Genomic DNA, 233,573 nt, shown 5'->3' on the forward strand with positions numbered 1-233,573 from the left:
GCCTTGGCACCCTCGTGCTCCACGCCAGGGTCCCTCTGTGCTCGAGTCTGGGATCCATGATGGCACTGGGGTCTATTCTGTTTGCTGCTTTGTCCGAGTGAGGCTTTCTCTGGGTGCCTGAACAGATGCCTCCAGTCTCAGTTCTGTTTGGCCCTCCCCATCCTCTTCTCCTCCAGGGAGGATTCATGGCTCGCCTCGTGGCTCTTCTGGGCACTTGGCAAGCTTCTGCGCACTTACGTTAGCTGCTCAGGTCTGTCTGGATGTGAGAGTTGTGTCCTCAGGCCAGGATTGCACTGGCACAGAGCAGGGCTCGGTCAATGGTCTGGATAATCCAGAGTCACTTACCTTCTGCTGTGCAGTCATTTACAATTCACGCCTGTGTGCCTGATGTCTTGTGACTCAGAATCTTCAAGACAGTCACAGGCTGGCCTCACAGATGCACGAGAGACTCATTTCTCTCATGGCACCCATTCCCTCCAGCACTCTGCTTGTGCGGGGAAACCTCAGTCATCTTGAAGACGCCTCCTGAGGCCCTCTTCTGGGTGAATGGGCTTCCTCCTTCACCATGACAGGCTACTGGGGAGAGCTGGGGTGCTCACATCCTCTCCTCACCCCAGATGGGCCTGGCTTAGCAAAACTGGCCAGAACTGGCCACTCTGCAGTGAGCTGGCAGGGCCCTCAGCATCAGATCAACAGGCTCAACTGCAGCTGCCTCTCTGGTTGGGAGGTTATAAGGCCATGAACCCTCTGCTGGCTAGACCACTGGCCCCTGGCCAGGGAGCCACCTAGGCAGTGCCAGGGAAGGACTGGGAAGGGAAGGGAACCTGCGGTCCCTGAGTCAAGCCTTGACTGCGCCCTCTTCTGTGGTTCGAAAGCCACACTTGGCCAGTAACCTGCCACGCAGGTGAGGAAGCTGGGGAGGACACGGTCCCAGAGCCTTGTCCATGTTGCAGAGAGGAGAGCCAGCTCTCTGCAGCCCTCTGTGCCCCCAGACCCCCGCTGGCCCCCAGGGACGCATTTCCTGCCCTTGGGATGCCTTGGCATGGATATAGGCTGGGAACAAACGGCACATCCAGTTGCCCTGCCTGTCTTCACAGAGGGGGCAGCAGACCTAGGGGGAGGTGTCCAAGACACAGGAATGAAGTGTCCTTACCAAAAGCTTCCGAGGACAGAAGTAAACCCCTCCTGCCAGCTTCTGCCCTGATTGCAGCTAGAAGCCAAGCTCCACGTGGGACACAGGTGTCCCTACTGCAGCATCTACAGCATGACAGAGGCCCATCCTTGGCTTTCCTGGAGCATGAATATCCTGAGGAGCACTGGCCCTGGCCTTGTAGGTCTTGCTGAGACTGGCTTAGATTTTCTGGCCCAGGAGCAATCGTCACCCAACCTCCAACTTGTAAATCTCGCCACAGAATCGGACCACAACCGTCTCTCCGGAATCTCGGCTGACCAGCCCTGCTTGTGTTTCCCTCTCCCGCAGAGCCACTGCCTTCTCAGGCTCCTCATCTGCACCTAAGAGCGGGAGTCTGGCTGCCCTCAGCACTCGCGTCCCACCCTGCAGCCAGCAGCTGCTGGCAGGAGAGTGGCCTCAGGGCAGCGGGAAGGGGACCTCCGGGGAGAGAATGAGGCCTGCGCAAGGGTCCTGGAAGGACGTAGGAGTCGCCCCGGCTTCCCTCCCCCAGGCCCTGGCTGGGCGCCGTGGGCTGCGTCCCAGTTGAGCCCGGCGTGGCCGTTTAATGGCGTCCCTCGGCGACCGAGGGGAAAGGGGCCTAGAGAGGCTGTGCCCAAGCGACGCTGCGAGGCCAGGCCGCGTCTCGGGCCAGGGCGGTCCCCTTGCCACTGCCGCTCTTGGCCGCCAGGACCAAGCGCAGCACGCGGCGTCGCGAAAGGGGCGGTCCTGGAAGGCGCGAAGGGGTCTCCGGATCTCGCGAACACGGCGGGGTCAGGGCGGAGTCCTCGGTCCTCGGTCAGGCGGCCGCCCAGAGCCCCGCGGGACACGGACGGCCCCGGCCCGGCTACCCGCGAGCCCCACGGGTCTGTGACGCCGCGGCTGCAGGCCCCGCCCCTCCGTGCCCCTCGCAAGGCCCTCTGGGAGTTGTAGTTCCAGCTCCTCCTCGGGCCGTCCCACTCCCTGATAATCCTGGAGCGCGGCGCCTCCCGGGGACCGAGGCCTGGGGCCCGGCCGTCTCCAGCAGCGCGGGCAGGAGAAGTGGCCCGGGCGGTCGGCGGACTGGGAGGGCGCCACCCGAGGACTACAACTCCCGGCCTGCCTCGCGCAGGCACCGCCCCGAGCTTCCGCCCCGGCGGCGCCGCGCAGCCCTGTGGGAGCCGTAGTCCGGGCGCGCGATTCACAGCGCCGCGTGCGCCCCGGGCGCGCCGTAGCCGCGGGGCCCGGGCCGGGCGCTACGCTACGAAGGCAGCGTAAGGCGGGCGCCGGACGCGGGCAGGGGCCGGGGCCGGGGCCGGGTCGGGGCGCCCGGTGGCTGAGGAGCGGGAGGCCGTCCGGGCAGCGCGGCCGGCGGCGAGAGGGGCCCCGCCGCTCTCCGGAGGCAGAAGTTGTGGATCGGCCGGCGGGGGCGAGCGGGCCCGGGGGCCGGGGCCGCGCTGCCCGGGCCGCGAGGACGAGGCGGCGCCGCCGGGCTGTGGAGGTGAGTCCCGTCGGCCGGGCCCGGCCGGGCGCCCAGCCGGGGACCCCGGGCGGGGAGCGCGGGCCCGGAGGGCGGCGGGGAGCGCGGGCTCGGCGTGGCGCAGGAGGCCTCGGGGGCCGGGCGCGCCGGGCTCCGAGCCAGGGCAGGGACGGCAGGGCCCTCGGAGTGGGGTCAGCCCTCCGCCCGCTGGCGCCTCCAGGCTGGTGGGGGCCAGGGCTGGGCTTGGGCGATGCTTCGGAGAGGAGCCCAGAGGAAGGCGGGAAGTCGGCAGGGACCTGGGCCATGTGGGTCACTTGAGGCCAGCCCCGGGGGCCGCGCACACCGGAGGCGGCGTCGGCTCTGCCTGCCCTTGAGTGCCCTTATATCCGGGCCCATCGTGCGGTCCTGGCCGCCTTAGGGATGTTGTGCTCGGTGCGGGCATCACTCCCCTGTCACTTGGGGAACGGCCTGGGGGCGGCCACCTGGCGTGGAGGGGCTGGCAGGAGCCCCGTCTGTCAGCCATGCCAGTGTTCTCTTCCGTGTTCCTCTGGGGCTGCTGCGGCACCAACTGGGAAGTTGCAGATCTGCCCTCTTCCTGCTGGCTGCAGAAGGGGCCCCTCTAGTCCCGACCGGGGGAACTCTTGTGTGGTCAGCGGGCCCTGGCCGGGCGAGCTCTCGGGGCCCCCTTACTGCTCTGGAGTTTGTTACCAGACTGCAGGTAACAAGACCCGGAAAGCAACGGTGAGGCCCAGAACCTGAGGTCAGGCCTGGGTGTGTGGGGTCAGTGGGGAAGACTGGGACTTCGTTGGGTGCTGAAGAGTTGTGTGCTTCTCCTTTGGGAAACCCGGATCTCTACCTCTGCCCAGGTCTGAGGGGTGCGGAAACGTGAGTCACAGTTCAGTGTGGGAGTGTTCGGTAATTGCCTCCGCGTTTCCAGAGTCTGGGGCTGGGCAAGGATATAGGGGTGATTCTGCCTTCCGGTTCTGAGTGACTTCTCGACTGTGAAGTGAGACAAGAGAGACTGTTTTTCTGGCCTGTCCGGGGGAGGCAGGTCCTGCAGGAAACCAGCTTGGCCTGGCCTTGGGTTGGGTGTGCCTTGCCTCCTCTGAAGTCCTTCTGCTTGCGGGAGGAGCACCCCTCTTTTTCCTGCTTCTGTCTGTGTCTGAGGCTCTCCAGAGCTCCTTGATTGGCAGAGGAACCAGTGACCTCTGAGTTCCCAGGAGAGCCTGAGGCTCAGTGACTGCATAACTGCACAGGGCCTCCTGTCTGGGCCTCCACAGACTGTGGTCTCTGAGAGCAGGAAGTGGCTGGTCCCCTGTACTCCTGCATCTGTGTAAGAGCCTCAAGCCCTGCTGGCTCTCTCTCCGGGTATCCCTCACTTTCTTCTTGTCCTGGCTTTGGGCAGCACTCCGGTAACCCCAGTGCCACAGGTGAGGAACCGAAGCTGGAGACAGCTGTTCACGGCAGGGGAGGGGCCGAGGGACGCTGAGTGGCCTGTCTTCTCCCTCCCGCTCGTTCCACCAGTTCACACGAGGCAATTGGAGGGAAGGATTCTGCTGCTCGGAAAATCCTCCACAACCACGGGTGTTGTTCATGGGCTTGAGCCGGTCAGTGAAGAACCTGAGGGGGGCCGGCCGCCCACGTGGCCGTTGGTGGCCGAGTAGCCCCTGGTCCAGCCCTCTGGCCCGCGGTGTGATGCCTCTACTCACTGCACCAGGTGTGGACAGGTGCTGAGAAGGCGGACGACATCATTAAACAAAACAGCTTGGGGTCTTTGAAAAACGGTGACAGAAACCCAGGAAGGCTGACGACTTGTCAGGTCTGTGTCTGTCCTGGGTGGCTGCTCGGCCCTGGACTGTGAGGCTGAAATGACAGGAGACACGGAGGGTGGGTTTGGGTGGTTTCCTCATCAGACACAGAGGAAGGAGACCCCCAGCCCGGGGGCTGCCTCATGCGCTTTGCTCTCCTGTTCTCCTGCTCTGTCCCTCTGGTCCTGCCCTAGACCCCGCCTTCTGACCCCTGGCACAGCAGGAGTGCCCAGAAACCCAGTGGGACTTGTTCTCTGCCTAAAGCTCTTGCGCATCCCTCGTAACCTCTCAGTGTGGATGTGGGTTTCCTCACCACCAGGCTGTGCCTCAGCTGCGTGGAGCCACTGGACTCTCATGCCCCGCGCTGGCGAGAACGCTGAGGTCTGTGCGGTTCTCATGTTACCCTCTAGCTGGTCCCTGGCTCCCCACTGTGGGATCTGCCTGCAGCACTTACACTTGGGACTGCCCTGTCTCCCTGCTGGATGTGGTGCTGAGGGCAGGGGCCGTTTCTGTTTCTTGGCAGGCCTAGTGCCTAGCACCACCCAACCGTGCACAGAGCAGGCGGCCAGTGAGCACCTGGGGTCGGCCCTCAGCACAGGCAGTTCTGAATACCACAGAGCAGGCGGTCAGTGAGCACCTGGGGTCGGCCCTCAGCACAGGCAGTTCTGAATATCACAGAGCAGGCGGTCAGTGAGCACCTGGGGTCGGCCCTCAGCACAGGCAGTTCTGAATACCACAGAGCAGGCGGTCAGTGAGCACCTGGGGTCGGCCCTCCCCACAGGCAGTTCTGAATATCACAGAGCAGGCGGCCAGTGAGCACCTGGGGTCGGCCCTCAGCACGGGCAGTTCTGAATACCTGGGTTCTGGCAGCCAAGGGGGACTCTTGGGTGCTCCAGGAAAGCAGCACAGCAGCCCCTGTGGCGTGGACACGGCCACACCTGAGCTCGACTTGTTTCCGAGCCTGAGAGAACAGGCTTGCTGGCCTGTGATCTTTGCATGTGTGTCTTGCTGCAGGGAGGCTATGGGTTGAGGCTGGGCCTGGAGACCTGTTCAGCCACACCCTGTCACTATGTGGGTCACACACAGCTGGGTGGAGACCGCACGGTACGTGGCCCAGGGAGGTGTCTGGGCGTGGAGTCTGTGGACAGCTACATTGTACCACTAGGATGGGGCGGCTGCTGGGCCCACAGGGTGCACGGAATGGGGGCTGTGGGAGGATAGGGGCATCCTAGCCCAGGGCAGGGACCCCAGGAGGGACCGTGTGGGCCCCCCAAGATGAGCTGCATCAGGCTGTTGCTTTGCACACTCTAAGGGGCCTCCCTGAGTGCTGCATGGGAAGCCAGCAGCGTGGCCGCCCTCCCCAGAACTCATCTAGGGCACCAGGGTGGACCCTTGAGTCCCGTCGGGTCATGGGCATCAGCCTCGCTGTCCTGGCCTCCAGATACCACGATTTCTCAGATTCCCTGAGGTCAAAGGGAAGCTTCAAAGGTTGCCATCCCCGCCTCCCTGGCGGTCCTAGACGGGATGGCAGGAGGACGCAGGGCCATCCCTGCTTTTTAAATGTCACAGTGACTGCAGTGTCCTGCTCCTCTGTGGAAGAAGCTTGCTTCGCTAATGAGGGAATTCCTCCTCATGCCCTTCCCCTCACTTTTCTTCAAAAAGTTGCCCTTTATTTAAAAAATTTTTTAAGTTTTATTTTTTTGAGCCAGGGTCTCGCTCTGTTGCCCACGCTAGAGTGCAGTTGCAATCATAGCTCACTGCAGCCTCAAACTCCTGGGCTCAAGTGATCTTCCTGCCTCAGCCTCCCAAAGCACTGGGACTACAGGTGGGCGCCACCACACTCAGCCTCTGCCCTTTGTAAGTAAAGTCCCCCAGGCAGGTTGAACCTCGTACACCTTCTGACCCCTGCCTGATCCCCACTCCCTACCCGCCACCTCCCTGCCGCCTGTAATGAGAAAGGCAATAAGTTTTGGAGCTTTCTGGAGTTCCTGCCCCTCCTGAAAAGGTGGCTGCAGAGAGGCTGGAGCTGATGGGGAAAGAGGTGCCAAGAGGCCTCCTCTGGGGCCCAGGGCCACACAGCTCCCAAGGCCCCAGTCTCCTTCTCTGGGGTGACAGGTGCTCCCTGTGTCCCAGAGGCTTCTGCTTGGCCACCAGCCAGGTCACCGGGCTGCCCAGACCAGGGCTGCTTCTGCCGCCACATGGCAAGCACAGAAGTAGATAAGTGCCAAAAACCACGAGTGCTTGTCTGGTCCCTTTTTTCCTGTTAAAAATAGAAGTCGGGGCTAGGTGCAGTGGCTCATACCTGTAATCCCAGCCCTTTCAGAGGCCGAGGCAGGTGGGTTGCCTGAGGTCAGGAGTTCGAGACCAGCCTGACCAAAATGGCGAAACCCCATCTCTACTAAAAATGAAAAAATTAGCTGGGTGTGGTGGTGTGTGCCTGTAATCCGAGATACTCAGGAGGCTGAGACTGTAGAATTGCTTGAGCCTGGGAGGCGGAGGTTGCAGTTAGCCGAGATGGCACCACTGCACTCCAGCCTAGGCGACAGAGCTATACTCCGTCTCAAAAAAAAAAAAAGAATAAAAAGTAGAATTCAGTTGGGCTCAGTGGCTCATGCCTGTAATCCTAGCACTTTGGAAGGCCAAGGTGGGTGAATCACATGAGGTCAGGAGTTAGAGACCAGCATGCGTGACCAATGTGACAAAACCCCCATCTCTACTAAAAATACAAAAATTAGCTGGGCGTGGTGGCGTGTGCCTGTAATCCCAGATACTTGGGAGGCTGAGACACTAGAATTGCTTGAACCTGTGAGAATTGCTTGAACCCGGGAGGCAGAGGTTGCAGTGAGTCGAGATGGCACCACTGCACTCCATCCTAGGTGGCAGAGCGATAACCTGTCTCAAAAAAAAAAAAAAAAAAAAAAAGCCAGGCACTGTGGCTCACGCCTGTAATCCCAGCACTTTGGGAGGTCGAGGCGGGTGGATCACCTGAGGTCAGGAGATTGAAACCATCCTGGCTAACACGGTGAAACCCCATCTCTGCTAAAAATACAAAAAAATTAGCCAGGCATGGTGGCGGGCGCCTGTAGTCCCAGCTACTCGGGAGGCTGAGGCAGGAGAATGGCGTGAACCCAGGAGGTAGAGCTTGCAGTGAGCCGAGATCACGCCACTGCACTCCAGCCTGGGCAACAGAGCGAGATTCCACGGCAAAAAAAAAAAAAAACAAAACAAAACAGAATTCAGCTGGGCGCAGTGGCTCACGCCTGTAATCCTAGCACTTTGGGAGGCTGAGGCAGGAGAATTGCTTCTTGAACCCCGGAGACAGAGGTTGCGGTGAGCTGAGATCGCGCCACTGCATTCCAGCCTGGGTGACAGAGTCTTACTCTGTCTCAAAAAAAAAAAAAAAAAAAAAAGAATTCAACATTAACGCTGAACTTATGAAACTAAAAGTCAGAATCCTGCGTGTTCCAATTTCCCTGACAACATCGTTTTACAAGACCTCACTGAGGTGGTGTGCAGCCCCAGAGACACAAAACGGGCACAGGAGTGACCCCATCTCCCCACACTGAGCTCCTCACCATCACGTTAGAGACGCCCTCTCCTCTCCTCCCACCCTCAAAGGCTGGGCAGCTCTGAAGGCGGAGAGGATCCCCCCCATCAGAGGGTGCGGGATTAGGGTTAGCCCATCAGAGGGTGCGGGGTTAGGGTTAGCATCGGGGCGTCTCAGAGCAGCTCTGAATGGGCTGAGGAAGTGAAGCCCTTTCCGGAGGGGCGGGTGGCACAGCACGGCCTGCGTGGCTGTAGACCCAGAGCTGCTCTGAGCCCTCTGGGCAGCTCCAGCCCCCAGTCTTCTGACTTCTACCCAGAGCTGGTGTCAGCGAGAGGTTTGTCCCAAGGCTTTCATTCCTGTGCCTGGCTCTTGGGTGGGCATTTCTGACTTTCAGCTGAGCTCTGTGGACCACTCATAAGAAGTGATGCTTGGGCTGGGCGTGGTGGCTCACGCTTGTAATCCCAGCACTTTGGGAGGCCGAGGCGGGTGAATCACCTGAGGTCAGGAGTTTGAGACCAGCCTGACCAACATGGAGAAATCCCGTCTCTACTAAAAACACAAAAAATTAGCCAGGCGTGGTGGTGGGTGCCTGTATTTCCAGCTACTCGGGAGGCTGAGGCAGGAGAATGGCATGAACCCGGGAGGTGGAGGTTGCAGTGAGCCGAGATCGCGCCACCGCACTCCAGCCTGGGTGACAGAGCGAGACTCTGTCTCAAAAAATAAAATAAAAAATTTAAAACCAACAAAAAGAGGGTGATGGCTGAGTGAGGAGTCCACAGTGGGCCCTACGCAGGGCCCAGGAAGGACAAGGCGGGAAGCGTAGGCGTCCTGCCCACCCGCAGTGGCTCCGCCACAGAAAGCATGACCTGAGAGAAGCAAAGCCGCCTGGCTCGAAGCAGCGGCTGCCCTGCTGGCAGTTGTAGTGGCCGGGTGGCGCTCGGGCCGGGGTCCAGGGGAGTCTAGGTGGCCACCTGGCTGTGTGCCTGAGCCCTGCCCAAGCTGGGCACCTTTCCCTGGCAGTGCCCGGGAAGCTCGGCTGCCCTCCCTGGCTGGTGCTGCTCTGCAGCCCTGCTCATGGACTCTTGCCCACAGCCTGTTCCTTGTAGCAGGGCCGGGCCGTGGGAGGTCCGGACAGGATCTTGAATGGCCTTGTCTGCGGTCCTGGCTGGCCGGAGGTTGACTGCACTGGACAGGTCAAGGGACTTAAACCCGGGTAGTGAGGAGCCAGCTGAGCCCCTGCTGCTCCCCGGGCTGCCTTTGGCGCTCGGACAGACATAGCTTCTAAGGCAAAGGGTCTCTCTTCTGGGGCTGATTTCCAGGGACTCTGGCTCCTGCAGAGAGGCCTGGAGGCGGGGCTTGGTGTTCCAGGGTCAGAGTCCTCCTGGTGGAAGCTGAGGTGCCTGATTAAATGCCTCCCTTTCTAGGCAGCAGCCCAGACGCGGCACAGAGAGGGCTGGGGAGCTTGCTGCAGCTTCAGGTGAGTTTGTTCCCAAGCCCTGTGGCTCATTTATGGGTTTGCTTGGGCTGCAGAACTGTTTGTGGAGCAGCAGGGTTGGAGTGCCCATGGCTGGGGGGCCTCTCCTCAGAGCCCTCGATTCACAGAACCCTTGGAGGCCGGCAGCCCTGCCTGCCCTGAAGAGCCTCGTTCTCCCAGGCATTTGGGCTGTGGTCCTGTCATGGGAGGCGACAGTGAGGGTGGCCTGGGGTCCCGACGGGGCTGTGGTCCTGTCATGGGAGGCGACAGTGAGGGCGGCCTGGGGTCCCGACGGGGCTGTGGTCCTGTCATGGGAGGCGACGGTGAGGGTGGTCTGGGGTCCCGACGGGGCTGTGGTCCTGTCATGGGAGGCGACGGCGAGGGTGGTCTGGGGTCCCGACGGAGGTGTTTGTCCCTTTGGTGACCTCCCTGTGCTGTGGCCCCGGCCCCCAGATGGAGCTCCCCGTCCCCACGGCAGCGCTGGGGCTGGGGCTGGTGAGGAGCCTGTGCACGGCCCCCGCCGCTGTCCTCAGCCAGGAGGGTGCCTGGTCCCTGGGGAGCGGCCTGCACCTGTTTCTGGAGAATGCTGTCCTGCCAGTTGTCATTTGGGGCAGGCGGTCGGAGTCCACGTCCTCCCCCAGGGCAGGGCCCTGGCCTGGTTTCTTGTAGGGACAATGGGAAGCCCTGTCCTCAGCCCTCCCGCCCTACTCATGCAGGAGCTTCCTGCCCTTGGGGTCATCTCCTCCACAGGGGCCTTAGCGTCAGTGGGGACAAAGGCAGAGGTGCCTGTCTTCGGGTTGTGAGGACCGACTGAGCTTTGCCCCAGTAGTGGCTGGCTCGTTTCCTGTCTGGACCAGCAGCCTCTGGTCTGGTGGGTGCAATTTTAGGGTGCACTGGGGTTGCCGTGGGGCAAGGCCAGGCCGCCAGCTGCCTGGACACAGGGGCCTCCGCTTTCCGTCTGCTGCCCCCCACACCCCCAGCTCGAGCAGGGGTGACACCGGGGCATCCTTGTTGGGGTCGCTGCGGTTCCCGTGGTGGCAAGATGGCTCTGTCAAAGATTGACGGAGATGTAGGGCCCAGGAGCGGGTGCTGTGTGAGTGGGACACGCCTGTGTCACCTGCGGGGCAGGGGAGGGCCCGGGGGTACAGCCGTGTACATGATTAGTTAGCAAGACAGTGAGGAGTGTGTGCGGAGTGGACACAGCTGTGGGTGCCGCCCGCGCAAGGCTGGGGGTCGCTGTGCCAGCCCTGCTCCCATGTGGGCTCCCAGCTCCCCAGGTAGGGACGCTGACCCTGGGAGCTGCCTTTGCCTGTGTCCACTGGAGCTTCAGGAGCATGTGTTCCGTCCCCACGGGTCACCCCCACTGAGCCCACCACCTACCAAGAGGCACCTGGAGACCTTGTCCTGCCACAGGTGGGCTGTCAAGGCCAGCACCAGAGACCCCCAGCGGACCTCAGTGGCCGCAGATGGAGCAGGGCAGCGACGGTCACCTCCAGGACTCAGCCCTGTGCTGAGCCCCGAGCAGTGTGATCATCGTGGCCCTTCTCGTGCATGTCCCCTGGCTGGACGATCCTTGCTGCCTTCATGGGGTGTGTGTGGCCTCATACAGGACAGGGACCGGCCAGGTGGCCCTGCTCATTAACCACTTGTCCCCACAGGGCAGTGGCGGCCTCACCTCTGCAATTCTCTGAGGCTGGATCTAGGCCACCGCCCTGTTTAAAACTAGGGCATTGGTTCCCAGGGAGGGCGGGGAGCTGCACGGTTGGACTTGTGGGGGGCAGGCATGGGTCCACACAGCCCGGGGCCCTCAGCACCCTGCCCCTCCAGGGAGCCCAGAGGCTGGCGTGGCTGCAGCCTGGCTCTGGGACAGTCGTAAGTCACGGCCACTCTTGAGGCGCCGCCCTGAGAGTGAGCCCCTGCGGTCACGGCTCCTGCTGGTTCCCATTCGCAAGCACCTAAAACAGCCTGGCCCACAGCAGAGGCCCAGGGGACACATGCAGCTCACAGGAGCAGCACAGATGCTCGGCCATCAGCAGGCCCTGCAGGAGCAGCAGTGGCCCAGGGCATGTCCCTGCGGTTAGGGGTCAGAGATCGGCATGCTCTGTAGGGGCCTCACCCTGCTGTCCCTGGGGGACTGGCCTGGGCACACTCCTTGGTGACAGTGCCCCTGCACCCCCCGACCCGGTTATTCAGACAGGGAGCTAGGATGGGAACCACGGACTGACCTGACCTGCATCCTCGGGGCCACTGCACTGGGTGATTCACGTGTGCCCAGGCCCTGAGGTGGGCCGGACCTGGGAGTGGCAGGCGAGCCTTCCTCCCAAGAGCCTCTGGCTGGCCGCAGCAGGCCCTGTCCCCGCTGTCCTCAGGCGAGTGGCCCTGGACATGATAACCCCCCTGCCGAGGTCTGGCCGGAGCCAGCACCCACGGCCGAGATGCAGTCAGCCCTGGCTGGGCGCTGTCCCTGGGGGTGGCTGCTGGTGCTGCCCTCCCTCCTTCCCACCACTTCTTGCCCATCTTTCCTGGGGCCCCTCGCATCAGAGTCTTCCTCCTAAATGCAGTTCCCTCCCTCTAGGGGAATGCGGGCTGGGAGCCTTTTTTTTTTTTTTTTTGAGACAGAGTCTCGCTCTGTCGCCCCAGCTGGAGTGCAGTGGCACAGTCTCGGCTCACTGCAACCTCCGCCTCCCGGGTTCATGCTATTCTGCCTCAGCCTCCCAAGTAGCTGGGATTACAGGCGCCCACCACCAGGCCCAGCTAATTTTTTTTGTATTTTTAGTAGAAACAGGATTTCTCCATCTTGCCCAGGCTAGTCTTGAACTCCTGACCTCGTGATCCACCCACCTCGGCCTCCCAAAGTGCTGGGATTACAGGCGTGAGCCACTGCACCTGGCCTGGGAGCCTCTTCTGTAGCTGCTCATCCTGTACTAGCATCTGTCCATCATGAGTGGACGGAACACGGGGACCCAGGACCCACAGCTGCACTCGGGAAGGCCGGCCGGCAGGGTGGATTTCGGGAAGAGCATCGGTGCCAGTTTCCCACAGTCACCCCTGTGATGGGACCCTCAGGTTGGCACGTGGCTGGCAGCTGTGTCCCGGGAGCTCTTGCTCCTTAGTGGGCCTCGCCAGCCAGGGCAGGGCCCCCGCCACCCGCACAGGGCTCTTGACTCCTCTGGCAGTGGATCGGGGCAGTTCAGCGATGCTGTCTCTGGAGATCCCCTGGCATGTGCTGGAAGATCCCGGAGAGGGCTTAACAGAGCCAGCCGTCCAGCCTCTGTGACAGGGATGTTTGCTTTTCTGGGCAGGCTCTTCTCTTCTCTTCCGAGCACCCACGAGAGGGGACTGTGCTGTCCCTACTCTCCTAGGACAGGCCTCCCTCCTGTCCAGTTGGGCCCACAGGGTCAGTTGCCTGAGACTGGCTCCAGCTCAAGAAGGGTTTTCTGAGCGAGCACAGGGGAGCAGGAGGCTGGTGAGCAGCTCGCTTCCTGCCCTGGGTGCAGCTGGGCACCACTTCTGCCTTGGGCCTGCTAAAGGCATCAGTGAGGAGCAGGCGGGGCCTGGTAGGAGCCTGTGTTTCTAGCAGCGCGCGTGACCCCAGGTGCCACGCGGGTGAGTGCGTGGGTGGGTGAGAGGCGAAGGAGCTGAGGCTGGCCCTGGCGGGTGCGTAGTCCTCACACAGAACAGGGGCAGGGCTCCTGTCAGAGCCAAACCAGCTCAGAGCCCGGTGCAAGCAGTTTCTGTCCCATGGCACCTCCGCTAGTCTCGGCTCCCACCCAAGCCCTGCCCTGCCCTGCCCTGCCCTGCTCAGGGTTTGGCTACAGAAGGGGAGTGTCAGAAATGCCCAACCTGTCTCCCATGAGGGACTCCTGCGTGGCATGGGCTGGGGAACGCAGTGGCCGTTTGGGTGGTTCCGGCGTCTGGCGTAGCCACGTGAGAGGCCCTGGGTTGATGTGGGCTCCCTGCTAGCGAGCCTGCTCCGTGCGTGCTGGGCTCCCGGCCTTGCTTCCATGTGGCATTCGAGGCCCCGTGGACCTCGCCTGCGTCCTGCGCCTTTGAGCGCTGCCCCTCGTGGAGGCCGCCAGCATTGGTGGCTGCAGGGCCTGTAGTGTGGCACGTCCAGAGACCCGGCCTGGAGAACGGGTCCTGGATGTCTCCGTCATGTTTTACGTTCGTTTCACACGGACGCAGCGATGTCTCAGATACCTCGGATCACGCAGAGCACATCGCCAAGGCTTGTTTTGTCTGTTCCTTTTCACCTGTCTTACGTGGCTACCAGGAGATCCGCCACGACTCCCGTGGCCCCCGTCCACACTGCGTGGCGCTCTCCGGCGTGGCCGCCAGGTGCCCCTTCGAGGGCAGGTGTGAGTACAGGGTGGTCCCTGTGGAGAAGCACCCGCAGGCGAGTGAGCCAGGCTGTGCCCTGCAGACCCCGAGGCTTGAATTTCATGGAACTCTCACCTCTCACAGAGTATTGTTTTTCTTTTGATTTTTTTCCAACCATTTAAAAATTTAAAAGCCATTGTTGACTTGCGGGCTGGACCAGACTTAGGGCTGGGCTCTGGTCCACACCCCACACTGGCCCCGTGTGTCCTGTGCCCGTTCTGCCTGCAGGGCAGGCCTGAGCTACCACAGGGTGGCAGGGCCTCCAGGGCGCAGGGCCCGCAATGCTTCAACCCTCCACGACCCCAGCACCTTCAGAGAAGACGGACCCTCGTGCCGAGTGAAGTGGTTCAGGCGAACGTCATCACCACACGGGGGACACGGCGGCTTCCGCCCCAGGCCTCAAAGGAGAGGGGATCCAGAATTCTCTGTCTCACCCCCTCAGCCCCTGCCCTTGAAGCTTCTGTCCCCAAGGCTGTGGGGAGGAACCAGGGAAGGGCTGGCGCGTCTGCTGTGCGATCCCAGGTGCTCGTGCCTCGCTGAGCTCGGCCCCTGCGGCCTCAGAGCTGCAGGCCCCTCCCGGGTGCCAGAGCACTGACTGGAAAGGCCCCCCACATCCCTGCCCTCTGCTGCTCCCCACTGTCACGTGGGAGAAGCTGGAACTGCACCCCCAACCCCTCAGCCTGCTCACCTAGGGCTGACCCCAGGCCTCTCTGAGCTCCAAAGGGTATGTCCTTTGGTGCTTTTTTTTTTTTTTTTTTTTTGGCTTTGTCTCCCAGGCTGGAGTGCAGTTGTGGTGCTCAAGCCATCCTCCCACGTCAGCCTCCTGAGTAGCTAGGTCTACAGGTGCACACCACCACACCCGGATAGTTTTTAGTTTTCTGTAAAGACAGGGTCTCACTGTGTTGCCCAGGCTGGTCTTGAACTCTTGGGCTCAGGTGATCCCCCACGCACGGCAGCTTTGACCCTTACTTGACCATTTCCTCCTAAGCTCTACCCTGACGCTGGCTGTGTGTCCCAGAGACTTAATCAGAAGCTGGAAGAAGGGCTGTGAAGTGTGTGACAGCAGGAACTACTGGTCAACCCACAGCTGGCCAGCCTGCCTGGACGCTACCTTGGCCCCGATCTTGGCAGGGAGAGGGGAGTGTATTGGACTCTGGGGAGAGCAGCTGCCTGCACTGGCAGGGTCCTCCCTTCTCGGGGTTAACGTTCTCAACTGTATTTGATTTCTCCTCAGCCAGAGGGGGTAAGATGGCCTTCCCAGAAGCACAGGTGGGCCGCGTGTCAGAGGCCCTGGACAGCCTGTGCCTCTCCCGGGCCTCCCAGCAGGGGTGGCTCTCGCCTCTCTGGGTGGGAGACCCCAGGAACCGGCCCCCGCCCTCAGCCACAGCCTCACAGGTTCCTTGTTTCTCCGGGCCTGGGGCGGGCACAGGCTCTGTGAGTGCACATGGCACGGTCGGGCTCCCGTCCTTCCGGAAGGCTCCAGAGTGGCATATGGGCAGATCTCCATCCAGCCTGGCCTGCAGCAGCTCCCTACAGCCTCTGCTACCTCCCCTGCCTACCTTTGGGGAGACATTCTCCTGACCCTTTCTTCTGTGATAAAGCAAAAGCGTGTGATCTCTTTTCTCACCAAGGAATAAAACGTCTCTGAATACCACAGACGTGATGCCAGAATTTTGGGGGTCGGGGGGTGTCCTAGGGCCCTGAAGGAGGAGCTCCGTGGGTGCCGAAGTCGGGCTGCAGGCCCTGCGCTGAGATGTCCCCTCAGCCTACCCCAGGCGGCTGGGCATGCTGGGAAGTCCTCCCGGGCTGTGTGTGAATCATGCTGTTTCTTCTCTATTTTCTCTCTGTGTATTTTTGTTGTGTGTCGTTCTCACCAGCCGGCCGCCCTGTCTCTTCCCTCCATGCTCCGCTTCGCCCGCTGCCGGCCAGAGGTGACCAGGTCCGGCTCTCAGCACGGCCGCCGGCCGGGGGGCCATGGGGAGCTCTGCCTCCTCCCTGGCCGCAGAGACCGAGTCGGACCACAGCTTCCCCGGGGGGCCGCCCTACCCGGGTCCCCCGACAGCGGCTGGCTGGTGTAGGAGCGGCCCAGGGGGGCCCGTCTGGGGAGGTGCCCTGGTCAGCCGGCAGCACCAGCCCCCACGGCCCCGGGCCCGAAGGTAAGAGGTGGGGAGGGATGGCCCCGGAGGGGTCCCAGGGGCAGAGGGCCTCGTTCTCAGGGTGCCCCCTCCTTGGCAGAGGTGCTTGCAGAGAAGTGGTTCCCTGCTCCTTCCAGCTGTGGCAGCTCTCTTCCCCGGGGTGCAGGAGCTGAGCAGGTCTGAGACCCCGGCCTCGGCCTGGCTGGTTGGTGGTGGGGTTGGGGCTCGTGCGCCCAATCCCAGCGGCCCTGTGTTTCTCACAGGCTGTGCTGCTCCACGCAGAGAAGCTATTCCTGAAGCTTCTCTTTGGGCTAGGGTCGCTGGCGGCTGCAGGCTCTGGGCATATTGCCTGCTGCCCACGGTTTCAAAGCTGCCAGCGCTCGCTGGGCTCCACCTGCTGCCCCCCTGGGGGTCACAGGCCGCATGGCTTGGTGGCCGGACTCCACGTGCTGGCTCCTCACAGCTGTCACCGTGGCCTTGGCTACCCGCTGCGCCCCTCAGGAGCCCCGTCAGGTGCTGAGGTGCCTGCTGTGGGGGCAGCCAGGTGCTGAGGTCCCCACCGATGCTCCTGCCGTCACCCCGTCCTGGCCCTCACTGGAGGCAGGGACGCTCAGGGGCCCGGGGCCTCGGGGCCGGTGCTGCAGTGGCTGCCGTTGCTCTCACAGAGGGTCCAGGCTTCTGAAGGCAACGTGCCTGCGTCTCACACTCGAAAGGGCCCGCCAGGCTGCACCTGGCGGCAGCTTCCTGCAGACCCAGCTCCCACGGGGGACAGTGTCCTGCTGTCTGTGGCCCCAGGTGGGAGGGATGGGCGTGGAGCTGCAGGCAGTGGACAAGGCCATGGCAGGTGGCATCCACGCTGAGGCCTGAGTTCCGGCCGACAAGGAAGGGCTGGGGATGCAGGGATTAGCCAGGGGCCGTATGGGGAAGCCCCGGAGCCTCGTCTGCGAGTTACCCCGATGGACAGGGAGACACGGCAGAGGCAGGGCCGGGGAGGGGCCGTGTGGGGCCTGGTGGTCGGCAGCGGAAGGGTCTGTGCTCCTCCTGCATGTGGTGGTGCCGGAGCGCCTCCCAGTTCCTGGTGTTACCGCACCAGCCGCCTCCCTGTGAGCATCTCCACATGTGCCGACAACAGCTTTGTTGAGGTAGAACTTACCAGACTCACCTGTTATAAGAGGGCAGTTTGGTTACTCTTAGCGGTTTGTAGAGTTGTGCAGCTGTCATTGCAATCCAGCGTCACAGCCCAGAGGGACCCCCAGCCCCACAGTCCAGCGTTACAGCATCCCACAGCCCACAGGGACCCCCAGCCCCACAGTCTGGCGTTACAGCATCCCGCAGCCCACAGGGACCACCAGCCCCAGACGGCCACTGACCGGCTTCCTGTCTTGGTTTGCCTGGTGCGTGGCTGTGGGGCCACAGGACGTGGCTGGCCGGGTTTGCCTTGTGCAGAAGGTGTGTGGATGTGGGGCCACAGGACGTGGCTGGCCGGGTTTGCCTTATGCAGAAGGTGCGTGGATGTGGGGCCACAGGACGTGGGGCCCCGTGTCTGGCCTCTTCACTCGGCACGGTGCCCTCCAGATCCATGCACGTGCAGCCCGAGGCAGTTTCATTCACTGCTCCTTTGCAGGATTAACCGCATTTTATCTGTTCATGGGTGCTAGGACTGCTTCCACGTGGCTTCTGTGGACGATGCTGTGAACATTCTTTACGAGGTTTTGCGTGGACCTGTTTTCATTTATCTAGCGTAGATACCTAGGAGTGGGATTGCTGGGGCGTGTGGTGAACTTTCGTAACGTCTTAAGGAACTGCCAAGCCATCTTCCGCAGCGGCTGCATCACCTAGTTCCCACCAGCAACGTTGGGGAGGGTCCTGGCGTCTCCTCGCCCTCGACAGCTCCTGCTGTTGTCTGTCCTTGTGATTCTGGCCATCCCAGGGGGTGGGAGCTGGTGTCTCCTTGGCTTTGATCTGCGTTTCCCTGGTGGCCAGCCATGTGGGGCCTCTCTCCCTGTCTCATCCATCCGTGCCTGTCTTTTTTTCATTCATTCACTTATTTATTTATTTAGAGACAGGGTCTCACTCTGTCACCCAGGCTGGAGTACAGTGGTGTGATCACAGCTCACTGCAGCTTCTTCCTGGGTTCAAGAGAACCTCCCATCTCAGCCTCCCAAGTAGCTGGAACTATAGGCGTGCACCACCATAGCTGGTTAATTAAAAAAAAAAAAAAAAAAAAATTTGCGCAGGCGCAGTAGCTCACGCCTGTAGTCCCAGCACTTTGGGAGGCCAAGGCGGGTAGATCACCTGAGGTCAGGAGTTCAAGACCAGCCTGGCCAACATGGTGAAACCCCATCTCTACTAAAAAATTAGCTGGGTGTGGTGGCGGGCACCTATAATCCTAGCTACTAGGGAGGCTGAAGCAGGAGAATCGCTTGAACCTGGGAGGCGGAAGTTGCAGTGAACCGAGATTGCACCACTGCACTGCAGCGTGGGCGACAGAGTGAGACTCCGTCTCAAAATAAAATAAAATAAAAATACAAACCCTGAGCTTGGGAGGGTCCAGGCTGCAGTGAGCTGTGATCGTGCCACCGCACTCCAGCTTGGGCGACACAGTGAGACGCTAGACGCTGTCTCAGAAAAACTTAAACAGTACAGAAAAATGTAGAAAGAATTGTCGTTCCCTTTCTCGTTTTCCAGAGGGCAGAGGACTCTCGACCCCTGCTTTTTGAGCACCAGGCCGAGTTTCAGACCTCAGGAGGGCCTCTCCAGTCTGCAGCTCCCAGCGGCCTTGGGCCACGCTCCCGGGATCCCCAGGGACTGGCCTAGGACTATTGGGGGTGGTGGCAGTGGTTCTGGCTACGAGGAAGGAGGCGGAGCCGCAGGGCAGGCGTGGGGTCTGCTGTGCCGGGTGTGTGGGGCGTGTCTTAGACTTTGGACCTGGCCTGCAGGGTCAGGCCGTGGTGTCTGATGACGCCACGTTGCTCTTTCTCTTTCACTCTGGCCTCCTGCCGAGCCCTCCTCTGGGTCGGCATCCCTGGGGCCACTCCTGCCCCTACCTGCTGCTGTGGGGCCTGAGCTCCAGGCAGCTCCTGTCTGCTACTGCAAACAGGCCCCCAAGGTGCATGGTGAGGAGACCCCCAGGCTAGAGATGGGCGAGAGTGGTGGGAGAGCAGACTGCGGGAAGGCAGGCAGGGCTCCACACGCGGAGCCCTCCCCACCACGTGCACGCACAGGCGACCCCCGCTGTGCTCCGACAGAAGGCGCTGGGACTGGGGAAGATCAGCGCAGCAGCCCTGGCGTTGACTGAAGAGCTGCCTGCCCGGCTCGCTGCCCTGGTGGCCGCTGAATTCTCCCAGCGCCCCAGGAGAGCAGGTGCTGTGGCCCCATGACTGCTCCCCCATATGGATGAAGGGGTGGTGCACAGGCTGGCGGAGCCTGGGAGAGCCAGGTGCAGCCTGTGTCTCCCCCGCAGCGTGCGGCCGGCGCGGGGCTGAGGTCCCTGTACAGCTGACAGTGTGCCTGGCTCCCTCAATCAGTAAATCAGTAATCTACGGGCCAGGCACTGGCGGCTTAGGACAGAGAGGCAACAAGAGTAGACCCCACCTGGGAAGGCTGACCAGTGCCGGGCTGTGGCCAGCCTAGGAGAGTGCAGCCCAGCTCGAGGGAGGCACCACTCCTGCCCCTCAGAGCACTGAGCAGAGCCCCCCATGGTATCCCCCACCCTGGGCACAGCAGGAGGAGCTGCCGACCAAGCCTGGCACCCGGTGTGCCCCGAGAGCCGTCCCGGCACAGGTTGCAGAGCTGCCCTGGCCGGACAGGGCATCTGTGTTTCTCAGTGTGGCCTCAGGGCTCCGGTGGCTTTGACCGAGGCCCTGGGGGACAGAATGCAGCTTCCTACTCCTCACTTTTCCTAAGAAAGAGGCCGCCTCCCAGGACTGGGGCTGCGCCAGTCACAGGCCTGTGGCCTCCGTGCTCCGGGTGCTGCTGTCCCGGCTGCTTCGGGGCGGGCTCCGTCTTGCACACAGCGAGCGGCTTCATCACCTCCCTTTTGAATTGGAGCTGAGTGTTGGCAACGCCCAGATAACTGGGGCACACAGGTCTTTTGTGTTGGATTTTTCTGGACACTTGCCTCGATTTTCCATTCAACTTGGCCTTTATGCAGTAAGGAGCGGCCTGTCGTCTCCTCTCACGTCGTCGTCTCCCCTCACGTCGTCTCCCCTCACGTCGTCGTCTCCCCTCACGTCGTCTCCCCTCACGTCGTCGTCTCCCCTCACGTCGTCTCCCCTCACGTCGTCTCCCCTCACGTCGTCGTCTCCCCTCACGTCGTCTCCCCTCACGTCGTCGTCTCCCCTCACGTCGTCTCCCCTCACGTCGTCGTCTCCCCTCACGTCGTCTCCCCTCACGTCGTCGTCTCCCCTCACGTCGTCATCTCCCCTCACATCGTCTCCCCTGAGCCCGTTCCCTTCGAAGGTACCCATCCTACAGTAGTGAGGGCTCCTTGCTGAGCACGTGTGGCTGTGACTTTAGGAGCATTCTGGGTTGAGAATTCCAAAAGGGCTTTGCTTAGGCGTAGCTTTGGGTCTTTGGGCTCCTGACGCAAGCTTTTACTTCCAGGCTTTGGTGGTCTGGCCTCAGGAGGTCAAGGCTGCAGTGAGCCGTGCGTGAGCCGCTGCACCATCCTGGGCAACAGAGTCAGACTCCATCTCTAGAGTTCAAAAAAACATCTTTGTAAGGGTTTCAGGTCTCTGAGCCCATGAACCTGCCCAGGCCCTGCAGAGGAGAGGGTGGCCCTGGAGTGGCTGGGGGGTTGTGGAGACCAGAACCAGTGCAGAAGGGCAGGGAGGGTGGGGGCCCTGCCGAGGTCTCCCGCCACTGACCCCTGACCCCTGACCCCCTTCCACCTCGGCCCACCGAGAGAGGCCGGCACAGCGCAGACTGCGGGGTCAGTGATGCTCCACTCAGAGTCTCCAGCCATGGAAGGGCCGTGGCCTGCCTTCGCCCTCCTCACCCGTGTCCCGGGGCCACGTTTGAACTTTAGGCCTTGTTCTGACTTCATTGAAACCCTCCTGAACTGCAGACCGTCTTCCTGACCCACCTGGGTTTTGCCAGGATGACTCCGAAAGGCGTCTCCCAGCAGACATACCCCGCTGGCGATTTGTTGGTCCTGGGGACCTGGGTTCTCTTTCTCCTCTCTGGAGCCGGTGAGGCTGTCCTTACTAGTCAGTGACAACTACAGGGCCAAAGGGAGGGTGTGTCCCAGGAGGCCCAGCCCACCTCTGCCTGCACCTGCGGTCAGAGGGGTGCAGAGTCTGTGAAGGCACCTCCCGGAGTAGGGGCTGCAAAGATCATGGCCACTCTGCCACCCACAGGGGCCCGGGCCAGACGCCTGGGCTGTGCCACCTCGGCAACCAGGCCAAGGAATGTGCAGGTGCGGCTGGGAGCCCGCCGGCCACAGCTGCATCCATGCCCTTCTCCGAGTGGGTGATGGCGGGGAGAGGCCTGGCTGTCTGCAGGCAGATTGCTTGGGCTTTCACAGAAGCCCCGCTGTTAGAGCAGGTTCCCGGCCTTGGGTCTCTCTGTTCCAGCTGGACGCCCTGAGCCTCGCCGGGCCCAGTCCACCCCCGTCCACTCTGCCAGGGGCAGCTCAGAGCCCTTGCCACGCGGGGCTGAGCGCAGGGAAGGCAGCATCACAGAGTTCACTCGGCTCCACAAAACAACCGTGTTGCTTGCGGAGACTTTTTGTTTTTTTGCTTCTTATGAAGAGGCAAGTTTTCTTTCTTCCTGAACAAAAAGGTTTTCGATGGAGCACAAGATTCATGCCATATTTACAAGAACAATTGATTTTTCTGCCAGGCAGAGCAGCCAATCTGTCTCGGAGGCTGTGCTGTGGTGTGGGGAGGCCCCTTGCTCAGATCAGCCCATGCCTTCCCCAGGCCCCGGCCCATCCACCTGCCCTTCCGTAGGTCTGAGCACCTCTTCTTCCACGCCCAGGACGACCTGGTCCTGAGCCTGGCCGGGACCCCCTGCTATCTGCTATCCACAGGCCTGGTGACAGAGAAAGCAGTGCCCTGCAACAGCAGCCTGGCTTTGGGGTGCTCAGCCCTCTCTGTAGGATCCTGTGTGGCTGAAGGGGTCTGCCAGGCCTCCAGCGGGCAAGAGGGGCCCTGAGCCATGGATCCATTCTGGGCGGAGGCAGCCCCCACCGCCGCCTGCCTCAAATGCTCAGCCCTAGGCTTTCGGCCCCGTAGCTCTGCAGCCACAGACGGGTGCCTTCCCCAGGCCGAGAGGAGGGTGGGGTCCAGCCGCTCAGGACCTCACAGGGTGGCCCTGATGAGCACCTTCCCTTGCAGCCACACCCACTCGCCCGGGTCTATGGCCACGGTCGGAGAGTGGTCCTGTGCGCGCTGCACCTTCCTGAACCCGGCCGGCCAGCGCCAGTGCTCCATCTGTGAGGCCCCCCGGCACAAGCCCGACCTCAACCACATCCTACGGCTCAGCGTGGAGGAGCAGAAATGGCCCTGTGCCCGCTGCACCTTCCGCAACTTCCTGGGCAAGGAGGCCTGCGAGGTGTGCGGCTTCACCCCGGAGCCTGCACCTGGGGCTGCCTTCCTGCCAGTCCTCAACGGGGTCCTTCCCAAGCCACCCGCCATCCTGGGGGAGCCCAAGGGCAGCTGCCAGGAGGAAGCAGGTCCAGTGAGGACTGCGGGACTGGTGGCCACGGAGCCCGCCAGGGGGCAACACGAGGACAAGGACGAGGAGGAGGAGGAGCAGGAGGAGGAGGAGGGGGCGGCGGAGCCCATTGGGGGCTGGGCCTGTCCGCGTTGCACGCTGCACAACACGCCCGTGGCCAGCTCCTGCTCCGTCTGCGGGGGCCCACGCAGGCTCTCGCTGCCACGGATCCCTCCTGAGGCCCTGGTGGTCCCGGAAGTGGTGGCCCCGGCCGGCTTCCACGTCGTGCCTGCCGCGCCTCCACCTGGCCTCCCTGGGGAAGGTGCCGAGGCCAACCCCCCAGCCACCAGCCAGGGCCCAGCTGCCGAGCCAGAGCCGCCCAGGGTCCCGCCCTTCAGCCCCTTCTCGTCCACCCTGCAGAACAACCCCGTGCCGCGCAGCCGACGCGAGGTTCCCCCCCAGCTGCAGCCGCCGGTGCCTGAGGCTGCCCAGCCGTCACCCTCTGCCGGCTGCAGGGGACCCCCCCAGGGCTCGGGCTGGGCTGGGGCCTCCCGCCTAGCAGAGTTACTGTCTGGCAAGCGGCTGAGTGTGCTGGAGGAAGAGGCCACGGAGGGTGGCACCAGCCGCGTAGAGGCCGGCAGCTCCACCTCGGGCGGTGACGTCATCGATCTGGCCGGAGACACCGTGCGTTACACGCCTGCCAGCCCCTCCAGCCCCGACTTCACCACCTGGTCATGTGCCAAGTGCACACTCAGAAACCCCACAGCGGCCCCCAGGTGCTCGGCCTGCGGCTGCTCCAAACTGCACGGCTTCCAGGAGCACGGCGAGCCCCCCACCCACTGCCCCGACTGTGGAGCCGACAAGCCCAGCCCCTGCGGCAGAAGCTGTGGACGGGTGTCCTCGGCCCAGAAGGCCGCCCGCGTCCTGCCCGAGCGCCCGGGCCAGTGGGCCTGCCCTGCGTGTACCCTGCTCAACGCACCGCGGGCCAAGCACTGCGCCGCCTGCCACACGCCTCAGCTCCTGGTGGCCCAGCGGCGGGGGGCCGCGCCCCTGAGGCGCAGGGAGAGCATGCACGTGGAGCAGCGGCGGCAGACGGACGAGGGCGAGGCCAAGGCGCTCTGGGAGAACATTGTGGCCTTCTGCCGGGAGGTGAGGCGCCCCCTCGCCCTCTTCCTGCTCCTGAGCCTCCTGCTCCCGCCCTCCCCTTCCTAGGCTTTGGGCTCTGGCCATGGGCTGGGCAGGAGCCCACAAGGCCTAAGACGTGATGGGGAGGGCAGCACCCTCCGCCCCGAGGCTCCAAGCTCCCGACGGCCGAGGGTCCAGCTTGGCCTCCTGACCCTTGGTCCTTCCTGGTGACCGAGACTCAGGACCATCACCGCCTCTCAGCCCCACGGCCAGGAGGGCCCCAGAGCCCCACCTGATGTGCCGCAGGAGGCGAGGGCTTCCCAGGGGCAGTGTGGAGACCCCGCTGAAGTGCGAGGCCGGGATGTGCCTGTGCTTCGCCCTCTAGAGTCCAGGGTGGCATCACCCACAGGTCAACTGGGGAACGGCCTGCACCCTCCCCAGCAGGGCCAGGGCCAGAGCCGTGCTGCCACCCACTGGGGGCTGTGCTGTCCTCCTGGGCCCACACGTCCCCTGCTCCTCACCTGTCGCCAGCCAGTGGCCTCTCCACTAGGGCTGAGGGCTTCCTCCACACAGGGCCGAGCGCCAGGTCTGTGGCTGTCGACGCTCCACCCGTCCCTTCGGGGCTCAGGCAGTGCTTTTGGGCGCTCTCCTGGGTGGGGTCTTGTCCCTGCCAGGTGGAGCGAGGCCACCCTGCCCAGCCTGAGCACATGGCCGTGGTCTCTGCAGAACAACGTGAGCTTCGTGGATGACAGCTTCCCTCCCGGGCCCGAGTCTGTCGGCTTCCCCGCGGGCGACAGCGTGCAGCAGCGCGTGAGGCAGTGGCTGCGGCCCCAGGAGATCAACTGCTCCGTCTTCAGGGACCACAGGGCCACGTGGTCTGTGTTCCACACACTGCGGCCTTCAGACATCCTGCAGGGGCTGCTGGGGAACTGCTGGTGAGGCCCTGTCCGAGGCTGGGGGGAGCTGCTGGAGAACTGCTGGTGAGGCCGTCTCCGAGGCTGGGGGGGGCTGCTGGAGAACTGCTGGTGAGGCCGTCTCCGAGGCTGGGGGGGGCTGCTGGAGAACTGCTGGTGAGGCCGTCTCCGAGGCTGGGGGGCGCTGCTGGGGAACTGCTGGTGAGGCCGTCTCCGAGGCTGGGGGGGGCTGCTGGGGAACTGCTGGTGAGGCCGTCTCCGAGGCTGGGGGGGCTGCTGGGGAACTGCTGGTGAGGCCGTCTCCGAGGCTGGGGGGGCTGCTGGGGAACTGCTGGTGAGGCCGTCTCCGAGGCTGGGGGGGGCTGCTGGGGAACTGCTGGTGAGGCTCTCTCCGAGGCTGGGGGGGGGCGGGGGGGCGGGCGACCAGCCGCAGTCCCCCTGAGGCTGCCCCGAAGTCACCCTGAGGCTCTGCGCAGGTTCCTGAGCGCCCTGGCGGTGCTGGCGGAGCGGCCGGACCTGGTGGAGCGGGTGATGGTCACGCGCAGCCTGTGTGCAGAGGGAGCCTACCAGGTGCGGCTGTGCAAGGACGGCACGTGGACCACAGTGCTGGTGGACGACATGCTGCCCTGTGATGAGGCCGGCTGCCTCCTCTTCTCACAGGTGGGGCGGCGTGCGGGGTGGGCACGGGCGGCAGGGGCAGCCTCTGACCCCGGCCCCGAAAACAAGGCCGGCTGCTTCCTCTTCTCCCAGGGCGGGTAGTGTGGGGGGCGGGCGGGGGTGGCCTCTGACCCGGCCCTCTGCAGGCGCAGCGGAAGCAGCTGTGGGTGGCCCTCATCGAGAAGGCGCTGGCCAAGCTGCACGGCTCCTACTTCGCGCTCCAGGCGGGCCGCGCCATCGAAGGCCTGGCCACGCTCACTGGCGCCCCGTGTGAGAGCCTGGCGCTGCAGGTCAGCTCCACTAACCCCCGCGAGGAGCCCGTTGACACTGACCTCATCTGGGCCAAAATGCTGAGTTCTAAGGAGGCTGGGTAAGAGGGGGGACACTGCGTGGTCAGCCGCATTGGGAGGAGAGGCGAGGCGGAGCGGTGGGAGACGTGGGGCTGGTGGCCCCGACCCGGTCCTGCATCCACGAGGTGCCCCTGGCGCGGGCTGACCCCACGTGGCCAGGCCACAGCCCCAATTACCTCCCACTCCCTGGGCGGGGCTGGAGCTGGCCTTCTCATGCCAAGAAGGCCACATCCTCGCCAGGCCGTGGGGCGGGCCCGATGCCGTCACCGCCCCCAGAGCAGGTGTGAGCGGCGTGTTGAGTTTGACCCAGGCTGTGAGGTGGGCCCGATGCCGTCACCCTCCCGGAGCAGGTGTGAGCGGCGTGTTGAGTTTGACCCAGGCTGTGGGGCGAGACTGATGCCGTCACCCACCTTGGGGCAGGCATGAGTGGCCTGTTGAGTGTGGCCACACCCTGGTCAGCGGGTCTGTGCCTGGACCCCCGGGGGCCTGCTGGGAGTGGCCCGGTGCAAGCACCTTGAAGCGCCCAGAGCCCTCCTCTCAGCTGACCCTGGGCAGTGCTGCTGCCCGCCCTCCTGGGAGCTACAAGAGCCCAGAGCCAGCCCCACAAGGCCTCCAGGGGACCCAGGCCTGCCACCCCTGACTCAGGCCCTGTGCACTTCAGGCATGGTGGAGGGGGCTGGTCCAGACCCTCCTCAACACTTCACGTGGTCCCTACAGGCAGGAATGGGCCCTTCTCTGCTGCCCCTGCCTGCCCTGGTGGCGAGGTCACGGCCAGCGAGGGCACCGGTCAGCAAGGCCCCGGTCAGTCAGGGCTCCGCTCAGCCATGCCCCTGGTTAGTGAGACCCCCTGTCAGTGAGGGTCCCCTGTAGGTGAGGGTCCCGGTCGGTGAGGGTCCCCTGTCAGTGAGGCCCCCTGTCGGTGAGGGTCCCGGTTGGTGAGGGCCCCGGTCGGTGAGGGTCCCCTGTTGGTGAGGCCACCTGTCGGTGAGGGCCCCGTTCGGTGAGAGACCCGGTCGGTAAGGGTCCCGGTCGGTGAGGGCCCCGGTCAGTGAGGGTCCCGGTCGGTGAGGCTCCCTGTAGGTGAGGGCACTGTTCGGTGAGGGACCCGGTCGGTGAGGGTCCCGGTCGGTGAGGGCCCCGGTCGGTGAGGGCCCCTCTCAGTGAGGGTCTCCTGTCGGTGAGGGCCCCCGGTCAGTGAGGGTCCCGGTCGGTGAGGACCCCCAGTCGGCGAGGGTCCCGGTCGGTGAGGGCCCTGGTCGGTGAGGGCCCCTCTCGGTGAGGGCCCCGGTCGGTGAGGGCCCCCGGTCGGTGAGGGCCCCCGGTCGGTGAGGGTCCCCGGTCGGTGAGGGTCCCCGGTCGGTGAGGGTCCCCGGTCGGTGAGGGTCCCCTGTCGGTGAGGGCCCCTGTCGGTGAGGCCCCCGGTCGGTGAGGGCCCCCGGTCGGTGAGGGTCCCCGGTCGGTGAGGGTCCCCTGTCGGTGAGGGCCCCTGTCGGTGAGGGCCCCCGGTCGGTGAGGGCCCCCGGTCGGTGAGGGTCCCCGGTCGGTGAGGGCCCCGGTCGGTGAGGGCCCCTGTCGGTGAGGCCCCCGGTCGGTGAGGACCCCCTGTCGGTGAGGGTCCCCTGTCGGTGAGGGCCCCGGTCGGTGAGGCCCCCGGTCGGTGAGGGCCCCTGTCGGTGAGGGTCCCGGTCGATGAGGGCCCCGGTCGGTGAGGGCCGCTCTGCCACACAGGTTCCTCATGGGTGCCTCCTGTGGCGGGGGCAACATGAAGGTGGACGACTCGGCCTACGAGAGCCTGGGCCTGCGCCCCCGCCACGCCTACTCCATCCTGGATGTTCGAGACGTCCAGGGCACTAGGTAGGGCCGGCCTGGCTGAGGGTGGGCGGGGTGCCGGTGAGCCGCAGGCGGTGCGCTTCGGATCCTCACCCCGGTGGTCTGCAGGCTTCTGCGGCTCCGAAACCCGTGGGGCCGTTTCTCCTGGAACGGGAGCTGGTCTGACGAGTGGCCACACTGGCCGGGGCACCTGCGTGGCGAGCTCATGCCGCACGGCAGCAGTGAGGGCGTCTTCTGGATGGAGTACGGCGACTTTGTCAGGTATCAGCGCCGGGGGGAAGTGTGCGCGCTGCCGCCGCTCTGCCAGGGCCAAGTCCTTCTCTGGAGAACAAGCCTTTCCCTCCTGCTGACCTGGGGTGGGGACGGCTTGTCCGTGGCCCAGCCCAAATGGGACCTGGAGCTTCAGCTCCAAGGTGCCAACCTCAGAATCCAGGTCCACCCAGGTCAGCAGAGTCCAGCGTCCTGAAGAGCCAGCCCTGGAGGGCTTCCTAGTATAGGCCTCAGGGATGGGCCCCCAGGGGCCGGGCTGCAAGAGGACGATGACGGAGCAGCTGGCACCTGCCGGGGTCACCGGCCTGTGGTTGCTCTAGGAGCTGAGCCACGGAGGTGTGGGCCGTAGTTAGGCTCAGGGCCCCGTCCTCCCGCCGCCCCCAGGTACTTCGACTCCGTGGACATCTGTAAGGTGCACTCGGACTGGCAGGAGGCGCGGGTGCAGGGCTGCTTTCCCAGCTCGGCCAGTGCGCCCGTGGGGGTGACAGCGCTCACGGTGCTGGAGCGGGCCTCGCTGGAGTTCGCGCTCTTCCAGGAGGGCAGCAGGTGGGTGCTGCGGGGCCCCGTTGGGCTGGGCTGGGCTGGCGGCCATGACCACACGTGACCCCGGCCCGTGGTGTCTGGCGCAGGCGCTCGGACGCAGTGGACAGCCACCTGCTGGACCTGTGCATCCTGGTGTTCCGGGCCACATTCGGCAGCGGCGGCCACCTCAGCCTGGGCCGCCTCCTGGCCCACAGTAAGCGCGCGGTCAAGAAGTTTGTCAGCTGCGACGTCATGCTGGAGCCTGGCGAGTACGCTGTGGTGTGCTGCGCCTTCAACCACTGGGGGCCGCCCCTGCCGGGCACCCCTGCCCCCCAGGGTACGTGCCCCCTACCCCAGGCTCATGCCCCAGGCCCACGGGGAGGGCTGCGGTTCACACGCCCCTCCTTGTAGCCTCCAGCCCCTCGGCAGGGGTCCCGAGAGCCTCCCCAGAGCCGCCGGGCCACGTGCTGGCTGTGTACAGCTCGAGGCTGGTCATGGTGGAGCCTGTGGAAGCCCAACCGACCACACTGGCCGACGCCATCATCCTGCTCACCGAGAGCCGTGGAGAGCGGCACGAGGTGGGTAGGGGTCCCAGGGGAGGGTGGCGTGGGGCCTGGGGAGTGTGCCCCAGCGCCTGCCCTGCCCCACCATTGCCGTTCCTGTGTCCAGGGCCGTGAGGGCATGACCTGCTACTACCTGACACACGGTTGGGCGGGGCTCATCGTGGTGGTGGAGAACCGGCACCCCAAGGCCTACCTGCACGTGCAGTGTGACTGCACCGATAGCTTCAACGTGGTGTCCACGCGCGGCAGCCTGCGCACCCAGGATAGCGTGCCACCCCTGCACAGGTGCGCCCCCGCCCCTGCCCCCACCACCCCTGCACAGGTGCCCCCTCCCCTTCCCCGGTGCAGCCACACCCAACCCGTACCCCCCCACCCCTGCACAGGTGTGCCCATACTCCTGCCCCCACCCCTGTACGGGTGTTTGTCACCCCACTCCTGCTCCTGTCCCTGCACAGGTGGGCACAGCCCTGCCCCCATCCCCACCCTCCCCTCCACTGGTCCTCAGCGGTCCCCTCCCCCAGGCAGGTCCTGGTGATCTTGTCCCAGCTGGAGGGCAACGCCGGCTTCTCTATCACCCACCGCCTGGCACATCGCAAGGCAGCCCAGGCCTTCCTCAGCGACTGGACAGCCTCCAAGGGGACCCACAGCCCCCCGCTCACGCCAGAGGTCGCCGGTCTGCATGGGCCCCGGCCGCTGTGACCACCATGCCTGGGGCAGGGGCTGTGCACAGACGGACCCCCCACCCCCACACGCACTTTATGAGGGAGACCCCGACAGAGGACACTTGAACCAGAATCTCAGGACCCTGCCCAGGGAGCTGCCAGCCCGGGGCTAAGCTTCCCATGGGCCCCCCGCCCCCCTCCCTCCCCTCCCTGAGCCCCACAGTCCGCCTGGCCAGGCCTCCTGGCCGCCACGCAGAATACCTCGAACCAGGCGGGCTGTGAACCAGCCCCGCTCACCTGCCAGCCCCAACACCCGACGGGGGGCCGAGGCCAGGCTGCCCCTCCCTGTGGGCTCAGGGTCTCCTGCGGGGGAGGCAGCCAGGAGCTCTGTCCACAAAACCAAATCTGGGTGTCAGAGGCCAAGACCCTGGGGTGGGATCAGGGACCACCCCTCGCGGGGCATAAGGTCAGTTTTCCCCCAGAGCCCAGGTCCCTGTCCCCCCAACAGGGCAGGCCGGGGTCCCTGGAGCCCTGGTGTGGAGCGGCGAGTCCCGGGGCGGTGCCTGTCTTAGAAGGAGGGGCCCTTGGCCGCCCCCCAGCGACACTATGCAAATCCTGGAGCGCCCGCCAGGATCGAAGCCATGACTGGGTGCAGGCGGGCGCCAGGCCCGCTGTGGGTGGGCACCAGTTCTCAGCACCGCTCACTGCTGCCGGGCACACCGGGACCAGCAGGCTCCTCAGCCAACCCTGTCCCTCGGCCCGGCCCTGCCAGAGAGGGACCGCAGCCCATGGTGTGCATGGGCAGGGCTCAGCCGCTCCCACCTCCCCACAGAAGCCCAGGAGTGTGTGGACGTCTGAGCCCAGCTTCCCGCGTCCCCACCCGGCCCTCCTGGCCCCTCACCCCCGGCAGCGGGTCAGCCTCGCCCCCACTCCCCGTCCTACCCCGGCAGGGGCTTCCGGGGCCTTTTCACCTGGAGAAACATTCCCACTCCCCTTTGGCCTCCCTGTACTCTGAGCTGTGAATATTTTTAACCCTGTAAATACGGCCAGCTCTTGTGACACAGAGACTATTTTATCAACTGTCAGCCCCGTTCCTTTATGATAGGATTCTCCACAGTGGCTTCCGACTCAGGCTCCAATGGACCAAATAAAAGCGTTTTGTTTTGTAATCACGCCTCCTCCTCCTGCTGTTGCCCCGCCCAGGGCCCTGTGGAAGGGCGGGGAGGTTGCAGGTCTGAGGGATAGGCCCTGCCCAGGCATCCCGGGCAGGCGGACGGGTGGGGGCCCCTGGAGATGGCCGTGGTGGGGTGACTCACAAGCTTGTAAGGGGCAGCCAGCCCTGCCAAGTGGATGCAGCCAGGAAGGACGGAGTGACTGGGCGGGGGCAGGGGTCAGACCCTGTGGCCACAGCCCCAGGGCCAGGAAGGACTGGGCAGACGGGACAGCAGTGCATGCAGCTTCTTCCAGCGAGACATCCGCACTGGGGGCTCTGTCTGAACCCATCAGTCACCCGGCAGGAGCAGATGGAGTGAGGGGGCGCATGGGGAGAAAAGTTTCCTGTCCTCTCCCAGCCTCGTCCCAGGGTGGCCTCCGCCCCCACACGGGTGCTGCTGAGCAAAGCGCCCGGTCGGAGGCTCTGCTGTCTCCCTGGATGGAGTTGGGGGCTGGGGTGCGGCCGGCGCAGGGTAAGAGGCTGTCACGGGCAGCGTATCGAATGTGAAAGCAATTAAAGCCACCAGCAGTGTTCGCTCCGGGCGGGCCTCGGGCGGCGGGGAGCTGCCAGAACACATCTCACCTCGGTGCCCGTGGACGCCGGCCCTGCCGCTCCGCGACTGCGCGGCCACACCACACTCCTCCTGTGGGTGGGGGCCGGGCTCGCACCCACTCCTGTCTGGCACAGAGCTGGCTCTGTCTAGTCCTGGGGTATCTGGAACCCCCGCTCCTCCCGAGACCCTGCTCCTCTGTCCCTAGCCCCACCCCCCCCCCACCTCTCTGGCTTCTGCCGCCCCAGCCCTGGGGTGGCCCAGGACAGAGGCCCACAAGAAGGACCCTCGTGGGCAGGAGTCCCCCACAGCAGGCAAGGGGTCCGTGCCCACCGCCTCAGCTGCCCGGAGTCCCCACTGGCCCAGCCAGCAGCCTCCTCTCCACTTGAAACCCCCCGGGAGCAGCTCCAACAGGGAGGTGGTGAGGGAAAGCGGGGGCGTCTGCAGAGGACTCAGGCTCCCACAGCACAGACCCTGCCAGGTGTTGGGCCGGGGCCACTTGAGGGGCTGCTGTGGGGTCCTGGAGGAGGCGGCTGGCAGCAGGTAAGGGGAAAAGATGCGAGCGTCCTGCAGGCAGCAGGGAGGACTGGCTGGGCAGGACACACAGCCCTGGCGCGGGGCAGACACTGGTGGCAGTTGTCGGGGCTGACTCCTTCCCACTGTCACTGCCCGGCCCCCGCCCAGCCCTCCCCTCCCTTCTTTGTGCAGGCCTCTCCCCTCCCCCGCATCTCCTCCTGGGTCTCACCCCCACCAACAGCACCATCTCTCTGGTGTGTCTGGTCTGTGCCAGCTCTGTGCCCCGACGGTGCCCTCTCCTGGCCCCTCTTGTTGGCGCTGCTGGCCACGGCCTTTCCGGGGTGGGCAGTGGCGAGTTCTCACTTATGAGGCATCCCTGTCAGAAGCACTTAGTGTACAAATTAGCCATGGCCTGCTCGCCTCCTTCCACAGCTCTGGGCTCCAGGCTGAGCGGGCCGTGGCTCCAGGCCCTCTCCCGCCTGCCCGGGGCGCACGGCTGCCCAGTGTGGACCCCTGGCTGCCTGCCCAAGTCCTGGCAGGAGTGCCCGCTCCCCACTGGCCAGCCAGGGCTCCTCCAGGACCCCGACCTAGACCTGGGCAGGGGTGGCCATGGCAGGCCAGGGGTGCTCAGTGAGGTTTTGGGGGGTGGGAGGCCAAGGCCCAGGACGCGGATCTACCCCAAGAGAGGCCAGCCCTGGTGCTGAGGGCTACGGGGGGAGCTGGACATGGGGCCCCACCACCCCACCTGCCAGTTGGAGGCCCCGCCACCCCGCCCGCCAGCCCGCCTGCCACTCAGGCGGGGAAAATCATCTGTGACAGGCCCAGGAAGGCCAGCCCCGGGGGCCGCAGAGAGACACACACAGCTCCTCTTCCCAACATATGGCTGCTGTCGGCCCCAGGCGCTGCTGGCCAGTGCCAGGCTCGGGAGCCGGTGGGGGCTCGAGCAGCCTGATCCTCCCGTCCCACCCGCCTGGCCGGCTGCCCCCTCTGTCAGTCTACATCCCAGCCTCCTGGGACGGGGCTCACTCCCACCACAGCAGCTCGGCCCTCCAAGGAGCGTCCTATACCCTCATCCATCCCAGAGGCTCAGGACACACAGAGGGTCAGCCCCGCACCCGGCCCAGGGTGGCCAGTGACCTGGCACGTCCATGAGAGAGGGCAGTGCGTGGGGAAGGACCCAGCTGGGGTCTTCCAGAGCCGGGCGGCGGGTGGGGAGGGGCACTCTGGTGTGGACTCTGGGACGGTCAGGGCTGCTGGGGAGGACTCTCCCTGGTAGAGCTGCGTGAAGACCGTTCGAGCCGGAAGACTCCTGGAGCCCCCATTCAGGCGCCTCCTAACAGGGCCCCCTTTCCCTCAGGTGGACGGACCCAGGGACCCCAGAGCTCCGCAGGCTCTTCGTGTGCCCCCCACACCCTTGGGCCGTTGTCCTGGGCGCTCTGGCCCACTCGGTTGCCCAGCCCCCTCCGTTCTCCCCCGGCACCCCCACTGTGTGCCTGCCCATCAAGGCCAGCAGCCTCAGGCTGGTGCCGAGGGCCCTCACGTGTGTCCACGACCCCTTCAGCCAAGGCTGGGCTGCCCCTCTCAACCAGGGGTCGTTGAGTGGGCTGCAAGGAGGAAGCCCCCAGGAGGCCTGTGCTCTGTAGACCTGGGGTTCTTGAAATGCTCAGGGTGGCCACAGACCCTGGGGTCCGTTATTGAAAGGACAGACATCAGCTGCGGCCAGACACCTTGCAAGGTACTGACCCCACGTGGGGGCTCCAACCCGCTGCCGCTGGATAGATTGCCCCGGTCTCAAGACCTGCGTGGGGCCTCCAGCCTGGCTCCAGCCCTGCCACTGCCCTCACTGTGTGGATGCAGGCGCCCCGGCCCCTGCACCTGTCCCGACGCTGGCTGTGTGTCGATGCTGAGGGGATGAGACAGGCCTGCCCCCGGGCACTGGCCATGCCGAGCGCTGCCTCCGCTGCCTTCCCTGAGCCCAGCTCTCCGTCCTGCCCACAAGCCCCTGGCACACAGTCCCAGTGTTAATGGAGGTGACAGGCGAGCAGCCATGGGCAGACCGGGCAGAAGAGGTTAATGGCCAAAAATGAGCTTCTGGCTGGAGGCAGAAAGAGGGGCCATGGGGTCCCCATCCCACCCTGCACCGGGACTGGCTAAGGAGACATCAGGGCACCCACTAGGACCAGAGCAGAAGTGCCCGGACACTGAGCACCCCACTGTCCATTCTGCAGATGGGAGCCGTGGGCCAGAAAGTTAGTGGGGTGGGGGCACAGGTGCCAAAAGAGTCCCAGTCACTGCCTCAGGAAGCAGAGGCCACCTCTCCAAACCCAAAGTCAGCCCAGTGTGCAAGAGCTGGGCCCCAGCAGGTGGGTCATGGCCACGGTGAGGAAGCTGATATGCCCAGGGGGCCCTGTGGTTGGGGGATGCTGGCACTGATGACCCGGCCTCGCCTGGCTGTTCGTGATGGGAACAGTCATCCGGGCACCCAGTGTACTGGCCTCCCACGCTCCTCACCTCCCACCTCGTGCACGGCTGAATCTCAGGACCCCCACCAGCAAGTGCAGGGCCCCCTCATCCTCCCTGCCAGAGTCCTTCCGGGAGGCCAGAAACACATCCAAGTTGTGCCCCTGGCCCCTCTCGGGGCTGCCCTCTTCTCTTCTCGTGCAAACTTCTGCAAAGGCCAATTGGTGGTGAGGGGTGGAGGAAGGCCCGTCGCTGGTGAGGGGTGGAGGAAGGCCCGTCAGTGGTGAGGGGTGGAGGAAGGCCCGTCGCTGGTGAGGGGTGGAGGAAGGCCCGTCGCTGGTGAGGGGTGGAGGAAGGCCCGTCGCTGGTGAGGGGTGGAGGTCCTCCTTCAGCCTGCTCAGCGCTAGACACAGCCTTGCCCCCTCTCGGGGGCTCCTTGGTCCCCTGAGCTTCACTGGGCTTTATTTCCTGCATACTGAGATCTAGGTGCCCCAAGACCAGGCCTTTCCTCCCCTACTTTCCTCCCCTGGACGATGGCCAGAGCCTCCAGCCAGTTGGTCTCCTGTGCTGTCAGCTGTGGCCTCTTCCAGACTTTCAGAGGGGTCAGTCTCGGGCTGGCCAGTGAGGGACTACTGGTGTCAGGGTGACCTTGGACCCTAGTCTCCCAGGGCAGTGCTCAGCTGAACACGTCCAGAGTAGAGTCTATGTACAGAAGCAGCCGGCCTCCTTGTCCCCGCTCTCCACGGGGCTGCTGGCGTGACGGCAGCCCAAGCTGTCTCCCGGCCCGGAGCTGCCTGCACGGTCAGCTGGTCAGCTGGGCCAGGCCAGGTGGGCAGAGAGAAGGTTGGCATGCTCTGCCATCCACAGCACCCCTCCCAGTCCCCTGCCCCACCCCAGGGACTTCCCCCAGACGGGCGTAGGTGGCTGTCAGGGAAGGTGGCATGGAGGCAGGAGGGAGACAGAGACCCACGCCCATCCCAGAACCAGGGGCTGCTCCTCATGGACCCTGGGTGTGCTCCGTCAGGGGGCTCTGCCAGCAGCCGGGCCGGGGCCACGGAGATGCTGCTGGGCTCTCTTCTCTGCCCCATTCGAGGGGTGACACCCAGAAGCCCCGTGGGGTCCTCCCTTCTTCCCCAAGGCACCCCTGACCCCAACCTGAGCTGGGGACAGTCCCGGAGCCCGCGGCTGAGCCTGCAGAGAGCCCCAGGTCCTGGGGAGCTATGTGGGCCGGGCTCCCTGTGCTGTCTCAGAGTCAGCGGGGAGTAGCACACTCCACTCTGGCTGGAGACCCCGAGACGCCCGCCCACCACATGTGTCGGGTTTAGGACGTCTCCCCTGAGCGAAGTCAGGGGCTCTGCCCCAGCCATGCCTGTGTCCGGGAGGGAGCAGGCCGGTCAGGCGAACCTCCCCTAGGACCAGCTGAGCAGTGGGGCTCCAGGCCTTTACATTCTGGCAGCTCAGGGAGCTGCTTGGAACTTGGTGCAGCCGGGGAGGTGGGGCTGGGAGCAGCCCTGGCCCTGCTTCTCTCCTCCACCGCCCCAGGTCCTCTCAGGAGGGGACTCCCGTGGGGAGGGGGTCTTTCAAACAGCAGGGAAGTGCGTGGCCTGGTGGGGCAGCGCTGAGGCACCTCCCACAGGAGCCGGGAGTGAGGGCTGGAGGGGTCCGCATCCAGGAAGGGGGAGGGTGCCTGGAGACCAGCCCCAGGTGGAGGCCGTCAGCCGGCAGGGCGGGGTGCGAGGGGCCGGTCCGGGCAGCCTCCTGTTTGGAGGAAAAGAGAACGGAGGGCAGGGCTCGCCCAGGGAGGGTAAGGAAGGGAGCCCGGCTCCGCTGGCTCAGTCCGCGGCACCCCTGTCCTGGGGCTCAGCCCCCCGGGGCCCTGGCTTGGGTGGGCCGGCGGCTGTCAGGGGCCAGAGCCCTGATGGATAAACGCTGACGGCCCCTCTCCCGCGCCCCGCGCCCCGCGCCCCGCGCCGCTGACACCCATCACGCCGCGGCGGGGACCCGGGAGACCTGGCGGCCTCTGTGCACCCCCGCGGCAGCCTGCGGGCAACGGGGGCGGGAGGCGCCGGGCGCCCCTGACTCGGCCGCACACCTGCGCCGCAGTCCGCTCTCCGGGCGCTGCCTCCCGGGTTCCCGGCCGCTCCACCGCGCGCCCCGAGAGCTGAGCCGGTCCCGGCGCACGAGGCCGGTGAGTGCGCGCCAGGGGGCGGCGGGAGGCGCGCGGGAGGCGGGGGCGCGGGGTTCGGGCCGGGGGCTGCTCCTTCCCTCCCGCCGCGAGCGCGGTCGGAGGTCGCAGCGCCCCCCGGAGCCCGGAGCCCAGGCGCACGCGCGCCCGCCTCTGCCGCCAACTTCGGGAGGTGCGAGCGGCGTCGGGGGGACGCGGGCGGCGGCGGAGACTGCGGGAGTCGCTGCCGCTCGAGGGACCGCGGACCCGGGAGGTCCGGCTCCCGGCGCCGGGCCTCAGTTTCCCCCACGGGAGCCGCATCCCACCCCCAGAGCCCCAGCGCGTCCGCGGGGTCCGAGTCGCGGCCGGCGCGGGGCGGGGAGGGGCGGGAAGTTTGCGCCCCACGCTCGGCCTCGCAGACTTGGCGGCTCCGCTCCCGGCCGGGCGCAGGTAGGAGCGGCGGGAGCCGCGGGGGCGGCAAGTTGGGCGTCGCGGGGCCGGCTGGACGCGGGGCACGGGGGCAGCGAGTGGCCAGGCGTGTGGGGGGCGCGAGGGGCGGCCGGGTCCCCCCCTCCACCCTCTTCTCGGCGTCCAGGAGCAGCGCGAGGGGAGGGAGGGCCGCCCTCAGGGGCCAGGCGGGGAGGACAGGGGCCGGGTCTGGGGTCTGGGGCAGGAGCCTGACCTCGCGCTCTCTGCACCCGCCTGTGTGGGGCGCCCTGCGTTCCGGGGGGGGGGGGCAGCAGGATCTGCGGGTGGCCGGTCAGGGTCCTCGGCTGCTGGGTGCCCCCTCCTGCCCTTGGGGGGGGGGCCTGTGCCCCCCGTGCCACCGGTTCTCCCCCAAACAGGGACAGGTGAGTGGGGCCGGGTGTCGGGGCCTGGCACAGGGCTGCTGGCTGCCCGGGGAGCGATTGCCGGGTCTGGCTGGGACGCGCGTGTGAGTGCGTATGCCTTTGTGTGTGCGTGTGGCTGCTGTCCGGGAGTGTCTTTTGCTCGTGTACACACACCAGGTGGGTGCCAGGTATCCTCCGGGTCCCCATGGGGTCAGCAGCTGCTGAGACAGCCCCTTGGACAAGCCCCTGACCCAGGAGACCCCGGTTCCTGCTGGGAGGCGGGATGGGTTGTGGCATCAGTCGGCACAGCTGTGTGGCTCCCAGGGCTGGGTGATCGATAGCCCGGCACAGCCGCCTCTGTCGCCGGAGCGCCCACACCCATTTGTCATCCACATGGGTGGGGGGGCGGCGGGCAGGGAGAAGGGGCCGCCTCTGCACCCACCACCCAGTCCAGGCCGTGTCTGCAGCCCCTCAGGGAGCCCCAGGCCCTCTCCTGGCCCAGCCCCTGCCTCCTGACCGCCACCCTGTCTCAGCCACAAACCAGCCGGTCAGCCTCCGCCTGCCCCTGCAGCCGGTGACCCCCCTGCAGGGCCCCAAGCCTTTGGACGAGTGGACCTCTCCAGCCCTGTTGGTCGTCCCCCCAACGGTACCAACACAGTGTTTTGGGGGCAGCAGACAGCAGTGCCCCAGCCCTACCCTGCTCAACCCACTGGCCATGCATGACCACGGGTGCGACCCCCAGCCAGGTCTGCGTGTGTCCTGGGGAGTCGGTGTGTAGGGCCTGTGTGAGCGCGTGAGTGCTGTGTTGGAGTGGTTTGGAAAGCCCCCGACACCTGGATGGGTGGTGAGTGTGTTATCACGGACAAGCAGCCGTATCCACCATGATGGGGTGTGAGGTGTGTGCAGCCAGGGCCCCGCACTTGGTGGCAGACTCCGTTCTGAGCTTAGGTGGCACAGAGGTGGCTTCTCCGGGCGCTGGGTGAGGGCTCTGTGTGAGCCTGTGGGCTGTGTACACACACCCGAAGCCCGTGTGCGCAGGCGTGCTGTGCACCCCACACAGGCGCGCGCTGGGGTGGTGGACAGCCCAGGTGGCGGCCCAGATGGAGTGTGGCGCACATACCAGCGCCGTGTGGGGTGTGGGGAGGAGCGGGTCTTGGCTGAGTGTGGCCGCTGCAGGCTCGGCCGCTGACCTGCCCGAAGCCACCCAGATGGAGCTGGGCTGAGCAGGTGGCTGAGCCGTGGGGCCATGCTGGGATGTCCACTCCCCACAGCCTGGCCTGGCCCCACATGAGACTGACCCCCTCAGAGACCCCCAGTGCCCACCTGACGCCCTGCTGGAGCAGGCTCTGTGCCGTGTGCAGACACACACCCACACACACACACTCACACATGCACACATGCACGCATGCACACATGCACACTCACGCACACAATGCACACACGTGCACATGAACACACGCATGCACACAGGCACACACATATGCACACATGCACACACACGGCACACACACGTGCGCGCACACGCACACACATGCACGTGCACGCACACGCACACATGCACACACACAGACACACAGGCACACACACACGCACACGCAGCATCATCTCACACAGACCCTTCTGTTGGTGTCTCGTCTCAGTGCCTTTTCCTAGGCTTTGAACAGGCAGATCGGCAGGGGCCAGGGTTGCTGGAGGGAATGAGACCAGGAGGCTGACGTCTACCCGAAGTGAGCCCTGGTCACGCTGATTCTTTTAGCCACTCACATGCTGTGGGAAGATGGGTGTGGGCTGAATTATCCTAGAAATTGTCCAGCAAGCCGGCCTGGCCTCGGGTGGGGATTTGTGTAGGGTCAACCGATAAAATAAAGGACACCTAGTTAAAGTCGAATTTCCGATAAACAATGCACACCTTTTTAGTGAGCCTTTCCAGTATTGCCTAGGCTACACTTAACACTCAGAAATGACGTGCTGCTGATCGGCGTCAGATGCAGCTCGCTGTCCTGGACTTCTTTTTTTTTTTTTTTTTTTTTTGGTGCCCTGCACTTTGCTGCCACCCTGGAAGTGTGCTTGGGGAAGAGCCGAAGGATGGGGCTGGTGGGGGGGCGCGCGTTGCAGGGCAGAGGCGGCGGAGTGGGGGGCACCCAGGCTCCTGTCCCTGGAGCTTGGGGAGCCCTGGATGGAGAGGATTGGGGAGTTAGTCAGAGGCAGGCTTGGCACTGACTGTGGCCCCATCTACAGGTGGCCATGGTGCCCGGCCCTGCCCCATAGCAGGCTGCCATGTCGCGGGAGGCGGGCTCATGCCACGTGGGCACAGGGGCGAGGGCGCGGTCTCGGAAGCCCAAGAAGCCACACTACATCCCGCGGCCCTGGGGCAAACCCTACAACTACAAATGCTTCCAGTGCCCCTTCACCTGCCTGGAGAAGTCGCACCTCTACAACCACATGAAGTACAGCCTCTGCAAGGACTCCCTGTCCCTGCTGCTAGACTCCCCAGACTGGGCGTGCCGCCGCGGCTCCGCCACGCCCAGGCCCCGCGCACCCACCCCAGACCGCCCTGGGGAGTCCGACCCCGGCAGGCAACCCCAGGGAGCACAGCCCACAGGTGCTGCCCCCACGCCTGACCTCGTGGTCGCCGATGTCTGCTCCCTGCACCGTGGCGGAGGCCCCAAGCCCAGGGCCGAGGGGTCCCCAGGGCCACCACCCCCTGTGGCTAGGGCCACCCGGAAGGGTCCCGGCCCCAGTGGGCTCCTGCCTGAGTCGTGGAAGCCGGGGATGGGAGGGGACCCCAGGGGCGTGGGTGCGGGGGACATGGCCTCAGCAGGCCCTGAGGGCAGCGTCCCCTGCTATCCCCCGCCTGCCCCAGGGGAGTTCCCTGAGGCCCACAGCCTCCACCTGTCTCTGCTGGGCGTCAACTACCCACTCAGCCCGGGCCTCTTCTCCTACTTGGGGCCCTCACTGGCCGCTGCAGCCCACGTGCCCTTCCTGGCCTCGGCCAGCCCCCTGCTGCCCCCGGCTGCGGCCTTCCCAGCCGTGCAGCCCCCTCAGCGCCCCACCCCGGCCCCCCGCCTGTACTACCCGCTGCTTCTGGAGCACACTCTGGGGCTGCCAGCAGGCAAAGCTGCCCTTGCCAAGGCCCCTGTCTCCCCCAGGAGCCCCTCTGGGACTCTGGCTCCTGGCCTACTGAAGGTGCCAGTTCCAGGGCTGGGGCCCTGGCCCCAAGTCACCCCCAGGGACCCAGGGCAGGAGGGGGAGCTAGAGCGGGCAGCCCAGAGTGACCCCAGGAGGAGGCTGTCCCTGGGAAGCAGGCTGGAGCTTCCGAAGGCATCCCCCAGCCTGACAAGGTTCTGTTCCCGGAGCAGGTGGGCGTCTTGGGCTCCCAGTTCCTGGGGTGGATGGAGGGGTTGGGCGGCTGGGCATGGCGGCTGGACATGGCAGTTGGGTGGCTGGGCATGGCGGTTGGGTGGCTGGGTATGGCGGCTGGGCATGACGGTTGGGCGGCTGGGCATGGCAGTTGGGTGACAGGGCATGATGGCTGGGCGGCTGGGCATGGCGGTTGGGTGGCTGGGCATGGCGGCTGGGGTCCGTCCTGAGCTCAGTCACTGGGAAAGTGGGCTCCAGGCCACAGATGGGAACTGAGACCCGAGAGCCAGCGCAGGGGTCCTCGGGGTCTCCAGGAGAGCCCAGGCTCTAGGCTGGGGCCACAGGGCAGAGGCTGTGAGGGGAGAGGGGCAGGGGCCGGGGGCGCTGTGGGGGCAGCGCGGCCTCCTGACCGGCTTCCACCCCACAGCCTGCCCACCGGCTCCTCTGTGATGCTGTGGCCTGAGGACAGGGAGCCAGGCAGCCCTGAGACCCCCGGCCCTGAGGGCCCCCTCCCCCCGCAGCCACGGGGCCCAGTGCCAGGAAGCCCGGAGCATGTGGGCGAGGACCTGACCCGGGCCCTTGGTGACTACGCCAGGGTGGAGCAGCGCCTGGGACAGCTGGGGCCCGCGGGGGGCCTGGCCCCGAGACCCCTGCGGGAGCAGCTGGGCAAGATCCGCCTGGAGCTGCTCACCATTCACCAGGCACTGGAGCGGGCCGTGAGGCCGCCAGACGCACCCCTCGACCTCTCTGTGAAACGCGCGCCTGCCAAGGGGCCCCAGGCTCTTGGAGAGGCATGGGGGCGGCCCGAGCTGGGTCCCGTGTTGACCGGGGGTACCCCTCAGCCACCCAGCATGCTGGGCCCTGCAGCGCCCCAACCCTTCTCCGGCCACACCACCAAGTGTGAGGCCGACTCCAGCGTCCCACCCCCAGGGCTCCCCCTCCCAGCCCCAGATGACCCTGTCATTCCTGGCAGTGGCTGGGGCACCTGTGTTGCGACGAGGAGTTCCCAGACCCCTGAGGCTGTCTGTGGCCTGCAGAGCCCCCAGGGCGCCGAGGTCTGACCTGTAGCGCCTGAGGTCCGACCGTCTCTGCCTGCAGCGTGCCGGCCCCTCCTGCAGCCCGTGCCCCTCACCTGCCCCAGCCCCGTGGCCAAGGCCTGGGACCTGCCCCGCCTCCGCATGCATGTGGATAGACCCTCACGGGCCGTGGCCAACGCTTGTCCCTGGGGCCACACAGGGACACTGGAGGTCACAGTTATTTATGGATCACAATTGTGGACATTAAAACAGAAACTGTTCACACACACTGTCTGTGCCTCCTTCCTTTGGGGCCCTAGTGTAGCCACCTGGACACCCCCTAAGGAAGTGTCCTGGCCTGGGAGTCCTGGGTGGGCAGCAGTCCTGCTGGGCCCCTGTCTTCAGACTCGGCCCTCTCCTGTGGGCTGGGCCCTCCCTGCGGGGCTGGGGTCTGGGGGTGGGGTGGGACATCGGCGACGGGAGCTGAGCGAGGAGAGGCGTGTGGTCTGGGCTGCTCAGCCTGTGTCTTGGTGTGTCGGGGGTGGGCACGGACCCCTGAGCATCCTCTAGCCTCTGAATCCAGCAAGGCAGCGCTCGTATCAGCTCTCCTGCGGTTAAACGGTGGCCCCGAGGCTCTGTGGCTGGAGGCTGCTCACCCAGCGTGGGCTCTGCTGGCCCCTGCCAGCCCCTGCAGCCGTGATAGGTATCAGCCTTCACAGCTCACTGCCTCCCTCCCAGCAGGGCCTGGTTTGGCCCTCCCACGGGCAGGGGATGGGCAGACAGGGAGGGGCGCCCGGGACCCCCACAGCAAATCACTTCTCTCCTGGGAGAGCTGGCCACACCCTCCACTCCCACCCTGGAATGGGCTCTGGAGCCCACATTGCCCCCCCCAGGAGGAGAAGCAGTTCCTGCCTGCGTCCAGCCGGGCTGGGGCCAGTCTAAGCAGGCTGGCAGCGGCCCCATTAACTACCAGGGAGATAGCATCAGCCCCGACCCTGCCTCGGGGCAGCCAGAGCTGGGGTGCTGCCTGGCCAGGCGCGGAGTGCTGTGGGGACAGGTCCCAGCCGGGCCCCTCTACCCAGAGACTTCCTGGAGGGGCTGCAGAGGGCTCTGGGCAGCCAGGAGCTGTTCCCAAGTCTTGAGTCTGAGGGAGACTCCCTGTCCTCAGCTCCCGCCCCCCATATGTCCACTGCACCCCATGTCCACTGCACACCATATGTCCACTGCACCCCCATGTCCACTGCACCCCATATGTCCACTGTACCCCATATGTCCACTGCACCCCATATGTCCACTGCACCCCATATGTCCACTGCACCCCAGTTTCTCACCCCCACTGGGCAGACAGGTGAGCATGGCCTTGCTGGAGGCAACAGCACCCGTCTCCCAGGTGTGGACACACGACCTCCTTCGCTGTCACCCGTGGGGAGCAGGACAGGCCTCATAGAGGGTGCCTCAGCCAGCAGGTCACCCGTCTGTGGTCCAGACCCAAGGACCCTGCTTGGGGGTGGCAGCCTGGGGCTGCCTTGCCCCTTGGAGTAATGAACTTGCTGGTTGTGGGGGGACCGTGGGGGACCCCTGAAGGGGGGGTGGCCTGCATGGCATCCGGCCGTGTAGGGGACGTGGGATTATTAGTGTCCGGGCAGAGGGCGCAGCCTGCAACGAGGTGCGGAGGCAGGAACGCCACAGCACGGGGAGTCCTCAGGGGACCTGGTTTTTCTTTCATAGAAGCTTCCGGGGCCAAGGCCTGAGACTGCACTCTCCCTCCTCCACCCGGCCCAGCTGCGTCCCTGCCAGTGGCTCCTCCCACTTCCTCCGGTTCTAGTTTCCAACAACAGAGGGTGCAGCCACCCAGCCCCGAAGCAGGGCCCAGGGAGACCGGGCCCAGGTAAGAGACCCCTCCCCGTGGCCTCTCTTGGTGGAGCAGGGGGAGGCCCTCGGAACAGGCTGCCTCGCCCCTAAGGGGTCAGAAGTGTCCCTGACTAGGGGCTCGGGTAGAAGGGCTGTGTGTGGGTGACCCCCCCCCGGTAGAAAGGGGTTCCACAGGCAGATGGATTTGAGAAACGCTGCTTATCTGTCTGAGGCCCGTGAGCTCTTCTGAGGCTCAGGGGAAAACCCACAGCAAGCTCCACGGGTCATGTGTCTCCCAGACTCAAGTTCCAGTCACCTAGACACTAGGGTGGCCGCTGGGCTTGGGGGCCAGGTAGACCCTCAGGACCTGGAGGACCCGGCCTCATAGGAGGGCACTGGAGGAGTGACTTTGCCGTTCCCACACACAGTGGGGCCTTATTCTCTCTCTTGCAGCCCCAAGCGTGACCCAGCTGCAGAGAAGCTGAGACGGTGATTCGGACTGACTGGACTCCGGCCTCCAGGTGTCTGCACCTCACACTGGACCCGCCTGGAGACTCCACTGGCTCCCGGCAGCTCCGGCTGCTTGGGCGGATCCGGGTGCCCGAAGGGGCTGCGGGAGGGCCCCGGGGCCTGCACTGCTCCCCCGACGGCCTGCTCTTCCTCACCGCCGGGGCTGCGCCCTATGTCCACGTGCTAGATCTGGAGGGACGCCCCATCTGCCTCCTGCCCTGCCACACTCCGGGGACCGGGGCCTTCGTTCCAGAGGATGTGGCTGTGACAGCGTCAGGGCTCGTGGTGGTCAGCGATCCCATCCATGGGGCTGTCCATGCACTCCAGCACACAGCCCGGGACCCCGGGGGCCGCTGGGTGACAGTGGGCACCTTTCTGTCTCCTCGAGGGCTGGCTGTGGACGCCCTCAGCCGCCTCCTGGTGACGGACTACTTGCCTGGGGCTGTGCACAGCTTCTCGTTGGGCCCTGCTTGGCAGCCCCTGGCCCTAGCCTCCATGCTGGGTCTGGAGGGCCCCTGCTGGGTGGGCCCGGGGCCTGATGGGGGCCTTGCTGTGAGCGAGGAGTTTGGGGATGTGAGGCTGTTTGGCAGTGCACGCCAACCCCTGGGCTCCCTGGGGGGCTGGACGGGGCACACTTTCAGCTGCCCAGCGGGCATCTGCTCCAACTCAGAGGGCAACGTTATTGTGGCAGACAAGCAGAGGCGCCAGGTGACCCTGTTTCCCCGGGCTGGGCCACCCATCTGCCTGGTGTCGGAGGGCCTTGGGCAGCCCTTGGGAGTGGCCTGTGCACCCCAGGACCAGCTCCTGGTGGCTGATGCCAAGGACAGCTCCATCAAGGTGTACCAGGGCCTCAAGGAGCTGGCCTGACCTGAGGCTGGGTTAGAGCAGCACTCCTGTGCCTGAGGCCAGCTCCAAGGCCCTTGGATCACCGTGGGAGGAGCCCTCAGGATGGGTGGAGCCTCCAGGCTATGGGCGTTGCCTGCCTGATGCCAGCACCGCATAGGCTGGGCCCTGGGCTTGGCTGGGGTTCTCCTGCTGGTGAGGCTCCGGACCTCAGGAGCAGCCCTGAGTCTGCCTCCCAGGCTGCCCCTGCCAGGCCTGCAGCCTCCCCAGCCGGGGCCGCTCTCTGCTGTCCCCATTCAGTGCCCTGGCCCCTGCATTCATGCCCCCCATGCCTCCTCAGGCCCTGTGCCTGGACTTTGGGGCTGGCAGCTGAAGCCTTGAGATCCTGGGCCAGCTGCCGGCACACAGCTAGGCAGGCTCTCCCGCCAGGTGCCCCCGCCCAGGCCTCCTAATCAGGGGCAGACAGGCAGGGAGGGTGCGGCTGGGCTGAGATGGGCGGGGCGGCCTGGGGCAGGGGTGTAGCCCCTAAGTGTCCCCAACCTCAGAGGGACCTACAGTCCTGAGCCTCCAGTAGCTTCTCTGGGCCTGGCAGAGGTAAGGGGGAGGCAACCCTGGAGTGTCTGGAGGCCCATGGCTGGCTGAACCCTGGATGCCTTTTCTTCCACGTCCCCATGAATGGAAGCTGTGTGGGCCTTCATTCTGCAAACAGCTCCATGCTGTTTGTCCTCCCAGTGCAGCCGTGCTGGGAGGGCCTGGGGGAGCTTCCTACAAGGAGAGACTCCTGCTGCTTTAGAAAACTGAGAAAAAACAGAGGTCTAATCCTCTCCTCCCATTTTACAAGTGGGGAAATGAGGCGTGAAAGGAGAGGCGTCTGGGTTACTCCGTGGGTCTGGGGTCCAGGGAAGGGCCTGTATGGGGGAGGAAGCTGGGAGGGGACGGTGTCTGGCTCTACCCCTGTGGGGTGGGGAGGTGGGGCTCTCCTGTATCACAGGACATCACCCCTGAGAGGTCCCTCATATGTCTGGGTCCTGTGGGTGGGGGATTAACTGGGCAATGTAGTTAGGTGCTCAATAAACGTAATTGCTGCTGAGGTCTGGGCTGGGGTCTTGTTCCTGGGATCGGGAGGAGCTGGACGCCTGTGTGTTCTCTCCCGACGATCTCTGGCGGCAGCTTCTGGGCTGGTCCTACCAGGGCTCAAAATTCCCGGCACCACTGGCCTTGGGGATCTGGGGGCGGTCCCTCTGCAGACAACAGGGTGACGGGGGCGGGACCGGGCTGGGGCTGGGGCCCTCCTGGAATCCCGCAGGGCCAGGGGACGTGTTCACTTGGGGAGGCTGGGAGCCAGGCGGGGTCTGGGTTCCACGAAGGCCAGGTCCAGTCTGTTTCTCAGGTGAGGAAACCGAGCTGACGGAGGGCTGGCGGCCCGGAGGCCCGGAGGCAGGCTCGGGAGGTCCAGGCCTGGGGACTGGGCGGGCACGCTGCGCCGCGGAACGCTCGGGCCGGGCGGGCGGGCAGCCCGGGCGCCTTTGGGGGCCGGACCGTCGCGCGGCAACGCGCGGAGCCGGCGGAAGTGGGTCTCGGGTCCCGCGGCGGGGCTGGAGGCAGCGAGCGCCGTCGTCTGCCCGAGCCCGCCCATCGGGGTCCCCAACCCCATCCGGACCCCGCCGCCCGAGCGCGCGGCCCCGGGAGCACCCGGTGAGCAGGGGGGTGGGCGGCGCGCTGCGGGACCTCGGGCAGCGCCCCTGCGGCTCCGGACCCGGGCTGGGGGCCCCGCACTCCCGCCCGCGGCGCCGCTGCTTCCCCCTCCGGGAAGTGGGGCCGCCCCTGGGCCCGCGCCCTCAGACCCGCGCCGACCTGGGCCCCTGTGGACCCTGTGCAAGGGCGGTCGGCGGCCCGGGCCTGGCTGTGGGCTCTTCGCAGTTGTCCCGGGTTGCAGGAAAGGGCAAAACACAGAATCACAGGCTCTTCCCAAATGAGAGGAGAAGGCCCTGCTTGAGGAAGGCAAGCAAGTTTGTTTGTTTGTTTTGAGACGGGGTCTCACCATGTTGCCCAGGCTGAACTCGTGTTTGTTTTTCATTATTTATGTATTTATTTTGAGAGGGAGTCTCGCTCTGTCGCCCAGGCTGGAGTGCAATGGCGCGATCTCGGCTCACCGCAACCGCTGCCTCCCGGGTTCAAGCGATTCTCCTGCCTCAGCCTCCTGAGTAGCTGGGACTACAGGTGCCCGTCACCACACCTGGCTAATTTCTGTGTTTTTAGTAGAGACTTGGTTTCACCCCCGTCGAGGCTGGTCTTGAGCTCCTGACCTCAAGTGATCCGCCCGCCTCTGCCTCCCAAAGTGCTGGGATTACAGGCGTGAGCCACCGCGCCAGGTTCGTGTTTATTTTTCAAACAAGGCGCTGGGAAACGCAAATTCTCCAGAGCTCTTGTGGAGCGGTGGCAGGGAGGGGCGGCTCAGCCAGAGATGGCCCTGGCGCGTCCTAACTGGGCTGGGGTCCCACCATTCAAGTCTTACTACTTTATGTGGTCGACCTCCCCACCTGCCTGGTCTGGGAATGGCTTCCCAAGAGCACTCGGGCTCATTCTTAGCAGAGGAAGCTCTTCTGGCTAGCCTGGCGCCCGTGTGTGTGTGTGTGTGTGTGTGTGTGTGTGTGTGTGTGCGCGCGCGTGTGTGTGTGTGTGTGTGCGCGCCCGTGTGTGTGTGTGTCCTGTGTGTGTGTGTGTCTGGCGCCCGTGTGTGTGTGTGTGTGCGCGCCCGTGTGTGTGTGTGTGTCCTGTGTGTGTGTGTTCGTGTGTGTGTGTGTGTGTGTGTGTCTGGCGCCCGTGTGTGTGTGTGTCCTGTGTGTGTGTGTGTGTCTGGCGCCCGTGTGTGTGTGTGTGTCCTGTGTGTGTGTGTGTGTGTGTGCCTGGCGCCCGTGTGTGTGTGTGTGTGTGTGTGTGCGCGTGTGTGTGTGTGTGTGTGTGTGCGCGCCCGTGTGTGTGTGTGTCCTCTGTGTGTGTGTGTCTGGCGCCCGTGTGTGTGTGTGTGTGTGTGCGCGCCCGTGTGTGTGTGTGTCCTGTGTGTGTGTTCGTGTGTGTGTGTGTGTGTGTCTGGCGCCCGTGTGTGTGTGTGTCCTGTGTGTGTGTGTGTGTGTGTGCCTGGCGCCCGTGTGTGTGTGTGTCTGGCGCCCGTGTGTGTGTGTGTCCTGTGTGTGTGTGTGTGTGCCTGGCGCCCGTGTGTGTGTGTGTGTCCTGTGTGTGTGTGTGTGTGTGTGCCTGGCGCCCGTGTGTGTGTGTGTGTGTGTGTGTGTGTGTGTGTGTGTGTGTGTGTGTGTCCTGTGTGTGTGTGTGTCTTCCCAAGAGCACTCGGGCTCATTCTTAGCAGAGGAAGCTCTTCTGGCTAGCCTGGCGCCCGTGTGTCTGTGTGTGTGTGTGTGTGTGTGTGTGTGTGTCCTGTGTGTGTCGTGTGTGTGTGGCTAGCCTGGCGCTCGTGTGTGTGTGTGTGTGTGTGTGTGTTTCCTCAGTCTTTAAAGATGCTCACGTTGCTTTCTCCTGTCCCACACCTCCTCTGCTATCGATCGCTTCTCTTTCATCTTCCTCTGGCTGTGTGATCCCGGCAGCCGCTAGTGCAGGCTTCTTTGTGCCGCCGACCGTCCCAGAGGCTGAAGTGGGAGTGTGATGGGCGTTTGCCCCACAGTACGTTGAGTTCTCTCTCACTACCCGACAGAGAAGAGCAGCTTCTGCCCTCCCATCTCCTTCGGTAGACACAAGGAGCTTTTTTTTTTAAGGTAAACTTTGTAGATGAAGCACAAAGAATATACACAAAGAAAGCGCACAGATCGTGAGCACATAGCTCAGTGAATTTACCCAAAGTGAGCCCACCGCAGAACCGGCTCCCCCCAGAACATCTGTTTACTGTTAGACTGATTGTGTTTCTTTTCCGACGATATCTGTGGGCGGTTTTCCTTAGTCCCTGTGAAAGCTCTTCCCCAGCAGGGCGTGATGGGTCCCTGGGCTGAGCTGGTGTGAAAGGTGGGCTGTACTGGGTGGTCCCCTATGGTGGTCACACAGCCAGACGCGCTGGGCCCCTCGCAGGCAGAATCGCTGCGTTCCTCTCACGCTCTGTCCTTGGTGCCTCACGTCAGCTGGCCTCCAGGCATCCACCCACCACCTGCCCTCTCTGCCCACTGAGGAAATGGGCATTTGGGGAGTTCTGCAGCCTGACCCAGAAGGTCCCTTTCCAGCTAGAACCCCCCGCCTTGAGTGACTGGATCCTCCAGCCCCGGTGCGGACTGCCTTCAGAGGAGGAGAACAGCTGCACCAGGGGCCTCTTAAGCCCCAGGCATTTGTGTGTGAGGCCTCTTCCAGAGCCCTTCCAAGCTTCGGGAGAGGACTTACAGGTCACACCACCCCGACATGTGCATCCTGTTCTGTTCTCTCGTCCCTAAGGACATGGTGGGCTCTGAGACCTCCAGGTGTCCTGCTCTGTTCCCTTGTCCGTAAGGGCGTGGTGGGCACTGGGACCTCCAGGTATCCCGCTCTGTTCCCTTGTCCCTAAGGATGTGGTGGGCACTGGGACCTCCAGACCCAGGCTCAGACCAAGCTATGTCCCTCCCTTGAGTGTGGCCCCAGCGTGGGGGGTCTCTGCTCAGGGTGGCCGCTCCACTCTTCATGCAGGTGAGATGGGGCTTTCTGTGTCTAAGGAAGGCGAGCGGCCCAGCCAGACGGCCAGCAGTGCCCCCCACTGCTAGGGAGTCCTCCTGCCCTGTGGGGCCCTGCTGGGGAGGGCATCAGTGGAGGAGGAGCCCCAGCTGGCTGCGCGGCTTGGCAGGGGCCTGTGAGAGAGGGGGAGGAGAGACCCAGGGCCTGGGAACTGCAGTGGCTCGGGTGGCTTCCTACCCAATGGCCACCTTGGAAGGCTGGCGTCCCTCAGCCTGAGAGTGCAGGATGCGGTTCCTCCACATCTCCAGGATCTGTAAGCCTCTCCCCGTTTCTAAGCACCCATGTGGTTGGAGAAATATATCCTGGAGAGAAAATGCTCCCTGAGGGAGCCCTGCCCTGGGGTGGCTGTGGGGATGTCAGGGAGGGCCAGGCACTGCCGGGTGCCACCGTGGGCGGGGGTCAGAGTGGAGGCCGAAGCCCTGTGTGCCCTGAGCCTGCTCCCTGAGCAACGAGGCAGGTCCTTCCTGCCCCCAGGGAGGGGCTTGTGGGAGGCAGGGACCTTCCGGGGGGGCTGCCCGCCGTGTGCACGAGGTAGTTTCCGAAGCCCAGCAGCACTTCATTTTACATTTTCATCTTTATTCTTGCTTAATACGTGAATCATGGTTTGTCAAGGTTTCAATTGGCATGACCTGGCTAATGAGACTGTACAGTTCTCCATGTGCTACACCTTTAAGCACACCTCTCTAATCAGGTTTCTTAAAAACAAAAATAAGAAGCCTGGAGTTCGGTTCGGCCCCACACCCCCGTCAGGTGGTGCTGAGGAGGCCGTGCCCTGGGCCGGCCTGGAAATGGGAGGGCAGGCCTGGTGGCTGCATGTGCGTCCTGCCTCGTGCGGGTGGGGGTGAGCTGGGCCTGGGGTGGAGGTGGGCACAGTGCTCTGGCTGCCCCTTGGAGAAGCATGGCCCACGCGAGGTGGCAGCCAAGGAGCCCTACGCCGTCCACCACCGAACTTGAAGCTGAGGTGCCCCGACCTGTGGCCCTGTGGCTGCACCTGTCAGGACATCTGTGCCACATCCCGCAGCCCACAGTGGGGGGCAGCAGCAGCTCTCAGCCGAGCCTCTCATCTTCTCTTCCAGCCTCCCAGCATGGTGCTCAAGGTCTTCTTCCCCACGTGCTGTGTCTCGGCAGTCAGCGGGCTGCTGGTGGGACGGTGGGTCCCAGAGCAGAGCAGCGCCGTGGTCCTGGCGGTCCTGCACTTTCCCTTCATCCCCATCCAGGTCAAGCAGCTCCTGGCCCAGGTTCGGCAGGCCAGCCAGGTGGGCGTGGCCGTGCTGGGCACCTGGTGCCACTGCCGGCAGGAGCCCGAGGAGAGCCTGGGCCGCTTCCTGGAGGCCCTGGGTGCCGTCTTCCCCCATGAGCCCTGGCTGCGGCTGTGCCGGGAGAGAGGCGGCGCGTTCTGGAGCTGCGAGGTCACCCGCCGGCAAGCGCCCACTGCCCCCGGTGCCCCCGGTGAGGACCAGGTCATGCTCATCTTCTACGACCAGCGCCAGGTGTTGCTGTCACAGCTACACCCGCCCACCGTCCTGCCCGACCGCCAGGCTGGAGCCACCACTGCCAGCACGGGGGGCCTGGCTGCTGTCTTCGACACGGTAGCACGCAGCGAGGTGCTCTTCCGCAGCGACCGCTTCGATGAGGGCCCCGTGCGGCTGAGCCACTGGCAGTCGGAGGGCGTGGAGGCCAGCATCCTCGCGGAGCTGGCCAAGCGAGCCTCGGGACCCGTTTGCCTGCTGTTGGCCAGCCTGCTATCGCTGGTCTCAGCTGTCAGTGCCTGCCGGTAGGTGTCCCGGGACAGGGAGGTGGCAAAGAGTGGGGCCCCGTGAGTGCTGGCCCATCCCTTTGTGTGCAGTGGGCACAGAGGCCCAGATGGGCTCTTCCTGGGCCCAGTCCCCCTCCCCATTTCCTTCAGCCCGGGCTTTGGCCCCATCCTGCCCTCCCATCCCTCGCCTCTCAGAGGGTGTCCCTCACCCCTGGGGAAGAGCCAGGTCTCCGGGCAGCCTCAGGGATTGCCAGGGGCCCTCCCAGTAGGTGTAGAGGGTGAACCTTAGTGGCTTAGGTCCCTGAAAAAGAAATCAGAAGGTGAGCACAGATATGACTACTGCTACCTGGGGGTGCTCCTGATGGCACACAGGCCCGCTGGCCTCCCTGTAGCCCTGCCTGTGCCCCCAGCAGGCCTCTGGGCACTGCAGCGCTCATGGGCTGTGGAGGTGTCATCCACTTGCTGGCCCCTGTGCCTGGGGGAGTGGGCTACAGGCCCTGCTTCTCTCCACAATCACAGGTGCTGCTGGCCAAGGGTCAGTTGAAGCCCAAGGGCGCTGGGGGGCACGGGGGTAGCCCCAAGTTGTGGCTGAGAACAGAGGGCCCCCTTCCACAGGAAACCTCATCTGCCTGGCGGAGGCGCCCCATGGGGAGCAGCTGGGGGTCACCCTCAGTTGCCCCCTGCCTTAGATCCGGGGGTGCATACTCTGGAAGCCTGGGGTGAGAAGCCAGGCCAGCCCAGGAGACCCTGGGCAGCTTTCTGGGCCCCGTCGGCGGGGTGAGGCCCTGGGCCCGTGGGAGTTGCTGCTGGCTCGCAGGCACTTCCTTGGCACCGGCTCTGGAAGCATGTGGTGACCAGGTGGCCCGGGGTCAGCACTTGCAAGGAGGCCAGGCTCTGTGTTAGTCACGTGCCCTGTGAGGTGGGCCACCGAGGGCCCCTCCCACCTGCCCCATGTCCTGCTGAGCTCAGGAGTGTGGCCTGGGTGTTTATGGTCCCCTGCACAGTGGGGGACGGCGGGAGGAGGATCTGGACAGGGACACATCACTCCTCTCTGCTCCCACGCAGAGTGTTCAAGCTCTGGCCCCTGTCCTTCCTCGGGAGCAAGCTCTCCACGTGCGAACAGCTCCGGCACCGGCTGGAGCACCTCACGCTTATCTTCAGTACACAGAAGGCGGAGAACCCTGCCCAGCTGATGAGGTGTGGGCCTGCCCTGGTCTCTGCAGGGCTGAGTGCATGCCCTCTGGCCCCTTCTCCATCCCCCTCTGCACCACGCTGACCCCTCCAGCCAGGCTGCCTCCTCCTGTGGCCCCAGGCTGTGCTGGCCACCCTCATGCCGGCCCGGCTGGACCTCCCTTCCAGGAAGGCCGACACGGTGGCCTCTGTGCTGCTGGACGTGGCCCTGGGCCTCATGCTGCTGTCCTGGCTCCACGGGAGAAGCCGCATCGGGCATCTGGCCGACGCCCTCGTTCCTGTGGCTGACGTGAGTGGACTGGGGTGGAGCCTGGTGTCCTGGGTGGGCGTGGGGACCCCTCCTGGGTAGCAGAGCCTTCCCGGGCCAGAGCCACCGCCCCCCAAAGCCAGGTCTACCTTCTCCATGCTCTGGAGACACGGCCCTCCCCTGGACCAGAAGCAGGAACTCCAGGGGTGCTGGGGCCTGGGCAGGGCAGGCCTTGCAGGCGCCCCCCCTTTCCTTCTGAAGGGGCCGTGTGCAGGAGCCGTCGGGGCTGAGGCTCTGGGGAGCCCGCCTCTCCCTGTGGGCCCAGCGTCGTGGCATCTCCCTTGGGGCCCCTACCTGAGGTCAGCGCTGCCCTCCTGGCTCTCTGGGGCCCTCTGCAGAGCCAGGGTCATGGAACCTTCCTTGTCGAGGGCTGCCCATTTGCAGCCCAGCTGGGACTTCCTGCCCTGCCCCTGTGCTGATAATGTAACTCCTGTGCTGAGAGCCAGAGGCACAGCTTGTCTCCCATCTCCCACCTTCCCTGCATGGTCTGTGCCCCATTTCCAGCTGGGTGCAGCCCCCTCCTCTGCAGATCTAGTGCAATTTCCATGCTGCCTCTGGGCCTTCAGCTTCTGTCTTCCTCCCTCAGCACCAAAGCCCCGTGTCTTCCATTAGGAGCTTGTCTTTCTGCTGGGGTGGTCCCTGGCTCTTGGGCCCACCCTGGGGCCTCTGTGGAGGCCTCCTTGAGGCCTGACTAGGTGGGTCTTGTGTGGGCTGCAGGTGTGCACTGGGCCTGCTTGTGGCCAGGCCAGGCCTCTGGGGGCAGCATCAGGCACGTCTGTGTGGCTGTGGGGGTGCAGGGAGCCCCAGCCCAGAAGGAAGGAGGGGCGGGGCTGGGGAAGGGGCTTGGCAGCTTTGCCTGTGGTCATCCACACCTGCCACCGGCCTACTTTGTCCTAGACCTCCCTTTTGCAAAAGTGCTCAGAAATATAAATATTTAATTTAAAAATGAAAGTCTCTTTCTGCTGCCAAGCTCTTATCCTTTAAATATTAAATAAGCTGTATTTATAAAGAATGTTCTTTTCTCAGCCGGGGGTGGTGGCTCACGCCTGTAATCCCAGCACTTTGGGAGGCCAAGGCGGGCGGATCATGAGGTCAGGAGATCGAGACCATCCTGGCTAACACGGTGAAACCCCGTCTCTACTAAAAATACAAAAAATTAGCCAGGTATGGTGGTGGGCACCTGTAGTCCCAGCTAGTTGGGAGGCTGAGGCAAGAGAATGGCATGAACCAGGGAGGCAGAGCTTGCAGCGAGCCGAGATTGAGCCACTGCACTCCAGCCTGGGCGACAAAGCAAGACTCCGTCTCAAAAAAAAAAAAAAATGTTCTTTTCTCTTTCTTGCCAGTCCTGCTGTGGCTGAGGCCTTGGCCCAGGCTTGGAAGGGGCCTGCACAATGGGCAAGTGGGGGCCGAGGTGTCACTGTCTCCTTGGTGGGGAGGCTGAGGCTCCCTCGGGTTCTGCCACCCGGGGCCAGCACAGCCTCTGGATGCTGAGTTTCTTCCTGGGCGGCCAAGACCCTGCTTCCCTGTTTGCTCTTGGGGGTGCCTGTGCCCTCAACTTGACGCCATCCTCCCTCTGGGGACCTGTCCTCCTGCCTTGTTGCTGTGGCCCTAATGGGCTTGGCACTGTCTCGCTCACCTGTGGCCATCCTGGGCAGCCCCCAGCCTGTGTGATGGGGTGGGGCCTCTGGAGGGGACTGTGTCAGCTCTGGGCTCCCCTGCAGGGTTGGAGCTGAATCAGGGTCTGCCAGGCCTCCTTGTATCCACGTATTTGGGGCCGAGAGCTCCAGTGGGTCCTGTGGCCGAGGTAGTGAGACGGGAGGAAGATGGTGGAGGTGGGTGCAGGCAGGAGGCTGCGTGGATGCCCTGTGGACCCGGCCGTGTCACCCAGGCCTGCAGAGAGAGGCTTCCAGACCAGCCTCCTCAGACCCCAATCCTGGAACCATCTGTGAAGGGGAGCCCGTGTGCTGTCTACGCTAGGACACAGTAGACCCCGGAGAAGGGAAGGCTGGCCAGGGTGGGGGCCTGTCACAAAAGAGCCTGGGGAGATGCAGGTGCTGAGCCTGGCTGCCCCTGCCCCAGCGTGGCCCGTGTCCCTGCAGCACGTGGCCGAGGAGCTCCAGCACCTGCTGCAATGGCTGATGGGTGCTCCCGCCGGGCTCAAGATGAACCGTGCACTGGACCAGGTGCTGGGCCGCTTCTTCCTCTACCACATCCACCTGTGGATCAGTGAGTACAGGGCAGGCGGGGGCCCCAGGGACCCCAGAGCTTGCTGAAGAGGATAGGGACCCAGCCAGACCCCGCCCCCTGCGCCCCCAACTGTTCCCCGGCGTCCTGTGTGTGTGAGGCCTGCTGTGCTCAGCCGAGGGCTGGGGCCTGGGCACCTCCTGAGGACTGACCCCACCCTGCCAGGCTACACGCACCTTATGTCCTGTGTGTGTGAGGCTTGTGCTGGGCCGAGGGCTGGGGTCTGAGCGCCTCCTGAGGGCCTACCCCACCCTGCCAGGCTACATCCACCTCATGTCCCCCTTCGTGGAGCACATCCTTTGGCACGTGGGCCTCTCGGCCTGCCTGGGCCTGACGGTGGCCCTGTCCCTCCTCTCGGACATCATCGCCCTCCTCACCTTCCACATCTACTGCTTCTATGTCTATGGAGCCAGGTGGGCGTGGGCTTCCCCCTCCCCACCGCCCCCTGGGAGGTGCAGAGGCTCCAGCTGGGCGTTCGAGTGGGGCGGGGCGGGGCAAGCGAGTGGGGTGGGGGGGCGGGGCGGGGCGCGGCGGGGTGAGGGCTGGCCTGACAGCACTGCGTCCTATAGGCTGTACTGCCTGAAGATCCATGGCCTATCCTCACTCTGGCGTCTGTTCCGGGGGAAGAAGTGGAATGTTCTGCGCCAGCGCGTGGACTCCTGTTCCTATGACCTGGACCAGGTATGGGGCAGGGTTCGTGGCTGGAGGGGCTGACTGCCCCCGGCCTGTGCCTGCTGGGCCAGTGCGGTGCTTGGGCACCACAAGGGGGCAGCCTGCTCCCGTCCTGCAGCTCAGGCCGCGCACAGGCCCTGGGAATAGCTTAAGTCTGCAGTGTGGGCTGCACGTGGGGCTCTGAAGCAGTGCAGAGCTTCCCTGGGCCACAAAGGAGAGACAGACACACAACTCCGAAGGTGATACAGGCACAGGCCCTAGAGGTGTCCCAGGCTCAGAGACTAGAGGTGCCCAGGCACAGAGACTGGGGTGACCCAGGCATAGGCCCGAGAGGTGCTCAGGCTCAGAGGCTGGCTCTGGCTGTCCCGCCTGCTGCTCACACCTGACGCAGGCCCTGGATGCTGCCATCCAGAGCGTGTTCTTGGTGACTGTGTGGCCACGCACCATGTTGGCTGGTCTGGCCCCCACCTGTCTCCCTGCGAGTCCCCTAGTCGGTGGGGTGTGGGTGGACAGCCCTCCTGCTACTGGGACTGCTTCTGAGCAGGCCATCCCGAGTTCCCTCAGGAAGCCGCAAGGTCCCGACTGCAGCTCCGGAATGGGGGAGGGCACAGTGCTGGGCCGTCCCTGGGGGCAGGGTCCTGCTGATGCCCGGTGTGCCGGCCCCTCCCTACAGCTGTTCATCGGGACTCTGCTCTTCACCATCCTGCTCTTCCTCCTGCCTACCACAGCCCTGTACTACCTGGTGTTCACCCTGGTGAGCTGAGCACCCACAGGCTGGGCCTGGCTGCAGTGCTCTCTGTGGCTTCTGCCAGCGCTGCCTGGGAGCAGTCAGCTGTGGGGCGGGCTGTCTCCTGCTGCAGGCCACGTGGGTGGCCTTTCAGGACACTCTGGGCAGTGAGTGCTGGGCCCTGGAGTGGGCGAGGCCCTAGCCTGGCCGGGAAGACCCCTTCACTGCCCTTCACTGCCCTGGAGCACGCAGCTGGGTGCTTGGTGGGAGGACCCACGGCAGGTGGGGTCACACAAGAGGCCTCCCCTGGTGCCTGGCTCTGGGGCAGACAGTGGGAGGTGAGCAGAATCACCTCCAGCACCTGCTTGATTCCCAGGCCTCGATCCCCTCTGCATGTGAGGCTATGGGGAGGCACCTCTCACCTGGTGGGAGGGCCAACTGCTCCGCCTTCAGCTTTGCTCCAGGGCAAGGCCCAATGGCAGGCTCCGTGCCCTGCTCAGGGTGGGGTCCCTGCTCTCCCCAGGACCCTGCAGCCTCTGGGCTCCCTTCATCGTGGCCCAGGATGGGGTCGGGCTGCTCTGCCCCCAGGCACGTCTGGCCAGGCCGGTCCTAAATGCTCTTCTGCCACAGCTCCGGCTCCTGGTGGTCACCGTGCAGGGCCTGATCCATCTGCTCGTGGACCTCATCAACTCCCTGCCGCTGTACTCACTGGGTCTTCGGCTCTGCCGGCCCTACAGGCTGGCGGGTAAGTGCTGCGTATTGGGCAGCTGGCCCTGGGTAGGTGGAGGGGAACCACTCCTGTGGGCCCTGCAGAAGCAAGGACAGCACAGGCCACTGTGCCTCCAGCCTGGAAGCTGTGGTATGCACGAGCAAGCGGGCAGGGAGTACAGGGCCTCCCAGTCCCAGAGGTCTGCAGGACAGCTGCCTCCAGGGAGGTGGAGAGAGAGACTCACCTGCCGCGCAGGTTCAGAAACCTGGAGACCTGAGGCCACAGGCGTTTGTTCTTCTCCCTTGGGATTTTCTGGGCTTGGAAGTCTGAACTGCAGGCCAGGGGCCAAGCACAGCAAAGTTAGAGGCACTAGGAGCCAGCAGGGTGGCCACCATCCAGCAAGTGCCCTGTCCACTCTGCCGGAAAACCCTGTCCACTCAACAGCACGGCCTGTGCCCGTCCCTCACTGGGGCTCTTCCCTGCTTGCCGGACTCAGCTTCTTTCAGTGGAGTCTGCAGGAGGCTTTTTCTTTTTTGAGACGGAGTCTCACTTTGTTGCCCAGGCCGGAGTGCAATGGTGCAATCTTGGCTCACTGTAATCTCTGCCTCCTGGGTTCAAGCGATTCTCCTGCCTCAGCCTCCCAAGTAGCTAGGATTACAGGCGTCCGCCACCACGCCCAGCTAATTTTTTGTATTTTAGTAGAGATGGGGGTTTCACCATTTTGGCCAGGCTGGTCTCAAACTCCTGACCTCATGATCCTCCCACCTCAGCCTCCCAAAGTGCTGGGATTACAGGCATGAACCACTGTGCCCAGCCTTTTTTTTTTTTTTTTTTTGAGATGAGTCTTGCTTTTTTTGCCCAGGCTGGAGTGCAATGGTGTGATCTCGGCTCACTGCAACCTCCACCTCCCTGGTTCAAGCGATTCTCCTGCCTCAGCCTCCCAAGTAGCTGAGATTACAGACACACGCCATCACACCCGGCTAATTTTTGTATTTTTAGTACATGTGGGGTTTCACCATGTTGGCCAGGCTGGTCTTGAACTCCTGATCTCATGATCTGCCCACCTCCCAAAATGCTGGGATTACAGGTGTGAGCCACTGTGCCTGGCTGCAGGAGGCTTTGATGCTGGCCTGGCAGCCAGCTCCAGGAGTTGGGGGACGGAGGGGGCAGGGAGAGCTTCGTGGGTGGCCACGGCCAGCAGCACCCGGGTGCCCCTCAGATAGGAAGGCACCTCCAGCCTCTGCCCATGTGTGGAGCCAGCCCCCATGCGTCCTCCCTCGTAAGCCCCTTGCTATCCTTGCAGCTGGTGTGAAGTTCCGTGTCCTCCAGCACGAGGCCGGCAGGCCCCTCCGCCTCTTGATGCAGGTGAGGCCCCTTGTGGCCAGGACGCCCCTATGCTGCTGCCCCTGTTCTGGGACAGTGGGGTCAGCTGGGTGTAGTGTCTGGGTGGCACCACGCCAGCCTGCGATGAGGTACAGGGAGGGCCCAGTGGAGCTGAGGGGCAAGGCCCATGGGGGACCCCCTCCCGCTTACCCCCAGGGCCTGAGGACACTGGTGTGGTCCTGTGGATGGGGCCATTCTGCCCTGTGTCGGAGGCGCCCTTGGCTGGCTGGGGCTGCCCTGGGCCCCACAGGGCTCAAGTTCTGGGTGGAACAGAACCGACTGAGTGAGTCCTGGGGTGGGGTGTGTGTCCCTGTGGCACAGCCCCTCAGAGATGGGCAGCCCCGAGGGGAGATGCAGCTTCTGCCTCCCCCCAGCGCTCCCTTCTGGCTGCAGGTTCACCTGCCTCCCTGGGAACTGGGACTGGCTTGTCCTACAGGTGAGGGAATGTCTGAGACAGCACTGGCCCTGCCCCACAACTGCCTGCCCCCACCCTCTCTCTGCAGATGGGGTTGGAGCTCAGACCACCCCACTGACCGCTGCCCCTGTCCTTCCAGATAAACCCACTGCCCTACAGCCGCGTGGTGCACACCTACCGCCTCCCCAGCTGTGGCTGCCACCCCAAGCACTCCTGGGGCGCCCTGTGCCGCAAGCTGTTCTTTGGGGAGCTCATCTACCCCTGGAGGCAGAGAGGGGACAAGCAGGACTGAGGGAGCCGCCGGCTCACCCCGCACCACCACGGCCAGCCATGTGCTCTGCCAGGGTGGCACCAGCTCAGCTGGCGCGTGTCCCGTGCTTTGTGGACGCTGCTGTGTGCTCCTGAACACGGCAGGCCCTGCTATCACACCTTGGGCTTGGAGGTCATTGGGGGTGAGCAGATGTGAAGGTGGCCAGCCAGGCTGGCCGTGCTCCGTCACTGGCACTGCCTGCCTTGGGACCCGCTTCCCACATGCTGCCGTCACCACGGTGGCGAGCACAGCAGCCCCAGGTGTCCAGAGCACTGCCCCATGCCCACCCTGCGTACCCGGGTCCAGAGGGCCTGTCCACCACAGTAGCCCCAGGTGGAGGGCTGGTCTCCCTGGGAGCTCCCCGGTGGCTCTGCCCTGGCTGTGGGGGTGGAGGTACCTTCCCAGGATGAACCCCCCAGTCCCAGGCACCCTCCAGCTCCCTCAGCCGAACAGCACCTGCACCTGGGGGATTGAAGCAGTCGCTGACCCCCGTCCCAGCCCCAGCCGGCCCAGGCCCTGACTCCCTGAACCACACGGGGTTTATTTGCCGATGTTCCCTGGAAAGGTCGCTTTGTGAAGGAGCCATCAGCAGTCTGTGGGCATCGCCAGGCTGCTGTGGGGGCGGGAGCAGCCTCAGTGTCAAGGGCCCACCCACTGACCCAGCCATACCTATTCGTGCACGGCGCCCCTGTAGCAGCAGGCCCTGGGGCCAAACGTGTCTCCCTTCATGGGCCTCCCAGGGAAGGAGGAAGCCCTGCTGTGCGGACACCTCTGTGGCCCCCCCCAGGGGTGTGAGCAGCCTGGGGAGGGGGCCGTGGTACTGAGGCCGAAAGCGCCTGCCAGATGGCACGGTCTGGGTGCGGGTGTTCCCTGTGAGCCCGGGTCCCCTTCGGGAGGGGAGCCTGCAGGTGCCAGCTGGTGAGGGGATGACGTGCTGTGGGTGGGAGGAAGCAGTGCCCATCTCAGCAGCACCAGGACTGCCTGGGACTCCCTGGTGACCCAGCACCGGGGAAGCCGTCAGCTGCTATGACAATAAAACCTGCCCCGTGTTTGGTGCGCAGGCTTGGCCCCAGGTCCATGTGCAGCGCGGGTCCAGGGAAGCTCTGGGGTGGGGGTGCGGACACTACTCGAGGGACTTGGCCTGCCTCAGGTGGGTCTGCCCTGCAGAGTCTACGCCAGCCTCCTGCTGGAGGACCTGATGATGGCTGATGGGATGGGCTCGCAGGCCCTGGGCCCTTGAGGACTTTGGTGTAGGCGGGTGAACCCGGGCCACCCACCCTGGGGTCCACCCACCCTGGGGTCGTGGCCTTGCATCGACATAGATGGTGCAGGGGTGTAGGCCTCCAGGGGTGGGGTGAGCAGCTCCTGCTCTGAATCTGTGGACTCCATGCGGGGTGGGGCCCTCATGGGTCCTGGCCCAGTAGAGCCTGCGACTGCCACAGCTGCTAAGAATGGTCTCTGTCGCCTGCAGTCCTGGGGGCCCAGCTGGCGGGCCCCACAGCCCATTCCCAGCCCGAAGTGTACAGGCCTCCATCCAACCTGGATTTCCAGGCAACCAGAGGCTGGACTCAGAGGCACTCAGGTCCCACCAACCCCCTACCTGTGTCCCCCGCCTCCCCGCAGCTGCCCACCTGGCCCACCACCCCTCCCATCTGTGCTCCCCCCAACTCCCCCCCACCAGCTGCCCACCTGGCCTGCCACCCCTCCCACCTGTGTCCCCTGTCCCCCACAGCTGCCCACCTCATCCCCCACCCTTTCCACCTGTACCCCCGACTCCCCCTCCAGCTGCCCACTGGGTCCACCAACACCCCCAACCTGTACCTCCCCCGCTCCCCCCAGCTGCCCACTGGGTCCACCAACACCCCCAACCTGTACCTCCCGCTCCCCCCAGCTGCCCACTGGGTCCACCAACACCCCCAACCTGTACCTCCCGCTCCCCCCAGCTGCCCACTGGGTCCACCAACACCCCCAACCTGTACCTCCCGCTCCCCCCAGCTGCCCACTGGGCCACCACGCCTCCTGGGGCTTCCACCAGGTGAGGGTCTTGACACAGCTCAGCCCACTGCTCTGTGATGGCCGTGTCATGGGTCGTGCCTGGCAGCGGTCACCCCCTCTGCTGGGCACTGGGCTGACTGCCTATCCCGAGGGCCAGCCAGGTTTGGCGCCAGAGCTGGCCAAGGGAACACCGTCACCCCAGCCACTCGCAGCCACCGAGGGGTGCCGCCTGCACCTCCAGGCTCCGTCTGTCCTTGCTGCACAGCCCCTGCCTGGAGACAGCCTACACCTGTGGGGTGCCCCTGATCCCTCCACCAGGGCTCTGGTCCCCCCTGCCTCACTGACCCAGACAGGGCAATGGGCTGGAGCTTTTCCAAGGCCTGCCCAGGACCATTTATGGACCCTCAGGGCACCCTGAGAAGCACACACCTTCCCTTTCAGAGCTAGGGCCGCCCACAGAGAAGGGTCTCACCAGTACTTCACAGGTTCAGACTTACAGAAATGCTCTGAGAATAACACAGAGTGCTTCCAGCACCCTTCACCTACATCCCCCCCACGACCACGTGCCATGTGTATGTTTTCACCTTTTTCTTTTCCTTTTTTTTTTTTGAGAGAGGGTCTCTATTGTCCAGGCTGGAGTGCAGCCTTAACCTTCCTGGGCTCAGGTGTTTCACCCACCTCAGCCTCCTGACTGTGTGGGATTACAGGCGCCCACCACCACGCCTGGCTCATTTTTGTATTTTTAGTAGAGACGGGGTTTCACCATGTTACTCAGGCTGGTCTCAAACTCTTGGGCTCAAGCCATGTGCCTGCGTCGGCCTCCCAAAGTGGTGGGATTACAAGTGTGAGCCACCGGGCCCAGCCAGCACATTCTTTATGTTTTTCTGCACTGTTTGAGTCAGCTGCCCATTTTGGCTCTGGAATTTTCAGCGTGCATTTCCTCAGAACAAGGCAGCCAGTGCGGTGCTCAAACCTGGGGCTTTTGCACGGATGCCGTCCAAGCCACCGACCCCGTTCCAGCGTGTCCCACGTGTCATGGGCCAGTCTCCAAAGCCCCTGGTGGCTTAGGGATGGAGCCCGTTACTCAGGAGTATCCCCGGCTGGGTCTGCTGGTGACCCTCATGATGAGACGCCGCTCATGCTTGTGGCAGCAGCAGAGGGCACCTGTTCATCCCAGTGATGCCAACGTGACTACTTGGTCGAGGTCTTGTCCGCAGGGTTTTCCGCTGCAAAGCCACATTCCCTTGTCATTAATTTGTTCACAGAAATGGGACCATGTTGACGCTCTGTCCCTCACTGCCCTCATCCACTGCGCGCTGTGTCCACCAAGGTGATTGGCTCTGTCCACGCATGGGATGTGAGTGAGGCCTCCCCTTGGCAGCAGGCCAGGACTGGGGGGTCCCTGAGTAGCTGAAACTTGTAGGTGCTCCCTGGGCACAGGGCTTCAGGGGCCAAGGCTTGTCTGCCCCACTGGGCAATTGTCCACCCCCTTAGCAGGACTTTGAGGACATCCCGGCGGCCGCTGGGCTCCCCGGGGGCAGGGTGGACACCCCAAACTGCTCCCTTTGTCCCCCAAGCCCCTCACTTGGACAGAGGCTCCGCTTAGTGTCCTGGACCATCTCTGCCATGGCCAGTGAGTGTGGGGCGTGGCAGCAGGGGGCTGTCAGGGTCTCCACCAGACACTGCTCAGGCCTCCGAGATGGGCCCAGAATTACCTTGACTGCTCAACAAGTGGGTGCCCAGGTGGCGGCTCACCCCGAACTTCGGGGTGGAGGTCTCTTCCCACACTCCACTGTCTTTGGCTGCCCTGCCCCTGGCCTGAGATCCCTCAGCTGCAGGGATGGTGTCCTGCCCCTGCCCAGGCCTGGCTTGGCCACAGTGGACCCCGGGACACCCTGCGTAAGTGCACGCAGCTGCCTGGGAGGCGCAGCCCCTCGGTCCACAAGGCCTGGATGCCAGAGGATGGCACCCGTCTGTCCGTCCTTCCCTTCACTGGGCCTGCTGCCCTAGACCCATCTGGCTTCCCTGTGACACTTTTCTGCTCGGAGGCTGGGAGGTCAGAGGGCACAGCAGCTTTCCAAGGATCTCACCCTATGGAAAGGTTCCTGAACCCAAACCACAGGTCCCCACCTACAGGGCTGTGTCCACAGGCTGTGGTGGGCAGGTCCAGTGGGAGAAACCTGACTTCCTCATCAGCCAGGGGATGGCCCTTTCTTGTCTCAGAAGGTGGGAACTAGGCAGCAGTGGCCCACGGCTGGGTCTGGAGAGCGTTTTACTTTGTTTTTTTTTTCAAAAAAGTTTATTTTTCTGAAGACCATAGGAACATTTTTAATTGTTTATTTTTGAGCCACTTTTTTTTTTTTTTTTTCTGAGACAGAGTCTCGCTCTGTAGCCCAGGCTGGAGTGCGGTGGCACAATCTCAGCTCACTGCAACCTCCGTTTCCCGAGTTTAAGCAATTCTTCTGCCTCAGCCTCCTAAGTAGCTGGGATTACAGGCACGTACCAACATGCCTGGCTCATTTTTGTATTTTCAGTGGAGAGGGGATTATCACCATGTTGGCCAGGCTGGTCCTGACCTCAGGTGATCCACCCACCTCAGCCTCCCAAAGTGCTGAGATTACAGGCATGAGCCACCGTGCCTGGCGTCAGAAAGCGTTTCTGATTTATGTTCTCAGGAAAGGGGGAGACAGCCGCTCACCACTATCCCCCCTTCCAGGCAGTCTCAGAAATCGAGGAGGAAACATCACATCTTTGGTGCTTCCCGTCCCTGGAGTGAGGGGCCTCAGGGACTTCACAGCCAGGGCTCAAGTCTGGGCACAATGACCTCTGAGCAGAAGAGGCTCTCCCTGACCCGCCAGGTTGATTCCGGGTTAATGCCTGGGGAACTTGGCAAGACGCCATCTCTACAAAAAATACAAAAGGTAGCCGGGCATGGTGGCGCCTGTAGTCCCAGCTACTGGGGAGACTGAGGCTGAAGGATCGCTTGCGCCGGGGAGGTAGGGGCTGCAGTGAGCCGATATCGCGCTACTGCACTGCAGCCTGGGCGACAAAGGGAGACCCTGTTTCAAAAAAGAAAAAAAAAACTGGTGCGTCGATGTGGTCGCCGCTTAGTCAAGGCCATGTCTTCAGCTCTGGGGGGCGGGAGGTCACTGGAGGTGTGGGGCTGCCCGTCCTGGCGTCCCTCTGTGTAAACAGCACCTGCTCCCGGAGGCACAGCCCAGGTCTGGGCCCCTCTGGAGGAGGGTTCTTGCCGGGCTCTGCTCCTCGCCGGCGGGGCAGACGTGACGGGCTCCGCACCCGGTCTGAAGAGGGCTGCGCTGGGTCAGCGCTGACGTTACTGCTTTTACTGACGACTGTAACAGCGTTACTGAACGCAGAGCACGTATCACAAAGCTCACCCGTTCCGACTGAGTCACTGACGTTTAGTAACTTCACCAACAGCGGCAGGACCATCCCCACGACGGTAGGACCTTTTCGTCACCCCAGAAAGAACCACGTGCCCACTCAACCCCCGACCCCACGCCGGGACCCGCGGACGCAGCCGCCTCGCTCGCCCACGCACCTGCGGCTGCCGGGCCCGGCAGGGACGAGGGCTCGGCGGCGCCCCTGGGAAGAGTGCGGTCCGGGCCCTGGGTCCCCGTCCAGGAGGCACCGCTGCCGCGGTGAGCACGTCGGGCCGGGTCTTGAGCTCGCGCCGGCCGCCTTCCCCGCGTCCTCGGGCGGAAGGCTCACGCTCGGTGACGCCGCGGGGTCCCAGAACCTCAGCGACTTTGCAGACTCAGTGGTGACCCAAGGGTCCGCACCGCCGCTGCCGGGCGGAAGTCCCGCCCTTGCCCCGGAAAGGAAGTTCCGCCTCATCGAGCGCCGATTGGCCGCACCGCCTTGGAGAGGACGCGCCCGGGACCACCCCGCCGCTCCCTCTGAGGTCTCTGCGGAAGCAGGCGGCGCAGCCTGCGAGGGGCTTTCGTTTCCCGAACTCAGCCGCATCGCCTCGGCCCGGGCGCGCCTGCATCCTGCCGCCCGTCCGCGCGTTGAAGGGGCGGATACAAACAACCTGGACTTCCGAGCCCCTGATTGGCAAGCGTGTAGGAAAGGGGCGGGGTTAGCAGAGCTGTGATGGACGTGCAAGCGACCCAATGGCGCCGGCGAGGGGGCGGGCGAGGACAATGACGTTGTGGGCCGGGGGCGGGGCGGCCGGCGGCTCTGGGATTTCTCTGGGAGGCAGCCGCAGGGAAGGGAATGATCTTGGTGAACTTATAATCGAACCAATGGTTCCGGGAAAGCAGGAGGCGAGTGGCCAATGGCGACGGCGATGAGGCAGGCGTCTGCTGTCTCCGCAACGCCGTGTGGGAAAGGCGGGGGAGGGGAGGTCATGACAGACGTGCAGACAGGCCAATGGCTGAGGGAAAGAGGGCGGCGGGCGACCTATAGTGACGACGGGAAGGCAGGGCGGGGCGGTGAAGAGGCGGTGCGAGTGGAGGTCTGGCGGCGCCGTGTGGAACGCGGGGAGGGCGGGGCAGTCGTGACGGACGGGCGAGTGGGCCAATGGGCTCAGGAGGGCGGGCGAAGGGTGGCCAATGGCGGCTGCGCGGCCGGGGGTGGGGCGGTGCGGTGGCCCTGTCGGTGCGGGAAGCGGCGGGGCGGCGGCGAGGCTGAGGTGAGCCCGGGCGGGGCGGGGCTGGCGCTGGGCTTCGGGCGCGCCCACTCGGCCGCCGTGGGGCGGACGCAACGGGCGCAGGTGTGGGGCGCGGGCTCTCTCACGCCGCGGCCTCACCCGGCGGTGCCTCGGCAGGCGGCCGGCGCGGGGCGCAGGCGGCGCGGCCATGGGCTCGCAGGGCAGTCCGGTGAAGAGCTACGACTACCTGCTCAAGTTCCTGCTGGTGGGCGACAGCGACGTGGGCAAGGGCGAGATCCTGGAGAGCCTGCAGGACGGCGCGGCAGAGTCCCCGTACGCCTACAGTAACGGTAAGGCCCGGCCCGCGGCGCGCGCTGCTGCGCGGGGCCCGAGCCCGGCGAGCTGGGCACACGGAGCTCGCCCTTGGCCCGGCCCTTCCAGGCGTCGCCGAACGTTCCCAGGAACGCCTTTGCCTGGCTTCCAGACTCGGTAGGTCGGTGGCTGCGGGGTGCCCATGCTGCAGTCCCGAGGTGACGCCGGGGAGCAGGAGGACGGACCAGAGGGGCGCGCCCAGCGGGGACGGTGCCATGGACCCGGGGTCTGGGGGACGGTGTAACGGGTCCGGGATCTCAGGGGAAGGTGTCATGGGTCCGGGATCTGGAGCCCAAGGGAAGGCGTCATGGGTCCTGGAGAAGGTGTCATGGGCCTGGGGAAGGTGTCATGGGTCTAGGATCATCTGGGGTCCGAGGGAAGGTGTCATGGGCCCGGGGGAACGTGTCATGGGCCTGAGGGAAGGTGTCATGGGTGCAGGATCTGGGGTCTGGGAGAAGGTGTCATAGGTCCGAGGGAAGGTGTCATGGGTCCAGGATCTGGGGTCCGAGGAAAGATGTCATGGTCCCGGTAGAAGGCGTCATGGGCCAGAAGGAAGGTGTCATGGGTCTAGGATCATCTGGGGTCCGAGGGAAGGTGTAATAGATCTGGGGGAAGGCGTCATGGTCCTAAGGGAAGCTGTCATGGGTCTGGGATCATCTGGGGTCTGAGGGAAGGTGTTGTGGGCCTGGGGGAAGGTGTCATGGTCCTAAGGGAAGGTGTCATGGGTCTGGGATCATCTGGGATCTGAAAGGGAAGGTGTCATAGCTCTGGGGAAAGGTGTCATGGGTCTGGGATCTCAGGGGAAGGTGTCATGGGCCTAAGGGAAGGTGTCATGGTCTGGGATCTCAGGGGAAGGTGTAATGGGTCTAGGATCATCTGGGGTCCAAGGGAAGGTGTCATAGACCTGGGGAAAGGTGTCATGGGCCTGGGGAAGGTGTCATGGACCCAGGTCTGGTGGCAGGTGCTGCTGGGCTGCTCTTGGGACCCTGTCTTGAGCGTGCACAGATGACAGGTCCTTATAGGCACGCTGTTCCCCTGAGGTATTTACCTACTGCTGAGGGAGTCAACGCTTTGTGCTGGAAGAAAATATCTCTGTAATGAGTTACTGAACATTTGTTTTGTTTTGTTTTCTTTTTTTTTTTTTTTTTTTGAGATGGGGTCTCTGTTGCCAGGCTGGAGTGCAGTGGCACAATCTCGGCTCACTGCAACCTCCGCCTCCTGGGTTCAAGCGATTCCCCTGCCTCAGCCTCCCGAGTAGCTGGGACTACAGGCACGTGCCACCACTGCCTGAGCCTCCTGAGTAGCTGAGACTACAGGTGCATGCCACCACGCCCGGCTAATTTTTTTGTGTGTATTTTAGTAGAGACGGGGTTTCAGCATGTTGGCCAGGATGGTCTCAATCTCCTGACCTCATGATCCGCCCGCCTCGGCTTCCCAAAATGCTGGGATTACGGACGTGAGCCACCGCACCGGCCTGAACATTTGTTTTTAACTTCCAGTTGGATGGCTAAAATACACAGGACAGGTGGCGTCACTGGGGCTTGCCTGCCTGAGCGTGCCTTTTAATTTAGGTGGTTAACAGGGTCAGTGAGATGGCGTGGTCCTCATCCCCTCTCATGGGGGCCTGGACCCAGCCAAATGGGATGTGGCCCCAGATGAACTGGGAGCAGTCAGCATCCAGCCTCCCCAGAGTCCATCTGTGCTTCAGGGAATGCCATCTATGCTGGCAAACTTACCTCTCGTGGTCCCTGCCCTCTCCCCTTGCTTTGTTTCTTGGGCTCTTGTCCGTCCTGTCTGACTGCCCTGAGCGTCTGCTGTTTGCTGAATTGCCTGCCTTTGGCTGCAGAGAGTGTGGGCGCAGCTTCCCCCACTCTGTCACTCGGGGGTTGGCAGAGTGTGGGATTACCTGGACTGAGGCTGAGCATGCTTCCTCCTGGCACGGCTTCAGCAGTGGGCAGCAGCACCAGGGGCTCTGGAAGCTTGTGCTCTTGGCCTCAGCCTGGAGGAGGGGTTGGAAAGGGCCAGGGAGGAAGAGCTTTGGGTCCATTTTGAGGTGGGGGGAAGTGAAAGGCCCACCGGGGCATTGGGGGCTCACACGTTGGGCCCCTGCACCTGCCGCAGCTTCCTGGACCTGCGCTTGACAGTGACTGCCCCATAGTTGGTAACTCCTGACTCAGGTAGTGGGTGGCCAAGCTGATTGTGAAGGTGGCGTTGCCTTCTAAAGCTTGGCTCCAGGGGCGCTGCGCACTCCCAGGAGGCTGGCGGCGTGCGTGTTTGTGCATGTTCGGAAGAGCACGGGAAGGGTTGGGTTTCATCAGGGTCGGTGTTTTCCCAGGACATGAATGCGTGCTTCTGAGGGCCGGCTCAGCCATGCTGGCCGGCTCGCCTACTCTAACTGCACCACACAGCCAGGAGCTGGAGAGACAGGACCCTCCTTCCTCCCGGTCCCCTTCGTCGGGCTGTGGGGCATTGCCACACTTCCTCTGACATGCTCGCTGAAGTGGGGCCAGTGTTGTGTAAGACGTGGAGACCTGCCTGCTTGCAGAGACTTCAGAGGCTCACAGTGGCTTGGACCAGAAGCAGAGAGGAAAGTCCACTCTTAGAAAGACACCACGTGCTCTCAGGGCCCGGGGCACACTTCCAGGTCCCCGCAGGAGTCCTGTGGCCTCAAGCAGAGAAGGGGGCGCCTCTGGGCTGTGGAACGCGCTTTCTGTGTCTAAGGCCTCAAGGTTAAGATGTGCACAGCACAAGGAGCAGGTCTTTGTGGTCAGGTGGCAGCTTGCCAACCCCAGGAGCCAGCCCTGTTCATCAGGGTGAAGTTGGTAGATCTGAGGGTTTCCCGAGGGGGCTGTTCGGGGTCTCAGAAGCTCAGGAGCAGCTGGTTCTCAGGACTCAGCATCTTGAGAATTTATTCTCTTTGAAAGAGTTGTAGCGGGAGCTTTAGGTCTCTGGCCCTCGTGGGGAGGACGTGTGTGTTAACCTGCGTTGCTTTCTCTCCTTTGTTGTGAGGTGCCCTCTGTGTTTCCAGCTTCCATGTTTCTTCAGGGCTGCCTGCTGGGCAGTGGATGCCCTTGGCAGGGAGGCCCCTTCTGTGCAGGGCTTGCTGCTCCAGCATGGCCCACACCTCCTTCAGCTCACACCGGATCGCTTACCTGCCTGGGAGTCTTGTCTGGCATGTTCCTCAGACAGGTGTGTGAGCGTACATTGCCCTCTCCAGCTTCACAAACAAATGAGTCATCAAAGTGACCTTTTTCTTAGTACTGGCACCTGAGGCAGTGGTGTGTGACTGCACGCCCAGCACCTGTGGGAGCCCCTGTGAGCTCTTCCATGTCTCCTAATGTGGGTGTGTGCTGGGTTTCTGCATCTCTAGGTCTGGAAAGGCTTTCCTTTCTCTGACACCCAGCAGTGATCTTAGGGAGTGCTTCATGCTCTTTTCAGGACAGAACAGAGCACTTTGCATAGAGTGCCCCTGGGTGATGGTGGCGAGTTACCCGGCAGGAATTATGCTTCATCCAGGAGTGTGGGTGGTGCACGCGGCGGGGAGGAGAAAGCTGCAGTTCTGGAGCGAACCTGCAGTCAGGCTCCAGGGTGTGAGCCAGGGTGGTGGGCCTGTGTTGGCCCCGAGGAACCACCCGCACAGGGTGCACCCCCTTCCCCCAAGCCCAGCCGCTCCTGCTCTGCAGGGGGCATGGAAGGCCCTGGACTAAGGCAGTTCCACCCTCTGCACCTGGTCCCTACAAACCTTCCTGGGAGCGAGTTTGCCTCCAGCCATGTGGGTCAGGGTGCGTGCCCGGGTCCTGGAAGACTTCAGAGGGGCTTAATCCTGGCTTGACTTTATTTCTCTCTCTGCTCCTTTGGGGTTCAGTGTTGGTGGAAGCTGCTGAGTGACACTCCAGTCCTTTGAGCCCAGCAAGTTGTGGGGAGAAACGGAGGGAGGCGGTTGTGGACACGGCAAGGCTAACATCGCGGTTTGCTGTGGGTGTTGGGGCCTGATGGTCACTGAGATGTCTGTGGAGCCACATGCTGCCTGCTGTGCCCGTGAGAGCAAGGGCACCCTGTGTGGGTGTCCCAGCTTCTTCGGCTTCACAACTCCCTGAGCTTTCTCCAAACAGTTACAAACGTTTCTTCTCATCTGGCTTGAAGTTCGTGGCTCTGAAGTGGCCAATTCCAGGGGACGCTATCTTCAGAGGCTCCTCAGTGTTTCATTGTTCTGAGTGAAAACCACGGATGTGTCGTCGGCTGCTTATCCCCAGGGCTAGCTGAGGGTTTCCCGGGAGGTTCTAGCTGTGTGTCTTTAGGTGACTGGACAGCCGTGCGTGGCTTCCCTGTGCCTTCTGTTGGTTTTTTTTTTTGAGACGGAGTCTTACTATGTTGCGCAGGCTGGAGTGCAGTGGCGCGATCTCGGCTCACTGCAACCTCTGCCTTCTGGGTTCAAGTGATTCTCCTGCCTCAGCCTCCTGAGTAGCTGGGATTACAGACACCTGCCACCATGCCTGGCTAATTTTTGTATTTTTAGTAGAGACAGGTTTCACCATGTTGGCCAAGCTGGTCTCAAACCCCTGACCTCGAGTGATCCACCTGCCTCGGGGGTTTTGCTCGTTTTCTGGGGCAGTGTTTTGGAGTTTGCCTTTCCTTTGTGAGGTGCCGGGTTTTCCAGCAGGGTGTTGTTGTGGGAGGAACAGGGGTGATCACCATGGCAACAGCTAATGCTGCCAGCATGTGATGAGTGCTGCCTGCCAGCATTGGTGGGCGCTTTCCACTGCCCCCGTGTAGCCCCCACCACCACCTGTGAGAAGGCAGCGCCACCCCCACTGTGCAGATGAGGGATTGAGGCTCAGGAGGCGGCAGCTGTAGGGGCGGGCTTGGGGTCCGGGAGGAGCCGTCCTGCAGGCCTCCTGTGAAGCAGCGGGCTTCATGGCTCTTCCCCTGTCCTCCTCACCTCCACCTGGGCCTGGGGACGGCTGCCACACACCTGCTTCTGCTGCACCGTGCACACTAAGTTCTCCTGAGATCCAAGCCTCAGAGGACCGCCCCAGCCCTGGGGTGACCCTGGCTGGCATCTGAGAACCCGTGTGGTCAGGAGGTAGGACTCTTGTGGGTCATTATAACTTTTTTCTTCTTTCTTTCTTTTTTTTTTTTTTGAGATGGAGTCTAACTCTGTTGCCCAGGCTGGAGTGCAGTGGCACGGTCTCGGCTCACTGCAAGCTCCACCTCCCGGGTTCAAGTGATTCTACTGCCTCAGCCTCCCAAGTAGCTGGGATTACAGGCGCCTGCCACCACACCTAGCTAATTTTTGTATTTATAATAGAGATGGGGTTTCACTATGTTGGCCAGGCTGGTCTCGAACTGCTGACCTTGTGATCCACCCTCCTCGGCCTCCCAAAGTGCTGGGATTACAAGGGTGAGCCACCGTGCCCGGCCTCTAATTGTGCTGTTTTATAAGTTGGACTAGCATGGCCTTACTTAAATTTTCAGGAAACTGTTAAGTTAGTAGGTGGAATATTTAATGTTAAGTTTGTCCAGAGGCCAGTTGCCAGAACTTTTGGACAAGTGAGTTAATGTCCACCTCCAGTCCTTAGCAGTCGCTCTAAGCGCTCACAGGTAACAGGGCAAATGCTTGCATGGCAGGTGCACGGCAGTGCCAGCCAGGTCTCTCGCAGGGTGGTGTGGACACAGATGACTCTTGTGTTGAGCGCACGTGTTGTGAGTTGCACGATGAGTAAATTGAACAGTGTTTCAGGAAGGAAGCCATATCGGGGAGCTGAGAGGTGGGTGGGAAGGACACAAGGGAGGGATCTGGGTCCTTGCAGGTACTTTCGCCTCTTGTTCTATTTGAAGATTGCAGCTGGGAAGGCGCGAAGCTGCTGGTCCCTGAAAAGCTGCCGCCTACCCTGGTCTGGAGCCCCTGTGAGCTGGCGTAGAACAGGAAGGGGTTGCATCACAGCTGAGTCCTCCCCTGCGCAGCGCATGGTATGGATGCCACCCCACCGAGGGCTGTTCTGGGGCCCAGGGGCCATGTCAGCCAGGGTGTCGTCCGCCGGGCATTTGGAGAAAGCAGGGAAAGGTGTCACTGTCCAGCATCCTGCTGCAGAGAACGCTGCCGAACCACTGTGAGAAGGCGGGGAGACTGCTTGTCAGGCTGGGCTGACTTCCTGGGTGGTCGGGAGAAGGATGTGCAGACTGTGGAACTGGCGGGTGTCAGGGACCAGAAGTTACGAAGGCGGTGGGAAGAGAAGCAGTTGCGGGAAGAAGGACTGGCTGCCAAGACCATGGGCTGTGGGCATCCTCAGGGCAGGAGCTGGGTGGAAAAGGGGCCTCTTCAGTCCTCTTGGCAGTGAAGGTAAACAGACGTCAGCAGGGTGGACTCGCACTTTGAGCCTGAGGTAGGGAGGAGGCTTCTGAGCCAACCTGGGGATGATGGCACACTCTGATACCGGCAGTGCACGGCTGTCTGTTGCTGAGATCAGGATTTTGAGTAAAGCAGAGATTTCTGGACGTTTGTCCTTCAGAAATTAGAGGAGGGACAAGGGCATTGGCGCTGTGGAGACGCAGGGACCCATGGGTGTGGGGCGGAAGACCAGGGCACGACCAGACACCGCCAGGGTGCTGCATGTGTAGGTAGCAGGGGGAGGTGGTCCAGGTAAGATGGGATGGGAGGGGCTCAGGAGCAGCCAGGTTCTAGTGCTGGTGATGAGGGGGTGGTGGCAGGGGCATGTGGAAGGGTCTTCTCAGCATGGCGTGCGGAGGCCTTGGTGCTGGGGGGCCCGGAGCTGTGGAAAGGGTGCAGGGAAGAGTTGGTCCCGTATTCCCAGATGGCAGAGTGGAAACACAGGCACTCGGCCCTTGAGCAGCCTTCGCCGTCTTTACAGTGAACACAGTCCTCAAACCAAACTGGGAAGGATTCGAATCCTGGATGGGTGATGTGGTCCTGGCTGCGTAAACTGACCCTGATGAAAGACATGTCCATCCCATGAGAGGGACAGCCATCCAGCATCCTTTTTTTTTTTTTTTTTAATTTTTATTTTTTGAGACGGAGTCTTGCTCCGTTACCCAGGGTGGAGTTCAATGGCACTATCTTGGCTCGCTGCAACCTCTTGAGCCTCGTGGGTTCAAGCGATTCTCCTGCCTCAGCCTCCTGAGCAGCTGGGATTACAGGCATGCACCACCACACCCGGCTAATTTTTTACATTTTTAGTAGAGACAGGGGTTTTGCTGTGTTGGCCAGGCTGGTCTTGAACTCCTGACCTCAAGCAATCCGCCCGCCTAAGCTTCCCAAAGTTGGTGGAATTACAGGCATGAGCCACTGTGCCCCGCCCAGCTCAGCATCCCTGGAAAAGAGCAGAGGGCTGGGCGCGGTGGCTCACACCTGCAATCTCAGCACCTTGGGAGGCTGAGGTAGGTGGAGTGCTGGAGCCCAGGAGTTTGAGACCAGCCTGGGCAACATAGTGAGACCCCGTCTCTACAAAAAAAAAAAAAAAAAAAAAAAAAAAGGCCGGGCGCAGTGGCTCACACCTGTAATCCCAGCACTTTGGGAGGCCAAGGTGGGTGAATCACGAGGTCAAGAGATTGAGACCATCCTGGCCAACATGATGAAACCCCGTCTCTACTAAAAATACAAAAATTGGCCGGGCGTGGTGGCTCACACTTGTAATCCCAGCACTTTGGGAGGCCGAGGCGGGTCGATCACGAGGTCAGGAGATCAAGACCATCCTGGCTAACATGGTGAAACCGTGTCTCTATAAAAATACAAAAAATTAGCTGGGCGTGGTGGCGGGCGCCTGTAGTCCCAGCTACTTGGGAGGCTGAAGTAGGAGAATGGCATAAATCCAGGAGGCAGAGCTTGCAATGAGCCGAGATCATGCCACTGACTCCAGCCTGGGTGACAGAGCGAGACTCCACCTCAAAAAAAAAAAAAAAATACAAATACAAATACAAAAATTAGCCGGGCGTGGTGGTGCATGCCTGTAGCCCCAACTACTCGGGAGGCTGAGGCAGGAGAATTGCTTGAACCTGGGAGGCGGAGGTTGCAGAGAGCTGAGATCGTGCCACTGCACTCCAGCTTGGTGACAGAGCGAGACTGTCTCACAAAAAAAAAAAAAGAAAATTAGCTGGGTGTGGTGGTGCACATCTGTAGTTCCAGTTACTTGGGAGGCTGAGGTGGGAAACTCACTGGAGCCTGGGAGGTGGTGGCTGCAATGAGTCTGACTGTTCCACTACGTTCCAGCCTGGGTGACAGAGTGAGACCCTGTCTCAAAAAATAAAAAATAAAAGAGGATGGAAGAAGAGGAGAGCTGAGTCCTGGAAATGGGCAGGTCCTTTACAGTTTGTACAGCGGCCGGATGTAAGAATCTCATGTCAACCCTGAGTGAAGATGTAGGCCGGGCGGTCAAGCACAGCACTCTCCAGCAGCTCCGGCAGTGTGGGCGACCTGGTGGGAGCCTGGGTGCTGCTTTCCCTGCCCGGGGCCGGCGGCTGCTGCTGGGCTTTCGCCTGACTTCCTGGACAGCAACGTTGTCGGCCACTGGGCAGAGCAGGGAGAGCCTGTGTGTCAGACCCAGCTGGGAGGGGCGGTAATAGGGTAGATGACATCAGGATTCAGGACTCTGAACACGAACACAAACACAGTGACACTGATCAGGGTTGCCAAGGTGCTGTGTTTCGGTCCAGAAAGTCCCTGCTGCAGGGGAGGGGAGTGTGGCTAGAGCCCAGGCCCCGGCCGAAGCTGCCACTGACAGGGGGCCCTTCTCTGCTTGTGCCACCGGCTTTGCTCCGAGGGGTGTCTGTGTCCTCAGGCTCTGCCAAGGCAGTGGCAGGCTGGTGCCTGCCCGTGTCGGCCAGCCACAGCCCTAGTGGCTGCCCGCAGAGTCTTGGGCCCACCTGATTCCTGCCTGAGAGGAGTCGCTGGGTCAGCTGATGCCAGCAGGACCCGCTTCACCGGGTCAGCAAGGAGGAGGCGGCTTCCCTTGGGGCCACGCCATGCCTCCTCCATGTGCGCTGCTGCCATGGCTGCTTCTGTCGATAGGCATGTACGTGAAAATGCATGCCCGTGGGCGTTCACTACTGTCAGCGTGGATTCGCAAGGTTTTGTTCCCTCGTGGCATCAGTCAGCGTGGATTCGCAAGGTTTTGTTCCCTCGTGGCATCAGTCAGCGTGGATTCGCAAGGTTTTGTTCCCTCGTGGCATCATACTCCTTTCCTGTCTGGTTTCGACTCACACGGCCCCCTTGATGTTGGAGCCTCTTCAGGCGGCACCTGCGTCCTGGGCTATGCCCTGAGTTCCCGGAGCTCCCTGTGTCCTGGCACAGTCTGGTACTTCCAGCAGATGTGGGTCCTGGCTGCCCTGGAAGTGGCCATCTCTCTAAAGAGCCTGTGTCCTCCTGGTGGGGAGGGATAGATAGTATGTCAGCTTCTTAAATTACTTTATTAAAAATTGAGTATATGCAAAATAGTAGTCATAATAATAGTAATAATAGCAAGTGCAAAGTGTAAGTAATAAAAATGGATGTCACCTAATCTGCCGAGTTTAAAATATTGTTATGTTGGACTTTTTAAAAGAGCTTTGGTGCCGGATGGGCATGGCGGCTCACGCCTGTGATCCCAGCACTTTGGGAGGCCGAGGCGGGCTGATCACGAGGTCAAGAGATCGAGACCATTCTGACCAACATGGTGAAACCCCGTCTCTACTAAAAATGCAAAAATTAGCTTGGTCTGGTGGCATGCACCTGTATTCCCCGCTACTCAGCAGGCTGAGGCAGGAGAATCGCTTGAACCTGGGGAGGCAGAGGTTGCAATGAGCCGAGTTTGCACCACTGCACTCCAGCCTGGGCGACAGAGTGAGACGCCATCTCAAAAAAATTAAATAAAATAAATAAGAGCTTTGGAGCCTACGTGCGTCACACAGACAGTTTAACACATAATTCATTATCAGCAAGTGGTGACTGCCCAGGTTTTGCCTGTGGGGGAACAGAAAGGTTTTGATTCCAGTCTCGGTCTTGTGAAGAGCTGGCAGTTACAACTGTGGCAGGGCCTGGTGTGTGGCAGCCGCGTGAGGCTCTCCTGGGCTGCCGTGGAGGAAGGGACCCTCTGGCACCCCCGGAGCAGCCTGCCCCTGTGTCTGCCTCTGCATTTAGACCCTTAGCCTCCTTGCAGAGCCACCTCCTGGTCATTAGCGTTGAAGCTCTTCCCTCCTGATTTAGTTTTCCTCACCGTTCAGTAAACGTGCCTGCTGCTCGTGTCTGGAATAGAGATAGAAGCTGTAGCTCCCATGTGTGTGTGGAGCTGGTTTGACTTTTAAAAAATTGTAGTACCAAAAACTATGATTTTTTGTGTGTTATCTGCACCATCAAGGCTGTATCACTAAGTATCTGCTCATTCTGAAAGCGTCCATCCTTTCTGAATTGAAATGAAAGAACAGGAGAAACCGTCTGTGTCCAGCCTGTTAGAGGCATTACATTTGCCCTAGGTGGGCTGGGCAGAAGGCTGTTCTGCTCAAGAGCAACAGTGTCCGCACGTCAGTTTGCAGAGCCCGGGTCGCCGGGATCTGGCTCAGAGTGTGAGTTTGCTCAGGTGTGTGCTGAGTGCCCCTGTGTGCCAGACTCCGGGCAGGTCCCCACCGCACCCGCGTCAGGCGGGTGATCATTGCTGGGACTATTCCCCCAGTCTCAGTCAGTTCACTAGGGCCACGCATGCAGTGTTCAGACAGGAGATTCTCATGAAAAATAGAATTGTAATCCTAAAATTACATGAGAGGGAATGCTTATAAGTTTGTCAAATATTAAAACATCACAACACAGGACCTGGTGTGGTGGCGCACGCCTATAATCCCAGCTACTTGGGAGGTCAAGGCAGGAGGATCCCCTGAGTCTGGGAGTTCAGACTAGGCAACATAGCAAGACCCTATCCCTACAAAAAAAAGTAGGAAAAAAAAAAAAAAAAAAAAAAGGGCCGGGTGTGGTGGCTCATGCCTGTAATCCCAGCGCTTTGGGAGGCCGAGGTGGGTGGATCATGAGGTCAGGAGATCAAGACCATCCTGGCCAGCATGGTGAAACTCCGTCTCTACTAAAAGTATAAAAGTTAGCGGGGTGTGGTGTCGGGCACCTGTAATTCCAGCTACTCAGGAGGCTGAGGCAAGAGAATCGCTTGAACCTAGGAGGCGGAGGTTGCAGTGAGCCGAGATCGCACCACTGCACTCCAGCCTGGGCAACAGCTCTCAAAACAAAACAAAAAAACTACTGATTCGGAGGCATCTTAAGTATGTAAAATAATTGTGGAATGAAATATATGACAACATTAGCAGTGGTCATCTCTGTTTTTTTGTTTTGTTTTGTTTTGTTTAATTAGAGAGATAGAGTCTCACTCTTCCAGGCTGGAGTGCAGTGATCATAGTTCACTGCAGCCTCAAATTCCAGGGTTCTGGTGATCCTCCCGCCTCAGCCTCTCAAGTAGCTAAGACCATAGGCATGCACCACAACACCTGGCTAATTTTGTAATAAATTATTTTTTTATTTTTGAGACAAAGTCTTGCTCTTGTCCGCCAGGCTGGAGTGTGATGGCACGATCTCGGCTCACTGCAACCTCTGCCTCCTGGGTTCAAGCGATTCTCCTGCCACAGCCACCTGAGTAGCTGGGATTACGGGCACCTGCCACCACGCCCGGCTAGTTTTTTGGTATTTTTTTTAGTAGAGATGGGGTTTCACCATGTTGGCCTGGCTGGTCTCGAACTCCTGAGCTCAGGTGATCCACCCACCTTGGCCTCCCAAAGTGCTGGGATTACAGGCATGAGCCACTGTGCCTGGCCAATAAATTATTTTATGTAGAATTGAGGTCTTGCCATGTTGCCTAGGCAGGTGGTCTTGAACTCCTGGGCTCAAGTGATTCTCCCACCTTGGCCTCCCAAAGTGTCGAGATGACAGGTGTGAGCCACCATGCACAGCTGGAAATGAGTCTTAAAGCGGACATGAGATTGGGGTTTAAGCCACACTAAGCTGGATTTGTAATCATTGAAAATAATCTGAGAGCTGTGGGATCTGCTCCTTAAAAGATGGGAGAGGAGAATTTTTTTTTTAAGAGATAGGGTCTCACTGTGGTGCCCAGGCTGGTCTTGAACCGTGGGGCTGAAGCAATCCTCCTGCCTCAGCCTCCTGAGTAGCTGGGGCCAGAGCTGTGTTTTTTGTTTTCTTAATGTTCTGTGTTTAGCCAGGTGTTCTGTGCCAAGTGTGCCTGCTCTTTGTAGACACGAGAGCCCTTTTGGCTTGTTGTGGGTTTTAAGGCGTTAAGTAAAAGCTCTAGCTTCTCAGGAAACCGGTCCACAAACTGCCCTAGAATTTCTTCTGACATTTGGCATGCTGGCGTAGACAGACACATTTGAAATTTGTTAGATAACTTTTCCTTCCTTTACTGTCCTCCAGCAGGCAGGTGCCGGTTTGCCTGCAGTGGGGTTGGTGGACGTGGGCCGTCCTTGTTTCAGAAGACATCCGAGGGGAGTGATATGCCGGGAGCTTGAACGCAGAGCGCCGACCCCGCACGTGAATGACTTAGAGCCCCAGGTCTTTGGGGACAGGCAGCGCCTTCACATCTGGCTCTGATATGTGTTCAGGCTCTCTTGTAGGGTAATCCAGTCCCCTCATCCTTAGACCTCCAAATTCAAAGCAGATCAGTGCCCTGTGGGTTTAATTTTTTTAAATCAATTTTATTGAGAGATGATGTCTGTGTAATAAATGTTCCCTCTTTGCATGTACAGTTCTATGAGTTTTGGCACATGTATGTACCTGTGCAGCCAGTGCCCTCATCAAAATCAGGAACACTTCCACCCCCCTCCCAGAAGCCCCCCTCCCAGAAGCCCCTCAGGCCCTGCCGCGTCAGCCCCCAGCCCCCAGCGGTCGGCTTCCATCACATGGGCTGCTTTTTCCTCCAGACATCATGGATACAAAGCAGACCCTGGTTTCTTTTGCTCAGCAGTTTTGAAACTTATTCATGATGTACAATAGTAGATTCTTTTTTTTTGTTCCCAAGTAATATTCCTTTGCACAAATATACCCCAGTTTGTTTATGCATTTACCTTGTTGATACACGTTTGGGTTACTTCCTGGTTTGGGGTAGTGTGAATGAATAATGCTGCTGTGAACGAGTTCTTTTTTTTTCTGAGACTCTCGTTCTGTTGCCCCAGCTGGAGTGCAGTGGTACGATCTCAGCTCACTGCAGCCTCTACCTCCTGGGCTCAACTGATCCTCCCACCTTAGCCTCGCTAGCAGCTAGGACTACAGGCATGTACCACCACACCCGGCTCAGAACTAGTTCTTTTAAAACTTTTTTTTTTTAATTATTTTTCTTGTAAAATACAGAAAACACATCATTTTAGCCATATGTAGGGATACAGTTCAGTGGCACTAGCACTAAACTATAACACAAATATGCATGAGGCCCTCTGAAGGTGTTTCTCTAGAATATATGTGAGTCCTTCTGAAGGTGTTTCTGTTCCCTTAGGTAGATATCTAAGAGTGGAATTGCTGTCATATATGAGTGTACGTTTTAATTTATAAGATTGCCCAGTCTGGGCAATATAGTGAGAACCCGTTGCTATAAACATATTGAAAAATTAGCCTGGGGCTGGGTGTGGTGGCTCACGCCTGTAGTCTCAGCACTTTGGGAGGCCGAGGCAGGCAGATCACTTGAGGTCAGGAGTTCGAGACCAGCCTGGCCAACATGGTGAAACCCTATCTCTACTAAAAATACAGAGTTAGCCTGGTGTGGTGGCGGTGCTTGTGGTCCCAGTTACTTGGGAGGCTGAGGCAGGACAATCACTTGAACCCAGGAGGTGGAGGTTGGAGTGAGCTGAGATCATGCCACTGCATTCCAGCCTGGGCAACAGAGTGAGACTTTGTCTCAAAAAAATAAATAAATTAGCCTGGTGTGGTGACGCACACTTGTAATAGTCTTAGCTACTCAGGAGGCTGAGGCAGGAGGATCGCGTGAGCCCAGGAGTTGGAGGCTGCAGCGAGCCGTGATTGTTCCGCTGCACTCTGGCTTGAGCAGCACAGTGAGACCTGATCTCAAAAGAGAAAACTGTTTGCTCAAGCAGCCCCATTGTTTCATAGTCCCATCAGCAATGCATGAGAGTTCCAGGTGCTCCACATCTTTGCCAACATTTGATGTTGTCAGCTTTCCATCTTTTAATTAATCAACTTTATTGAGGTGTAATTTGTGTACAAAAAAAACCCCTTTAAAGTCTGCAATTCAGTGAGTGCGGACAGGCATGCCAGCCTGAGAAAGCATCAGCCCTCGTAGCCTTGCCCTCTGCAGGCCTCACACTCTGCCCCCGGCCTGGCATGTCGCTGTAGACTCATCTGCCTTGTCTAGTTTTCACGTCAGTGGAGCCATGCAGGGCAAACTCTCCTGGGTCTGGCTGCCTTCTTTCCATGTCTTCTGCGTGAGCTTCGGCCACGTGGTTGAGTGCGGTTGCTCCCTCCTTCCCTGCGCTGAGTGGTCTCCCATGTGCCGAGGCTGCAATGCGTTGGCTCCACTCCAGATGGGCTTTGGGATGGTTTCCATGTTGGGTGATTCTCACAGTGCTCCTTTGAGGAGTCTCAGATGCGTTTGGTGAACACAGGTGCCCATTGCTGTTGGGACGTACTGAGGGGTGGAAGTTGGGCTGTAGGGCCTCTGTAGATGCTGCCAAGCCGTTTTCCAAAGCAGTCACACAGTTTCTGTCCCACAGGAGGGAGGGAGAGTCCTGTTTGTTCTAAGTCCTGCCTTCCTTTTAGCCATGCTGACGGCTGCAAGCTTGTTTTTTTGTAATAGCCATAGAACATTTCTATTCTGTCAGTAACCATTCCCCAGTGGGTGGATTTTTAATTTGGATCCAGTTTATTTATAATAAATACAGGGCTGAAATAGATGGCCTTTCTACTCCTTTTCTGTGACTGCTGACACATGGCCCTCTCGGTCCTCCATCCAGCGTGGGTTTCCCTGGGCTGAAGTCATGGTGTTGGCTGTCACATGGTCCTCTCGGTCCTCCATCCAGCGTGGGTTTCCCTGGGCTGAAGTCATGGTGTTGGCTGACACATGGTCCTCTCGGTCCTCCATCCAGTGTGGGTTTCCCTGGGCTGAAGTCATGGTGTTGGCTGACACATGGTCCTCTCGGTCCTCCATCCAGTGTGGGTTTCCCTGGGCTGAAGTCATGGTGTTGGCTGACACATGGTCCTCTCGGTCCTCCATCCAGCGTGGGTTTCCCTGGGCTGAAGTCAAGGTGTTGGCTGTCACATGGTCCTCTCGGTCCTCGGTCCAGTGTGGGTTTCCCTGGGCTGAAGTCATGGTGTTGGCTGTCACATGGTCCTCTCGGTCCTCGGTCCAGTGTGGGTTTCCCTGGGCTGAAGTCATGGTGTTGGCTGGGGCTTTGCTTTTTGCAGGCCCTAGAGGAAGATGCTCTCTTGCTCATTGGGAGGCTGGCAGAATTCTGTTCTTGCTGGTGGTAGGACTGGCAGTAGCACCTTGCTGAGTGCGAGCCAAGCCTTTCCCAGCTTCTCCAGGCTGCCTGCGTTGTTCACGGAGGGCCCTTGCTCATCTGCAGAGCCAGCAATGGCGGGTGAGGTACCTCGCATGCTTTGACTCTCCTTCTATCTCATCTGTAGCTCAGCCAGGAAAGGCAGTTAAGGACTCACGTAGTTAATTAGCCCCACCCAGATAATCCTGGATAATCTCCCACCTCGAGATTGCGCACCTTAATCCTGTCTGCAGAGTCCCATGCTAGCAACTCAGCAGCAAACAGCCCCTGCACTGTGCCCTGCAGGAACATGGCTGTTGGTGGCAGGCTGGCCTCGACAGACAGACTGCCACGTGAGCCAAGGAACCTCCACTCAGGTGGCCGAGGGTCCCACTCCCGAGCCGGGGGTAGTACGCAGGCTCAGCAGCCAGCCTTCCTCGGCTGCCTTACAGCAACTCTGCTGACAGTCCCTGGGAAGATCAGCCTCCACGGGCAGGGGCATAGGTGCCACGTCCACTCCCCAGACCACCAGGACATTGATGACTGTTGAAAACAAAGTCGCCTGGGCACGGTGGCTCACGCCTGTCATCCCAGCACTTTGGGAGGCCGAGGTGGGTGGATAACCTGAGGTCAGGAGTTTGAGACCAGCCTGGCCAACATGGTGAAACCCCATCTCTACTAAAAATACAAAAAAAAAAAATTAGCTGGGCATGGTGGTGGGTGCCTGTAATCCCAGCTACTCGGGAGGCTGAGGCAGGAGAATCACTTGAACATGGGAGGTGGAGGTTGCAGTGAGCTGATATTGCGCCACCACACTCCGGCCTGGGCAACGAGAGTGAAACTCCATCTCAAAAAAAGAAAAGGGGGGGGGAGCCAGGCGCGGTGACTCACGCCCGTAATCCCAGCACTTTGGGAGGCCGAGGCGGGTGGATCACAAGGTCAGGAGATCGAGAGCATGGTGAAACCCCGTCTCTACCAAAAATACAAAAAATTAGGCGGGCGCGGTGGTGGGCGCCTGTAGTCCCAGCTACTCGGGAGGCTGAGGCAGGAGAATGGCGGGAACCCGGAAGGCGGAGCTTGCAGTGAGCTGAGATCATGCCACTGCACTCCAGCCTGGGCGACAGAGCGAGACTCCGTCTCAAAAAAAAAAAAAAAAAAGAAAAGTAAACAAAGTCGCACCTGGTAAAGCAGACAAAAAAGAAAAAAGAAAACGAAGTCGCACCTGGTAAAGCAAGACGCCTCAGTGACATTTTCAGACCCCTTCCTCCCCCTCCACTGCCTGTTTTCAGGTTGATGCTGTGAGACCCCCTCTGAAGGGTGCCTGAGTCTGCAGCCAGGCAACGTGCTGTGCCCATCCCCACCTCCCTCCACACTTTCCTGGGCGGCCTCCACTCCCATGTACTCGCCTGTTCTCACGCTGCTAGGAAGAAATACCCCAGACTGGGTCATTTGTAAAGAAAAGAGGTTTAATTGACTCACAGTTCCGCAAGGCTGCGGAGGCCTCAGGAAACTTACAGTCATGGCGGAAGGTACCTCACACAGGGCAGCTGGAGAGAGAATGAGTGCCGAGTGAAGGGGGAAGCCCCTCCTAAAACCATCAGGTGTCGGGAGAACTCACTTACCCTCGCAAGAACAGTATGGGGGAAACCGCCCCCGTGATTTAATTATGTCCACCTGGCCCCGCCCTCAACCTGTGGGGATTAGTCAAGGTGAGATTTGGGTGGGGACACAGCCAAACCTTATCACTCCTGAGCCTGCTTAGCTCCCACCTGGTCCTCTGTCCTTGCTTGATCCTGAAGGGCTAGGTGCTGTGCCAAACCTGGGAGGCCCAGGATGCTGGCTTCAGGCTGCCAATCTGTGGCCCTCAGCGCCATCAGACCCAGGCCCCTTCTAGACAAATGGTTGTGGCATTCCCTTTACCATCCTGAAAAGAATGAAACTCGGCTGGCCATGGTGGCTCACACCTGTAATCCCAGCACTTTGGGAGGCCGAGGCAGGCGGATCACTTGAGGTCAGGAGTTCAAGACAAGCCTAGCCAACATGGTAAAACCCCATCTCTACTAAAAATACAAAAAAATTAGCTGGGCATGGTGGCGGGCACCTGTAGTCCCCACTCCTTGGGAGGCAGAGGCACATGAATCACTTGAACCCGGAAGGTGGAGGTTGCCATGAGCCGAGATTGTGCTTCAGTTGTGTGGCGGCTCATACCTGTCATCCCAGCACTTTGGGAGGTCAAGGTGGGCAGATTGCTTGAGCCCAGGAGCTCAAGACCAGCCTGGGCAACACAGTGAGACCCCTGACTGTACAAAAGGTATCAAATTAGCCAGGTGTGGTGGTGCACACCTGTAGTCCCAGCTACTCAGGAGGCTCAGGTATGAGGAGCACGTGAGCCCAGGAGTTGGAGGCAGGAGAATGGCGTGAACCCGGAAGGCGGAGCTTGCAGTGAGCCGAGATCGTGCCACTGCACTCCAGCCTGGGTGACAGAACGAGACCCCTTCTCAAAAAATAAAAATAAAAACGTGGACTGATAGGTGAGAGAGGTGATGGTTTGGGAACAGCGGTGCTGCCGTGGCTGTGTGAGGGGCCATGCGAGCTGCTTGGAATGCCATGCGAGGGGAAGGGGAGGTCAGGGCAGTGCCTGGTGTGGTTCCCAGCAGGGAGCACAGGAGGTTTATTCTCTGGGAAAATTGAGTCGTGGACACCAGACACCACTGGGCATGGCGGGGGACAGGGTGGCGGGGAGCTGGTGGCCTGAGCAAGCCCCTCCTTGCCTGGGAACTCGGGGCCCCCTGGTGTGCAGATGGGAGCCCATGGCAGGATAATGGCAGGATAACCGTCAGCCCAAAAGAAGCGGCCATGAGATGCCGCCGAGAGCCCCAACTTAGAAGCCAGAGTCACCACCTTCCTGGCTAGGGTCTGTCCTTGAGGGTCACCAGAATGTGAGGAAAGACCCAGACAGGCAGGAAAAGAGCTCAGGGAAGGACATCTTACCATTGGCGTCATCAGAGATACCGCATCCACGATTGAAGAGCCGGACGCTGCCAGAGGGGAATGCTCAGAGCACCGGAAGGAGCTTTTAGAAATTATAAATAAGCAGCACATTTTTCAAAAGCCATAGAAGGGCTAGAAAAGAAAGTTGAGGACATCTCCCAGAAAATAGAACAAAAAGAGATTAAAAAACAACTGGGCGGTCCCTGCAGAGGTTACCCTGGCTGGCGCGGCTCAGGATGGAGGGCGGGAGCTGTGTGCCTGGAGGGGGGAACTGAGGCACGTCAGGATGTGTCTCCAGACTGCAAGGGCCATAGAGTACGAAAAAGACCACCCAGAACAATGTGGTCAAAGAACATGCCTTAAAAGCTTTTAGAAAACAGAATGGGTCCCACAGGAGGGTGGGGATGTGAACGGCACCGGCCTGGTGGCTCGGGTGCCAGGCCAGGGCCAGATGTTGCCTCACACCAGCCCAGCTGGGAGTCCGCTTGCTGAGACTTGGTCTCCTGTAACTGGTGGGGAAGCGGCACCCTGTGCGGTAAACAGAACCAGCAGCCCAGGCGCCGGTGGCTTGCTCTGGTGGCAGGACAGGTGTTCTGACCTTCCTGCCTCTGTCTCCTGAGGTCAGAGCGCCTGTCCTGTGGAGCCGGCTCTGACCAGGACAGTGCCGTGTGTCTCGTGGGGTTGTGTTCAGGTCGGCTAAGAGGCAGCGCCTGGCTGGGGCTAGATGAACAAGAGGTTTATTGGGAACAGTAAACCTGAGGTGGTGAGCAAGGTCTGTGGCGCCTAGCAGATGAGGAGGAGAGCAGGGGGAAGGATGGCAGGAGTTGCTGGTGCTGCGTGAGGCTTCAGTGGGCCTGCAGGGAGCAGCTGACCCTCACTGGCGCCCTTGCCTTTTCACTGAACCGGGTATTAGCTTAGCTTATTTTTGAAAAGACATTTCAACAGGAGGTAAAAATGAACAGCACACCGAGAGAATATGTCACAGCTGATACCTAGGGACCCCCTTATGGGGTGGTGTTGAGCTCTGCAGCCGGAGCCCACTGCCCCTGCCCCTGCGCCGTCCCCCAGCGTGGGCTCCAGGCCTCTCCCGGGTCACTGCTCTGTGCCTCCAGGAGCTCCTCCCTCTGCCCCGCCCTGCCCCACCCTGTCACCCACTTGCCCTGACCCTGCCTGGATAATTGAGACCTTCTAGGCCAAGGGCCCCCTCCCCAGGATCCTGACACCTGTCCCTCCTCTGAGAGTCCAGACCTTTTCTAGAGCGACATCCTGGGGCCCTGTGTGGTCAGAGGGCTCCGTGTGGTCGGTGGCTGTGGCTTGCTGGGAACAAGACACTCGGCTAACTGTGCTTAGAGAACAGGCCGCTGTTTGTGTCTAAATGGTATCCATGGGGACGTTGTTTCATAGTCTTCTTAAACTTTTCCTCTTCACTGTTGCTGAGAATCCTGTTCTGACGCGCACTGTGGGCAGCCAGGTGTGGAGCCTGTGGAATGGGTGGGACGCAGACACCCAGTGGGAGGAGCATCCCAGAGCCGCCTCTGATTCAAGAGCAAGGTGCTCTAGAGGCCCCGGCTCTGTGGGTGGCTGACGCGGTCCCCAGGCTTTTCCCGGTGCCCCCGCCCCTTTTGCAGCAGCCATGGCTCCTGGCGGCCCTGGGCCATGGCGCCATCTAGGGGTGGCCTAGGGGAGTCCCTGGGCCATCGGCATCCGTCTTGCGGGTGTTGCTGGCGCCCGCCTGCTTGGCCACATTGGCACGTGGAGGTGACCGTTGAGGAGAAGCAGCTATGCCCTTTGTGGCAATCGTGGTGTCCAACTTTGGCCTCTCCAGTCAGCCTCGTGGGGGCTGTAACAGCCAGGACCAAAAGGACCAAGGCCTCTCCGTCCATGTGTCCCTGGTTCACAGAACTGTGGGAGGAGGGAGGTGTGGGAAGGGTGTGGATGGCCTGAGCGCGGGTCCTCCCTGAAGAGTGTTGTTTCACTTGTGAGTGTGCACAGGACAGCCGCCCTCACCTGTAGAATCAAGGGCAGGGACAGCCGCCCTCGCCTGTAGGATCAAGAGCAGGGACAGCCGCCCTCACCTGTAGAATCAAGAGCACAGTGCAGCAGCACGCAGCACACTCAGCGGATGGAGGGCCCGGCTTCTGCACTCTGGCCGGCACTTGCTGCCAGTTGCCCTTTTCTGAGAGGCTGGGTCGTGGTGTGGTGGTGGCTTGGATGGGTTTCTCTGCTGAACGATGATGTGGAATGCCTTTTCACTGCTTCTTGGTCGTCGGTTTTTCTTCTTTGGGGAAATGTCTATTCAAGTCCTTTGCGCTTTTTTAAAAGTATAATTTCCATATTTTTTTCCCCAGAGGATAGTTTGTCTTTAGTCCTTAAGGACTCAGCTCCTTATGTGGGCCTTAGTGGGAGTCGTGGGCAACACCCAGGTCCAGACTTGGGTGACGTGCATAGCCCTGGACTTGAGCAGGATTCCTGACTGGCTTGCTGTGAAGGGCACCACTGGGGTGGTGACTCAGCTTCACACACAGCTTGGGAAGCACATAGTCGGCACAGATGCTTCCAGAATGTCTCCAAGGGCTGCGGCCTCTACTGCATCCCGATGGTGAACTGCCTAACTCTACCTCGTCCCGATGGTGAACTGCTAACTCTGTCACATCCTGATGAACTGCTTAATGGCGTTGTCCCTGGGTACACATTGGGTGCAGCTCCTGCAGTCATGGGCTGCTCACAGCTGTGGCCCTTTTGGCACAACCATTGTTCCTTCTTGTCTTGGAAACAAGGACCCGAGAGAGACCATCCGTCCATCCTAAAATTGGGACGTTTGGTTTTCTGTTGTTGAGTTGGAGTTATTTGTGGAGTCTGGAGATCAGTCCCTAGGAGATGCGTGATCTGCAGACATTTCCCTCCATCTCTGGGTTGCATTTTTCTGTCTGTTGATGGTGTCCTTCGATGCATGAGAACAGCCTTTGGTGTACACGTAGGGGTTGGTCAGGCAGAAGGATGGTGTGGGTGGGAGCACTGATGCCTGAAGAAGGGTGCCGTAGGCAGAGAGACCACGTGGTTGGCTTTCGGGGCTGGGCCCCGCACGGACAGACAGATGCGCACAGACACACACAAGCACACTGTGCAGGTGCGCTCTTTGGGAGGGCATTGCTTAGGTTTAAAAAGTGCCCGTTTCCAAGCCCCTTGGAGAAAGTGTCATAAAAAGATAAAACGTGAATGGTGTTTCTAAGGTGGGGGAAGGGGCTGAGCCCTAAAGGTAGAAGTTTCTGGAAAGTTTCCAGAGGGCCCAGAGCCTGTTTAAGATGTCGTGCCTGCGTTAAGTGTCCAGAACTGTCTGCTCCTTTCAATTTCTCTTGGACTGACCTTTTCCCATAAAACTGTAAGGAAATAAAAAGTAATGATGTGATGTGGGCCGGGCACAGTGGCTCAGGCCTGTATTCCCAGCACTTTGGGAGGCCAAGGCAGGCGAATCACCTGAGGTGAGGAATTTGTGACCAGCCTGGCCAACATGGCAAAACCCCATCTCTACTAAAATTACAAAAATTAGCCGGCTGTGGTGGTGGGCACCTGTAATCCCAGCTACTCGGGAGGCCGAGGCAGGAGAATCGCTTGAACCCGGGAGGTGGAGGTTGTAGTGACCCGAGATTGTGACACTGCACTGCAGCCTGGGCGACAAAGTGAGACTCCATCTCAAAAAAAAAAAAAAAAAAGGCCGGGCGCAGTGGCTCACACCTGTAATCCTAGCACTTTGGGAGGCCGAGGCGGGCAGATCACGAGGTCAGGAGATCGAGACCATTCTGGCTAACACGGTGAAACCCCACCTCTACTAAAAATACAAAAAATTATCCAGGCGTGGTGGTGGGTGCCTGTAGTTCCAGCTACTCAGGAGGCTGAGGCTGGATAATGGCGTAAACCCGGGAGGCGGAGCTTGCAGTGACCAGAGATCGCACCACTACACTCCAGCCTGGGCGACTGAGCAAGACTCTGTCTCAATAAAAAAAACAAACAAAAAAACACCAACGTGGCAGGCAGGCTGGTGGCTGTCTGAGATCAGTCCGGAGTCCTGAGAAGCAGCATTTTATTTATTTATTTATTTATTTATTTATTTATTTATTTTTTGAGCACTGTCACCCGGGCAGGAGTACAGTGGCATGATCTCGGCTCACTGCAGCCTCCACTTCCTAGCTTCAAGTGATTCTCCTGCCTCAGCCTCCCGAGTAGCTGGGATTAAAGGTGCCCACCACCACGCCTGGCTAATTTTTTGTATTTTTAGTAGAGACGGGGTTTCACTATGTTGGTCAGGCTGCTCTCAAACTCCTGACCTCATGATCTGCCTGCCTCGGCCTCCCAAAGTGCCGGGATTACAGGTGTGAGCCACCACGCCTGGCCAGAAGCAGCATTTTTAAACTTGTTTGGCCCTCCCTAACACCAAACTTGTCAGTTCCTGGGCTGCAGGAAGCCGAGACTTGGAAATACATTCGCCTTCGAGAATTCAACTTCAAAATGCATACGAAGTAGGTCAGGGTGGAAATAAGGCACTACCCTTTCTCCAGGCACACTGGAGTCCACGCCCTGCCTTTGCCCAGTGCCCTCTGAGGGAGAGGCCCTGTGCCTTGCACCCAGCGCAGGCCACAGGGGGGACGCCGTTTCAGGCAAGCCGTGCCCCTGGCCTGCTGGGCTGTGGGGCCCGATGGCCTGACCCTGTATGGACCATGCTCCTGCCCTGCCCTGCCCTGCCCGTGGCCTGTGTGTAGAAGTGGGCAGGCCTGGGTTGCTGGGCCAGAGCCCCGAGATTGCCCCCTGCCTCACTGGCTGAGTGTGGGAGAGCTGCTTCTCCACTTCTGCTGTGTGGGTCTCGGCCCTGGGAGGCCGGTGGCTGAAGCTGGTCTTGTGGGAGCTCGCTCCAGGAGTGGCACGTCCCCTCAGCGCCCTGTGCTTCCTCGCAGGGATCGACTACAAGACCACCACCATCCTGCTGGACGGCCGGCGCGTGAAGCTGGAGCTCTGGTGAGTTGGGGCTGCGGCACTTCAGTTCCTGGGTGAGGACACGAATGCCGAAGGGAGAACAGAACCCTTAGAGAAACAGAAAAGTGTCCTGTTCACACTTCACTTGGAAGAGCCACTTACACAGCCCCTATTTAAACATAGAAGGGATTTTACTCCAAGAGGCGAAAGACAGTCTGGCCACTGTGTCCCTAGAGATCCCAGCTCCCCTTCTGCCCCAGAAGACCTGATTCCATGGTGGCTGTGGGCCCCTTCCCTCCACTTCTGTCGGCTTCACCTTAAAGAGCATTTCCTGGCCGGGCGCAGTGGCTCACGCCTGTCATCCCAGCACTTTGGGAGGCCGAGGCAGGCGGATCACCTGAGGTCAGGAGTCCGAGACCAGCCTGGCCAACATGGTGAAACCCTGTCTCTACTAAAAATACAAAAATTAGCCAGGTGTGGTGGCAGGCACCTGTAGTCCCAGCCACTCAGGAGGCTGAGGCAGGAGAGTCACTTGAACCCGGGAGGCAGAAGTTGCAGTGAGCTGACATCACGCCACTGCACTCCAGCCTGGGTGACAGAACGAGACTCTCTCTCAAAAAAGAAAAATAAAGCATTTCCCAGAACGTCAGCGTTGATGAGACGTGAATGTCCACAGGGTTAGGGCTCCCCAGCCTGGCAGGACGGTCTCCTGGAGCTCCCAGGCTCACGTGGGGAGCTTGCTCACTCCCCAGGTGGGCGGGGGCCCCTTCTGCTGCCTGCCCGGCTCAGCGGCACGGCGCCAGGCTGCTGTGACCTGTGCAGACAAAGCCTCTTAGCACAGCCCCACTGGCACCTGTCCTGGCCACCCCACTCCCCTCAGGACATCCAGGTGGGTCGGCAGAGGAAGGCAGGAGGTGAGCCTCTCGCAGGAACCACAGTCCCGGCCCCTCCCCTCCCCGTATGTTTCAGGGACACGTCGGGCCAGGGCCGGTTCTGCACCATCTTCAGGTCCTACTCCAGGGGCGCTCAGGTAAGACCAGCACTGCTCTTTCCGTTGCTTTTCAAAGGATGTTTCTCCTGATTCTTTCTGAATGTGAGTTGTTGTCCTGTCAAACTCCCAAGCACTTTCTTTCTTTCTAAGGATATTTTCACATTGGTTTATTTGTTTGTTTGTTTTGAGACAGAGCCTTACTCTGTCACCCAGGCTGGAGTGCAATGGCACGATCTCGGCTCACTGCAGCCTCCACCTCCCAGGTTCAAGCGATTCTCCTGCCTCAGCCTCCCCAGTAACTGGGATTAAAGGCGCGGTGGGTGTACTTGGAGCCGTGTGTGTGCACAGGTGCAGTGGATGCACTCAGGGCCGTGTGTGTGTGCAGGCATGTGCACGGGTGTGGCGGGGGCACTGGGGCCATGTGTGCAGTGTGTGTGCAGGCGTGGTGGGTGCGCTTGGCCACCCTCGTTTCTGTCTCCTCTGGGCCCCCAAGCACGCTTTTGTGCTGACTGGACCTGCTGGCGAATGTGAAGCCGGAAGGAGGGGAAGGACGTGAAGCCCATGTGAACAGACCTGTCATGGCCACTGTTGTTGCTGCTTCAGTGAGAGGGATTCGAGCAGGTCCACCCTGTTTGTGATGCCCCTAAGAGTTCTGGAAGATCCAGGGGAGCCCCTCCGGGGCCAGGTCCTGAGCCTGGAGCCCCCCATGTGGGCCCAGGGAGGCCGCCTGGGTCTGGGGTCTGGATCCTTCTGGGGGGAAGGTTCAGGTCTGTGCCTTGCAGCTTCTGGCTCAGGTGGGTCCGCTTTGGGCAGGAAGCTGCCCCAGGTGAGAAGGGGACGGACAATGGAGCTTTGTCCCCTGGCAAGCTCATTTCCTTCCGTTTCTACACCGAAGCGTAGTCGGTGTCGGCTCTGCTGTCTTCTACTTGCTGGTGGTGGGTGGGAAGGACCCCAGGGCGGGCTGGGTCGCACCCTGTCCTGGGAGTTCCCTCGGAGATGTTGGCAACTCCCTCGTGAGAGCAGAAGGGCCTGCAGGCTCCCTGCCATCCCTGTGAGAAGTGGAGTGACATGGCCATGGTGCGCGGAGCTGGCAGGTAGAAGACGGGCAGGCTCAAGGATGCATTCCACGGGTCCTGCCTGCTATTAAAAGAGGAGCTGGGGCCGGCGCGGTGGCTCACGCCTGTAATCCCAGCACTTTGGGAGGCCAAGGCAGGCAGATCACAAGGTCAGGAGTTGGAGACCAACCTGGCCAACATGGTGAAACCCCGTCTCTATGAAAAATACAAAAATTAGCCGAGCATGGTGGCGGGCGCTTATAATCCCAGCTACTTAGGAGGCTGAGGCAGGAGAATCGCTTGAAACCAGGAGGCGGAGGTTGCAGTGAGCTGAGATTGTGCCATTGTACTCCAACCTGGGCGACGAGTGAAACTCCATCTCAAAAAAAAAAGGAGGAGCTGTGTGGGTGATTTACATCTACAAAAATGCCTTCTTGTCTTCCTTTTGCTTTTAAGTATTTCGTGATTTTTCTGCAATAAACATATACTATTTTGGTATTAAAAAATATGGGGCGCAGTTATGTTGGATGACAATAAAGGGTTGTTGGGGAGATACTGGAAAAGGCAGCAGGGAGGCTGAACCTGACAGGCTCCACCGTGGGCATCCCAGCCCCCTCGACGGGCTCCACCATGGGCATCCCAGATCCCAGCCCCCGCCGACGGGCTCCACCGCGGGCATCCCAGCCTCCCCCCCCCAACAGGCTCCACCGCGGGCATCCCAGCCCCCCTGACGGGCTCCACCGCGGGCATCCCAACTCCCCCCCCCGACGGGCTCCACCGTGGGCATCCCAGCCTCCCCCCCCAACAGGCTCCACCGCGGGCATCCCAGCCCCCCTGACGGGCTCCACCGCGGGCATCCCAGCCCCCACCGACGGGCTCCAACACGGGCATCCCAGCCCCCCCAACGGGCTCCACCGCGGGTATCCCAGCTCCCCCCCGACGGGCTCCACCGCAGGCATCTCAGCCCCCCTGACGGGCTCCACCGTGGGCATCCCAGCCCCCCCCGACGGGCTCCACCGCAGGCATCCCAGCCCCCCTGACGGGCTCCACTTCAGGCATTCAAGCTCCCACACAGAGAGGTCTGTGGGACATGAGGCCAGCACAGTCGTGATTTCTGTTCAGCTGCATGAGAACTAAAAAAAAAAAAAAGCAGTTCATAAGCTCTGCATTTGCCAGGCTGAGGTTCTGGAAAGCAAGCTCTGTTATCATCTCTGTGTTCTTTCCAAAGCATCTGGCACAACTGGTTATGTCTTTGTTTTGTCTTGTTAACTCTGGAAATTCTTAGCTGTCATTTTCCACATGCGAGGAGCAGGTTACAGACCCAAGTGCACATGTTGGTCCTGGGTTGAGGGTGCCAGGCGCTTCCTTGCCCCGGGAGAAGCACCTGAGCCTCAAGGCGGGCCTCTGACCGCCATGACTGAGCATTTGGGCCACCCCGGGAGCCCAGCCCTGTCCTGTGTCTCTCCCGCCTGGTGAGCAGCGGTGAGGTGTGGGTGCATCCAGCCGAGGTGCAGAGCCCAGGTTTGCAGCAGGGTTTCTCCCGCCGCCCCTGATGAGACACAAAGACTAGCAAGGACTGTCTGTCTCAGCCGGGATTTGTCACTCTGCCTCCCTCCGTTAAGAGTGGAGAGGCCTGGAAGGTCCCCACGGCCTGGGTCTTGCAGATGGCACCAGCAAAGGCCACTGGCCACTCCCTGCTGCTGTCACATGTCACACAGCAGCAGTCCCGTGGCTCTTCCCGCGAGGCCCTTCACATGCCGCCGAAGGCCAGGCTTCCTAGACTTCGTGGTCGTGCTCGCACGTTCTGCTGCTGTGATCTGAGGTGGCCCCTCTCAGAAGCAGGTGCCACAACCCACTGGTGGGATGAGTGGGTCACCCAGGTGTGGGTCCCTTGGTGTGTGGAGGGTGGGGCAGGCTCCTTGCAACTGCAGTGTGGCTGACGGGATGTGCCATCCTGTTTAGCTGAGAATTTGGGGTCAGCGGGCTTAGCACCAGGAAGGGTGTGGCCAAGTGCCGTGTCTCCTTCAGGACAGAGGTGTGGGTTTGTTTCCCTGAGAGGGGGTTTATGTGGAGAGTGGTACGGGAGGCACACGTGCTGCTGGCTTGTCAGCACACAGGTGGGCGGGTGGACGTGAGTGGGCACGGCTTGGCAGTAGCTCCCATTTTACATGGCCGTTGCTCCTGGGCAGAGCCTGGGTGCAGGGATGCAGGGGAGGGCTTCACTCTGGCTGGCTGTACCTTGGGAGCTTTAACCACATGGATGGAAGGGGTATGTGTTTGTCAAAATTCATCAAAATGTTCAAACCTCGGATCTTTGTATTTTCTGCTTTGTAAGTTACAGCTCAGTAAAAAATGATAGCAAAAAGGACACCCACTCTTAGGCCCAGCAATTCTACTTCTGGGAATTTATCGTGTAGGTCGAGTTGAACAAAAAAAGTGTAAACGTACTCGGATGTATATTGCCACCGTTACCTAAGAGCCGGCGCAGTACCAGTCCCCAAGCAGGCGGGGGCGCTGGGCCTCAGCTCAGGGCGTGCCGGTGGGAGCCGCGCAAGTGCCTCGACCCCCTCGGCCCCGCCCGCGCGGCATGAGCGGCACCGTGGACACATCTGTAGACGCTGAGGAAACTGACTGTCTGGGCGGCTCCTGGAGGGGCGTAGAGCGGGGGGAGAGCGCGTCCTGACTCATTCCCGAGAGCACTCGCTCGTTCTTTCGTGTTGTTTTTTGAGACGGGTCTCGCTCTGTCGCCAGGCTGGAGTGCCGTGGCGCGATCTCCGCTCACTGCAACCTCCACCTCCCGGGTTCAAGCGATTCTCCTGCCTTAGCCTCCCGAGTAGCTAGAACTAGGTGTGCACCACCGCGTCCAGCTAATTTTTGTATTTTTAGTAGAGACGGGGTTTCACCATGTTGGCCAGGATGGTGTCCATCTCTTGACCTCGTGATCCGCCCGCCTCGGCCTCCCAAAGTGCTGGGATCGCAGGCGTGAGCCACGGCGCCTGGCCGAAGTCGCTAGTTTTTTAAAAATCAGATCATTTTTAGAAAATAGAAGGCAGTGGAAGAGTCTGTTTGCCCCGTGCTCTGCCCCCTTGAGACACGCGGCTGAGGGTGCTTAGGGTGCTGTTCGTTAGGCGGCTTCTGGTCACCAAGAGTCTCCTTTTGGTTTCTCACTCCGTGGTCATTTGGGTCCCTGCGGCCTTACTGTGACCCGCGCTGGAGCAAGCCTCCAGGTCCTCCTGTGCCATCGCCCCTGCCCGGAACCCCTGCTCCTCAGACACGGCCATCCCAGGAAGTGGGGGCCTGCTCAGGGCAGCAGCTGGGAGGTGTGGTCAGGGCCCCCCAGCCTCACAGAATACTTGGAGCCTGAGCCAGCCCATCAGCCGGGAGGCAGGACTTCTGCTCTCTTTCTAGAGTTTTCAGTGTAATGCGAATAGGGGTGTTCGCCACAGAAAACAGGTCAGCATAAAAAGTTACCCCTCTCCAGCCTTTTAGCATTTGTTTTATGTCCATATAAACTTCTTCAGTGTAATGTGTTGTGTGTTTATATATTTATTTTTTAAAAATCATGCTGGGCCGAGCACGGTGGCTCACGCCTGTAATCCCAGGACTTTGGGAGGCCGAGGCAGGCGGAGCATGAGGTCAGGAGATGGAGACCATCCTGGCTAACACGGTGAAACCCCGTCTCTACTAAAAATACAAAAAAATTAGCTGGGCATCGGCCGGGCACGGTGGCTCACTCCTGTAATGCCAGCACTTTGCGAGGCTGAGGTGGGCGGATCACAAGGTCAGATCGAGACCATCCTGGCTAACATGGTGAAACACCGTCTCTACTAAAAATACAAAAAAAAAATTAGCCGGACGTGGTGGTGGGCGCCTGTAGTCCCAGCTACTCAGGAGGCTGAGGCAGGAGAATGGCGTGAACCCGGGAGCGGAGATCGTGCCACTGCACTCCAGCCTGGGTGACAGAGTGAGACTCCGTCTCAAAAAAAAAAAAAAAAAAAATCATGCTGGGCTGGGCACAGTGGCTCACACCTCTGATCCCAGCACTTTAGGAAGTTGAGGCAGGAGGGTCACTTGAGACCAGGAGTTCAAGACCAGCCTGGGCAACATAGCAGGACCCCATCTCTAAAAAATGTTTAAAAAAACTTAGCCAGACGTGGTGACTCACACCTGTATTCCCAGCCACTCGGGAAGCTGAGGCTCAGAATATCAGGCTGCAGTGAGCCATGATCGTGCTACTGCATGAACCCCAGCCTGGGTGACAGAGTGAGACCCTGTCTCAGGAAAAAAAGAAAATGCCATCCGCAGTGCTGGGACCTGCGTTCTCACCTCACCTGGGTTGCACGTCTCTCCTTGGCCAGCATGCACCCTTCTACATGTACTGCTGCTGTCTTCAGCATCTGCACGGTACATTTCACCGCCGCTTACTTGGCTGTCCCCTGAGGCTGGACATTTGTGTCTGGTTTGTCGTTATCAGCACCACTGTGACACACATCCTCAGTTACTTCCGAGTTGTGGGCTTGCCACGCGGGAGGTTGCCACGTGGGAGGTTGCCATGCGGGAGGTTGCCACGCAGGAGAGTGGGCTGTGTTGTACGCTTTGGTGGCCCACTCCCCAGTCTCTCCCCCTCCCCCAGCAGCAAATGAGCCAGCCCCAGTCCCTGTGCCCCAGCCTCCAGGGTTAACCCCTGGGTGTGCATTTGTTTATTCTGAATCTTATCATTTATCGCCCACCAGACTGACTTGGCCGTCTCTGGCCTCGAAGGGTCTCCCTCAGCAAGAGGTGTCCTTCCTGAGCTGTCACTCCATCCTGAGCAAGGCCTTTGCCCTAGGAGCTTAGTAATTTCAATCTTGTACTAAACAGGACCTGGGGGCTACACTTCAGTCTTCCAGATATCGAAAGATAGTTCTAAGAGGCTCTAAAAACCCTAATTTTCAGATGGACAGTGCCCTCTTCCTTCAGCCTCAGTCCCTTGTGTGATAGGCTCTTTCTTTACGTGAAGGTTTTGTCAGCCTAGGAGTAGGGTGGATCCCAGCTCATTGGCTGGATCTGGTTGCAGAATTGTAGGGTGTGAGTGGACGTTGGGGAGAGGCGGGCGTAGGGGAATGGGCCTGTGATGTCACCGTTTCGCCCGACAGGGCTCTGAGTGTGAGCAGTGTGCTCCCTTGTGCTGCTGGAGAGCCATGACTGTCACTGCCGAGATATTTAGGGCAGGTGGAAACAGCCCAGAGCTGAGCTCCAAGTAATTGGTCTCTAAGGGATGTGGCAGAAAGTCCCCGTGGCAAAACCTGCTCTGCCTGGCTGGGGAGCTTCACAGAAACTGTCCTGGAGGGACTGGCATTCTGCTTGCAAGTTTTAGGTTGGAAAACTCAGAAATGCCCCCACTCAGCTCTGTCCTGGGTACCCCTGGGGGGATTCACTGATGGACTGGCCGAGAGGACACTTAGCTTCCACAGCTGCACGTCCCCCGGCTGCAAGGACCCCTCATCTGCCTGCCCAGGAAACTTCCACAGGCTGATGGCTCCAGGGGAGGGAGGGGAAGCGGCATTTCTGACACCATGGAAGGCACCCACCCTCCTGCTGCAGTCCTGCCAGGTGAGGGCAGGGGTGAGGGGCAGGGCTGCACCAGCTCTGTGTGGAGGGCACCGCTCATCTGCCCATCCGCCAAGTAATAAGCATCCTTGGCCCTGCCCGGGAACCGAGGCCCCTGCACCTGAGCGTCCCTGGGCCTGGGCTGGCCATGCGTGTCAGTGACCCCTGGTGACCGCCAAGTCTCTGTTGCAGGGGATCCTCTTGGTGTATGACATCACCAACCGCTGGTCCTTTGACGGCATCGACCGATGGATCAAGGAGATCGATGAGGTAGGCCTGGGTCTGGGGAGCCCTCCTGGGGAAGGCAGGCTGGATAGAGGTACCTGGGCCCCGGGTAGGCTCTGGATTCCCGCCTGCCACCCCTCCTGTGGCCCCGGCTCTGCACCCTGCACTGTCCCACGGCCTGCGCCTGGGCATGCTGGTCACTGTGCACGCGACGGCTGGTGGAGCCCAGCAAGACCAGGAGCTACGCGGCCACCCAGAAGGGCCTGCACTGTAGGGCCTGAGCCCTGGGCTCTGCCCACCGTGACCTCCCGCGGCCCCCACCCCATCATAGTCCAGACAGTGAGGGCGGGCCCTGCTGCGGCTGAGGGGTGGGTGGCATCCTGCGTTTGTGCCTCTGCTGAGTTCTGTGCCCCCAGCATGCACCCGGAGTCCCCCGGATCTTGGTTGGAAACCGGCTGCACCTGGCCTTCAAGCGGCAGGTCCCGACGGAGCAGGCCCGTGCGTACGCAGAGAAGAACTGCATGACCTTCTTTGAGGTCAGCCCCCTGTGCAACTTCAACGTCATCGAGTCCTTCACGGAGCTGTCCCGCATCGTGCTCATGCGGCACGGCATGGAGAAGATCTGGAGGCCCAACCGAGGTGGGTGGGCAGGCGCCGGCCAGCACTGCGGTCCCCGAACCCGGGCTGCCCTGATCACATGGAGGCTGAGGGGGGCCAGGGGCCAGTGAGGGAGGTTCAGGCAGGTCCCTTGGCCACGCGCAGTAGGGGCTCGGCCGGCAGCAGGTCAGTGACTTGGTAAGAGCAGCCTCGGGGGAGAGGCGGCAGCACCGGGGGGCACAGGAGCAGCTGGTGACCCCCCTCAGGGTGCTGCCGTGGCCGCTGCACTCTGCCATGCCTGTGGGTCCCTGGCATTGCTGGTGTGGGCAGTGTGTTCTCACTCGTTCCTGGTTCCGGGGCTGGTCCTGCTTCAGGGGAGCACAGGAGCCGTGCCTGCAGCTTTGTGTTGTGTCATCCACTCTTCCTGGGAGGCCACGTCCTTGATCAGAGGCCCCTGTGAAGCCCCCCTCAGGGAGGTGGTACTGTTGATTTTGTGGTGCCTCCCAGCAGGGTTCACTGCTGAACAGGGAGAGGGTGGCTGACGGTGTCATCGTCCTTCTTAAGAGGAAGCACAGGCCTGGCACGGTGGCTCACTCCTGTAATCCCAGCACTTTGGGAGGCCGCAGCAGGTGGGTCACCTGAAGTCAGGAGTTCGAGACCAGCCTGGCCAACACGGTGAAACCCTGTCTCTACTAAAAATGCAAAAACTAACCGGGCGTGGTGGCGCACGCCTGTAATCCCAGCTACTCGGGAGGCTGAGGCAGGAGAATTGCTTGAACTCAGGAGGTGGAGGTTGCGGTGAGCAGAGATCGCACCACTGCACTCGAGCCTGGGCGACAGGACAAGACCCCGTCTCAAAAAAAAGAAAGGAAGCACGGGGAGCCATGAAGAGCCTGGTTGTACCCCGGGCCATCATACCCAGCCCCCACCATACGGAGCTCCTCTCCCCAGCTCCGCAGACTTGAGCTGGTCAGTCGAGCTAGATTGAGTCAAAACCCAACCAGAGACACAGGAGAGGCTCCAGAGCAGGTTGGCTTGAAGGGCCAGATCGCACAGCCCTCACACAGGGAGCTGCAGCATCCAGGCCAGGAGCTGGGCAGAGCGGCCTCTGGAAGCCCCGCAGCAGCACCGCCCAGCGTGCCTGGCTTTAGGGAGCAAGGCAGGGGATGGGGTGCCAGTGGACACATCTGTGCTGGGCGGAGAAGTTTGGGCGTCCAGGTCCTCCAGGAGCCCAGTCCTGGGAACACCACTAGGAGTGTGGAGACCCTGCCAGGCTTCTCTTGGGCAGCTCAGGTCTCCCTGCACAGGGCCTCCCCCCCACAGCCCCATGGTCTGACACCCCCTCTGCCCCACAGTGTTCAGCCTGCAGGACCTCTGCTGCCGGGCCATCGTCTCCTGCACACCCGTGCACCTCATCGACAAGCTTCCACTGCCCGTCACCATCAAGAGCCACCTCAAGTCCTTCTCGATGGCCAACGGCATGAACGCGGTTATGATGCACGGCCGTTCCTACTCGCTGGCCAGTGGGGCCGGGGGTGGCGGCAGCAAGGGCAACAGCCTCAAGAGGTCCAAGTCCATCCGCCCACCCCAGAGCCCCCCCCAGAACTGCTCGCGGAGTAACTGCAAGATCTCCTAGCGGGGACGGGCGGGGCCGCCTGTGCAGATGCCGGGAGGGCTCGAGCTGGACATTCCTGGCTGGACGCCAGGCCAGTGCCGCCTGCGTGGGGACTGTCCACACAGCTGCCTCAGAAGCGCCGGGCTTTCCTCACACCTGAGCTGGGTGCGAGGAGGAGCATGCACGGACCATGCGCAGCAGGCGGGAGGAGGGGGTGTGGCTGGGCTGCTGGTGCTTCCGGGAATCTTGGTCTGAAACAAGCCGGGCCTCCCCAGCTGCCTGGGCTCCACCGGCGGGGAGCCTGGTTCGCCTTTCTTATTTATATAGAGAACACTTCACTTTTTTGTACATTTTTAAGGGGCCTTCAGGGAAGCCTGGGTGTGGCCCGGTGGTGGTGCACTGGTGACTTCATGGCCACGCCAGCTGTGGGGACGCACTCGGGACTCCTCGAGAGGGGATTCGTGGCAGCGATGGCAAGGCATCCTGTGAATCCATGTGCTGCGAGTGGCGGGGCTGCCCAGAGGCCAGGGGAGCAGACAGGGCCGGTGCTCCCTCTGGAAGCTTGGGTGACCTGGGCCCTGGCTCCCACGGGATGGAGGGTATGGTCCTGTGGTCAGAGCCCAAGCAGCACTCAGGAGAGGGGAGAAAGGAGGTGCACCTGGGAGCCCACACTTATGTTGCTCCCCAAATCCCTCCCCACGTGGGGCTGAGAACCTTCCTGCTGTGATGTGACACCTTCGGGGACACTGAGCACTCAAAACTCAGATCATCATCTTGCCCACCCTGGAGAGTGCAGAGCTATCTGCAGACTTAGGAATACTCGATGGGTGGCGGCGCAGACCCCGGGCACCTGCGTGCAGCCTCCTGTTCTCGGCAGCTTCTGTCGCTGGCCCTGGGGTCCCCACAGCTGCAGCTCTCCTGTGAGGTCGCACGGCATCAGAACCATCCTGACCTTCTTAGGGACGTGCCTGGAACCACCTCGTCCACGTCCTGTCCACCTGGGGGCCTCGGGAGGCTAGGCCCCTCCTCAAAGGCCCACCAGCCCAGCACTCATGCTGAGCCCCAGGCACACAGGGCCGGCCACCTCTCTCCTGAACCCATTGGCCGCTCCTCCACCCAGTGCTTCTGCCCACGCCTGCCCCAGCAGCCCCTCTGCAGGGTTGCTGTCGCCTGGGCCTGCCCACAGCACTGGTGCTCACCTCTACCTCCTGCCCTCAGGCCACGCGGCACGACATGGCCAGCATGCAGAAGGAGCTCTCCCGGGACCCAGGACCCCCATGGTGGACTCCGCGGCACATGCTTCCCAAGGTGGTCCCACGGAGGGTGTTAAGTGGGCACCAGTGGACTCGCCCCATGGCCGGTTCCTGGGAGATGAGGGCTGTGGCCTGCGTGAACTGCCAGATGAGTAAGGGAACCCCAGGCAGGCGGCCCTGCCACAGCCCCCAAAGACACTGGCCTCCTGCTCCAGCTTCCCTGTCCCAGCCCCACCTGTCCTGTTGCTGCCAGCAGGGCCCTTGTTTGGGATTATGAACAAACCTCACAGACTTTGAGGACCTAGATAGTCCTGCATTCACGGCATCAACACTACCCGCACTGCTGTTGGACACTCCATCATTCCTGGTTCTTTCCGAACCGTTCTTCTTTGTACAGTAAATGTAATTCGGCTATGGTCCCCACGTTTTGTTGTGTGTGGTGGGGTGGGTCTGGCAGTGGCGGTGCCCCGTGCCAGGGGCCAGTGCTGCTTCGTACCCGGCAAACTGACCTCTGGCCTTTGTTTTTGCCTGCTGTCCCCCGCGCTGACTGGGCCGACCTGCCGCGGTTGGCTGGGTGTGCCTAAGTGAGGGCTGGAGCTGGGCTGGAGCAGCTGGGTCTGGTCACAGCCATTCTCCTCTTCCTGGTGGATGGAATCCCAGCTGGGCTGTGCCGAGCCCTCGCTCACGGTCCCCGGCAGCAGATGGCCTGGGGTGGACTGTCCCCAACAGCAGCAGCACCCCAGAGGGCCAGGCCCTCCAGTCAGTCGGCCCCCTCAGCAGAGAGCCGCCTGCACACTGGCCAATCTGGGGTGCCTGCCATGCCTGGCCCAGGGGTGTGTGAACACCCCGGAGCTCACAGCTGAGCTGGAACGGGGCACTCCAGTTGGTACAGGGACCACAGCCTCTGGCTCAGGTGCCTCCCTGTGCTGTTTCGTGGGCACATCCGGGCCTTAAGCCCCTCCCTGGCAGCTCCAGCCCAATCTGGCCTAGCTACCCCCACCCCCACGCTATCAGGGCCCACCCCCAGTCCCCTTGTAGAGCAGGGACTGTGGCGCCAGACCAGGCTCCTGTTACCCTGCTTCCTGGGTCAGAGGTCAGTCACAGGGTCAGGGGGACACTCCCATCCGGTGTCAGAGAGAACCACTCCCTGAGGCCCCAGACTTCTGGAGCCACAGAGGGTTTAGAAGAGCAGATTCCAGGCAGCCTTTTGTCCTGCTGCGCCAGCCAGGCCAGCCCCCTGCCCTCCCCAAGGAAGAGGAGCCAGACTGGGGATGTGTGCCCCGCCGACGGGGGCTGGGGCAGGGCAAGGCTCTGGTGCCCCGGGACGCTTGCTCTTTTCAGCCACAGACGCCCTTGCACGTGGCCTTCCCTTGGGTGGTGCCATCCCATGCAGAGCCACGTCCAGGGCTGCGCGGTGCGTGGGCCGAGGCTCCGGCGTCAGCGTTTGGGGCTGTTCTTATGTTTGTGGGCGGCCACAGGCCTCTTTGCACCTGCCCCGCCTTGGGGACAGGCCCGAGCCCCAAGCCCGCAGCCTGATTTCAGGGATGGGGGTCTCTGGGAATGCAGTCCTGCCGGGTTGGGCCCCACTCCAACAGGGGCAGCAGAGCAGAGGAGGCCGGGCCGTGCTGGGCGTCCTGCAGACCCCTGTGCCCCTAAAACAGCCACGGAGGGGAAGGAACCTTGGAGCGGAGCGAAGCCCTTGGCCTGACCCGGACGCACGTGACCGTTGTCAGCTTGGACCCGGCCTGGGGGACCCAGGCTGTGGTCAGCCACGCTCTGCGGGGAGGGCCTGTGCCCGCCACCCCCACGGCACAGGAGCCTGGGGTCCAGAGGGCGTCAGGGACAAAAGCTGGGATCTGCTGGCCCTGCCCCCACCCTACTGAGGGTTGTCAAGGAGACTGATCTCAGCCCAGGGGTGGAGGAAGGGGTTCAGGTTACAGGGTCCCCTCCCCTCCCCCTCTGCAGCCAGAGCCAGCCCTTCTCCACCCCCGGTGACCCTCATGGCCAGTGGCTCTGTGCTCATGGGCCTCTGGCCCCTCCCCAACCTCCTCCCCTCTGCCCTGCGCTGACCAGGGCCTGGGAGCCCCCGCACGGTTCAGACAGAGGGGCCAGGCTGAAGCTGGAGAGGAACCAGCGTCACACAGACGGCCTCTGAGAACTTGGAGACCCCGTTATCCACCCAGCAGGGGCGTCAGGACAAGCATCTGCTGCAGGCTTCGGCCTCAGGGGCGAAAGGGAGCCCCCGGGGTCCTGGTGGGGGTGCCGACCACAGGCCCGGAGGGTGGATGCCTGCAGGAAGCTGGGCTCTGCGGAGCCCGAGGAGGGGCTGGTGGCCACACCCCCCGGCCCCCTGGCTCGGCGGCCCTCATGCCCGCGCCACGGCCACTCCTGCCGCTCCTGCTCCTCCTCCGGCTGACCTCGGGGGCCGGCTTGCTGCCAGGGCCGGGGAGCCACCCGGGCGTGTGCCCCAACCAGCTCAGCCCTAACCTGTGGGTGGACGCCCAGAGCACCTGTGAGCGCCAGTGTAGCGGGGACCAGGTAAGTGCAGTCGGGCCGGGGTCCCGGGCCTTGGGGCAGCCAGCCTGGGCAAGATCCTGCTGGAGGTGCCACCTTCTGCCCGGGCTCCCCAGACTTCTGGGGGGTCTGGGTCTGGGCCCCTTGAGGGGCCCAGAGACAGCCCCATCGTTGCCCTCATTTGTCTTAAGAATAAGAGCCCTCCCAACTCCAGCTTTCATGCTCCCCTTGTGCCTCCATCCTGGGCACCATCATCCTCAGCAACCACCCCCACCCCGTCACTGCCTCTCCCCCCACCCTCTCCTTCCATCTTCTCCCCCCTCCCCGTCACTGCCTCTCCCCCCACCCTCCTTCCATCTTCTCCCCCCTCCCCGTCACTGCCTCTCCCCCCACCCTCTCCTTCCATCTTCTCCCCCCTCCCCGTCACTGCCTCTCCCCCCACCCTCCTTCCATCTTCTCCTCCCTCCCCGTCACTGCCTCTCCCCCCACCCTCTCCTTCCATCTTCTCCCCCCTCCCCGTCACTGCCTCTCCCCCCACCCTCCTTCCATCTTCTCCCCCCTCCCCGTCACTGCCTCTCCCCCCACCCTCTCCTTCCATCTTCTCCCCCCTCCCCGTCACTGCCTCTCCCCCCACCCTCCTTCCATCTTCTCCCCCCTCCCCGTCACTGCCTCTCCCCCCACCCTCTCCTTCCATCTTCTCCCCCCTCCCCGTCACTGCCTCTCCCCCCACCCTCTCCTTCCATCTTCTCCCCCCACCCCGTCACTGCCTCTCCCCCCACCCTCTCCTTCCATCTTCTCCCCCCTCCCCGTCACTGCCTCTCCCCCCACCCTCTCCTTCCATCTTCTCCCCCTTCCCCGTCACTGCCTCTCCCCCCACCCTCTCCTTCCATCTTCTCCCCCCTCCCCGTCACTGCCTCTCCCCCCACCCTCCTTCCATCTTCTCCCCCTTCCCCGTCACTGCCTCTCCCCCACCCTCTCCTTCCATCTTCTCCCCCCTCCCCGTCACTGCCTCTCCCCCCACCCTCCTTCCATCTTCTCCTCCCTCCCCATCACTGCCTCTCCCCCCACCCTCTCCTTCCATCTTCTCCCCCCTCCCCATCACTGCCTCTCCCCCACCCTCTCCTTCCATCTTCTCCCCCTCCCCGTCACTGCCTCTCCCCCCACCCTCTCCTTCCATCTTCTCCTCCCTCCCCGTCACTGCCTCTCCCCCCACCCTCTCCTTCCATCTTCTCCCCCCTCCCCGTCACTGCCTCTCTCCCCACCCTCTCCTTCCATCTTCTCCCCCCTCCCCGTCACTGCCTCTCCCCCCACCCTCTCCTTCAATCTTCTCCCCCACCCTCTCCTTCCATCTTCTCCCCCCTCCCCATCACTCCCTCTCCCCCCACCCTCTCCTTCCATCTTCTCCCCCCTCCCCATCACTGCCTCTCCCCCCACCCTCTCCTTCCATCTTCTCCCCCCTCCCCGTCACTGCCTCTCCCCCCACCCTCTCCTTCAATCTTCTCCCCCCTCCCCGTCACTGCCTCTCCCCCCACCCTCTCCTTCAATCTTCTCCCCCCTCCCCGTCACTGCCTCTCCCCCCACCCTCTCCTTCAATCTTCTCCTCCCTCCCCATCACTGCCTCTCCCCCTACCCTCTCCTTCAATCTTCTCCTCCCTCCCCGTCACTGCCTTTCCCCCCACCCTCTTCTTCCATCTTCTCCCCCGTCCCCGTCACTGCCTCTCCCCCCACCCTCCTTCCATCTTCTCCCCCCTCCCCGTCACTGCCTCTCCCCCCACCCTCTCCTTCCATCTTCTCCTCCCTCCCCGTCACTGCCTCTCCCCCCACCCTCTCCTTCCATCTTCTCCCCCCTCCCCATCACTGCCTCTCCCCCCACCCTCTCCTTCCATCTTCTCCCCCCTCCCCATCACTGCCTCTCCCCCCACCCTCTCCTTCCATCTTCTCCTCCCTCCCCGTCACTGCCTCTCCCCCCACCCTCTCCTTCCATCTTCTCTTCCCTCCCCGTCACTGCCTCTCCTCCCACCCTCTCCTTCAATCTTCTCCTCCCTCCCCGTCACTGCCTCTCCTCCCACCCTCTCCTTCCATCCGGGACCAGTGCAGATGGTGATGGGGGTGCTGCAGCCCATGTCCAGCCTTTGTCCTGACCTGCACCACCTGCTGGGTGGCCCTGAGCACTGTACGCCCTCTTGGGCCTCAGTTTCCTTGTCTGTACAACATAAAGAATAACGGAACTTGCTTGTGGGGGTGAGGATTCCAGAAGGTGAAGCCAGGTGGCACCTCTGGTGCGGTGGCTCCTCACACAGGATGGAAAGGACACTGAGTCCCCGGGGAAGCAGCCCTGGAGGCAGCCATAGAGCGGGGGGCTCCCTGCTACCCCACCTGGGCCTCCCCATGCAGGGGCCAGGCCAGAGCCCCCGGGCGGGGGAGCATCGGGGCTCCCACCTAAGTGTCCCCCATCCCCAGGACTGTGCGGCTGCTGAGAAGTGCTGCATCAACGTGTGTGGACTGCGGAGCTGCGTGGCAGCACGCTTCCCCGGCAGCCCAGCCGTGCCCACGACAGCGGCCTCCTGCGAGGGCTTTGCGTGCCCACAGCAGGGCTCGGACTGCGACATCTGGGATGGGCAGCCCGTGTGCCGCTGCCGTGACCGCTGTGAGAAGGAGCCCAGCTTCACCTGCGCCTCGGACGGCCTCACCTACTACAACCGCTGCTACATGGATGCCGAGGCCTGCCTGCGGGGCCTGCACCTCCACATCGTGCCCTGCAAACACGTGCTCAGCTGGCCGCCCAGCAGCCCGGGGCCACCGGAGACCACTGCCCGCCCCACACCTGGGGCCGCGCCCGTGCCTCCTGCCCTGTACAGCAGCCCCTCCCCACAGGCGGTGCAGGTGGGGGGTACGGCCAGCCTCCACTGCGACGTCAGCGGCCGCCCGCCGCCTGCTGTGACCTGGGAGAAGCAGAGTCACCAGCGGGAGAACCTGATCATGCGCCCTGATCAGATGTATGGCAACGTGGTGGTCACCAGCATCGGGCAGCTGGTGCTCTACAACGCGCAGCCCGAAGACGCCGGCCTGTACACCTGCACAGCGCGCAATGCCGCTGGCCTGCTGCGGGCTGACTTCCCACTCTCTGTGGTCCAGCGAGAGCTGGCCAGGGACAGAGCCCCCAGCATCCCAGCCCCGGCGGAGTGCCTGCCAGATGTGCAGGCCTGCACGGGCCCCACTTCCCCACACCTTGTCCTCTGGCACTTTGACCCGCAGCGGGGCGGCTGCATGACCTTCCCGGCCCGTGGCTGCGATGGGGCGGCCCGGGGCTTTGAGACCTACGAAGCGTGCCAGCAGGCCTGTGCCCGCGGCCCCGGCGACGCCTGCGTGCTGCCTGCCGTGCAGGGCCCCTGCCAGGGCTGGGAGCCGCGCTGGGCCTACAGCCCGCTGCTGCAGCAGTGCCATCCCTTTGTGTACGGTGGCTGCGAGGGCAACGGCAACAACTTCCACAGCCGCGAGAGCTGCGAGGATGCCTGCCCCGTGCCGCGCACACCGCCCTGCCGCACCTGCCGCCTCCGGAGCAAGCTGGCGCTGAGCCTGTGCCGCAGCGACTTCGCCATCGTGGGGCGGCTCACGGAGGTGCTGGAGGAGCCCGAGGCCGCCGGAGGCATCGCCCGCGTGGCGCTCGAGGATGTGCTCAAGGATGACAAGATGGGCCTCAAGTTCTTGGGCACCAAGTACCTGGAGGTGACGCTGAGTGGCATGGACTGGGCCTGCCCCTGCCCAAACATGACGGCGGGCGATGGGCCGCTGGTCATCATGGGTGAGGTACGCGATGGCGTCGCCATGCTGGACGCCGGCAGCTACGTCCGGGCCGCCAGCGAGAAGCGTGTCAAGAAGATCTTGGAGCTGCTGGAGAAGCAGGCCTGCGAGCTGCTCAACCGCTTCCAGGACTAGCCCCTGCAAGGGGCCTGCGCCACCCCGTCCTGGTGAATAAACGCACTCCTTGTGTCCCAGACCTCCTGGCTTGCTGCTGCTGGTCGGGCGACCCTCATCCTTCCAGGTGCCCCATCCCCAGCCAGTTTCCACTGGGGCCTTGCCACCCACTGGGGCTTGGGCTTTGGTACAAGGTCACCAGGGAGTGCCTGTCTGCCCCTGCATCCCCAACCAGCTCCATCCTGCCTCAGCAGCTGTCTCGTCCCCAATCCCACTGCCTGAGCTCCAGCAGCAAGGATCAGGACGTCCCAAGCCCTTGACCCCACAGGAGACTCCGCCTCCCACCCACCCTCACAAGGTGCTCCTAGGAGGAGGCGGGGCGGACACCAGCAAGCTGGCAGCAGGACATGCTTTATTCTGAGCAGGCTGCATCCTTGGGCCACAGGCTGAGAGCACAGACTGGGTGGGGCTGTCTTCCACAAGGTCCGGCCTAGGGAGGCAGGGTTCGTGCCTCACAGAGCCTCCGGCAGGAATGCAGGTGTGCGGGGGGTGAAGAAGGGGCTTAGTTTTTCCGGAAGATCAGGCATTTGTTGTTGGCTGGCATGTCCACCTGGAGAAACGCTTTGCTGGAGGATGGCCCTCAACCCCTAGAGAGGTTGCCTGGGCCCCCGCTCCCCCACCTACCATCCTCTCCAGGAGCAGGCCACTGGCCTTTCCCAGGTCCTCCAGGAGGGCTGTGTCCCGAAGCCCCCATTCTGGGTTCCTGCAGAGGGTGGGGAGATAGAGTCATAGCCTGGGGGGTGCCACCCAAGCCACCTGCCACCTGAGCCAGACCCCCCGCCACTAGCTCTGACCTGCATCTGAGCATCAGGTCAAAGTCCACGTTGCTCTGGGGGGAGATCTTCCCATTGATGGCATAGGGCTGTGGGCATGGGGACACAGCCCACTGGACCAAGGTCGGGTATTTCCCAGAGAGCCTGGGACAGACTCGCAGGCTGGGGTTCGGAGAATGAAAGGGCACCCCCTCCCTGTCCCCAAGAGGGAGTCAGCCAAGGCCAGGCTGGTGGGCAAGGGGGTTAGGGAGGCTGGCAGGTGACCCAGGGAGGGGTACAGAGTGGAAGTGGAGGGGAGGCCGTGCTGGTGGCTGGGCGGGGGGCAGGGAGCCCAGGAGGGAGGACTCTCAGTAGGGCAGGAGAGAGCAGCTAGGACTGGGAGCGGGAGGCCCGCCATGGACAGGCCCACTCACCCCGTAGGTGATGAGCAGGGCCCTGGGTTTGAGCAGGCATCCTGCTGCTCTGAAGAGCCCCTGGGGAGTAGGGAACAGGACGGCAGTGAGGTGCTGCCCCCAACAGAAGCCAGGCCCTGAGGCTGGAGACCCTCACCCCGACTGTGATGGGGGAGGCTGGAGACCCTCACCCCAACTGTGATGGGGGCATATCTGGCATCCCGGCTGCCCCCATGCAGGGTGAGGAGTGCCACGGCAGACACCCTTGCTGGGCTCCCCACAGACCTCCGTGCAGCGCAGGGGGCTGACATGGGCCATGTTGATGCAGAGCAACAGGTCCAGCGACTGCGGCAGGATCCCGCCCCAGTGCTCCCAGCCCCACGTCACGTCCAGGTGCAGCGGGGCCTTCACGTTGGTCAGCCCCTGGGCTTGCGTGGTGGCCGCGATGCTGCAGGAGGGGAACGCTTGGGTGGGGGCCGAGTCCTGCGCACCCGCCTTTCCGACACCCCCACAGACTTTCTTAGGGGAGGCTGGGGGGCACGTTGAGGAGCGGAGGCCAAAGCGGCTGGGAAGGGGGACCCCTAGGCCCACCCACTTCCGCAGCCGCGGGGGCCGCACAGCTAGGGCCTGCCCCGGGGGCACTCCCAGGCTCCCACCCCGCACCCTCAGAGCCCAAGCCGCATCCTTTTCCTCCGGGGCTGCGGGGCGTGGGCTCTTGAGGCCCCGGATCGCCGCACCGGAGTGGCCGCCCCGGGGGCCGCACCTGTCCAGGCAGCGCTGGTCCACGTCCGACGGCTGCCACTCGGCCAGGGGGAAGGCCCGCGCGAAGTGCGCCACGTGCTGGCCGGAGCCCGAGGCCACCTCGAGTACGCGGACGCCGCGCTGGGCCGGGTCCAGGTACTGCCGCAGCACGTGCAGGATGGGATCCTTGTTCCGCTCCGCGGCCGCCGCCACCAGCATCGCGGCCGCAACAACTCCCCGCCGCAGAACCGGCGCGGGTCGCGTCGGGGGCGGTGGCCGGCATCCCGCGGGGCACGTCGGGAGCTGTAGTCCAGATGCCGCGGGGCGCGTCGGGAGCTGATAAACTACAATTCCCAGGAGTACGCGCGCCTCCCGTTAAAGGACCCGCAGCCGCCAGAGGCACGGTGGGGAGCGGCTCAGCGGTGGGTGGCGGCCCCGGGCAGGGGACTGAACGGCGAGCTTGGCTTGCTGGTTTACAGGCGCCTCAGCTCAGGCACCCTGTCGCCCATGGCCGTCCAGGGTTTTCAGGGCACCTGTGTCACTCTCCGAAATGTGTGTCAGCGCTGCACCAGACTGGGCGCCTTCCCTTGGTTTCTGGTTTTCTCTCCTTTAAAATTTCTGGCATTAGCGGGAGTTCGTTGTTCAAATGGGTAAAAAAGTCAGCTGCGCCGCCCGGGAATCGAACCCGGGTCGCAAGAATGGGAATCTTGCATGATACCACTACACCAGCGGCGCTGTTAGAAGTCGTTGCCGCCGTGAAGTCAAGAGACTGTGACGCGGCGAGTCCTCTGCGCATGCGCCACGACTGGCGCCGGGCTCAGCGCAAGGGAGCCGGCGACTGCATGGGAGGACCCAGCTGGCGGGGCCGCGACGGTAAGAGTCTCGCGGTGCCCCCCAGTGCCGGAGGGGAAGGAGCGGGCGTGAAGGACGCGGGCTGGAGAACAGTCTCGATTCGGGCCTGAGCCGTGGAAACCGTTGGCCTTTGTGAGCCGATGGGGGCGGGACCCTGTCGGGGCGGGGCTGGGGAGGGGGCGGGGTTGGGGAGAGGGCGGGGCTGGGGAGAGGGCGGGGCTGGGCTGGGGCCCCCTTTTGGGACGAGTTTAGGGCGGGGTTGCCGGAGGGGCGGGGCCATATCGGGGCGGGTCCGAGAGATGAGGCGGGGCTAGGGGAGGGGCGGGACATGAGCGTGGACGGGCGAGTTGGGGCGGGGCCAGAGCGGGGTTGCAGCAGGGGCGGCAGGGGTGGCAGGGGCGGCAGGCGTGGCAGAGGGCGGGGCGGGCGGTCCCAGCCTGCAGGAACTGGGCGGTCTGCGGGAGGGGCACGAATAATGCCCCAATAATGCCCCAGGGTTTCTCTGTGACACTAGGGTAACAGCACCAGCTCGGAGCCCACGGATAGTGTGAGGGGTCGGTTGGTGACCCCCGAAATCAAGTCACAGGCCACGATTTGTGTGCGCCCGAGGGTTGGGGTCCCAGCCTCAGAGCCGGGCTCTGCTCCAGAAAGTGCCGAGCGCCTAGCTCTGCAGTCAGGACTGGCTTAGCGCCTCTGCTGGACCGTTTTTCACCAATGGGAACCCCATATCGCTCTGGCTAGGGCGAGGACGTTGGAAGGGGTAAACCAGGGAGGGCCAGTCACGTGGCTCAGGGCAGGAGAGTGGCTTACAGTCTGCCAGTCTGGGACTGGGAACGCGGGCCATGGCGGGCTCAGGGAGTCAGGGGTCAGGGACAGCCCTGCCAGGAGATGTTGGCGTCCGCCGTGGTGGTGACTGGCCAGACCCTGCAGCAGGCTCTCCGGCTCAAGCCCACGCTTTCCTCGCCTGACCGGCCGCCTCCATCTCTCCTTCCGTGGGCTGAGCACTTTCCCTGCGCCTCCTTCAACGCGCACCCTGCCCCCAACCCCCACCTCGAGGAGAGCCCCAGGAGGAGGGACCTATGATGACCAGGGGATCTCCTGGGGCCCAGGCACCTCTCCTCACCCAGATTTCACCTGGGCTTCCCTAGGCACAGGAAAGAGGAGCCCGAGATCAGTCTCTCTGGGCCTCCCTGCTTCCCCCCTTGAATGGAGCTGCGTTCAGGAGCTGTCCACAGTGCCCAGCGCATGGCAGGTTTAATGTTGCCTGACCTCAGGCTGGTGCTTGCCTGCACGCTCATGACTTGGGGATGCATGCTGGGTAGGCCCCACCTGCTCTCGGCACCCCCTGAGCTCAGAGCCTGGGAGGGCAGCAGCCGGACTGGATGTGTCTGAGCGGAGGCATTTGCTGCAATGGCCACATGTGAGCACACACTCTCTGGGATGTTGTGGATGCGTGTCAGTGGCTGGCAGGGGTCTGGGACCCCCACGGGATGCCAAACATGGAGCCCTGGAAGGGTCCCCGAGCCCCTGCCCTCCTGGTGGTGTCCCCCCTTAGGTAGCTGGGGTCAAAGCTGTAGAAGCTCAGCCTCTCCTGAGACTGAATTTGGCCCCCCAAAACCCCTCTTGAAGAACCTACCTTTCACCGGGTGGAAAGGACTGTGACACAGGCCACCCTTCCCAGTGCGTGTTTATCTACATGATAAAATACCACTGCCCCGAGTGCCCCCGTGTCCTGGATTCCATGCTGGGAGGGACACGGAGTCCCGGTCATGCCCATACAGCAGCACCTGCTGGCCTTGGCCTTGACGCTCATGCCCAGTCCCTGGACACATCCTGCTGGGAAGGATGGGACCCCTCGCTGCGCCTCCCCCTCCAGGAGCCTGCCTGCCCCATCCGTCTTGGGGTCTGGCTTACAGGAGGTATTCGGGGATGCCTAAGGAGGGGCAATTCCTGTTGAGCCTTAGCTCCTCAGCCTCCTCCGCCACAGAGGGCCTGCAGGGCTCAGCCCCACGTGCACCCATCCTCACACTCCCAGAGGGCCATCCTGGGAGTCCAGGCCCATGGCATTCAGGCCCAGCAGCAGGGTCCAGCTCCTCTCCTGGGGTCCAGTGCCACGTGCTCCATGCTCTGGACCCCACCCTGGGGTCCTGAGCGTCCTTCCTAAGCCCTCTGCAGCCCCCTTCCATCCCCACACCCACCACTACTTTCCTTGGTGTCTGAGTTTCGGTGGTTGCTGTAGGAAATTACCCCAGAGCTTGGTGGCTTAAAACAAATGTATTTTCTCACAGTCTGGAGACGAGAAGCTCAAGACACAGGTGTCAGCTCCCTCCAAAGGCCCTGCAGGAAAGTCCTTCCTGCCTCTTCCAGTGTCTGGTGGCCCCAGGTGATCCTGGGCTCGTGACCACGTCAGTCCAATCTTCCAGTCCTCACGCAGCCTTCTCTTCCTTGTGTCTGTGCCCAAATCTCCCTCTCCTTTGTCTTGCAAGGGCACCTGTGATTGGATTTAGGGCCCACCCTCATCCCAGATGATTTTTTTTTTTTTTTTTTTGAGATGGAGTCTTGCTCTGTCACCCAGGCTGGAGTGCAGTGGTGCGATCTCGGCTCACTGCAAGCTCCGCCTCCCGGGTTCACGCCATTCTCCTGCCTCAGCCTCCCGAGTAGCTGGGACTACAGGCGCCTGCCACTACGCCCGGCTAATTTTTTTGTATTTTTAGTAGAGACGGGGTTTCACCGTGTTAGCCAGGATGGTCTCGATCTCCTGACCTTGTGATCCGCCCGCCTCGGCCTCCCAAAGTGCTGGGATTACAGGTGTGAACCATTGCACCCGGCTTTTTTTTTTTTTTTTTTTTTTTTAAGACAGAGTCTCGCTCTGTTGCCCAGGCTGGAATGCAGTGGCACGATCTCGGCTCACTGCAACCTCTGCCTCCCGGGTTCAAGCAATTCTCCTGCTGCAGCCTCCTGAGTAGCTGAGATTACAGGTGCCCGCCACCACTCCCGGCTAATTTTTGTATTTTTAGTAGAGACTGGGTTTCGCCGTGTTGGCCAGGCTGGTCTCGAACTCCTGACCTCAGGTGATCCGCCCACCTCGGCCTCCCAAAGTGCTGGGTTGACAGGCGTGAGCCACGACTACTGGCCCCAGATGATTTCATCTCAAAATCCTTGCTTTGATTATATTTGCAAAAGTTTATTCCAAATAAGGTTGCATTCTGAAGTTCCAGGTGGATGTATTTTTGGGGGGCCACCATTGGATCTGGGGACAGGCTGAATAGTTCTGAAGAAACTGAGTGGCAGACTCCAGCCAGATCCCTTTCTTGGGGGGCCAGTGGTTGCCTCCTCCATCGGCAGAACCTGAGCCAGAACCTTGAAGGAACCTGTCTTCAAGTCTGGGTGGGTCAGGGCATGGGTTTTAGATCTGGAAAACCGACTGAGGATGACTGAAAACCTGAGCTTTGTTCACTTTTTACATAAAATCTTAGTATCATAACTAGAGCCTTTTTCAAGAGGAAGAAAGCACTTTTTTATTAGGATGATTGGGGTCTGTGAGGACCCTGCATGCTGGGGGAGGCCCCTTCCATCCAGCTGTCCTGCTCCAGGCCCTGTCCCCCTCCCCTGCCACCAAAAATGTGGCCTCTGTGGGGGCTTCACAAGCGAAGACAGTGTCTGTCCAGGGGAAGGCAGGCAGGAGACGCTGACCTCACCAGGAGCCACAGCCTGTGCCGGGCCGGTGAGGGCTCCTGCCCAACTCGAACTGGCCCCAGGCCCCTGCAGCTGAGCTGGGGGCACGTCCAACCTCTTGGGTCCCTGCCCAGGCCCCATGGATGCCACTCTAAGCGTGGGAGCCCTGCCAGCTGTCCTCAGGCCAAGTGGGGCCGGGAAGGCCCCTCTGGGGCAGACCAGCCTACCCCTGGCGGGTGCCAGGGATGTCAGCTGCTGGCCCTCACAATCTGGCCTTCCCGCTTCCTCAGCTCCCCCGGCTCCCTGCTGCCCTGAGGACCCCTGGGCTCTCCCCCGCCCCCTGTCTGTTTTTGCCACTGCTCCTCCCAGGGAGCCCTTATGAGGGCTGCTGGACCCAAGCTTTGACCTCAGATATGGCCTATTGTTGGGGCTGGATGTTTGGGCCTCGTGGCTTGACCACCAGTGGCTGAAGCAAACGCTAGCGCTGCTGGGCTCTGGGCCAGTCCAGCTTGTCGTTGCCGCCTGCAGTGGGCCCCAAGGGTGGGGGGCCACCTTCGGGAGCCTGTGTGAACTGGGGTTATGCCCTTCCCCACATGGGGCTTCCCTCCCCAGCACCGCCCGCACTCTAACTCAGCTGGTCCTTGCTGCCAGGTCTTCCGCAGGAGCATATGCCCTCAGGCCACAGGCCCCCCAGCACCCTGTCCTGCCTCCCTGGCCTATATGAGTGATTGTGCTGAAGGCCACTGGGAGAAGCCGGGGCAGGACGCAGGCTGCACAGATGACGGAGATCACATTGGCCTTCCTTAAAGGACACGCTGCCCGATGCTGGTGGGGGGAGGGGAAGTGGGGGAGTGGGGAAGGTGGGGGCAGGGGTGGGGGCGGGAGGCAGAAAAGAGTCCGTGAGGAGTCCTTCCTAGGGGATATCTCAGGCTTGGCCTCCCTGGATGTGGCTTGCCATCTCCTCTGCCCTCTCAGGGCCACAGGCCTGGCCCAACCCTGCAGAGAAGGCAGCTGGGGATGGAAACCTCTTTCCTTCAGCTCTTCAGCCGTGCTGAGGACGGGTGCAGGGCCAAGAGACACCTGGGTCAGAAGCTTCCCTGAGGGCCTCCCAGTAAGCCTGGAGCTCCCAGAAGGGAGGAGAAACAGGGCCAGTGCATGGGGTGGGGGCTCCTCGGGCTGGCCCCCCACCACCAAGAGCCTCCCCTCACCCCTCCATGTGGTGCATGTTGCTTGCCTAGAAATGTAGACAGGAAGACTCTGGGCCCTGCCGCCCACCCGCCACAGCTCCGTTTTCAGCCACAGCATCCCTGACCTCTCCTCGGAGAATGTGGGGGCCACTGGACACCCCAGGCCCTGATGCTGGCACAGGCAGTCTCCTCTTGTTCCTGGACCAAACTGAGAGTCGGGCTGCTATTTCTCGTGGCCCAGTAACAAGATGCAGATGAACTGGGGAGGAAGAGGGTTTTTATTTCTGCAACCGGTTACAGGGAGAAGGCCTGGAAATTATCACCAGACCGAGTCAAATTACAAAGTTTTCCAGAGGTCATGTACCTTCCAACCTGGATGTCTGTGGGTAAGTGTGCATTCCGCTAAAGACATAAGTGATTAACTTTTTTTCTTTTTTTTTTTTTTTTGAGATGGAGTCTTGCTCTGTCGCCCAGGCTGGAGTGCAGTGGCACTATCTCGGCTCACTATTTTTAGTAGAGACGGGGTTTCACCGTGTTAGCCAGGATGGTCTTGATTTCCTGACCTCGTGATCCGCCCACCTCGGCCTCCCAAAATGCTGGGATTACAGGCGTGAGCCACCGCGCCCGGCCAAGTGATTAACTTCTTTTAATCTATAATTAAGGTCTGAGTCCTGAAGACCTTCCTCTGGAGCCTCAGTAAACTGACTTAATCTTGTTTCCTGCTAAATCATGAAGGTTTGGGGAGTTCCTTCGGGCTCCCAGTAAACTTGTCTCTGGAGGCCTGGAGAGTTTCTTCAGACCTGCAATAAACTTGTTTAATCCTAAACGGGTCCTATTAAGAATTCCTTCGTTATCTTGTCGCGCTTCAAGGCCCAAGAGAGGCCTGGGCACAACTCTTGGTGGGCTTGTGTTACATTCCAGCCTTTGAAGAAGGGCATTGGCTTTTCTTCTTTAGAGTCTTGCTCTGTCACCCAGGCTGGAGTGCAGTGATGTGATCTCAGCTCACTGCAACCTCCGCCTCCTGGGTTCAAGTGATTCTCCTGTCTCAGCCTCCCGAGTAGCTGGGATTATAGGTGCCTGCCACCCCGCCCGGCTAATTTTTTTTTTTTTTTGTATTTTTAGTAGAAATGGGGTTTCACTAAATTGGCGAGGCTGGTCTCGAACTCCTGACCTTAGGTGATCCACCTGCCTGGGCCTCCCAAAGTGCTGGGATTACAGGTATAAGACACCGCTCCTGGACAGCTTTTTAAGCTTTTAATATTTAACTAACCACTCTGCACTGAAATAATTGTTATGGAGGCCTGCGTTAGTGAGACCTGGCCTGCCACACTCTCACATCTGTGGGGCAGGTACAGGAGCCCCAAGGGCCAAAGAGGCACACGTCGGGCCTCTGGGTGCACCTCAGCCTGGGGGCCAGGACGTGGGGCAGAGTGCAGCCAGGGTTCTGACTCCTGGGGTGGAAGGGAGACTCCCAGGGCATCATGTCTCTACCCAAGTCTGGGGGATGAGCCCCTTTTTCTCTTCTTAGACCCAGTCCCAAGACCCAAGCCAAGGGTGACCCTTCACACTGGCCCAGGCCTCCGCAGGCACCTTGGCTGAGGCTCCCCAAGTATGAGTGGTAAATCCTTGCCTCCAGCCTCTGCACAGAGGAGCCCAGCACAGACGCCCCCAGCACAGAGTCCCTCAGTACAGAGCCCCCAGCGCAGATACCCCCCGTAGCACAGAGCCCCCAGTACAGAGACCCACAGCACAGAATAGCCCCCCAGCACAGGGATCTCCCCAGCACAGGGCCCCCCCCCAGCACAGGGCCCCCCAGCACAGGGATCTCTCCAGCACAGAGCCCCCCCAGCACAGGGCCCCCCAGCACAGGGATCCCCCCAGCACAGGGCCCCCAGCACAGGGATGCCCCCGCACAGGGATGCCCCCAGCACAGGGCCCGCAGCACAGGGATGCCCCCAGCACAGGGACCCCCCAGTACAGGGATCCCCCCAGCACAGAGACCTCCAGCACAGGGATCCCCCAGCACAGGGATCCCCCCAGCACAGGGCCCCCCAGCACAGGGATGCCCCCAGCACAGGGCCCGCAGCACAGAGCCCCCCAGCCAGGCACAGGGACCCCCCCAGTACAGGGATCCCCCCAGCACAGAGACCTCCAGCACAGAGATGCCCCCAGCACAGGGACCCCCAGCACAGGTTCTCCTCCAGCGCCTGTCAAAGGTGGGCCCTGGGGCTCCGAGGACCCTGCTCGCACATCGCCGCTGACCCCGCAGGGCCCTTGGGTCCTCGCCGCCAGCAGTCTGAGTGCGGTGCCCCGAGACTCACCTAGCCTCCAGGCAGCAACGGCCTTCCCGGGCAACAGGGCGCCTCGTCCGCCTTGGCCTCCGGCCGCCGGGGGCTGGGGCGGGGTTGCTGCCGGCTCCGCCCCCGCCTGCCAGTTTCCCAAAGGGCCCAAGCACCGTCTGCGCCGCGTGTCCGGGGTTAGCCAGAGCCCGTGCGGGCCCTTTAAGGGCCGGGGGCGTGTAGCGGGCCCGCCCCCTCCCCGCAGCGCCCGCCGTCCGTTAAGTGCGAGCCCGGGCGCAGGGGCCGGATCTGGCCCGGGGCCGGCGGCGGTGTGGGAGCGGCGCGTCATGTACACCATCACCAAGGGGCCCAGCAAGCTGGTCGCGCAGCGCCGCACAGGTGCGCACAGGCCGGGGAACGGGGACCGGGGACGGGGACGGGGCGGGGCGCGGCGGCGGCTGACCGCCCTCCGGTGCCCGCAGGTCCCACGCAGCAGCAGGTGGAGGGCCGGCTCGGCGAGCTCCTGAAATGCCGGCAGCCCGCGCCGCCGACCTCGCAGCCCCCGCGGGCGCAGCCCTTCGCGCAGCCGCCGGGACCCTGGCCCCTGTCGAGGTGAGACGCGCGCGGCCCCGGCCCGGCCCGGCCCGGCTTCCCCTCCCCCGCCGGCCGCCCTAGAGCGGAGGGTGACCTTGGGGAAATGTGAGCGAGGTCCGGCCACGTGCTGCAGGCGGGGCGGGCGCTCCGGGCGCGGGGGGTGCGCGGGTCCTGCCCACTACGCGCCCGCGGGCCTGCGCCTCGCACTTCCGCCTCACCTGGCCGGGCCGGGGCCCCCAGCGGGGAGAGAGCCGGCCAGTTCCTGGGTCGCAGGGGCCTCCAGCGGCCGAGGTCGGCGCTTCGGGCGACGTTGGGCTCCTCCTGGCACCCTGACGTGCAGCAGGCCCAGGCCACGGTTCGCGGAGAGCGTCGGGCGCTAGTCCTCAAGGTCTCCCGGCTCTGCCCTTGCAGAGCTCAGTGGGGGAGACGTGCGTGCGCTTCCCTCGGGCAGGGCCGCTGCCCTCCTCTGCCCTTCACCCCAGACACCCTGGGGCAGTGGGGCCTCCTCTCCTCCGGTTGCTTCTGCTTTTCCTAACCCAGTGCCCTCCCGAGACCACAGGAGACTCAGTCTGGCCACTGTGGCCTCCCCGTGACCATGACCCAGAGTTTGGACAGCCCTGCAGGGCTGGACGTTTGGCTTTGGCTCAGTTCCTCCACCGTTCCCTTCATTTATCCTGTGCATCTCCCAGGCCTGTGGATTTTGCTGTGGCCCCAAGCCGGCCCGAAGGCTCTTGGAGAGGTGGTAGGGTCATGGCCTGAGGCGGTGCTGGGGAGGAGAGCTCGGGCCAGGAGTTCAGGGCAGCTACAGGTGGGGGGGTGCCGAGCCACCCTCAGCCTGCTCCCTGCCTACCTCTCAGACAGGTGTGGAGGCCTGTGGGGACAGGTGTGGAGGCTCCAGCGGGGCGGGGGCTCTCTGGGGCTCCATCCCAGTGAGGTAAGTGCCCTCGACCAGAGGCGCCTTCTGGCGGGAGGTGAGTGGGCCCCGAGGTGCTTCCAGCATCCCAGCTCTGCTGGGACGCTCCGCGGACATCACCCTTGGTCCTTGTGGCCGCTCTACCTCCCAGGGGAGGAAACCGAGGCACACCTGTAGCCACCACCTGGTCCCCAGGCAGGGAGCATGAGGCTGGAGTGGCCCAGGGTGATGCCGTCTCTCTTAACCGGGGGAAACCACCTTCCTTCTCTCTCCAAGACCCCACTGCTAGGGAGGGCAGGGGCAAGGCTGTGGCACAGTTGGGGGAGTTAGGGAAGAAGATGGAAATGCTTCCCAGAGTTCTCCATGGGACCCCAAGGGTCCCAGTGGGCAACACCAGGCCTACTGGCTGTTGTCTGTTTTTTTGTTTTTTTTTTGGGAGATGGAGTCTCGCTCTGTCGCCCAGGCTGGAGTGCAGTGGCGCGATCTCAGCTCACTGCAACCTCTGCCTCCCGGGTCCTGCGTCAGCCTCTTCAGTAGCTGGGACTACAGGCGCATGCCACCATGCCCGGCTAATTTTGTATTTTTGTATTTCACCACGTTGGCCGGATGGGCTCGATCTCCTGACTTCATGATCCACCCGCCTCAGCTCCCGAAAGTGCTGGGATTACAGGTGTGAGCCACCGCGCCCGGCCTGTTCTCTTAAAGTCCCCATGTGAGGTCCTCTGTCAGCCAGTGGGACCTGTGGGAGTTGAGTGGGCTTCACCCTATGTGCAGCGGGGCTGGAGGAGCCCTGGGCAGGGCAGGATGTGTGCTGCCCTCTCCTCCCTGGGGTCACCCACCTTCCCACCCCCAGGCCCCAGCGCTGGGAGCTTCTGGCAGCAGTGGGATCTCTGCATGAAGCCCCCATCCTGCTCCTGCACCTTCTTGGGGCAACCACCTTCCCTCTGTTTCTTTTTTTTTGAAATGGAGTTTTGCTCTGTTGCCCAGGCTGGAGTGCGATGGCAGGATCTCGGCTCACCGCAACCTCCGCCTCCCAGGTTCAAGCGATTCTCCTGCCTCAGCCTCCCTAGTAGCTGGGATTACAGGCGTGCACTGCCACACCTAGCTAATCTTGTGTTTTTAGTAGAGTCAGTGTTTCTCCATGTTGGTCAGGCTGGTCTCCAACTCCCTACCTCCAGTGATGTGTCCACCTCGGCCTCCCAAAGTGCTGGGATTACAGGTGTGAACCACCGTGCTTGGCCAACCACCTTCCCTCTGAACCACCCCACCCCACACTGCCAAGCACCTCCCTGTCTTTTACTTCATTTAATTTTTTTCTTTTTGAGACAAAGTGTTGCTCTGTCACCCAGGCCGGGGTGCAGTGGTGCAATCATGGCTCACTGCAGCCTTAACCTCCCAGGTTCAAGCGATCCTCCCACCTCTCGACTTCCTGAGTAGCTGGGACGACAGGCGAGCACTACACCTGGCTCATCTTTAAATTTTATGTAGACGGGTTTCACTATGTGGCCCAGGCTAGTATTCAATTTTTGGGCTCCAGCAATCCTCCTGCCTTGGCCTGTGGAAGCGTTGGGGTTACAGGCGTGGGCCACCGCACCTGGCCCTGCCCTGCCTTTTCTTCTCCTTGGTGCTTTTCGCTACTCCTCATCTCTCACTGACTGGGCACGGGAGGGGGGTGTCGGGGTCCCTGCGCATCTCCTGGTGCACCCGGAGGGTCAAGGCTTGTCACCCACGACGTGTGCTGGCTCTGGTTCCTGCCAGGCACGGGTCTGGGCACTACCCACGACAGTGACAGACCAGATACACCTTGGTTTTTTTTACCTTTTTTTTTTTTTGAGACAAAGTCTCGCTTTGTAGCCCAGGCTGGAGTGCAGTGGTGTGATCTCAGCTCACTACAAGCCTCACCTTCCGGGTTCAGGCCATTCTGCTGCCTCAGCCTCCCGAGCAGCTGGGACTACAGGCGCCTTCCACCACACCCGGCTAATTTTTTTGTATTTATAGTAGAGACGGGGTTTCACCGTGTTAGCCAGGATGGTCTCGATCTCCTGACCTCGTGATCTGTCCGCCTCGGACTCCCAAAGTGCTGGGATTACAGGCGTTAGTCACCGCGCCCAGCCACCTTTGTTTTTGACAGAGTCTCGCTCTGTCGCCAGGCTGGAGTGCAGTGGCGTGATCTCGGTTCACTGCAACTTCTACCTCCCAGGTTCGAGTCTCCCGCCCCAGCCTCCTGAGTAGCTGGTATTACAGGTGCCCGCCACCATGCCCAGCTAATTTTTAGTATTTTTAGTAGACCACGTATGCTAGGGTGGTCTTGAACTCCTGACCTCAGGCGATCCACCCGCCTCGGCCTCCCAAAGTGCTGGGATTACAGGCATGAGCCACCACGCCCAGCCCAGATACACCTTTGACAAGTTCTTCCTTCTGGTGGGAGACATATGGGGGAAGCAATAAGATAAACTGAGGCGATATAAGTAATAAGATAAAATGGGGTCATGTGGTCACCCGACCCCAGGGCAGATGGAGGGCGTGGGGACTGCCACAGGAAGGGACAATGGAATGAACCCCACAGGGCGAGAAGGGGCAGCCTGCAAGAGATGGGGGGTCTGAGGCCCAGTGAGGGCAGGCTGGGGGGCTGGCTTGGGAGCTGTACTGGGTCAGGGCCATGGACTCTGTTGTTGGATTTGCTATGATATCCTGGTGCTGCCCCCACTCAGCATGTAATATGCTCAGGTGGATTCTCTCCCAAGCCCAGCTTCATGGGCTGAAAAAGGGGTGGGCTGTGGAGGGGAGAGGAGAGGCTGCACTCCACAGCCTTCACCTCCCTGGGCTGAAGTTTGCCCGGAGCAGTGTCCCTGGAAGTGGGAGAGGTTGGCGGTGATCCACAGGTGCTCGCCAGGCCGGTGCCCTTTCCCCCAGAGAGCAGCGGCCTTACGTAACCAGAACCCCTAGGGCGGTGCCTGCCTCCTGGGGCCCATCTCTGCCCGAGAGCCGCCACCTCCACCCTGCGATTCACAGCCCCTGGCAATGTTCTTGTCTTCTTAGACATTGATAATCCAACCTCCGAGCTTTCTTGGAGTTTTTGGCTTTCTGAGGTGGGAGTGGGTTGCAGGCGAGGGGGCTTTCCAAGTGGACAAACTTTATTCCCTCTGGTCTGTGCATAAACTCAGGCAGTGGGCAGGCCTGGGAGGTGCCCCTGCCCCTGTCCCATCTCCACCTGCACGTTTTAAGATCCTCTGTGGCCACCAGACCCTGCCAGCCCTGGGGCCGGCAGGACCCTGCGCCCCTCAAGACGCTCCTCTTTATTTTAGTGCCCCTCTCAGCTGAGGAGAAACCGAGAGCGGCGCTGGGGCACCTGAGCCCAGGAAGGCAACAGGCCGGCCGGGACCGCGAGTGCCTGGCGGAGCAGGCGCAGCCCAGGACTCCCGGCTCCCACCTCCGGCTGTAGGTGCGGCCCCATTCCCTCCACGGTCCTGTCCCGGGCTTTGTGTGCTCAGGGCTCGGCCAGCTGGGGCCGCTCATCCCTGTCCTGGGCCCGGCTGGCCGGGACGGGCCCAGGGGCCCGCTAGACGTTGCGTGCAGCACTGTGGGAGCCATCTCATTTGGCATTGCCCCTTGTCTCGGGCTGGTGGGGAGTGGGTGAGGGTTATAGTCACTCTCCCGACTCAGGGACTGCCCATCCCAGCACCCAGTCCTCATCCCATGGGACGTGGGGGCAGCCAGGGAGAGGGCAAAGGCCCCCCAGTTCCCGTCCAGGTCCATCCGTCCACGGAGGGAAACATCGTGGAGATGGAGGCGCTTCTGTGGGGCAAGAATGTGGCCTAGAACTACACCCAGAGTGGGGGGTTGGGGCAGAGACACACGGTCATGGACTGGGTCGTGGCTCAGGTCAGAATCTGGGCTGCTGATGGGATGCAGGTGGCAGCATGGGCACCTGCAAGACCCTCGGAGGGGTACTGAGTGGGGCCCGACCAGAGGTCTGGGACACTAAGACTGAGGCCCCCACCCTACAGTCACTCACTTCCCTCAGGGCACAGGGCTGCAGGTATGAGCTGAGCTGCTGATGGCTTGGGGCCTGCAAGAGAGGCCTGGGCCACCGGCTGCTGTGGGTGGCTGCTCTCTCTGGTTCAGAAAGTGCCTAGGCTGGCCGGGTCTGGGGAAAGTGGGCTGGCCCGGGGCTGCTCCTGAGTTCTGCCAGGCAGCACCACGCCTGGGATGGGCACCAACCATGTCCGTCTCCTCCCTTCCCGCAGTCCAGGGCCAAGGCTTGTGTTCAATCGTGTGAATGGCCGGCGGGCCCCCTCCACGTCCCCATCCCTCGAGGGGACCCAGGAGACCTACACACTGGCCCACGAGGAGAATGTCCGCTTTGTGTCCGAAGGTAGCGAGCGGGGCCAGAGGGTGCGGCATAGGCTGCTGGGTCGCAAAAACATGGACCCGGGATGGCCCCACTTCAAGCTGACCCCCAGCCGCTGCAGGGCTGTGCTTTTCCTTGGCACTCTGCCCTTGTGTCCTGTGACCAGCCCTGTGTGGGGCTGGAGTCCAGGGTGACCATCAGGCCCTGGGTGGGCGATGGGGTGCCTGGGACCTGGCTCAGCCCGACTACCCTCCTCCCACAGCCTGGCAGCAGGTGCAGCAGCAGCTGGATGGTGGCCCAGCCGGTGAGGGCGGGCCAAGGCCTGTGCAGTACGTGGAGAGGATCCCCAATCCCCGGCTGCAGAGTGAGCCCCCCAACCCTGTCCCTCGAGGAGAGACCCCCCAGCCCCTCTGATCCTGACCCAGGCCCTGCCAGATTCCCACCCCAGGGGATGAGGGAGGGGACTCTTGTGCAGAAACCCCTTCCCAGCGCCTGCCGCACTCAGAGTCCGGGTGAGCGGCTTGTGGTTAGCTCCAGGGGAGAGATGCTGGCCGGCCTGGGAGGCAGCATCACTGCCCAGCCTTCTCTGCCCACAGACTTCGTGCCCATTGACCTAGACGAGTGGTGGGCGCAGCAGTTCCTGGCGAGAATCACCAGCTGTTCCTAGTGGCTGCTGGGAGGGGGCGCTGCTACACGGCCGACCTGACGCCAGGAGAGAAGCATGGCGCCCTGCCCACCCACTGCATCTGGCTGGGTGCCGGCCACACCTGAAGTGCCAGCATTTGGACTTTTGCACCTGTTTTTCCCTTGGCCCGGCTGTCCCAACCAAGCTGCCATGGCCAGGGGCCGAGCCCGTCTGACCTCAGCCCTGCTCACTGTGCCCAGGGACCAGCGACCAGCCCCTGGGGCTAGCAGGGAGGAGCTCCAGGCTAATAAAGTCGAGAAACTGTCTTTGGAGTGTCTTTGACTTGGGAGGGTGTAGGGGGGTTCTCATGTCCAGTTCCAGTCCACAGCCTGGGACGCCAGGCCCAGCACAAACTCCCCTTGTAGCCCTGTCCCCTCAGGCCCTTAGCTTCTCACCCAGCTGCCCTGTGACAGGTAGGAGGGACGTTGGCAAGCTCACCTTGTTTGGAAGTCTGTGGACCCCACTTTGCTCCTCCTTCCTCTCTCGTTGGCGTTGACTGGGACCACAGCCGAGACTCAAGGCCTAAAGACATTGAATGGCCCTGGAGTGCAGTCCTGACCACCAACCCCCACCACCAGCATTGGGGCTGTGTCTCATAACGCCAGGTGCCATTCTGAATCCGCCAGGCCCGGCCGCAGGACACTGGGCGAAGGAATACGTGGGGAACCTGCCAGGACGAACGCGGGAACCAGGCCCTCCGCGGGCGCCCTCACTACCTTCCCTGATAGACAGGCATGACCCAGCCCACCTGAGTCAGGACCCAGGGTACCCAGGTGTGGACCAGGGGCCTCTGGACGGCGGGAGAGCGGCAGGGTGAGGCCCGGCTGTCCGTGGCATGGCCAGGCCTCAGCGCGACCTCGCCTCGCTGCTTGCATGCGGCGGGAGCCCCGGCCGGTCGAGGCGCTGACAGGTGGGCGCGGGGGAGGGTCCGCAACCCGCGCGGGCTTCGAAGCCGGTCGAGCTAACACGGGGCTGCCTCGGGAGGCCCGCGGGGCAAAGGGCAGCGGGATTAGCGGCTGGAGCAACCCTGGAGGCCGCTGACGTGAGCGGGAAACTGCCAAGGGGGAGGTCACGTGGCCAGGGCGCCGCCATGACGGCGGAAGTGATGGCGGAAGTGGCACTGTTGCCAGGCAGCCGTTGCCTGGCGTCGCGGGGCGTGCTCTGCGCTGGGCGCGCAGAGGCCAAGGCGGGAAGCTCGAGCGGCGGCGCCATGGCCCGAGGTAGCGCGCGGCGGGCGGGGGTCCCGGGTTCCGGGATCCAGGGTCGGCGGCCGGAGCGCTCAGGGCCCCGCCTAGGCCCTGAGGCCAGAGCCCCCGCTCAGGCAGGGTCCCGTCTGCCGGGCTCCCACCCTCGGGCTTCCGGAGCTTGGCTTCCCTCGGGCGCCCGTGCTCGTCCCGCCAGCCTGGCTGGCGTGGGCGTCGCCGGGGAAGGCGTGGAGAGCCCCGGCTCCTGCCTGCTCCCCGAAGCCCGGCCCAGCCCCGCAGTGGCCCCGGCTCGCGTGGCCGAGTCCCCTGACGCCCGGCGCCCGCTCCCCACAGCGTGGCAGCACCCGTTCCTCAACGTCTTCAGACACTTCCGGGTGGACGAGTGGAAGCGCTCCGCCAAGCAGGGGGACGTGGCCGTGGTCACGGTAGGCGGCCGGGGGCTCGCCCGGAGCCCGCACCCCTGCCCTGCCCCGCCCCCGAGGGCCCCCTCGCCCCCGCTGCACTTCTCCTGGGGCTGTCGGTGATGCGAGCTCCCGCTTCTCCAGGACAAGACCCTGAAGGGCGCCGTGTATCGCATTCGGGGCTCAGTCTCTGCCGCCAACTACATCCAGCTCCCTGGGAGCAGCACCCAGTCCCTGGGGCTGACGGGACGATACCTGTACGTGCTTTTTCGGCCCCTGCCCGGCAAGCACTTCGTCATCCACTTGGATGTGTCCACCAAGGTATGGAGCCCGCGCCTGGGGGCTGCGTGGGAGCCCCGGCACCCCTGCGGCCCCTGTCTCCTCACGGCCCTGCTCCGTCCCCACAGGACAACCAAGTCATCCGTGTGTCTTTCTCCAACCTCTTCAAGGAGTTTAAGTCTACGGCCACGTGGCTCCAGTTTCCCTTGGTCCTGGAGACCAGGACACCTCAGAGAGGTGACACCAAGATGGGGTGTGGATGGTCCAGGACAGGTGACTGGAGGGAGCTGGTGCAGGCCCAGTGAGGCTCCTCTGTGGCCTGGAGGACAATCTGGCGGGGGCACAAGCTCACAGTTCTGGGAGTCGGGGGCTGTCAGGAGGGTAGGCACTGACCTGAGTGTCCATCCTGCAGATCTGGTGGGTTTGGCCCCCTCCAGAGCCCGCTGGACCTGCCTGCAGCTCGACCTGCAGGACATTCTCCTGGTCTACCTGAACCGGTGCTACGGCCATCTCAAGAGTATCAGGCTGTGCGCCAGCCTGCTGGTCAGGAACCTGTACACCAGCGACCTGTGCTTTGAGCCTGGTGAGGGCTGCACCTGCGCTCCCCGCTCCATATCTCACACATGCTCTCAGCCCTGGAGAGACCCGAGTCCAGGGTTCTTGGGAAAGTACAGTGCTCAAGCTGTGCTGTCTCTGAGCTCTGGCCAGAACCCCATCCCGGAGGCAGCTCTGGGGTCAGAACCCATCCCAGAGGCAGCCCTGGGGTGGGGCGGTGGCTGGGCTGCTGGCATGGCAGTGCCTTGGCGGGTGCCCGGTGCTCAGGTGGCCAAACAGCCTCCCTTGACCTGGAACAACCCTGCTCCTTGTAGCCATCTCTGGGGCCCAGTGGGCAAAGCTGCCCGTGACTCCTATGCCTCGGGAAATGGCATTCCCTGTGCCCAAGGGAGAGAGCTGGCATGACCGCTACATCCACGTCCGGTGAGTGGTTCTGCTTCTTTCGAGGGAGGCCTCGGTGGTGGGAGGGTGGGTGGCCCTTGGGCCTCCAGACACTTGACTCTCCCTCTGCTTGCCAAGGTTTCCAAGTGACAGCTTGAAAGTGCCTTCCAAGCTGATAGAGAAGAGCTGTTCCCCTCCTGAGGCAGGTGGGTCTGGGGGGTCAGCGGGGACCCAGATTAAGGCCTGTAGGGTGTGTGGGGCTCGGTAGGAGAGGGCAGGGCTGGGAAAGGACCCAGTGGTGTGCTGGCTACAGCTAGTGCAGGGATCCAGGAAAGCCCGTAGGTTGTCTGAGCTCCCAGAACCACGAGGGTGAGAAGTCTGTGTAAGGGGTACCTGGGGGCCTCAAGCTTTCTAGCTGGAAGAGGAGAGTTTCAGGGCCTAGGGTGGAAGTGGGGATACCGGCTGTGGGTCCTGCAGAGCTGGTGAGGCTGGGCCACTTGCTGCTGCCCCTCCCCAGGCCTCACCCTCACCAGGCGTCTGCACAGCTGGCCCCTGGGTCACTGGGGTTCTTTGCTCTGTTGTAGTCCTCCTGGGGCCGGGGCCACAGCCTCTCCCTTGCCCGGTGGCCTCCAGCAAACCTGTGCGGTTCAGTGTGTCTCCAGTGGTCCAGACGCCCAGCCCCACAGCCGTGAGTACCCCTTCGCCCTATGAGATGGGGTTGGGGCGTGATGGCCCAGGGTGCTGATGGGCACTTGTCCCCCAACAGTCTGGCCGGGCCCCCTTGGCACCCAGGCCCTTCCTGGAGGTCAGCCTGTCCCAAGAGCGCTCAGACGCCTCGAACGTGGATGGCCCCGGTTTCCATAGCCTTGAGCCCTGGGCCCACGTGGAGGCCTCTGACGTCCACACGGCTGCTGCCGGCACCCATGTGTTGACTCACGAGTCGGCTGAGGTGCCTGTGGTCCGCACCGGCTCCTGCGAGGTGAGTGCCCATCCCACAGCAGGCGGGGCCCGGTGAGGTGTGGGCTGGGGCAGTTGGTAGCCCGCCATGAGAGGCATTTAGAACGGATGTGCCTCCGACGGTCTCCTCTTGTTCAGCCTCCTGGCGAGGAGCAGAGCTGGCGAGAGGCGGCTTTGGGGAAGAATCTCTGTCCACAAAGAGTAAGGAAGGGCTTCTGCTCACCCCCAATGCCCCAGCCCCAGGTGGTCTGTGGGGGACCCTCGAAGGTCTGGCAGTGCAGCTGGAGTCCCAGCTTCCACCCTACCACAGCCAGCAGGAGCCACCCAGGACCAGGGCAGTCTTCTTGAGAGGCAGGACCCAGCTAGGGGTTGGCGGGGCTTGGGGTTGGTCGGACATTCTGGGGGCCTGGCTGAGCCTCCCAGGACCTTGATGTGAATGGCTGTTTCAGGGCTTCCTCCCAGACCCGGTCCTGAGGCTCAAGGGCGTCATCGGCTTTGGGGGCCACAGCACCAGACAGGTGAGACTTCTGTGGCTGTATCCAGAGCAGCTCTCATTGGCCGGCTCGAGCGCTGAGTACAGAACGGGGAGAGAGGAGAGACCTATGTCTTGTGGTGGCTGTATGGGCTCCCGAGCCCCCTTGGCACAGCAGTCCCATCCCCCTGCAGACTGCTGCTTCCTGCATGCTCAGGCTCCTGCCCCGCCCACAGCTGCTGTCACCTCCTGGTGCCCGGGGGCTCTCAGGGTCACGGGCATCTCTTACTCACTGGCTGGGCTAAGTGCTCCCCCCGAAGACCCAGAGCTGTCACATCTTTAGAGCTCTCATGATCCAGACCAGCAGTGTGGGGCCAGGCTGTGGGCACAACCTGTAGGTCCCTGATGGGTGACGTGGGCCTTCTAGGAGAGGACCCTCATGGCAGAGGAGGTGGCCTTTCCCTCTGCCCCAGTGGCCTTGGGCCCTTGTCAGGCCCTGCTGGGTGCCTGCTCTGAGTGTTTGGGGGCCCTTTGGCCTTTCGTTACCCCTACCCCGGAGTTTCTTGCACTGGAGGCGGGGCTTAGACAGGCATCTGTGCATGTGTGTTCACGTGTCTGCTTGAGTGTTCCAGCTGTTCTTTTGACGCATGCAGCCTGTGACTTGTGTATGTAGTGTGTGCAGGGTGTGTGTTCTCTCTTGCCCCTGGGTGGCTGTGTGCCCAGGTGTGTGTGCCAGGCCTGCCACCCCCTCTCCCTGGGCTGGAGTGGGAGGTGAGGCTGACCTCCCGGCAGCCAGGAGGGCCCTGGCGTAGCACCAGTCCTCAGCCCCCCACCCCCTTGTGCCAGGCCCTGTGGACCCCGGACGGGGCAGCTGTCGTGTACCCCTGCCATGCGGTCATTGTCGTCCTGCTTGTGGACACAGGGGAGCAGCGCTTCTTCCTCGGCCACACAGACAAGGTGGGTGCTGCCCGGGCCCGGGGCGGCTCACACCTGCAGCCCCTGCACCCTCCCTCACCCTTCTGCCTCCTAGGTCTCCGCCCTGGCGCTGGATGGCAGCAGCTCACTATTGGCCTCGGCCCAGGCAAGGGCCCCCAGTGTGATGCGGCTCTGGGACTTCCAGACCGGGCAGTGCCTGTGCCTGTTCCGGAGCCCAGTGCACGTTGTCTGCTCTCTCAGGTGAGCACAGGTGTGCCCCATGCAGGGGGTGGGGGTCAGCCCAGGCGACACTGACAACCTCCTCCCTGTTCACAGCTTCTCTGACAGCGGGGCCCTTCTCTGCGGGGTTGGCAAGGACCACCACGGGAGGACGGTAACAGGGCCCTGGCCGGGGGTTGGGGTGGGGCCGTCCTGATGCAGGCAGACAGCTGGAAGGGTCTTGGTTTTCTGAGACTCCACCTTCATGTGATGCTGGGTCCCTGCTCTGTGTCCTCCCTGTCGTGGGGCTCTGTGCACTCCAGTGTGCATGCCGCCCCCGTGCCCTGCATAGAAACCACCACCAGCAGCTCACATTTCATGTCTTGGCTTTTCGGCCATCGGAGTCGGTTTAAGTCAGCATTTACACACCTCGCCTCGTTCTCTCTGCTGGTGATGCGGTTGAGAGATTTTCACATGGCAGAGCCCCTGCAGCTGACCCACGCTTGGGCGTCAATGGCACCTCTACACAGCCGAAGCACCCGGCGTCTTGGTGGGGGCACCTTTTTAAACATTTTTTTTTTTTTTGAGGGAGGGCCTTGTTCTGTCACCTAGGCTGGAATGCAGTGGTGCAATCATAGCTCACTGCAGCCTCGACCCTCTCCCTGACCTCCCTGCCAGCTGGACTCAAGCCATCCTCCTGCCTCGGCTTCCCAGATCGCTGGGCCACAGGCGTGTGCCACCGCACCTGGCTAACTTTTTTTTTTTTTTTTTTTTTGAGACAGCATCTCGCTCTGTCACCCAGGATGGAGGGCAGTGGCGCGATCTTGGCTCACTGCAAGCTCCGCCTCCCGGGTTCACACCATTCTCCTGCCTCAGCCTCCCCAGTAGCTGGGACTACAGGCGCCTGCTAACATGCCTGGCTAATTTTTTTTTTTTTCTATTTTTAGTAGAGATAGGGTTTCACCGTGTTAGCCAAGATGGTCTCACGTTTTGTTTTTTTAACTTTTTGTAGAGATAGGGTTTCATTACATTCCTCAGGCTGGTCTCAAACTCCAGGGCTCAAGCAGTCCTCCCACCTCAGCCTCCCAAAGTGCTGGGATCACAGGCGTGAGCCACTGTGCCCAGCCACGAGCTGCTTTTTATCCACCTTCTGGGCTTGTGGGTGGGTTTGTACTTCTCTGCGAATGGGTTGCAGCGCTCCGCATCACGGGTCTCTGTAGAAGTCCCGAAGCTTCAGGATGAGAAGATGGAGGGGCTTGTTTCCTTCCACATTCCGCGGCCGCACACTCAGAGGCTGGTCTCCGCGTGAGAAAAGCCAGCTCCGGGTGGGGCTCAGCTGGGCCTTGCAGAATCAAGGCGGCACTGACTGGCCCTGCCACGCAGGCTCAGCCTGGGCTTGTTGCAGATGGTGGTGGCCTGGGGCACTGGCCAGGTGGGCCTCGGTGGCGAGGTGGTCGTTCTGGCAAAGGCGCACACTGACTTTGACGTCCAGGCCTTCCGGGTCACCTTTTTTGATGAAACCAGGTGATACAGCCGCCCATCCACGATGTTGGGAGAGGGTCTGGGCCTGGAGTGGGGGCTGAGGCCTGAGCACCTCCCCCGGCTTGGTTGTGTGTCGCTGCGTCTCCTGGCGGGTCAGGGCACTGCGGGCTGCGGCGGTGCTCAGTCCTCATTCCTTGCAGGATGGCGTCGTGTGGGCAGGGCAGCGTGCGGCTCTGGCGGCTGCGTGGCGGGGCGCTGCGTTCCTGCCCTGTGGACTTAGGGGAGCACCACACACTGCAGTTCACCGACCTCGCCTTCAAGCAGGCCCAGGACGGCCGCCTGGAGCCGTTGGCTGCCATGCTGTGAGTCCCTGCCCTTCCCCACGGCCTGCCCCAGCGTGGGGGCCCTGGTGCCTGGTACCCTGAGGGCCTCACCTTCCCTGCTGCCTCCTCGGGCAGCTTCGTGTGCAGCCGCAGCGGCCACATCTTGGAGATTGACTGTCAGCGCATGGTCGTGCGGCATGCCCGCCGCCTGCTCCCCACACGGACTCCGGGCGGCCGCCACCCGCAGAAGCAGACCTTCAGCTCAGGTAAGAGGGCGCCCGCCACGTGGCGAGGGTGGCAGGGACACCGAGGCACTGACGCCTCCCCGCCCCCAGGCCCCGGCATTGCCATCAGCAGCCTCAGCATCTCCCCGGCCATGTGTGCTGTGGGCTCTGAGGACGGCTTCCTGCGGCTCTGGCCCCTGGACTTCTCCTCGGTGCTCCTGGAGGCAGGTGATGCTGTGGGCACGCTCTCCCAACTCCGGGAGAGCCTCGCCTGGATGCTGGGGCGGGGAAGGCCCAGTACCCGGGACTTTGCTGTCAGCCGCCCTGTCTCCTGGCTGCACAGGGAGCCACGGGGCCAAGTGGCGTATCCTGAGCCCTGGGGTGGCTGATGCCAGGGCGGCCCGCAGGGCAGCCTCACGGAAGGGCCCGGTGGGATGTGGGTAGTGTGCGAAGCCCCTCAGCCTGGGTCCCGCCTAGCTTAGGAGTGGTGGCCTCGAGGGAGCTGCATCTTGCAGCCATGTGGAGTCTGGGACTTTGAGCAGCAGGAAGTGCATTTGCTGGGGTCTCGAGGACCCGAAGCCTGAGCATGCGGCTCACCCCGGGGTGGCCCTGGAGGCCCCTGACCCCACCCCACCCACAGAGCACGAGGGCCCCGTCAGCTCAGTCTGTGTCAGCCCCGATGGCCTCCGTGTGCTGTCTGCCACCTCCTCGGGCCACCTGGGCTTCCTGGACACGCTGTCCCGGGTGTACCACATGCTGGCTCGCTCCCACACCGCCCCGGTGCTGGCCCTCGCCATGGAGCAGAGGCGGGGACAGCTGGCCACCGTGTCCCAGGACCGCACCGTCCGCATCTGGGACCTGGCCACCCTGCAGCAGGTGGGGTTTGGCAGGGGCAGCACAGCAGGGAGGGCCGGGAGGTCCTGAAGCTGGGGTTTGTCAGTGGGGGTGAGGGGGGCCTATAGGGACCTGGACTTTCCAGCCTGTGTCGGCCCCGTGGGTTTGGGCCGCCTGGAGAGCCCCTAGGCCCTTGAGATCCCTGCCCTCCCCTCAGCATGGCCCCTGTCCCACAGCTATATGACTTCACATCATCAGAGGAGGCCCCGTGCGCTGTCACCTTCCACCCCACAAGGCCAACCTTTTTCTGCGGCTTTAGTAGTGGGGCCGTGCGCTCCTTCAGCTTGGAGGCCGCTGAGGTCCCGGTGGAACACACGTAAGTGCCCAGCTGGCCACCAGGGGGTCATGTGCAGGATGGCCAGCGCTGGCTGGAGCCCCACCCTTTGCTGCCCCACGGGGACTTCTGTGGCCAGGCTGGTTGGCTGGAGGTTGAGGGACCCCATGGTTCTTGGGGCTTCGTGCCCTACCTGGGCTTCGGGGCTAGGGCCAGCGGGGTCCCTGTGTGTGCTGCAGGTGCCACCGAGGAGCCATCACCGGCCTGACCGCCACCCCTGACGGCCGCCTGCTCTTCAGCTCCTGCTCTGAGGGCTCCCTGGCCCAGTACAGCTGTGCGGACCCCCACTGGCATGTCCTCCGAGTGGCAGGTTGGGCCCCCCGCAGCCACTCGGGGGGACTCCTCAGGGCGGGGGAGGCCTGGGTCTGGTGCAGGCCAACACCTGGACACACATGCCGGTTTCCTGGTCCACTGGCTGGGTCCTATGGGGGGGCGTGGCCGCCTCAGTAACCTTGTCAAGGCCCTGAGGAGACTGTGGTTTAGCGTTCGCCGGCCCCCAAGGCCAGAGATCAGCTCAGGTCTGTGCCCAGGAGGCGGCAGGTAGCCCAAGCTCCAGGTCAGCAGCTGGAGTCAGACCCAGGCATGGATACCTGCCCTGTCCTGCGGCCACCATAACTTGGGCCCCCTGAGTGGTCACTTGTGACTACTGCTGGCCCACGGGGACTCCCAGCTCCCCTGGCAGCGCCTGGTGCCCACTGGCACCTTGGCGTTCCTCTGCTGGTGTGATGCGTCTGTGCTCCTGGGCTGGTGTTTCCCGAAAGTGGGGGCGGGGGCGGCGGCCTCCTCAGGCCCTGGCCATGTGCACCCCGGCACTCCCTCCCCACCTAGCTGACCCCTGCCCCGTGTGACCACAGCAGACATGGTATGCCCGGATGCCCCCGCGAGCCCCAGCGCTCTGGCAGTCAGCAGGGATGGCCACTTGCTGGCCTTCGTGGGACCCTCCAGGTGCACAGTGACAGTCACGGACTCGGCCTCCCTTGATGAGGTGAGTCCGCAGCCCTCCTGGGTCCAGGGAGACTGGGTCATGAGAGTGTGGCTGCAGGGGCAGGAGGGAGGTCACGGCCACTCGGGAGCAGGACCTGGGCCCTGTCCTGCCTCCTGTCGCAGAGTACACATCAGCCATGTGGGGCCCAGGTGCGGCCAGGTTCCTGTACAGGGCAGTGCTGCCTGAGTGCCGAGTGAGTGTCCCGGGACCTCCCTCCCGAGCCTGACCCTGGGTGGCGCTCGCTCTGCCCAGGGGCCCTGACTGTCGGCCACTTACCGCTACCCCCAGCTGCTGCGAGTTGACATCGGCACTCTGGACCTGGCCAGCAGCCGCCTGGACTCAGCCATGGCTGTGTGCTTTGGCCCTGCAGCTCTGGGCCACCTGCTGGTGTCCACCTCGTCCAACAGAGTCGTGGTGCTGGATGCTGTGTCGGGCCGCATCATCCGGGAGGTGAGCCTCAGGGCTGCAGCCCGCTGACCTGGCCCTCCTTATGCTGTCCAGGCCTGGTCTCTGTGCCTGCAGCACCTCCAGCTGGGCGGGGGGCCATCGCCACACCCACAATGAAGGGAGGTCCCAGACTGCTGGGCACACTCCTGAGACACGGCATTTTCCAAGAGCACTGTGTTCCAGCTGCCCGGTGTCCACCCTGAGCCCTGTCCCTCCTTGACGCTCAGTGAGGACGCCCGCTTCCTGCTGATTGCCGCCGGCCGGACCATCAAGGTGTGGGACTACACGACACAGGCCAGCCCAGGCCCCCAGGTGTGTGCGTGGGGAGGCAGGTGGCTTTAGCGGTCAGGAGCCTCCTCAGGTGGCCTTGGAGACCCCTGCAGGCATGGGTGGGGGCAGGGAGAGCAGAAGGTGAGGGGTGAGAGTGACCCCCCAAGGACCCTCTGTGCCTCCAGGGCCTCACACTGTGTGGGGCTCACTGCCTCCGGGGACTGGGCACACGGCAGCATCCATGCCCTGCCTCGGGGTCCTGCATGTGACACCGCTACCCCTAGGTGTACATCGGCCACTCGGAACCCGTGCAGGCTGTGGCTTTCTCTCCTGACCAGCAGCAGGTCCTCAGCGCAGGGGACGCCGTCTTCCTCTGGGATGTCCTGGCCACTACTGAGAGGCAAGTGCCTACTCTCAGCTTTGTCTACCTAGGCCCCCCAGGCCCTCCTGAAACCCTCTCTCCTCCCTCTCCAGCAACCAAAGCTTCCCCGTGGCCCCCCAAGCCTGTGAGGCAGGTGAGTGGCTGTGCTCAGCTGGGGGACAGGCGCTGCGCTGACTCTGGGGCCGGTCCTGTGTCTGCCCAGTGGCCCTTCCTCTTCCTTCCCAAACATCACAGGGCTCCTTCTTCCCCAGGCTCGGGCATAGGACCACTGGAGGACGCATCGTCCAGGGCCAGCGAGCTCCCCCAGCAGCAGGTCCCCAAGCCATCTCAGGCATCTCTACCACGGCTGGGCATCTGTGCCAGGCCTCCCGAAGGTGGCGATGGTGAGCAGCAGGGGTCCTGAAGGAGTGGGGGGATTCGGGGGTCTGAGAGGGCACAGGCCCAGTGGCAGCAGGTACTCACGCACATCCAGCTCGGGTGCAGGTGCCATCACTGCTTATCAGGTGGAACACAGTGGGGTCGGGGTGTGGGCAGCTTTTCCTCTCCTCGGCCCCAGGCACCTTTTCCACGTTGGATGAGGAAGGACCCTGTGAGGAGAGCTGTGACCCCGAGGGGCTTGGGCAGGCCTCAGGCCCACCTGTGCTCACGGAGGAGGCGGCTGGCAGGGCTGGAGACGGGGCCTGGGCTGTGGCAGTGGGCTCCTGGGGACTTGCCCTGCCTCCCCGTCCACCCGGCCAACCCCGTGAGCAGTGGAGGGCAGGGCAGGGACGCCGGTGCCGGTGCAGGGGCCTGGGGGCGGTTGGTGAGTCCCCCGTGGGACGAGGTCACCTGCAGTGGGACACGGCTTGCCTGTGTCTGTGGCTCCGGCCTCTGCCCGGCCGTGCAGTTCTCACTGTGTGGTAGACCAGGGGCTTGGGAGGCTGCGCGTAGTGTGGGGTCTCTGAAGAGCTGCAGGGCAGTGTGATGCCACAAGCTCTGCCTCCTCCCTGCCAGGTGTCAGGGACACCAGGAATTCGGGGGCCCCACGCACCACCTGCCTGGCTTCCTACAAGGCCTTCACGCCTGCCAGGGTCAGCTGCAGCCCCCACTCTGCCAAGGTGGTGAGTGGTTTCCGGGAGCCCTCTTTATCCCCAGCAAGCACAGAGGCCCCCCACAGGGCTCCCCAGCACCTCCTCAGGGTTGTTTTTGGTCTCCAAAGGTGATGGATCTGGCCCTTGGGTGCCTGTCTCCTGGAGGCACCTTCATCCCACACCCCCACCCCTGCCCTCCGCTGGCCTCCAGATGGGACCCTGTGGTGGCCTCCTGCTGACCTGCCTTCCCCTCTCACCCAGCAGCTACCCTTGATGAGAGCCCCACGGGCCTGTGCCCCTCCTGGCCCTAGCACACAGAGTGCCCACAGCTCCCACACCTCCCACCCCAGCTTCCCCGTCTGCCCCTGGGTGTCCTCTGCAGCTGGCCTGGGTGTGCCCCAAAACAGCCTCCCATGTGCAGGCTTTGGGGCACAGCTGGCCATGCTGGGCCCCAGCAGCATCCGGGTCTCCTTCCTCGCAGGGCACTTGCCTGCCTCCCGCCAGCGGTGGGTGGCTGCGTCTGAAGGCTGTCGTTGGCTACAGTGGGAATGGGCGGGCCAACATGGTCTGGAGGCCGGACACAGGTGGGGGCCGAGAGCCTACCCCCACCCCCAGCCAAGATGCGGCCGCGCGTGGTCCAGCTCTTTCCATCCCAAGGCCAGGCCCTGGTGGCAAATGAGCGCCAGTCATCAGTGTGGGGCTCTGTTCTCCCGGTAGCGCCTCCTGGCGCTCCAGCCGAGATCCTGTGAAGCACTTTGGCTGCTTGCTGGACGATGGGGAGGGCGCACCTGGGACGATGCTAACCCCTTGGCCCCGCCCCCCGGCTCGGCTCCTCCCCAGGCCCCGCCCCCGGCTCGGCCCCTCCCCCGGCCCCGCCCTCCCTGCGCGGCCTCAGGCCCCGCCCTCTCTACGCACAGGCTTCTTTGCCTACACCTGCGGCCGCCTGGTGGTGGTGGAGGACCTGCACTCTGGCGCCCAGCAGCACTGGTCCGGCCACTCTGCGGAGGTCTCCACGCTGGCCCTCAGCCACAGTGCCCAGGTGCCCACCTGCATCGCCCTCCTCCTCACCCAGGGCCACTGTGCCCGGCAGAACCCAGCTCCCGGACCAGTGCGGGCTCTCACCACCAAGGACGGAGCAGATGGCCACCCCAGCCTCCACTCCAGCCAGAGCTGGCAGAGCTGAGGTGCGGCCAGCCGGCCACGGCCTCCCAACTCACGCCTGCCCTCTTGCCTGCCAGGTCCTGGCCTCTGCCTCAGGCTGCAGCAGCACGACCGCCCATTGTCAGATCCGCATCTGGGATGTGTCTGGCGGCCTCTGCCAGCATCTTATTTCCCACCATAGCACCACCGTGCTGGCCCTGGCCTTCTCTCCAGATGACAGGCTTCTTGTCACATTGGGTCAGTGGGAGAAAGGGCGGAGGCCAGGGGCTTCCCTAGACCCCGGGGGGGCTGCACCTGTGCACCTGATGTGGCTGTTCTGTGTCCTTTCCAGGGGACCATGATGGCCGCACCCTCGCCCTGTGGGGCACGACCACCTATGACCTCGTTTCCTCCACCCGCCTCCCGGAGCCGGTGCATGGCGTGGCCTTCAACCCCTGGGACGCCGGCGAGCTCACCTGTGTGGGCCAGGGCACTGTCACCTTCCGGCTCCTGCAGCAGCGTGGGGCAGACATCAGCCTTCAGGTGCCACCCGTTTGGTGTTTGGGCCCAGGGGTCATTTTGTGGGGTGGAATCTGCCTGGGCCCCAGGACCCTGCTGACCCATGGCCACTCTCATACTCTGCCAGGTGCGTCGAGAGCCGGTCCCAGAGGCAGTGGGGGCTGGAGAGCTGACCTCGCTCTGTTATGGGGCACCCCCCCTGCTCTATTGTGGCACCAGCTCTGGCCAGGTCTGTGTCTGGGACACGCGTGCCGGCCGCTGCTTCCTGTCCTGGGAGGCAGATGACGGTGGCATTGGTGAGTGCCCCGCAGAAGCCCTGTGGCCCTCAGGACCCCTACCTGGGATCCTCAGAGCTGGGGCAGAGGCCTCATTTCCAGCCCTGGCGTCCGGGCAGCCCTGTGACCCAGGGCCTCTGGGAAGGCAGCTGTGGCCCCTTATGGCTCCTCCTGCCCCTAGGACTGTTGCTGTTCTCAGGCTCTCGATTGGTCAGCGGCAGCAGCGTGGGACAGCTGCGCCTGTGGGCCGTGGGGGCTGTGTCGGAGCTGAGGTGCAAGGGCTCAGGCGCCAGGTGAGCCATTCACCCCACGTGTTTGGCTGCAGGTGGCTGTTGGTGTCCCTGACTGGGGCTTGTGGCCAGTGCCCCCCGCAAAGGCCGCCCTGCAGACCGGCCGCTTGCTAGCCCCTCCAAGGGACAGGCTTGGGTGTGGCCTGGGCCTCACTGGCTGCTGTCGAGTACAGGCACGGGCCCAGAAGCCCCAGCTCCATGGGCTTTCTCTTCTTCCACCGGGAGGGCACGGCCAGGTCCCGAGACGCAATGCTGAGGGCCCTGCCTCAGCTGGGGACCCAGCTGGCTCTTGTCGTCGGCCTTGAGACCCACTGTTCTCTCCTCCCCTGCACCCTCAGGTCCAGTTCGGTGTTCATGGAACACGAGCTGGTGCTGGACGGGGCTGTGGTGAGTGCTAGCTTCGATGACAGCGTGGACATGGGCGTTGTGGGCACCACGGCGGGCACGCTCTGGTTTGTCAGCTGGGCCGAGGGCACCAGCACGCGTCTCATCAGTGGCCACAGGAGCAAGGTGAGGGACTTCCAGCCTGGACGGAGGCAGGGCAGCCAAACCTGGTGCCCTCCCTGCCTGCCGGCTCCATCTCCACCAGCCCAGATTATTCCAAGTCCTGCTGTCACTGGCTCGCAGCGGCCGCCTTGGGGTTCCCAGCGGGGAGGTCTTGGGTGTGCACGTCCCTCAAAGCCGTCCCGGTTGTGTCTGCACCAGGGAGCCGCCTGGCAGGCCTTGCAGGTCTTCTCAAACCGTCCTTTCCCTGCTATTGCTTTGCGTTTTTTGTTTTTTGTTTTTTGTAATTGTCAAACAAACCACATCAGTCCGGGCGTGGTGGTTCATGCCTGTAATCCCAGCACTCTGGGAAGCCGAGGCAGGTGGATCACCTGAGGTCAGGAGTTCGAGACCAGCCTGGTCAACATGGTGAAATCCCATCTCTACTAAAGATACAAAAATTAGCCGGGCCTCTTGATGTATACCTGTAATCCCAGCTACTCTGGAGGCTGAGAGAAGAAAATCACTTGAACCCAGGAGGCAGAGGTTGCAGTGAACCAAGATCGCACCACTGCACTCCAGCCTGGGCGACAGAGCGAGACTCCATCTCAAAGGAAAAAAAAAGATGAAAAACCCCACATCGTCTGTCCCCGCACCTCCCATAGACTGGCTTTGCTGACTTAGTCTCATGGGATTGTTCCCTGGGGCTCAAGAGGTCAGGAGGCCCAGGCAGCTACTGGGTCAAGTTCTGCTCTCTCTGGGTCAGGTCTTGTCAGGTTCTGGTCGGTGTTGGGTCCAGTCCTGTAAGGCCCAGCTCTGGCCTGCAGCCCCATGGTGCTGGAGCTGCGTCTCCAAGAAGCACACAGCACTCATCTCTCTGGGACCTCCTGGTCTGGAAGCTCTGTGGCCTCATGGGGTTGGGGCAGCCACTGTGTCGCCACCTCACCCGCCAGCTGCAGCCTTAGGAGAGGTGGCGTCCTGGGCGGAATTGGGGCAGCAGGACAGGTGCCAGCCATTCCCCTGCCGGACCAGGTTTCTGGCGTGGCATTGGCCCAGCAGCTGTGGCCGTGGGCTTCCTCCTGTGGGTCTAAGAGCTGTGCGTGTGGTCAGCTGGGCCCCACGAGATTGATTGTTCCTTGATGCCGAGTCCCATCTTCCAGTTGCCCCTCGCTTCTTTCTTTAGAAACCTGTCTTTAGTATTTGGAGATGACAATAGCCAGCAAAGAAAGTTGATTTTGAGACAGGTGAGGGTTATTTACCTTTCTGGAAGCAGGTTTGTTGAGGTATAGTTGTCATAGCATGAGCTCTGTGCACTTCAGTGGGTGGGTTTTGGCATATTCAGCAGCTGTGGAGCCAGAGGAAAGCCCGTGTGTGCCTGTTCCTCGGTCACTCCCCGTTTCCCGCCTCCCCAGCCCCTGGTAACCACTGAGTGGCTTTCTGTGTCTGGGTTTTCCCATTCAGGATGTTCTGTAGGAACTGGCTCACCTGGCTTCTCTCCCCGAGCGTGGTTTCCAGGGTCATCCCGGCTGCTGTGTGTGCCAAGCCAGTCATCCCTCTTTATAGCCAAATACTGTTCCATTGTACGGATAGATCACGTGTGTGTCCATCCACCAGGGCTGGGAAATTCGGGTCCTGAGTCTGTGACCTGAGCCCGTGGTCACTGGTGGCCTTCCTGTGATGTGGAAATGCAAGGAATTCCGAGCCCCGCCTGTGCGGTTCCGCCTGTGCGGTTCTGCCCAGGCCTGGACTTCGCCGTTTCCTTGTAGGGCCCAGGGCCCCTCCCGGGGAGATGGACTGAGACGTCCTGGTCTGAGTCCCTGCAGTCCCTCATTGCTCAGCTGAACTGAATTTTTTTTTTTTTTTTTTTTTTTTTTTTGAGATGGAGTTTCTTGTCGCCCAGGCTGGAGTGCAGTGGCATGATCTTGGCTCACTGCAAGCTCCGCCTCCCAGGTTGACACCATTCTCCTGCCTCAGCCTCCCAAGTAGCTGGGACTATAGGCGCCCGCCACCATGCCTGGCTGATTTTTTGTATTTTTAGTAGAGTTGGGGTTTCACCGTGTTAGCCAGGATGGTCTCGATCTCCTGACCCCGTGATCCGCCCGCCTCGGCCTCCCAAAGGGTTGGGATTACAGGCTTGAGCCACCGCACCCGGCTGAACTGATTTTTTTAAATGAAGTGCATCATGTTCCCATTTGCACTTAAAGTTCACATTTGGTGCCAGGCTGTATCGCTTCCTCTCACTGGTGAGTGGCACCTGTGTCTCCTTTCTGCCAGTCCAGCAGTCCCAGCTGTCAGTGGCACCTGCATAATGACACGTCTGCGTTTCCCCACAATCGGTGTGCAGCGGTTTTGGGAGGAGGAATGTGACTGCATGGCGTGCTCGCTGCAACCTCAGTCTGCAGCCTGCTAGGGACGCATGGCCACACTCCTGTCTTTGAGGTGCTGTCAGAACAGCTTTCTCCTCGGTATGCCGCCGGGTTTGACTGGCTAGTGGGCTTGCTTTGGTTTGGACTCACCCAGATCTAGTGCAGGGACACACACAGGGGGCCGGCACTGCTCCTTTCCGCCATGTGGAGTTGGCCGGGGCCAGAGGCACACGCTCTGGTTTGGACAGCCTGGCCCTGGGGGCTGGAATAGGAAATGCCCGCGTCCCTTTCCCCTGCCCAGGGGCAACACCCCCAGCCTAGCTACGGCTTCCCCCAGGTGAACGAGGTGGTCTTCGGCCCCGGCGAGGCCCATTGCGCCACGTGCAGTGAGGATGGGAGTGTGCGGGTGTGGGCCTTGGCCAGCATGGAGCTTGTGATCCAGTTCCAGGTGCTCAACCAGGTGTGTGGGGACCGCCCGGGCCGGGGGCGGGGTGGGGGCCTGCTCGGCGGGGGCCTGGCATGGGCAGGGCCACCTCCTCCCTCTGGCCTGGGTGTGTGTCCCCAGGGCCCCTGTGAGTGCTGAAGTTTCCCCACTGTGGGTCCCCAGAGCTGTCTCTGCCTGGCATGGAGCCCCCCGTGCTGTGGCCGCCCTGAGCAGCAGCGGCTAGCGGCAGGCTATGGTGATGGCTCCCTGCGCATCTTCAGCGTCTCCCGCACGGCCATGGAGCTCAAGATGCACCCCCACCCGGTGGCACTGACCGCTGTTGCCTTCTCCACCGATGGTGAGGAGTTGGGGTGTGTGGGGGATGGTGCCGTCCTGACCTGGCCCAGGTCCAGTCTCCTGGCTGGGGGCTCACAGGGTGACGGCATGGTCCCAGGTCAGACTGTCCTCTCTGGAGACAAGGATGGGCTCGTGGCTGTGAGCCACCCCCGCACAGGGACCACCTTCCGTGTGCTGAGTGACCACCAGGGCGCCCCAATCTCTACCATCTGTGTCACGTGCAAAGAGGTAAAGCAGCCCCAAGAGCTGGGGAGCAGGGGCCGGGGTGCTGGTAGGGGCTGGGGAGCAGGGGCTGGGGTGCTGGTGGGGGCTGGGGAGCAGGGGCCGGGGTGCTGGTGGGGGCTGGGGAGCGAGGGCTGGGGTGCTGGTGGGGGCAGGCACCATCTTGGCAGAAGGCACCTATCAGCCCTCACCCACTCCATTCCCAGTGTGAAGACTTAGGGGTGGAGGGCACAGACCTATGGCTGGCTGCCAGTGGGGACCAGCGGGTCAGCGTCTGGGCCTCCGACTGGCTGCGGAACCGCTGTGACCTCGTGGACTGGTTGAGTTTCCCAATGCCTGCCACCACGGAGGTAAACCATGCTCCTGGCACTGTGGGTGGGGCTAGTACCCATCCACCCCACCACAGCATGCTGCGTCTCTGCAGACTCAGGGCCACCTGCCACCCTCCCTCGCTGCCTTCTGCCCTTGGGATGGGGCGCTACTGATGTACGTGGGCCCCGGTGTTTACAAGGAGGTGATCATCTACAACCTCTGCCAGAAGCAGGTACACGCAGCTGCCCGCGTGTCACCAGGAGCCCCAGGGATCCAGGGTGGTGGGTGGGGCCTGGCTGAGCCCTGAGCCCACAGGCCTGGAGCCTCACGCTGGCTGCCCACAGGTGGTGGAGAAGATACCACTGCCCTTTTTTGCCATGTCCCTGAGCCTGTCCCCCGGGAGCTACCTCCTGGCTGTTGGCTTTGCTGGTGAGTGCTGGTGGATGCAGTTTGGGCCTGTCTTAGGTGGGGGCCAAGTGGGCTGACTGGTGCCCTGCTCCAAGACAGGTGCCTCACCTGTGCCCCGGGCTCCTCGTCTCTGGGGTGGGGTGAGGACACCTGCCCTAGAGAGGGTCTTGGGGTCAGGAGATGATGAGGCAGGTGAGGAACCAGGCACAGAGCCCAGCACAGGGCTTTAATGCACAGGTGGCAGCAACTTTTAAGGAGGGAAGTGGCCCAGCTGCAGGCCGACAGCCTGGCAGTGATGGACCCCCTAATCCCAGTGGCACATGGAGGGCACAGCCAGGAGCCCTTTTAGCACCAGCTCCCCCGACCAGCATCATGCCCAGTGGGGACAGTCTGGGTGGGTTGGGGGAGCCCTCTGAGTGCTGCCTGGCCCTGGCCCACCTGCGCCGTCTACCCACAGAGTGCATGCTGAGGCTGGTAGACTGTGCCACGGGGACTGCCCAGGACTTTGCCGGCCACGACAATGCAGTGCACCTGTGCAGGTTTACACCGTCCGCCAGGCTGCTCTTCACCGCCGCCCGCAACGAGATCCTGGTGTGGGAGGTCCCTGGCCGCTGAGATGCAGCAGGGACTGTGGTGCTGGGCATCACGGCTGGTCACGTCAGGCACCTGGACACAGGCTTGGCAGAGAAGCCAGGCTGTCAATGGCCTCATGCTGGGACAGGCCAGGATTCACGTAAATTGCCTGGAACAAGCTGTTGTAAATTTGGCGACCTGAAAATACTTTAATACCTGTTGCTCTTTTGCCTAAGAAATTTTTAATGTTTCTATCTTGTAATAAACATGGGCATTTATTGCATTATTGCTGCATTGTTGCACTGGCTGTCTCTGGTCACTCCTGGCCTGAGCTCAGCCTCTGCCCGTCCCTTAATCGGCTGTTTGTCAAGGCCCGTCCGCCTGCCAGGGCTCCAGGAGCCTGCGCTGCCCGCCGTGGCCGGCGCGTCCACGCGGTGGCGCGCCGCACAACCTGTCCGCTCTGGCCCGCCCGGCTCGCTGGTGCGGCTGTGCGGGCGGGGCCGGAAGTGTGGGGCCAGCGCGGGGCCGAGAACCGGAAGTGCGGGGCGGGCGCGGGGGCTGAGCGAAAGGCTGAGGACCGGGTCCGGGCCGGGTTCCTGGTCGGGGAGCGGCTCCGGGCGGCAGCCATGAGGCGGGACGTGCGCATCCTGTTACTGGGCGAGGGTAGGCGCCGGCCCGGGGGTCTCGGAGCTGCGGCGGCCGGGACGCGGGGTGAGGGTCTCGCGGGTCGGGGGGCGCCGTGACCTTGGCCCTCGTGCTGACCGCCCCGCCCCGCGCAGCCCAGGTGGGGAAGACGTCGCTGATCCTGTCCCTGGTGGGCGAGGAGTTCCCCGAGGAGGTAAAGGGCACGCCCGCCGCGGGGGTGGGAGCGGGCCCAGCCGGGGGTCCCTGGTGAGCGCGCGGGTCCCTTGCAGGTCCCTCCCCGCGCGGAGGAGATCACGATCCCCGCGGACGTCACCCCGGAGAAGGTGCCCACCCACATCGTGGACTACTCAGGTAGCGGCCGTAGCCTCCCGGGGGCCCGGCCCGGAGCGGTCCGGCGGGCCTGCTGGGTCTGCAGTGGGGTCTGTTTCTCCCCCTAGAAGCCGAGCAGACGGACGAGGAGCTGCGGGAGGAGATCCACAAGGTACCCGTGGTGCGCGGGACGAGGGAGGGGCTGGGCGCGGGCTCGGCCTAATCCGCTTCGCCGGCTGGGGGATTGGACCGAGGTGCTCAGGGTGTCCTTGGCCCTGATAATTGTGTGACCTCCGCACTGAGGGTTGTTGGGGCCCCCCCAGCGCACCCCGCTGGGAGCCGGCACCGCTCAGTCCAGTGGTGCTCCAGGGATAAGAGGATCCTTCCCCGCGGGCTGTCTCTCTCTCCTGCTGGGGTGGCAGCAGCGTTTACTCTTCCTGTGGGCTGTGTGTGCGCTACCTCCCCCTGCTGTGTGCTCCAGCCCACCGTCCCGGCCTCCGGGCACCCAGAGCTCTCAGTACCAGAGCATGTGTGCCGGGGACATCTCCAGGCAAGGGCACAGGCCACAGCCACCCAGGGCAGCCCCTGCCGCCGGTACCCCTCACTACGGTCCTGTCACTCTGCAGTGAGGGGGGAGGCAGGGACCAAGGCGGCGGCTGTTTTGTAGGGTGTTGGGTTGCAGGTGTGGCCGTGTCTGTCTTGAGCCCTCTGCTCTAAGGGTCTTGCCGACCACAGCTATGCTTCTGGTGTTCCTGCACTGGCAGTGGGCGAGGAAGAGGCTTCTCTGAGGGTTCAGCAGCTCCCAGGGTGACACTGGGGAGTGCCTGCTCTGCCAACACCAGGCTGGAGGCAGGTTTTAGGGAAGGCTGGGCTTTCCCGGCCTCAGAGCCGCACCCATGCTACCTGTGAGCTTCGGGGGCCTCCTGGAGCCTCGAGATGGCGTGGAGCGGCCAGGGTCGTCGGTGGTGAGCCAGCAGCCCCGTCACCCACACCTCGTCACTGTTCCCTCAGGCAAACGTGGTGTGTGTGGTGTATGACGTCTCCGAGGAGGCCACCATTGAGAAGGTGAGCCCTCAGTGCAGACCCCAACAGCAGAGACACGGCCGCTGGTGGCCCAGGTGGACCCTCACCCAACCCGTGGCCAGTGCCATCTCTCACAGCATTTTGGGGAGCCTGACGTGGAGTCGCCTGACGTGGAGTCACCCGGCCATCTCCTGTGATCCCACTTCCCCTGAGAGGGTCTGGGATGTCCCGCAGTCTGAACCATTTAGGCCCGCAGCCCTCTTTCTTCCCCAGTTTCCAAACCCCCGGGGGGAACCGCAGAGGGCCTGTGTTGGGGGCGGCCCTAGGCTTGGGCCCCAGTGACTTGGGGGTGTTTGGGAGCCACTGGGGTCAGACAGATGAGGCTGCACCTGCTGCCTGCCTTCTCCCACCAGCTTTGTTCCTGTGGCTGGGACTTGGGCCCTCCGTGGGCCTTGACCTCCCATTTCTGCTCTCCCCCAGCCAGGCTGGTGCTCCAGCTGGGAGCCATGTGCCTGTGGACAGCCTCACCTCACAGCCAGGCTTTGCTTTTCAGATTCGAACTAAGTGGATCCCACTGGTGAATGGGGGGACCACGCGGGGGCCCAGGTAATGAGGGGGATGTGGAAGGGGCTGGGACCCCCGGCTCCCCTGCCCCTGGTGACCATGGGCCTTCAACCCAGGGTGCCCATCATCCTAGTGGGCAACAAGTCAGACCTGCGGTCGGGGAGCTCCATGGAGGCCGTGCTCCCCATCATGAGCCAGTTTCCCGAGATCGAGACCTGCGTGGAGGTGAGTAGGTCCCAGCCGGGGCGCTGAGGTAGGGGCAGGGCCTCCTTCTTCATTCCTTGTGTCCTCAGTCGGTGCCCTTCTCGGGCCACTTCCCTGAGGCTGTTCCCACTTTCCCAGTGTTCGGCCAAGAACCTGAGAAACATCTCAGAGCTGTTCTACTACGCCCAGAAGGCTGTCCTGCACCCCACAGCCCCTCTCTATGACCCTGAGGCCAAGCAGGTGAGCATCGGCTGGGGCCCCGCACACTGATTCCCCAGGGGCCCAGGGGGTGCTGGGTGGGGCAGCGTGGCGGGTACGCGTGGGTCACCTGAGGGTGCTGAGCCAACATCCCCACAGTTGAGGCCCGCGTGCGCCCAGGCACTGACGCGCATCTTCAGGCTCTCAGATCAGGACCTGGACCAGGCGCTCAGTGACGAAGAGCTCAACGCTTTCCAGGTGTGCCCCCGCCCCACCCTCAGTGCCCAGCCCCCTTGAACCTCCGCTGCTGTTAGTGACTGGAACGGGCCGTCTCCGGGTGGCTGGCTGACTCCCAACAACGTTCTCTCGGAAGCAGAAATCCTGCTTTGGGCACCCCCTGGCCCCACAGGCCCTGGAGGACGTGAAGACGGTGGTGTGCAGGAACGTGGCGGGCGGCGTGTGGGAGGACCGACTGACCCTGGATGGTGAGGCTGGGTGCCCGCCTGTGCCTGGGGAGTGTGGGGAGGGGGCTGTGCCTGGTGCTCCCCCTGCTCTGTCTCGGTGCAGGTTTCCTCTTCCTGAACACGCTCTTCATCCAGCGCGGGCGGCACGAGACCACGTGGACCATCCTGCGGTGCTTCGGCTACAGCGATGCACTGGAGCTGACAGCCGACTATCTCTTCCCTCCGTGAGTGAAGTTGAGGGTTGAGGCCTACCCTCCCTGAGTGTCAGGGAAGGTCTCGCTCAGCAGGCCGTCTGGGGTAGTACCCTTGCCTGGCTGTGCCCTGAACTCCTCAGCATCCGCAGAGCTCTGAGTCAGGTGGGGGCTGGCCCCTTGCCAACCCCGCGCACGTGACTTGTTCACCCTGGTGGGGTTGGCAGCTTGGGGTGTGGCCTGTGGGCCTTAGCCAGGCCTCCCACGTGCTGGAACCAGATGGGCACCATCCTCCCCTATCGAAGCTGCAAGGTTGGGGGCGTACAGGAGCCTCTGGGTCCTGTAGGGAGGGTGCAGCTGCACAGAGGAGGCTAGCAGGGTGACAGATGTGCCGAGCATGGTGGTGCAGTTTCCTGGGAACTAGACGGGCTGTCGCCTCCCTGCAGGCTCCACGTGCCCCCCGGCTGCAGCACTGAGCTCAACCACCTTGGCTACCAGTTTGTGCAAAGAGTATTTGAGAAGCACGACCAGGTGAGAGCATGGCGACTCCCCTGCCCCTGCCCCCGCCCCCTCCCCGGCACACACATCACCGCATCCCTCCTTCTGCAGGACCGAGACGGCGCCCTCTCGCCCGTGGAGCTGCAAAGCCTCTTCAGTGTGTTCCCAGCAGCCCCCTGGGGCCCCGAGCTCCCACGCACAGTCCGCACAGAGGCCGGCCGGTTGCCCCTGCACGGATACCTCTGCCAGTGGACGTAAGTGCGGCCCACACCATGCCCGCCCGCCGCACCACCCTTGCCACCGTAACACTGTGCCTCCCGCCCACCCCCAGCCTGGTGACCTACCTGGACGTCCGGAGCTGCCTTGGGCACCTAGGCTACCTGGGCTACCCCACCCTTTGTGAGCAGGACTCCCAGGCCCATGCCATCACAGGTAGGTACCCACCCTCTCTGGGCCTGGGCCCAGCATCCTGGCAGCCGCCCTAACCCGTGTCTATCCTCACAGTCACCCGTGAGAAGAGGCTGGACCAGGAGAAGGGACAGACGCAGCGGAGCGTCCTCCTGTGCAAGGTGGTGGGGGCCCGTGGAGTGGGCAAGTCTGCCTTCCTGCAGGCCTTCCTCGGCCGCGGCCTGGAGGTAAGCACCCTAGACTCCCCCACCACCCCAGGGGCTCCAGGAGCAGGGCAGGGCAATCTGGGGGGCACTGGAGCCAGCGAGTGTCAGGACTTCACCTCCCTTAGCACCAGGACACGAGGGAGCAGCCTCCCGGCTATGCCATCGACACAGTGCAGGTCAACGGGCAGGAGAAGTACTTGATCGTGAGTGCTGGGGCGGCGCGGCCTGTGCCGGAGGGTGGACCCGGGGACACCCAGGCCTGCCTAGCAGATCTGGCCCAGCATGGCCCTAGGGGGACTGAGCCCCAGGGACTCTTCCTAAGGCCACTGTCTGTCCCAGCTCTGTGAGGTGGGCACAGATGGTCTGCTGGCCACATCGCTGGACGCCGCCTGTGACGTTGCCTGCTTGATGTTTGATGGCAGTGACCCAAAGTCCTTTGCACATTGTGCCAGCGTCTACAAGGTGGGGCCCTGCAGGGGCCACGTGGCCATGGGGCAGGGTCTGTCCCTCCAGCTGTGCCTCCACCACCCTAGGACTGTACCTCATACCACTCTGCCCACAGCACCATTACATGGACGGGCAGACCCCCTGCCTCTTCGTCTCCTCCAAGGCTGACCTGCCCGAAGGTGTCGCGGTGTCTGGCCCATCGCCAGCCGAGTTTTGCCGCAAGCACCGGCTACCCGCTCCCATGCCGTTCTCCTGTGCTGGCCCAGCCGAGCCCAGCACCACCGTCTTCACCCAGCTCGCCACCATGGCCGCCTTCCCGTGGGTACCTGGCAGCACAACCCTGGGGACTAGCAGTGTCTGTCATCCGAGCAGTGGGCAGCTGTGGCGTCAGGCCTGGAACTGGGACCAGAGTGGCGGGGTGGAGCTTTGTGTGGCAGAGGGAGCCAGTGCCCAGGCATGTCCCTCCAGGGCCTGGCCTCCACCGGCTGTGCCTCTGGTCTGGGATCCCCGCCTGTGGAGCCCTGTGAGTCCAGGACATGGGAGGGTGCCCAGCAGCAAGCTGGGGGCATGTGCCTGAGGCATCTGCAGATGATTCTTCTCTCTTGCAGACATTTGGTCCACGCAGAGCTGCATCCCTCTTCCTTCTGGCTCCGGGGGCTGCTGGGGGTTGTCGGGGCCGCTGTGGCCGCAGTCCTCAGCTTCTCACTCTACAGGGTCCTGGTGAAGAGCCAGTGAGGCCCCTGGTACCCAAGCCCCTCCCCTGACCTGGGTGTGGCTCGCTGCTGAGGCTCTGCAGGGGCAGCACAGCTGGGGTGCCGGCCAGGCTGCCATTCCGGGAACGCCTTTGCGCCAGGACTTTTTGTTTCTGAAGGCAGTCGATCTGCAGCGGGGCCTCATGCTGCCATGCACTGCCCTGGCTCCTGCCGGACCCCCAGGGTGGGCTGTGGCAGGTGGCTGAGCAGGAGCTCCCAGGTGCCGGCCACCGCTGTCAGGGATTGCCCACCGCTGGGCATCGTGTGTTGGGCTGGGGAGCACAGGTGTGGGAGCTGGTGACCCCAGACCCAGAATTCTCAGGGCTCTACCCCCTTTCCTGGTCCTGGGTGGCCAGTGGGTATGAGGAGGGCTGGAAGGCAGAGCTTTGGGCCAAAAGCAGGCGTTGGGTGGGGTCCCCCCTCAAGTTTGGAGCTGTTTCCGTGGTTGCAGTAGAGGACCGGAGGTTGGGTTCCTGATTAAACTTCACTGTGTCTTTTCTATCTCGGATCCCAGTCTCTGAAGACAACTTGCCTTGATTCAACCTAGAATGTGTTCTTTGTCTTCATGTGGGCTGGAAACGCCACCCCTCCTTTCGTCCCTGGGTCACTGTCCTGAGGTCTCAGGCATGTGCATATGGCCTCTGGAAGGTCCACTCTGGGCCGCTATGGCCTGGGAGCCCGGTGTCCTTGGAGGCCCTGCGGTCTGGGAGTCGGAGCCCACTGCAGGAGAACGGTGCACGCCCGGCATGGACTGGGGGGCGCCAGTGCCTGAGATGTTTCCCTGGTGACTGACCCCTTCTCAGGGTCTAGTGTGCCCTGGCACTGCCCACTCACTCCCCAGAGCGTCCTGCCAGCCTGGCTGAGCTGCGCCGAGAACCTGGGCTTGTGTGACCAGATGTGGTCACTGCCTGCCACAGAGCGGGGTGACCCTGGGGCCCTGACCTGAGGGAAGCAGGATGGTCCAGAGGGAGGGATGGGCTGGGAGTTGAGCCCAGATGCCTGCTTCTCGGGACCCAGGGCATGGCCTTCCCAAGGTCACCCGGACACGTATCGGAAGGCCTGGTCCCCACCTCCCTTGTCTGCCTTTAGGGAGTGGTAGGTGGGGCCCCTTCCCAAGTCCTGGCCCACACAGGCCCTAACTTGGAGCTTGTGGCATTGGCCCCTGAGGTCCCTCTCGACTGATGGTATTTGAGCCCGCTGTACCCTATGGCCTGCCTTCTGGGACCACTGCAACCCTAGGAGGAGCCCTCTGAGTGGCCCTTGCAGGGGCTGCCATAGTCACATGTGTCTTATCTGTTACATGTGTCTTATCTGTCACCTCCATTGTGGAGGGGTTGGCCCACCTTCCCAGGAGCAGGTCCCCTCATTCCAACTGCACCCTGCCCCCTGGGGGTTCCACTCTGTGTCAGAAAGCCCCTTGTGCCCAGCCCTGGCGCCGCCTTAGGGCGGGAGGTTTTGCTGTCCTGCATGGAGTTGCAAGAGCAGTCAGGGTCCTCCAGCCCAGGGCGTGGACAAGTGGGCTGGGCGTGGACAAGTGGGCTGGGCTTGGTCGTCGGAGCCAAGGTGGCTGCAGCAGCGTCTTCCTCCTAAGAGGTGGCTGTAGTGGCCATGCAGGGCGAGGGACTTCCTTGCTGCTGTGCTAGGTGGGGGGGCGGGGGGAGGGGGTGTGTCTGCTGCAAGCAAGGAGCTCCAGCCGGTGGGAACATGAACCGCAGGGAGTACTGGGTCAGCCTGGAGGGGGGGAGGGGGGGACAGCAAGCAGTGGTCAGGGAAGGCTTCCTGGAGGAGGTGACATCCTCACAGGCCTGAGCCCAGGAAGGCTGTGAGAAGGCGAACGGTCTTGCATGGGGGGTTTTAGGTGCCCCCACTCCTGTGCCTCCATTTACTAGCGGCTGCCGTGGAGGTAGTCCAATGTGCTGGAGCTGCGCCAGAGCGGGGGTGGGGGCCGGCGCTGAGACGCGGTGCTAGCTGGAGGCGGTTCCTGTCCGGGGTGTGCGTCCGCGTGCAGTGTGCGCGCGTGTCTTGGCCGCGCGTGGCGGCGTGTGCGGCAGGGGCGGGCAGGCGGGCGACTCGGTGACGCGGCCCAAGCGCGGCGCCGAGCGGAGCGGGCGGAGCGGGCCGGCTGGGGCGGAGCGGAGTCGTCCGCAGAGCAGCCCCTCCCGGCCGCGGCCGCCGACCCCGGACCCCGGCCCCCGGCCAGGCTCTATGGACAGGAGCTCGCTGCTGCAGCTCATCCAGGAGCAGGTGCGTCGGGGGGTGGTCTGGGGAGCTGGCACCGCCCCCAATGCGGCCCTCCTGCCGCTGAGCTGAGCTTGTGCGGGACCGAGCTCCCCGAAAGCCCCGCTCAGTACCTACCTCATCCCTGCACGACCTTGGCCCCTGTGTCTGGGACCCCAGGAGAGGGCTGAGTGGACCAGGGCTCCTGGCTGGAGAAGGGAGAGTCGGGGGGAGGGAGAGAGGGCGGGCAGCTGGCTGGTCTTGGACCTTGGCCCTCGCCTTCCAGGATGGGTAGGGTGGAAGACGGGGGAAACAACTGAGGAGCTGGAGGACTGGGACCCAGAAACCAGTGCCCTGCCAGCTCCTGGGATCAAGCAGGGTCCCAGGGAACAGGCAGGCACGGGGCCCCTGTCCCAAAAGTGCTGGGAGCCTGAGCCTGATGCTCCCAGCTAGCCTGGCCCAGCCCTTTGGTCCAGGAGTCGGGCCCGCACTCAGGCTTTGGCCGGCGGCTCCTCACTGCAGCAGCTGGACCCCGAGAACACAGGCTTCATCGGTGCAGACACCTTCGCTGGCCTGGTGCACAGCCATGAGCTGCCCCTGGACCCGGCCAAGCTGGACATGCTGGTGGCCCTGGCTCAGAGCAACGAGCAGGGCCAGGTCTGCTACCAGGAGCTGGTGGACCTGGTCAGTGCCACGGTGGGCAGGTGGCAGGGGCACGGTGTCCTGGCCAGAGGAGGCGGGCAGGCAGCTCCTCACTGTGGGGGGGCTTGTGGATGCGGGGAGCTGGGTGAGCCTCACAGGCAGGGGTGCCATGGGGAGGTCCGTGGCTCACACTCAGGCCCCTGCCCCCAGATCAGCAGCAAGCGCTCCAGCAGTTTCAAGCGGGCCATTGCTAATGGACAGCGGGCACTGCCCCGGGACGGGCTGCTGGACGAGCCAGGCCTAGGTGTCTACAAGCGGTTTGTGCGTTACGTGGCCTATGAGATCCTGCCTTGTGAGGTGGACCGCCGCTGGTACTTCTACCGTCACCGCAGCTGCCCACCCCCCGTGTTCATGGCCTCGGTCACCCTTGCCCAGGTGGGCCCCCCAGCCGCTGCCCCGGGAGCCTCCCGCGCTCCTGACCATGACCAGCCTAACACTCGTGTCCCCAGATCATCGTGTTCCTGTGCTACGGGGCCCGCCTCAACAAGTGGGTGCTGCAGACCTACCACCCTGAGTACATGAAGAGCCCCCTCGTGTACCACCCCGGGCACCGCGCCCGCGCCTGGCGCTTCCTCACCTACATGTTCATGCACGTTGGGTGAGTAGCACTGCTGCCCGGTGAGCTCCGCCCCCCCGCCCCGCCCCAATCTGCCATTACATCAGAAAGGCTTAGCCCCAAGGCAGGTGCAGCAACTTGAGACGATGGCTGGGGGTGGGGCCGGATGGCTGACCCCACCCTTCGTACCCGTTTGCTTCCGTGTGGCCAGGCTGGAGCAGCTGGGGTTCAACGCCCTCCTGCAGCTGATGATCGGGGTGCCTCTGGAGATGGTGCACGGCCTGCTCCGCATCAGCCTGCTCTACCTGGCAGGCGTGCTGGCAGGTGAGGCAGGCGCGCACCCCCGCCCCCTGCCCTGGCCGGCTGCACCCTCACCCGCCGCTTGCTCACACAGGCTCCCTAACCGTCTCCATCACCGACATGCGGGCCCCGGTGGTGGGAGGCTCCGGCGGGGTCTACGCCCTGTGCTCGGCACACCTGGCCAACGTTGTCATGGTAACGGGCCTGCCCGGTGGGGGGCGTGGGGAGGGGCCCCAGGTGAGCCTCACCGCTTCTCGTCTGCACACCCCCATAGAACTGGGCTGGGATGAGATGTCCCTACAAGTTGCTGAGGATGGTGCTGGCCTTGGTGTGCAGTGAGTAGGGGCTGGGGGGAGGGCCGGGGGGCCTCTCGGCCTGTAGCCAGGGCACCTCCCACCTGCCGCGTCCCTCTGCAGTGAGCTCCGAGGTGGGCCGGGCCGTGTGGCTGCGCTTCTCCCCGCCGCTGCCCGCCTCGGGCCCACAGCCCAGCTTCATGGCGCACCTGGCAGGAGCGGTGGTGGGGGTGAGCATGGGCCTGACCATCCTGCGGAGTTACGAGGAGCGCCTGCGGGACCAGTGCGGCTGGTGGGTGGTGCTGCTGGCCTACGGCACCTTCCTGCTCTTCGCCGTCTTCTGGAACGTCTTCGCCTACGACCTGCTGGGCGCCCACATCCCCCCACCGCCCTGACCGGCTACCTGAGGCTGCACAGGCCAGGGCTCGGGCATGTGGTGGCCGCCCACCTGGGGCCTTCACGTCTGCCCTTTGTGAACGGACGTCTCAGGGCTGCTGTGCCCCTTGGGTGTGGGTGGCCTCAAAGGAGACCCTGTTCCAGCCACCCCCCTACCCCCAGGACTTGCCGTCTGAGCCTTTTTGGATAATTAATAAATATTTTACACAGCACCAGGGGCTGTCCCGGGCTCTGGAGACGACTTGTCAGGGCCCCCACACCTGCTGAACAGACCGTGACGGCCCTCCCCACCACGAGGGCCTGGACTTCCCTCCTTGTGCATCTCTGCACCTGGGGTCAGGCGTGGGAGTTGTTCCTGGGCCACAGGTGCTGTGTCTGTGGGAGTTGGGGGCACCCGGGATGGCTGGGGGCTGGGTGTGTGGTCAGGCTGGGTGTGTGATCAGGCGTGAGTTTGGGAAGTGTTTATTGAGCTCCCATAGTGGCCAGCCTCCTCTTCAGCCTCCCTGCCGTGCAGTGAGACCCGGAGGCCTGAGGTTGTGTGGCAGGTGAGCAGGCCTGGGCTATAGCCGAGTTCACTCGGCCTGGGTTCCATGCTTCTTGGCTGGCCTAGCATCCTCGTGGGTGGCCAGGCTGGGGCCAAGGTTGGGCAGCAGGTCTGGCCACAGCCTCTGCCCCACAGCCCAGGTCCACAGCGCTGTCTCCACTAGGTAGGGAGTCCACTGTCCTGAGGCACTGGCTAGGGAGGGGCACACGGACTCAGGCCCAGGGGCACGAGCCACCCCAACCTGCCCACACAGAGTTCATTCCCTTTGGCTCAGAGCTGTGACCCGCTCTTGAACCTGGCCCAGGTACAGCAGGTAGTACCTGAGGGTGTACTGTGGGGCCAGCAGGCCGGGCACTGGGGCCACTGCCTCATCTGACATGAAGGCGTCCATCTCTGGAGCTCCAGCTGCCAGGACTGCTGTGAACAGCGAGGAGAAGCAGCCAGACACCCCATCAGGACAAGCTCTGGAAGACCCTGCTCCCAGCAGCCCAGGGCCCTATGGTTCCTGCTCCTAGCGACACGCAAGGGCCCAGACTCCCGCTTCACAGACAAGAACGCCTGTGTACCCAAGTCGTGCCCACCCAACTCACCCGAGGCTGTGGTGGGCCCACACCGCAGAGGGCACACAGCTCAGTGCCTGCAGCCCCCACATCTGGCAGGAGGCAGAAGGTGGCGGTCGAACAGTGCACACCCAGCTCAGGGGGATTGGTGGCCACCAGCTGCTGCAGACGTGGCCGGAAGCGCCCCTCTGTGGGAGGCCAGGTCAGGGTGCCTGGGGTGCTGGACCCACCAGGGCGGCCCCGCCCCCACTGGAGACACCCGCCCCGCCGATGCCACGCCCCAATGAAGACCCGCCCTACGGAGGCCCTGCCCTCGGGGCGGGCCGCCCTTCACAGTCAGCTTCCAGGCCGGCAGCCGCTCCAGCTCCCTGTCACATGCTTCTCTGCTCTGCCCCTGTTGGCCGCTGGCAACTCTTCCCGATACCTGAGGAAGGGCGGTGAGGGGAGGTCCGGCCACGGGGGACGCTCGCCCCACCGATCCCTTTATCCCTTTCCACTCTACCAACAGTCCAGGGCTTCCAGCCGCCCTCGGGGGCTCGCTCGCGCCCGTAGCACCTCTCGTGGCGCTCCAGAATGGCAGCCCAGCGACTGGGGTCCTCACACCCCACAGCGCGTGGGAAGTCGCTATGTTCACGCGGAGGGGCGGGGGCAGCTGCTTGGGGTTGGGGCCTCTGCGGATGGGACCGGCTGCTGGGGGCGGGGCCTCTGCGGATGGGGCGGGCTGCTGGGGGCGGGGCCTCTGTGGACGGGACGGCTGCTGGGGGCGGGGCCTCTGGATGGGACGGCTGCTGGGGGCGGGGCCTCTGTGGATGGGACGGCTGCTGGGGGCGGGTCCTCTGTGGATGGGACGGCTGCTGGGGGCGGGGACGGCTGCCGGGGGCGGGGACGGCTGCTGGGGGCGGGGACGGCTGCCGGGGGCGGGGACGGCTGCCGGGGGCGGGGCCTCTGGATGGGGCCGGCTGCCGGGGGAGGGGTCTCTGCGCGTTGGGACGGGGGCGGAACCCCAGGTGTTCGGGACAGGCTGTTGGGGGAGCGCGCCCTCAGCGAACCAAGTAAGGCATCTCACTGGGAAAGTCGAATGTGTGTGGCGGCCGAAGCCGAGGACGGTTCCGAAGAGACCTCAGCAGGGCGGGCCAGGGCCTACGCGAACGCCGACCCTTAAGAGCGCGGGGACAGGGAACTGGAGCGTTCCTCCCAGCCCCCGACGTCGCGGGCCCAGTGTCCCCGTCCAGGCTGGTTGGGCGCACGCGCGGCCCCACTCGCCCCCACGCGTGCGTCCCCGCTGGTCCCGCCCCCGGCCGGAAGTTCCGGCGGCGGAGCTGGGCCGGGCCCAAGCGGATCGCGGGCTCGGGCTGCGGGGCTCCGGCTGCGGGCGCTGGGCCGCGAGGCGCGGAGCTTGGGAGCGCAGCCCAGGCCGTGCCGCGCGGCGCCATGAAGGGCAAGGAGGAGAAGGAGGGCGGCGCACGGCTGGGCGCTGGCGGCGGAAGCCCCGAGAAGAGCCCGAGCGCGCAGGAGCTCAAGGAGCAGGGCAACCGTCTGTTCGTGGGCCGAAAGTACCCGGAGGCGGCAGCCTGCTACGGCCGCGCGATCGTGAGTGCGCCCGCGCGGGGAGGGCGGCGGCGGCGGCGGTGCTGGGGAGGGCCGGGCCCGCGCCCGGCCGGCCCCACCGAGGGTTTGGCTCCTTTGCGGGGCGTGTCCTGGGCTCCCAAAGCCCAGCCGTGGTTCTCGAGCCCAGCGCCGGGTGCCGGAGAACGAGGGTGGGATGCTGGATGGAGGCCGGCCGGGTGGCGGGGGAGGGCAGGGGCCCTGGCCCCTTGAGGACCCCAGGTCCAAAGCCCGGACTCTCCAAAGATTTGGAAAACTTTACAAAACCAAGTGGAGTCTAGCGGATAGGCTCAGCCAGTACTCTACTGTGCGCAGGTTCTTGGACCCAGGGGCTTTGACAACTGAGAAACCTAGTTTCTTGATTCTAGCCAGAGCGCAGAAGCTGGGACGGGCCGTGGGTCAGAGGGGGCACGCTGAGCCTACGCCCTCATGCGGCTGGCCCGGCCTTGGTCCCTAGACCCGGAACCCGCTGGTGGCCGTGTATTACACCAACCGGGCCTTGTGCTACCTGAAGATGCAGCAGCACGAGCAGGCCCTGGCCGACTGCCGGCGCGCCCTGGAGCTGGACGGGCAGTCTGTGAAGGCGCACTTCTTCCTGGGGCAGTGCCAGCTGGAGATGGAGAGCTATGATGAGGCCATCGCCAATCTGCAGCGAGGTTGGCTGACAAGCTGCCCGGTTGTGGGGCTCCTGGGGCCAGGCGGGTGGACTGGCCAGAGAGTGACCTGAAGCCCCCGTTCCCCAGCTTACAGCCTGGCCAAGGAGCAGCGGCTGAACTTCGGGGACGACATCCCCAGCGCTCTTCGAATCGCGAAGAAGAAGCGCTGGAACAGTATTGAGGAGCGGCGCATCCACCAGGAGAGCGAGTTGCACTCCTACCTCTCCAGGCTCATTGCCGCGGAGCGTGAGAGGTGGGACCCTCACCCCAGACCGCCCTGTCTTGGGATAATTCTGAATCACCGACTCCCAACACGAGCGTTTATCGAAGGCTTTACTGGCAAGCAGGAAATGTGGGGAAGCAGTGTGGATGTTAGCCCTGAGGTTGGGGTGTGGTCAGACATCTAGCCAGGTCCATCTCCGACCGGCTCCTGGTCAACCCCCAGGGAGCTGGAAGAATGCCAGCGAAACCACGAGGGTGATGAGGACGACAGCCACGTCCGGGCCCAGCAGGCCTGCATTGAGGCCAAGCACGTGAGGATGCCCCCCACCCACATGTGGGTCTGTGTGTGTGCACGTGGCGTGGAAGCATCCCCGCCTTGTGTTGGGTCTGTGCCCCATGGAGGAGGGAGGTTGGGTGTCTCCCCCAAGCGCAGCACTCAACTCTTCACAGGACAAGTACATGGCGGACATGGACGAGCTCTTTTCTCAGGTGGACGAGAAGAGGAAGGTGAGTGTCGCTTGCTGCCAATGGGTGGCAGGTGCTGGAGCAGTGCCCCTTTCCAGCCTCTGACCATGTGCCCCTGTGCCGCAGAAGCGAGACATCCCCGACTACCTGTGTGGTAAGATCAGCTTTGAGCTGATGCGGGAACCGTGCATCACGCCCAGTGGCATCACCTACGACCGCAAAGACATCGAGGAACACTTGCAGGTGAGGCTGCGGCTGCGGGAGCAGGGCCAGTGGCATGGTCCTGGGCCCCATGACTCCCTCTGCCCTTCTTGTTACTACAGCGTGTGGGTCATTTTGACCCTGTGACCCGGAGCCCCCTGACCCAGGAACAGCTCATCCCCAACCTGGCTATGAAGGAGGTTATTGATGCATTCATCTCTGAGAATGGCTGGGTGGAGGACTACTGAGGTTCCCTGCCCTGCCTGGCATCCTGGTCCAGGGGAGCCCTGGGCAGAAGCCCCCGGCCCCTGTACATAGTTTGTGTTCCTGGCCACCCCAACCCCTTCCCCCCAAGTTCTGCTGTTGGACTTTGGACTGTTCCCCCTCTCAGCATCGCTCTTGCTGGGCTGTGATCGTCCCCCTTTGTGGGCTGGAAAAGCAGGTGAGGGTGGGCTGGGCTGAGGCCACTGCTGCCACTATCTGTGTAATAAAATCCGTGAGCACGAGGTGGGACGTGCCGGTGTGTGACAGGCAGGCCTGCCAGCTGTTTTGGCTAGCCGAGGAAGGTGGAGATGAAGACGCTGGTGTCAAGGTTGAGCGTAGCATGCCACCAGCGGTCGGGGAAGTACAGCACCTGGTGGAGGAAGGGAGTGCAGCAGAGATTAGCTCTGGGCCTCTGGCCTGGCTTGGCCCTCCTGCCAGCCACTGACCTCACCAGCCCGGATGGTACACTCCAGGGGCCGTGCAGACGGTGGCAGGGCTGGGTATGTGTCCCGGAGCCAGGCCAGCGTGGTCTTGTTGGGGTGGAACTCTGGCGTCTTCTCAGGTGGGTAAAGGAACCAGCGCTGGGGGCACAAGCAGCACTGTCACCCTTGCCCATTTTGGTCAGCGAGCCCCAAGCCTCAACCCCCACCCCGTGCTGACCTTACGACCGTAGATCACCTCTGAGTACCCGGGCCCATGCCAATGGAAGGGCACCCCCGAGCCAGCTCCTGTGGGGTTATGAGCACCTGGTGACCAACCCATTTTGTACCCACCGTCAGAAACCTCAGTCCTCCCCAGTCCCAAGAAGCACCCACCTGCGATTCCAAAGCTGTAAGCTGGAGCGGTTCCCAGCAGGCCAAATGGGGGTGGGGAGTAGTGCCGAAAAAGAGAGGCCCACTCGGTGAAGTTGTTGTCCCCGAAGAAGTACAGGGTGTCTGCCAACAGAGACGGTGGGGACAGGGATCCTGGCACCTGGAGACTCGAAGCGTCCCCACCCCCTACCGCCGCCTAGGGCTGACTCACCATTGCCCAGGGAGGTGGGGTCCTGGGGGTGCAGCAGCTGCTCCACGTACTCCTGGAAGGGCAAGTCCACTACAGGAAAGAGACGGGTCAGGACCGTCTGGTCCAGCCGCCCGGGTGTTAGTAAATGGACGGGCCGCAGGGGTGGGGCCGCTTACCTTTGTGGTAGGAGTAGGTGTTGGCGGTGCTCAGCCGGACCACTCTGTCCCCAAACGAAGCCAGCAACCTTTCGCGGGAGCACAGGGCCCGGAACCTCTGCGGGTGCGGAGAGGGGGCTTAGTGGCCGGGCCCAGCACGGGCGAGAGTGGCCGGGGACGGACGGGCACGCGCTCACCGAGTTGTCCGTGAGTCCCTGCAGGATGACGGGCTTGACGAAGGCGTACCTGGAAAGAAGGGCAGAATCGCGGCCAGGCCCGACCGCCACCCTCGCAGCCCCAACGCCACACGCGCGCGCGAAGTCAGGGGAAGGCGGCCTTGGGCGGTCCGGGCAGGCAGGCGGGTGAACAAGACGCGACCTCCGCGATCAAGGGCGCACGTACTGCTGCACGAACTCCGCGTAGGTGAGGTCGGCCCGACGCTCCACCGTGCAGCGCTCCTCCTCCGCCACGGCCCCCGGCCCGCCCGGGCGCCTGCGGGCACAGCTGGGTCAGCCCGCGCCCCGCCCGCCGCACGTGACCCCACCGCCCGGCCCCTCCCGGGCCGCTCACCACCCGCCGTCGCCCTCCGCCCCGGAGCCGGGTAGAGCCACAGCCGCCAGCGCCCAAAGCGCGAGCAGCTGAGACGCCTGCGCCATGAGCCTGCCGCCCTCAGGCAGCCGCACTGCACGCCGGGAACCTTGGGCCCGTCCGCCAGCCATTGGCCGGCAGCTTCGTCGTCGTGGCAACGGCCGGGGACTGGGATGGACCCCGGAAATGACCGCCTTTGGCCCGCCCCGGAAGAGGCCTCTACGGGAGGCACTGAGAAGGCCGCCCCGATTGCGACTATTGGCGTCGCCGGTTACCATGGCGACAACCCCGCCGAAAGCCCCCGCCCGCCAGCCGCACCGCGGACATACGGCGAGCCCGCCGCGCTATGGGGTGACACGCAGTGCTGACAGCGGCTCTACTTCCTTTATTGAGGTCTCAAGTTACAGCCTTCGCCCGTCTCGGGCACAAGACCAGGCGGGGTTCTGCACGCGGCCGCCCGGGCCGTCAGGTCCCCGGGCCCCAGGCAAGCCCAGCAGATGCCCCGTCAGGAGTACTCGCAGAGGTGGCCGCAGCCTGCGGGACAGTGGGAGCTGCCTTCCAGCCACTTCATGATGTGCTGCAGGTGGCCGCCGTGGCTGCAGCCCTGGCACCACACGAACAGACCCTTGACTACGTGGTGGCAGACGGCACACATGCTGGCGCAGCGGTGGCACCTGGGGGCGAGTAGGAGGGAGGGCGCCTCAGCGGGGGCTGCTGCGCTGCCTGCAGGCCCCTGCCCCACCTCCCGACCCCGCTGCCCCACCTATCGCAGACCCATCCCCGGCTGCTCATGGGCCGCTTGCAGTGGCTGCAGTTGACGTGCAGGGTGGTGGAGGCCTGGTTGAGGCAGCTAACGGCGCGGCTGGTGCTCAGCTTGACCACCTCGTTGGACACGTTCCAGAGGCGGAAGCGCTGCAGCAGGTCGATGTAGGAAGTGTACCAGTGCTCCTGGGGGAGGGAGCGCCCGGCAGTCAGGATCTGGGTGCCAGGGGCGGGGCTGCAGAGGGGGGAGGCCCCGCCCACCACACACCTGGGTCTGCTCGTCGATGTCCTTGCGCACGCGTTCACCCAGGACGATGAGCACAGACACAGCCATCTGCACGTCGCCCTGCTCAGCGTAGAAGTGCAGCATGTCGCGCACCAGCACGCCGAAGAAGTCGGGCGGCAGGCGGCTGTCGTAGAGCGCGTGTGAGACAGACAGGAGCGAGAAAGAGGAGTCCACGGGGGCCAGGGAGGCCACATCCGCCTCGCTGCCGCTCACGTGTGGGGAGTCGGCCTTGTCCTGCAGGTGCTCGGGCCCGGGAGGCGTGTCCACGATCTCGTGGCGCAGTGGAAAGGCCTCCTGCGGCAGCACGCACTCAGGGTCCTCGGCTGGAAGGCAGGGACCAGCGGAGGCTCTGAGTCTGTCCTCCATCCGCCTCTGAACCCCACCCTGCCCGGACCCCCACTCACGGTGCGCGTGTTCCGGATCCAGCAGGTACAGCTCGTCCTCCTCACCTTCCACGTCACCCAGCAGGTAGTCGGCAGGTACGTCGCTGCCCTCGGTTTCCTCGTTATCTGCCCGACAATGGGGCGGGCATTCAGGGTCCTCTGGGACACCCCCACCCCTCTCCCATCAGCACTCCTACCCACCCCAGCCTACCCTCATTGGTGATGAGTGTGGCCGAGGAGTCGAGCAGAACTGTGTCGCTCCGTGCATCTCCTTTGCTGCGGTCCAGCCGCGTCTCACTGCCCAACCCTGGGGCCATATCCTTCAGGTTGAAACTGGGGGCAGGAAGGGCCCATGGGTGGGTGGGCTCGAGCAGCCCCAGCCCCTGGGGAGAGCTGCCCCCGGCATCTACCTGTTCATGAGCGGCAGGCCACAGGAGCCACCCTTGCCCACACTGTGGTTGAGGTTTGCAGTGGGCACTAGCCCAGGGCTGCAGTAGATGATCCGCAGCATGGTCCACGTTTGCGCCACCTAGGGGCGGGCACTGGTCACTTGTGGGCGTCCTGGACACCCAGCACCCCATGCAGGTCCCCCTCTGCCTGGATGGTCACAAGCCCTCAGCATTGAGCCGCCGTCGGTACCCAATGTCCAGGCCCACCCTAGGTAGGAAAGCTGAGGCCGCCGTGCAGCACAGAGGAAAACAGAATTGGGCAGTGGGGACTTGCGGGGCAGGTAGAGATGGGTATGGGAACGACAGCTCACGGCTCCACCGCTGCTGGTGCCTGGAGAGCTCCAGAAGCAAGGGGGAAGAACAGAGACCCCCGCCCACAGAGGACAGTCCCAGGTCTGGCCCACCCTGGAGCCCTGGCCCTGTGTGATCCTGACACCCTCAGCTACCAAGGCAAGGGCTGTTGGTGCGACTGGCTGGAGTCCATTGCGGAGCTTGAGGTGGGGTGGGCGCAGCTGATGGAGGAACCAGCCCCTGCCCTGAGGCCCTGGCCCTGGGCCCCCCAGGCTCGGCACCTGCCTACCTGGTTGCGACCAAGCTCTCGAGCCACCTTTGCGTTGTGGTCACAGAGCTCGGCCAGTGGCCGGCCAGCCAGCGCGTAACGCTCAGCTGTGTCCACAAACCAGCGCATGCCGCCGCCACCTGGCTCCGTCTCAAAGACACTGAGGGCGCTGGAGGCGAGGCCTGCGAAGGGCTCGGCAGGGTCCAGCTTGCGCTTAAAGAAGATGGGGTGGCGCCGGTCGCCAGTGTAGGGCTTGCGCCCTGACTCGGCAGCCACGAGGCTCTCCTTGGCGGCGAAGGCCAGGTCCCCGAAGAGGCCGTAGCAGAGGCCCTCGGGGTTGGCGCGCTCGACGGGCTGGCTGGCGTCGCGGAACAGGTGCTGGCACAGCGAGCTGTCCTTGGAGCCAGACAGCAGGAAGGAGGGGTCGTGGGGGTGGCGCCAGGCGATTCCCGTGGTGACGTCTCGGTGTTCCTCAAACATGGCAGCTGGCACGAAGGGCCGGCGCACATCCCAAACGTAGATGTTGTGGTCCACCATCATGGAGCACGTGGCCAGGTGGTGGCGGCACTCTGGCCGCCACTTCACACGGGCCACCGAGGCGATGGTCTGCACACAGTGCATCTCCTTGGCACGGTGCGTAGTCATGTCCCAGACCTTCACCATCTTGTCCCGCCCTCCTGTGGCCAACCAGCCCCTGTGGGAAGAAGGGCCACCCAAACCCTGAGTGGCCTTTCCTGCAGAGAAGGGACCCCCCAGCTCTGCTGCTCCGGACTGTCTCATGGGTCTGAGGCAGTGAGAGCTTACTGTCAACCTACTGCCCCCTGCACCCCCATGCCACACCTGTCCTCGGGGTGCCAGTCGCAGCAGAAGACGGGTCCATTGTGGGCTGTGAACATCCTCTCGCACCGGTCGGGACGCCGGATGTCCCAGAGCTGCACATTGCCGTTCTCGAAGGTGGAGGCGAAGGTGAAGTAGTCCCGGATACTGAACTGCACGTCCCGCACGCTCTCAGACTGGCCTGCAGGCAGGAGGTCGATGCAGGGGAAGTGACGGGGCTGGCCCACGAGGTGCACCCTCAGAACAGCTGTGGCATGGTGTCACACACCTGCCTGCGGCCCAGAACAGAGGCCCAGAGGGTAGAGCAGACATCCCCAAGATCTGCCCAAGGAAGCAGCCACACAGTCACAAGAGCCTGGGCCCGGGAGCAGGACACCACGTGATTTTTAACACATACTCCCGGGCGTCATTTGCCCTAGATTCTGCATTCTGCATCGGTCCATGAGCAAAGCTGTGGTACAGCCTCAGGATGCAGCAGCTGATCACTGGGAGAACAGGAACCCACCCAGCCATCGCCCACTCCCACGGCCCTGTGGGAGACCCAAGGAGGTGCTGAGGAGGGTGCCCCAGCCTCAGCCCAGTCCCTTCCCCTGGAGCTGGAACTGCCTGGTCAGCCCCAAAGGACTGGATGACTCAGGGCCCAGGTCCACCCTAGGGGACCACCACACCAAGAGACTTCAAGGGCGGTGCCCAACCTTCCTCCAGGGCCCTCCAGGGGAGGCAGCTCAGGATCTGTCTTTTTTTTTAGAGAGTGTCTCTCTGTCACTCAGGCTGGAGTGCAAGTGGCATGATCTGGGCTCACTGCAACCTCCGCCTCCCGGATTCAAGCAATTCTCCTGCCCCAACCTTCCGAGTAGCTAGGATTACAGGCGCGTGCCACTGCACCCGGCTAATTTTTTGTTTTGTATTTTTAGTAGAGACGGGGTTTCACCGTGTTAGCTAGGATGGTCTCAATCTCCTGACCTCGTGATCGGCCTGCCTCGGCCTCCCGAAGTGCTGAGATTACAGGCGTGAGCCACCGCGCCCTGCCAGGATCTGCCTTAAGTGGCCTGTAAATTCTCTGAGGCCCCTGAGGGCTCCGCCTTGTGCTTCATACCTAGTCCCCTCCAGGTGAACAAGAGAGAGCTGGCTCAGGGCAGCCATCGGGGAGCTGAGCCTGTTAGGAAAAGGGCCCCGGGGCACTGGACAGCAAACCCACCTCCTCTGCCTCCCTGGGCCAGGAAACCTGGAAGTCCTGGCAGATCTCCTGCTATGAGGCAGCCTCTGCAGCTCCGACGTGAGGGAAGGGAGTCAGTGGCTCTCTGCTCACCACCCAGGCTGGCTGGGAGACCGCTGGGGCTCTGCCCCCCCTCATCCCTCACCTGGTCTCATCTCTTGCCTCTTCCCACTTCACTGCCCCAGCTCACACGCCGTCCAGCCCGACTCGCCCCATCCCTCCCCTGCCGATTCCCTTTCCCCCCGAGGAAGCCCACTGGGAGTGATCCTGAGGGCCTCTGATGCACGGGGCCCTTTTCCACCTGCATGGACAGGCTGGGCACTGGCAGAGACGCCCACCTGCCCTGACCTGCCTCTGTGGCCTCACCGGAGAAGGTGCTGACAGAGTCCTTTCTGCGGAGGTCAAAGCACTTCATGAAGCCATCCTGGGAGCCACTGAGCAGCACGTGGGCTTCGGTTGGGTGGAAGCAGACTTTGTTTACTGTGCGCTTGTGTTCTGTGAACAGCTGGTCCTGCTTGTTGCGGGAGGGCCGGCCCAGGTTCCACGTGACGACCACGCCGTTGGTGGCTGCTGTGGCCAGCAGGTTCTCATCCATCTGGTGCCAGACCACGTCAGCACAGCTCAGGTTAAGCGAAGGCTTGCGCCCCACACGCAGGTTCAGCTTCTCCACAAACTGTTCCTCCTCGATGGCATAGATCTTGAAGATGCTACGGCCTGCCACGACCACCTGGGCTGCGTCGCGGCACACACTGATGGCATTGGCGGGAGCATCCAGGTGGCAGTGCATGGTGCGGCCTGTCAGCACGCTGCCACCCAGGGCTGTGGTCACACGGGACATCTTCTCCATGGCTGCACAGGTGATGAGGTCAGGGGTCAGGAGGTCAGTGAGGTGGGCTGGCCTGGTCAGCCTGGGTGGGTCATCAGTTCAGACCTTCCACCCAGGTTGGGACCCCAGAACTGCTTGGTCCCGGGCTGGTCAGTCTTAGTGAGCCAGTCCAGGGCTGTCCATCAACCAATCAGCCTGACAGGCAAGCTCAAATTCACTGGAGTCCGTCAGTCCAGCCCATCACCCTGGCTGAGCGGTGAGGGGTACTCCCTAGCTTCCCTTAGGCCTGTCAGTTTCATGTCTGACTTCCACGGAAGACCCTAGCTGGACATTCCCAGCCCAGGCCACCTCTCGGTCCCCCCATCAGCCAGATCTGGGCAGTCACTAAACGCTCGGTCAGTCAATCCCAGCAGGGGAGCGAGGAGACTCCCGCCGTCCACACTGTCAGCCCTGAGGGCGGCGGGGCTCTAGGGAGGAACAAAAGAGGGGAGGGAACAGAGGGCTAGAGGGGCCCGGGGACTCAGGCGATAGACGCGGGAAGGGCCCAGAGGGACCGCAAGGACTGAGCTACTTAAGGAGCTCGAGATGTGTGGCGGGACCGGAGGCAGGAGAGAAGCCGGCGACCCCGGAGTGCAGGGTTCCCGGGAGCGCAGCAGAGGTTCCCCGGCGCAGTGGCGCGGGGGAGCGGACGCTGCGGGACGAGAACCAGAGGGCCCAGGGCAGCCCTTCTCCCCCGCGCGAACCCCAGTCTTTTACTAAAAGCGCACTGTTGTCCGGAACCGCCGCGCCGGAAGCCGCTGTCTTTCCCGCCCCTCGCCGGAAGTGGTCCTTTTCTTACCCGCCCCTCTCAGGAAGGGGACACAGACTCTCGCCCGACACCACGAAAGTTCCGGGTCAGGGAGCTGCGTCGGCAGAGGCCAGGAGGGGCCCAGGATTGGGGTCTGCGGGCCGCCCTGGGCGTTGTCATTGCGCTTCGGTGCTGTGCTTGTGTGGTTTATTTATTTATTTATTTATTTATTTATTTATTTTTCATTTAAACGGAGTCTCGCTCTGTCGCCCAGGCTGGAGTACAGTGGTGCGACCTCGGCTCACTGCAACCTCCACCTCCGGGTTCAAGCGATTCTCCCGCCTCAGCCTCCCAGGTAGCTGGCACTACAGGCGCCCGCCACCACGCCCGGCTAATTTTGTATTTTTAGCAGACAGGGGTTTTCACCATGTTGGCCAGGCTGGTCTTAAAACTACTGAACTCAAGCGATCCTCTGGCGTCAGCCTTCCGAAGTGCTGGGATTGCAGGTGTGAGCCACCGCGCCTGGCCTGTTTTTTAAGTCTCAATTTCAGTATTTTAATGCCATCACCTATTTTAATCCCCAGGTCCATCATGACGTCTGGTCATCCCTAGACAAGTTCCGAGTGCCCCCAGTCTTCCCCTCCTTCCTCACTCCTGGACCTCGGGAACAGCCTCCCAACGGCTTTCCTGGGTCCGTCTTTCCGCTTTGATCTGAAACCCGCACAGAAGTCAGGCACCAGATCTTCTGCCTGAGGCCTCTGGCAGCTCCCACTACGCTGTGAATGAACCCCAACTCCTGGCCTCTGCCTTCCCCTGCGTATCTCCAGCCACAGCAGCCTCCACCCCCCATTCCCAGCCCACCAAGCCCTTTCCTGCCTCAGGGACATTGTATGTGCGATGCCGTCTCCACAGAGAGGACCTCCCTGACCACTGCCCTAATGGGCTTCTCCATCACTGTGCCTCCACGGCACTTGTCACCACCCATTCGTTTGTTTACTGGTTGTTGTCGGTCACATAGGAGTGTGAATTCCACCAAGGCAGGAATCACATTCTGGCTCAGTCCCCACCGAATGCCCAGCGCCTGACACACCTGTTCAACCACTTGCCCTTGTTCTTTTTTTTTAAACTTTTTGAGACGGAGTTTTGCTCTTGTTGCCCAGTCTGGAGTGCAATGGTGTGATCTTGGCTCACTGCAACCTCCGCCTCCCGGGTTCAAGAGATTCTCCTGCCTCAGCTTCCCGAGTAGCTGGGACTACAGGCACGGACCACCATGCTGGGCGAATTTTGTATTTTTAGTAGAGATGGGTCTTTTCCATGTTGGTCAGGCTGGTCTCGAACTCCCAACCTCAGGTGATCCACCCGCCTTGGCCTCCCAAAGTGCTAGGATTACAGGTGTGAGCCACCGCACCCAGTCTCTTTAAAATTTTCTGAGACGGAGTTTTGCCCTTTCGCCCAGGTTGGAATGAGGTGGCGCAGTCTCGGCTCACAGCAACCACCCCCTAGGTTCAAACGATTCAGCCTCAGCCTCCATAAGTAGTTGGAATTACAGGCAACCACCACCATACTCTATTAACTTTTTTGTATTTTTAGTAGAGACAGGGTTTCACCATGTTGGTCAGGCTGGTCTTGAACTCCTGACCTCAGGTGATCCACCCGCCTTGGCCTCCCAAAGTGCTAGGATTACAGGTGCGAGCCACTGTGCCCAGCCTCAGTTGCCTTTTTCGACCTTTCTCCCCTAGATGAGCCATTGTCTGCTGTTGGTGCAGTTTGTAATCTTTTGCGACATCGTTGTCCCTGCCTGTTACTGTGCATAGAACAGGGCTCATTTCTGCCTCTCTGGAAGGTGGGCTAGTCTAGAAATGTTGGAGGGAATATTAGGTGTAGTGACTTTAGTGTTGTCTCTCCCTTTAAGGAATGCGAGGTCCTCTGCCTTCGTGTAGTCACTGCTGTTTCCATTCTACCATGTGAGCATCCAGCCGCTGCCCCTGCGTTGCAAGAAAGTATAAATCTGATAAGAGGCACAGGAGAATCCCGAGACCTGGGATGCGCAGGGCAGATATGCCCGCCTACACTGTTGTCTGGGGACCTAAAAACAACTCAGACACATGTTTTTACAACTTTTTTAATATATATTTTTATAAACAGGTCACGTGATAAAATAGCACAAGAAACACTTACCAAATATAAGGTTATATCTTCCGCATATACAGGAGAATGAGGTCGTTATGTACAATAAGAAAATGATTTTAGGGGTTGGTTGGTTTTGTTTTCCTCTCTCCCCTTAATTTTTCCTCCTACAGTCGTTGGAAATATCACAGCTTCAGTTGCATTAATACTTTGGGCAAATGGACAGCTGCCCCTCCCCACTAGGGGTTGTGGGGAGGAGGGGGCTGGAGAAACTGGCTCCTGACCATTCAGCCCTGGAGCTTCCTGGGGCTGGCACTCCAGGGACAGGAAAATCTTTGGGCTGTTGATCTGTTTCTGATTCAACAGCATCTCTCTCTCTCTTTCTCTCTCTCTCTCACTCTCTTTCTCTTTCACTCTCTGGCTCTCTGGAAACTGGTTACTCTCTTCCAACCAGATAGGGAGTGTCCCAAGATTGGGTGTGGGCGCGGTATCTCCTGGGGCTCAAGGTTGGGATGGGAAGGGGTCCCAGCCCCCTCCTCAGCAACAGCTGAGATTTGCCAGCATCCCCCAGGACTTCCAAATGTCTCGGGCCGACGGAGCACGGTCAGAGCCGATTTGGGCAGGCAGAAGTTTGGGAAGCTGGGGAGGGGTGAAGTGGGGGGGGGTTAGAAAGGAGCCCTCCCTCCTCGGGGTGTCTAGGGTGTGCTGGCCACTGGAAGATTGGAGTCGCTGACCCAGTGCTGACCCTGACCCTTGGCTGGGTCCACTCTGCAGACTCCACCTGAGGAGACCCGCCCAGGGTGAAGCTCGGTGCCCAGGCCTGAACTGAGCCCGGCCGGGTGCAAGGGCTGAGGTGTGAGATCGGCCCAGGCCTCTTCCCAGGCCTGAGGGTGGCTGCAGCTCGGGGCTTGCAAGGGGCCTGCGCCACCCCTGGGTTGAGGCCGACCAGAGTCAGCTGGGATCATGTTAATGACTCCAAGTGATCGCCAGCCCTTCTGCCCTCTCCCTGCCCAGTTCTGTCTCAGCCTGGCCGGGGACCAAGGCCGGGTTTTGGGGCGGACAGGGGACTGCCCCACACAGCGGCAAGGAGGAGGAGAGGCCGCGTGGGTCAGGCTGGATGGGTGAGGAGGTGCGGGGGTGGGGGCTTGGGCTCTCGGCGGCGGGCCATGGCTTTGGCGGTGGCCTGTTTCCCCTGACACCCCTCGGAGGGCTCCAGGTATGGTGCGGTGGAAGAATGCAGGAAGCCCGTGGGGCTCTTCTGGGCCCGTGTCCTGGGGGACCCAGCCCCCTCAATCCCACTGGGCCCTGCCCGGGATGGGGGGACAGTGGGAAGACAGAGCGGGTGTGGCGGGGAAGGCGGTAAGGGCACAGTCTGGAGAGCTCAAAGCGCCCCCCAAAGACCGAGCCCCGCCCCCCAAGCGGGAGGGCGAGCGAGTGATGGCGGCGGCTGTGGCTGTGGCGTGGCGGAGGGCGGCGTGCAGTGCGGGCACGAGGGGCATGCACAAAGTCCCCGAGTGTGCGTGCGTGCGTGGGGCGGGCCCACCCGCCGCCCCCCTGCCCGGGGCGGGGCTGGGAGGGCGGAGGGACCGAAGGTCGGGGAGGGGCTTTCCCTCGGCTCGCCCCGCCTCCCGCGCTGGGCCGGGGGCGCGGGGGCTTCCCCGAGCGCAAGGCGGGAAGAGGGGGCTCGGCGGCGCCCCGCGCCCCCGCCCAGGTCATGGCCGGGTTCCCGCGACCGGGGCGGGGGCCCCGCGCTACTCAATGACGAGGCAGCGGGGCAGGTGCTGCGAGAAGTACTTGAAGAGCTCGGGGGTGGCCCCGGGGCAGTTGGTCAGCTCCAGCTCCTCCAGCTCCTGCAGCTGCACCAGGCCCGACAGCCCGGTGGTGGTGAGCAGCGGGCAGCCTGCGGCGGGGTCAGAGGGCGGCTCAGTGCACGTGGCCCAGGGCTCGGGCGGGGACGGCGGGGCCGCGTCTCCCTCCTCCGCCGCCTCGGACCCGGCACTGTGTTCGCGCCGGGTGTGAGTTTGCACAAGGACCGGGCAGGTTGGGCGGGTGGACTAAGTGGGGGTGGGTGGTCACTGCCAGCGTCAGAGCAGAAACGGGGGTCTCACCTGCCAGAGACAGGAGGCGCAAACTCCCCAGGGCCAGGAGGTGCTTCAGCCCGAAGTCTTGCACCTGTCGGGAGTGGAGGAGCGACTTAACGATTTCCGCTCGCACCGAGGCGGAGGGCACCCTGGGGTCCGTGGAGGGCTAGTCGGGTTCAACCCTGGGGTTCCTCAGTCCCCCCCGGAGCCGGGAGGCGGCTGGGAAGTGCTGGCGGGGGCCGCCGGGACCCCTGGTTTCCGCTTAGGTCGGCTGCTGGATAGGGAGGGGCCCCAGACTCTCCCAGGATCTGAGTGGGGCCGGGAGCTCTCCCCGCGCCCCCACCTCCCCGCCGATTCCCCAATCCCGGGGCGTGAGAGCCGGTACCTGGCAGCACCATCGCAGGTAGAGGCTGCGGAGGGACGACATGGTGGACAGATAGCTGAGGCCAGTGTCCGTGATGCGTACACACCTGTGGTTGCACCAGAGGGGACCCCCACCTTCAAATCACCTGGCCCTGGCCATCCCTCGTCTTCCTGGGAGCGGCCCTGGCGTGAATCCCTTCCTGCTCCACCCGGAGCAGCCGCCGGCCCCTCCTCGCTCCCACCCACCGGGAAGGACAGGGGTCCAGCCAACCCGTGCTGCGGTTCTGCCCACTCCCCAGGCGCTCTGCCTCCGAGGGCTCTGCCCGCCGCGCCACAGCCCCGGCCCCGCCGGAAGCCCCCGCCCCCAGCCCCGTGCAGCCCCGCCCCTCCCCGCCCCGTGCAGCCCCGCCCGGCCCCGCCCCGCCCGGCGCGGCCCGGGGGCGCGCACCTGTCGAGCACGAGCTCCTCCAGGCGGTGCAGGTCGCAGGCCACGTACTCCAGCGCCATGTCAGTGATGCGTGGGCACCACGAGAGGTCAAGGCTGCGCAGCTTGCGCAGGTTCTCGGCCACGAGCTCCACGCCGTCGTCGGTGACCTTGGAGCAGCCCGAGAGGCTGAGCGCGGTGAGGTTGGGCAGGCTGTGCACCACGTTGACCACGCCGTGGTTGGTGATTTCCCAGCAGGAGAGCAGGCGCAGCGTGTGCGTGCTGTGGCCCTGGCGCGCCGTGAAGTAGGCCAGCGCCGTGTCCGTCACGTGGTAGGCCTGCAGGCTCAGCTCCGCCAGGTTGGGCAGCAGCTGCGAGATGGCCGCGATGGCGTCGTCGGCCACGTTGATGCAGTCACTCACGCTCAGCGAGGTGATGCGCGCGCTCAGGCTGGACCACAGCCCGGCCTCGGTGAAGTCGTTGCAGCCCGACAGCTCCAGACGCACCACGCCCTGCATCTGTTCAAGCATAACCTGCAGGCGGGCGGGCGCCGGGTCAGGATTGCAGGAGAAGGGGTGGAGCCCGCAGGGAGGAAGCAGTAGGGTGTAAACATGCAGGGAGCTGAACCCTGAAAACATTTGGCAGTGTGTGAGGAGGCGGGGCATCCGGACGAGAGCCCAGGGCCTGGCCAGGGCAGGTGCCGGGGGCGTTGGCACCAGCGTTACAATTAGACTCCAGACCCGGCTGCCAGGCGGCTCCTCTGACCTCTACTCCCGGGGGATCCTTTCCCAGCTGCCCCTCAGCTCCCCCTCGCATCCTCCCCACCCTGCATTTGTATTTATTTGTTTATTTGTTCATTCATTAATTCATTCAATCATTTTGAGACAGAGTCTTACTCTGTTGCCCAGGTCCCAGGCTGGAGTGCAGTGGCACGATCTCAGCTCACTGTACCCCCCGCCTCCCGGGTTCAAGCAATTCTCCTGCCTCAGTGTCCTCCCAAGTAGCTGGGATTACAGGTGCCTGCCACCAGACCTGGCTAATTTTTGCATTTTTAATAGAAACAGAGTTTCACCATATTGACCAGGCTGGTGATGAACTCCTAACCTCAAGTGAGCGGCCTGCCTCGGCCTCCCATAGTGCTGGGATGAGAGGCTTGAGCCGCCGGGCCTGGGCGCTGCATTTAATCCACTGCCCTGCTGCTGCCATCTTGAAAATCTTGATTGTCTTTGAACAAGGGACCCACATTTTCGCTTTGCACGAGGTCCCCTGTAGTCAGTCCTTCTTTTCCCCACCCCAAAGCCACCATCCTCTCCAGCCCCCAGAGGGTTGCTGCTGCCCACCCCTGCCCCCCAGCCCTGTCCCCCCCCCCACCCAGCCTGGGCGCACACCCCCCCACTCCAAAGCCACCATCCTCTCCCACCTCCATAGGGTTGCTGCTGCCCGGCCCTGCCCCCCAGCCCTGTCCCCCACTAGCCTGGTGCACACCTCGAGGCCTGCGTCCGTGATGGTGGAGCGCTTGAGGCTCATGGCTTTGACACCCTTCTTGGAGAGCGCATAGTTGTCAATGAACTCACAGATGTCCAGGTCGGAGACGCCAACCAGGCAGAAGCCCTCGAAGCCTCTGGCGGCAAAGCCCTGCAGGTTTACGAACTCCTTCTCGCCACCAGGCAGCACGTTGTACAGCTCCTTGGCATGCAGCACCGGCGTGAGGCCTGCCCAGAACTTGGGCTGGTAGAGCACGCGCCGCCAGGCCTTGCACACCTGGGCCAGCACACACTTCTCGCAGGCCGAGAAATACCAGAAGAGCCCATTGAGGATCTTCTCGTCCGTGGCCAGCGGCGGCCGCTCCGCTGGGGGCCCAGGTGCCAAGGCTGAGGCCGGTCCACCTGCTGGGGGGCACGGGCCCCCGGCCAGGGCAGCCCGGGGCAGTGGAGCAGCCAGGCTGGGTGGTGGGAGGGTGGGTGGGGGTGGTGGCTGGCAGGGGCGGTTCTTGGTGGCTGGCGTGCCCTTGGTGATGCTGGCGGCACCCAGGCCGTTGGGCTGGCCCGGCAGCTTCACCAGACCGTTTCGAGGCAAGCATGGAGGCTTGGGGTCGCCGTCGATGCCCGGGCTCGACATCTTCCTGGCACGCTCTGTGGATGAGGGCCGGGAGGGGGAGTGAGTCTGTTGCTGAGTCTGCAAGGCCGGGGTTGGGGGCGGGTGCAGTGGGGCTCCTTCCCTCCCTGGGCGTCCCTATGGAGCTCCCAGAACCACCAGACAGAGACGATAGGAGTGCCTGCCTCTCCCTCCCGGACTGTGAGCAGCAACAGGAGGCCGACCATGGCCACTTGCGGCACTCACTGGGCACCTACGGTATGCACTGAGCCCAACCTTCATTGCCCATGGACACCCTCTTTTTCTTTTCTTTTTTTTTTCTTTTTGAAACAGAGTTTCGGCCGGGCGCGGTGGCTCACGCCTGTAATCCCAGCACTTTGGGAGGCCGAGGCGGGCGGATCATGAGGTCAGGAGATCGAGACCATCCTGGCTAACACGGTGAAACGCCGTCTCTACTAAAAATACAAAAAGTTAGCCGGGCGTGGTGGCGGGCGCCTGTAGTCCCAGCTACTCAGGAGGCTGTAGCAGGAGAATGGCGTGAACCCGGGAGGCGGAGCTTGCAGTGAGCCGAGATCACACCACTGCACTCCAGCCTGGGCAACAAGAGCGAGACTCTGTCTCAAAAAAAAAAAAAAAGAAACAGAGTTTCACTCTTGTTGCCTGGAATGCAGACTGGAGTACAGAGACGTGATCTCGGCTCCCTGCAACCTCTCTGCCTCCCAGGTTCAAGTGATTCTCCTCCTTCAGCCTCCCATGTAGCTGGGAATACAGGCGCCCGCCACCACTCCCAGCTAATTTTGTATTTTTAGTAGACATGCGGTTTCTCCAAGTTGGTCAGGCTGGTCTCAAACTCCTGACCTCAAGTGACTCACCCGCCTCAGCCTCCCAAAGTCCTGGGATTACGGGCATGAGCCACTGCACCTGACCGGACACCTTTTTGTCTGCCCAGTGAGGCCAAGAAACGCCGGCACTTTTTGGCACTTAGGTACCATGATGCCCATTTTACAGAGAAGAAAATGGAGGTGGACCTGGTGAGGCCAGGACTGCTCTCTTGACCTCTTCTGCTGTGCTGTCCACTGTAGGTACCCACCAGGTCCATCCCTCTGGGCAGGCCAGGGGAACTGAAGGGAAGGGTCTGGGGTGGCCTCTGGCCCCTCCCCTGCGGGGTGACTGCACAGTGCTGAGGAGGGGCTCTGGTGCTGGCTCTGCAGCCACCCTCCACATGCACAGGAGCTTCCCTGGCTCAGAATCTACCCAAGGGGCTGGGTGCAGTGGCTGATGCCTGTAATCCTAGCACTTTGGGAGGCCGAGGCGGGTGGATTACAAGGTCAGGGGTTTGAGACCAGCCTGGCCAACATGGTGAAACCCCGTCTCTACTAAAAATATAAAAATTAGCCGGGCTTGGTGGCAGGCTCCTGTAATCCCAGCTACTTGGGAGGCTGATGCAGGAGAATCACTTGAATCCAGGAGGCGGAGGTTGCAGCGAGCCAAGATCACACCACTGCACTCCAGCCTGGGAACAGAGTGAAACTTTGTCTCAAAAAAAAAAAGAAAAAGAAAAAGAAAAAAGAATCCACGCAAAGAAAGGGCAGGCATCTTCCCAGGGTGTGCCGTGGTGCCAGCATGGTTAGCCCTGGACACAAGCTGTCGCTTTAATCTTCTGCCCAATGAGAACGATGCTATGATAACTGTACCCACTGCACAGAGGAGGAAACTGAGGCCAAGGCTGGGCAAACTGCCTGCCCGAGGTCATGGCCAGATAAGTGGTGAAGCCAAAGTTCGGGCAGAGCTGGCTGAGGAAGGCCATGTGGAGGTTATCTTCAGGCCAGCGACATCCATGCACAGGGTGGGGTGGGACCAGTCCCGGGCACCCTCCTCAGGCCTCCAGTCTGTGAGTGGGTGGCAGGGGGCACTGGGCACAGCCACCGAAAGGAGGAGAGGTGGGACTCTCACTGTGCCACCATCTGCTCCGCAGTTCGGATCTCCTGCCGCCCCCACCCCAACATCCGCGGAGGAGGTAGAGCCCCTGGGGTCACACGCCCTGGACTTGAAATGGGCCCCACCCTGGCTCTGTGGTCTTGGCAAGCCACTTCCCTTCTCTGAGCCTCAATTTCCTCACCTTGAAGCCTGGGGAGGTGACGGTACCTGCTCCCTTGGGGCATTGCAAAGTGAATGAGCTCAGTGCGTGGCTCATAGCAAGGGCTGGGAGAGTGACGTCTGAGCCCCACGGCCACACTCCAGGGCAAAGCAAGATGCATCCTCCCCGGTCTTAGGTGACTCCAGGACTAAGCCTGGAGCCTCATGCAGGTCCTGCCTTTCTGCCCCAAAATCTCAGAGGAAGGGCCAAAGCCACTCCCAGCCCACACTGCCCCCTCCTGCCACGGCCTCACTGGGAGGTCTCTTGGAGCCACCAAGGGGATGTCTGAGAGTCTGCCACGAAGATTCCCAGGCTTGGGGTGGGCCCTGGAATATGCAGACTCTCAGGAAGAGGATGGCTCACATCTTTTTGGCTGAGTGTCCCTTCTGGGGCTACAGGGCCTGGCCCGCTCCACCGCAGAGAGTGGCGGGGTCTTGGACGGCACTGCAACCCCAAGGCCGGCAGCCCATTCCCCATAATCTGCTCAGGGTGGAGGGGAGGCAGGGAGGCAGTGGGAGGTCCTGCTCTGCTCTTCCCAGCACCAGGCCCCCACATTGGCTTCCAAGCCCCAGACAGGGCCAGCCTTGCCACCGGTCCACATCTGGGGAGGGGGTGTAGACCGGGGCCGGGACCAGGGGTCTCACCAGAACAGGTGGCCCTCGTGGCTGAGAACCCAGCTTAGGGTTTAAAGTCCTTCCTGCCCTAATGGCAGGAGCCCCAGCTCCACCCTCTGTACCATCTCCCCCTCCCCAAAGTGTCATTCGGGTCCTGGAAGGTGGGGCCGGGCCCTCCACAGAGGAGGCACCCACAGCCGGTGACCCCCATCATGTGCCCATGATCAGAAGGCGCGGCCTCCTGGAGGCTGACATCACAACGTTTGCAAGGGCCGGCTGGGGTCGGCACATGTTCCGACCTCACGGCCGCCCTTAGGGGTGGAGGGGTCGCTATCTCAGGTTTCAGGGAACGAACACGAGGCTCTGAGGAGTGAATTTGCACCAGGTGTCCAGGGAGGCCTGGCGCGGGGCTGCCTCGGTTCCCTCCCAGAGCCGGGGAGAGGGGATATCGCAGGATGCCGGCGCCCGAGGGGGCAGCACGAGGCCCACGGCCGCCCCGGTCTAAATATCCTCCGTGCCCCTAGAGCGGGGACCCTCGCCCCCCAGACCGGGAAGCGCCGCCTTCACCGCCGGGGACGCCTGGGCCTCCGCAGACCCCGCCGGCCGCGCGCCACCCGCGCCAGCACCATGGACAGCGGCCTCCCCAGCCGCGCGCTCAGGGCCAGGCCTGGGCTGCCTCCACCGCGGACAGTAGCGGGGTCGGGGCAGCCCCGCAATCCCAAATCCCGGCCACCCCCGCTCAGCAGGGAGGGGCCCCGGGGGCGAAGAGTGAGGGAGAAGCCGGGAAGGATCCGGAGGGGGCGGCGGGGGCGGCGCCAGGGGAGGAATAATCCCGGAGCAGGGCCGATTTAGGTTGAAAACGCTCCCAGTCATGGGCCCGCACGTGGAGCGCCGGGGCTGGGGGAGGCATTCGCAGTGCTCCTTTCCCGCCCCGCTCGGGAGCTCACGTTTGCCGGCGCCCACAGTCCCGTCCCCACCTCCAGGCCTCAGGGTCGAGATGGAGAAATCAAGCCGCACTTTGAGAGTCCACAGGAGGGAGGGGACAGGCTGAGGAGCGGCCGTCCGGGTATGGGTCCGGGCCTGGCTTCCCGCACCCGCAGCGCTGCCAGAAGGCGCTGCTCTGCCTGTGGTCAGCCCTCGACCCGTGTGCCTGGTGGGAGCTGCATCCCCGCACAGGCAGCCCCACTGCTCCCCAATCTCGCGTCCACGTTCCTGCCGGCCCCCGCTGCTCCTCACACTCCCGGCTTGACTGACTCAGCCCGAGAATCCCCCACCCCGTAGCTCAAAAATGCAAACAGCCACACACTTTGACCCAGGCACGGGCGCTGTGGGAGAAAGCTGAGCTCAAGTGGAGACTGGGGTCTTTCTGCCTGTTAAGCGAGAAGTCCTTGGGGGCTCAGACAAGGGCCCCTCTGCTTGGCCCTGGGCCCGGCCCCACCCACCCAGCCAGACGGTCACCAAGGAGCCGGTTCCCATGGCTCACAGAGCCCCCTTTCCTGCTTGGTGACTGTGAGAGCCCTCGTTCCGCACAGAGGGGGTCGGGCAACCTGCGTGGGCTGCTAGGGACTGCCTCTCCCTTTAGGGACAAGCAGCCCGGGTGCTAATATGGGGAAGAGGCTTGTTAAAAAGGTGGCCATGTCTGCACCATCCTCAGCCTCAGCCCCTGTGGTGCTGGCTCAGCTCGAAGTGGAATTCTGTCGAGGCTCCGGGGCTCACCCCAGGGGAAAGAGAGAGAGGTGGCCCCACCTCAGCTGTCTTGTCCTCAGCAGCCTGAGCCTGGCTTGGGAGCTGCTGGGGAGAGGTGGCCGTGCCCTCTATGTCCTCCCCAGGGGACGCAGTGTGAAGCGTGTGGCCAGAGTGAGCCTAGGGAGCACGGTGGGCCTGGGTGCTCCTGGGGGCCCCCACATGTACATGTACAGTGTCCAGGCTGACCATTCCCAGACGGCCATGCAGGGGCCCCACAAGAGCTGCCTCTTCTGCGAATCAAGTCACTGAGCCCAGAGACTTTAGCTCCTGCCCCTTCCCAGCCCTGATGCCACAGCCCAGCCACGCCATTCCTCCTCCCCTGCTCCTCTGCCTGGACACACGCCGTTCCCCCTGCTTGCCTGGCAGGGTTTCCCTGCCTCAGCCCTGCAAGCTCTTCTCCTCCATCCCTCAGCTCCTGGCGCGAGGTGGCCCCTGCCTCCTGCTCCAGGACCCCCAGCTCTTGAGAAAGCGTCTCCAGGGTCTTGCAATCACACGGGTTATCATCACTGTCCACCTGGTGTCTCTCCTCCTGGCCTGAGGACTCTTGAGGACAGGCAGCACCAACATGCATGGCCTCTGCATATTCACAGAATGAATGAATTAGGGAACGAATGAATGAATGCGGAATGCGGCCCCGCTAGCTCAGTCATGCAGAAAGTGGTGCAGCTGCCAAGGACCCCGTAGGGCTGATGGAGGATTGGTCAGATTTAGGAAGAGGCCAGTCAGCGGGGAAGGCATACCTCAGGAAATTAATCCGGATCGTGCCATGACCGGTGTCCGCGGGGAGAGTGGCCTCGGGGGTTGGGACTAGGTTGGTACCTGAGTCACTGAGAGGGCTCCCAGGACCCCAGGGCTGGGTGGGCCTTGGAATACACAGAGCCTTCAGATGAGGAGGGCCCATCTCCTTTTCAGCTGGCTCCCTCTTTAGGAGCTGCGGGGCTGAGGAAGTGGCTGCCCGTCCTCCACCATCTGGCCTGAGCCAAGAGAGGAAAGGGGGTCCTCCTGCCCCGCTCTCCCTGGCACCACACGCACCCCTCTGACCGGCCAGAGTCCTTCCTTCACACACTGCCTAACCAGGAGTGGGGAAGCAGAGCTTGCAGAGGGATTTTCCAGAAGTTACATAGGGCTCGGATTGGCTCCAAGAGCCCCGGGGCTGGCTGATTCCCTCTACCTGGGTCCTGGCCAGGTGTACCTCACAGGGTCCTCGCTCTGCCCTATTCTGCCTCGTGGGGTCTCGATGCCTTCCTGCTGGGCCCTGGGCTGGTGGTCTCTCCAAGTACTGCCCTCATCCTGCAGGGTCCCTGCCACAGCGCTGCATTCCTTGCAGAGGCTGCACACTGCATGCCCACCCCTGGGACATCCTTCTTTTGGACGCATGCTTGGGAAACCTCCTCACCCCTCAGTGCTCCCAGTTTGAAGGTCTCTTCCCCATCTCTGGTGCCCCCATCTCTGTCAGCATCAGACTGGGGCACAGCCTAACCAACCACTCAGCCCTCATAGAACCTCAGGGACCATTGAGCCCTGCCTGCGGAGGGCCTTAGAGCTGGGCAGGGCCCTGGTGACCAGAGAAACGCACATCGGGCTCCATCTGCAGTGGCAGCCCCAGAGCCCGGGTGACAGCTGGGGTGGCTGGGGATTGGGGACAGGGTGCAGGCTGACACATTCCGTGGCAGCCCCGTGACGCAGGCACACCCGTGTCCCTGCCACTTGGCACGTGGCACAGCGGCAGAGCTCCTCTCCCGCCCCCAGTTTGAGATGCCTCTGGGGGTGCACCAGGGGCTCTGAGGAGGGGCACCATGGCCCAGCAGGCACGTGGCCTCAAGAGAAACCCGTGTTGCTGCCCCAGCAGACTGAGGGCCCATGGTCAAGCCCAGGGCAGCTCAGCCTTGCAAGCTGGACACCCTGGGGAGTGGGTGCTGGGATCCAGGCCTCATCTCAGTCCCTGCTTGGAAGAGCATGAGCACTCTCAGAGGCGAGGCCTGGGCCCCTAGTGCCTACTGCTCCAGGCAGCTGCCGCAAACCATCACCCCTCTTTCCTGCCTAGTGAAGGAATGAGGCCTGAACCCACACACTGCAGCCAGTTTGGCTGTTGGCTCCTCCTGCACCACTGGTGGGGAAGGCTCAGGTTACCTGCTCACCCACAGAGCTCCTTTCACTGCCACCCCAGTCATGGGAGGCACAGCAGTGGGTGCCCACATCCAAGGAGATGGGGTCTTTGGGTGGCTGAACAGTGCCACCTGGGTGGGAGATCCCTAACTCTCGGCAACACAGGGCTTCCTGGGTCCACGTCCAGCTGGTTCAAGGGCCCCGTCCCTCCCACACACAAAGCCGTTTGTGTCCTTCTCATCAGTGGGAGGTAGGACTCGTTCAGCCGCCCCGGAAGTGGGTGTGAGCTGGAGGCGGTGAGTCTGTGGATGGAGGGGCTGAACTCAAGGCTCTGGCCCCAGATGAGGGGCAGTTGGGGTGGCAGGGGGCAGGGAGTGGGGCAAGTGAGTCCTAGGGTCCCACCACACAGCCGTGTTTGCAGCTGGGCCTTGAATTTCCCTCCCCTCCAGGCGGCTCCAGGTCCAGCCCTGTGTCCACCTCTGGCCAGGCCAGCCAGGTTCCACTAGGCCTCTGCCCTGGCCCGGGAGACAGAAAACCCCTCAGTCTCCTGGCCTCACCCAGACCTTCTGCTCCAAGGCTGCTGTCCAGCACCCCGCCGAGGGGGTGGGCTGGGAGAGGGCCCTGTGTCCAGGGAGGCCTGAGCTGCCCCTGGCCATTGGGCCCTCGGATGCACGGGTGTGGGGGAAGGGCCTGAAGGAAGAGGCAGGTGAGGTGGCCTCCGCCATCTGCTCCTCCTGCGGAGGGCAGGCTGCCCGAACAGAGCCTGGAGCCTGGGAAGGGCCTGGAGTGGCCGCTGGGCCGTGAGTTCCTGAGGCTGCCACCGCAGCCCTCTCTCCTTCTGAGGTGAGGGGTGGGAAACGCTCTCCACCCACCTAATCCCCAGGAGGACATGGGACCCCTCCCGGGCAGGTCTGAAGGTGCCGTTTCCCTTCTGAAGCCCTCCAACCTTGGCCAAGGCCAAGAGCCTTAGAGCTGGGCAGGGCCTTAGAGCTGGGAGGTCCCGCCTCCAGAACCAGGAAGGTGCCAGCCTCCCCCCACCCTCCTCCTCCCGCGGGCGGTAGCTCAGCGCAGGCCCCGGGTCCAGAAGCCGCCCGCCTGGGGAGGGCCGCCCCTCAGGCCGCACATCCACGCGACCCCCGTGCAGTTTAACGGTCTCTGGCCTGTCACTTAGGTCCGGGGGCGCCCTCTGAGCCCACCAGGCGCCCGGGGTGGAGGCCGGGGGCCTACAATTCCTCCTTTCGGCGTCCCAGGTGGCACGGACCCTCAGTCCCGGCCGAGTGGCCAGTGGGGAGCGGCCCTCTTCCAGGCCAGGGGCCGGCGCGCGGGGCTGCGGGAAGGCCAGGCAGGGACCCGGACCCAGGCCCAGCGGCCGCGGGGGAGGTGGGGAAGGGGCTGCCGTTACGTAAGCCCTTCCCGGGCGGCGGCGGCGCGGCCCCCACCCCCACCCCGCCCCCTCCTCATTGTGGCCGCCGCGGAGGTGCGGCCTGGCCCCCTCCCGGCCCCGCAGCCCGGCCGCACGCGCACCTTACCTCGGCCCGGGCTCCTGGCTCATGCCACGCTGTCCGCCGGGTGACGTCCCGTCATGGGGAGCCCGGCATGGGCGTCGGTGCGCGGGGGCCGCCGGGGTGCTGGACTGGCCGGCAGGGCCCGGCCGCGCCCTGCGCCCCGCGTCCCGTCCTGGCCGGGCCCCCTCGGCAGCGCACGGAGAGGAGCTCCCCGGTGGGAGAGGATCGGCCGCCCCAAGCCTCCCACCGGGGAGGCTGAGGCTGTGCCCAGATAAATAAGGCCGCTTTGCAGGGAACCAGGCGGGCGCCTCCTCCTCCCCTCGCCCTCCCCGCGCTCCTCCGCGGCCGCCGCCGGCGCCGCGCGCGCCCCCCGCCCGGCCCCAAACGCCGCGCCCTCGCGCGCTCCCGGCGTGGGGAGCCAATCCGGGTTCGCGAGCTCGGGCGGGGGCGCCGAGAATGCCGAGCCCCGCCCCCGCCCCGCCCCCGCCCCGCCCCGGTCCCCGCGCGCGGCGCGCTCCCGGCACGGCGTCCACGAGTACGCGCCAGGCCCGGCACGCGCCCCCGCCCCGCTCGCCGCGGGCACCCGCACAATAACAAACCCCGGCGCGCGGCGGGCGGGGAGGGCGCGGGAGGCAGAAGGGAGGGCGAGGGGAGGCGGGAGAGCAGGCGCCGGCGGGTGGCCCAGGGGTCCGGGGTCCTATGGGGACCGGGGCGGCACCGCGCGTCCCGGCCCTTGGCCACCACCTGCGGAGGCGAGGAAGGCGACACCCGGTCCAGAGGAGACAGGGTGGTCAGACCCCCGTCTCTGGACCCTCCCGCCCAGCCCGCGGCAAGGGCCCTTCACAGCCCTCACACCCCCCGCGCACCTGCTGCGTGCCCGGCCGGAAGCCCCTCATTGGAGACCCTAGCACACCCGCAGAGCGCGAAAACAAGTGACTGCACGGATCAGTTCAGATAGTGACAGTGAAAGCACCCGGGGGCTTGCGGTGGTGACTTCTGGCGGGGGCGTCCTGAGGGTGCCTTACTGGAGCTGAGACCCCCCACGGTGCGAGGGAGGGATGGCTCGGGAATGGGGGTGCAAAGATCCGAGGAGCCTGGCAAGTTCCCTCGGGAATAAACTGGAGGCTGGAGGCGGCGGCTGCTGCAGCCCGGGGCAGGGGTGGGGCGTGCTAGGTTAGGTGGAGGACTCGGTGGGGACCGCTGGAGACCCCAGACGCCCCAGCAGGCTCAGGGCAGGAGAATGGAGGCCAATGGCGCCCTATCCTGGGGTCTCCTGGGAGCAGGGTCGGGGGAGGGAGCAGGTGTGGGGAGAGCAGAGGGGGTCTTTGCACCGGGAAAGAGCTACAGGGCTGAATGGGGCTCCTGAGATTATCTGAATAGGAGTGAAACCGGCTGCTGTTCCCAGCGTCCTGATGGGAAGCCTGGCCGGAGGGGCCGGTGTGAGGCCTGGGATCAGCGGGAAGGAGGGTCAGACTGACGGCATCCTGGCTGGGTCCCGGGGTGGGGGTGGTTCTGTGCTTGCTGGGGGTCGCCACTGGGTCTACCTGGGGTGAGCGCAGCAGCTCTTCTGCGGAACCTGGGTACTGACCAAAGAAGGTGCCCGGAGTGGGGCAGACAGAACGAGCCCCGTGAAAACAGTTGGGGCAACAGGGGAGCGGCCGTCCAACCTATCCGGGCGTCTCCAGTGCGTGGTCTGGCAGACTGGCCCTCCGGCAGCAGCTTCCACCCCACTGCGAGCAGGCGTGGACCGCTCCCAGTAGGAGGGTTTCACCTCGTGCCTGGGGCTCTCACCACAGCAGGTGCCAGGGCCTCAGGCAAAGAACAAGCTGTGCTTGTGTTGAGTCCCAGCTGGGGCTGGAGCCGGACACACCCCAAGCGCACAGGGCGGGCCGGACAAACCCCAAGAGCACAGGGCGGGCTGGACACACCCCAAATGCATAGGGTGAGCGTGGGAGTCAGGCATTTGGGTCATGCAACCCTGGCGAGGCCCAAGAAGCTAGCCCTGCCTGTGGGGAATCTGAGCACGGAAGAGTGTGTGGCAGATCATCACAGAAAGGCCAACCGTGCTCCTCCAAAGTTGTGACCCACCTACCCTCTACCTCTGTCACCAGCTGTGACCCACCTACCCTCCACCTCTGTCACCAGCTGTGACCCACCTACCCTCCACCTCTGTCACCAGCTGTGACCCACCTACCCTCCACCTCTGTCACCAGCTGTGACCCACCTACCCTCCACCTCTGTCACCCCACCTGTGCCAGGCAACTTTTTGCCATACAGACATGGTCCTGTTCTTCCCAGGGCCCTGTCCATTCTTTGCTGAAGTCTGCACAGCCCTGAGTGCCTGGCACGGCTGGCCCACAGCGTCGCTGTATACCTGGCCCCTTGAGGATGAAGCTTCAGCCACACTGGCCTTCCTCTGGGGCCAGGAGAGTGCCCCATCCCTAACCTGGAGCACCCCTCCCTTCACCTGGAGCACCCCTCACGTGGAGCACCCCTCCCTTCACCTGGAGCTCCCCTGTAGCACCCCTCCCCTGGAGCACCCCTTCCTGGAGCATTTCTTCATGTGGAGCACCCCTCCCTTAGAGCACCCCTCGCCTGGAGCACTCCTCTCCTGGCCCCTTGCCGGGAGCACTCCCTTGCCACCTGTACCTGGGTGACTACTTGCCTTTCAGACCTTGGCTAATGTATTCTCCCCTTGGTGCCCTCCCTCAGGTGGACAGGGCCACAGACCCGTGTCCTCACCTCCCCAGCACCAAGGACCTTCTTTTCTCAGCCTGTGTCTGCCTGGTGTCTGATGGTGCATTTGATGAGCTATTGGCTGACTGTGCCTGCTGAGGGCCAGGGTGGGGTCTTCTTCCCCACCACCCTGTCCCTGGGCACTGAGCCTCCAGCTCGGTACATCACAGGTGCATGGCAAATTTGGCGAATGAGGGAGAGAGCGATGCGTCAGCAGCATGAAAGGTGACTGGCACCAGCAGTTTGGATCACCTCCTGTGGTGGGAGGCCCTTGTAGAGGATACCTTTGGAGAACAGCTCACACCCCAGAGGGAAGTGGCTTGGACAAAGGGAGCTGCTCAGCAGACTTCGGTCTCCTCTGGGGGATGTGGATACCGCTCAGGCCCACACCCCTCCGTTGGTCCTGGAGACCGATATGGGAGGCGGTATGTGCCTGGGCTCCGGAGGGCACCTGGAGCACCCCTCACCTGGAGAACCCTCATCCAGAGCACTCCTTTCCTGGAGCACCCCTCACCGGAAGCACCCTCAGCTGGAGCATCCTCTCACCTGGAAAACCCTCATCTGGAGCACTCTCTCACCTGGAGAATCCTCACCTGGAGCATCCTGTTACCTGGGGCACCCTCACCTGGAAAACCCTCATCTGGAGCACCCTCTCACCTGGAGAACCCTCACCTGGAGCACCCTGTTACCTGGAGCACCCTGTTACCCGGAGCACTCTCATCTGGAAAACCCTCATCTGGAGCACCCCCTCACCTGGAGCACCCCTCGCCTGGAGAGCCCCTCTCCTGCTGAACCCCTACCAGGAGCACACTTCACCGGGACCACCCCTTGCCTTGATGCCTGAGCACTGAGGAGTCTCCCATCTAGGTGGCTGGGAGGACACTCTGGAGCCATGGGGATGAGGACCAGAGGCTGCTGGTACATCTTGCCCTGAGACTTTGGAGGACTGCCAGGGGACCCACATTCACTTCAGCTCTGCACCTGTGGTGACATCCCCACACCGGAGAGCAAAGTGATTGCTCCAGGGGCCAGATGGCCATACCACCATCCCGGAGCACAGCCCGAGAGCACCCAGGATCATCCGTGTGAGGCATCAGGCTGTGGGTGTGTTTGGCCGTCCCGACCCCTCCACAGCTAGAATGGGCATCCATAGGCGTGAGAACCTCACAGCCATTGGGGGTGCCCTGAGTGCCATGGGAGGTGGGATTTCTCTGATGCCCTCTAGCTCTGCTCCCTGCCTGGCCCACCCCCTATCAAGGCTAAGGATGACTCAGGGCCCAGCCATCACCATAGCAACACGGGTCGCCTAGCAATGGCGGTCTCCCGGCAACGGTTGTCTCCTAGCAATGGGATATTTTCCTGGGCCCTGGCTGGAGCCCGGCAGTTATTTTTAGCTCCGCAGCAAATCAGTCGGCAGCTGCATTTTCGGCTCCTTGAAGAGACGCAAGGTGTTGGGGGGGGTGGGCCTCTCGGCAAAGGGAGGAAAGCATCCCCAAGATAGGAATCTTGCTGCCGTGGGCCCGGAGGTGCAGGCCTGTGGGTGGGCGAGGCCGGATCCTGCCTGTGCAGGGGGGCAGGTGGCCGGTGGAGGGGAGCCAGGGGTTATGCAGGCTGCCTGGATGAGTTGGCAGCTAGGACTATGTCCTTGATGGGCCCCCAAGCACCCTGAGCCTCGTAGGTCGGCTGGGTAGAGGGGACGCGGGCCAGTGCTCACAGCTGCACTATCAGAGTGTTTCTGGGTGGCCCAGGGTCTGGCAGGCTCTTGGCACCCACTGCCCCTCAGTTGTGGGAGCCATCTTCACTGTCCCAGACCCCAGCTCCACCCAGGGAGGGGGCAGCAGGGCGGCTGCTGAGCAGCACATTTGGCCAATCCTGTGCAGGGCTCAGCTGGGGACACAGGAGGGGCTGGCTTCAGGTCAGCCCACACCTCTCTCCTCACTCCACTGCCAGTGAACGGAGACACAGGCAGGGGTCTTGGCCTGTGATCTGACCCTTTTCTCTAGGCTTCCTCCCCATTTCCTGGGGGACTCTGTTCTCTGGTGCATCCAAACTCCCCAACTCCCTCAGGGCCGATGGGCTGGGTGGGGCCGGCCTTACCCGCCTCCCCTTTGCAGCAGGTCAAAGACTCTGAGGCAGATGGAGCTTCAAGCAAACAAGGAGCCCCCAGGGCTCACCCTTTGTGGTTCCTGGTTTACTCGAAGTTCCGTCTGCCTCAGGGCCTTTGCCCCTCTGCTCCCCAGGGTTGGGGCTCCCGTCCTGCCCCCCATCAACTCCCCTCATCCTTGGTCTTGCACCCCCAGGACCCCAGCCAGCACAGCTCCTGCCCTGGCTGACAGCTCCTATTCTGTGCCTGGCACTGTGGTTTCCCCATCGGGTTGTTCGGCACTCCGTGGGGCAGCCACCTGTCCACAGCCGCTCCCCTGCCGGACGTGGGGGCTGCCTGTGCCAGGCACTGCTGGGGCCCAGCTTATGGCAAATGCAGCATTGGTGTCCTCCGCCGGCTAGGACCTGTGTTTGGGGGGAGAACGCAGTGGCCGAAGGTGGGAACCGTGTGGCAGTGACCAGGGTCTCGACCGCCCCCACCGCAGCACCCCCTCAGGCTGCAGCTCCAAGGGCCCTCTGGGCAAGACAGGAACAGAAACCAAGTCTCAGGCTTCGGGACAAGCTGTGAGGCTGGCCGCGCTGCCTTGGGCTGAGGGGCCTTGTGATATGGCATCTGTGTTTGGCCACGGCCAGGCTGACTCGCAGGCGGGGGAGATGATTGTCCCAGCCTCTGCACTCTCCAGGGGCGGCCTCATGCGCCAGGCCCAAGGTTCCTGAAACAAAGCCTGAGGGAAGTTCTTCCTTTTGTCTGACTTGAGTACGTCTTGCTGCTGTCGTTCTTGTTCTGACTTGGGTGGAAATGGAGAGAGGCCCCTTCTGGGGTTTCAGGGCACTGGAGGGTCTGGGACTTGGGGCACTTGAGGGGCCCCAAACAGCACAGACAGCCGGGGCATCACCTAAGCTTGGGGATGCCTTCCAGGCACTCCTCCGCCCAGCCACTCCCGACTTAGTCTGCTGATATTTACTGAGCACCAGCACCCTGGCAAGTCGGGTCCTGTACCCATAGCAACTGAGGCCAGACTTGGCCTTCCAGGCCCCACCTATAGGCAGCAGAGCACCCACTGACTCCAGGTGCTTTCCTGGGTGGGGCCAGGGGCTGTGAGGAGAAGGGGTGTGTGTCCAGGGCTTCTCCTGTGGGTGGCTGCATTGGCACCGGACCCCCAGAGATGAGGCTGGGGAGGAAGCAGGGACGCCCGGTGTTGAGGCGTCAACTCGGGGCCAGGTGTGTGCCCTTCCAGACCAGGTCACCCCAGGAACCCCTCCCTCCAACCACATACACTGGCCCCTATCTGGGGGAGGCCTGGGGAGAAGTCCAGGGCCCAGGCTGTCAGGAGGGTGTCTGGGGCTGACCCTCATGCCGCCACCAGAGGGCGCCTGGAGCCCACCATGCTGACCTGGGGACCGCCAAGCGGCAGCAGCCCTGGACGGCTGGGTGGCTGCCGCGGCCCGCGGCCGACCCGCGTGCCTCTCCTGACCCCTGAGTGGCTGGCTGCAGCAGCCGACCGTGTGCCTCTCCCCACCTCTGCGAGCACCTCATGTGCCCAGCCCCAGGCCGAGTCTACCCTTTAACCTTTATGATTTTTATATTTTATTTATTTATTTTTTAATTTTTATTGAGACAGGGTCTCCTCTGTCGCCCTGGTTGGAGAGCAGTGGTGCAATCACAGCTCACTGCAGCCTCACCCACCTGGGCTTAAGCAATCCTCCTGCCGCAGCCTCCCAAAGGGCTAAGACTACAGGCATGAGCTGCTGCACTCAGCTAATTTTTGTATTTTTAGTGGAGTTGGGGTTTCACCATGTTGGCCAGGCTGATCTTGAACTACTCATGTCAAGCAATCGTCCTGCCTCAGCCTCCCAGAGTGCTGAGATTACAGGCATGAGCTGCCACACCCGGCCTTAATTTTTATGTAATTAATTAATTTATTTGAGACGGATTCTCACTCTGTCACCCAGGCTGGAGTGCAGTGGCATGATCTCAGCTCACTGCAACCTCCACCTCCCGGGTTCAAGTGATTCTCCTGCCTCAGCCTCCCGAGTAGCTGGGACTGCAGTCGGGCGCCACCACGCCCAGCTAATTTTTGTATTTTTAGTACAGACGGGGTTTCACCATGTTGGCCAGGCTGGTCTTGAACTCCTGACCTTGTGATCTGCCTGCCTTGGCCTCCCAAAGTGCTGAGATTACAGGTGGGAGCCGCTGCGCCTTGCCAATTTTTATTTTTAATTGTAAGATATACATTATAACATCTACCATTTTACCCATTTTAAAGTGTGCAGTTCTGTACTGTTGAGTACATTTATGTTGTTGTGTAATCAAGCTTCAGAATTCTGTCCCCATTAAGCCCCAACCCCTCATTCCCCTCCCCAGCCCCTGCTCCACTTTCTGTCCTCATGACCGTGACTACTCTAAGGTGACTCACAGAAGTGGAATCCAACAGTGTTTGTCCTTTTGTCTCTGGCTTATTTTGCTCAGCACATAAGCCTCCAGGCTCATCCAGGCGGTAGCGGGTGTCAAGGGGCCAGAACTTCATTCCTTTTTATGGCTTAATAATGGACCCACCGCCAGGGGGCGCGGTGGCTCACCCTATAATCCCAACACTTTGGGAGGCCGAGGTGGGCGGATCACCTGAGGTCAGGAGTTCAAGACCAGCCTGACCAACATGGAGATACCTCGTCTCTACTAAAAATACAAAATTAGCCAGGCATGGTGACACAAGCCTGTAATCCCAGCTGCTGAGATCGGGAGGCTGAGGCAGGAGAATCGCTTGAACCCAGGAGGTGGAGGTGGCAGTGAGCCAAGATTGCACCATTGCACTCCAGCCTGGGCAAAGAGGGAAACTCCATCTCAAAAAAATAAATAAATAAATAAATAAAATAAAAAAGGCTGGGCCCGGTGGCTCATGTCTGTAATCCCAGCACTTTGGGAGGCCAAGGCGGGAGGATCACAAAGTCAGGAGATCGAGACCATCCTGGCTAACACGGTGAAACCTCCTCTCTGCTAAAAAAAAAAAAAAAAAAAAAAAAAAAAAAAAAAAAATTTAGCTGGGTGTGGTGGCAGGCTCCTGTAGTCCCAGCTGCTCGGGAGGCTGAGGCAGGAGAATGGCGTGAACCCAGGAGGCAGAGGTTGCAGTGAGCCAAGATCAAGCCACTGCACTCCAGCCTGGGCAACAGAACGAGATTCCGTCTCAAAAAAAAAAAGAAAAAAAAATGGACCCACTGCACTTGCTTGTCCACTCAACTGCAGACAGGCCTTTGGAAGGCTTCCACCTTTTGGGGATTGTGATGGCTACTTCTGACCTGCACCTCGCCCAGAGCAAGAGGCTGGCTGAGCCCAGTAGGCACCTTGTTCCTGTTTGGCCTGGGAGGGCCCTGGGGTTGAGGCAGGGCCTGGTCAGTGGGATCCAGCCTCCCACTGCCACTGGGCCATCTGGCCTCATCTGTCCGACTGCCACTGGTGAACTCATCTGTCCACCATGAGTTTCGAGCGCCGGGTGGCAGGAGGTTTGGGGGCAGGGGATGGAATGTTCACATCTTCAGGCTGCACAGTCTGTGCTGGTCCTTGCAGGCCCCGGCTAAAGCTTCCATCGTCCGTAAGGGGTTCAGTATGTAGTTGGACCCCTTTGCTTGTGCTTTAGGCCTTCTGTGATCTGACCTGTCGTCCCCACCCACCACCCATGCCCTGGGATTTCACTGGGCTGCCAAGAGCTCCTTCTTCAGGCCCTTGACCCAGGCTGTCTGCTCTCCCCCATTCTCTCCCTGTCCACCTGGCCAGCCACTGCCCACTCCCTTCCCATCCGGCCAACTCAGCAGTCCCGGATGCTGGGAATCCCACACTGCTCCAGCCTGAGGCTACAGTGTGTTTGCGAATCACCTGTTTCTGCTTGTTTCGTCTTGGTGGGGGCTGCTCCTGTGGCCCAGGGGTGTCCTCCCAGCTCCTGTGTCTCCATCTGTTGCAGGCCTGCAGGGGTGCCCGTGGCTGCTCCATTCACGACCCTCCAGGAGCCCCGTCTGGCCTGGGGTCAGTCATCCTGCAACCATGGGGTGCCGCTAGGTCTGAGCAAAGGGGCCTAACCCTGCGGGCTGCGCGCTCTACAGCAGGACCCCCTCCTGCAGACGGCCTTACCAAAACCCGAGGCCTGGCCTAGCTCCAAGGCGCAGCCCCCAGGCCAGGCCCTCCCCGCCTCTAGAGTCATGACCCCTCTCCTCTGGGGCTCCACCGGCCTCTGGTCAGCAGGACCGGACCTGGTTGGGAGGGATGTGGCCAACAGGCCCAGGTCCCAGTGTTAGGAAGGACCAGGCCCGACCGCCCGATCAGGGGGCGAGGCGGAGCCACTAGGTGTGCCACTTTCCCTACTGCCACCCCGAGGTTCCAGCGGACATCAAAACCCCGGCTCCATCAAAGGCTCCAGGACTCCGATCGGGGCGGCGCGGGGGGCGATGCCAGGGTGAGGGCACGGCGAAGGGGCGACGCACAGCGCGGGGCGGGCAAGGAGCCTCCCTTCCGCACCGAGGCCCCTCCAACCACCGAGGCGCTTGGACCGTGGGATAGTCCTCCGGCGGCGCCCGGGCTCCGGCCCCGCCCCCGCCCCCGCTCCGCCCCGCGCCTGCTATTGGCGGAAAGTTCCGGGCTGCGCCGCGATTGGCCGAGACGCCGCAGGCCCCGCCCCCTTCCCGACCCGCTCCAAGGCGGCCCCGGCGCTGGGGCTGCGCGGCAGGCGGAGCGGCCGCGGGCTTGGGGGCTTCGCCGGGGCCGGGCGGCCGGCGCCCCCGGCTGCTCCCGCCGCCGCCCGGACCCGCGCCCCGCCGGGGCAGCGGCGGTGAGAGCCCCGACTCCCCGGACGCCGCCCGCCGCGCCATGGGGTTCCCGGCCGCGGCGCTGCTCTGCGCGCTGTGCTGCGGCCTCCTGGCCCCGGCCGCCCGCGCCGGCTACTCCGAGGAGCGCTGCAGCTGGCGGGGCAGGTACGGCCCGGGAGGGGGGCTGTCCCCGCACTTGGGACGGGGTGCGCTGCGGCCAGGACCCCCCCAGGCGCCCCTCGGGGCGCGCAGAGCGCTGGGCCGGTTTCCCCATCCGCGAGGCGGCCCCGGGATGGAGCGAGGGCTGCGCCGGGCGGGGAGCCGCCCCCGTCTCAGCGCCCCGTCCCGTCCTGTCCCCAGTGGCCTCACCCAGGAGCCCGGCAGCGTGGGGCAGCTGGCCCTGGCCTGTGCGGAGGGCGCGATTGAGTGGCTCTACCCGGCTGGGGCGCTGCGCCTGACCCTGGGCGGCCCCGATCCCAGAGCGCGGCCCGGCATCGCCTGTCTGCGGCCGGTGCGGCCCTTCGCAGGCGCCCAGGTCTTCGCGGAGCGCGCAGGGGGCGCCCTGGAGCTGCTGCTGGCCGAGGGCCCGGGCCCGGCAGGGGGCCGCTGCGTGCGCTGGGGTCCCCGCGAGCGCCGGGCCCTCTTCCTGCAGGCCACGCCGCACCGGGACATCAGCCGCCGCGTGGCCGCCTTCCGCTTTGAGCTGCGCGAGGACGGGCGCCCCGAGCTGCCCCCGCAGGCCCACGGTCTCGGCGTAGACGGTGAGTGGCGGTCTGGGTGGGACAGGGTGGGAGTCCCGAAGTCTTACCCTGCCTGGGTTTGGCGGGAATGTGCCTTGTCGGCCCCACTGCAGAGGGAAAAAGTGAGCTACGAGGGTTGGATGGGCTTGTCAGGCCACACGGCCTGGGACTGCTGGGGAGGGATGGCCTTCCCGCTCTCCCTTCCCGATTCATCTCTGGAAAGAGCTGGCAGGGGCAGAGTGGAGGGAAGGGGAGGCCGGGCAGGGCAATCCTGGGCCTCTGGTCCCTGAACGGTTGGGGGAGGAGATGGTGGGGGCAGAATCAAAGCCTCCGGCCAAAGCTGTCCGGGGCTCCCTGGCCCAGCGGTGACCTCTCTCCCCTCCCCCAGCCCAACCAACAAAAGTCCAGTGTGCAGCCCGGTCACCATGGAGACGCCGCCCGCCTCTCTGCAGGGCACCAGGCCCAGCTCTTGGCTCTCCTGGAGCTTGGCGCCTGACCCTGAAAGGGATGGGCTCTCACTATTCTGCCCCCTGGCCCTGGGCCAGGGACCCCAGACCACCCTTCCTCTGCCCCCACTTCCTATCACCCTAGCTGGGCTGCTGCTCTTCAGACCTCAGATCCGGGAAACTAGAGGGGTCCCAGATGCTGGGGTGCATATGTCAGATGGGAGTGCAGGAGGGCTGCCCAGGACAGCTGATCGCTAGGCATGGTCCCCAGGCCCACGTCTGTGTGCATTCCTGCCTTGGAGGTGCGTGCCTGCAAGTGTGTTTCCTGAGTACAGGTGTCGCCGAGGGCGTGCACACCTGCTGTGTGGCTCCCTGGGACCCCCAGGTGCCATCAGGCCCTGAGCGTGGGCTCTGCTCATTTGCCTGCTGCCTCCTGCCGCCTGTGCGGACAAGGGACGGGGCCTGGGGTGCTGCCGGGAGAGGGCAGGGCCTGTCCTCACCACCCCCTCTGCATGCCAGGTGCCTGCAGGCCCTGCAGCGATGCTGAGCTGCTCCTGGCTGCATGCACCAGCGACTTCGGTGAGTGTCCCCGCCATGGGGGGAGCCTGGAGCCTGCCTTTCCCTGAATGCCCACCCCACCACATGCCTCCCCACAGTAATTCATGGGATCATCCATGGGGTTGCCCATGACGTGGAGCTGCAGGAGTCTGTCATCACCGTGGTGGCCGCCCGTGTCCTCCGCCAGACACCGCCGCTGTTCCGGGCGGGGCGATCCGGGGACCAGGGGCTGACCTCCATTCGTACCCCGCTGCGCTGTGGCGTCCGCCCGGGCCCAGGCACCTTCCTCTTCATGGGCTGGAGCCGCTTCGGGGAGGCCTGGCTGGGCTGTGCCCCACGATTCCAGGAGTTCCGCCGTGCCTACGAGGCTGCCCGTGCTGCCCACCTCCACCCCTGTGAGGTGGCGCTGCACTGAGGGGCCGGGTGCTGGGGAGGGGCTGGTAGGAGGGAGGGTGGGGGGCTCACTGCTTTGGAGGTGATGGGGACTATCAATAAGAACTTTGTTCACACAAGCTGCTGTGGACCTGGTCTCCTGTGTCCAGCCCAGCCTTGGGCCTGCCTTGCAGCTGTGAGGATGGCTCCAATTCCTGCCTTCCGGCGGGAGACTGAGGCTCAGGGGACTGGTATCTTGTTCGAGACCATTTGGCAACTGAGAGGGAGAGCAGATGTCAGGAGGAGCTACACCCACATTCCAGGGAGGGGCCGCTGCTGGGTTGGGGGCACGTGGGGACCTGCACTCATGCAAGCTTCTGCTCTGCTGCGCCCACCAGCCCCGTCCTCGCCCGCACCCTTGCCTGCTTCCCTGGCTGGCTCCCACTTGCCTCCCGTGTCAGGTGCTTCTGGGGCTCAGCAGGAGAGGAAAGGGGCAGAGGGGCATAAGGTCCCTCGGGTACGATGGGGGCAGGCGGGCGCACAGCGCTCCGGCTCTGAGCCAGGCCTGTGAGGGAAGGGGCTGCAGGCTGGCAGGGTGCCGGCTTCCCCCTAGGCCGCTGTGAGCCCGCAGAGTCATCCTTGGCCCCGTCCCGCCCTTGGGGAAGAATGGGCCCCTCTGTCCTCAGGCCCCTTCGACGTGCTGAGCATCCAGACGTGGCGAGGAGCCTGAAGGGTGTGGGATCCCCTCTGCAGGGTCCTGCTTGTTGCCTGTTTCCGGTGGGCGGGGTGCACAATGGGGTCTCTAAGGACCGTTTCCCGCCACTGGCCCCATTGTCACTGTCTCCGCCTTCCTCCTCGGCCTTTCAGCCGCATAAAGGGCCAGTGAGGTTTGGGACAGCCACAGCTCAAGGCCCCGAGGCTAAAAGCCCCTGGGTGGGGGTGTTCCAGGACCCCTGGCCCTGTGCGAGCTGCCTCCTCTCACCCCAACCCCTCGGATCCTGGGAAAGAGATAGCCATGGCTCAAGGGCCAGGGACCCCTGGGCTAAGCCCCAGAAATGGCTTTCCATTCTCACCTGGGCCGGGGTGGGGGTGGAGGCCAGAGGCCCTGCCCAGGCGGACGAAGCCCCCAGCTTTCAAGGGGGAAACTGAGGCTGTGTGAGGGACACGGCTGTGCAGGGCCCACAAACACGGTCCTTTCTCCAGGTTAGCGGATGCAGATGCCTGATGAGTGCCATGCCCTCTGTGGACACCTGGAGGGTCACCTCCAGTGCTGCCCTGGGACTTCCACAGGGCAGGTTGTCTGAAAGGTGCACGTGCAAGGGACTTACCCTTTCACACAGATCACCTGCCTGCCGCAGGGCTGTTGAGGATGGGTGAGGAGTGCAGCCGCTGGGTGTCATGCACTGTGGGGGTTCTTCCACTTTCTGACCCTCCTCAGGTTCCTTGCTGCTTTTCTCCTCTCCCCAGACTCCCAACTGTGGCATGCTGAGGGCTCAGGCACAGGACCGCTTGCTCCTCTGGGGCAGCCTCCAATAACCCTTGGATAACCTCCACTTTTTCATCTTCAGCCCTGACCACTCCCTGGGGCCCACAGCCTTACATCCATCTGCCCCCAGCCCAAACACTTCCGCAAAGACTAGAGAAGGAGGTAGCCCATGTGCCCTCCTGCACTGCCTCCTCCACTCCTGTCTTGGAGAGGCTTTCCCATGGGCCGAGCAACCCCCTCACCTTTGGCACCTGCCCTGATTCTCCGGCCAGCTTCCTACAACCTCTCCTCTTCAGCCACACCCAAGTCCACCTGTTCACAAACACCCTGGGCTGGGCCCTGGCCGAACCCTGGCTTCTATCCACCTGTCTCAGGAAGTGCCTGAGCCTTGCACCTACAGACCCTCCCAGAGAAAGCCCTGGCTTTGCAACCAGCTGTCTTCTCATGAGACACAGGGCAGACGCAGGGCCACAGGAGTGCCACGTTGCCCGAATGGGTCTTGGAGCATTAGACCAGGGGCTTCACGCCTGCCCAGGGGACAGGTGGCCAAAGTGGCATGGGAGATAGGGAGATGGTGTGGGTGAGCACGTGGACAGGAGCTGCAGGAGCCTGGGGCCTGTGGATCACAGACACCTCCAGGCAAGTGCCAGTTCACACAGGTACAGGTGGCTGCAGAGTGCCCAAAGGCCAACAAGCAGAGTGCCTGGTGTGAACGCGAGAGGAGTCGGGAGGCCGGGCGCGGTGGCTCACGCCTGTAATCCCAGCACTTTGGGAGGCCGAGGCGGGCGGATCATGAGGTCAGGAGATGGAGACCATCCTGGCCAACATGGTGAAACCGTCTCTAATAAAACACAAAAAATTAGCCGGACGTGGTGGCATGCATCTGTAATCCCAGCTACTCAGAAGGCTGAAGCAGAGGAATCACTTGAACTTGGGAGGCAGAGGTTGCAGTGAGCCAAGATTGTGCCACTGCACTCCAACCTGGGCGACAGAGCGAGACTCAATCTCAAAAAAACAAAAAAAAGAAGAGTGGGGTGTGCACGATAGAGTCCAATTAGGTGCATTCATCCAGTAAGCCTCCTAGGTAACTGCTCTAGGTGCGGTGAATAATACAGACAGCAGGACAGGAATGGGCGCTGTCAGCTCCCCCTCGAGCTCAGTATACACCCTTCCTTTCCTGGGAGGGCCGTTCCAGGCCCCCAGGAGACAAGACACGCTGAGCTGGGTGGGGCTGGGGCCAACATGTGGGAAGGCCTGTGAGACACTCTGTACTTGGGAGCTGGGGGCTGTGGTCTGGTGAATACCCATGTCTGGAACCAGCCACTGTCCCTGTAGGGGCTCCAGACCCCAGCCATGGATGGCTAAGGAGGAGCTAGGCCAAGGCACGCACAGGCAACCCCCGACATTCATGGGTGTCCAGCCCCACCCTGGGTGTGGAGGTCGTGGCCCAGCTGCCTGACCCAGACCTCGGCTCTTCCCCTTGCGCCTCCCACCCCCAGCTTCACAAGGTCACCTCCAGGAACTCAGTCTTTTTGTGTGTTGTTTTCTGGAGAAGGAAGGTCATCTCCCCACTCTCGGGGCTGTCTGCCTTCCCCACAGCTGGGCAGGCGCCAGAGGCCCCCCGCCTGTGACATCCGGCTTTCCTCCCACCACACTCGCCTGAGAGCCAGCATCTGTCTTCTTGGGCCTGCTCAAGCTCTCCTCCGTGTCAGCCCCTCCTCCATGCCCTTCTCCCTCAGACCCCAGCCCCCCATCCCTTCACCGCCCACTGGGGCTCATCGCTCAGGCTGTAGGAGGGAACTGGAAGGATGCCCTCCCGGGGTCTGGCTGGCGCTGGGTGTCCGAGTCAGCGGAGCGCCTCCACCAGTCTCCCCGAGGCAGAGTCATGGGGGTGCTGGCGGCTGGACGCTGTCTCATCCCGGGGAGCCGCTTTCCCACCGGCTCCCTGGGCTCTAGCCGCCCCACGCGAGCCCCCGGCTGGTTCTGGGGCCAGGACCGCCCCTCTCCAAGGCAGGCTTCCCTTCCTTCCACGACAAAGACGCGCAGCCCCGTTTCCCTGGGGCTCTAGCCCGTGTGATCGCCGGGTGTATCCCGACTCCCGCCGGGACGTGCGCTCCTCCAGGGCAGGGCCCGCCTGTCCCCTTCCGCGGGTCGCCAGCAGCCAGCACAGGCCGCAAACAGCGGTCCGCAGAGCGGACCAACGGAGCCGACCCTCGCAGGCTTGGAGCCGGACGCGGCGGGGCAGAGCCCGCGAGGCTGCAGCTCGCCGGAACCCGCGGGAGGGCAGCCGGGCTGGGCGGAGCGCACAGCGCAACGGACCGACCGCGCGGGCTCTGCCGGCCACTTCCGGTGTCGCGCGGCGGCTCCCGGCAGGAGGGAGAGGGCACACCCCCAGCCCCAGGCCAGGCTGCGAGGGCCGCGGACCCAAGCCGGGAAGCACCTTGGGCGGACGAGCCGCGCGTCCCGCAGCCATGGAGCAGGACGACCCGGCCGAGGCGCTGACGGAGCTGCGCGAGCGGCGGCTGGGCGCGCTGGAGCTGCTGCAAGCGGCGGCCGGCTCGGGCTTGGCAGCCTACGCGGTGTGGGCGCTGCTGCTCCAGCCCGGCTTCCGGCGCGTGCCGCTGCGGCTGCAGGTGCGGGGCGGGGCCGGGCCGGGTAGGGGAGCTCGGCTGCCGCGCAGGGTCTCAAGGTCTGGGCGGGGCCGGGGTGAGCTCCGCCCCCCGTCGGGTCGTTGGGGCCGGGCTGCGGGCGGGGGGGAGCGGCCAGTGGACTCTCGCCGCCTCCCCGTCCAGGTGCCCTACGTCGGCGCGAGCGCGCGGCAGGTGGAGCACGTGTTGTCGCTGCTGCGAGGCCGCCCCGGAAAAACGGTGGATCTGGGCTCTGGCGACGGCAGGATCGTAAGTGCCCGCGTCTGGGTCTTCGCTGCCCCACACCGCCCACCTGCCGGCGGGCGCCCCTGCCCCCATCCTGGTTCCCACATTCTCGGTGCCCACAGGTGCTGGCGGCCCACAGGTGCGGCCTCCGCCCGGCCGTGGGCTACGAATTGAACCCCTGGCTGGTGGCGCTGGCGCGGCTGCACGCCTGGAGGGCCGGCTGTGCCGGCAGCGTCTGCTATCGCCGCAAAGATCTCTGGAAGGTAACCTGGGGCTCTCTGGCCACCCGCTGACAACCCAAGGTGCGGCTGACACCTGCGAGGGCTGGGGGCCGGGACTCGGAAGCTGCGATGACCCGGTGCCCACCAGGCCTCTCCCCTGCTGGGGCGACTTCTCTTCCGGCAGGTGAGCCTGAGGGACTGCCGCAACGTGTCTGTGTTCCTGGCCCCTAGCGTGGTAGGTCCGGGGTTGCCAGCCCCGCTGGGAAGCCCCAGCCGCACCCTAGGGTGTTTGCTGCTTTGAGGCCTTGGCCTGCCCGGTGGGTGCTAGGCTTGGGGCTGGGGGGGGGTGAGCGCGGCTGTTTTCTACCGGCCCCGCCCCTGCCGCCTGTACTCTGCTGTTCTCTCCCTCAGCTCCCGCTGCTGGAGGACAAGCTGCGGGCAGAGCTGCCTGCCGGGGCCCGCGTGGTGTCTGGGCGCTTCCCGCTGCCCACCTGGCAGCCTGTGGCCGTGGTTGGCGAGGGCCTGGACCGAGTATGGGCCTACGATGTTCCTGAGGGTGGGCAGGCTGGGGAGGCCATCTCCTCGTGGATACCCATCCAGGCTGCCCTCGGACCTAGTTCTGCCTCCGTCCCGGGGGGCCTTGTTTCTCAGGCCAGCTGAGTGTTCAGACACGATAAAGACTCTGTGGGTTGTATCCTGACTCATGTTTCATGGGGGGCTGGGTGGGAGGGCTCCGTGCTGGCTGTGACGGGCTCTGCTCTGCTCCTTGGGAGACGGCCTAGTGGCTGCCGGTCCTTGGATGCTGGGGCTTGGCTGGAGGCACAGCCCCCACTTTCCAGGGGTCCCCTGCACCTGCCAGCTTCCTCAGCCTCAGGATTTCGTGTTTGTACCTGCTCAGAGGGACCATGCTTAAGTCACCTGCCCAGCTGTGGACAGGTCTGCCTCTAGCACCCAAGGCAGCCATCATCCTCCATTCCGGCCAGACCAGGGCCCTGGGATCACACCCAGCTCCCTCTGCCCACCTGCCCAGGTGCTGGTCCACGTACTCCTGTAGCTCAGAAAGTTGCTCTTCAGCCATCGTGGCCCGGACCAGCAGCTGTGCCCGCTCCCGTTCCAGCTCTGCCTGGCATGGGGGTGTAAGCCATGAGCTGGGGCATGGTGTGAGGAGGGGCCTGGGCCAGCCCTTGCCTCCTACCTGGGTGCTGCGGAAGAAGTCCCGGAGCTTCTGGTGGATCTGGGCCCAGGATGCAGCGTCCAGGCCCCTGTGAGGGGAGAGGAAAGGAGGAGTGGTTTTGAGAGCTGGCGTGGTGACACAGGGACAGACCTGTGACCGTGCTAAGTCAGGTTCCCAGAGCCGGTAGGGGACACCTGGGAGTCAGTGAGGGAGGCATGGGCCCCCCCGTGCTCCTATGGCCCCCCGCCCAGGCCTTGGAGCCATCCGTGTATGGGGGCAGCCCGGGCCCAGGGAGTCTGCTGGCTGCTCGGAGAGGGCTAAACCACAAGGCCAGCCCAGTGACTCCAGTATCAACAGGGATGCCACCCCCACATGGGTGTGCCCTAAACCCTGGGAAATGGTCCTTGGGGAGCCCTGCCCGTTGTACAGCTGGGAACATGGAGACCCAGAGGCAAGGGCTGGCCAGGTCACCAGGCACCCTGCTCCCACCCCTCGAACCCTCCAGGTCTCAGCGGAAACCTCCCTCAGGTGTGCTCTCCCTGATCCTCTGTGTTCAAGGCTAGCTCCACCTGCAGCAGCCCCTCTTCTCTTTCCTGTAATTATCAGTGTCCCCGGGACCCACGGAGGGACCCCAGGGTGGGGATGTGCCACTGAGTGCGTTGCTGTGACCAGACCCTGTCTGGCGGGGGCTTAGTGGAGCAACTGGGGGCCCCAGGGTGCAGGCATTGTGCTCTTTGCCCATCCCCCACAGGCCTCCCCCACACGCATGAGGGCACTTACTGTGGCTCTGACGTTCCTCCCTGGGAGGCTCCACCGGGTCCCTTCTTTGGGGATGAGAGCAGTGCCCCATGCTACAGAGGTTTGTGGTGGGGACGTTTCAGTTGGCTGAGCAAGGCAGGCCCCTCAGAGGCCCAGGGCTGAGGTCTCTGTTGAGCCCAGGATGAGGCCTGGGGCAAGTTCTGGGGCCAAGGCCAGTGTGGGGCAGTGGGTGGGTGGGGGGACACCTGGGCCTGGAGCTTCTGGGGGTCTCTAGCTTCACCTGGTCCTCCCGATGGCTGAAGTCAGTGACCAGGGGCACGGGCAATGGTTCCAGGTCCAAGCTGGCTGCGTCAAAAATAGCTTGGGGGTTCCCAGGTGCCCTGTCAGGGTAGGCCAGTGTCTGTCTGGGGCCACTCCTGCTGCACACCAAGCCTTTGAGGCACAGAGGTTTAGAGACCCACAGATGCCTGACACCTCCCATCCCAGCAGGGCCCACCTGTAGGCAACCAGCAACTCCTCATGCCTGCGGCTGAGATCCACCAGCCTCTTGTGGTAGGTGCGGGCAGCCCGGGCCAGTTGCTGCTCACGGCTGCGGTGCGCTGCCCGGATGTCCTCCAGAGTCGCCTCCAGGAATGTCCGGAGGGCCGTGGTAGCTGGCGCTTGGCCTGTACCATCTGCGTGCTCCTGGAGGTGGCGGGCTGGGTCCGCATGGGACCCACCCCCCATCTTTTCTAACCATCCCCCCACACCAGCAGGCTGAGCAGTGCCAGAGCCCTGGGGTCTCCCTGAAGCTATCCAGCACACCCAGGCCAAGTTTGGGCTCCCTAGGCCTCAGGGTGCTCCTGCAGGGCTCACCACTGCCTCCCGGGCGCAGTGCTGCAGCCGCAGGACATACTCGTCCTTCAGTTTCTTGAGCTGCAGCTGCAGCCGGGCGTTCTCGGCCTCTGCCTGATGGAGCTGGCCTCGGCAGCTGCACAGCACCTGGGGTGGAAGCAGCCCTCAACCTGTGTCCTGAGAGTGGACCCCGGCTGAGCTTGTGGGACCCCCACCCTCCAGGTCTCCAAGCAGTCAGGGCAGGGCCTCACCACAGCCTGTGTGGCTAGTCGCTGCCCGGCTGCCCTGGCCTCCTCTCGGGCTCCCTGCAGCTGCCGGCCCAGGGCTGCCCTGAAGACACGGGGGCAAGGCTCAGCAGGCCCACGATGAGGAGTTCTCTCTGCTCCGGGATGGGGCCCCAGGTGAGATGGCCACTCACACACGCATCTCCAGTGCCTGCTGCCGGGCCTCCTGACGCTCCAGCGCCCACTTCACTTCTCCCTGCAGCTGCTCCTGGCCCCCCAGCAGCTGTGGGGCACACAGGGCTGGCTGGATGAGACCGTAGGCTTGGGGTCTCTGGTGCTGCCCTCTCCCCTGAGCTAGGTGGCTGCACACTCACGCCGCTCCCCAGGCTGTGCTGCTCGTTCTCGGGGTTCACGGCGTTCTTGGGCTGCACCTGAATGGAAGGGAGGGCAGGGACGGCTAAGGTGGGGGTGAGCCCCAGTCTCGCTGAGGCCCCTGCTGAGGCTTCCCTCTGGCCTCTCCCAGCCAGGCCCTCCATGTGCTCATGGTGACCTGGAATCTGCGATCATCAGAGTGTCCAGGCACCCGGGCTTTGTGTCTGAGCTCTTGGGCTGGTGCCCGGGGGTGCCTGGGGTCAGACTCCACTGGGACTGCACAGCCCTGGCTGGTGGGATCTCCATGCAGCTCCAGCTCCAGCACTCGGCTCTCCAGCCAAAGGATCTGTGGGACAACTGGCATGAGCGGGTGCACCTGCCTGCGGGCCACCTGGGGTAGGTGAACATTCACCCGGTGCACGTTCAGGGGCACGCAGCACTCATGGGGCAGGCCGAGACCCACAGATGCCACGTGCGTGTGCATGCCATGCAGGGCACGTGTCCTGGGCCTGCACCCCCCGTCCCCCGTGCACTGAGGCTGGTTCACAGGGCTGCTCACCTCACTCTTCAGCTGGAAGATTTCAGCCTCGTGCTGCTCTTGTAGGTGGTGGGTTGTGATCTGAATGTCGACCAGCTCCTTGGAGATCTGTGGGTGGCCAGGTGAGAGGTGGCGTCTGTGGGGCCCTGCTGACACCCTCCCTCCTCACAGCACCCTGGGGCCCCACACCCACCTGCAACTGCTGCTCCTTATTGAGCGCTAGATCTGGTGGGACCTCTGCTTCCGAGCTGGTGGCCCACACTGCGGTGCCCCCAGGAGGTCCTGGCAGCCAGTCCTTGGCTGGTAGCACAACCTGGGGAGGCACCACCACCCATTCCCCAGGTGGGTCCCAGTCTGGGCTGTGGCCCCACTCCTATGCAGTCACCAGCCCTGCCTCCCTGCCTGGCTCAGCTGTAAAAGTCCCTCTCCTGGCTGAAGTTAGACCCAGGGTGCAGGAACCTGCACCCTCCTGGCCTCTGGGGGAACGGGCAGACTTCAACCCCATGGCAGGAGTGGCGAGTCCCAGAGGACTCACATTCTCCACCCGCCGAGGGGGAGGTCCAGGCCTGGGGCCTGTGGTGGCTGTGTGCTCCATAGGCGAGGGGACCCTGGCCAGCTCCGAGCCCGGTGCCGCCTCCACGCCTGGCCTCCCTATGGCTGCTGCTGCCACAAGCGTTGCTGCCACAAGCACTTCTGCGTGCGTTGCCAAGGCCTCTGTTGGTCCTAGGTGACTCCCAGGGCACCGCCCACAAGGGCTGGCCAGACTGGTGGTTGCGGAGGAGGGAGGACAGCTCTTCCTCTCCGTGCCTCCGTTTCCCCATCTGGGGAATGCGGTCCAGCGCCCCCTGCACATACCCTGTGCAGATGGAACCAGGTGCGTGAAAGTGCCCAGCCTGGGCGCGGCGGACAAGCACGCCCGCAGGATGCCCTGAGCTACACTCGCTGGACACCTGTGTACCTAGCAGTGCTGGCTGAGCCCTAGGACGGGGAGGTATATCTCTGCACCTCCGGCCTGAGAAGGGGGGCGCGGACGTCCCCATCAGGGGCCGGAGAACTCGGAAACGACTGGCTCAGCCGGGGCGTCGGGAGGGCTTCCTGGAGGAGGTGCCAGCGCCGGGCGCGGCGGGGTCGGAGCGTGCGCGCGGCGCCCCACCGGGCACGCGCACCGCCGGCGGCCTCGTGGTCTCATCGCGCGCAGGATCCAGGCCGGGCGGGGGCGGGGCGCGTCCGCGGAGGGGGGCGGTTGGCGGCTCCCGAGCCCAGCGCCGCTCTCAGTCCGGACCCCGTGACCGGCGGCCGAGGCCCCGCCTCCGTCTGTCTGTCCTTCGGGCCCTCAGCGCAGCCGTGCCGGTGAGGCGGGCGGCGGGGGAACGCGGCTGCTCGGGGTCAGGGGTCTTGCGGCGGCAGGGCGGGGGGCCGAGGGGCGGGGCCTGGGAGGAAGGCGTGGCCTTTGGGGACTGGGGCTCGGACTGGGGGCGGAGCCGGGGCTGGTTGGGGACCGGCCGGCTTCTGTTCCTGCTGGAGCCCGGTGCGTGGAATTCCACGCGAGTGCCGGGGAGTTCCTGGGGAGCCGGGCTTCTGCTTTGGCTCCCAGCGTGTTGACCGAGCCCGCTTCGCACAGCCCTTCCTAGGGTGTGGAGAGCGGGCCCCGCCCTGAAGGGGCACCGTGGGCTGGGGGGCCTGTTTTGGAGCAGGCACCTGTGGCCGAGCTCCGTGACCATGAAGGTCAAGGTCATCCCCGTGCTCGAGGACAACTATATGTACCTGGTCATCGAGGAGCTCACGCGCGAGGCGGTGGCCGTGGACGTGGCCGTGCCCAAGAGGGTGAGGGCAGGCCGCGGGCGGCAGGGACCCGGCCGTGCCCCCCGAGAGCCTCCCCTACCCCCCTGGCAGGAGCGAGCCCCCACGTGCTCTGCTCTCCGGAAGTCATTGGCGGCTGGGGTTCCTTGATTATCTTGGGGCTCCCTTAAGTTACGGCGCCTCTGGCCTCCGCCCTTTCGCTGCTGCCTGGCGGTCCCTGCACGCGCTGGGCGCAGTCACCGCCCGCTGGGTCCCCGCTCCCCGGCGCCACCCGGGGCTCTGGCCGGCCTGGGGCAGTGCGCGCGGCGGATCTGGCGCCCCGATATGGAGGGAGTGGGCCACCGGGACCGTCTGTGTTATCGTCACTCCCGTCCCTTTCAGCTGCTGGAGATCGTGGGCCGGGAGGGGGTGTCTCTGACCGCTGTGCTGACCACCCACCATCACTGGTGAGCGCCGGCGGGGCGGGGGGAGCCACGAGGACGCCGCCTTGTCCCAGCCCAACCTAACTCGGCCCCCGCCCGCCTGCAGGGACCACGCGCGGGGAAACCCGGAGCTGGCGCGGCTGCGTCCCGGGCTGGCGGTGCTGGGCGCGGACGAGCGCATCTTCTCGCTGACGCGCAGGCTGGCGCACGGCGAGGAGCTGCGGGTGAGCGCGCGCTCCCGGGAGGGGCGGGGAGGGCGCCCCGGGTCCGCCCACCCTCACAGGTCCGCCTGCTCCTCCGCCGCAGTTCGGGGCCATCCACGTGCGTTGCCTCCTGACGCCCGGCCACACCTCCGGCCACATGAGCTACTTCCTGTGGGAGGACGATTGCCCGGACCCACCCGCCCTGTTCTCGGGTACCCGCAGCGCGGAGCGCGCCCACCCCGCCTCCCGCCGGCCCCGCCCCATCTGCTCTGACCCGTCCTCCCCCGCCAGGCGACGCGCTGTCGGTGGCCGGCTGCGGCTCATGCCTGGAGGGCAGCGCCCAGCAGATGTACCAGAGCCTGGCCGAGCTGGGTACCCTGCCCCCCGAGACGGTGAGCGGGCCTGGGCCCTCCCCTCCTCTCTCGTGGGCACAGGCCCCACGCTCCGCACCCTCACTGTGCCAGGGGTGCAGAGTGAATGCCCACCTGAGGGCAGACCGGGCAGGGGAGGGCCAGGCCACCGGCGCGAGCACTTTCCCCGCTTCCTGGCCGCGTGCGCGCTCACCGAGCGCTCTTCTTCCAGAAGGTGTTCTGCGGCCACGAGCACACGCTCAGCAACCTGGAGTTTGCGCAGAAAGTGGAGCCCTGCAACGACCACGTGAGAGCCAAGCTGTCCTGGGCTAAGGCACGGCCCCTTTCCCGCCGCGGCAAGAAGGTGGGGGGGACAGGCTTCGGGGGGGCTCTCAGACAAGGCCCAATGGTGACCAGGGCCTGTGGTCACTCCAGAAGAGGGATGAGGATGACATGCCCACAGTGCCGTCGACTCTGGGCGAGGAGCGCCTCTACAACCCCTTCCTGCGGGTGGCGTGAGTATGGTTGTTGTCCCGGGGCCTCCACCGTTACGTGGACCCTTAGGAAGGCATCTGGGGACCGCGTGTTGGGCTGAGTGAACATCTCTGGCTTGGGGGAGGCTGCTCATTAAGTGTCTGCCTGCCCGCCCACCCCTCGGCGCCATCTTCCCGCGTGGGCAGTGGACCCTGCGCCTCACTGCACCCCTCCCTGCAGAGAGGAGCCGGTGCGCAAGTTCACGGGCAAGGCGGTCCCCGCCGACGTCCTGGAGGCGCTCTGCAAGGAGCGGGCGCGCTTCGAACAGGCGGGCGAGCCGCGGCAGCCACAGGCGCGGGCCCTCCTTGCGCTGCAGTGGGGGCTCCTGAGTGCAGCCCCACACGAGTGAGCCACCCAGACCCTCACAGGGCTGGGGCCTGCGTTCCTCCTCCTGACCTCGGCCAGCTGGACCCACGCGAGGGCCACCTCTGGAACCTTCTTCGAGGTCCTGGCCAGCCATCTGCCCAGCCTCGGAGGGTGGGCAAGCTGGTGCTTCCTGGGTGGACACACAGGACCACTCAGTGGGGCCCGTGTGGGCGCCGAGACCTGGGTGCCTGCGAAGTGGGGCACACGGGGCCTCCGAACTACGAATAAAGCTTTGAAAGGCCGTTCTCAGTGTTGGCAGATGTGCCAAGAGAGGAGCTATTTTCATAGACGTGTTTTAGGATGAGTGCGTTTATTAGACAAACGCTGGGAGACAGGCCTGGTGGGGACTGGCTGGGGGATGATGCAGCCAGTGATGGCTGCTGCTTTGTACCTGGCTTGCCCCGGTCCACAACCTCGTAACAGTAACCCCTGCTTTCCAGGGGCCCGGCACCCCCTCCTGCCAGGCTCCACACGCAGGGTTGTGGCGGTACCACCCCTGCAGGTCCAGCTCTGTCTCCCATCTTTTGCACAGAGTTTCGAGGGAAGCCTCCAGAAGTCAGGGGTGAGAACCTGTCTTGCTCTGCCTCAGGCAACCCCGGGACAGGCTGAAGCCCCTCACGCAGTTGGGTGCCTGACCAGCAACAGCAAGGGTAGCACCTGTGAGCCTTGGTCCAGGGCCAATGGAACAGGCTCTGGGACCTCAGGGAACCTTCTGCTACCTGGGCCACCCCACCCCACCTGGGCAGAGCCAGCAGGAACCCAGAGGCACCCAAGTGGAGGTGACGAGGCGGCCGCAGGTCCCGGCCAGTCCTAGCGCCTACTCGGGTCCCAGCACACCCTGTAGCTCACTCAGAATTTTGCGGGAAGCCCTGGGGCCTTGGGGCATGTGGTTCCGCTGTCACACATGGACACGGCCTCCTGGGAGTTCTGGTCCTGCAGCCCCTACCACCGGATGCCCAGGCCAGTGCTGGCCTTCTCCACGGCATGGTACTGCGTATGCAGCAAGCGACCCGCACACTCCGAGTCCGTGCCCTGCAGCCAGTGTGTGTACAGCTCCTGAACCCCAGGCGCGTCCTCGGGTGCCTCAGCCCGGACCATGCCGTACAGTCTCTCCACGTGCTGGAGGAGCTCTCTGCTGGGCCTGTCTGGGGCCTGCAGCTGGCCCCCGCCGTTCAGGCAGCCTATGGGAGAGCAGAGGGGACACGGGTCACAGCCTGTGCCCCAGCCAAGCCTCCTGACCCCCCGGGAGCAGGGAGGTGACTGGGCCCCCTCTGTGCTCCACTTCCTCCCCCTCCCAGCCTGGTGGATGGTGGCCCACAGCTCTGCTCCCAGAAGGGGCCCTCGTGTGCTGTCCCTTGCGGGAGCTACCTGAGGGGCAGGCCATGACTTCCACGTAGTGGTAGGGGCAGCGCCCACGCTTGAGCCTCTGTACCAGGTTCTGGATGTTGCGGAAGCCATACGCCATCGCGAAGTGCAGCAGCACCTGGCCCTCCTTCTCCAGTGTCACCTCCTGGAAGTCCTTGTTCCTGGGGGGCACAGGCGGGGTTTGTCTACGTGGCACACCCACCAGGCTCCTGCCTGCCTGGAAGGGGAGGCCTGCTGGGCTTCAAGGGATGACCGGGCAGCTCCCAGGGCTCTCTCCCTCTCTCCTGGGCAGGGGGAAGGACAAGAACGGAGAGAGAGGGCGGAAAGCTCACTTCCACGAGTCCAGCAGGGGACCTCACCTCCAGCCTTGGGCTGTCTGTAAAACAGGCCTCCCTCCCCAGCGATGTCTGTGAGGCCCTGGCCCTCCCTCCTGGGATGTGGTCGCATGCCTGCGTCAGGCACCCACCACCCTTGCCCATGCTGGCCTCTCGGGCTCAGGGTCACCATCCCCCATGATGGGCTGACTGAGGCCTGGAGTGCTTAGGTGCCTTCACACCCTGAGCCCGCCAGGAGGGCCCTGCCTGGCCCCAGGGTCCCCTCCAAACCCTGCAGGCTGCCCTCCACCCAGCCCACCTCTGTGGGAGGACCCCAGGGGAGGCAGCAGCCCGAGGAAGGCTGGGGGCTGTGTGGCCGCTCCGCCCAGAGATCTGGCCCATCCCACTGACCTCAGGGGTTTGTAGGTAACCTCAGCCACATGGATTCCAAAGAGCTCTCGGGCCGCGTGCCGGAACACGTGCTCCAGGTAGCCCCCCGAGCCCCCTCCCCGATGGCTGGTGGGCTCTTCTGCAGACGCACCGCTGCACCTGGCAAGGAGGGAGGGGCCTCAGCACAGCCGGGGCTGCTGCCTGCCAACCTCCAGAGCAGGTACTCTGTCCCTCACACATGAGCGTTTGCATTTCCAAGTGGGAGACAAGTCACAGACACAAAGGAACAGCTCCTGTGTCACCAGCCATCAGAGGGGCCCAGCCACTTCTTTTTTTTTTTTTTTTTTTTTGAGACGGAGTCTTGCTCTGTCGCCCAGGCTGGAGTGCAGTGGCGCGATGTCGGCTCCCTGCAAGCTCCGCCTCCTGGGTTCAAGCAATTCTCATGCCTCAACCTCCCAAGTAGCTGGGATTACAGGTGCCCACCACCATGCCTGGCTATATTTTGTATTTTTAGTAGAGGTGAGGTTTCACCATGTTGGCCGGGCTGGTCTCAAACTCCTGACCTCAGGTGATCTGCCCACCTCGGCCTCCCAAAGTGCTGGGGTGACAGGCATGAGCTACTGTGCCTAGCTATTCAGCCACTTCTGTGGACGCCAAGATGGGCTGTGGGAAGGCGAGCCCAGAGCAGGGGGATGCTATCCCCAGAGGCAGCGTTAGAAGCTAAAATAACAGTTCTTGGTGGCAGACATACGTACAAGCTGTCCAGAGGGGCTGGTTCCAGGTCGGGGAGGGAGACGCCCTCTTCCTCCAGCAACCTGAAAACTTCTCCTGCAAAGAAGCCATAGCGCAGACACTCTTTAGCTGAGATCCCAGCAACAAAGTCAGAGAACATCCAAGCCACCTGCATCCCCAGCATTCTGCACTTTGGCCCCAGAAGGCCCCAAATGTCCACCCTAGCCCGTGGTGGGGAGGCGAGGCCCGGTCACTCCTGAAGCCCCTCTGGGGGCTGCCTGGTCCTGCCCAGGGAGGTGTGCCAGCGGCCAGGCCACTCTGCTCACCCAGTGTCCATCTGTCCATCCTCTTAGGCAGTCTCCTTTTTTTTTTTTTTTTTGAGACGGAGTCTCACTCTGCCACCCAGGCTGGAGTGCAATGGTATGATCTTGGCTCACTACAACCTCTGCCCCCCGGGATCAAGTGATTCTCCTGCCTCAGCCTCCTGAGTAGCTGGGATTACAGGAGCACCACCACTACTCCCGGCTAATTTTCGTATTTTTAGCAGACATGGGGTTTCACCATCTCGGCCCAGGCTGGTCTTGAACTCCTGACCTCGTGATCCACCCGCCTCTGCCTCCCAAAGTGCTGGGATTACAGGCGTGAGCCACCATGCCCAGCCGCAGTTTGCTTTTCTGCCTCACATTTGGGAGACTGTGGGGCTGCTCGACTCAGGAATGGGGTGACTCATGGGAGGTGAAGAGGCTGCACTCGAGAATCTCTGGCCACCTCCAAAGACTCATTTCAGAGTCAACAAGGAGGTATTACTGAGGGCCACCTGGCTGCAGGTCCCCAAGACAGGCCAGCTGCAAATGGGCCCACCTGGCTCCAAGGGGAGAGATGAAGGTACGCGCACGCACGCAAGCCCCCAGGCTCCAGCCAGGGCCCCCGCAGGCAAGATCCTGGGCAGTCGCCACCTGTGCCCAGGGCTCAGGAAGCAGACCGGGAGGCTCGAGGGCTCAGGGCTGCACGGCATGACCGCACCTGTTGTGAGGACACAGTCCACATCCCGTGTCTGGTGCTCCTGGTTGAAAAAGTCGGGTCTGGAGGCTTCCAGCTTTTTGTCATAGCAGGGCATCACCGTGACGTGGTAGATCTTGTCGGGGGTCAAGTGCTACAAGGAGAAACAAACACTTGTCTCCCCAATCCCAGCAGTAAGGTGGCCCAGACATGACCTGAAACTCAGCCATCCTGCAGCCAGGCCGGACCCCGAGGGACAGTGAGCCTCACTCCATTTCCCAGCAAGCCTCCTGCCGGCTCTGCGGATGTGTCCCTGGACAGGACGGGCCCTGGCTGTGACAGAAAATGACACTGACCCGTTCCCAGCGTGCCTGCACTCCCTAACAGCCACGTCCAATGGAGGAGAAGTGGCCTTCCCACGGCTCAGGCCCTCTCACTGCACACCAGCCGGGGAAAGGGATGTCACAGGGGAACCAACCAGCCCCAGCCCCGGGTGAAAATCCGCGTCCAGTCAGGCAGGAGGTGCCGCAGGGGACATGGGCGCTCGAGGCCCAGGCACCACCAGGGCCGCCCTCACCCTCTCCCGCCCCCTGCTGGCTGAGCGTCGTCAGGCTTCAATCCCGCTGGGCCTCAGGTGGGGGTCGTGCTGGGCATCCTCGTGGACCTGGTGGCCGGCAGGGTGGGCTCCAGGCCCGGACTGCCCAGGGCCTCCTGCTCCCTCAGCCTCAGGCCTGGCTGCCTCTGGGTGAGCAGTGAGCACCTCTGGATCAGAACGAAGCCCTCTGCTGCAGAAGAGGAAGGGCCTGAACCAGGAGGGAAGAAGGGTGCAGGTGTGCTCGGGAAGGCGGCACACCACGGCGGGGACTCTGTTTCTGCAGCCTCAAGGCAAGAGGCCAGCATGGTGACTTCTGGCCGCTCCCCAGCCTGAGCCTGGGGCTGGCCCAACGCCGTTACCTGCTGCTGGGCGAAGAAGTCCTTGACCAGAGAGCCCATGACCTGCTGCGGGGACCGGGCGGTGCTGATGTGGGGGAGGATGAAGCTGCCGTGGGTCTTCTCGGCATAGCAGATCCAGCCTGAGGTGACAGGGGGCACACGGGGCTGGCGGGGGCGCACGGCGGCCCCCGCATCCACAGGCAGCAGCACGACATTCTGGGGGCGGGCCCGCTCATACAGATCATGATGACATTCAAGAGTGCTCGTTCCTGTTCTCCCCACCACCACGCGGAGCTCGGCGTGCAGGCAACACTGCCTGGGGACCTGAGGTGACTGCGCGTGGCTCCCAAGGGAGGGAAGCCCCTTCTCCAGAAAAGGCCATTTGTGCCAACATTTCTAACCCGTCCTGCAAAACCGGCTTGCGTCTCCACCTCCCATCCCCCGCCTCGTCATTCGTGTCCGTATCACGTCATGTTTTAACTGCACTTGAACTTGACTCTCACACCACCCGCACCATAAGCACACCTGGGCAGGCGGAGGCCAGCAGGGGCAGGGCCTGTTTGCAGTCGGCCTGTCCTCGGAATCGCCGCACAAACTCTCGCTGGCTCTCCAGGAGGCTGAAGTGCCTTGAGAAGGCAGTGTCGAAGACGAAGTGCACCCCTGGAAGGTGAAGGTGGGTGCCTGGTTAACCCCATGCGGGATGCCCACGCGAGCACACGCCGGTGTGTGGACCACCATGGTGCTGCCAGGGCACGTGTGTCGCACCTGCTTGCCATGCCAAAGCCCCGGCCCCACCGTGGGGACCTCCTAAAGCCACGTTGCACCAAAGCCCCAGCCCCACCGTGGGGACCTCCTAAAGCCACGTTGCCTCGGCATCCCCTATGAACGCAGGCCTTGCTTTCCCACCCCAGAGGCAGGGCAGCCACTCAGCAGCTCAGTCCTCCACCCTCCCAGCTCCTCAGCGTGGCTGGTCCAGGGAATTGCCACGTGCGCTGCTCCCGGTGACCCTCCCTAGGGCACAGCTGGACGCGGCCTGCTGGACTGGCCCCTCGGACCCTGACTGTGCAGACCTGCCATAGTGGCCACCCCTCACACACAGCGGGACTCCTGGAACACGCCAGCCAGCTCCAAGCCCAGCCATTAGAACTGCTCAGTAAACCTGCCTGATCATGCCCTGGACCCAGCAGAGGCACCAGCGTGTGGTCCCTCTCTCTCTGCCTGACTTGTCATTCCTCCCTCGCGTAACCCGTGGTCAGAGGACTGCCCTCGGACTCACTGTGCCCCACTTGCCCGTGATCTGTAAGCAAAAATCTTTCAACTTGCTTCCTGTTCTGGTGGGGACGAAATCCACACCTTCCACCTGGAGAACCATGGGCTGCCCCAGGCCAGGTTCTCCCTGGGACACCAGGTCAGGCTCCCAGTGCCAGAGCACTGCTCAGGCACCAACTGGACGTGGGTCAGACAGGAGCCATGGGGCACCTGCCAGTGTCAACAGTTTCCAGTGTGAGGGACCCGGGACACAGCTGGATGACAGGCAGTCTGCTGGGTACAAGGTGCACAGCCCTGCCTCGCTGGGAACGAAGGGACTGGACATGGCGGTTACCTGTGAAAGGCGCACAGTAACCATGAGGTCCAGCCCCTTCACTCCCAGTGAGACACCGGGCACTGGAGCCTAGTTAGCTGGGGGCTCTCAAGACACCCAGATCCTCCCCAAGCCCAGCTCCAGGCACATAACCAAAGTCAGCCGAAGCTGACCTTGGGTGAATCCAACAGAGCCCCGGAGAGAGTGCCTTAATATTATCAGCTAAAAAGTACAAGGAGTTGGTCAGCCCCAGCTTAGAGAAAGTGCACAGTCAGAAGCGCTGCTCTCAAATGTCAAATCAAAACTTCAGGCTGAGGTCACAGACAGAATAAAGTTTCTGTGGCGCTGAAGTTCAGGGCTGGGTGGCGTGTCAGTGACTCAGAGGCACGAGGAGCCTGGGCTTACTCAGACGCCCCCTTGATTTGGAGCGGCAGTGTTACCCCAGGTTCAAAGCCTACCTATTTTTTTAAAGAATGAGGTTAATTTCCTGGCAGTGTCTGTAGGATTCAGCTGAAACCGTGCAGCCAGCGATGCTCTAGATTGTGGTGAGACCGAAACTACAACCAGCCTCTGCTGACTGGGTGCCACCATCTGCAAAGCAAGGGGAAGACGCTGCTTACTCTACCAGCCTTATGCTGATTCCTGGTGGCCAGAGCTGCACGGTGAGATGCTGTCAACTGTGGACCAGCTCCATCAAGAGTCTTTTTTTTTTTTTAACACAGTCTCACTCTGTTGCCCAGGCTGGAGTGCAGTGGTGTGATCAGAGCTCACTGCATGCAACCTCCGCCTCCCGGGTTCAGCCTCCTGGGTAGGTGGGATTACAGGCGTGAACCACCATGCCTGGCCAAGGGTATCTTTTTTTTTGATGGAGTCTCACTCTATCACCAGGCTGGAGTGTAATGGCACGATCTCGGCTCACTGCAACCTCTGTCTCCTGGATTCAAGCAATTCTCCTGCCTCAGCCTCTCCAGTTGCTGGGATTACAGGCATGTGCCACCACACCTGGCTAATTCTTGTATTTTTAGTAGAGACGGGGTTTCACCATGTTGGCCACGGTGGTCTCGAACTCCTGACCTCAGGTGATCCACCTGGCTCAGCCTCCCAAAGTGCTGGGATGAGAGGCGTGAGCCACCACACCCAGTAAGGGTGTCATTTTGATGTATATTTAGAACCTGAAGTTCGGGGCCTGACACGTTCACCACTGGAGTCAAATGACAAGTAAATCACCGAGATTCCAAGCCTCAAAAAGGCAGGCGCCACCTGCACGAGGGATGGCGGCACCACATGAGCTGCCCTTGGCAAAACGCGTTGTCGGCTGCTGGGGTGGATTTCAGGTTAAAGCAGAGTCCCCAGGCCACCCACCGCTTACCTTGTTAGCATCTAGAACCTTCTTCAGCTCCTCGTGGCTCTGCTGGGTGATAAGCACGGTCTCTGCGGAGGTGATGCAGCCGCTGCACGCTAGGCAGTCGTTTAGCGAGACCTTGGCCTTCTCCAGCCTCCGGGTCCCGCCGTCCTACAAGGGAGAAGAACCCGGTGCACAGGGGCCCCCTCTGCACGAGGACATGGAGCCAGAGGATAGTGGAGTCCAGCTCATAACCGACAACCAACATGGCTGCTGGCTGGGCTTGTATGCCGCTTAATTTTTAAAAATTAGATACGTATTACAAAAATGCACACACATGTTCTAGAGTTTCATAATGCCATCAAAGTCTACTTTTTGGTACGACTTGGTTAGTGCATCAGAATCACAGGAATAAGGCTTGCCACTGGTATCTCAGCAAAGCAGCAGCCACCCCACTCACCCATGGGGTCCTGGACGGGGTGCTGGCCCCGGTGCACACTCACGGGGCTGTGGGGCAGGAAAATGCCGAAGGTGGGCTCTGAAAGGAGGAGGCAGGAAAGCTGAGGGCAAAGGAGGAAAGGACGAAGGGACAGGAAGAGGAGAGCAGAGGGAGGAAGCCTGGGAGCCTGGCCTCCTGTGGGCGGGGCAGAAACAATCGTCAGACTCGCCAAACAGATGCAGGAACAAGGTGTTCCAGTTGGGGGCCACCAGGACATCCCCTAGCAACTTTTCTTAGATGCAAAATGCACCCAGCTCCAGCTTCCCCAACTCCTCTTGCAAAGGCAGGAATGGTTTGAGCAGGGCCAGGGGTGCTGCAGTGGCCCGGAATGCAGCCAGAGGAGCAAGGCGACTGGGTGGGAACTGCGTGGGAACCCCTCGCAGCCCAGCTCTCTGCTAGGCGTGTGTGTCACGCGAAGTCACAATCTGAGCTCGCCTTGTATTCCTACATTGGTTCTGACTCAAGGCACAAAGCATTGCCTGCCACAGGGTGCTGGGCAGAGACTGACAAGCTCCTCCAAACCAACTGCCACTGCGCCGACAGCCAGGCCCACCAGCATCAACTGCCACTGCGCCAACAGCCACGCCTACCAGCACCCTAGCACCTTACAGGGGTTCCCTTCGTTTGTGGGCCGGACCCCTAGTGCTGGGCTGGAAATCGTCTCTCGGTGCAGCGGTTCATGAGATCAGGCAGACGTGTTTTAGAGTCCAAATGGCACACAGTCAGGTGAATTTTAATAGTTTCTTTTTTTTTTTTTTTTTTGAGATGGAGTCTCGCTGTGTCACCCAAGCTGGAGTGCAGTGGCGCGATCTCGGCTCACTGCAAACTCCGCCTCCCGGGCTCACGCCATTCTCCTGCCTCAGCCTCCCCGGTAGCTGGGACTACAGGCGCCCGCCGCCACGCCCGGCTAATTTTTTTTGTATTTTTAGTAGAGACGGGGTTTCACCCTGTTAGCCAGGATGGTCTTGATCCCCTGACCTCGTGATCCACCCGCCTCAGCCTCCCAAAGTGCTGGGATTACAGGCGTGAGCCACTGCGCCCAGCCCAGTTTCTTTATTTTTTTGAAATGGAGTCTCTGTCTCTCAGGCTGGAGTGCAGTGGAGCAATCTTGGTTCACTGCAGTCCCTATCTCCCAGGTTCAAGTGATTCTCCTGCCTCAGCCTCTTGAGTAGCTGGGATTACAGGCACGCGCCACGACGCCCGACTAATTTTTGTATTTTTAGTAGAGACGGGGTTTCACCGTGTTGGCCAGGCTGGTCTCGAACTCCTTACCTCAGGTGATCCGCCCCCACCCCCCCCCCCCCCCGCCCCAACCCTGGCCTGGCCTTCCAAAGTGCTGGGATTACAAGCGTGAGCCACTGCGCCTGGCCTGAATTTTAACAGTTTCATCAGGATCTTATCACTTAGAGAGGAAGTACTATTCTTGAAGAATGAGGGGTCTGGGCCGGGCGCGGTGGCTCATGCCTGTAATCCCAGCACTTTGGGAGGCCAAGGCGGGTGGATCACGAGGTCACGAAATCAAGACCATCCTGGCTAACACAGTGAAACCCCGTCTCTACTAAAAATACAAAAAACATTAGCTGGGCATGGTGGCAGGCACCTGTAGTCCCAGCTACTCGGGAGGCTGAGGCAGGAGAATGGTGTGAACCCGGGAGGCGGAGCTTGCAGTGAGCCGAGATCACGCCACTGCACTCCAGCCTGGGCCATAGAGGGAGACTCTGTATCAAAAAAAAAAAAAAAAAAAAAAAGAATGAGGGGTCTGAATTAGAAAATCTTACATGGTTAGAACTAGGGGGAACAGGCAGACAGGATCCACCATCTCTGCAAAGAGCCCCTCTGCTGAGCAGATCAAGCTATTTGGCCTGAGTGCTGCTCATTCACCTGCCCCAGGCACCCTGCCCCCCAGCCTCCCAGATGGCAGGTGAATTCGACCAGTGGGAAAGGACTGGTGAGACCTGGGGCGTCTCAGGGTCACTGCTCCGTGCCGGGAGGAAGCAGAGAAAAGTGTTTTGGATCAGCCGGGCAGGAGAGATGGTGGAGCAGCCTCCTGTGCCTTACTTGGTTAATTTGGAAGTAGCTCCCGTCATCTTCAATGCGAATCTTGGCCACGCCACTTCCCGCCCTTTTTTCCACTTTGACAGGCTTGATGCACTCCTAGATCAGGAAGAGACCCCAAATCAGGCCCTGTGAATGGGCGGAGGTTCCCTGGGAGGCCACGCCTCAAGGATGGATTTCTCTCTCTTCTCCTTGAGAACCCTGGCAGCCCAGAAAGCCGCCTCCCAGCTCATCCTTGCCGGAAGCGCTCCCAGCAGCCCGCCTCTCGCCCTGCTCAGCTCTGGCCCTGCGGGGCTGTTGGACATGGACAGGCAGGCGCACCCAGATAAGGGCGCCTGCAGCCTCCCGTGTTCAAGAGTAGTTGTCCGGCCCACCAGGGCGACGTCAAGGACAGCTCTACTGAGGAGCCACTGCGGGGCGTCTAGCGGGCCGCCCCCACTGCCCTCAACTGAGGTGGGGTCCCCACCGCACCCGTTTATGCAGATGCAAAGGCTGTGGCTTGGGGGTCCTGAGGCCTGACAAGGCGTCCTGCGCAGGGGAGGAGGCCCCGGCCCGGGCCCCGCCGCCCTCCAGCTGCGACCCAGGGGTAGGGTTAGGGTTAGGGATGGGTGGGAGCCGCCTCCGCTGCCTCTTCTGGGTTGGGCAGGCCGGCGCGAGCCCGCGACCACTGGACCCTCCCACGCAGCCCGCCTGGACACCATGGGGCACAGGAGCGCGCTGGGGGGCGCCGCCCTCCCTGGCCTCGGTTACCCTGTTGGTAAGAAGCGGGCCGCAGTGTCTGAGGCCCCGCGACCGGGTCGATAGAGTCCCCGACGGCCCAGAGCGGGCTCCCGGGATTCGGATCTCATTCCTCAGGGGAGGAAGTGGGGCGCAGAGCAATTTCCCTCCGCGCGAGAGGACACCGAGCGCAGCCTCGCCCCCGCCCGCCCAGACCGGCCCACCTGAGACGGCCCGATGAAGTCATCCAGGTCCGTCAGCTGCAGCGCCCCGCTGAAGGGCGACGCCATGACGGCCGCACTGCCGCCGCGCGCAGGTGTCGCTAAACAGCGCGAAACGAAGTGACTGATTCCGCCACGCTGCCGGAAAGCGCCGACAGGGCGCATGCGCACCTCGCCCCGGGGCCGGCGCCCTCTGCTGACGAGCCCGGGCACGGCGGCTCCCCGCCCACCCTGCGGGAACCCGGGACCTAGCACTTCGTCCGCCTCCCGCGCGCCCCAGGCCCCGGGTTGGGGTGCAGGGGGCGCAGGGGTCGGTCGGGCCAGCGTCGCAGCTCCGGCCTTGGAGTCTCTCCGCCTTCACAAGGAAGCGGAGGGGATCTGGCTCCGTCCATTTCGTTATCCGCTGCGTACCTGCGGACCAGGTGCCCCCGGATGCAACCCAAGAACCCGGAACGCGCCTGGCACACAGGAGGCGCTCAGCTCGTGTTGGGGAATTCAGGCATGGAAGAAAGCAGGGATGGGCCCGAGGCCTCCCCTTCCTGGGGAGCCGCTCCCAGGGCCTCCAGCCTCCTTTTCTGTTATCTTGGAGACCAGTCTGGAAAAGTCCATGCCCCTGGGAGACTCTGAAACAGGACCCTGTGGGCCTACTCGCTTTTTGTTTTTTTCTTTTTTTGAGACGGAGTCTCTCTCTGTCGCCCAGGCTGGAGTGCAATGGCGCGATCTCCGCTCACTGCAAGCTCCTCCTCTTGGGTTCAAGCGATTCTCCTGCCTCAGCCTCCCGAGTAGCTGGGACTACAGGCGCCCGTCACCGCGCCCGGCTAATTTTTTGTATTTTTAGTAGAGACGAGGTTTCACTGTGTTAGCCAGAATGGTCTCGATCTCCTGACCTCGTGATCCACCCGCCTCGGTCTCCCAAAGTGCTGGGATTACAGGCTTGAGCCACCGCGCCCAGCCAAGATTAGGGGAAGGGTCTTTAGGTGAGCTTCCTCTTGCTGCTCTGGGTGGAGCTAGGGTGGGGTTCTTCATTAACTCACAGACATTTCCCTGGAGCCCCTGGGCTCTGGTGCCAACCTCGTGCCTCTGGGGTCCCTGCTCTCTGTTTTGCAGATTGTTTCATCATCGTCATTAACGAGTATTTACCATGCACTTCCCATGTGCTAGTCCCTGAGCCAGGGCCTGGGAACCCAGGGAGGGCACGGTGGGACACGAGGGCCGGCTGGGGACATAGGGCGAGGCCGGCCGGACCCCAGGTTGCTGCGATGCTGTGACTGTGTGTGGGCACCCCCTTTCCCTGGGCTGGAAGGGATACCTGCTGGAGGCGTCTGCTCTGCGGGCACCCACAGGACCCCCTTTTGCCTACCCCTGCCCCCGGTGGTTGGGTGGGAGGTTGCCTGCTAGCATCCTCTTGCTGATCCATGGTCATGATACTGGTAGAGCCGCCTGGTCTCCTCTCCTGGGTTGGTGTCAGAGCTTCACCCTCGGAAGGGATCATCCTGTACCTGTCTCCCGAGGCTCCCATAACAAATGACAACACACGGGGGCAAAAGCAACAGAGATGCGTCCCCTACTAGCTGTGGAGGCCACACATCTGAGGTCACGGTGTCATTCACCATGCTCCCTCTGGAGGCTGCAGAGAGGACCCTTCCTGCTTTCTCCAGCTTCCAGGGGCTCCAGGTGCCCTTGGTCTGTGACTGCGTCGCCCAGCATATTTTTTTTTCTTGATACAGCGTCTTGCTCTCTTCCCAGGCTGGAGTACAGTGGTGTGATCACAGCTCACTATAGCCTCAGCCTCCTGGGCTCAAGGGATCCTCCGGCCTCAGCCTCCCAAGTAGCTGGGACTACAGGTGTGTGCCATCACGCCCGGCTATTTTTACTGTTATTATTATTATTATTTTGAGATGGAGTCTCACTCCGTTGCCCAGGCTGGAGTGCGGTGGCGCCATCTCAGCTCACTGCAAGCCCCACCTCCTGGGTTCACGCCATTCTCCTCCTTCAGCTTCCCAAGTAGCTGGGACTACAGGTGCCCGCCACCACACGTGGCTAATTTTTTTGTATTTTTAGTAGAGACGGGGTTTCACCATGTGTCAGCCAAGATGGTCTCAATCTCCTGACCTCGTGATCTGCAGGCTTCGGCCTCCCAAAGTGCTGGGATTATAGGCATGAGTATTATTATTATTTTTTGAGACAAGAGTCTCACTCTGTCACCCAGGCTGGAGTGCAGTGGCACAGTCTTGGCTCACTGCAACCTCTGCCTCCCGGGTTCAGGCATTTCTGCCTCAGCCTCCCAAGTAGCTGGGATTACAGGCTCCCGCCACCACGCTCCGCTAATTTTTGTATTTTCAGTAGAAACGGGGTTTCACCATGTTAGCCAGGATGGTCTTGATCTCCTGACCTCATGATTCGCCCGCCTCAGCCTTCCAAAGTGCGGGGATTACAGGTGTGAGCCACCGCATCCGGCCTTTATTATTATTTTTTTTGAGACGGAGTTTCGCTCTTGTTGCCCAGACTGGAGTGCAGTGGCAGGATCTCGGCTCACTGCAGCCTCTGCCTGCCGGGTTCAAGCGACTCTCCTGCCTCAGCCTCCTGAGCAGCTGGTACTATAGGAGTCCATCACCAGGCCTAGCTAATTTTTATATTTTTATTAAAGACGTGGCCGGGCACGTTAGCTCACGCCTGTAATCCCAGCACTTTGGGAGGCCGAGGTGGGTGGATCACGAGGTCAGGTGATCGAGACCATCCTGGCTAACAGTGAAACCCCGTCTCTACTGAAAATACAAAAAATTAGCCAGGCATGGTGGCGGGTGCCTGTAGTCCCAGCTACTCGGGAGGCTGAGGCAGGAGAATGGCGTGAACCTGGGAGGTGGAGTTTGCAGTGAGCTGAGATCACGCCACTGCACTGCAGCCTGGGCAACAGAGCAAGACTCTGTCTCAAAAAAAAAAAAAAAAAAAAAAAAAAGATGGGGTTTCACCATGTTGGCCAGGCTGGTCTCGAACTCCTGGGCTCAAGTGATCCTTCCACCTCAGCCCCGCAATGCTGGGATTACAGCGTGAGCCACTTGGCCCGACCTGGATGCATCTTTTGGGAGGCTGCCCTTCAGCCACTGCAGCCCTCATTTCCAGGTTCTTGTGGGACCCTCAGGGGTTGAAGGACAAAGAGATGCTTTCCACCTCCTAACCGGGTATGTGGCTCAGGGAGGCTGTGTGGGGGCTGGGCTGGCCTGCGAGGGGCGGCGGGGTGGAGGTGGGGCCTGTGAGTCCGGTGGACGGGATGCAGCCCAGGCTGGCTGAGGGCCGGCAGGTGGTGCTGCGGAGCCCACGGGGGCCAGCAGGTGCCATAACCTCGTACAGGGGGAATAAACCCACCTCAGGTCAGGAGTTCCTGGGGAGGAGAGCCGAGTTTTCCAAAATTAACTAATTTTTCCTGAACGTCTGATTTCAAAACGTTTACTGAACTCTCCTGTGTTCCATCAAGGCCTCTGCTTCCAGGAACTGGGAAAGGAGAGGTGAGGTCACTGTGGGTCTGTGTGGCTGGGCGGCAGGAGGGGAGAGGTGGGTTCACTGCGGGTCTGTCTGGCTGGGTGGCAGGAGGGGAGAGGTGGGTTCACTGCGGGTCTGTCTGGCTGGGTGGCAGGAGGGGAGAGGTGGGTTCACTCGCAGGTCTCTGGCCTGGCGGCAGGAGGAGAGGTGGGTTCACTGCGGGTCTGTCTGGCTGGGCGGCAGGAGGGGAGGTGGGTTCACTGCGGGTCTGTGTGGCTGGGCGGCAGGAGGGGAGGTGGGTTCACAGTGGGTCTGTCTGGCTGGGCGGCAGGAGGGGAGAGGTGGGTTCACAGTGGGTCTGTCTGGCTGGGCGGCAGGAGGGGAGAGGTGGGTTCACTGCGGGTCTGTCTGGCTGGGTGGCAGGAGGGGAGAGGTGGGTTCACCCACAGGTCTGTTTGGCCTGGCGGCAGGAGGAGAGGTGGGTTCACTGCAGGTCTGTCTGGCTGGGCTGCAGGATGTGCCCTCAGGCTCAGCCCATGTGGTTTCCAAGGCCCGAAGGACACACCAGGCCAGATGCCCCCATTACACACAGGGCTAGGGAGCAGCAACTGGGGTCCACGGTGGTTCCGCCCCACCCCACCCCACCCCACCCCACCCCACCCCACCCCGCAGGGCCACCGTCCAAGAGCGGTGCTATTCTTGGTTCTCGCCATAGAACCCGGTTTTAGGTTTGGGGGCCCAGGAGCTGCCTGGTGGGTGGGTTGTGGGTGGGTGGGTGGGGGTGATATGGTTGGCTCTGTGTCCTCACACAAATCTCATCTCGAACTGTAATCCCCATGTGGAGGGAGGGAGGTGATTGGATCATGGAGGAGGGTTTCCACATGCTGTTCTCGTGATGGTGAGTTCTCACGGGGGCTGATGGGTTTATAAGTGGCAGTTCCCCTTCCGCCCTCCCCCCTCCTGCCACGTGAGACGTGCCTGCGTCCTTCGCCTTCCGCCATGATCGTAAGTTTCCTGAGGCCTTCCCAGCCCTGTGGAACTGGGAGTTAATTAAACCTCTCTTTTATTTTTATATTTTTTATTTTTGAGGCAGAGTCTCACTCTTGTTGCCCAGGCTGGAGTGCAGTGGCGCAATCTCGGCTCACTGCAATCTCTGCCTCCCGAGTTCAAGCGTTTCTCCTGCCTCAGCCTACGAGTAGCTGGGACTACAGGTGCGCACCACCACACCCAGCTAATTTTTGTATGTTTAGTTGAGACACGGTTTCACTGTGTTGGCCAGGCTAGTCTTGAACTTCTGACCTCAGGTGATCCCCCTGCCTCGGCCTCTCAAAGTGCTGGGATTACAGGTGTGAGCCACGGCGCCCGGCTAGACTTTTGTTTATAAATTACCCAGTCTCAGGCAGTGTCTTTATAGCAGTGTGGGAATGAACTCACATAAGTGGGGAAGGTGAATCCTCCAACTCCCCCACCTGTGTGGCCACCGACGTGCAGGACACCAGGACGAGCTTCCCAGAGGGCCAGGGCCAGGCAACAGAGTGCAGGGTAGGCCATCGTGGCCTTGGGGCGGCCTGGTACCCAACAGGAATGTGGAGATGAGGTCCGAGGTGGCGGCTCACGCCGGTAATGACAGCACTTCGGGAGGCTAAGGTGGGAGGATCGCTTGAGCCCAGGAGTTTGAGAGCAGCCTGGGCAACATATTGAGACCTCGTTCCTACAAAATAATGAGTCAGTGCAGTGATGCATGCCTGTGGTCCCAGCTACTCAGGAGGCTGAGGTAGGAGAATTGCCTGGACCTGGGAGGTCAAGGCTGTTAGCTGTTATTGCACCACTGCACTCCAGCCTGGGCAACAGAGCAAGACCCCATCTCAGATAACAGTAAAAAATAAGTATGGAGATGCTGGCTCCTGTGGGAAGCTGGGTGGACGTGGGGGGCACACCCTCCAGTCTGCAGAAACTTCCCACCGCTGTGGGGCTGACATGCTCGAGGGCTCCCGAGGCCCTGCCTCCTGGGTGGCAGAGGGAACGTGGGAAAGGCTGCCGGGCCCTGGGCTCCCCGGTGGGTGGCCCCGTGCAAGCCTGTTATTCATAAAACTTGGAGAGAAAGTGCCTTTTTGTAGGAAAGCGTGGGGTGCTGGCGGCCATTTCCACCTGTGGCTGGACCCGGACTGCCTCCCCGTGTGTGGCCCGTGCCCCACCCCACACGCACCCGCACCCAAGCCCCGCCAAGCAGGACTTGGGCTCTCCGTTGGCCAAGCAGATGTTTTATTTGTGGAAGGGAATTGCTGTCGGGATGCGTGTGGGGTCATTAGCGGCGTAATCAACACACACGTCCTCTCTGGGGGCAGCCACGTCTTGTCAACAGGTGGAGGCTCTGATATGCTGCGATTAGCAGCTAATGAGGAGGCCTGTGTGACCCGCGCCTCCCGCCACAGGTGCACAGTGAGTTGTGGAAACGCTAACAATTTAGAATAGTCGAACACGGCCGGGCGTGGTGTCTCATGCCTGTAGTCCCAGCACTTTGGGAGGCCAAGGCGGGAGGATCACCTGAGGTCAGGTGTTCGAGACCAGCCTGGCAACATGGCGAAACCCTGTCTTGACTAAAATACAAAAAAATTAGCCAGGTGTGATGGTGCACGCCTGTAATCCCAGCTACTCGGGAGGCCGAGGCAGGAGAATCGCTTGAACCCGGGAGGCGGAGGTTGCAGTGAGCTGAGATTGCGCCACTGCATTCCAGCCTGGGCAACAGAGCAGGACTCCATCTCAAAACATAAAAATAAAGTAGTGGAAAAAAACTGTAGGAAAAAGAAAAGAAAAAGCTAAAAAGAAAATTTGACATGTGAAAAAGCATATTGGCCGGGTACGGTGGCTCACGCCTGTAATCCCAACACTTTCAGAGGCCCAGGCGGGCGGATCTCTTGAGCCCAGGAGTTTGAGACCAGCCTGGGCAACATGGTGAGATTCCATCTCTCTCTCTTTTTTTTTTTAAATAGAGCATGTTGCAGGAATTCTAGGAATGGACTGTGGGCAGTTGCATGGAGATGGCCTGTAAGAGCTGGCCAGCTTTCACAATCTTCAGCTTTATTTTGAAATCTTGCATTGAGATGAATAACTGCTTTTCTTTCTTTTAGGACATAGCTACCCCCAGAGAATATGTTCACATTCATTTTCCATGTGGCACTGCTTCCGTTGAAATTTTTTTTTTTTTCTTGAGACGGAGTCTTGCTCTGTCACCCAGGCTGGAGTGCAGTGGTGCGATCTCAGCTCACTGCAACCTCTGCCTCCTGGGTTGAAGCGATTCTCCTGCCTTAGCCTCCCGAGTAGCTGGGATTACAGGCATGTGCCACCATGCCGGCTAATTTTTGTATTTTTATTAGAGACAGGGTTTCACTATGTTGGCCAGGATGGTCTCGATCTTCTGACCTTGTCATCCACCTGCCTCGGCCTTCCAAAGTACTGGGATTACAGGCGTGAGCCACTGCACCCAGCCATTGTCGAAACTTTTCTTTTTTTTTCTTTTGAGACAGAGTTTTGCTTTTGTTGCCCAGGCTGGAGTGCAGTGTCAGGATCTTTGCTCACTGCAACCTCTGCCTCCCGAGTTCAAGCAATTCTCCTGCCTCAGCCTCCCGAGTAGCTTGGATTGCAGGCGCCTGCCACCACGCCCGGCTGATTTTTGTATTTTTAGTAGAGACAGGCTTTCGCCCTGATGGCCAGGCTGGTCTGTAACTCCTGACCTTGTGATCCGTTCGCCTTGGCCTCCCAAAGTGCTGGGATCACAGGCGTGAGCCACCGCACCCAGCCGTTGTTGAAATATTTCTATGATTCAATACACACCGATGTGAGCATTCCCTATTAAGTTTTCCCACCTTTTTTTTTTCCTTTCTTTTTGAGACAGGGTCTTGCTCTGTCACCCAGGCTGGAGTGCAGTGGTACAATCTCAGCTCACTACAGCCTTGACCTCCTGGGCTCAAGCGACCTCCCACCTCGCCTCTCAGGGACCAGCCAGGGTTGGGGACAGGTCAGTACCACAGCCTACCAGGAGATCCACCCGTCTCTGCCCCTGACCCTGGGATGGGCAGTGGGGGACTGACCTCCTCAGAACTCTGGCTGTGCTGGCCCCCATGAACGAGATCCAGGTACCACTGCTGGGTGCGCTGGAGACCAGGCCACCTGCTGAGCACCGGGCACCTTTCCTCTCCTTGCCTGGGTGGGTCAGAGGCACGTCTGGCATGCTGAGGGGTCACTTTGACACTGGGCCTCTGCACACTGCGGTGTCCTCAGGGAAGTGCAGGCAGGACCATTCCCTGGAGGAGAAGACGGGTCTGGGGGAGGCAGAACTGGAGAGAATCAGGCCTCTGCCCAAGCCAAGGGCCCACATGCTGACTGTTGTCAGAAAAAGAGGATCCGATCCAGACTCCAAGAGAGGGTTCCTTGGATTTTGTGTAGGAAGGAATTCAAGGTGAGCCACAGAGCACAGTGAGAGACAAGTTTATTTTTAATTTTATTTATTTATTTTTATTTTTATTTGAGATAGGGTCTTGCTTTATCACCCAGGCTGGAGTGCAGTGGTGCAGTCTCAGCTCACTGCAACCTCCGCCTGTAGGGTTCAAGTGATTCTCCTGCCTCAGCCTTCCCAGTAGCTGGGACTACAGGCGTGCACCACCACGCCTGGCTAATTTTTGCATTTTTGGTGGAGATGGGGTTTCACCATCTTGGCCAGGCTGGTCTTGAACTCGTGACCTCATGATCCACCCGCCTGGGTCTCACAAAGTGCTGCGATTACAGGCATGAGCCACCATGCCTGGTGAGACAAGTTTATCAGAAATGACTCTGGGCTGGGTGTGGTGGCGGCAGGCGCCTGTAATCCCAGCTACGTGGGAGGTTGAGGCAGGAGAATTGTGGGAACCTGGGAGGTGGAGGTTGCAGTGAGTGGAGATTGTGCCATTGCACCCCAGCCTGGGCGACTAGAGTGAAACTCCGCCTCAGAAAAACAAATAAAGAGGCCGGGCGCGGTGGCTCATGCCTGTAATCCCAGCACTTTGGGAGGCCGAGGTGGGCAGATCATGAAGTCAGGAGATCGAGACCATCCTGGCTAACACAGTGAAACCCTGTGTCTACTAAAAATATAAAAAATTAGCTGGGCATGGCGACGGGGGCCTGTGGTCCCAGCTACTTGGGAGGCTGAGGCAGGAGAATGGCATGAACCTGGGAGGTGGAGCTTGCCGTGAGCTGAGATCGCGCCACTGCACTGCAGCCTGGGCGACAGAGCAAGACTCCGTCTCAAAAAAAAAAAACAAAAAACGAATGATTCTGTTACAGAGCGGACGTGCTCAGAGAGCAGGAAGACCTCGCTGTCCTCTGTTAGTGTTTCTGCTTATAAGAAACTACAAGGAATCTCTACACGTAGACCTGAATGTGCAGATGTGCTCACCGAAGGTTGAAGCTGCTGGTGCTCCCGGTGACCACTCACCTTCAGCCTCAGCCTGCTCACTGGCGTTCTCTCAGTGAAGTGGGCTGTACTCTCCGGAGGTCTGGACATTCTCAGGCCTGCTGGGAAATGTCCTATATGGCCATAACTATTTTGCAATTTTGCAACTATTTGCATAACTATTTTGCAGTCACAGTTGGTGGTCAGCTTGGGACGTAGCTGTTTTCAGCCCCTAAGCATGAACTTTATACTTGCCTTATGAGTGCCAAGCTAGGTACTATGAGATGGAGTCACTCTGGTCGTGTTTTATGAGGCTGGAGGCCTGGAAAAGGCAGAGCTTCCTCCATCATAACCATTGTGGTGCCCCTGTCTGGGCCTGGCTGTGTGCCAGCATCACAGCCCCCGGACCAAGTACTGCTCCGTGCACTGACGTCTGTTTTGCAGAACTGGAATCTCCACTTCCGGAACTGCCCGCTCCACCATCAGCCAAGTCGGGACCACCCCGGAGTGCCTGGCCCCTGAGCTGTGCCCATGCTCCTGTGCTGAAGACCTGGTTCCCATGAGGGACCTGGCCCCTCATTTGAACTCTCGGCACCTCAGTTCTCTCGTCTGTAAAACAGGGATAGAAGGCCACCTTTCACAGCCCCGACTGCACAGGACATCCTGCTCTGGCCTGGAGGGTGGAGGAAACAGTGGCCGAGCAAGAGGCGCTGACCTCTCAGAGTCGGGAAGACTGGACCAACCAGGGAAGGCTTCCTGGAAGAGGTGACCGGGGCGGAGACCCAGTGATGCATCTGCTCCAGGCCAGGGGCTCGGTCCTCTTTTCTGTTTTGACCTCATGGGAGGTTGGAATTTAGAGCAATCGGAGCAGAAGCCAGCCTCTGAGCTCGGAGCATGGCTACTGCTCTCTGCAAGTAGGTCCTGCTGAGGGGTCCTCCGTGGATTATGGGATTAACGTTCAATGTGTCCATACCAGAGGCTGAGCTAGCAAAGCCGGACGTCTCTATTTACTCAACTTCTTAAACGCGACGGCCGGTACCCTGACGATTTGGTCATGTGAAAACCAAAGAGAAAAGGTGGTATTTTTTTTTTTTTTTTTAATATGCAGAACAAACAACACCAAAGTTATTTTATTCATTCAAAGTGTGAAAAGGCCAACAATAGCCTGGGGTGGGTGGGGGTGAGGGCACCCTGGCAGCCACCATCCCTGGCGTCCCTGGCACGGAGCAGCGTGGAGCGGGGCGGGTGTAGGGAGGGGTGAGGTGAGCACGGAAGTGAGGCGCCTGTGAACGCAGCCAAACGAGGCGCAGAGGAGACCAGAAGGAAAGCCACCCACGGGCTGCGAGATCGCGCAGGGGCGGTGGGAACCAGGGCAGCCTCTTCTCTCCAGGCCTGTGGGTTCCAGTGTCCCTCTCACCGCAGCCCTTCCTTCTGCTCACGCAAAGCTCCTTGTTCTAATTTGAATTTTGATGGATGTACAGAGGTCAAACCTCAAACCCCTCCTGGTGAACCAGCCACCCAGTCGCTCCCCTTGGCCCCTGCTTTTCTCCCTCTCCTTTGGCCCCTGCTTTTCTCCCTCGTTGGCTGTTTGTCTCGTTTTGGACGTCCCTGCTGCTCGCTGTGCCGTGGACTCTTTCAGGTGCTGGGAAACGTCTTCTGTGTGTTTGTTTGACATCTGCCTCTCAGCTGCCGGTTGGTTCATTCAGTAGAAATCCCCTTCTTTCAGATGAAGTCAGATTTACCAGCGCTTTGCAGTGTAGTTTGGTCCCAGGGCCTCGAGGATCTTGCTCTGTTCCCTTTTTTGGTTTCCTCTCCATCTCCACTTTTTTTTTTCCCCCCCGAGATGGAGTCTCCCTCCGTCACCCAGGCTGGAGTGAAGTGGCATGATCTTGGCTCACTGCAACCTCCACCTCCTGGGTTCAAGCGGTTTCCAGCTAATTTTTGTATTTTTGGTAGAGACGGGGTTTCGCCATGTTGGCCAGGCTGGTCTCAAACTCCTGACCTCAAGTGATCCACCTGACTCGGCCTCCCAGAGTGCTGGGATTACAGGCCTGAGCCACCACGCCCAGCTTTCGTGGCTTTTAAGTGCGTAATTCAGTGGCATTATGTACAGTCAGAATGCTGTATAACCATCACCGCTACCCATTTCTAGAAATTTCTCACCTCACACAGACACTGTCCCCATTAAACAGTAATGCTCCACTGCCCTGGCTCCTGGTCGCTGCTGTTTTCCTTCCCATCTGTGGCCTCACGTGTTCTGAATGTTTCAAATAAACGGGATCATACATTTGCACCCCCTCGCCCCCCGCAATTTTTTTTTTTTTTTTTTTTAAACAAAATCTCGCTCTGTCGCCCAGGCTGGAGTGCAGTGGTGCGATCTCAACTCACTGCAACCTCCACCTCCTGGGTTCAAGCGATTCTCCTGCCTCAGCCTCCTGAGTAGCTGGGACTACAGGCATTCGCCACTATGTCTGGTTAATTTTTGTATTTTTAGTAGAGATGAGGTTTCACCACGTTGGCCAGGCTGGTCTCGAACTCCTGACTTCAAGTGATCCACCCTCCTGGGCGTCCCAAAGTGCTGGAATTACAGATGTGAGCTGCCGCGCCCGTCGGATGTGAGCTGCTGCGCCCATGCGGCCGGCAAAGTGTTTTCAGCGTTCATCCACATTGTAGCATGTGTCAGAATGTTACTCCCTTTTAAAGGGCTGAATGATATTTCATTGTATAACTAAAAATAAAATCCTAAGTCCCACACCAACTGAAAGGACCCCCATTTGGCCAAGGGGACCCCAAAGAAAACCTTAAAACAGAGTTCCCAAGCATGATGGGGAGGGAGTCAGGCAGCCTCCTTGTACCCCTCCCTTCTGGAGTTGAGGCTTAATGACCACCCGGCATTCACGTTAAAGTACAGATCGCAAGACTGACAAAGAGACTTTGTGGCAATAAGATACCAAATTATAAAGGAGGCCTAAGGCCCTGCCGGGCAGAGGTTAGGTCGCGCCTGCTGCTCGCCCTCCTGCTACACAGGTCACTGTGACCCAGTGGAGGGGGCAGACTCTGACACAGCGTCCTTATGGGACCTTACACATTCCTTTTTGCTGACTCCGAGTTTTACAGCCTGACTCCTTTAACCAATTACAAGTTAAAGAGAATCTGAATACACTTGGAACACACTCCCCACCCACTTCGAGATATCCCACCTTTAGCCGGGCGTGGTGGCTCACGCCTGTCCTCTCAGCACCTTGGAAGGCCGAGGCGGGCAGATCACCTGAGGTCAGGAGTTTGAGACCAGCCTGGCCAACATGGTGAAACCCTGTCTCTACTAAAAATACAAAAATTAGCAGGGCGCGATGGTGGGTGCCTGTAATCCCAGCTACTCAGGAGGCTGAGGCAGGAGAATCGCTCGAGCCCGGAAGGCTGAGGTGGCCGTGAGCTGAGATGGTGCCACTGCACTCCAGCCTGGGTGACAGAGCAAGACCCCGTCTCAAAAAAAAATTTTTTTTTTCCATAGTCTGTTTTTTTTCCATGAATAATTGTATGGATGGACCACACTGTGTTTATCCATCTATCAGTTGATGGACAGGGGTTGTTTCTGCCTTGGCCATTGTGAATAATGCTGCTGGGAACATGGGTGTGTGAGGATCTGTTCAGGTTCCTGTTTTTTATTCTTTTTTTTTTATTCTTTTGTTTTGCAGGAATTGCTGGGTCATGTGGTCATTCTGTGTTTAACTTTTTGCAGAACCACCAAGCTGTTCTCCACAGAGGCCACACCTTCTAACCTGCCCACCAGCAGCACACGGGGGTTCCTGTCCCTCCATATCCTCATCAGGGCTTGTTAAGCTACTAAGTTTTATTTTTTGAGATGGAGTCTTGCTCTGTCGCCCAGGCTGGAGTGCAGTGGCACGATCTCGGCTCAGTGCAACCTCCGCTTCCTGGGTTCAAGCGATTCTCCTGACTCAGCGTCCTAAGTAGCTGGGATTACAGGCGCCCGCCACCACGTCTGGCTAATTTTTGTGTTATTAGTAGAGATGGGATTTTATCATGTTGGCCGGGCTGGTCTCAAACTCCTGACCTCAAGTGATCCACCTGCCTCGGCCTCCCAAAGTGCTGGGATTACAGGCATGAGCCACTGTGCCCAGCCTAATTTTTGTATTTTTAGTAGAGACAGGGTTTTGCCGTGTTGGTCAGGCTGGTCTCAAACTCCTGACCTCAGGTGATCTGCCCGCCTCGGCCTTCCAAAGTGCTGGGATTACAGGCATGAGCCACCGGGCCTGGCCGCTATTAGTTTTTAAATCAATTTTATTGTGTTAAACTTATGTACAATAAATGCATCCATTTAAGGTATGTAATTCCAGGCTGGGTGCGCTGGCTCACATCTATAATCCCAGCACTTTGTGAGGCCAAGATGGGTGCATCGTTTGAGCCCAGGAGTTCAAGACCAGCCTGGGCAACATAGCGAGACCCCATCTCTACAAAAATTAGCCGGGTACAGTGGCACGCACCTGCAGTCCCAGCTACTTAGGTGGAGGTGGGAGGATCACCTGAGCCCAGGAGGTTGAAGCTACAGTGAGCCGTGATTGTGCCATTGCACTCCAGCCTGGGTGACAGAGCAAGACGCTGCCTCCAAAGAAGAAAATAAAGCATGTAATTCAAACAGTCCTGGAAGTTATACACACCCACGAATCCATCACCACAGTCAAGACACAGCATTTTCCTCACCTTCCAGAGACTTCCTAGAGTCTCTGCAGTCCACTCCTCTCTCCTGCTCCTGTTGAGTAGGAATCCTTCATTCTGGTGAAGTTGCCCAGCCCCAGGCAACCACTGATCTGCTTCTTGTCAGAATAGATGAGCTTGCCTTTTAAATTTTTATATAAGAGGAATCATATCTTATGTACTCTGAGTCTGCCTCTTTCATTGAGCATAATGATTTTGAAATTCATTTATTGTTTTCATATATGAGACAGTATTTCCCTTTTTATCATTGGGCAGTACACCATAGTGTTAATATGCCGTACTTTGTTCATCTATTGATGGAAGTGTGTGTATATATATATATATGTATGTGTGTGTGTGTGTATATATATATTAAATCATTTTTGGCTATTGTGAATGGAGCTGCTGTAGATATTCATGCATAAGTCTTTGTGTGAACACATTTTCATTTCTCTTGGGACATTCCTTAGGAGTGGAATAGCTAAGTGGCATGGTTAGATATAAGTTTAACTTCTTAAGAAGGTGTCAAACAAAACTGCCTGTATCCATTTGCACTCCCACCAGCAGCCTCTGAGAGTTCCAGTTGCTCCACTTCCTTGCCACCACTTGTTATTGTTGGTCCTTTTAAATTTAGTCATTTTAGTGGGTGTGTAATGTGGTGTCACACTGTGGATGGAATCTGCATTTCCTTAATGAGTAATGTCTAGTGGGTGTGTAGTGAGCGGTATCTCCTTGTGGATTTCATTTGCATTTAATGAGCGGTGATGACGATGAGCCTCTTTTCACATCCAGATGGATCATGTGTTGTGTATTTTTTGAGACAGGGTTTTCACCCAGGGCGTGGTTATAGCTTGCTGCAGCCTCAAACTGGCCTCAAGCTATCCTCCCACCTCCTCCTCCCAAGTAGATGGGACTTCAGGCCTGCGCCACCACGCCTGGCTAGTTTTTCAATTTTTCGCAGGGATGGGGTCCCATTATGTCACCCAGGTTAGCGTGCAGTGGCGTGGTCATAGCTCGCTGCAGCCTCAAACTCCTGGGTCAAGTGATCCTCCCACCTCAGCCTCCTAAAGTGCTGGGACTACAGACGTGCACCACCACACCTGGCTTTTGTATCTTTTTGTGTGTGTGTGAAGTGTCTGTTTAAATCTTTTGCCCATTTTTAAATAACAGCTTTACTGAGAGATAATCCACACCATACAGCTCACCCATTTACCCATTTGAAGTACCGTTCAGGCCCAGCGTGGTGGCTGCGGCCTGTAATCCTAGCATTGGGAGGTCAAGGTGGGCAGATCACCTGAGGTCAGGAGTTCAAGACCAGCCTGACCAACATGGTGAAACCCCATCTCTACTAAAAATACAAAAATTAGCCGGGCGTGGTGACACATGCCTGTAATCCCAGCACTTTGGGAGGCCGAGGCAGGCTGATCACCTGAGGTCAGGGGTTTGAGACCAGCCTGGCCAACATGGTGAAACCTCATCTCTACTAAAAATCCAAAAGTTAGCCAGGAGTGGTGGCGGGCACCTGTAATCCCAGCTACTCGGGTGGCTGAGGCAGGAGAATCGCTTGAACCCAGGAGGCGGAGCTTGCAGTGAGCTGAGATCGTGCCACTGCACTCCATCCTGGGTGACAGAGCGAGACTCATCTCAAAAAAGAAAAGGAAAGAAACTCCATACCCCTTAGCAGTCAGTCCCCCTGACTGGTCTCCCTCCCCCCGGGTCTTATGAAACCACTCATCTACTTCCTGTCTCTCTAAATTGACCCGCTCTGGATGTTTCATCTAAAGGGACTCGTACAGTGTGTCCGTGTTTCCAGGCTCAGCCGTGTTGCAGCGCATATGGCCTGGGTTTTACGGGATTCTCTGTCTTATCATTGAACCGCAAATGTTCCTTGTAAATTCTGGGGATATGTCCTGCAAATATTTCTCTTATTTTGTAGCTTGGTTCTTTATTCTCTTCATGGCATCATTCAAAGAGCAGCAGCTTCAGTCATGGTCTCTGTCCTCTCTCTTCCATCTAACAGGTCTCTGCCTATTCCAAGCCCGCCAACACTTCCTCTTGAATTTCCTTCTAACAGTTTTATAGTTTAAGCTTTTATACTCGGGTCTATGGTTGGTTTTGAGTAAATTTTGCATATAATATGAGGTAGGAATCTATGTTCTTTCAATCACATAGACACATAGATATGGCCGGGCGCGGTGGCTCACGCCTGTAATCCCAGCACTTTGGGAGGCCGAGGTGGGTGGTCACGAGATCAGGAGATCGAGACCATCCCAGCTAACACGGTGAAACCCCGTCTCTACTAAAAAATACAAAAAAAATTAGCCGGGCGTGGTGGCGGGCGCCTGTAGTCCCAGCTACTCTGGAGGCTGAGGCAGGAGAATGGCGTGAACCCGGGAGGCGGAGCTTGCAGTGAGCCAAGATCGCGCTGCTGCACTCCAGCCTGGGCGACACATTGAGAATCCATCTCAAAAAAAAAAAAAATCACAGAGATATTCTTATTTTTCTTCTTTCTTTCTTTCTTTTTTTTTTTTCAGTAGAGACGGGGTTTCATCTTGTTGGCCAGGATGGTCTTGATCTCTTGATCTCATGACCCGCCTCGGCCTCCCAAAGTGCTGGGATTACAGGCGTGAGCCACCACGCCCGGGCTTTTTTTTTTTTTTTTTTTTTTTGAGACAGAGTCTCGCTCTGTCGCCCAGGCTGGAGTGCAGTGGCGCGATCTCGACTCACTGCAACCCCTACCTCCTGGGTTCAAGTGATTCTTCTGCCTCAGCCTCCCAAGTAGCTGGGATTACAGGCATGTGCCACCAAGCCCAGCTAATTTTGTAATTTTAGTAGAGACGGGGTTTCTCCATGTTGGTCAGGCTGGTCTCGAACTCCTGACCTCAGGTGATCTGCCCATCTTGGCCTCCCAAAGTGCTGGGATTACAGGCATGAGCCACCACACAGGGCCTCATTTAAAAATTCTTTATAGAGATGAGGTGTCACTACGTTGCCCAGGCTGGTCTTGAACTTCTGGCCTCAACTGACCCGCGTCGGCCTCCCACGGTGCTGGTTGAAGGGTGAGCCCAGGCTGGCCACGGCGCGTTTTCATCATTGTCTTCAGCTTGCAGTCTGCTGGTTCAGGGCTTAGCCGGGCACACGGGCCCCTCTGAGGCTCCTGTTCAGGGCTCAGCCGTGTCTACGGGGCCGTCCAAGCTCTTCCTGGACCCTCCTCGGCTCCTTCAGTTCAAGGCTCAGCCGGGCACGTGGGCCCCTCCTTGGCTCCTCCGGCTCAGGCCTCTCCTGGAGCTCTGGGCCCTGAGTATTCTGGGCTCCTTCCTTGGTTGCCTTTGGCCTTTGGCCGGGAGAGTGGTGGGTGTCCGTGGGAGCCTGGGCCACTTCACAGCCCCGCAGCCGACCTGCGGCTCCTTCAGGGCAAAGCTGCATGGACACAAAGGGAACGCCACTCGGAGCTGGCCTCTCCCTTTACCTGTCATTTCCCTCCCAAGCCGGCTGCCTTCTGTCCCCTCCCCAGAGCCCTTGGGTAACTGGTTTGCTACAGTGTCTGGAATTTTTCAGTTGTTCTCTGTGGAAGGGAGTTTTTAAAAGGCCCTTAATCCCTTCTTGACATTTGTAAGTTGACGCACCCTTGCTGAATTCTGTGTGCCTGAAGGTCAGTTTCCACCGCGAGTCACACTAGAAAACCCACTCCGTGGAAAAAGACCAGAGATGACCGCTGTGCACACCTCAGTTCAGCAAACAAACCTTTGCAGGTGTTCATAGTGGAGGCGGATTCCATACTGGGGATAAGAGCTCACGACATGCTGGGAGGGGTTTCAGGGGCAGGGAGGGGGCTTCTGTGGCCCCAGGTCAGGAGGAGCAGCTCTTCCCTCAGCAGCAGGCA

General features: G+C 62.3%; 21 protein-coding genes, 1 long non-coding RNA gene and 1 other non-coding gene across 109 annotated transcripts; 14 read left to right on the top strand and 9 right to left on the bottom strand.

Moving 5' to 3' along the window:
- The first annotated feature begins 2,325 nt into the window (after window positions 1-2,325).
- On the top strand, window positions 2,326-30,693 carry CAPN15 (calpain 15). Of its 8 annotated transcripts, XM_054455258.2 has the most exons (14): window positions 2,326-2,648; window positions 9,407-9,459; window positions 15,714-15,992; window positions 22,313-23,780; window positions 24,483-24,691; window positions 25,147-25,330; window positions 25,474-25,697; window positions 27,406-27,531; window positions 27,616-27,768; window positions 28,162-28,323; window positions 28,407-28,636; window positions 28,711-28,877; window positions 28,969-29,147; window positions 29,384-30,693. In XM_054455258.2, the coding sequence occupies exons 3-14, from the start codon at window positions 15,811-15,813 to the stop codon at window positions 29,559-29,561; spliced, it is 3,462 nt and encodes a 1,153-aa protein (XP_054311233.1). In that variant the 5' UTR covers window positions 2,326-2,648; window positions 9,407-9,459; window positions 15,714-15,810; the 3' UTR covers window positions 29,562-30,693. The 8 variants fall into 8 exon arrangements, with proteins under 8 accessions (XP_054311233.1, XP_054311236.1, XP_054311237.1 ...); XM_054455261.2 differs by lacking the exon at window positions 15,714-15,992; XM_054455255.2 differs by lacking the exons at window positions 2,326-2,648; window positions 15,714-15,992 and adding an exon at window positions 2,717-3,368.
- A 5,215-nt stretch (window positions 30,694-35,908) lies between these two features.
- On the top strand, window positions 35,909-41,922 carry PRR35 (proline rich 35). Of its 3 annotated transcripts, none has more exons than XM_054455263.2 (3): window positions 35,909-36,451; window positions 39,496-40,616; window positions 41,045-41,922. In XM_054455263.2, the coding sequence occupies exons 2-3, from the start codon at window positions 39,535-39,537 to the stop codon at window positions 41,676-41,678; spliced, it is 1,716 nt and encodes a 571-aa protein (XP_054311238.2). In that variant the 5' UTR covers window positions 35,909-36,451; window positions 39,496-39,534; the 3' UTR covers window positions 41,679-41,922. The 3 variants fall into 3 exon arrangements, with proteins under 3 accessions (XP_054311238.2, XP_054311239.2, XP_054311240.2); XM_054455264.2 differs by having other exon boundaries at window positions 35,909-36,067; XM_054455265.2 differs by lacking the exon at window positions 35,909-36,451 and adding an exon at window positions 36,610-36,877.
- A 2,567-nt stretch (window positions 41,923-44,489) lies between these two features.
- NHLRC4 (NHL repeat containing 4) lies at window positions 44,490-44,861 on the top strand. The gene has a single exon (XM_063654755.1). It carries the CDS (start codon window positions 44,490-44,492, stop codon window positions 44,859-44,861), a length of 372 nt encoding a protein of 123 aa, XP_063510825.1.
- A 473-nt stretch (window positions 44,862-45,334) lies between these two features.
- PIGQ (phosphatidylinositol glycan anchor biosynthesis class Q) lies at window positions 45,335-60,312 on the top strand. Of its 20 annotated transcripts, none has more exons than XM_063654744.1 (13): window positions 46,080-46,227; window positions 47,097-47,209; window positions 48,437-48,604; window positions 50,615-51,312; window positions 52,360-52,491; window positions 52,654-52,774; window positions 54,892-55,018; window positions 55,296-55,449; window positions 55,606-55,717; window positions 56,382-56,462; window positions 57,066-57,180; window positions 58,448-58,509; window positions 59,082-60,312. In XM_063654744.1, exons 4-13 carry the CDS (start codon window positions 50,624-50,626, stop codon window positions 59,232-59,234), a joined length of 1,746 nt encoding a protein of 581 aa, XP_063510814.1. In that variant the 5' UTR covers window positions 46,080-46,227; window positions 47,097-47,209; window positions 48,437-48,604; window positions 50,615-50,623; the 3' UTR covers window positions 59,235-60,312. The 20 variants fall into 20 exon arrangements, with proteins under 20 accessions (XP_063510816.1, XP_054311250.1, XP_063510814.1 ...); XM_063654745.1 differs by lacking the exon at window positions 46,080-46,227 and adding an exon at window positions 46,356-46,532 and having other exon boundaries at window positions 47,100-47,209; XM_054455273.2 differs by lacking the exon at window positions 46,080-46,227 and adding an exon at window positions 46,392-46,532.
- A 3,454-nt stretch (window positions 60,313-63,766) lies between these two features.
- LOC134738568 (uncharacterized) lies at window positions 63,767-65,025 on the bottom strand. Its single transcript, XR_010124375.1, has 2 exons — window positions 64,810-65,025; window positions 63,767-64,306 (listed from the first exon to the last, which is right to left on the bottom strand). It is a non-coding gene; the product is annotated as an uncharacterized LOC134738568 (long non-coding RNA).
- RAB40C (RAB40C, member RAS oncogene family) lies at window positions 64,303-101,411 on the top strand. Of its 4 annotated transcripts, none has more exons than XM_063654752.1 (7): window positions 65,479-65,536; window positions 66,040-66,212; window positions 89,649-89,709; window positions 90,637-90,697; window positions 97,495-97,572; window positions 97,944-98,166; window positions 99,480-101,411. In XM_063654752.1, exons 2-7 carry the CDS (start codon window positions 66,071-66,073, stop codon window positions 99,758-99,760), a joined length of 846 nt encoding a protein of 281 aa, XP_063510822.1. In that variant the 5' UTR covers window positions 65,479-65,536; window positions 66,040-66,070; the 3' UTR covers window positions 99,761-101,411. The 4 variants fall into 4 exon arrangements, with proteins under 4 accessions (XP_054311252.2, XP_063510822.1, XP_054311253.1 ...); XM_054455278.2 differs by lacking the exon at window positions 65,479-65,536 and adding an exon at window positions 65,831-65,904; XM_054455277.2 differs by lacking the exons at window positions 65,479-65,536; window positions 66,040-66,212 and adding an exon at window positions 64,303-64,909.
- Window positions 101,412-101,536: 125 nt separating this feature from the next.
- On the top strand, window positions 101,537-107,503 carry WFIKKN1 (WAP, follistatin/kazal, immunoglobulin, kunitz and netrin domain containing 1). The gene is made up of 2 exons (XM_054455276.1): window positions 101,537-103,530; window positions 105,967-107,503. The coding sequence occupies exons 1-2, from the start codon at window positions 103,360-103,362 to the stop codon at window positions 107,440-107,442; spliced, it is 1,647 nt and encodes a 548-aa protein (XP_054311251.1). The 5' UTR covers window positions 101,537-103,359; the 3' UTR covers window positions 107,443-107,503.
- Window positions 107,504-107,816: 313 nt separating this feature from the next.
- Window positions 107,817-110,387, bottom strand: METTL26 (methyltransferase like 26). 14 transcript variants are annotated; one of them, XM_054455285.2, is made up of 6 exons: window positions 109,410-110,387; window positions 108,932-109,094; window positions 108,668-108,727; window positions 108,276-108,343; window positions 108,106-108,184; window positions 107,817-108,031 (listed from the first exon to the last, which is right to left on the bottom strand). In XM_054455285.2, the coding sequence occupies exons 1-6, from the start codon at window positions 109,604-109,606 to the stop codon at window positions 107,984-107,986; spliced, it is 615 nt and encodes a 204-aa protein (XP_054311260.1). In that variant the 5' UTR covers window positions 109,607-110,387; the 3' UTR covers window positions 107,817-107,983. The 14 variants fall into 14 exon arrangements, with proteins under 14 accessions (XP_054311260.1, XP_063510823.1, XP_054311257.1 ...); XM_063654753.1 differs by having other exon boundaries at window positions 108,276-108,449; window positions 108,838-109,094; window positions 109,410-110,373; XM_054455282.2 differs by having other exon boundaries at window positions 108,276-108,398; window positions 108,838-109,094; window positions 109,410-109,759.
- On the bottom strand, window positions 110,052-110,122 carry TRNAG-CCC (transfer RNA glycine (anticodon CCC)). The gene has a single exon. It is a non-coding gene; the product is annotated as a tRNA-Gly (tRNA).
- A 6,020-nt stretch (window positions 110,388-116,407) lies between the features above and the next one.
- LOC129016034 (delta-like protein 3) lies at window positions 116,408-117,418 on the bottom strand (the record flags this gene model as incomplete). Its single annotated transcript, XM_063655122.1, is given in 3 exon segments — window positions 116,408-116,439; window positions 116,792-117,131; window positions 117,134-117,418. Coding segments are annotated over 3 exon segments (657 nt in total), but the record flags the coding sequence as incomplete, so codon positions are not given.
- A 107-nt stretch (window positions 117,419-117,525) lies between these two features.
- Window positions 117,526-124,189, top strand: MCRIP2 (MAPK regulated corepressor interacting protein 2). Its single transcript, XM_054455315.1, is given in 6 exon segments — window positions 117,526-117,779; window positions 117,863-117,992; window positions 123,135-123,262; window positions 123,501-123,602; window positions 123,835-123,864; window positions 123,867-124,189. Coding segments are annotated over 6 exon segments (585 nt in total). The 5' UTR covers window positions 117,526-117,727; the 3' UTR covers window positions 124,010-124,189.
- Window positions 124,190-125,067: 878 nt separating this feature from the next.
- WDR90 (WD repeat domain 90) lies at window positions 125,068-143,370 on the top strand. Of its 21 annotated transcripts, none has more exons than XM_063654763.1 (40): window positions 125,072-125,553; window positions 125,674-125,850; window positions 125,937-126,081; window positions 126,221-126,391; window positions 126,678-126,786; window positions 126,883-126,950; window positions 127,329-127,432; window positions 127,511-127,723; window positions 128,151-128,219; window positions 129,020-129,130; window positions 129,204-129,349; window positions 129,425-129,482; window positions 130,713-130,831; window positions 130,990-131,151; window positions 131,248-131,378; window positions 131,448-131,564; window positions 131,977-132,212; window positions 132,407-132,546; window positions 132,744-132,874; window positions 133,419-133,549; window positions 133,838-133,999; window positions 134,165-134,308; window positions 134,551-134,666; window positions 134,741-134,781; window positions 134,900-135,031; window positions 135,642-135,748; window positions 136,200-136,302; window positions 136,636-136,757; window positions 136,957-137,116; window positions 137,211-137,401; window positions 137,505-137,673; window positions 137,834-137,945; window positions 138,281-138,452; window positions 141,129-141,251; window positions 141,399-141,573; window positions 141,670-141,800; window positions 142,001-142,144; window positions 142,219-142,338; window positions 142,451-142,535; window positions 142,972-143,370. In XM_063654763.1, exons 1-40 carry the CDS (start codon window positions 125,134-125,136, stop codon window positions 143,127-143,129), a joined length of 5,625 nt encoding a protein of 1,874 aa, XP_063510833.1. In that variant the 5' UTR covers window positions 125,072-125,133; the 3' UTR covers window positions 143,130-143,370. The 21 variants fall into 21 exon arrangements, with proteins under 21 accessions (XP_063510840.1, XP_063510833.1, XP_063510826.1 ...); XM_063654756.1 differs by having other exon boundaries at window positions 143,054-143,370; XM_063654766.1 differs by having other exon boundaries at window positions 137,852-137,945.
- Window positions 143,333-149,497, top strand: RHOT2 (ras homolog family member T2). 10 transcript variants are annotated; one of them, XM_063654777.1, is made up of 19 exons: window positions 143,333-143,750; window positions 143,867-143,925; window positions 144,002-144,083; window positions 144,170-144,213; window positions 145,053-145,106; window positions 145,618-145,670; window positions 145,745-145,853; window positions 145,971-146,072; window positions 146,190-146,288; window positions 146,404-146,515; window positions 146,598-146,718; window positions 147,132-147,216; window positions 147,295-147,437; window positions 147,515-147,615; window positions 147,688-147,818; window positions 147,923-148,000; window positions 148,137-148,259; window positions 148,360-148,562; window positions 148,853-149,497. In XM_063654777.1, exons 1-19 carry the CDS (start codon window positions 143,333-143,335, stop codon window positions 148,977-148,979), a joined length of 2,244 nt encoding a protein of 747 aa, XP_063510847.1. In that variant the 3' UTR covers window positions 148,980-149,497. The 10 variants fall into 10 exon arrangements, with proteins under 10 accessions (XP_063510847.1, XP_054311285.2, XP_063510848.1 ...); XM_054455310.2 differs by having other exon boundaries at window positions 146,407-146,515; XM_063654778.1 differs by having other exon boundaries at window positions 144,173-144,213.
- A 1,246-nt stretch (window positions 149,498-150,743) lies between these two features.
- RHBDL1 (rhomboid like 1) lies at window positions 150,744-153,680 on the top strand. Of its 6 annotated transcripts, none has more exons than XM_054455321.2 (8): window positions 150,745-151,240; window positions 151,736-151,897; window positions 152,066-152,290; window positions 152,365-152,513; window positions 152,683-152,795; window positions 152,866-152,966; window positions 153,046-153,106; window positions 153,188-153,680. In XM_054455321.2, exons 1-8 carry the CDS (start codon window positions 151,202-151,204, stop codon window positions 153,457-153,459), a joined length of 1,122 nt encoding a protein of 373 aa, XP_054311296.1. In that variant the 5' UTR covers window positions 150,745-151,201; the 3' UTR covers window positions 153,460-153,680. The 6 variants fall into 6 exon arrangements, with proteins under 6 accessions (XP_054311294.1, XP_054311291.1, XP_054311295.1 ...); XM_054455322.2 differs by having other exon boundaries at window positions 151,739-151,897; XM_054455319.2 differs by having other exon boundaries at window positions 150,744-151,240; window positions 152,683-152,966.
- A 1,832-nt stretch (window positions 153,681-155,512) lies between these two features.
- STUB1 (STIP1 homology and U-box containing protein 1) lies at window positions 155,513-158,219 on the top strand. Of its 2 annotated transcripts, XM_054455330.2 has the most exons (7): window positions 155,513-156,154; window positions 156,627-156,825; window positions 156,913-157,078; window positions 157,271-157,358; window positions 157,498-157,554; window positions 157,639-157,755; window positions 157,836-158,219. In XM_054455330.2, exons 1-7 carry the CDS (start codon window positions 155,996-155,998, stop codon window positions 157,959-157,961), a joined length of 912 nt encoding a protein of 303 aa, XP_054311305.1. In that variant the 5' UTR covers window positions 155,513-155,995; the 3' UTR covers window positions 157,962-158,219. The 2 variants fall into 2 exon arrangements, with proteins under 2 accessions (XP_054311305.1, XP_054311304.2); XM_054455329.2 differs by lacking the exon at window positions 157,836-158,219 and having other exon boundaries at window positions 155,558-156,154; window positions 157,271-157,670.
- Window positions 157,145-160,000, bottom strand: JMJD8 (jumonji domain containing 8). Of its 4 annotated transcripts, none has more exons than XM_054455324.2 (9): window positions 159,705-160,000; window positions 159,537-159,626; window positions 159,332-159,380; window positions 159,156-159,252; window positions 159,001-159,069; window positions 158,793-158,912; window positions 158,638-158,705; window positions 158,424-158,558; window positions 157,145-158,347 (listed from the first exon to the last, which is right to left on the bottom strand). In XM_054455324.2, the coding sequence occupies exons 1-9, from the start codon at window positions 159,998-160,000 to the stop codon at window positions 158,267-158,269; spliced, it is 1,005 nt and encodes a 334-aa protein (XP_054311299.2). In that variant the 3' UTR covers window positions 157,145-158,266. The 4 variants fall into 4 exon arrangements, with proteins under 4 accessions (XP_054311299.2, XP_054311300.2, XP_054311301.2 ...); XM_054455325.2 differs by having other exon boundaries at window positions 158,429-158,558; window positions 159,705-159,844; XM_054455326.2 differs by lacking the exon at window positions 159,537-159,626 and having other exon boundaries at window positions 159,705-159,914.
- Window positions 160,001-160,087: 87 nt separating this feature from the next.
- WDR24 (WD repeat domain 24) lies at window positions 160,088-165,876 on the bottom strand. Its single transcript, XM_054455323.2, has 9 exons — window positions 164,581-165,876; window positions 163,002-163,179; window positions 162,183-162,855; window positions 161,564-161,682; window positions 161,365-161,486; window positions 161,175-161,279; window positions 160,753-161,093; window positions 160,486-160,670; window positions 160,088-160,396 (listed from the first exon to the last, which is right to left on the bottom strand). Exons 1-9 carry the CDS (start codon window positions 165,059-165,061, stop codon window positions 160,228-160,230), a joined length of 2,373 nt encoding a protein of 790 aa, XP_054311298.1. The 5' UTR covers window positions 165,062-165,876; the 3' UTR covers window positions 160,088-160,227.
- A 2,057-nt stretch (window positions 165,877-167,933) lies between these two features.
- Window positions 167,934-181,382, bottom strand: FBXL16 (F-box and leucine rich repeat protein 16). The gene is made up of 6 exons (XM_054455331.2): window positions 181,049-181,382; window positions 172,308-172,954; window positions 170,847-171,355; window positions 170,421-170,505; window positions 170,063-170,126; window positions 167,934-169,854 (listed from the first exon to the last, which is right to left on the bottom strand). The coding sequence occupies exons 2-6, from the start codon at window positions 172,938-172,940 to the stop codon at window positions 169,706-169,708; spliced, it is 1,440 nt and encodes a 479-aa protein (XP_054311306.1). The 5' UTR covers window positions 172,941-172,954; window positions 181,049-181,382; the 3' UTR covers window positions 167,934-169,705.
- Window positions 181,383-190,538: 9,156 nt separating this feature from the next.
- On the top strand, window positions 190,539-195,118 carry METRN (meteorin, glial cell differentiation regulator). Its single transcript, XM_054455334.2, has 4 exons — window positions 190,539-190,819; window positions 191,015-191,415; window positions 192,360-192,419; window positions 192,497-195,118. The coding sequence occupies exons 1-4, from the start codon at window positions 190,716-190,718 to the stop codon at window positions 192,811-192,813; spliced, it is 882 nt and encodes a 293-aa protein (XP_054311309.1). The 5' UTR covers window positions 190,539-190,715; the 3' UTR covers window positions 192,814-195,118.
- A 946-nt stretch (window positions 195,119-196,064) lies between these two features.
- Window positions 196,065-198,044, top strand: ANTKMT (adenine nucleotide translocase lysine methyltransferase). Of its 2 annotated transcripts, XM_054455342.2 has the most exons (5): window positions 196,065-196,889; window positions 197,049-197,153; window positions 197,252-197,392; window positions 197,535-197,585; window positions 197,762-198,044. In XM_054455342.2, the coding sequence occupies exons 1-5, from the start codon at window positions 196,065-196,067 to the stop codon at window positions 198,008-198,010; spliced, it is 1,371 nt and encodes a 456-aa protein (XP_054311317.2). In that variant the 3' UTR covers window positions 198,011-198,044. The 2 variants fall into 2 exon arrangements, with proteins under 2 accessions (XP_054311317.2, XP_054311318.1); XM_054455343.2 differs by lacking the exon at window positions 197,535-197,585.
- On the bottom strand, window positions 198,036-202,104 carry CCDC78 (coiled-coil domain containing 78). The gene is made up of 14 exons (XM_054455344.2): window positions 201,787-202,104; window positions 201,445-201,564; window positions 201,273-201,359; window positions 200,892-201,059; window positions 200,716-200,772; window positions 200,536-200,624; window positions 200,369-200,447; window positions 200,139-200,264; window positions 199,780-199,967; window positions 199,564-199,663; window positions 199,305-199,375; window positions 198,546-198,612; window positions 198,373-198,473; window positions 198,036-198,240 (listed from the first exon to the last, which is right to left on the bottom strand). The coding sequence occupies exons 1-14, from the start codon at window positions 202,102-202,104 to the stop codon at window positions 198,129-198,131; spliced, it is 1,683 nt and encodes a 560-aa protein (XP_054311319.2). The 3' UTR covers window positions 198,036-198,128.
- Window positions 202,105-202,571: 467 nt separating this feature from the next.
- HAGHL (hydroxyacylglutathione hydrolase like) lies at window positions 202,572-205,168 on the top strand. 3 transcript variants are annotated; one of them, XM_054455337.2, is made up of 9 exons: window positions 202,572-202,601; window positions 202,873-203,075; window positions 203,433-203,497; window positions 203,580-203,697; window positions 203,780-203,888; window positions 203,968-204,068; window positions 204,259-204,360; window positions 204,462-204,541; window positions 204,741-205,168. In XM_054455337.2, exons 2-9 carry the CDS (start codon window positions 202,971-202,973, stop codon window positions 204,907-204,909), a joined length of 849 nt encoding a protein of 282 aa, XP_054311312.1. In that variant the 5' UTR covers window positions 202,572-202,601; window positions 202,873-202,970; the 3' UTR covers window positions 204,910-205,168. The 3 variants fall into 3 exon arrangements, with proteins under 3 accessions (XP_054311312.1, XP_054311314.1, XP_063510705.1); XM_054455339.2 differs by lacking the exon at window positions 202,572-202,601 and having other exon boundaries at window positions 202,944-203,075; window positions 204,259-204,333; XM_063654635.1 differs by lacking the exon at window positions 202,572-202,601 and having other exon boundaries at window positions 202,944-203,075; window positions 204,259-205,168.
- Window positions 205,169-205,219: 51 nt separating this feature from the next.
- CIAO3 (cytosolic iron-sulfur assembly component 3) lies at window positions 205,220-216,222 on the bottom strand. Of its 2 annotated transcripts, none has more exons than XM_054455332.2 (11): window positions 216,079-216,222; window positions 215,141-215,236; window positions 212,611-212,754; window positions 211,700-211,832; window positions 210,185-210,319; window positions 209,681-209,799; window positions 208,751-208,880; window positions 207,751-207,823; window positions 207,017-207,154; window positions 206,295-206,452; window positions 205,220-206,107 (listed from the first exon to the last, which is right to left on the bottom strand). In XM_054455332.2, exons 1-11 carry the CDS (start codon window positions 216,142-216,144, stop codon window positions 205,869-205,871), a joined length of 1,431 nt encoding a protein of 476 aa, XP_054311307.1. In that variant the 5' UTR covers window positions 216,145-216,222; the 3' UTR covers window positions 205,220-205,868. The 2 variants fall into 2 exon arrangements, with proteins under 2 accessions (XP_054311307.1, XP_054311308.1); XM_054455333.2 differs by having other exon boundaries at window positions 215,888-216,097.
- Between the last annotated feature and the right edge of the window lie 17,351 nt (window positions 216,223-233,573).

The sequence above is a fragment of the Pongo pygmaeus genome, chromosome 18, assembly GCF_028885625.2.
Source record: "Pongo pygmaeus isolate AG05252 chromosome 18, NHGRI_mPonPyg2-v2.0_pri, whole genome shotgun sequence".
Classification (NCBI taxonomy): Eukaryota; Metazoa; Chordata; class Mammalia; order Primates; family Hominidae; genus Pongo; species Pongo pygmaeus.

Bases quoted from the DNA above. Each gene is read 5' to 3' on its own strand.
- CAPN15 (XM_054455255.2), top strand. From the start codon at position 3,048: ATGTTGTGCTCGGTGCGGGCATCACTCCCCTGTCACTTGGGGAACGGC. The intron at 23,781-24,482 runs GTGAGGCGCCCC...TGGTCTCTGCAG, and splicing joins TTGTGGCCTTCTGCCGGGAG to AACAACGTGAGCTTCGTGGA. The intron at 28,878-28,968 runs GTGGGTAGGGGT...TCCTGTGTCCAG, and splicing joins GCCGTGGAGAGCGGCACGAG to GGCCGTGAGGGCATGACCTG.
- PRR35 (XM_054455263.2), top strand. From the start codon at position 39,535: ATGTCGCGGGAGGCGGGCTCATGCCACGTGGGCACAGGGGCGAGGGCG. The intron at 40,617-41,044 runs GTGGGCGTCTTG...TCCACCCCACAG, and splicing joins AGGTTCTGTTCCCGGAGCAG to CCTGCCCACCGGCTCCTCTG.
- NHLRC4 (XM_063654755.1), top strand. From the start codon at position 44,490: ATGCTGGGTCTGGAGGGCCCCTGCTGGGTGGGCCCGGGGCCTGATGGG.
- PIGQ (XM_063654739.1), top strand. From the start codon at position 50,624: ATGGTGCTCAAGGTCTTCTTCCCCACGTGCTGTGTCTCGGCAGTCAGC. The intron at 51,313-52,359 runs GTAGGTGTCCCG...GCTCCCACGCAG, and splicing joins TCAGCTGTCAGTGCCTGCCG to AGTGTTCAAGCTCTGGCCCC. The intron at 56,463-57,065 runs GTGAGCTGAGCA...CTTCTGCCACAG, and splicing joins ACTACCTGGTGTTCACCCTG to CTCCGGCTCCTGGTGGTCAC.
- RAB40C (XM_054455277.2), top strand. From the start codon at position 64,342: ATGTGGTCGCCGCTTAGTCAAGGCCATGTCTTCAGCTCTGGGGGGCGG. The intron at 89,710-90,636 runs GTGAGTTGGGGC...CGTATGTTTCAG, and splicing joins CGCGTGAAGCTGGAGCTCTG to GGACACGTCGGGCCAGGGCC. The intron at 97,573-97,943 runs GTAGGCCTGGGT...CTGTGCCCCCAG, and splicing joins GGATCAAGGAGATCGATGAG to CATGCACCCGGAGTCCCCCG.
- WFIKKN1 (XM_054455276.1), top strand. From the start codon at position 103,360: ATGCCCGCGCCACGGCCACTCCTGCCGCTCCTGCTCCTCCTCCGGCTG. The intron at 103,531-105,966 runs GTAAGTGCAGTC...CCCCATCCCCAG, and splicing joins GCCAGTGTAGCGGGGACCAG to GACTGTGCGGCTGCTGAGAA.
- METTL26 (XM_063654753.1), bottom strand. From the start codon at position 109,670: ATGCCGGCCACCGCCCCCGACGCGACCCGCGCCGGTTCTGCGGCGGGG. The intron at 108,450-108,667 runs GTGAGTGGGCCT...TCTTGGGGACAG, and splicing joins CCCTGCTCATCACCTACGGG to GGAGGGGGTGCCCTTTCATT. The intron at 108,185-108,275 runs GTCAGAGCTAGT...CACCCTCTGCAG, and splicing joins GACCTGATGCTCAGATGCAG to GAACCCAGAATGGGGGCTTC.
- WDR90 (XM_063654756.1), top strand. From the start codon at position 125,134: ATGGCCCGAGGTAGCGCGCGGCGGGCGGGGGTCCCGGGTTCCGGGATC. The intron at 126,951-127,328 runs GTGGGTCTGGGG...GCTCTGTTGTAG, and splicing joins CTGTTCCCCTCCTGAGGCAG to TCCTCCTGGGGCCGGGGCCA. The intron at 137,946-138,280 runs GTGAGCCATTCA...CTGCACCCTCAG, and splicing joins TGCAAGGGCTCAGGCGCCAG to GTCCAGTTCGGTGTTCATGG.
- RHOT2 (XM_063654776.1), top strand. From the start codon at position 143,333: ATGTTTCTATCTTGTAATAAACATGGGCATTTATTGCATTATTGCTGC. The intron at 144,214-145,052 runs GTACCCGTGGTG...CTGTTCCCTCAG, and splicing joins TGCGGGAGGAGATCCACAAG to GCAAACGTGGTGTGTGTGGT. The intron at 146,516-146,597 runs GTGAGGCTGGGT...GTCTCGGTGCAG, and splicing joins GGACCGACTGACCCTGGATG to GTTTCCTCTTCCTGAACACG.
- RHBDL1 (XM_054455316.2), top strand. From the start codon at position 151,202: ATGGACAGGAGCTCGCTGCTGCAGCTCATCCAGGAGCAG. The intron at 152,514-152,682 runs GTGAGTAGCACT...CCGTGTGGCCAG, and splicing joins TACATGTTCATGCACGTTGG to GCTGGAGCAGCTGGGGTTCA. The intron at 152,796-152,865 runs GTGAGGCAGGCG...TTGCTCACACAG, and splicing joins CCTGGCAGGCGTGCTGGCAG to GCTCCCTAACCGTCTCCATC.
- STUB1 (XM_054455329.2), top strand. From the start codon at position 155,996: ATGAAGGGCAAGGAGGAGAAGGAGGGCGGCGCACGGCTGGGCGCTGGC. The intron at 156,826-156,912 runs GTTGGCTGACAA...CCCGTTCCCCAG, and splicing joins CATCGCCAATCTGCAGCGAG to CTTACAGCCTGGCCAAGGAG. The intron at 157,079-157,270 runs GTGGGACCCTCA...GTCAACCCCCAG, and splicing joins ATTGCCGCGGAGCGTGAGAG to GGAGCTGGAAGAATGCCAGC.
- JMJD8 (XM_054455324.2), bottom strand. From the start codon at position 160,000: ATGGTAACCGGCGACGCCAATAGTCGCAATCGGGGCGGCCTTCTCAGT. The intron at 158,913-159,000 runs GTGAGTCAGCCC...CTCTGTTGGCAG, and splicing joins CCCCACCTCCCTGGGCAATG to ACACCCTGTACTTCTTCGGG. The intron at 158,348-158,423 runs GTCAGTGGCTGG...TTCCTCCACCAG, and splicing joins GTACCATCCGGGCTGGTGAG to GTGCTGTACTTCCCCGACCG.
- WDR24 (XM_054455323.2), bottom strand. From the start codon at position 165,061: ATGGAGAAGATGTCCCGTGTGACCACAGCCCTGGGTGGCAGCGTGCTG. The intron at 162,856-163,001 runs GTGTGGCATGGG...TTCTTCCCACAG, and splicing joins GACTGGCACCCCGAGGACAG to GGGCTGGTTGGCCACAGGAG. The intron at 161,683-162,182 runs GTAGGCAGGTGC...GCCCGCCCCTAG, and splicing joins GAGAGCTTGGTCGCAACCAG to GTGGCGCAAACGTGGACCAT.
- FBXL16 (XM_054455331.2), bottom strand. From the start codon at position 172,940: ATGTCGAGCCCGGGCATCGACGGCGACCCCAAGCCTCCATGCTTGCCT. The intron at 171,356-172,307 runs GTGTGCACCAGG...GCCCGCCTGCAG, and splicing joins TCACGGACGCAGGCCTCGAG to GTTATGCTTGAACAGATGCA. The intron at 169,855-170,062 runs GTGAGACCCCCG...ACCCCGCCGCAG, and splicing joins GCGCCTCCTGTCTCTGGCAG to GCTGCCCGCTGCTCACCACC.
- METRN (XM_054455334.2), top strand. From the start codon at position 190,716: ATGGGGTTCCCGGCCGCGGCGCTGCTCTGCGCGCTGTGCTGCGGCCTC. The intron at 190,820-191,014 runs GTACGGCCCGGG...TCCTGTCCCCAG, and splicing joins CGCTGCAGCTGGCGGGGCAG to TGGCCTCACCCAGGAGCCCG. The intron at 191,416-192,359 runs GTGAGTGGCGGT...TCTGCATGCCAG, and splicing joins CCACGGTCTCGGCGTAGACG to GTGCCTGCAGGCCCTGCAGC.
- ANTKMT (XM_054455342.2), top strand. From the start codon at position 196,065: ATGCCCTCCCGGGGTCTGGCTGGCGCTGGGTGTCCGAGTCAGCGGAGC. The intron at 196,890-197,048 runs GTGCGGGGCGGG...CTCCCCGTCCAG, and splicing joins GCGTGCCGCTGCGGCTGCAG to GTGCCCTACGTCGGCGCGAG. The intron at 197,393-197,534 runs GTAACCTGGGGC...CTCTTCCGGCAG, and splicing joins GCCGCAAAGATCTCTGGAAG to GTGAGCCTGAGGGACTGCCG.
- CCDC78 (XM_054455344.2), bottom strand. From the start codon at position 202,104: ATGTGCAGGGGGCGCTGGACCGCATTCCCCAGATGGGGAAACGGAGGC. The intron at 201,360-201,444 runs GTGGGTGTGGGG...GGCCACCCACAG, and splicing joins ATAAGGAGCAGCAGTTGCAG to ATCTCCAAGGAGCTGGTCGA. The intron at 199,376-199,563 runs GTGAAGCTAGAG...AAACCTCTGTAG, and splicing joins TCAGCCATCGGGAGGACCAG to CATGGGGCACTGCTCTCATC.
- HAGHL (XM_063654635.1), top strand. From the start codon at position 202,971: ATGAAGGTCAAGGTCATCCCCGTGCTCGAGGACAACTATATGTACCTG. The intron at 203,076-203,432 runs GTGAGGGCAGGC...CGTCCCTTTCAG, and splicing joins ACGTGGCCGTGCCCAAGAGG to CTGCTGGAGATCGTGGGCCG. The intron at 204,069-204,258 runs GTGAGCGGGCCT...CTCTTCTTCCAG, and splicing joins GTACCCTGCCCCCCGAGACG to AAGGTGTTCTGCGGCCACGA.
- CIAO3 (XM_054455332.2), bottom strand. From the start codon at position 216,144: ATGGCGTCGCCCTTCAGCGGGGCGCTGCAGCTGACGGACCTGGATGAC. The intron at 208,881-209,680 runs GTAACGGCGTTG...TTCTCCTTGTAG, and splicing joins ACTTCTTCGCCCAGCAGCAG to CACTTGACCCCCGACAAGAT. The intron at 206,453-207,016 runs GTCAGTGGGATG...TGTGCCCCCCAG, and splicing joins GTTACCTACAAACCCCTGAG to GAACAAGGACTTCCAGGAGG.